Source organism: Anser anser, assembly GCF_964211835.1.
Source record: "Anser anser genome assembly, chromosome: 3".
Lineage (NCBI taxonomy): Eukaryota > Metazoa > Chordata > Aves > Anseriformes > Anatidae > Anser > Anser anser.
The window spans coordinates 108,503,758-108,747,421 of NC_139722.1; the positions used below are offsets into that span (position 1 = coordinate 108,503,758).

General features: G+C 44.4%; 4 protein-coding genes and 2 long non-coding RNA genes across 21 annotated transcripts; 3 read left to right on the forward strand and 3 right to left on the reverse strand.

Annotated features, from left to right (window-relative positions):
- Positions 1-39,044: 39,044 nt before the first annotated feature.
- Positions 39,045-64,315, reverse strand: LOC310896370. Of its 5 annotated transcripts, XR_014581437.1 has the most exons (8): positions 64,177-64,315; positions 63,326-63,377; positions 61,199-61,508; positions 43,829-46,108; positions 42,873-42,968; positions 41,484-41,548; positions 40,629-41,341; positions 39,045-40,541 (listed from the first exon to the last, which is right to left on the reverse strand). It is a non-coding gene; the product is annotated as an uncharacterized lncRNA (long non-coding RNA). The 5 variants fall into 5 exon arrangements; XR_014581438.1 differs by having other exon boundaries at positions 40,629-41,171; positions 43,829-61,508; XR_014581439.1 differs by having other exon boundaries at positions 40,629-41,329; positions 43,829-61,508.
- On the forward strand, positions 64,279-76,170 carry CST7 (cystatin F). Its single transcript, XM_083828565.1, has 4 exons — positions 64,279-64,527; positions 67,444-67,616; positions 67,935-68,051; positions 68,505-76,170. Exons 1-4 carry the CDS (start codon positions 64,452-64,454, stop codon positions 68,580-68,582), a joined length of 444 nt encoding a protein of 147 aa, XP_083684691.1. The 5' UTR covers positions 64,279-64,451; the 3' UTR covers positions 68,583-76,170.
- On the reverse strand, positions 75,387-88,636 carry APMAP (adipocyte plasma membrane associated protein). Of its 2 annotated transcripts, XM_083828564.1 has the most exons (10): positions 88,400-88,527; positions 87,208-87,248; positions 85,294-85,410; positions 82,192-82,307; positions 81,107-81,199; positions 79,813-79,929; positions 78,372-78,546; positions 77,782-77,916; positions 77,227-77,419; positions 75,387-76,209 (listed from the first exon to the last, which is right to left on the reverse strand). In XM_083828564.1, exons 2-10 carry the CDS (start codon positions 87,231-87,233, stop codon positions 76,000-76,002), a joined length of 1,182 nt encoding a protein of 393 aa, XP_083684690.1. In that variant the 5' UTR covers positions 87,234-87,248; positions 88,400-88,527; the 3' UTR covers positions 75,387-75,999. The 2 variants fall into 2 exon arrangements, with proteins under 2 accessions (XP_083684690.1, XP_083684689.1); XM_083828563.1 differs by lacking the exon at positions 87,208-87,248 and having other exon boundaries at positions 88,400-88,636.
- Positions 88,637-88,804: 168 nt separating this feature from the next.
- Positions 88,805-92,097, forward strand: LOC310896371. The gene is made up of 2 exons (XR_014581442.1): positions 88,805-89,209; positions 89,589-92,097. It is a non-coding gene; the product is annotated as an uncharacterized lncRNA (long non-coding RNA).
- ACSS1 (acyl-CoA synthetase short chain family member 1) lies at positions 89,921-129,326 on the reverse strand. 2 transcript variants are annotated; one of them, XM_083828561.1, is made up of 14 exons: positions 128,564-129,326; positions 125,273-125,369; positions 112,141-112,340; positions 110,452-110,627; positions 106,832-106,984; positions 105,315-105,462; positions 104,886-105,023; positions 104,223-104,315; positions 99,769-99,881; positions 98,730-98,856; positions 96,902-97,029; positions 95,852-95,915; positions 95,139-95,257; positions 89,921-94,066 (listed from the first exon to the last, which is right to left on the reverse strand). In XM_083828561.1, exons 1-14 carry the CDS (start codon positions 128,997-128,999, stop codon positions 93,890-93,892), a joined length of 2,169 nt encoding a protein of 722 aa, XP_083684687.1. In that variant the 5' UTR covers positions 129,000-129,326; the 3' UTR covers positions 89,921-93,889. The 2 variants fall into 2 exon arrangements, with proteins under 2 accessions (XP_083684687.1, XP_083684688.1); XM_083828562.1 differs by lacking the exons at positions 125,273-125,369; positions 128,564-129,326 and adding an exon at positions 119,488-120,153.
- Positions 129,327-133,812: 4,486 nt separating this feature from the next.
- On the forward strand, positions 133,813-242,044 carry TTBK1 (tau tubulin kinase 1). 10 transcript variants are annotated; one of them, XM_083830506.1, is made up of 17 exons: positions 133,813-134,837; positions 144,784-145,044; positions 145,818-145,919; positions 150,338-150,496; positions 158,768-158,915; positions 170,130-170,203; positions 173,620-173,760; positions 174,832-174,936; positions 189,914-189,979; positions 192,448-192,540; positions 193,276-193,401; positions 198,430-198,584; positions 199,569-199,788; positions 203,420-203,595; positions 206,487-207,045; positions 232,885-234,479; positions 234,910-242,044. In XM_083830506.1, the coding sequence occupies exons 3-17, from the start codon at positions 145,917-145,919 to the stop codon at positions 235,334-235,336; spliced, it is 4,047 nt and encodes a 1,348-aa protein (XP_083686632.1). In that variant the 5' UTR covers positions 133,813-134,837; positions 144,784-145,044; positions 145,818-145,916; the 3' UTR covers positions 235,337-242,044. The 10 variants fall into 10 exon arrangements, with proteins under 10 accessions (XP_083686632.1, XP_083686634.1, XP_083686629.1 ...); XM_083830505.1 differs by lacking the exon at positions 133,813-134,837 and having other exon boundaries at positions 135,373-145,044; XM_083830508.1 differs by lacking the exons at positions 144,784-145,044; positions 145,818-145,919.
- Positions 242,045-243,664: the final 1,620 nt, after the last annotated feature.

Consider the following 243,664-nt stretch of genomic DNA (forward strand, 5'->3'; position numbering starts at 1 on the left):
AACCCCTTCTTGCTTATAGTGATAACTATAAGCCATGTCCCTTCCTCCCTGGGGAAGGTGTTGCACAGCCAGAGAGTCAGACTGGAAAACCTTCACCACCTGCATTTCCCTGCCACGCTTCCAGGGGCTCCATGCCATTATGTGGGGCTGAGCCCACAGAGAGGGGAGCAGCACGCATCATTTGCTTGAAGGGCATGATTCCTTCTAGCTGGCAAAGGCTGAATCTCAGTTAAATGCCCTTTGGCAATTCAGAGTTAAGCAAACATTTTTCTATGGGTTGGTTTTCTTTGGAGTCCAAGTGTGTGATTCATCTCTTGCACAGGAGCTGAGGACACAGGCTGACCTAGTTTGGATAGCGGCTTCTCCCTCTCCAGAAAACTCAGAAAACTCCAATTCTCTCTTTCCCTTTGGTTTCTGCATGCTGATTATCTCCATAGTCTTCTACCTGTCCTATTATAAGTGTCTCTATCACTCCTATTACTACAGTGACAGCACTAAACAGAAAAGCAACATTCGACTCATTGGTAAAAAGAACTGCTGAGGAAAATAGATGCTTTATTTTGAAAGAAATTCTTCTTTTCTCTCCTAAGGTTAGCAGTGGATAAAAAATAAAAAAGAGAAAAAAAAAAGTCAGTTGAAATATTAGGTTTCAGTTCTGTGGCTGTTCTGGGATGTCTTACAGTGAAATAAGACTTTGAAATTAAAACTGGCTTCCAACTGTCCCAAAAGTTATTTTTTGTTTATTGTAATGCCGTCAAACCTGGTATGGTTTTGGATGTCTTTATCAATTTTCCTCAAAATTAAAAAATACCATAAAATAAATCATGTTGTCACAAAAGGCTTTAATGTAACTAAAAACATATCCTCCGTGACATGAGCAACAAGAAAAGTTTTGCCCAGTTTCCCCAGCTATATCACCCCTTACAGAGCTCAGCACTGCATTGGTTTCCTTTCTGGTTTATGCAGGTAGGGAACAAGAAGAGAAGACATGAAGGCTAAGACACCTGATCAGGATGAGAAGAGGAACCTGCAGTCAAATTCATAAGTGAACACGGGCTTTCTAAATGCAAGCCCAGCAGAGAAATGGGCACTGGCTGTTCTCTTCCAGCTGTCAATTTTAGGAGCCACATGTGGCATTAGTATCTCAAATAACAGTCTGGGAGCCATTCGTGGAAGAGAGCAAGAACAGCTTATTCCCTGCTCATGTCCTCCTGGCTCCTAGATTTAGGATCAAAGCCTCCCTCACCTCTGTGCCACGTGTTGGACACTGCACTCCACAGCTCTTTGTGGCTCCTCTCTCCACACGGGGCAGCAACTGAAGGTGGTCCATGGCCAAGCAAATTACAGATCGCAGCAAGTACAAGTCCTCAGCCACTCCACCATGTGCCAGCAGGGCACATGATGGATTAAAAACCTATTCTTGTGACAAAGAATGTAATGAGAGCAGAAAATGGCACTGTATGAATCCATTCTTCTGACAAGGGTTGTAATGAAAAATACAGAAGGTTTCACTGGTGCTGTGTTAGCACTGCAGATCTGTCCTCCTTGTTCTTGTCAGAATTTACGAAGAGAAAGAAAATAATGCTTGCATCTTCTTTGGAGCAAGACAGATTTCTGGTTTGTTTTGCCATGAAGGAAATGTAAATATCTACAGATTTCCTGCAGAACCGTGCAAATGCTCCTGCAGAACTACTGAAAGCCACTGATATATTGGCAAGCCAAGGAAAAAGCAAACAAACTGCAAACAGAAGATACGTAGCATGCACCAAACCTACCTAAGAAGCACTGCTTGCCAGAGACCCACCTCTCTGATTGCCTTGTGATGCCATAAAATCATCTGACACATCTGATGTAGTCTTCCTTTGTCAATGCTTGGATCGCAGAGCTGGCATCTCTCTTGCTTTCTGTGATGTGATTGCTTCACATCTCCATAGCTCACTACAGACCACAAGCTGCAACTGCAGCTCAGTGCTCAGCCAGGTCCTCTGCTGCCACCCGACCCCTTCCACCTCACCAGCTGCAGCCACGCAGCCTGCTGATGATTTTTTCCAAGTTGTAGCAGGCCAAATTCCTGGCTGGAAGAACTATAACACTTACACTGCAGCAGTCGTGGAGGCTGAGACTACGAATGGCACTCCAGGGTGTAGTGAGGAGACTAGATATAGGAGAAAATAAAGACAGAAAGTGTGATGACGAGATGTGAATCCAGAATGAGGCAGCCATCCCATTCCTCCCATCTTTATGTCTTTCCTGAAACATACCCAGTTTTAGATGTGATCCACGACATATTGCACAGTATGCTGTAGAAATAGTGTCATGCAGTTGATTGTATGAGCTCCTACTCTTTCTTGTCAGTTTTCAAAAAAGGCAGCTTGTTTTGCTATCTTTCAGACTATTTGAAAGCTTTGTAAAAATCTGTCCATGCCTGCCCAAACACACACAGAAGCCTTGACTCTTCCATTCTAGGAATAAAAAATTAAAATAAAATAAAATAAAATAAAATAAAATAAAATAAAATAAAATAAAATAAAATAAAATAAAAAATAAATAGGAGACCCTTCCTGGAAAACACAGCCAAACTTGGTACAACCTTTCCTGGAGTACAGGCAGATTTCAGAGAGCCCCGATCCTGCTGCTGTACAAACACCTCCTCCAGTCCAAAGAATCATGGAGACAGGACTCTGGACTGTGATCAAGCAGCAATGGCACATGGGGAGCGGAGTGGTACTGTAATAAAAAAAAAAAAAAAGAAAAGAAAAAAAAAGAGAGAGAGCCCATCCTGAAGCTGTCTGAGAAGGGACCAATGTCAGGAAAAACTCAAATACTCATCTAAGAGCAGAGGTGTGTGCTGAAAACCCTTCTTTAGGAAGGACAGTGGACTTTCCTCTTGCTGGTGGAAAGTTGCCCTGTTCAAGCTCTGTGATACCCCAGTTCTGCTTCAGGCTCAGACTTCCATTAAGCTTTTGGAACAGCAGCTTTTTCTCTTCTGTTTTTCTCTCCTGTGTGATTATCTGTTTACTTTTCTGTTCCATTTCATTAAACTCCACAAGGCATTTGATCCTTTCAACATCCTGGATGGTATCCAATGCACCAAATTATATCAGGGAACATAGATGAATTCCATTGCCTAGCACATCCTATTTCAACATTGCAAACTGAAATACACAATGCTTGAATTGCAAAACGTTGTAGTTCAAAGCTACACAACAAGGTTTTGCAAAAGTTTGACATGAATTTGGCATGTGCTAACACATGCTGCCACCAAAACCCAGGGTCAGGCATATCTCTTGTCAAGTCTGTGTGATTGCTCTGCCCTCCAGAACAAACCATCTCAGAGTTTCCAGGTATTTATCACAGCTCACACCCCAGCAAAAGAAGAGCTATCTCTACTCATCAAGACCATATTCCCCTGTGCTGCCAACCTTTCTGTCCCAAAAAGACAATTGCCTTTGTCATTAGCCAAAGGTGAAAGCATGATCTCATGTTTTGAGGGCCCCATTCAGAGATCACTTGTAGACTATATGAGAAATAATAGGAGATGCAGGTTTATCTTCAGCTTTGCTACCACCTCACCACGAAACCCTGGGGCGGGCACTTGTTTCATTACCTCAGTGGTAAATCAGGGCCGTAGATATCCCTGCTCCATTAAACCATCTAACGTTGGTTCCTAAAGCAGAGCCATCAAATATTAGGGATGCAGCAGCATTCCTGCACACGTAGGCAAGAGCTGTCAGACAGGCAGACTACACACAAGTAGTGCCAGCATGTCCAGGATATGCCTCTGGTTATAGATAGCCTAGCAGAAGTGGCTCCAATTCGCTTCAGTCCTGAGCAAGCTAGTTTCTGCAGGAGCCCTGTGAAGTTCTAGGCATCAGTCCTTTAAAACAGAGGCTGAAGCAAAGGTGAGACAAGTGTAATGAGATGTTTCTGATGGTAAATCCTGGAGAAGAGCTTGGAGGAGAGCTACATGAGGCCAGGCCTTTCCACAGGTCTTGGGGAGACTTTTCTGATCCAAAGCAGCATGAGGCGGTGCCTTCTGCGCTGCTAATACAACAGTGTGCTTCTGTTCCCCTGACTCCTCTCTGCATTTAGAGGGTCTCTGAAGCTGTCTTGCAGGTGTAAGATCCAGCTTTGTCGTCTTTTGACCTTGGCAAGATGCTCTGAGGCAGCAGCAAGAACGGGGGAAGGAGCAGAAGGAAGTGTTGCCCATTCTCAATGCAGAGGTCCGTGTCTCGTGCCAGCACCACTCCTATCCATCAGTCCTTATGCTGTCCCCCCTGCACTGAGCCTGGCTCTCCGAATGCTGATCAGTAGCTTTATTCAGCTGGAGCTATTTCCTTAATGAATAGAGGTCAGTGGATAATCTAAACATTTTGGATGACTGCCCAAATGTCAAATGGATCTTTACCTCCTTCCCCCTCATTCATCACTAAAAGCCCTGTGAAGTTACCATTTTGTTTTCCTTTCTTTCCCCACTACAAAATACAAAAAAATAAAACATATTATTATATAGTACAGCTCCAGCAAGGATCAGCACAGGCAACCCACAGCTGGAGTGGAAGAAATTGAAATGCTAGACTTTGTCTGGGAGATGTCTTTGTTGTTCTTCCCATTGTGAGCTCTGCATGCACCTTTTCATTCAGAAATATCTGCGATAAAACAGCCAGGACAATACCTAAGCTGGAGAAACAGCAGGAGAGACCATCTGCATCCATCTGTAACTGCTTGAAAGGCAAACATGTGTGTGTATATCAAGATGTGTTGGTGCAAAAGGGCTGTGGTGTGGCTGGAGATGAACGATATTACCACTTCTCCAGCCTCATCTGGAATGCTGTATGGGGGTCCCTAGTACACAACAGAAATAGACACACTGGAGAGAGGCCAGTTAAGGCCACCAAGATGGTGTATGAAGGTAGGCTGGGGGAGCTGATTTTTTTTTCAGCTTGGAGAAGGGGAGATGTTGCCATCTACAGCTACCTAGTGGGGGTTATAACAAAGATGGAATTGATGCAGTGGACTCATGGTCCAGTTAGATATAGGAAAAAACTCTTCCCCACAAGAGAGGTGCAGCACTGGGACAAGGACCAGACAGGCTGTGAATTCTCCATTCTTGGTGACATTAAAGCTTCATTTGCTCATTTGAACAACATGACCTAATGTTGAAATTGGCCCTGTCTTCAGCAAGGAATATATCACATCCCATCCCACCTACTTCATTCTGTGAACCTATGAAACTCAGAGCAATTCTTCCCAATTGCTCTTGGCTTACAGCTTGTTGTTGCTGTTCTAGACCTGTGTAAGGCCAAAAATAAATTCAGCAGATTACCTGTCTCACCCCTACTTACAGTCTACTAGCATTTACCACGTGGCCCTCTGCCATGCCATCAAAGTGGTGCCGTGGCCACATCACCACCTTTAAAACATGTAACACCAGTCAGCCCACAATCCCCACATACACCTTTCAGCCAAAACCAGTTAGGGGCAGCAATCTTCTCCTGGAGTTCCTCCTTTGTGATTCACTAGCAAGCTATTTTAGCACCCCTTCAGTACATACATTTTTGCAATTTTTTTTGATGACCAAACTCCAGACAGGAGACAGGCACAGTTCTCTATAAATACCAAATCTCTCTTGATAATTGTTTCTTCTCCAGGAGGCCACCAGCCTTGATGTCCTCCAAGATTCAGGACTTCTTTCCAGTCTCATCTCATGTCCAAAACTGCACAAAATGTCTGTGGCTAGAAGAGCTGTGTGGCCAGCAGCAAGCACTGCTCTTCCTGGATTTGCATTGAAACCCACATGTGGGACAGGTTGCCTGAATAGCTATCATCCACAGTTCAATGAACAAGGCAATTCAGCGTCTCCCTTTCTAACTTCCCTTTTTAGACCCAAACCCATGATTCAGAGTAACAGCTAAAGCAGGTTTACAGTTTTTCCTAAGAATGGGGCCAGCCTTCACAATACTTGGACCCCATCTGCTGAGAAATGTGGAAACTCATCCCTTCCACACAACTTCCCCTGACAGTTTACTTAGGGAGTTATCAAATCTACATAACCATATGAATACCAATCTACCTTTATTGTATATTGCTCTGTTCATGTATATTGATGAAAGCAGCGACAGAACAATACCAGGTAATGAATATATTGAACTGAGCAGTAGATATATCTGGAATGTATAACTAGATTCTGCTTTGACTATTCAATTTTTCTGCACAAGTGTGGGAGTGCTATATGCATTCACCATGTACAATAGAACTAATACCAAGAACTGTCTGTTTGCAACATTTTTTATCTCAGGAGAATTTAAAAATTGAGTGAAGGGAAATGTACTTTTGTTTGTAGAGTGTCAGAAGAGTCCTTATGAATTTCAAAAGCTCAAACACAAGCAGGACCTGAAACATCATCTTCTACTTCTTTCTATAACTTGTTTGTTTCTTCAGAATTCATTTTTTTTTCTTTATTCCTTTATGTCTGTTGGTTTCCTCCACTGTTGCTGATGTGAGTTGCATCAGCAAGAGAGCTTTGAATGCACCAGTATGGAGCTCTGACAGCCAAACACTCGAACCATGATCCTTGTGGGATACAAGTGCCAGGCAAGAAATATTTTGCTCCGTGTAAGTGTCTATCATAGAACCATAGTATATCCTGAATTGGAAGAGACCCACAAGGATCAAGTCCAACTCCTGGCTCAACGTAGGATCACCCAAAAATCAAACACTATGTCTGAAAGCACTGTCCAAATGCTTTTGAGCTCCAGCAAGCTCGGTGCCATGACCACTTTCCTGGGGAGCCTGACCACCCTCTTGGTGAAGAACCTTTCCCTAACATCCTGACCCTCCCCTGTCCCAGCTCCGTGCCATTCCCTCAGGTCCTGTCGCTGTCCCCAGAGAGCAGAGCTCAGCGCCTGCCCCTCCGCTCCCCTGTGAGGGAGCTGCAGGCCGCCATGAGGCCTCCCCTCAGCCTGCTCTGCCCTGAACACACCAAGGGACCTCAGTTGCTCCTCATACATCTTGCCCCCTAGACCCTTCACCATCTTCATAGCCCTCCTTTGGACACCCCCTAATAGTTTTATGTCCTTGTTATGTTGTAAAACTGCATCCAGTACTCAAGGGGAGGCCACCCCAGTGCAGAGCAGAGTGGGACAATCACTTCCCTTGACCAGCTAGCAATGCCATGTTTGGTGCATCCCAGGGCACGGTTGGCCCTTTTGGCTTCCAGGGCACGCTGCTGACTCATATTCAACTTGCCATCAACCGGAATCTCCAGACCCCTTTCCACAGAGCTGCTCTCCAGCCTCTCATCTGCCAGTCTGTACATATAGCCAGGACTGCGCCATCCCAGGTGCAGAATCTGGCACTTGCTCTTGTTAAAATTCATGTGGTTGGTGATTGCCCAGCTCTCTAATTTGTCAAGATCTCTCTGCAAGGCCTCTTTACCCTCAACAGAGTCAACAGTTCCTTTCAATTTAGCTTTGTCTGCAAATTTGTCTAGTATACCTTCAAGTCCTACATCCAAATCATTTATGAAAACATGAAAAAGAACTGGCCCTAAAATGGAGCCTTGGGGAACCCCACTAGTGACTGGACACCAGCCCGATGTAACCCCATTTACTGTAACACTTTGAGCCCAACCCATCAGCGCATTGTTCACACATTTCATTATGTATTTGTCTACCTGTATGCTGGACATTTTGTCCAGAAGACTAATGTGAGAAACAGTATCAAAAGATTTTGTGAAAACCAAAAAGATTACTGGCTTCCCTTGGTCAACTAGATGGGTGACCTTATCATAAAAGGAAATTTAGTTAAGCAGGACTTTTCCCTCCTGAACCTATGTTGACTGTGACCAATGACTGCATTGTCTTTCAGGTGTTTTTCAATAACTCCCAGAATAATCTTCAAAATTTTACCAGGCATTGAAATGAGACTAACAGGCCTGTAATTACTAGGGTCTTCTTTCTTGCCCTTCTTGAAAACCGGGACAGCATTTTCCTGCTTCCAGTTGACTGGGAGCTCTCCAGATTCCCAAGACCGCTGAAAAATAATAGAAAGAGGTCTCACAACGACATCAGCCAGTACCATGGGATGAAACCTGTCAGCCTCTATAGACTTGTATGCACCCAGCTGGAGCAGCAAATCCTGCACAAGTTCAAAGTTGACTGGGAATTTATCATTTCTGCAGTCATGGCCCTCCAGCTCAGGGCTCCAGGGGTCCTAGGGCCCATCACTGATGTTGAAGACAGAGGCAAAGAAGGCACTAAACATCTCTTCTTTGCCTATGTCCCTGTTTGTGAGGTGACCATCCTCATTGCTCCTACTTTTTCTGCTATATTTAAGCATATTTTTAAAAGCCCATTTTGTTGTCCTCTGCAGTGCTAGTCAGCTTCAACTCTAATTGAGCTTTGGGGACACAAATTTTCTGCCTACAATGGAAAACAGCATCTCTGTAGTCCTCCCATGTTGTCCAACCTCGCTTCCAGTGACCATACACTTTCCACCTAAGCTGTAGAGAAAGATCCCTGCTCAGCCAAGCCAGCCTTCTGCCCCACTTCTTTGACTTCTGACATTTTGGAATGTCTCGCTCCTGTGCTCAAGAAGTGGTACCTTAAATGTGGCCAGCACTGATAGACCCCAATGCTTTCAAAAGTGGATTACCAGGGGATGTCAGCCCTCTCTTGTACAAGGCACATAGCAAAACAGGGCCCTGATCTCACAGGCACAGGTAGATTGGGAGTTGAGTATTTACATATGTCTGAAATTTGTGTGTTTTTTTTTCTCCATGCCCTACAATGCACTAGCACACCGGGTAGTTGTCTCTTAATTCCCAGAGCTGTTCAAGGACAAATACACTAATGACAGTGAAGTAGCTGAATGCTGCAAATTCCATAGCTAAAATAGCCCACGCTTGCAGAGGACTTTGAAATGCTCATTTTTATTTCCATGCACTTCTGCTAAGTGTTTTTACTCTTTAAGATAATGGCTATTCATCCCAACACTATTTCGTAAAAATCCAGTCATGAGAGACAATCTTCTTATCTCCTAGGATACACAGGTTTTGTGCGACAACAATAAAACCACAGAGAAATTAATTTATTCTCTCAAAATCGTCTCTCTTTCTGTGCATATATGTATGTACTTATGCATATATAGAATATTTTTTTCACTAATGAAAAAAATGACAAAATTAGTTTAGAAATTCAGCATAACAACATTATACGGTTTTATGCAGAGACAGAGATTTTTGGGTCCTGCTGATTTGCTAATTTTGACTATGAGGGAGCAGTTTAAACTAGCTGAAAACCTAGCCCCAAAAAGTGGCATTTAATTTTCTAACTTAATTTCAGGCTACAAATGGGATTCTCTTGTTAGGTTATTCAATTTTATTTTAAAACAGTAGAAATGTATTAATGAGTTAAGTTTTTCAAAACTTATAGCTGCAAAAGCTTCTTTTTGCAACAAGTAAGAGGAGGCAAGTTTGGTCTTCATGTTTTGCTCTTAAAGGAAACCAAAAGATGCAGGGAAATGAAGTTATTGAGGATAAAGCTTGAAGTGAAGATTAGCAAACCGCAAATGCTGAACAAAATAAGCACAATCTGGCAACGGAACTGTCAAATTTGCCTTCATAGTTCCTTTAAAGAAAAAAAAATAGATGTTTTTGCATCCTTATCTGCTTCTTCTCTGTCATATACGTGGTGTTTCATTGTGCCCAAAAGTTATACTTCTCAAAAGCCTGCCAAAATAACCTATTTCCCAAACTTCCACCAAGCTTTCTCTGACCTTGGAGCTGCTAAGTAATGTTGTTCTCAGTATTACATAAACCTTCAATGTTTAGACACTTGAAGTAATACAGTTCACCATGGTCTTGTTGCAAAGCTACAGACCACATGAGAATTTGCAAAACCTCTGGTAACTTACATCAGCTGAGCGGAGAGGGGAGTGTGGACACAGATGTCCACCAAGATTCGAGTGCATGATGTGTGAAGTAGAGACCATCTTTTCAGGCAACACAGTGATGAACCCAAGAATTTAACACCCCGGCACTGCAGACTGGGCTTAGAGGCACCAGTCATAAACATATTTTTTTAGAAATATGTAAGTTTGAATCTGAAACCTCTTCTCCAACAGGACTTTGTTTCAAAAAACACCCAGTGACACCTCTATCTCAGTTCCTGCAGTGAAGAACAGCCAGCTTTCTGATTGCTGTGGGGACTTACAGGTGCAGCTCTATTCCCAGTAGTATTTTTAACACTTCCTAAGCACATTAGAGTCATAATAAGTCCTTCAAGAGTTGAAAGTCTACTCAGATGAGGTGCCCAGCTGGGCATCAAAGCTTCTCGTAGTCACTTCCAGTAGTCTCCTGTGTACAGAGTTACCTCCTTTGACACACACCCCCCTGAGGTTCTAGTCCTCAGTATCAGGACCCTGGAAAATAGATAATCCAAAGTCGCATAGACTGCACTAGAAAAGGTTACCCCAACGTTTTTCTTCTCTAGTTTACCACTCATGAGAAACACATAAACACGTTGTGAAAATTTCTGGTCAAACCACTTCTGCTTTTAAAAACAACCAGATAAATTGTGAGCATACTCATATCCCCTCAACTTTCTTTGACTCTGCTGGAAGGTCATAAAGGTCTGACCATGCAAAATCAATCCAGGACTAGCTCCACTACCCACTTTTTCAGCATTGCTGCCAGGGGAACAAGCATCACTGGCTGTTTTGGTTAATCCAGGCCCTTGTGATGCCAAGAGAAAAATGCAAATTAGCAAAGCCTCATTCAGAGGAAATTTATATCAATTTTCCCTCTCCATTGAGACCTGTGTGAGCAATTCTAGCTATGTGGAAAAGATGTTTGGCCGATAAACACTGTGAGAAGACAGGGGCCAAATGCAGCTGGCTCAGGCACCAGGTGAGATAGTGACAATATGTTAGGTAACACAGACTAGCTGAAGTCCTTCCAGACTTTCACAGTGGTTGCACAGCTGCTGTATGAGAACACAGCAAGGAACAGACCCTATGTCAGAGTCACTTAAGCAGACAAAACACTTAAGAAAGGAGACCTTAGCTACTGTGCATGTAAAGAGCTGTGGCAGATGTGTGCAGGGGAAGGAAGCCCATATACAGAAGGATGTTCCCAAGTAGGGAAAGTCTCCAGATTTCCTCTCACATGATGGTAGATACAATATAAATACTGTTGACACCTAAGTTGATGTAGTTTTCAACACAAAACACAACTTGGCTGGTGCAGGCCTCCACCAACAGAAAAGTTGTGTCTTTGGTAGTGATACACAGATTTCAGGTACTTCGCTGGCTGAAGACAGGCATAGAGCATTTACCAGCAGAGATGACTTGGATGGAGTTGAAAAAAAAAAAAAAGAAAAAAAAAGTTAGTCAAGGAATTATAATGCACCTGAAGCTCTGTTTCCTAAATTAGTCTCAGTAACTGGCCATGGGGGTGTCCACCCCAATTTCAGCTTGGTGGTGTGTTTTCCCCTCACTTGTCCTCTAGCTGGCTAGAGACTGGTTCTGGTGTTTGCAGCTGCTGGCTGCCCTAGTTGTGAGGTACAAGTCATTAATACTGAGCTCAACATCATCAATATAATCTGTCTGACAGTAATTTAGGCCATGTTCATCAGTGGTGAAGAGCAATCAGTCACAGTCAGGTTATGTCTCACCCTGCAGGCAGGGTGTCCTCTACAGTCAAGCACCTTCCCTATGTCCCATGGAAAGCTTTGCTGCTTCTCAACTCATCACTTTGCCTGTTGGCTGAACTGGTCAAGCTGGGGAGGGCTCCGTGCTGACCTCCATCACGCCACTTCCAGCTGCCTCTAACTGGTGCAGGATTAGTCACCCACCACTCCTCAGACGTTAGAAGCACCTGCAGGGTACAAACTCCTCTCATCCCTCCAACTGGTATGTCTGAGGCCACCTGTATGGGACAGACCCCTTCGATCTAACGTGCTTCCACCTCTGAAACTGGCTGGGCCTCTTAGAAGAGGACACCTCAGCATTCAAGTCTCACAGATCCTTGAGGTTTATGGAAATTGCCAATAAGACGATTATTTTATGGCTTTGAGTCCCTACTTCCACAGTAAGATGCCCAACTCTGGAGAAACCCTATGTATGGGCTTCTTAAGCCATGTATGACATTGAATAGTAAAAGCATTTGACTCCAGCACCAACACCAGCCCCAACAGCATGGTTGCAAGATGTTGCTCTCCAATGTCTTCTCCACTGTGAGCCTTACTCCTTCCTTAAGCTGCATATCTGCAAATGTTGGCAGCCCGCTGGGAATGAGAAAGGGTTATTACAAACAAGACTATTCCAGTAAATAAGAAGGGCAAAAGCTGACCTCTTTTTGGAAAAAAAAAAAAAAAAAAAGTTATTCTATAAGAGACAGCAATCACTGGTCAGTCTCCTGAGTGCATTTCCACCTCTCCCATAGAATCTCTTGCCCTCCCCTGCTAGAAAGATGAACATACCTGTCTGCCTTGCAGCATTACAGCTGGTCACAGGAGACTTCAGACAGCAATGTTAAGGAGGGCGAGAAACAGCTCCACTAAACCAGCTGTGCTCAGCATCAGCATCTGGGCTGCCATATTCAAACACAACACCTATCTTCATCTTTTTCACTGCTCAGGCATGGCCCAGGCTGAAGCAGTGCCAGAGCAGCCCTGGGAGGCATTATCCCAGTGCCTGCTTTCTATGTAGCCTGGAGACTAATCCAAAAGGAGAGCATCACAAGTGGACAAAATAGGACACTGGAATGTGTCAGGCTAACAAATGATTTCCGACGGACAGCTGGGAAAAAGAAGAGGACATGGCTACTGCTGAATTTAAAGAAATCAGCACAATAACACAGGGGTATGCAGTCTTACCAAACCTCTCTATAGTGCTCATCAAAACTGTCTGGCATCAGACAGAAGAGACAGTCTGCATTGATCAAGGTATTACATTCTAGCACGCTGTGATCTTCCCTTTGCTGTCGTATCACCCAGCAGGCAGGCAGGGAGCAGATTACCTGTGAGGCATTACAAAGGGTGATCTTTATTGACAGCTCTTAGAAGAGCTGGGTCTTGCTAAGGCGGGCTTCTCAGTGTCACTGTTAATGTGTTGGGTTTGGCTTTATTCTGGGCAGGTAATAAGGGTAAGGATGGCAAGAAGCTATATTTAATGCCATGGTTCCCAGCAAAGTGAGAGCCTTCATTATGTTTTGTGCTGGTTTACTCATTCTAGGAGATATAGCATAGCTATAAACTGAAGAGTGGCCCCATGAATTGTCTTTATTGCATTAACTGCCTAGCATCCTCACCCCAGGCCAAAGCCCCCAGGTGCTATAAAAACACTGCTCTGAATTCGCGAAAATTCTTCCTACAAAAGAGCTGAATTCAGTTCAGTTCCTCTCCATTTTTGGTGAGCATGAAACACGTCAGGTCATGATTCCTCTGACTAGCTAAGCAGGTCTCCTGATGTGTCTGTTTGTCTTTCTGCATATCAGTTCATGCATTATAGGATTAAAAGCTTTTCTCCGGCTCACAGAGGAAGAGTGGCAGGTAGAGGACCCCAAATGATACCTACCCTAGCTCCTCCCAGGGCTGTTGCAAGAGAGCTGTCAGCTTCATGGGATGGGGGACACTTATCCTGTGAAGTCAGAAGGTCAGTTTCTGTCCAGGGGTACAGGACCCATAATGAGATGCAGAGAAACAGAGTTACTCACTCTACCAGGAGCCACTTGGCTCCCAGTGCCTCAGTGGAAGGTGTCCTCTGGGTCCCTGATACCAGGATGACCCATCCTTGCACCTGGAGGATGCTGACCTCGAAGACCTGTCACTTTTTCTAAGCTCTTGTGCCCTTCAGACTGCCTCTGATAGGATCCTTTTTTTCCCTGCTCTTAAGCTCAGTTGGGAGTATTGTTTCTGAGAAATTATTTCTTCCATCATCTCAGAGCATCGCAGCTCACCCAGCATCCTTGGAGGGTAGTAATGTCTTGTCAGTGTTGCGAAAAGGCAAGCAGGGTGAAATGGATAGGTAACATCAATCCAGGACAAAATTATAGAAATCTCCATACAGAGCCTATTCACTAAAATATTAAAGATGGGAATACAACCACGCCAATTAATCTGTTTTTATGAAAATAGGGCTTGTCAAACAAACCTGATTTTGCTCTGTGATGAGATTACAAATTTGGTTGATAAAGGGAACTGTCCAGAAATAATAGGCTTAGATCTTTGGAGGGCTTTTGACTTAGTTTCAAATGACATTTGATTTAAAAAATAAAATAAAATTGTACTATATAGCATCAATAAAGCACTAAACAGGTTAAGAACTGTCTACCTGACAGATATCAAGCAGTAAACAGTCAGGAGAAACCAACATTAAACAGGAATAGCTCTAGCGAGGTGGCCTGAGGAGCAAAAACATTTCCCGAATGGTTTGTTGCTTTCAGCTGTGCTCTGGAAGTCGATGCAGACAAAACTGGCAGGTGGTGCAGATACCAGCAGTTCAGCAGAGAGTGACAGGGATGAGGCTGCCATGCAAATGAGTCTGGATCACCAAAAGAGCATAGCACACTCACAGAGTCAGCCTGATTGTACGAAGTCGTGTGTCTAGCATGTCAAAATGCGTAAGACAGGGACTGTGCCCTGAAATGGGAGTTGCAATGGTCCCAGGACTGAATGTGACCTCCCAGCAGGAGGATTTGGCAAAGAAATGCAATCTACAGCAAGTACTTGGCATTTACTTTTCATGCCGTGACGAGGAGACCAGCCCTGGGATACTATACAGCTTTCTGGCATCTGGAGTTTAAGGAAGCACTGAAAATTCAAAGACAAAGTGGAAAAGAGGTATCAAAACAATATAAGGGCTACGGGCAGGGAGGGGAGTGCGTTAGAGGCAAAGCTTAGAAATCATAAGTTAATACCTGTCAGAAAGGAGGAGGCAAGGGGAGTGGACTGAGAATACTTTCACAGGGAGAAAATGCTCCCTGGTAAACAGGCTCATCGATCTCACACAAAAAGACACAAGCAGCAGCAACTTGAAGTGGATGGTAAGCAAACTCAAATGAGAAATCAGGCTTAAGCTCTTAATAGAGGAGAAGAGTAGGCATGAAAAGAGGTTGGAACTAGCCAAGAGCCAGTCCTTGGATTTGGCCTCGCCTCTGTGCAACAGGCAACAATGTCTCTCTTCTGCTGCCAAGTATTATGTTCCCAGTGTGACCATAGCTCTTAACCCACTGCCATATGATACCACAGGGCTCTGCACCATGCCCTGGGGGGCCCCAGTGAGCATTAAACATCGTGGATGTCTCCTATGGGAGGCTGGGGAACTTCTGCTTCCACAGATCCGACACGCTACTATTGTAGGGACACAATAGCTGATAAATCAGTCCTTGCAAAGTCTACACAGCAAGCTGCTGAGAGCTTTGTGGCAGGACCTCACCCACGCCACCAGCATATGCACCCTCATTTCTTCTGAGCTTCGCCCTGTCCATCCACAACCCAGCTCCTCTGGGATGACGCAGGCCTGTGACCATACAGAGTCTGCAGACCAGACCCAGCCTCTCACACACAGCTTCTGGCTGCTTATATAGGGAACACCCAGAGATGTCACCGAGAATGTCTCAGCGATATTCAAGCCTCAGCAGTGCCCTGTGTCACACAGGCAGGACTGGGAATAATGGGCTATGCTACATCTCTCTAATTTGCAGCATCGTAACTGTTCTAATTTGCAATTTTCCCCAAATGAGACACTTGCTTGTCAATTGTCTGCTACCAATTACAAGATGGGCAGTATATGCCTTGAAAATGCAGCATCAACCTCTATTGGGATCATTAAAAGAAAGCGTTGTAATCTCATCCAGCCATTTTAGGTGCTTAACAAACCAAAAAGGGCAGACTTTCCTTAAGAAAAGCAGCAAGAAGTTGCCAAATGTTTCTTTTACACCCAGTGGATCTTTCCAAGGTGAGTTTGACAGTTATCTTGGGACTGCCAGACTGAATTGCTTTGAAAATTTTGTTCCTTTGTTTTTGTTGCTTTTTAAAGGAAAAAAAAAAAAGACTAAGATAAAATAAGAAATACAGTAAGGAAAGGGAAGAAAAATAGCATCCTATAGCCCTTCAGCAAGAAAGTTGAAACTCTTTGCCAAAATGCAGGCAGGAAGCTTTCAGTAGCATGCACACCAGCATCACAAGCTTAGCCTCAGCAAATTACAAAGTGACCCTTATCTGACACTATCCTGTAGTTCAACTTTTTGGCCTCACTTCACCAACATACTCTTCATATCTATGTGCCCATAGGAAGCGTTTTCACTGCCTCAAGGTCATGAGGAGAGTGGAAACACGACCTTCTTGCTGCAGGTAGCAGAACAGGCTGTGGGGCAGGCAGAGTGGTGTGTGTTTGGGCCATCTTCGAACACACAGCCAGCCTGCTTTGATTTTTTGGGATGGTGTTGCCCCTGCCTGCTGCACAGAAACTCATCTTTGAGGAGACAACTATCTTTCCACATGGAGTGCCCAACCATGGAGAGCATCCTTCTCTCCTTTTCCAGCTGCTGTAGAGACGCTGCCTTTAGGGTCCTCAAATGTGAGGTGGATCTTCCTCTCTACCAACAAGACCTCACTGTTCCTGGACCTTTGTCCTGCCAGGGAAGATAATATAAGTGAAATTAGGAGCTCTGTGCTTCTCTTTACAGAAGTGGGACTCTTTATGGATAGGTGAACACTTCATCAGGGCATTTAAAAGGACAAGATGACCTCTCAGAGCATCAGCCTTGCATTTCTGGAGCTCATCTCACTGAAGTTCTAGGCAGAGTATCATTCCCACTGTGTCAGCTGCTTCCCCAACAACCTGCAGGTCAGTGTGGACATAATATTACAGTCCATCTCCTTTTGGGCCCAACAGCTGCAACATGGACACAGCAACCAAAGATGGATGAGATCCACAACAGCACAAGCAATCTCTGCTGCAAATTTGTCCAATAATCAAAATGACTTAGAGCAGCCCTAAAGAGGCTGAAATAAAAGCAGTGCATGTGAAAAGAAAAACAGGCACTGTATGGCCAAGTGGTCTTTGTTTTTCACATATTTGGGATTTAACATCCTTGTCATAGAGCTGGACAACAGGAAAGTTGAAAGAGCAGAGGAACTTTACTACCAAGAAGACTGCACCCAAGTTTTTGGAGCTCTTCTTACAAGCACACCCAGGCCCAAGGCTCTCAGGAAGATTTATTGCTTGGTCCTTCCTCATCAGCTCTCTGTTTAGGACCAAGTTGTCGCCCATCCACATTTTTGTCTCATTTCCCCTTCAGCATTCCCACTGCAATGAGCATTACTCATGCAGGCCATGTTTTCCAGCAGATACCAAACAGTTACAGTATCAAGCAAGGCTAAATTGCACTAGGCTGTGCGGAAACAAGCACGCTCGCTGCCCCACTCTAAGTATCAAGTGCCACATCTTCATTATAATCAGGCCTTCATTGTTGGTGAACAATGAACTCATCACACTGGGGCATGTGCAGAAAATCTCTATCAACTGTGTGGGAGATCAAGTAAGAGGCTTTATTAAAAAAAAAAAAAAAGAAAAAAAGCTGACAGTTGCACTATCCCTGTCCACGTGTCTTACAGACTGAGATGCAACAGGGCCATCTTTCATCTTTGGCCAAGGACAATGAAGTCCATACACACAAACCTGGTACACCAGCATGGGAGTCTTACTCCCGTAGGACTGGGCACCTCGCGAAACTGAAAAACCCAGCAAGAGTCCCAGCCTTCCCAAAGATTCAGGAGGGAATTTCTTCAAGACTGGGCAGGCAACAGGGCTTTCCTGCAGGAGTTGTCTGGGTGGAAGCGGACAGAAATTAAGTCCTACATCACATGGGGTGGAAAAGCCCTCCGTGGAGATAGCCAGGTTTTCTCCCTCTGCACACAGAGCTACATCTAAATGTTCCTCCTGGTTATGGGTCAGCAGGGTTGAAAACTGTACAGTATAATGTGGCAAGCTATGCCTACATGTTTGTAACATGAAGCATCACTTGGATTAATTGTTTTTTCATACTCTTCATGAGAACCAACAGCTGTCCTACAGGTAGACTTTGAACTTCAAAAACCCATGGCACAGATAGAAAACTGTTAGAGAGTGTCCAAAGGAGGGCAATTATGATGGTGAAGGGTCTAGAGAGGAAGATGTGTGAGGAGCTGCTGAGGTCCCTTGGTGTGTTTTGGTGTGTTCAGCCCAGAACAGAGCAGGCCGAGGGGAGGCCTCATGGCGGCCTGCAGCTCCCTCACGAGGGGAGCGGAGGGGCAGGCGCTGAGCTCTGCTCTCTGGGGACAGCAACGGGACCCGAGGGAACGGCATGGGGCTGGGACAGGGGAGGGTCAGGCTGGGGGTTAGGGAAAGGTTCTGCACCCAGAGGTGCTCGGGCACTGGGACAGGCTCCCCAGGACAGTGGTCAAGGCCCCCAGCCTGATGGAGTTCTGGAAGCATTTGGACAATGAGCTCAGACATAGGGTCTGATTTTTTAGGTTGTCCTTTGGGGATCCAGGAGTTGGACTCGATCCTTGTGGGTCCCTTCCAACTCAGATATTCTATGATTCTATGAGATCTTCTCTCAGAAACCTACAATATGCTCTCAATATGGAGACTAGATGTTTTCCCCTACTTCCAAAAATCTAATAAAAAAGAAATCATCAAAACTTTTTTGGTGAAAATTTGAACATAACTATCACTGTAACCCAGGTCTATTCTTATTTTACTCATTTCTTGCTCAATTTTAAATCCAGCTAAACATCTTCACATTAGAAAAAAATCTTTAGAAATATATTGGGAGTAAAAATACTCCATTTTAATAGGAAAATAAGAAAGAGGAAAATGATTTTTCTTTACTTAATTCAGCCATCTATAGCTGTGAAATATAGCATGCATGAAAATCTTAAACCACTGTATGGTTTAGCGTACTTAATAGGCAGCAGCAGTAGAATCTGCTGCAGGCTAGGATATTTTTTTTCAATGTCTCAAGGAAAAGCAACCTGAACTGTGATAAATACCTTTGAATTACAACATCCTTTTAATGCACACTTCTCTTGCAAGCAGGTTGTATTTATGAAACATGAATAACATGCACATTTCAAAAAACCTCCATGTTTCAGTTATTGAAATTGAGCATGATTACTTGTGAAAAGACACCGCAAATCTTCCTCGGATGTTTGTCGGTCGATTGGCCTGATAGTCAGCCCCAATTTCCCTGTTTGAAAGTGATTTATAGGATGCTCATAGAAGCTAAAGAAAGCAGAGTGCTAATTAAGTGTCTTTAGCTGTCTGAACATCAGGTACGACTCAAAGCAACTGCACTGCAGCCTTTTTCCCTGCAATGGCCCACTAACACCTCCTGAAGGCTCCGGATTCGGCCAAGCTGAAAAACATATTTCTGCCTTTTGTGTTGTTCTTACCCGGCTGAGGTGGCAGGGGCTGTGTAAAACTGTGGCATGTGTAAAACTGAATGATGCTCATCTACAAGCACAGAGGGCTACAATTGCTCCTGAGCCATCACAGATAGATTTCCCCTGCCAGAAACAAGCAGGATCTCTATAGGTCTGAACTGTTATTAACAATGCAGGAAAGTCTCATTGTACACCATAAGGGCTCATTTGATCATGATGAAGATAGTGATAAAAGGGAGCACAGAGGCTTCCGAGTTCAATGTGAATGCTGCACTTCAAATCACTGGAGAGAGAAGGGAGGCAGAGACATGGCTGTGTGCATGCATGCAGACCCTTCAGAAAAAGAACAAATTAAGCTCTAAGAGAAAAATGCTAGAAGGCACTTGGCGAGGGTGCCTGTGCTGGGGGGTTATTTACACCATTTCTTTCTTTCAATGAACAAGTTTTCTGAGTGAAGCAAAAGCAAAAATTCCCTGGAGAATTTCGTTCATAGCATATTTTGAAGACTAAAACAAAGAAGGCAGGAAAGACCAGACCCGCCAGAAAGAGACATCTTCATTCATGTTTAAATTATTGAATCACATTCTTCAGAGTAAGCTCTCAAATATAAAAGCACAAAAGTGCAAACCAGAAAATTCAGACGTGGAGGATGCAAGACTCTCATGCTGTACTCTATCCACAACCAACACACTGCAATATTACACAGGAATTGAAATCCAGATAAACCTAGACAACAGTGAGGTCATCAAGCAGCTCTCCCGCTCTTCTGACATTTTATATGGGGTTAAAATAAATCTGAAGACGATTACATCCTGAGTTGATCAAAATTGTCATAGCCCTCTTAAAGACCAGGGTAAATTCATACAAACTTGGATTAGCCCATCAAATTAAAACTGAATCAAAATGTGTTTCTTTGTTGTTGTTGTTGTTTTTTAATGGCATAAATTACTCTCCACAAGTCTGCCATCTCATGACCGAATCTGTATTTGCTGATTTTTCTTTCCTTTCTTTCTTTCCTTTCTTTCTTTCCTTTCTTTCTTTCCTTTTCTTTCTTTCCTTTTCTTTCTTTAAGTCCTAGATGTTGAAGTCTACTGACACCAGGATACCCAGTTTCTGGTCTTCTAAGTAAGTGTCTAACTGTGATGGAGAATAAACAAATCAAAGGTATGAACTGAAGGTCTCAAAAAATAAAAATTAGAAATGTAAGCCTCTGGATTTGGAAACAGTTTAACCTGACTTGATTCACTGAAACTCAAGCACAGCCCATCCCAACAAGCAGAAAGTCAGGCAATAACATCTGGAGGTCTGCATGGGTAAACAAGGAGCTCTTGGCAAAACTCAGACATAGAGAGGGAGTATACAGAAGGTGGAAGCAGGAACAAGTAACATGGGAGGAATATAGAAATACCATCCAAATATACAGAGATGAACTCAGGAAAATCAAAGACCACCTGGAATTGAATCTGGTGAGGGGTATCAAACACAACAAGAAGGGCTTCTACAAGGACATAAATAGTAAGAAGATGATTAGGGGAAATGTGGGCCCACTGCTGAATGGCTCAGGGGCCCTGGTGACACAGGGCATGGAAAACACTGGGGTACTGACTGCCATCTTCAGTTTAGCCCTTACTAATAAGACTGGCCTTCAGGAATCCCAGGTCCCAAAGACCAGGGGGAAAGCTTGGAGCAAGGAATACACACCCTTGGTGGAAGAGGGTCACAGAATCACAGAATGGCTGAGGTTGGAAGGGACCTCTGAAGATCATCTAGTCCAACCCTCCTGCCAAGCAGGATCACCTAGAGCACATTGCACAGGGTGGCATCCAGGCGTGTTTTGAATATCTCCAGAGGAGACTTCCCAGCCTCTCGGGGCAACCAGAGACACGTGTAAGGCAGAGTGGCTCTGGATTTGAGTGACCTAGGTGGAAGAAAAGGGAGACCAGCCTAGGTCTTAAAATGTCCCTCTCTTAAAGTGTTTGAGACAACACTAGTTCAGGTAACAGAAGTGGAACACCTTGGTCATTTTATCAGCTGGCATGGGGCAGGACTCCTCTATCTAATTAATCTGTTTGGTTTTTAAATTGTTTCTTTATCAATTCGCTAAGAAAAAAAAATGAAACTAACAAAAATATCAAGGCAGTTGCTTAAGTGAATCCAACAAATACAACTGCCAGCTTCAGCATAAAATTATGCAAATGTCAAAATACCAACACAACTTCAATTGGCTCTTACACACTGAATTTTAGAACAATTCAGGTTGGAAAGGACCTCCAGAAGTCAGCTAGCCCATTCCCCTGCTCAAAACTGGTCTAATCAGATCTAGTGATGCTTGTCAACTCCTCATGCACTTGCATTAGATTCTAGGTTTTCTACAGCATTTTTCACCCTCTAATTTTTAAGTGCATTACCGAGGGGAAGAAAGACACTATCGCTATTATCTACAAGATGAATTTTATGTATCGTCTTAATATCAGAGTGTTCTGGACCAGCTTACCAAGACGACTAGTGAACATAGGATGGACCTCAGCCTGTCCAGGGAGAAGGAGAAGGTAGTCATCTACAACAGCAGAGGGTTGGATACAATTACACCAATGATGTTTTCTAGTCCTACATCTTTTATATACCTATCATCAAGTCATGACATGACACTCAGTGTGAGACCAAGCCCTCCTAGTGAACAGAGAAGACAAGGGAGAAGAAAATTCAGATGTGAACCTTCTATTTCATCAGGGCATCTTTCCTGAATGTTGTAAACCATGCAGTGGGGTTCCAGAGCAGAAGTGTGTGAGACAGGACCAACCAGTGCTGTGATCACAAGCAGCAATTCAAACTCCACCTGCTCCAGAACCAAAGGTCATTAGCTAGTGTTGTCAAGGTTGTTAATGAGCTATTTACTTTGGTTGGGAATATGTCAGCCAACCTCAAAGACAGACCACAAAGACCGCAAAATGAATTAAATAAGACAGGGAAAACAATGACCCAATTATTTCAGTTTTCCAATTGACAATGTCTTACAAACCTCAACAGAAGCAGAAAGGAGATAGAGGAGAGCAAAGAGCCCATCAAAAAATATTTGTCTTCACAGAATTACAGTTGTCAGCAAAAATTTAGGCCTCCCCCAAAATAAATTTTTGACTACAGAAGAGAAGAAATAAATTTAAATTAAAATAAATAAATAAATAAATAAACAGAAATTGCTGCTACAAAAACTCCAGGAAAAATGTTTCTCATCCAGTCCTAGGGAATACCAGATAGGAACAAAGTAGTACTTTTAGACTGTAACAGATCCTGCATCTATATTTCCGATGGAGATTAAAGAAGAAAGAATGGCTAACAAAAGAGCAAAAACAGCCCTTCAGCATTCTGGAAAATATGCTTTATGTATGAAAAATGTAGACCAAGCTTCTAGTACAGGTAAGAGCTAAGAATTTATTTTAATATGGGTTATAAAATTTTTTAAGTATGAGTTTTTCCATCTCAAAAAAAAAAGAGAAAAAAGGCAAAATACAGACACAGTTCAACAGTGAAAGCTGAAAATACCTAACAGTGAAGTAAATCAATCACTAGACAACTTGTTTGAGGACACAGTAGAATCACGATCACTTGAGGTCTACAGCCAACCTGCTAAAAATGCATCCTAGCTAAATCAGAAGCTGTGGGACTGATACAGAAATTGCTGGGTGAAATTTCAAGGCTTGAATTATTTTGGAAGGGAGGGCAGTTTCATAATAACCCCTTCCAGCCTTAAGATCTTTGAATAATATAGTTACCTCCACTTTCATTTTGCAGGAGCCATTGCCTTGCATGCAGGTCCCCGGAACTCCACTGGATGTAAGTTAAGTAAGTGAGAATACCAGCTGAGGAGACAGCTTACAGGATGGAAATTTACAGAAACGAAACAAATTAACAGCTTCCCAAGCTCAGCAGTATTCATCTGACTCTTCTGCTCTGAGTGTGCTGAGAACACTTGCACTTTTATGGCTGTAATTATGCAGCCCTGTTCATTGCTTCACTGCCTAGCCCAAGGTTTATAGAGCAACACGAAATTTTAGGTTGTTAATCCTGGCTGTTAGTTACTGCTTTCATTTCATCTTATCACAATCACAACTGATGATTATATTTACTAAATGCTTTACGAGGGTTTCGCAGTACTTTTTTTGGACACAATTTCAATCCAGCTGCGTTACAACCAAACCATTGTCTTTCTTGCTTGGAAGGACCCCAGAACACATCTTCTCAAAACCATGTTTGGAGCCACAAGCTGGGGAGATAAACTCAAATTCTTCATCCCACAAGCCAGCTTTGTTGGGCAAGAAAATGCAGTTTACCGTCTTTCACACCTTCCAGTGTCTCTGACACTTCCTTTGGATCCAACACGGGGACCTTTTCCTTTCACCCAGAAGTTTTGCAACGTGACCCTCAAAGGCATCCAGAACTGCTTCATCATTGCTTTGCAAATGGATACTTATCTGTTAATATCATGTGGTGATTGTATTGCAAATATGCTTTACTGTTACATTATCAGCTGCTTCTGATTTATCACATTTATTCCAGATCCATAATGGGCTCAGATTTATGGTTTCATCTATTTTTATAGCTTAAAGAGACCAGCACGGGTTTCATTTTGCTCCGTTCCTGCTCTTCAACTGAAAGGCACTTCTTTGCTTACTTACAACTAGAAGCCTCTCTCAAACAATCAAAATCTACCTTGCTACACAAGAAGCAACAGAAGAAACAGAGCAACAGACACTCTCAGACAAAATTTTGACTTTACTAACTACAGTATATGGCACAGAAAACAGTACTTTTTTTACACTGAGTAAATACTTCTGTAGAGAGTTAAAAAAAAGAAAAAAAAATGAAAACTCCTAATCACTACCACCCCACAGGTTAATGCTTCTACGTTCAGATCTGGAAGCCCTCTTAAATAACTAGACTCTTAGTAGAAATATTACCTTTAAACTAGCAGTTATTTTTTTTTACATAGAAATCCTTACACTTCTAAACTCAAAAGAAACCCAGCGCCAAGCCAGGTAGGGTCTTCATAGTCATCCTCCTCCCTACTTTTTCTGACATCCCCAGGGTCTCAGCTGTAACCTTATCCATGAAGGCTCCGATGAATTCATGAATGCTTCAAGGAATGGGTAGAATTTCAGGTGGGAAAGTGGGAAGACCAATGGTCAAATTCATTTCTTCTTCACACTAGTCTTTGCGTGTCCTCAGGAAAAAGAGTACACATGCCAACCTCTTTCTGGTCTGAATTCCCCTATATCCTCCTCTTCCACTGATACCAACTTTCTCCTCCTCTGCTGATTACAACACTGGGCTTTGGAGAAATACCAGCATCTCAGCTAGCAATGTGTCAGAAAAATGTTGCTTTGCGGGCATGGGAGGAATGATGACCTGTCCCTGAGTTGTGCATTCATTAGATTTCAGCTAGTAATACAAAAGAAAACATAAAGCAACAGAGACACAAGCCCCTTTCTGGTTGAAGTAGAGCTCTGCCAGGTAAGGAGTATCTTAAGGCTGCACCTCTCTAACAACACTGATCAAAATTAGCTCAGGGAAAACCTGCTAAGTTATCCATCTCACATCACTACAGTTCAACTGGTTGCCCTTGATAAGCATAGGCTGTGGTTAATAGACTCCTCTTTATTAAAGTATTGGAGATTTGTCTTCCTTGCACTCCCAAAATGAAGAATACCTTGATCTCAGTTTCTCCTCTGGCTTTAAACACGTCAGCATCTATTTTCAAGCACAGTTTGCTTCCCTTTTCCCTAGTGATTTCTCACTTGAGAAACACTAAATGTCTCCCTATTCTGCTCTCTCCATCAGCTGAATCTTTTTTATATCAGCATCCATCATTTCTCCCATTTGCTAGGGTTCAAAGTCAAAAGGCTCACTGCCTGCTGGGGAATAGAACACATTTGTTTTTTTTTTTTCTCTGAGAAACATGAGGGCAGCAGCACTGGGACCCAGGCTCAACCCAGGATCCTGCTTGTCCCATTTGTTGTACACGCTGCCCACTTGCACTGTTGGGCAGTGACTCTGAACACTGCCACTGAGCTCCCCACATCTGTGGCGATTTGTGGGCACCTGTGGCTGCTGAGCACATAGAGAGAACACCATAACCTGTCTGGCCCATTCCCAGGCACCAAAAGAGAGGCAGCAGCAAGAGAAGTCCTGGTTTGTGCTGGGCAATGCTAAATCACAAAGACTATTTTACCATAGAAAGCACCTCCAAGCCCAGCATAAATTCAACACTACTTTGCATGGCTGGTCTCCAGGACCCGTGAGCTTCTCGGTGACACCAGGTATAATCCTGAACAAGTCTCACATCCACTGCCAATTCAGGGTTAACATCCAGCCCCCAAAAGTAGAAAATGCATTTATGTAGGGTCCCAGATGGGCCATGAGCCTCACCTTTGTGACAGGGCATGCCTACTTTAACAAAACCGACACATTTTAAATATGCAAAACCTCACATTTTGGGCACACTAAACCTGTAACAGGGTTACTTAGTATTGTCAGACCCTTGAACCATCTACTGTGCCCCACTGAATCACTTGTCTCATACCACCCACTGCCACTCCATTAAGCCTAGGAGAACCCTTCTGATCCACATTGCAGTGTCCCAGGCCATATAAGCCATGGCCACAGGTGTTTTGCCTGTTCCCCATTAAGATAGCAGCTGGCCTGCTTCCCTGGAGCACGGGGTATTTATAAGTCTTAGTAGGGAAGACTTCAGTGGCCTATTATTTTACACATCTGGGGCTTTGTAAGATTCTAGGCTGAAAGCTGATTGCCTCCAATCACCCCAGACATCTATTATTGGCCCGTAAAAGCACACAGTGCACCGCCCCGGAGTTGCTAATAGCAGCTCAATTACGAAGGAATTTGCACTGGAAGCAGAGAATCAATCTCATTCTCATGTGCGCCTCCACCCCAAAATTAAAGCACTTACCCATGGAGCCCAGAATACATTTTCTGACACAGTCTATTCACTGGCACCTTACGGAAAGGCTGAGAAGTGGCCTTGTTTGGATCTTTCATTTGAATAAAGCATTCCCTTGCTCCTGCGTAGAACGAGCTGGGATATGGGGAGCAGCCACTTGGAGCAGGATCGTTTTAAGCGCATCAGATGGAGGAGAGTGTTGCCCCACTCAGGGAGCTGCACAGCCCCAGCTGTAATGCACTGGGTGGAGGAAACACCAGCTGATGAGCTCTGCAGCTGCTGAGAAAGGCCACCCGGAGGCACAACCAGTTGCACCCACTCCAGCTTCTGCTCAGTGTCACCACGGACAGGACTGGTGACTGCAAGTGTGGGGAGTGGGCACGAGGCAGCCACAGAACGCAGGGAAGAAAAAGTAAACAGAGATGCCAGTATCAAAAGGGTAGCAGTAACAAGGAAGAAAAGAGTGGCAGTGAAAAACAAGATGAAGTTTTTGCTGGGTCACAGCACTGTAATTCACTTTTTGAGTGGACATACAAAAGATACACTGATCAGCTGCCTCTCTCCATTCTTTGTCACAGCAGCAACAACATGGGCCAGGCAGCAAATTATTTCTGTAACCTTCCCTCCACCAAAAAAATGAGATGAGGGAAGGGTATCACACACTAGAAATATCCTTGGGGAAAAGGCAGTTTTGATAACACAGCTACCTTGCGCCGTCCCCATTCCTCCTCCCCTTCCATCCTTCACTTTCTGATTTGGGATTGTTTTGAAATCAAAATGAAGCCTCTTTTTTAATTGAGAAAAGAAAAAAAAAAAGAGAGAGAGAGAGAGAGATCAATGGGCAATTCCATAGCTAATTAATTTGGGGAGGTTCAGATGACAGCTGCAAAGATCCTCCACATTTCACGTTGTCGTCGGCATAGAGTTTTCAGAACCTTCAGTGCCTTTTCTTGCTGTTTTATTTCCTACTTCTAAACAGAGCTTTGATTACCTAAAAGCAATAGCTCAGAACTAATATTAAATATTATCACCTGTACTCAGCTGGACTGAGCAATCCTTGGCCTCATTTCAAGGTGACGGGGAGTCCTCAAATAGCTCAGAGGGGGAGTGAAGAGCTCTTCACTTTCTCCAGTGCTCATGCATGCACCTAACTGTGTATAATAAATTGTTCAATTTTATACGCATTTGCAAGGCATACTGCAGCAAACACATATAAACTGTGCTTGGGATCTTGAAGCATGCAATATGCTTTTTCTTTCAATGATTGGAGATTTTTAATGCTCCCTGATGCACAAAATGCAGAGTAGAGGCACGGCACCCATACAGGGCTCAATGTCTGCATTCAAAGCAGCTCTTGTGTTGGTCCATCGGTCTCTCTTGCAGTGTCAAATTGTGGTGTAATGACACATTCTCAGTGCACTATGTGCTCCACAGCCCAGAAAATCTAACCTGTCTCTCAACATCTGTTCATTGCTGCTTGCCTCTGGCCCTCAGACACATGCACCTTCACATCTGCTCACCAACACAAGCTGCTGCCAAGCTGTTCATCCTCTCTCCTCCCTCACCTGCTTCAGAAATCATTAGCACACTTTCTGTTTTGGGGTCGGAGGAGGAGATTTTTGTTCCTTTTTTTTTCCATCTTTTGGTATTTGTCTGTTTTAATGCGTTTCGCACGCTGCTTGATTGAGGCCAGATAAACATTGCAAGAGCTGAGACAGAATTGCCCGCTGACCAGGAGCACCCTCGTGAGCCTGTATTTTGCCGTGACTGCTATTTTTTGATGAGCGTGATTATGTCGTGGGGGAGCATAAGACTTCCTTGGCTTCATAAGAAATTTGGAAATACCGCGTTTACCAACACGGGTTAATAGGAAGCTGAATGTTGATGAGATTACATCCTGCCCTGAAACAAAAACAGGGGGTGATAAAAATGGGGGGGATATTGCTGGCAAGAGTAGTACCCAGTACTGCTGTTCACAACATGCAGGGACTTAATGCTTTTGCAGCCCAGAAAGGTAAAGGGCTCGGGGCATGGCTGCTTCCCAGCACTCCCATTAAGAGAGGCTGTTCCTCAGAACCTGCCAACTACAGGAGTGAGCACAAATGAGCAAGAAATTCTCAGTATAACCACATTGTGGGGTGTTTGCACAGTACCTTCACCTTCCCAATGCTAGGGGCAGTCTGCCTTTCACTCCCAGATCTGCAGCCTCTCAGCAAAACTCCTGTAGCAGGGTTTTCCAGAGCCTCCAGGGCAGTATTTTCCACTTGTTTTTCCTACACTGTTTTTCCCATGGCCTTGCACTTGCGTGCTCCCATAGCATTGCTATGGTCAGGTTTATCCTTGGAAACCACTGCCACTGGTGTGAGAACCACTTCTTCTCCCCCTTTTATTTACCCCTTGTTTTGTGGCTTTAAGTTTACATTAAGAGAAAAAAAATAAGACTTGGTATAAAATAGTAATTTAAATATAAAACATGTATTGCAGCAAGGTCACCCATGCTTGCCCCAGTCTCCTGCAGCAGACCTCAGCCAGCAGACTGTCAGCACCCAGAGGCAGGGGAGGGGCCCCCAGCCAACTTCAGTCTTAGGGCTGGACAAAGGGGATGGGGCAGGATGAGATCTGGGGGGGCTATAGTGCATGGCTCGGCTGTCATTGCTAAAAGCTGACAACGCTCAGTTTAGCACTTGGCCAGCAGGAAAGTGTCAGTGTCCATTGACTTTCACAGGCTAATTTCCTGCTACCAGCCAACAAGAGAATTAAAATTCAAGAGCATATCTGAGCTTTGGCTTTTTTTTTTCTTTCTTTTTTCTTTTTCTTTTTTCTGTCTGAACAGCCTTTCAACAGCCCACAGAAGGAAAGACTGAGAAAGCCTTACTGCAGTCCAAGCAGAGAGGCATGGAGGCAGGAAGAAGAAATCAGAGAAAGTTTTATAAGGCCAGTAATAACCAGGGAGCACATAGGCTGGATGGAAATTGCCGGTCATCCAGGGCATCATCTGGCCTGGTATCCAGGCCATAGTGTGTCAAGTTCAGAAGGGAAAGGCTGGATGAGCAAAGGAAGGCTGAAGCTCTGTTCAACAACCAGAGGCAGAACATTGGTCCCCCGTTCACCCCAGGACTAGGAAAGCAACCTGCTTTGCTGAGACCACACCTGCCTTGGGCGCCTCTATGAGGAAGCAAACCCTCATCTCAAAATGTCTTAGGGAGAGCAGGGAGTAGCACTAATAGAGAAGAAGACACTTCAGATCCTCCTCGGCCAGCAATGGATCCAAAGACAACGGCTCAGCATTGCAGGACTATTGGTTAAGTCCAGCAGTCAGAAAAAGACAGCAGAGCCTGCCAGGCAAAAGGGAAACACCACCAGGTCGTGCAGAGGGCTGGAAGTGGATATGACCCCTGTCTGCGTGGACCCACTGCTTGAGAAGTCAAAGGACTTCCATCCAGAAGTTAAACGGCTCCTCCTCCCTACTCTGTCTTTGCCCTATCTTTGCCCTGGGTAATGGCTGATTAAACACTGCACACTGAATGATTTAGGACACTGCTCCTGTATTAAAAAAACAAGCTTCTTTTAGAGGCGATACCTGGCAAAACAAGCATACAGAGGTGTGTGTGTGGAGGGTAGGTTGCTTGTTCAGAGCAGCATGAAGACTGAAAACCTATATGGACAAAAGGAGAGCAAGAGCGAAGATGGTCTCTCATTTTGTTTGTGGGTATATTCTGAAAATCAAGATGTCTAAAGGTTTAGTACCCACCAGAAACAGCATAAGTAGCTTCAGCAAATGTAATCTCTGCTTTATTAAAATTTCCTAACAAGTTGGCTAGCTGTCTTGCTGAACAATATTCTGAAAAATACAGAAGAGACCAGCTCCTAAGGAACAGAGAATCACAGCTGCAATTTTTCTCACTATGTTAGGAAAAGGTGTTAGATTATTTCTTTAAATCATAAGCTTTCCTTGCACAATGACTGTCCCATTCTGACTATGCAGAGCACTTATCACCCAGCTGCTAATTGCTAGTTTTGATTTGGGTCCTATGGAGGTGGTTTTGAAAATAAATAGATAAATAAATAACACACTTAAGACAGTTGCATTAAATTAGTTAGGTGAGCTTCTACGAATGGGCTTTAAGAGCTCTGCATGGGTAATCTTGCCTCTCTGAGCCCTTCCCCCTTTAACAGTTTTATTTTGTGGAGCTACAAGACTTTTTTTTTTCTCCTGCTGAGTGCTGGGTTAACAAATGCAGGAGGCATATATTAATGGTATTCTTTGGGGACCACCTACAGCAGTGGGATGAACAATGGGCCTCGAACCATTACTAATTTATAGCCCAGAAATATGGTGTATGAATATTTTTAAAATGTAAAACCATTAGTCACACTTAATAGTTTATTTGAACTAAAACCGTATTATTATCCCCTCGTTATTTTACCTGGTATATTTTAGACCACTTATCTCAAGGGTTGCCATAGCTACCTGCTGAGTGCCTTTGACTGGAGTGTTTGCAGTAATCAAAGTTAAAGACTTCTTATAAAAAGAAGTATGCTCTGACTAAAGAGGAACCTGGGCAAAATTGCCCGTAATTGTATTCTTTCCCTCAGTGCTGCAGCTGTCAGGTGATTGGTAGCTCGGTCCCCTCCTTGGTCTCTGAGGAGGTGTCCTCAAGACACAGTCCGTAGGATCCAACATAAAACCGCATGAAATGAAGGTTTAGAAGGACCTCTGGCTCAATGCAATCATGATTATGGCCTTGTCCAGATGGGTATTGGAGATCTCCAAGGAAAGAAAGTGTGTAATAAAGCCAGAGCCAGACTCTTCAGTGGTGCCCAGTGCCAGGACAAGAGGCAATGGGCACAAACTGGAGCACAGGAGGTTTCCCTGACCATCAAGCAGCACTTCTGTGCTGTGCAGGTGATGAAGCCCTGGCGTAGGGTGCCCACAGAGGCTGTGGGGTCTCCTCCTTGGAGATCTTCAAAAAAAGAAAAGAAAAAAAAAAAAGCCAGGCCGTGCCACAGCACCTCTGGGTAACACAGGGTAGGTCCCAGCCCTTCTCCATTCCTCCATATCCCCATCTAGGCAGTGGGGTGAAAATACACCTCTGAGCTCTGATCAAGCAGCAACCTCTGTCTCTTGTTGTCTTTCCCTGCCCTTGGAGTGCTGGCTCCAGGACAGCCCAGCCTTGAGTGTTTTCAACACTCACTTTGCAAAAGTGCCATCCCTTCCTCCTGCTTCCATTACTTCAGCCACTCCTGCCCTGAGCTTTCCCTGTGCAATGTGAGCAGAGCTCTTTTTCCTAGCTAACTCTCAGTGCAGCACGCCGTGTGTGCTATGCAGTGCTGGAACCCAGAATCACAGCTCAGGGACCTGGAGGTAGCAACACCTTACCCCAAATCCCCCACAGCAGCAAGAAGCAAGGTACCTCAGCTTTTCAAATTATCCCATCCCACAGCGATGTTTCAGCATACCTCAGCATGCATTTAAATATTTGTTTTACTCATTCAAAGAAGAGAGAGGAAGAGACTTAATACTTTTGGAAAGAAACCAGTTCTAATCAGAGCTAGCAGGCAGTACTGGAATCATCCAAATGAATGGTGAGCAATTAGACAATTAAAGTGAAGGTCACTAGAAGAACACACCAAGCAGCCATCCTGACAGAGCATTTAAGTGCAGAAGAACTAGATACTGCAATTAAAACACTTTGCACAAACGCTGCTCTGTTGGATTAGGGGCCGACTTCCCTAAACTCAACAGGAACAAATCAACAAGGCAACAGGATTCACACTGGTCGTACTCAGAAGACAGACTCCTTCTCCACTGTGGCTAATAGCAGATCTAGGATTTCATGAATTTCAGTGTTTCTCTCCCTCCTCTCCGAAGTCTCACCCAGCTGAAACATCAGTTTCTTAGAGTCATCTGAGAAACCTGCCAGAGTAGCAGAGATTTGTCCTTTCACTGTTAACCACCACTATTCTACCAGGGGGGAAAGGCAGGATGGCCTTTCAAAAAAGGGAAGATTGGAGGTGGGATGAAGGTGTTAAAGAGAAATGTTTTATCCCAAGTTTCACAGCAGATGCTACCCCCTTATTTGACCAAAGCACTTCTTCCTTTGTGGCATCAGGAGTGGACAGAATAGAATAGAACAGAGTCATTAAGGTTGGAAAAGACCTTCAAGGTCATCTGGTCCAACCATCCCCCTACCACCACTGTCACCCACTAAACCATGTCCCTAAGCACCAGGTCCAGCCTTTCCTTGAACACCCCCAGGGACGGTGACTCCACCACTGCCCTGGGACGATAAATTCCTGGGATAACATGTAGAAAGACATATGGAATAAAAACTTTGTAAAACAACAGACAATCTTTTCTCAGACTGCCCTAATGTGAGATTGCTGACCTCTGGACCTCGGCAACCAAGTAATTATTGGGACTATCGTCTACAAATTTTCTTCATCCTGCTTTACAAAAAAAATAATAAAATAAACACCTTCCTTCATCCAATCATTGTGACAAAGGGCAGTAAAAGAACAACCCAGTTCCAGCAGGGTTTGTGCTGTCACCCTGCTTGGAGCTGTGATACACTCCACAGAGACATAGTTCTCAAAGACAGGCAGGCTTGCCAGAGAAGAAATAATGTCAACAATTTTATTATTTTCCTTTCCAAAATGGTCGCTTTACACTATAAAGGTCGAGTTTTCACCATCACAGTTTATCAGAGGACATGTTAGTGGTGAACCAGGATGCTGTAGTGCTAGGCACCACATGAATGCTCCTCAAAACAAGACACGCGATTTGCTGCAATCCCCCTTGGACAAATACAACTGGTATTCTAAGGAAGACTTCACTGACAGCGCCTGGATCCCTTCACCCAGCAAGATGTGGGGCTGGATTCTGCTCTTCCCCATCTAAACCATCTTGCATTTTTCGTAGCAGATGTGCTCCTGCAGCGTCTCTGAAATCCTCCCGCAGAAGCTGCAGAGCGCTATGGTTTCCACCATCTAAACCATACCTACTCCCCTTCAACCTGAAACCTCTCTGCACATCCTCACAAGCATCAAGGGAGCCAGGAACACCTCCCCAGCTGGCAGATTCCCACTGCAAGGAAAAATCTTTATTGCTGACTGTCTCCTTTCCATTCCTTGGTAAGAGGATTTGGAGCAGTCAATGACACAGGGTTGCAGTCAGGGATACAGGTGGGGCCGTGCCCAGGAGCTATGCCGATGGCCCTGCTCACTGTCCGGGCAGCTGGTGTCCGGGTACAGGGAGGGGAAGGCAGTCTGTGTTTTTCCCTAGGAATCACAATATTCATTTTGAGCCAAGACCAAGTGAGAACCAGAGGTCACAGATGGCCTCTCTAGAGGGAGCTTGTCTGCCTACAGTCAGAGAATCCAGTCCCAATAAACTTTAGAAACTCGGTTAATCTCAGAGACTGAAGAGTTCAGGCAAAACTTTGGCTCATCAGTGCGACCCACTCAAGGAACCTCTCATGTTGTTGTTAGTGCTGCTTGTTCATACGTGTTCTTGTGAGGTGACCTATTGATTTTAGCATCAGATCTGAATGTAACAAAGAGCACACACTCCTGGAAAAGTGTAATATTTCTTTTGTATCCTACATGCCAGACAGCATAGTGAGGGGAAGCCTGCATGAAGAGTGAACGCTGATAAATGTCCCTGCATAGGGTTCTCCTTAGGAAGTCCTGGCTGCTACAGAGAAGAAAGCAGGCTCAAGAAACACCCTTATCCATAGCAGGAGACACTAGAAGTTCCCTTTAGATTACCAAATAAATATTTAATGCAATCCAAGATGAAACACTGAGCTGGCAATGTAGGCAAGCAGGAAACAGCTACTTCTTTATGGGAGAGCAGTCCTGGCTTGAAATACTCAACGGGTCCTCGACAGAGAAATGGACCCAGGACTACAAAGAGCTGCCTCTCTCTGCCTCTTTCTGGAAGGTATATAGAAATGAGCCATTTGTTCTTTACCTCTGTCTAGCCTTTTGGAAAATAAATAAATAAATATATATAATATATATATATAAACAACCATGTACAAATATTGTGTATTTACCTGGCCTGGCACATTAATAAGGCAGAAAAACCTTTCCTGCTATAAAATCTGTGGCCCTTTTGTCTCCCACCCACATAACTTACCCAATGTACCAGAAGCACAATAGCTCCTGACAGTCATCCCCTCTGTGCAGAGCTCTGCAGCCCCAGCCACCTCTCCAGAACTGCAGTTCCCTACTGTTCTGGTCTCTAGACTGCCTGAAATTCCACTTTCCTCAGGCTTCTTAGATTACTTGCTTTAAAATTAATCTGAAGAGCACTACAGTGAATTACTCCTTGAAATGAGCTTTTTTGGAAAGTTAAATGTCAGCCTTTCCCAGTGCCCACTTCAGCACAGACTTTAGAAGACTTATCGCTTCCCCATACCAATGTGAAAAGCTAATAATCCTCATTAGGTTAACCCCTGCAATGTTCACAGAGAGACTGTTTGAGGGATTGTCCCAGTGAGGAAGCCCCAGCATGTTGCCCAGGTCTTGTGGAGATCACAGAATCACAGAACCACAGAATGGTTTGGGTCGGAAGGGACCTTAAGGATCATCTGGTTCCAACCCCCTGCCATGGGCAGGGACACCTCCCACCAGACCAGGTTGCCCAAAGTTCCATCCAGCCTGGCCTTGAACACTTTCAGGAAGGCAGCATTCACAGCTTCTCTGGGCAACTTGTGCCAGTGCCTCTCCGCTTTCTGAGTAAATAATTTCTTCTTTATATCCACTATAAATCCACCCTTTCTTAGTTTACAGCCCTCACTCCTTGCCCTAACACTACACTCTCTGACAAAGAGTCCTTCTTCAGCTTTCCTGTAGGCCCCCTTTAGGTACTGGAAGGACATTATAAGGTCTCCCTGAAGTCTTCTCTTCTCCAGGCTTCTCTTCTCCAGACCACAACACCCTCAGCCTGTGAAGATGGGTGCTCCAGCCCACTGAACATCCTCATGGCCCTCCTCTGGACTCGTTCTAATACTTCCATGTCCTTCTTGTGCTGGAGGCCCCAGACCTGAATGCAGGACTCCAGGTGGGGTCTCAGGAGAGCAGAGCAGAGGGGGACAATCACCTCCCTCGCCCTGCTGGCCACGCTGCTTTTGATGCAGCCCAGAACACGGTTGGCTTTCTGGGCTGCAAGTGTACTTTGCCAGCTCATGTCGAACTTTTCATCAGCCAACACCCCCAAGGTCCTTAATCTATGTCCAAGATACATTTTGGGCACAGCTGGACACAGGCAGTCACTCTAGCAAGGGAACAAGGGGCGAGCAAAGTGTTCATCCCAAGACAGAAGCTCCAGTCAACCCATGTTGCAAAGTGACAACCCATGTCTAGCAAAGAAACTGGGCTGCCTCACTTAATGGGATTATGTGGCAAGGCTGACATGTTACAGGAGATGGACTTTCAGCGTGTGCTCACAAACACAATTTGTCTTGACATAATCAAAAGGCGCACTACCACATCTCTCAGCTCCACCACTAAAATGCTGTTGTGTGCCCTGCAAAATCCAATTAGCCACGGCAGAAAGTTAACTGCATCTGGCACAGAAACAGCTTCATCCTTGAAAGGGGGGTGAACAAAAAAGACTTGAGAACAACACTTTTGCCAACAGAAACGTGCCGAATTAGTGTGCAGTACCACAACAGGAAGGGAGGTTGTCTGCCTTTTGTAGACACATGTACCAGGACTGAATGATAATCCTGATGGCTCATCTAGCTGCTGGCAAAAATCCATCACATGCGAGAGCCAGTTGGTCAATGTTTCTGCTGTCCCTTCTCAATGGATGTGGGGGATAGGACACTACCCGAGGGGCAGGAAATATCCCATTGCTATCCTCTACATTACCTACCCAGACTACTGAAGCTACTGTGGAAGGAGAAGGAAAGCAACATCTAGAGGACATTGCTGTCACCATGAGATTTGAGGAAGAGCATATTTCCACAGCTCCTACCAACTTCTGGCCCCCCTGGTGTCCACTTGAGCTAGATTTGCTCTAGGCCATGCCCATATTATTAGAAACAAGTAATTCATCTATCTCTTCCACTTTGGAGAAACGCTCCTCCAACCTCCTGTCCCACTGTGCCACACAGCCCCTGAACTCTTGGGGGAAATTTCTGCCTGGAAAGGACACGAGCTTGGGGCTGTGTGTAGGAGGTCCACCTTTTTCCAATTTTGTCCCAGGCCTGGGTCTCACCAGCAGAAATGAGCATCTTCTAAATCACTTTCCTACACTGGTACTGGGAGTTACCTGCGTCCAAAAGGAAAAGCAAGGATGCTGAAAGAAAGGAAGGCCAGGGAAGTTTTTCTTCCAGCATGATCCCAGTATCTAAATCAAGGAGGTAGGGAGAAAAGACCCCAGGAGCTTTGGGCTGATTTTTTCCGCCTTCACACCCTAGAGAAACTGTTCATGAGCACAGAGCAGGCTCCAAGGACAATCCCAGGCCACTGCAGTGGTATGGATTGCTATCATTGCCTAGAGTGCTACGGCAGTCCAAAAGTCAGGCCAACAACTTCAGCACAGACAAAACATCTGCTGCAGCCGAAGTATTGATGTTCTTGCTTTCTCTCAAGCTGTGTCCCCACCTCAGTCCAAGCAAGACAGACTTGCAGATTGCTTTATGTTAAGGCTGAAAGGTTGATTTATTCTGAATTTATTTGCTCAGAGGGTTTTTGGAAGGGAATAGGAAAATCACTTAGTCACCCCTCTTCCACAGGAGATAAAACTCAGGCCCTAAAGAAATAGAGCTGAGCAGAGCAACCAGACCTGGGAGACAAAAGAGAGTAATGCAGGATAATTGCTGGAGGAGTAGAATCATCAAATCATTGAAGACACAGCTCTCAAAGCCTGAAAGCAGGAGCAGTTTAGCACCACTTCTACCAGCCACACTTAGCAGCAACAGGCTGGTAGGAAGTCATTTTGAGAGGTAATGCCTATGGCTTTTCTGGAAGTGGTCTATCTCACGTTTCACTTGCACAAATCTTTGGTGTAAGGGCTACACAAAGCCTAGTTCATGCTACTGTGCCCAGATCTGATAACAGAACCGGCATAGATTTTAAGCCTTTTCAGCAAAGCATGTATTTCAGCATAGGCTGTATTATGAACATTACTATAAAAGTTTGTCTGTTAAAGAATTGTCTTCAAAATCAAACTGTCAAAAAAAAAAATATCTTAATTTTTCCATACTCCACACCCCATGTTGCATTTCAGGTACCTTCCAGTTTTGCTTGTTGCTTTGTAGACTTCTTTGCATTCTTGTGATAAGTGGAAGAGAGGGCACTATAAGGGGATTTCTGGGTACTTACAGCCTTGATAACACACTGTGTAACCAAATACTGAGCTGCAGAAGCAAATAACAGAATAACAATTAATATATTCATAAAGATCTCTCTCACACTCCCCCAAGGACATTATCATTAGGATTCAGTAATGAATCTCAGGTAAAACTCAGTCATTCAGTGGTCCATACAAATTACAAGAGTAATTCATAAAAATAAATGAAACAAGAGTCAGTGAGAAAAACTGTAAATTTGTTCCTATCACAGAAATATATAACTTGGATACCCAAAGAAAAGTTCTCTTCACAGTTCAGAAATCACCCAAGCTAGCCTGAGGCACTGAGAGCATAAATAAAGTTTTTTTCACTTCCAGGGCTTATACTCTTGAAATAGTTGGATCTGATGGCTAATCTTTAAAGCAACCTTATGAATTTCCCTTAGGACACATCATCGTGAGTACTGGAAAAAAAAGAAAAAAAAAAAAAGAAAAAAAAAAAAGGACTTTGGAGTGAAACAGAGAACAACTACAGTAAGCCAGGACTGCCTGGTAAACTGCCAAGTGACATTGCCATTACACTGATCCAGAGCCCATTAGTTTCCTGCAGCACCACCACTACAGCCTCATCTTCATGTGTTTGTTTTGTTCCACCTCTTGGCTTCCAAGGACAGCCACACGTCAAAGTAACTCACAAAAACGGTGATGGAGGAAGAAATACAGAGCTATAAAGAGATAGTAGACAAACATGTTTTTCTGGGATGTTGTCCCAGGAGCTAAAGCAGTAAAAGTCAGTGGGACTTACTCTGAGACCTAGCCTTGAGAGCCATGAAAAAGTCTTTCACCCTTGACTTCTAGAGAACACTGGGCATGAATTGTCCCTGCAGGAATCACTAAAGAGCAAATTCAGATGGAGAAAGATGTGTCCAGGCTTCGGTGTATATTTGCATCTTTGCTCTCACTCCCAGGTGTCACAGGGTAGAGATAATGGAACCAAGGAATTTATGGAATTGGTCTCCAGCTCTGGAGAAGATCAGAGGAGAGGATGAGTATGATCAGACACTAGAAGACCTCCAAGGTTAGAGATCCTGTCCCCATGCCCCAGAGACCTGCCCCAGGGCTACACTTTTCCCCCACATAAGTGGTCTTTTCCTGACATCATTTTTCTCTGAATCTCACAGTCCTCAGTCTGTGGCCACTGTTATGTTGCCTTTGGCCATTGCGCATTTTTATGTTGTCTTGCACTGCCTGAACAGTTTAGTTCCATCAGTCCTCGAATTACCCTTCAAGTAGTTGGTGGGAAAAATAAGCCAGCATCCTGAAGCTGATTTATGTTAATAATCTTTATTGTCATTAATATTGTATTCTTCACCTCTCACAGGTAAAAGTAGGACAGAGGTTCAGGGAAAAAAAATAATCATTTTTAGTGAGCAACAATTTAAAGTAGCTAAACATTGTGACACAAAACCTGCATACACATGAAGTATTTTGTATGTATTCGAGCATCAGTTGTTGAAAAACAGCAAAGTTTTATTTTCTACACAGAAGGAAGAAAAGATAAACCTGTTCAGTCTGTGGTAAGCACCTCGATTACAGCATTAAAACAGCACCACAAGAGAGATTGTTTATTTCAAACTTCTTAACTGTAGCATAACACCCAAATCTTTTTAGTTGGTAATGGAAATGGTGTTGGCATGAATATCCATTTTAAACGTGTTTATGTCACACTTCATGGAAAGGTCAAAATTAATGTTATACCAAAAGCATTTTTCAAAGTACAATTATCTTGACTCTTGGAACAAAGATTATTCCTATTAGCTTTACCATCTGGGGTTTAAATTTCACATTTAAAAAAATAAAATAAAATCTGGGTACCTCATAGATTATACTGAGAGTTGCATTAAAAAGACCTTATAGCTGCTAGCTATAATGCCTACTAGCTACTTCTCTTTTTTTCCCAGTAACCCACCAACACTAATTCTCTGGGGGTTCCCAAGTAATGTCTCCAAATAACGTATGAAAGGTTGCTGGTTTTTTTGGTGGTGGTGGTGGGTTTTTTGTTTTCCTTTTCTTTTTTTTTTTTTTCTGATTCATTTGCTAGTCTTATTGCCATATTTCTCTCAGTTCAACTCAAGGACTCATACCTCTCCTTTTGCAGGCATTTCCCCTAGGGCAGTAGCAAGCGGATTAAAAAACACAGACTAACCAATCTCATGAATGCAACAGCTGCAAAGAAAAATCATCATTTTCCTACACCCTGGAGCTTGCTATTTCCCTCTTCATTTTCACAAGCTTCTCAAGCCTATTTGTTGACATCTTTCCAGTGATCTGATGCTCTCTGTGAGCAGATGGCATCAAGCTCTGAAATCTTACACATGCCATGTTACATTAAGCCCTGGCTGACTGGAAGCTATTCCCAATATGATATTATTGACTTCCTTAGTAGAGAGGTCTTCATAGTTTTTCAGGCTGTTGTAATAGCAACAGCAAGCAATCGCCTAAGCCAGATTTTCTTGGGTGTTAATCTATTTACAAAGAGTGTATCTGAACATCTTATTTCTTAGAAGTGCAGTTCAGAGAAAAAGCAGTTTGTTTGCTAATTCCAAGCCTGCTTCTTCACTCAGAGTACTGTTGGCATTCTCCTCTCATTATTTCCAGGATTCTTCCTTCCCTGTACTCCACTTCTCTTCCCAGCCAACTTCCATTTTCTGATAGTTTTTTCTGCCTCTCTCCCTCCTCGCTCGGTCCTCAGCTCCCGTACATTCACCCAGCCTAGCCTGTACGTAGTAGCTTTCATTCAGTCACTGGGCAGTAAAGAGTTTAATTGCTCCTTCAGTTGCTGTATCTGAAAAAAATACACATGACACATTAAGATCTATATTTGCACACAGAAGAAAGCTGTTCTAGTTGGGAGAGATCACAAAAGAGATACCTCCGAAACAGGCTAAATGAGCCGTTGAGTTACTTCAGCACACCCCAGCCAAGACTGAGTCCATATGTAGCCAAGAAGCCCCTTAAGACAGCTCTGGTGGGACTGCTTTTTTCACCATCAAACTTCAGCTCAGATTTATCAGTCACCAGCATTTTTGCACAGGAGTCTGCAAACATAATGCCCTCAGAAGCCAAGCCTCACTGAGGCTGGAGCAAGGAAGATGATCTTCTTATCTCCAGGAGGTGTATGCTTGTTGAGGAGTTGTGGCAGAAGGTGAGCTGTCTGTGCAGCATCAGAGAGGAAGAAAAAGAGTGATAGGACCTTCTTCAAGAGCCTGCAGATACAACAGCCTGAATGCTGAACTGCACGGAAGGATGGAGCATTCAGAGTCTGCAGTCATTGGGCTGGAAAAGGAGACTCCCATGATGGTAAAAGGCTGGAAGCCGCTGACTTCTGGTACCACAAGGAAGGCTCGTGATCCACCTGCAGATCTTCAACTATGGAACAGATGATGTGCTTCGGTAGTAGGTGTGGGACTGGGAGCTGTGTTCAGGGCAGCATGATGAGTCATCTGAGAGCTAAGGGGTCATGTTCTAAGCGACCTGTTCTAGATGACCCTGTTTGGGGGATTGGACTAGATGGTCTTTGGTGGTACCTTCTGTGATTCTGTGAGCCGTCAGCACACATCCCTGGGTATTTGTCTAGGAGAAAGACTATACACAGATAACAATTCTTAGCTTTCCCCCAGATACAGCATGTGTGAACCTAAAACTTTTCTCCCCTTGTTCATAGGCTTTTTCTTCTCTTCTACTCCTCTCTGCTCAGAAAGGGAAAAAAATAAAGAACAAGCTATACCTGCTGAAAAATTGGCCTCCAGGGGACTCATTAACCATCCAAACCAAGGCATATCATATGGAGTCCTGCAAATGATGTACATGTCCAATTAATTTGATCAGTCTCGAACAATCTTCCTACACAATGCAAAGGTGAGTCCTGAATACTTCATTCTTAATAACCATGCCATGTGCAAACAACACTGGCTATTAGTTACACAAATTACATGCTTACAATTCTACATAGAGTTTTTGGAAGTCATTTTTGGTCGGGTTTTCTGAGAGATCTCTGTGAGTGTATCCTTTACCCACCAAATGTTATTATCTGGCTGTGGACCATAGGAGTTATTTAAAGGTTGCCCTTTATTATTTTGGCCTTGTACATGCTTCCCATCATGCATGAAGCATGTTACAGTAAATGATGAGGCTAACCAGCCTGTAGTTCCTCCAGCCTGTAGTTCCTCTGTAGTTCCTCTGTAGTTCCTCCTTCTTGCTCTTCTTGAAGACAGCAGAGACATTTGCTTTCTTCCAGTCCTCAGCAACTTCCCCTGAGGTGCACCTTTTATACAGCTGCACCATATTAGAGCTGGCCTTCAGAACAGGCAGCCAAAGTCCTAGGAGGGAGTGCAGAGTTTGCAGAGCCCGCTTGTGTGCTCAGGGCTGTACAGTATTAGGAGTGAGAGAAAGTAACAATACAGACTCCATTAAGCACTCGCCAGGTAGGAGTCATTCTGCAGAATTGAGAATGAACCCAAATCTTCTGAATTCTGATCCCTGTGCCTTGCCTAGGGCTGCTGCCACAGTACTATCTCAGCCAAATTGCACAGGTTAGAGAGAAAAAAAAATTCTTAAGTGAAGGATGTCAAAAAAAAAATCACCTCACTTGTCTTGTCCCACCTCTTCCCAGGGGGGTGTAGTTATACTGCTTCGAATAGGTAGAATGAAACTTTGAGAGTACTTTGAAGTTCCTTTTATTATTAATGTATCAAAAAAGAAGTGTGAGGACTTCAAAGAGAGAAGACTGCAGGGCTGAGGGAACTAATTGGAGACAGATGGTCAGACATGGCTCTTAAAAGCTTGAAGATCAGTTAATAACATCAGTCATTTATCTGAAAATAGCTTGAAATAGTGAAAGAGGGAAATCACATCTTTCAGTGGCCATTCCATAAATCTAGCTGCAGTCTCCAGTGGTAAAACCCAACACAGCCCAGCAAGTATGAAAGTTGTCATCACTAGCCAGGGACCACAGACTTGATGCTGACCTGCCAGTACACGGTCTCAATGAGAAACCTGTGACAGGCTCAGCTGCTGTCTTTATTCCCTGCTTCATAGCACCATTGCCATATTTGCCTGTTTGCTTACATACCCACCTTATTTCACTTTTATCTCACTGTCAGCTTTTTGTCCTCACCTGTTCAGAATGACTTCGAAAGGAACACATGCTGTCACCTCCCGACTCCTCAGAGCCAAGTCACAGGGCAAGGGAAGCAGGGGAGTCAGGAGTCACCTAAAAAAGCAGTCAGACATGAAGAAAAACCCAGATATCTTTCATGGTGTATGGCAGCAAGGTTGTCTCCAGCATGCCTCGCAGTAGCCTTTGCAATGAATTTGGGTCTCCTCCAACCTGAAGTTAACATAAGGCCACTGCTTCAGGCCTCACATTTTTCATTTGCTGTCACATGAGCTCTCCCTCTCCCAAGGATCCCGAAAACTTTCCCACTTAAATAAAGGCAGGCACAGCCTAAGGACATTGTGTGGCTTTCTGGGTCTCAGAAACCAATTAGACACAACTCTGCACACTGGCTTTTCATTTAGTTATAAATTCTCCATGCACTTCTGCACATTCATTCTTTTGCACATAACCTTTCCTATTCCAGGCCTAAGTTAGTAGAAATACTTCAAGAGCATTTGGCATGAGCCCAGAAGTCTCCTGTGCAATGTATTCAGCCACTGGGACTGCTCTGTTAAGCTTTCCAACCTCTGGTGCTGTGTGCTTTGCCAAAGAGCCCAGCTCCACAGCAGGTCACAGTTTTCAGCTCACTGTCTGTGCCTCCTCCCCACCAAAGCTGCACCCTGCTCTCCCCCACCACTACCTCCATGGCCTAATTCAAATATATACACAATCTTTACATATCTGTTCACAGTAGATAGGGTGACAGCAGGCTAGCGTTGACTCACTATCCACCAGCCAAGGGAAACCACTCCCAAGTGGTTTGAGGCCTAGCCTTGCAGGCGATATGATGTATGGGAAAGTTGTGATAGCTCCGACCAGTGACACCCATAACTTCTCTGTCCTGGTTACCCTGCTGGACCCAACCATGAGCACAAGGCCAGAGCTGTGTTGAAGCAGCCATGATATGGACTCACTGCTCCAGAGGAAGTTCTGGTCAGCCCTCTCTTCTTCCAGCCCCACTGGGGCTCCACACAGGCATCTCCCACATGGAACTGCTGCCAGCAAGGGATCCCAACGTGACCGATCCTCACGTGCACCCAGCCACTGAGCTGATGGGGGAGAGAAGAAAGTTAGGAAGGAAGGAAGTTAGGAAGAAAGTAAGGAAGAAAGTTAGGCTGACCAGAAGACAGTTAAAATTTATGGAGCTCTATAATAACATCATGGGTAATAACACCTGATCCTGCCTCTGCACTCTTCGTCCTCCCTGATGACAGGGATAGGACCAAAGGGAAATGCAAGGAGTTGCCCATGTCCCCAGCACAATGTCCAGCTGTGGGAGAGCAGGCTGTCCACCAGCACGGCCACGCAGGCAGCTGCCTGACGCCCCCACTCCAGCAATAACCCCAGAGGGTGTAGACCTTCGCTGCTGCTAATGGCACTGATCTTTCATGCTGCAAATGGGCCGATCAATCTTGGGCTAATGCGGCTCGTTAAACCAGGAGCCATCACTCTGATGAAACAGCTCAGCTTGCATCCTGAAAAACTCACAGCGGGCATGTAATTTTTTTAGCTGCCACATTTTGGGGGACTAGCCCGGAGTTCCCAGGTAATTAGGCTGTCATTACAAATCTCATAACGCAGCAAAGACTTACCCCAGTATCCTTGCTCACTTCCAAGGCCTTTTTCCTCAGCCTTATATTTCCTGTACACATGCCGTACTCCCTCTTTCTTCTCTTGTGTCTAGCACAAGTGGCTTGTGCTCCACCCCAGAAATTCAGAAGCTGCAGTTTCTACGTCTGTTAGATGCATGTGACTAGGCAGTTAAATCCATCCTAGTGAAAATCTAGCTCTTCATGGCACATAACCATGCTGAACTGAGGGAAGTGATACTGATCCTTTAGAGCCAGGAGACTGAAGACCTAGCTATTAGAACGACCACTTCCAGAAAAATAGTAAGGCAACATAGCCAGGGGCTGAATTCAGATCAATTTGGACATATACACAGATCAGCTCTTTTCTGGCAGGGGCACTATGCTTGCTTGTTTGATGCTAATGCCTCTGCAATCCAAGATTTCTCTCCTGTCTCTCTCATTCTTCAATGTCTTCTTTTTGTTTTGAGACTCCCTGCCATCACTTCAAATTGCATGAATTTCTTCCCAAACACTGCTTGTCATGCTTCTTTTTGAAGCTCCTGTTAAGGATGTGACATGGCTCTGAACTTTTTTTTTCTTTTGGGGGTGGGGGTTAATCATCAGATTTCAGATCTTTGCTATTAAAATCCATCAGATAACAAATGAATCTAGGTAATGAGACAAGACTGTCACTTTGTAGGAAATCAATGTCATGGTGTTTTAGAAGCAAAATCCATTTACAATTATATTACAAGGAAGAGCATATCTAGGCCACTCATTTCAGTGCTGGTAATGCAAATCACCTTTCTCAGACATGCGCCATCAAACACCAGGTATATCACATGTGCAGAAGATGAATTTGAGCACACAGTTTAGATTTGGAAGATAAGATGCTGCACTTCCCAAGATTTTGGGATGAAGTCTTCCTTTTTTTTTTTTTTTTAAACTTTTCGTTCACATTCAAAGTTTTAACTAGAAATGTCCCATGTTCAATCTGTTTCCACAGATCAGCTGGACTTGTTGCCCTGCTCCATAACCACAGCAAGTCGCTAATCCCCTCTTTGGAAACTCCTGTCTGCGGAAATTTGTCTCCATCAGCAGTGAGTTCTTGCAATAAATTCCCCATGAAAGCTGAAATATATTCCCCTGATGAGGAACAAAGGTGATTCTAGAAAGCATCGTGCCAAGATTCATGCTGAATCCAGTGGGCTTGAAGACCCGAGGAATTTCTCCTCATCGGCCTACTTACCAGTTTTCCCATTTGCAGGTGTCTCCACCTAGCAAAGCATGTGTCCCAAAGATGTAGATGAGCACAAAACATACATGGCTGGCCACACAGACCAGTATGGACAGAGAACAGTATCTTTACCCCATAAAAATGCTGGTAGTACTCACATGGACATGGACAACACAGGCAGTCCTGACTGTTCCCCCTTCCCCTGCAGCTGATGAGGACTGAAAGTCATCAGAGGGCGTATAGAGTTCTCACTCTCCTCATCCACAGGCAGGCATGCGCCAGACACTTACCCCATCCAGACCCCATGCCCAGATCATGGGTCTCGCCTACCACGTGTCGAGCCTTGGGCTTTCATGTTCTGGTCTTCTACTCACCAGCTAGGCCAGCTTGAAGTTTGCCAGTGAAATTTGCACGTGTGCATACACATGGAGACAGAGGGGGAGAGAGAGAGAGAATACGATTCATATTTGATATGAGCACAGGCCATGCTGAAGGGAGCAGACACGGGACCAACCTGCTTATACACAACAACCCCATTTTTATCTCCTCTCTTTACCATCCCTCCATGCTTGTTCCTCCCCAATTTGCTTTGATCCCTCCCTTTCCCTGCCTCTGGCCCTCATACAAAACTACCCATAATGTTTTGTATGTTCCTACAAACACTCTTCAACATCTGATAATAAGCTTTACATAATCCCAGAAGGCTCCTGACATGTCCCATAATATGTGTGTTCTTTCCATGAGACCCACCGTAATCTGCTTACCCCCTTGTCACCTAGCAGGCCCCAAGGCTATGCTGGAGTAGTCCCTTCAGCAGCCATTGACCTAAGAGCCACAGAATTCATTATTGTCTCCGTTGTCTCCTGTTCATTAGGATTTGTGCATTGGGGCACTCATTACTTTTCTTGTTTCTTGTTTTTTCTTTCTTTGCTTAATAGCTGTTTACCAAATGTCCCCACAAACCAGGTGCCCCCAAAGTTGAGGTAGCCACATAACATTACAGGTCACGTTTCCAAGTAATTTGGGTTACATCTATACCTACAACAGATTGAGGAGGCCAGACTCATTCTCTGATACCCAAGAGCTACAGTCACTGCTTCATAAACTCCCACAAAGCCTTACCCCAGTAGCCTGTTAGAAATTACCTTTGATCCGTGCTACTACAAAGCCATGACTGAGGCAAGTGTGAGGTTGGCCCTGGTCAAAAACTGTACTGGGGACATTAAAAATTTAATATTATGGGAGAGTGTCTGGGAACATTCCCTTACACCATTTCACTTCTTACCCTGCCCATGTGGTCTTTGTGCCTACAGCAGCCTGGCAGTTTCAGTCACTGAATGAGCTCTGGACCAAACTGGTGCATCTTCAGTAACTTTGAAGGCAGCTGAGCACCAAACCCTAAGCCCAATTTGCCTTCCTGCCAAAACTGCAGGGCAGAGGTCCCCTAGGCAGTGGTGGACGCCTGCAGCCACCCACCCTGCTGGTCCCTGAAGAAGGCCAAAGCATGTTTTCCTGTGCCATCAGCCCCCAGATGAAGAGCTCACAATCCCACAGCCGTGAAAGTGCATGATACAGCTAGCTATTTCTAGGACACGCCACTTTTTCCCTGTAGCACGATCTGTGTGTGGCATGATTTTGGCTGGAGTCCCCCATCCCAGGGGCTGGTGCAAGATGTTGTGCAATCTGGGATCCAGACAAGGCTGAGCAAAGACAGAAGTGGTGGCTCTCAACCTGCTGGGCACCAGCTGGCTCTGTTAACCAGACACAAGGTACTAAGAGAAAAAAGGTGTTTTTCTCCTTCCTGCCCTCATTCCCAAGAGTAGCAATGATTTCAGGACATCTAAGAGTGAGACAGCCTAACAACCCTTGGGTTACAATGGCAAGCACGCTTCTACAGCAAAGCTGCCTTAACCTCAGCACATACCATGGAGAACATGAGCCCTAGAGACACGTTTGGGGCAGGGGAAAGTCCCAAATGCTGAAGGTAGATCTTTGTCCTCACTATAAATGACAGTCTATCCACTCCTCCAGCAGCCTGTCTTTCTTTCCTAACCTCACAGCGCAGCGTGCTGTTTCCCACACCCGTCAAATTTAACTGCTTGAAATTCAGCCACATCTGACAGGAGGAGATGCAGCGTGCATATGGACCACATGCTTCAAGTTAACGACATAAATTATTGCCACGTCTCCCTTTTGCTGAGCAACCGCGGGCAGAAAGCTATGAAAGGGATATGACTCTTGGCAAGCCTACGCTAGTCAAAGCCAGGCATTTGGGTTGTCCCGGTCTCCTCCTAGAAATGGCCAACTAGTAGTAGATGGCTTAGTTCAATGCCATATGAGTTCCTTGACGTTTGCTTAGCTTCCTGCCACCTATTAGCAAAGGTACCTTGGTACCACAGAGTTCATTTCTGCTTTGCTACAGGAACAGTTAAAAAGGACCTTTGGAAGTCTAAATCTATGCTCAGGGTCTTTTCTTCTTTGGTTGTTGTTGTTTTTGTTGCTGTTTCATTTCATTTCATTTTGTTTTTCCCAAGCCAAATATTCACTAAGAGATGTTCTTGGTATCCTTTGTGGTAGCATGTAATTTTTGCTGTTCACCTTTAAAGTTAGGTCTTTAGAGCTGGATGCCTCTCAAACTTCCTGCAAACCTGTAACCAGGCCTACCAGATGGTCTGTAAAGTGGGCTGCACAAAAAGTAAAACCTTCACTGGCTATTTAGCCACGCTATTACGGGAATCTAACAGCCTGGGTCAGGAGCCGTTTGCCACCTCAGAGAGCAAACACAACACTGTCACAACAGGCAGTGACTGCAGCAGCACCGAGCTTAGTGCTGACAATTCCCATGCACTGCACTGCTGCAGGTGATGAAGGGAGCTGCAGTTTCTGGCACTAATGCAGACAAAATCCTAGAAAATGGCAGTGTGCAGGAAAGCATCGCATCTTTTCCCTGGCATGATCTGGTGAGTGCTGCTGGGCTGAAGCCCATAGGATTGCCTGAAGCTGTGCTGAAAATTGGGGGTTGAGATAAAGGTAGATTAATAGCACAAAAACAAAGGGAAAATAATAATAATAATAATAATAATAAATGTACAAAACAAGCGATGCACAATGCAATTGCTCACCACCCACCAACCGATACCCAGCCAGTCCCTGAGCAGCAACCAGCCAACCCTCCCATCTTCAGTGCAGGGCAGCACAAGAAGCTGAAAAGTCCTTGGCTTACTGCAAGCACTGCTCTGCAAAAACTAAAACAGCGGTGTGTTATCAGCATTGTCTTTCTCCTAAACCCAAAACATGTCACATACCAGCCCCTATGAGGAAAATTAACTCTATCCCAGCTGAAACCAGGACAATCAGCTGCTGCCACAATCGATGAGGCAAGACTAACCACTGCTGTCCCCCTGGACTTCCCTGCTGTCAGCCTGCTAGCTGCAAGGCAGTCTCTTTGGGGTAGATGCTGATGTTTTTATTCATGGCCATTTCCTCTCCCACAGCTTGCTGCAGGCACAGTACAATGCCCACTTCTGCAAATGCACCTCCAGCAGCATCTGACTTGCCCACAGGCTGTACGAAAGCTTGGGATCTGCTCCATCCACGTGCAGCCCAAGACAGAGCAGTGCTCCTGTATGACTGCCCCCAGCAGAGCAGCACCCACACGCACAGAACCCCCCCCCAGACTTTCCCAGCTAGATTTAACTAATGCAGCACAAAGACCCAGAACTGCTTGCTGAGCTGAAGGTCTGCAGGGCCAGAGACCCATCGCTGCCTCTATCTGCTAATCAACACAGACAGCTGTGTTTGCAGCAGTGTCTCCATGCTCAGCTCTGGTCTGAACATCCCCTTCCATCCTCTTTTACACCCCTCTGAGAGGTGCCGTCTGTGGCCATCCTAGCACTTGGTTTCCCTCAGGAATGTCTGAATGAATAGCTCTGTGTCGTCCCCACATTGCCAGCCTGACTTCCAAATGCAATGAAAGCTGGAGATGCTCAAGGAGTAAGTCAGGAGGCTGGTCTCCTTCTCCACACCCTCTCCAGGCATCTTCCAAGAGCAAGCTTGGAAAGACATGAGTCTGGAGCCCCCCCGCAGCTCCACTAGTGGTAGCAGGACGCCCGGGGCAAGGCTTCACAAATATGCACCAGAACAGGTCTGGGTTCAGCGTTTTAGCATCTGACACATCAGTGGGGTCGTGGTCCCCTTCTGTTATTAATGTTTTCTAGACCCACAGTCTTAATGAGATGGAGTTGTCTAAGAACAATCCTTGTGACTGGTTTCTCAGCCAGTGCAAAGAGCAAGGCTTCTCTGTGTGCCCCACTTTACCCTTGCTAAGGGCTCTTTAATGGCCCAACTGAGCTGAAAGAGACTCCATATCCTCCCTCTTGACTGAGTTCTCCTCTTGAAAGACAGGGCTAAGGGTTTATGGGTCGCATAGGACTTTTTCTCTCACATAGACTATTTCTCACATTCTCCTACATTTTATGGCTTCCTGGCCACAGCCAGAGGCAGCAATAAAAGCAAGGACCCTACAGGACGCACTCTTGCCAGCAGCAGAGACCTAACATAGAATATTGTGCGTGCAGAGATCTGCACACTCGTGCAGAGTCTTACTGCTATGTTGCTAGTGCTCTCCCCATGCTTTGGCAGGGGAAAAGTGACAGACTCAGACAACCCAACACGTGGGGCTTGCAGGATCCGGGTGTCCACTGCCAGGGAACAGAGGGACAGCGCAAAGGGGATGAGATTTGCAAATAAACACCTCTCTGACTTTCAGTGACCCCAATATACACCTAACCACTGGCATTTAAGAGGCTTTAAATAACTAGTGAGTAAAAATAACTTCTTTAAGGTCTATTACCATGAAAATCGTGAAGGTACTTTATGGACTGGTAATTAAAATCATCGCCCTTTTGCTAGCATATGGCAACTAAGGAAGAGGCATTTTGCTAAAGATACAGAAGCCAAACTGCACTAGCAATAACTGTTTTATCTCCCTGGGAATGCACAATAAAAGATTCAGATCTTATAGCTGAACTTTGTAAAAGGTTCCAGTAATCAAAAGTCAGCACAGAATATTATCAAACATTAAGTTTTAAGCTGCTAATATTTAAAGACCTGCTTTGGTGTCTGTCATTTTTATTCTGGGATGTTTTACTTGTCTCGTTTTAATGATCGGATGGCGAAATGGAGATGAAAATTACCCAGAGTTTCTCTTGAAGCTTGCTCAATATCAAAAATATTCTCTGTGCTGTATGCATATGTGGGTCAGAGGGATTTGTGGAGGTGGGGTTATTGTTCTCAATGTGGATAGATCAAAAGAGAAAAAAGAAAACTAAAACTACCAGAGGAATGAAAAATGACAAGAATAACTAGTGCTCCCGGTGCCATGTTCAGTTCATCAGGAAAGCGTAGATCAGTAAGAGCCCGCTCCCAAGGTCACCATCAGCCATGCAAAGGCTCCCCCAGCCCTGGAAGTGAAGGGAAGGTCACAAATTCAGGTGGTGCCAGTGCTTCTTGAGGCCACTAAGCTCAAGGCTGAAGTAGCCACTAGGCTTGGCCTTTTGAGACCCGAATCTCACTGCAGCTGTGCTTTTCAAGAAGTCATCCAGCTGACCATGTCCCAGACCTTCACAGAGAGAAGAGTTTCATCTGCCCTACATCCCCCACATCCCCGTGAGGGGATACACGCACTCATGTTGGGGAATGGATTCTGCCACATTCAGCGAAAAAAGGAGATTTCTCTGCTGCCATCTAATTTAAAACTTCCCAAATGAATTTTTACTTTTATTAAGCAAACCTTCCCTAGGATACTGCCAGAAGACTCCAGATCTTGCATTTGTAAAGCTAAGGTATTGCTACCAATAAAAATAAATAGATGGCAATTACTAAGGAATTACATTTAGAACAAAAATGACTGAATTTATTACCCTTTGTATGTGCACAGCATAAAACGCAGTAGTACAGAAGTTTAAGAAGAAGAGGCAGGAAAATAAACTTTGCTTTGTTTTTAATGATGAAACCAGGAATAAGCTGAGCTCAAATAACAACTGAAATCTAAAGCCATAAGTGAAAAGAGCCTCCAGCTACAGAGCTCATGTACAGATAACTGAGCAGTTCAGCAATGCAAATAGATCAGTGATGATCACACATTAAATAAGGACACCAGGCTGGGGAAAATCCTTTTGGAGAGAGACCTTCCATTAAACTTCATGCTCTACAGACAACAAGCTTCATCCAAAAGCCACCAATGGTCTTTCTGCTGAGGTGCCCACATCTAGAAGGCATGCTGCAGGTCAAAGCTCTTTGCTTTGCCTGTGAAGTGTAATTCATGTGGGACAGCCCATGAGGGGTGGATGAGGTTACCAAGCCCAGAAGTACTTCCAGAGGTATACGGATTCAGGAGCCCAAATCAGTTGTCCTTTAAGACTGCATTTCTACCTGTACTGTACCCAGAATAGTAAATCCAGCAGTGGCATGCCCCCCCACAGTACAGCCCAGACTGGCCTGGACCATTTCCAGATTAATAACTCCATCTTCCAACTCTGCACGGATCCCTTTAGTACAACTTTGCTAAAATAATGTAGAAATCATTTTTAAAACTATTTAAAAGCTGGGAAATTTTGAATGACAGTTTCCACAAGTTATCTCTCAGTTTTTACTGTCTGAAAACCTCATGTGACTACTGGGGAATTATAACATAAATATTGGTCTAAGGTGAAAATGGTTTCCTGCTAAGCAGTGGCAGCATGAGTGCTTACTAATGATACTCTGAAAAAGCTTCCAATAGGAAGATATCCCTGAAAAAAAAAAAAAAACTGTCAAAAAAAAAAAAAGACTGCACAGATTGTCTTAAATCTTCCTCTAAATCTTCCTCTTTGACTGCCTTGGGACATAGAGTGACCTTGTGTCGACCCACCCTGTTCAATGCCCACTTTAACCCATTCTCTGGATAATGGATGCTCACAATGAATCTGTCAAACACGGGCTCAGGCACCCAGCTGGGAGAGTGGTGGTAGCTTTATCTTCACTGCTCAGTGGGTTCAAGAGAATTTCATTTTGTCCAGAACAAAAACGTTTTTCCTGAATTTGGAGTTTGGGTGAGGAACTGGACATCCCCTTAGACGCACTGCTCTGCTAACTATGCTGACATCCTCCTCTACCCTTGCTCCCACCCAACTCATCCACGGATGTGGCCATAGGGGAGCCTGGTATGGGGGTTTTTGGTTTCTTTGTTAAGATCCTGCTGCTCAGCTTTCTTGCCTTCTCAATCCTGTTGGTTCTCTCTCTCCTGGATGCTTCCTTGCCAAGACAGGCTCTGTCCTAGGAGAAAGAACCTGAAGATGTTGCCTTAAGTTAGAGACTCACAGTAATGGAGAATCCAGTCTCTTGGCAATCTGTCTCCATGCCTGATTATTCTAACTCCTAAAAATCTACATTGTATTTCCAGATTGATTTTTATTTTTTTGATTGCAGACTTTTGTTTCCAGGCACTGGATATTACATCTTTTCCTATTAAGAAGCCCTCTAAAACCTCCTCTCCCTGGGCAGCCATTTCATCAGCCTTCTTTTTGACACAATAAATGTGCTTGCAGTCTTATTCAGCTTCCACAACACAGCATGGGGCCAGTCCTGGCCCACTGCTGTAGTTTTGCTCTAGCTCGGAGAAAATATGTAGCTCCCATTTGGCAAGGACTAGGGCAAAAAAGGCCACATGAAGTACAAATGAACCACAAAAAAGTGCTTTACCACCCCATTATTTCTCTAAAAACACCTGATTATTATTGATTACTAAATGATTATTGCGATTTGCATAGGAATTGTCCATAAGGGAACATCCTCCACTGTTGCAATGGAAAGATGGTGAGATGGCCCTGCTCAGGAAGATCCCAGGTTGGGTTGTTGTTTTTTTGTTTTGTTTGTTTTATTTTGTTGTTTTTTTTTAAGAGGAAGAGGTACTTACATGTGTTGTGAACGTGGGTCTGTTTTGCTGATACACAAAGCAGGTGAAAATGTGGTTTCCATGAGGGCAGCCGCATTACCTTGTGAATGCAGCTGATGGTGGTGCAATGGTGCTTTTGTCCTCCAGCATTTCCCCTCCGTTCCCAAGGGGACAGCTGTAAGTTGTGCCCTCCCACAGGCAGGACACGAAGTGTGCATCTGGGGGAAGCATTCATGCTCCTCTGACTGCAGTGCCACCCGGGTGCTGTGCAGAGGACCTCTGTTCTGGTGTCTTGCACACAGTCAGATCCTTGAAGAAAGCCTTTCTCCAAGGACTGCTCTGGGACTGGAAGGATTGTGACTGCTTTTCCATACAACTAACAAAAAGTCTGCATTTGACTTTAGCTGCCTACATACCCCATTAACCTGTTCTCCCCAAAACTGACTCAAAGCACATTCCTACCTAGACATCTCTAGATACCCAAGCAGTGGAAAAGTGCTTGCTAAGAACACCATTCTCCACTGATTCAACTTGTAATGACACTGCAGGCTCCAGATTTTCTTCCCTATGGCTTATCTGCACCAACTCTATCCACATTCAACCTTTCTGCCTTTCCAAAAACCATCAGAAAGACCTGTCAACCAAATCCTGCAGGGTCAGGAGGAGAGAGAGCATTATCACTGCTTGCACAGGCTTTCTTCATGTCCTCACAGCCTGTGTCGGGGAGCAGCAAGAGTGGGGATGCTCCTTGAGGGAAGGGGAGCCTGAACCCCAGGGTGACGGCAAGACAAGGCAGTGTCCTCGCCAGCCAGGATGAAGCCCCACAGTGCTCGAACATGGAGCACGCCAAACATAAACACCAGACACAGCATTTCTGTAACCTTTCCCTCACTGCTCCCCAGGTACATAGCAAGGCATTTTTAGGAGACCAGGTTTCCTTCCAGCAATACCAAGCTCAGAAGTCACCCAAGTATCAAATTTTTCTTCCTCCAGGGACCTGCTCTCTACTCTATGCACCTGATTTCTGCTCTAAATCAGCATTCAGTGTGCTTCCCCGTTCCTACTCACAGCTTCATGCAGATTTTCTCAAATCCCTGCTCAGCTGCAATGGAACAGCTCTTCTCCCTGCTCCCTGAAGGAGCAGAGCACATGGGCAACACTTGCTGCTTGTCAGGGCATAGCTTACTTGATCCCAGGATCAGGCTGGCCCCAGTGCCACTAGGCATTTATATACTGCCTGAATATTGCCTGGGAGAAGATTTTCAAGCCTAATCCAGTGTCATTGCACTCAGCAGGAGCTGTCAATGTGTTAACACTGTCTGCAGCTGCTAATAACAGAACTCAGCCCTCTGGATGGGGATTTTGTGTGACAGGACTGACGTGTAAGACATCCCAGCAGCTTGACAGCTGGCTGTTCAGTTCCCAAAAGCTCCTCATTAACAGCTGCACTTTCTGCAAAACAAAATGAAATAAATCCAAAACAAAGCAAAAAGATTTCCTGTTCACACACACACAAGAGCCCTTTGTGAATTGGCTTTCAGTACTCAGTTGATTCTCCTGCTTAAACTGAGCTACAGAAGACAGATAATAAAATAAAATTAAATAGGTGTTGACTTACAGGTCACGGGCCATTAATCAAGAGAAAGCCCTCTTAGTTACTGACTCTGGCCTCCTTGCAGGTTTGTGGAGTTTAGCAGCATGGTCCCAGTGCTGAGATCAGGCAGACACACCAAACTATCGGAGATGATTTACCATTTGATGCTAATTGGATCTAAAGGAAGCTCTAGGATGGAAACTGCATTTGCACTGACAGGAGGCTGACATTCAGCTTGGCACTAAGCACTATCGTGAACGATGCTGCTCCCTTCCCATGTCTGGGAAGCCAGAGGGAAGGAAACAAATTCTGTTGCTTCTGGTTGAATCCCGAAAGGGCCTAGCATTGTGCCAAGCTCAGCATGCTTCAACATCAACATGCACTGTCTTTTATTAACCCCAAGGGGGACTCCTGCCCACAGTGCAGCACAGGGCATGTGGGGTGCTGGACCCCCAGCCCCACTCAGAGCAGGAATTTGCCTTACAGATTCAAGAGCTCAGCTCTACTTCACCTTTTCCTTCTTACCCTGCTGTATCACAGAGAAAAATGTATTAACACACAGGAGAAAAGATAAGCATCCCCTGCCTGTCACTGACACAACTGCTTTACTGAGTTTTCTGTTAAAGTTTTAACTTTTACTGAGTGAAAATGTCTTGGTTCCTTGGTTTTATGAAAAATGTCTTCCTACAAGCAAGCAGCCCTTGACAAGAGAGCACGTGTTCAGGTTAATTGACAAGGCCTCTCATTAGATAAAGCCATGCACATCCTACAGGATGAGAGTAAATATGAAAAAGACATTTATACTTCCACAGGCCAAAGTTACTCTTGCTTAAGTCTCCTCAAAGCTTGTAAACTTGCCCCGCCAATCTTCTCCAAGTCTTTTCCCCCCACAAAAAAAAAAATGTTGCTGGACAAATTGGTAAGTGCACCTTGCTGCACCACAAAAGCAGCAGTTCCCATGAAATTTCTCTTCTCCTTGACTCTCCATCTCCCCCTCACAACTCACGTTTGGTGCCAGCAGCCACAGACTCACAGTCGCAACATTACCCTGACCCTGTGTTCCCTCCGGGGCAGCACAAGTCCCACGTGCTGCCCTCTGTCACACACATAAAGGTGGTGAGGAAGAGGTAAGGGCCAAACACCCAGCATAATGCCCAAAGAAAGTGCTGACTGGTGGAAGTGTCCCGTGATGGCTGCTTGCACCTCGTGCCTCACGCCGTGAACGTCCCCCAGGCTGCCCCAGCACCTCTGGCTCAGCAGGCCGCGGTGGGGATGCTGGGCTGCCACGCAGCTGGAAGGAAAAGAGCAACCTCCTCGAGCTTTTGTGTGTTTTATTTTTTAACTCACACTTGAATTTCTCCATCTTTCTCACACAGAAACTCCACAGGGTCTCAAGCTCGTTTTTGCCTCATGTTATTCATCCCAGCCATGGGTCTTCCCAGGCAGATTTTGAGGAATTAATTACGTTCTGTGGGGAAAAGCTGTTTTTGAGAGAGAAGGCCACTTGCTGATCTGTGCTGAGACTCTCTGAGCCTGACACCCTCCTGTCTCAGAAAGGTCAGCACAACCTCTAACAACCCGAAGAAAGGTGTGGGAAGGCCTGGTCACTGCAGCTGTGTAGGAGCTGGTGGGGGTGAGCATCGAGGAGGCCCATTCCCCTCCTGCAGCTCTGTTCCCACTGCCAGAGCCTCCTCCTCACTTCTGAGCACCTTCCACCGTCAGACACGGCCCACTTTGAAGGACCAGAGGACAACACTCCCACCGCCGACACATGGGTTCCCACCACGTTGGTCTTGTACTGAAGAGATGTCCCTGAGCCAGGGCAGGGCTTCTGGTCACAGGCCTGTGAGGAAGCAGGGGAACTTGGCTGCACCTAGGGCATGTACTGCAAAATGTGGTACCACCAGGAGTGTCAGGAAACTGAGGGCTGGGACAGCCCCAGAGGGAGACCAGAGTTAATAGCTTCTACTCGGGTGGGCTGCTCATTTTGTGCTAACCAGCGCACAGCACCACAGCTCCCTTGGAGCACTGTGGCAGCCCCATTTCATGCTTTCCTCCCATTTCACATTTCTGGTGGCAAAAAGAAAAAAAATATCTACGGCATCTAAAATAGCTCATTTCACAGGAATGTAATCTGGCATTGCAAAAAAAAAATGTTACACAGAAAATCCCCAGCCAGGGTCACCAGCATGGCTAAATTCAATTTGCCAGTCCCTCTCCTGCAGTGAGCAGCACTTGCTCTTTCCAAGACACGTGCAGAAACATCCCAGGACTCAGAGATAGGTAACCAAGCATTATTTTGTTCCCTGACCAGTCACTTGTCAAGGGCCTTGTAGATTTAGTTTAGTGCAAATGGTCAAAAACTTCCTCAAACTCTTCACCATTTTCTGCTTCTATAGAAGGTGGACAGCTCTGTTGTGTTCTGAGGATGACTTTTTTATCTGTTAAGTTGATTATCTGGTGCTAAAGGGAAAGAAGGGAAAAATGCATGTAAACCCTTTCAGGAGGAGTAGAAGGGCAGGGATGCGATTGCTGTGGAAAAGCCCACATTACACTCTCAAAAGATAACAAAGCCCTGACTGATTCTTCACTTTTGTTGCTATAGAAGTCGCTTAACCATATTTTTTGGTGACGGACTTCAGCAGATAATGCTTCATTGGTCTCGGGTGGTAGCATGGCTTTTCTGCCTCTGCCCAAACTGCAGGGAGATGCAGAGTGGTTGGAAAGGGCAGGGGCTTCATTTACTGTTGTGGGTCTGGACGTGCACTGGTAACTCTCATGGGATAGTGGCAAGGGGGGCACTGCGAAGTTAACACTCTGCCTAGGGTATCACGGAAAGTCACGCTGCTCTGCTTCATTTAAATTACATTCAGGCACACCGATTTTGCACTCTCCCTGGGAGAACATCTCCAACACCACACTCGGAGCCCTGCGAGCATTTTGCACGTGTGGTGTTGCCAGCTACATATGAAATCGTAGCTCAGTGCCCCTCAGGTCAGCTTGTGGTTGCTCCTCACAGAGCTGAAGCAACAGGCAAGAGCTGGCAGTGGTGGTAAAAGGGAACACAGCACAGCCAAGACAGGATGGCTCTCAGGTCCAGGTCTGGGCAGCGCTGAGTACCTGGGTACCTGTTAGACAGAGAAGCTCCATGGAGTTACAGCTGATATTTTTAAACACTGCCAGAGAGCATAGATTTGTCTTCCTTCATAGTGGGAGACCTGCATTGCGCTGCATTGCAGACACAGGCTTGCATTGCAGCACCAATATGCCTCGCTCTGTCATGCGCTTGTTTTTTTTATGGCTTGTGCCAAATCTGATCCTAAATAGATAAAACACAACATTGGTCTAAAAAGCAATCCTTTAAGGCTTCCAGCCTGAGACAGGCCCTCACCGTAACCCCTACTTTGGCCACCCAAATGGCTTTTTAGTAGCTCTGACCCTCTCCTGCTTCCCCATGTCCTTTCCTATGGGCAAATACACCAGGGCAAATACTTCCAATGTATCCAGAGCCAAGAAATCAGTCTATTTTCCCCACAAAACAGAAGCAATCATCTTCTGATGATGGTGCAGAACGAGCGTAGCACATCCTGGCTGGGGAAAACTCACCTGCCCTCCTTTCCTAAGAGCAGTCGTTCCTACCAAGCATGTTTTCAAACGGGGCGTACTGCAGAGCACAGGGACCCTGCATTTTCCCATCACTTCCCAACGCCCCATTCTTCAACCTGCACACATTTGCTGTTCTCTTGTCAACAGCATCTGTCCTGTCTAGAGAGACTTAAATATGACAGCAGGCAGTAAAGATGCCTGCAGCTGCAAAGTGAGTGTGAGCAAAGTGGGGTACCCAACAAAGATCTGGACAAAGGACCAGCCAGTCCTGAGTCCCCATAACATGCTGCATCATTTCCACAGGTCCCGTGCAGGCCGGGTGAATACCTGATGGACTAATTCCCAAAACATCCAGAAAGAGAAACACCAAAGCACAAGAAGCCACCTTTGCACTGTACCCTCAGAGGGAACAAAGAGCCTCTCTCAGCCACTTCTTTAACACAGGTTTGGGGGGCAGGACACAATGAATTCACATTCGTGCTTGTGTGCATTCCCAGGCAGATGCAGCTGGATGTAGACTCCAACCTTCCCCCTCCTTTGCTGGGAAAACCCCTCCCCTCTTCATGGAGGAACAGTGGCCCACTTCCTCCAGGGTGACAGCAAAGGGAGGAAAAGCAGTGGTAAGCACCAGCTGTGAATGTCCACATCAGCAACTAGAGCCTGCTAACTACTTCTAATTTCCCACTGTGGTAGCTGGTCTCTAACAGGAAGAGTCTGCAAACTCATTTAACGTTTTCACAGAGTCACGGGGTGGCTGAGGTGGGAAGGGACTTCTGGGGCCATCTGGTGCACCCCCTGCTCAAGCAGGGCCACCCAGAGCTGCTTGCCCAGGACCACGTCCAGGTGGTTCTGAAGATCTCCCAGGAAGAGACCCCACAGCCTCTGTGGGCAGCCTGTGCTGGGGCTCCGTCACCTGCACAGTGAAGAAGGGCTGCCTGATGCCCTTGACTACACTCAGCACCACAGCAGAGGGAGACGGAATGGAGTGAGAAGCCACCATGTGTGGATGCTGAAAAAGCACGGTGCCAAAGGGGCAAGAGGCTTTACCACAAGGGTTTTATCATAAATGCTGTGCAAAGCCCTGGTCAGAGACAGTCATTAGCAAGACAAGCAAAATATAGAAAGTTTAATCGGGGAGATTGAGGCAGGGAATGTTACAGGGTCACCAGCATCTCCTGATCAGCAACCCCTAACAAAACGGCGCTTCCCAAATAGGACTGAGAACAAGGTGTTAACTGCATTTAAAATACTTTCAGGGTGGCTTAGGAGAACAGAGATCCTCCCCTTAGAGCTGTGCTCTGAGAGAAGGTTCAGTGCTAAAGAGACCTTTGATGTGTGCGCCTGTATATCATGTTCCTGTTAGAAATGGAGGATTTGTTCTTACTAAGGTCATCAGGCTTCAGCTGATTTTAAATTCAAGTCGCAAACCTTGGATGCTTCAGTGGGAACAGCATCAGGATCTCAGTGAAACGTGCAACTTCTTTCTCATTGCAGTAGTTATAGAAAGGGGCAGGCTTGCCCTCAAATATAGTACTTCAAAAAAAGGAGAGTATGGGAGGTTTGTTCATCTCAAAGTGAATGTAAGTGCGGTCCCAAGGTGAAATATGGAGAGGTCTTTACATACATACATTCCTTATAAATGCCCCACGGTGCAATCTGTAGGCACTCTCTGTACGTCAGCTGGCAGTGCCGTCGGCAGACTGGATAATGGCATGGGTGCGCTTCCCGTCACCTCAGCTCAGCCGTTCATTTGGGTCTTTCTTCTCTAGAAATGTATGGTAACCAAATTATCCTCAAGTCTTCCAGCCCGCTTTCATATTTGATTGGAATTCATCAGTTCAAAAGTTATTGCTGGTAGAAATACAGATGCAACCGCCCGAGCCTTGATGCCTTTGAAAATTCACAGCTCCTCCTGCATTGGAGGTGCAGGAAGGGTGTTGGTGAGCTGCGGAGCATCTCCCAGAAGAGACAGTGGAGCATAAGGAGGCAAATGCCCCAGGTGAGACCAACCCAACAGTGTCAAATTCCCATTTCTCCTCTACATCCTGCTGCTGCCAGGTGCACAGACCCATTATCTCAACCTATACCATGTGGCCTCCATTACTGACTTAATCTTCTGTAAGGACTTGTGCCCTGAACCATTTCCCTCCTTCCCTTGTGCCTGACCAAACCTGCTCAGCCATGTGCCTGCTCTGAAGGGTGCCAGTATCCTGTGGCCTGCTCAGGTGGCTCTGTACTTAAAAGCTGCTGCTACGCGAGCCACAAGGTTTTCCTCTTACAAAAGATAGGCTGAAAGACAGGTGGTCATACTACAGGATGGCAGAGGAGCAGCTGGGTCCTCACCTCAGTGCATTATCCTGGTCCTTCTTCCTAGGACTGTCCCTTCTCTGCACCTCAACGCATTTCAGCAGCTGCAAAGTGCAGGTCTCCAGAGAGGAAGACGACATCATGTCCACCTTTCTCCTTTATGGCTTGCAGTCTGTTATTACCACTCTGCCAAAGTAACAGCTGTTTTTCCCATGTACTAGTCTCCCAAAAGCTGAGATGTGGTGATTTCTCTATTCCAGCTGAGAGTCAAAAAGCATCTTCTTGCTCAGATCCTTCATTAAAGCAAACCCAGCTAAATTAGCTGCCCTGGGGACCAGATGAAGGCCTGGAAGATGTAAAAAAGATTAAAAGAAAAAAAGAAAAACCACTATTGACACTGGTAAATGCGTCTTAATTAAAAGTTTTGAAAGCGCAACTCAAACGCACTCTAGTCATCCTCCAAGTCCCTGCAGAAGTTAATGAGATGATTTTTTTTTCCACAGTCCCCCATTGATCCGTGAAGTGCAAAGGGGGAATCAGAACTGCAAATGAAAAATTGTGGGTGCAGGGCTAGATGCTGATTGCATTTACAGGAGCACAATCCCAGCATGATCTATGCAGCATTATTCCAGGAAGCCATGGAGGCAACCACCATAGCCAGAGGGCAGCCTTGAATGAGGGAAGCAAGAAGTGATGCTGGAGAAGTCCACATCATGCACCAAGCGTCACGAAAATTAAACTTCAGATACTGCATTTTTATTTCTTCAATAGAAAAGAAGGAGGCAATTGCATCTTTGCTTATAGATAATGTAAGTTGTGAGTTTATATTTTTATCCAAGAAGTCCCTACAGTCACACACTCTTTCTAATAATCCAGCCTAACAGTGACAGAAGAAACATACCCTAAAAACTCTCCTGCATAAAAGAAAGCAGACTCCATCTCCCACTATTTTCAATAAACGTCCCCTACACACACAAAGCCAAACAAGAGAGCTCTCCAGGCACAGGCTTCTCCCCTCTCCACTGGACGAAAATTGCCCAAAGTAGTCAGTGTTTGCATACTGTGGGCTTGGAGGAAAAGTTTGTTAAGGTTTGTCAGTTATGGGGTGAGGGCACTGTTTGGCTTTTTTTTTTTTTTTTTAACATAATGGTATCTAACGAAATGAAAACTACTGCTGATTAGCGAGTAGGCCATTATTTCCTATGAGAAGAGTACTGGGGAGATTTCATCAGCAGAGTAATGAAATGAGGTTTCTCATTAGGAAAAGGAAAAATTGATATGGAAGAACTTTAAAGGAATAATTTTAAGGAAAGAAGGGGAGAGAGAAGGCAAGAAAAGTGTGCTTTCTGCAGACACACACTGCTTTTTTTGTTGGCCTTATAAGCACTGTTAACAGTGAAGCAGTGCTCCTGAGGAAAGAGGGGTCCTGAGCTGCCCAGGACAAAGTTTGTGGAAGCAGAGATGCCACTGAAGGGGACAACTCTGCTCTGTTTGAGGTTTGCGTTTGTCTCTGGCTTCTGTGCAAAGGATGGGGCTCCACGCAAGGGCCCCCCCAGCTCTCAGGTAAGGCAGCAGCGGCTGCTCGGGACGCCCTGGGTGCTGCTGGACCAGGCTCAGGCACAGTGCCTTACCTTCTGGTGCCCTCTAGTGCCAGCAGCAGAGCTGTCCTTGCAGCCATCCCGCCGGGCTGTGTGCTCCTCGCCTCCCCCTGCCTCCCTCGGTCTCCATCCCCGCTCACACCACACCTGGCCCCCGGGCTGCTCCTGCTGTCCCAGTGCACTTGTTTTTAAGCAAGGAAGGAAAGAGAGCTCGAGAAGATCCCTCCCAAATCCCCGAGCAGACCCAGTGCTTGGCCCCTCAAACTGGGACCCCTTTGACTCGAATCAGAAGGCCGTGAGCTCAGCGGGAAGCAAAGAGAGAAGAAAAGGGACAGAGGTCCCAGGGGAACCCATTCCTGGCCCATCAAGTGGCAGGACGGCAAAGGGATTTTAGCAACACACAAGTGTGTTAGGATCCTGTGACCAGGCTCAGGCCATGGTGTAAGCTCAAAACAAACTAACAAAACCCAACCAATATAGCACCTCTCATGCTCTCAACGTTTTCCACGGGCTCTGAGGTCTGATTCAGAAGCTCTGTGCAATAGGACTGATAAGTGTGACTCACCCTGCTTGCCCATTCCTTCGTGGTGGGATTTTCAACAGGGAGTTGACCTCATCTGTACAGAGAAACACTCATCTGAGTCTCCTCTGGCTTCTTACGTGCCACCCGTGCCGGCCTGCTTTAGGATTTTCCTTCAGGCAATAAGATGGGTTTGCCCAAAGGAGCACAGTTCATTGCTGGGGCAAGTGAAAGGCAACAACCACCTTCCTGCTCACCTAAAACAAACGTACACCTGCAGACTAAGGTCTGCCACCCCCTGCCCCTCAGTGTGGTGTCAGCTCATCTCCCGTTCTCCCGAATCCCAAATCTTCCCCATACTTAAGCTCCTCAGCATGGGCTAACACCACCTGGAGCACTGACCCTTGGGAAACCAAGCCCAGGGCTGAGCAGCTCTGCGAGCCACAGAGAACCCAACTAACCCCCTCGCTGTGTTTGTCTTGCTCTCTGGAAAGCACCTGGAGAAAATTTTACCTCCTCGGAGCAGGACACATCCTTCTCTCAAAACCCCCTTTGTAAATGTGGGAGCACAGCATTGCCCCAGCCACTGAAGTCAAAATCCTCTCCAGCAGGCTCCACAGAGCCTCCTCAGGTGGGTACCCCTGAAATTTCCTTGTCGTTCCCTACCCCCAGTTCACCCCCACTCCACACGTCCACATCAGGGGAAGCAAGACCCATCTTCCCTGTCGCTCTTCCCCACACACAGACACGCATACACAAGTCAAGAACCACATCCCCAGGGCTCACTGCCCATTTCTTAAGGGCTACGTTTCCCCATGAATCTCAAAGCATATGAGCGTTACTCTCCTCACCCCACCGCCCTTCCCGGAGCACAAGATGGGCGTTACATCACGTACCTCTGCCCAGCCCCTGGGGATCACAAAGCAAAAGTCCCCATCTGACGCAGGGCGGGTGCTGCAGTCACCAAGGCAGAGCTTTGTGGTGGGGCTCCGAGGTGCATGGTCACCAGCAGGAGACAAAGTCAGTGTCAGAGCCACCACCGTTTCGGGGGGGCTGGGGTGCTTTTCTCCCCTCGCAGCCAATAAAAGGGCTGTGAGAGGCACATCTTCCCCTGCAGGAAGCGGGGCGGTCACGTCTCTCGCTGGCAGGCTCCTCTCGCGAAGCGGTGGAGATGGCAGTAAGCCTCGCCGGCAGCTTCGCCACGCTTTGCTGTTTAGCGCTCTGGGGCTTCACCGAGACTTCTGATGGTAAGAGCCGAAAATCATTTCTTTTTTCCTTGTGCTTCAGGTCCTGTGACCGCAGCTCTCCTCTAACCGCTGCCCGTGCTGGCTCGGGGTTCAGACTTCAGCTGAAACTTTGACTGCTTAAAAGGCTTTCCCTCCCTTTAGCAAGCCATGCTACCCAGGAACATCACCTAAGGATATCAAAGTCAACTTCCAGTTTCAGCTTATTTGTTGGTGTTTAAACTCTGCACGACCTCAATTATTAAATCTAAAGACTGTGGGTAACAATTTGGCTGCTAAGTACAGATGGGCACTTGAGTACTGACTTTAATGAAACGTTACTCCTTATCGTTTCTTTCTTTGCTGAGCAAGGAAACTCTTTTGATTGCAGCTGGCCTTAAATCTTTGGGACGGCAGCGGCAGACAGGAGTGTTTTCTCTCTGAAGGTTTTAGCTCTCCTACAGCGTTGCTTTGGTTCTTATACACGAAAAGCACTAACATGCTCAGGGATGGCGTTTGGTTAGCCAACAGCATTTTGTTTCGGCTGTGGTTTCCTTTGGGGGTTGCAGAAGCATGCAGGAACTCTGTTGCGTCTTAAATATAAAGATAAAAAACAGCCTTGCTCCTAGTAATGAGGAGGAGGTTTTGAAAGCACCCCCATTAAGGAAAAAAAAAAAAAAAGATCTGCAAAAACGTCCCCATTTTCTTCCCTGCAGGCTGGGAGAGAGCATCCACAGGACTGCTCTCTCGTACCGCAGGAATAGGACGCCCAGGTTACTCCTTAATGAGGAAAGCACAAGATAGATCCTTCAACACATTTGGCTCACCTCTGCAAGAACAGCCCTCTCTTGCTCAACAGCAGGCAGTTGCCTGTAAACTCAGAGCAAGAAAGCCATCTACCTTCCTAACGCCCAGCAGAAGCTGGAGGCAGGCCAGACCCCCACACACACCCCAACACCTCTCCTCCCATGTTCAAACCCAGAAGCAAAGACAAGATATAGAGATACAAATGCTGTGACCCTAAGCATCTCCACGCAGAGCGGTAAGAGTCATTGTTCCCAGCCTGAGACCACATCCTCTGTGAAATTTAACACACAGTGCTTCTCCTCCCACCCAGGCTAGGACTTACAAGTGTGGGCTGGGGCGTGTTTTAACACCACTGGTACACATAGAGCCTCTGAAAAACTGGGCCACTCTACTTTGCTCCAGAAGCAGAGCCATCACCTTATAGACACTCAGCTCCTTAAGGCACAAGGACTGGCCCTCAAGGACCAAACCCATGGAAAAGCTATCAGAAAAGGTTGCAATGAGGAATATCAGAACTACAGGTGCCTCACACATTTTGTAAAGACAGTGGTGAAAACTACTCCAAACAGCAAAAGTTGCGTTGTTTCAGACCGTTGTGTGCACCACGGAGTGACCCACCTTGAACCAGAATCAAAGCGCGTCAAGAAAAATAAATCCTAGCCATGAGGAATCTGGGTCACCAGCATAAAACAGGAGGTCTTTCCTGCTGATGCTGATGCAGGAAAGAGCACTGCATCCCTGAGGAAGAGGAAAGCTGGCCATATGGGCAAAGCCCAAATCAAGGTCCTGCTCTGTCCCAGACTTCCTCTCTGTCTTAGGATAGGTCCCGTATGGCCCCCTCTGGAACTGCCTGTGGGTCCCACCACCTTAGCCCTAAGGCAGTGTCCCTGTTCAGGGCAAAAGGACAAAGAGATGCTTTGAACCCATGAGCTGAGCAGTGGATATGATGTCCTGCCCGAGAAATACGTTCAGTACTAGGCCGCAAGGTCACGAATCTCTGTGACTTTTGAATCCCACCCTTGCTGCAGTGGGAGAACATCATCCCACAGAGAAAGGCCTCAGGAACTACAGGCGGTTTCAAGGCTGGTAGGTGAAAAATACACTGCAATGTTGCCCAGCACTGGCTGCACACCCAGTCCCAACGCAGATCAGAGACATGAGACTGTAAAGCTTGTCACCCCCACGCCAGAGACATGTCACCTGCAGAACATCCACTCCTCTCTGAGCCGCAAGGCCTGCGTCTCTTGGCTCCCACCTGCAAGAAAAATGGGATCATTACGACAGCCAGGGTATAGGACAGGAAGAGATGTGAATTTGGACATCCTGAGGTTGAGAGGGAACACGGAGCTGAGTCTCTCCTTCGCAGACCAGTGCTTTAACTACTGAGCAACGTTACCAGGGCGTGCAGTCAGCAGCACTGCAGAGTAGGGTGTGATCAGGTAATTAGGATGTACACGTGCAACCTTAAGGCTGAATCCTTCCAGGCTCCTCTGTTAATAGTAGCACGTAACGCTCCATTTTGTTGTTGGTTTTTGTTTGTTTGTGTTTTAAATAGACTCTGGGTCACCACGTTGGCTCTCTTTTCTACTTTGGAGCAAGATAAGCTAATTATTTTTCTTAGTAGAAACTAGCTTAAATGCACAGGGTGTTCTGTGGCTCAGCAGAGAGCTCTTAGTGAGATCTAACTGTGAAAAAAAAAAAGCTGGAGGTGCTAAAAAAAACTTTGCTTTTGCAGAAAATGAGTACAAACTTTGGGTTCAAGTTCACATGCACGTGTGAATGCAGGCTTGCCGCCCACACACAACCCCAAGGGTCACCTCTCGACTGGCAGGCCTTGGCATCACCAGCAGCACGAGAACTTGTGCAGGCTTGGGATTTCTGCCTCTTGTATTTCAGGAAAGGGGGGGTGGAGGCAAGGGTGAAGTGGGCGAGGTATGGGCATCAAGTGTGAGCTTCGGGATTCTTCTGAATTATTGAAAGGACAACTGGAGATGCAGGGAAAATAGCTGCACACCTAAGAACACAGAATAATAAAGGCTGTGTGGAAAGATGTGCTCATGGCTGAACAAACCCCAACCTCTCATGGTTTTAGCCACTCCGTATGTTTCATGATCATGTTTTGTGTTGTTCCAGGTACCTACCTACCACCACCTCATTCAACCACGAAACCTGGCTTCCCTGTGCCTATGGACACTGACAATCCTGGCGTTCGCAAGGCAGCTCGCTTTGGGGTTTACCAATACAACAACAGTTCCAACGACCTCTTTCTGTTTAAAGAGTGGCAAATAAACAAAGCCATGGTGCAGGTAAGAAGACACACTTCTGGTGGTCCTCCAAACCACTCACCAGCTGACCCTGCTACAGAGCACCCAGGACATAGGAGTGCTAGATCCTCCTCAGGGCTGCTATGCATGCCCAAAGATAAACAGCACATGTCCCTCTATCCCATTTAACTACTCCACGGGAGGTGTTTCCACCATTTATGTTATGTAATTTAACATAAAACACTTCCACCCACACCGCCACACACAATTCACAGAGGTAGCACTTGATCCCTCGCCAATAGCTTCTTTCAGCATCCCTTTCCCCTGCCTTACTTTAAAGGAGGAAACTGCTTTCTCTAGATTGTCAGAGGGCTGAAATACATGCTCCACGTGGAAATCGGCCGCACGGTGTGTGAGAAGAGGGAGCACTCCAGCCTGGACAGCTGTCACTTCCAGAGGAAGAAAAAATTGCAACAGGTAGGTAGCCACTTCCATGGGGGTACCCAGTAACTGGGGTGGATCTTTGGTCAGCTCTCACTGTGTAGTCACTTCACACCAGCTCTGCCACGTCCCCACGGAGGTACAAGCTTTCCCTGTGTGGAGCCAGCTAGTGAGGCAGGTTTATCCGTATAAGCAGCACAGTACCTCCTGCGTCCAGGGCCAGCTCCGGTCTGAAAGGAGTTGAAGCAGACACGGCCGTTTAGCCTGTATTCCTGGATAGCAGAACCTGCTAAATACAGAGATTTCCTGGTAGGAGAAAAATCTTTCCAGGGCTTTTCCCAGGAAGATATGGTTATTTGGCAAACAGCACTTTTCCCACGATGGGGAACACTAAAAGATGCTCTTCTCTCCTGCCCCAACATAGCCCACAATGCTGAGAGCAAGCAGCAGCCAGCTGAACTTTGTCACCCATTTCTCTTTTATCTGCAGATGCTGAAATGCTATTTTGAGGTCTGGATAGTGCCTTGGTTACAGAAAGCACACGTCCCTGTTGCTCTCTGCCATTGACCCACCTTTTCCCATGAGAATGTGATTTGCAGGGGATCTACCATTGTGAGTTTTTCCTTGTCTGGACTTCCGAGGCCAAAACTGAAGTGGGGAACAGCTGTACAGAATCAACACAGAACTTTTCTCTCAAAGCACACGGTTGGTTGTTTCTACCTGTCCCTGAGGAAGATGCTCAAAATCTGAGTAATGAAGAAAAGACTTGCCTTGACCAAATTTATTGCTATCCAGTTGTGTATCTCTTTTTCTGAAACTAAACCACAGATGAGAACATGTTGTCATTCATTCACTAGAGAGCATTTCACCCTCTTTGACTGAGATTTCCAAGCAGTGTGAACAGACCCAGGATGCTCTGTTGGACTTGCGTTGTTGTATGATGAGTCTTCATGCAGCTATGATATAAACAAGCCTCAACCACAGCACACAGAACTTTGACACTGTGGAAATCTCTACAATAGGACAGTATGCCTGGGGATACACACACACGAGCGTTAAAGGGTCTCCAGAGCCAGAGAACAGTTTAGATATATCTATCAGGAATGCATGAGGTAGAGCTGTTCTTTCCTCAAGTCAAGAATATGGATGAGACTGTCCTAAGACACATCCACAGCTCAAAAACGGTACAGCCTAAGTACTGTTTCTACATTAATCAAAAGCTAATCTGCTACGAAAGGGCATCATTGCAAATGCTAAGACAAATAAACACAATCATTTCCAAAGCATATTTTTGCTGAGGTTAAACAACGTAGTTTCATTCACGTTAATATTCAGTATTTAATTTCTGTTTGTCTACAGCTTATATTGAATTTTAGCAGAATGATGGGTTTGCCTATGTGGGCACCTTCCTCTCTTTAAGCTTTCACTCTTCATGCAGATTATTGCTCACACAGGACTAAGGCCCTTATTTCATAGGATCACAGAATCATTAAGGTTAGAAAAGCCCTCCAAGATCATCTGGCCCAACCACCCCCCTACCACCACTATCACTCACTAAACCATGTCCCCAAGCACCACATCCAGCCTTTCCTTGAACACCCCCAGGGACGGTGACTCCTCCACCTCCCTGGGCAACCCGTTCAATGCCTGACTGCTCTTTCTGAGGAGAAATTTGGAAGGATTTGGGTAACTGCTACCTTAGAACAGCAACAAAGCCTTGGCCTACATTCATTCATACATTTATAAATGAGCAGGGCCCTGACCTAAGCTATAAACATCCCTTTCTTTCCACAAATACACCCTTGTTTCTCACAGCTGTTGCTTTTCTGCAGCTCTATTGCACCTCCTATTAGCAGGGGCACCCCCACTTTCAGCCTTTTTAACGATCATTTGGTCAAGAACAGCCCCTGATGGGCTCCAGGCCAAGGTCCAAGGACCCTGAAGCCAGACGGGCTGTTCACAGCACAGCTGAGGCTGCTCTGCTCATGGTAGTAGTGCCACAGCAAGCCTTTGCAGGCAGGTCACTTGACAGTCGACTCAGAGTCAATTCCCCATTTGTTAAAAAACAAGAGTTAAAGCCAGACGCATCTGGCATCACGCAGGTTGACAAACACAACGTGCCCGTGCTGCTGTCCTGAGGAAAATGCAGCAAGATTGTTCAGACATTTCTATCCAAACAGGCTAGCTTGGAAGCAAAGAGAGCTACATGTTTTACACAAAACTATTGGCAGCACTTCCTGCAGCACAGATGAGTTCTTTGCAACCCAGTCAGCAGGAAAGCAGGCAAGCACCTTCTGAGAAAGACAGATCTGCTGCTGCTGTAAATATAAGCCTAAGTGTTTACTGTAACATTACAATAAGCAAGGCACACTGGAATAGCAGCATATGTCATCTCCAGGTAGATAACAGTTAGCATGACCAAAGGAAGGAGCAGGGCTAAAGTCAGCTGAGCTCTTAGTCCACCTCCAAGCACCTTAAGCACCTCGCTAGGGAAGGAATTCAGCAATTAAACAGTCTCCCATCAGGCAGACACAACCAGCTGCAGTTCTTTTAGGTCAGTGCTAAGCACCGCTGAGTCACAATGGCGTCCAGCAGTCAAGCTGACATCTCTGCCCAAGATGCAGTTTTGCTAGAATTTACACCAAGGTTAACTGTTTACCAGTTAATACTGAGAGTTGATACCTTTGCAGAGGCTCTGACATCTATTCCTGCCAACAAAGACGATTACATAAAAATAAATACATCCAATAAAAATGTAGAGCCTAAGGAGAGAAGGAAGAGTTGTTCCTGCCAGCCCCAGATGCCAGAGAAAAAGGAACAATCCCAGTAGCAGCATTAAGAGCTCCTGGGAAAACCAAAGCTGGTAGTTCAGAGGAATCTGTTCATATAGGAGCATTACAAGCAAGCTGAAGGAGCAGTTTCCTTTGGTTTCAGACGGTGCTCCCAGCATGCTGGAAGCACAAGTGCTTGGCGCATTACAAATTTTCTGAGCTCGTCTCCTTGTGAGGATGCTTAGCCTCTTCTGGACTGGTGTTCCCTAACAGCTCTGCCACAGGGAGGGATGGGCTGCAGGCTGAGGAGCCCTTTGTGCACCCAAACCAAGCCAGCCTACGTTTCTCTGGAGCTTCGCAGTGCCTAGTGATCTGCACTGTGATCTGAGCGGGTCAGTCTAAACTCCCCATTTTTGTTCAAAAGCTTTGCTATGCAGCTGTTTCCCCCCACACTCCTACTTATTGATTACATAGGAAACAGCCTGCCAGCTACCAAAATAAATGAACTCTGGCTGACATACCACTTCGCAGTCTCTTCACATCAGCAGCTCCACATTTTGGACACGGCAGGCCTTTATATATCACTTGTCTGTCAAGTTGTGAAATCAGGTACACCCAGAACCTGTCGGCAGCTGGGGTGTCATGCATGGAGTTACACAGAACCAAGACGAGGTTTAACAAGCAGTGCCTCTATATGGAGACATGACTTTCTGCTGGCTGGGAGGAAACCACTTGCATTTAGGTCACTATGACAACTTACTGCTAAATTTTTCAGTCCGTACCTCAAATGAAGAAGCAAAATGAGCTACAGTCAGTCCCGTGTGGTTATTCTTTTCTAGCACCAGCTTTTTTCTAAGCAAACTAGATGAGAAAGTCCACGTGTCAGCATCACAAGATCTCTGTTGTGACCACTGTCCAGACAGACCCAGAAGTTTAGGAGACACCATCCCACCTGCAAAGGCCACTGCTGCAAAGCAGACTCAGCTTTAAAGGAAGCGGATTTGGGCCATGGCCTTCCAATCAATTTTATCAGCTGTTTGCACTGAAATACCAACCTCTGCAGAAGTGTCATGGGTATTATGTATACATGCACCATCTCCCAGCAGCTCTACTGTATGCTTGCTCCAGAACAGGGACAGGGCAGTTAGCTGGGGAATAACATCTGAAATAGCTTCAGCAAAATTTCCTGACATTTTTGCCCTGCAGAAACATCCGTTCCGCCAACAAAGCAAAAACACAGTGATACAAAACGTATCTTTAAAATATACATCTTTCAGGAGACTGGGCACTGTTTTTCAGTTCTATATCCCAAAGTTTTGGAGAAGCTTGGGTAAAACACAGAGAGTAACCTCAGAACCCTCTCGGAGTTGTGCAGAGAGGGTTTCTGCCCTTCTTAGGAAACCACAGAGCCTTTCTCCTGACACCCAAAACAATCTTGTCCTGACAAGATCTTTGAACACTGCTGCAAATGCTCCCGCTTCTAGAGAAGTGCCAGCCCCAGAGCTGCAAAGGTGTCATGTTCCTGCACTGGCATCGTGAAGCAAGAGAAGGCAGAGCTGTCTTTTTTCCAAGCCTCACTTCCAGCTTTCCCTGTTGCTCACGGCAGATGTGTCAGGAGCCACCCGAAACCATAACATGCCACTGACTCACACATCAGTGGAAGCGGAATGAGCCTGTAAAAGCAGGCTTCTCATTAGCACCAAAAGGAGTTCATGCCAGTGTTACACAGGCACGTTAATGCTTTTGCATTACTCTGGGACGGTTGCATTTGAGGAACTAGCAGCAATTACAAGCATCTGAGCTTCCACGAAAACGCTGTTCTTAAGAACCATTCATGGTGAGGCAATGAAAGAGCTGTGTGCCAACCAACCTGTTTCACATGAGCTCTGCAGCTACAGACCATCCCACTTCTGCTTACCCCGGATGGACTGCCAGCACACAGCACCAGGAACGGGAGCCAACGCCACCTGAGCTCAGGAAAGGCACTCCTTTGAGCCTCTGCAGACTTTGGGTCTCTTTGGACTGGAGCTATGCAGCCCCTGTGTTCAGATACACACCAGAAGAGCCTTTAGAAGCACAATGACACCTCTAGCTGGTACTGCAATTCCACCCAGGTGCCTGCTGATACTGCAGCCATCCTCAATAAGTGGCCTCCTTTCAATTTTAGTGGCCATGGAAGCACTGGCAGTCTTGGGCCAGGAACCTCTCTTATCAGGAAGAGTCAAGCATACCAGCTCTTTCCTAGACACGGTGCCTTACATGCCACGCTTCAGATTGAGCTCGAACTCCCAGGGCCAAGCACAGTGCTGAAAAACCTTGCAGAAAAGTTTTAGTTCATTATCAAAACACAGGAGACAGCCACATCACCTCTCTGAAGAAAAGGTTAACTCATATTTACGTCCATAACATTTCATTTTAGCTGAGGCTTTAAACTTCTTGTGACAAACAAAATACCATCAGCCTGTCTAAATGGCACACCACCACATAGTTTGTTGCTCAGTTGTACAGCCTATCACCGCTTTACATTCAGTGCTTTACAAACTTGAATGGTATTTCTGCTTTTGTACAAAGGGAACAGCAGACCAGACTTGTACCCCATGAACTTTCCCTATTTACAGGAGCTGGGCAGACAGGTTTTATGCAATCTGAAAAATTAAATTGAGGAGAGCTCCACTCATACCTTCTGTCCAAAGGCTAAACTTCTAGACAAACTCATTTGGACTGCAGCTCTTCAGCTACTTTCCAACCAAGCACAGACAAAACCAGCAATTTCTGTTGCCAGGGGGACACAACAAGAGGCAGGGCAAAACAACAGACACTACAAAGACTTCTATGGGGATGAATTCCTGCTTGCCTCTGAAGCCCAATGCCAGAGCTCACCTCCTGCCCACAGGTCAGTGCAGGGCCTGCCTTTCATCCACCTGCAGTTATTTCTAAAGCAGCAGTGGCTGGAGGCCCACTCTGCCCAGCTGGAGAGGTCCAGCCAGCAAAAAACCTGTACCACCAACCAGCAAGGAGAGGAAGGAACTGAACTTCCCTGAGATGCAGTGGCCAACACGGATCCCAAGTGCTCAAGGCAATCTTAAAAGGGAATCGGTTGCACAAAAGCTATTACGTGTGGCATGTCTAAACAACCAAGGTCCATTTCCCTACAAAAGACAGCACAAGTTATTCAGTTAGATACTTTTGCAAGCACTAGAGCTAACTTTGCAAAAACAGATAAAGCCGTGCTTGCCTCAAGGCCACCAAAGAACTAACCTGAAACAAGCCCCGCAGCGACCTTGCTCTTGCACCCCTGATTTAAAAGCTCTCACCAAGTTCAATCCTCATGTCCCATGAGACAGAAAAATAGCTACAAGGGCTGGCAGAACAACGCTAGCCAGTTGCTCCTTAAACAGCCTGCCTTTTTTCCAGGAAGAGATGTTGCAAGAGTGTCCCATTCGCAGCCCTTCTTCAGCGTTCCCATAGCACGAGTCCATCAGGCAGGTCACGCTTCTCAGCCTTTCACTTGCCACAGAATCACTCAATTCTCTTTCCACAAGTAATTAAGAAAGGGCTCAGCCAGACCAAAGGCCAGAGCCTGCAGCAGCTCATCTGCCAGGCTTCTTTTTCCTCTTACTGAGCTTCCTCCCAAATCCAGTAGCCACTGGAATAAGCAAAAGTGCTGGTGAGCGTGACCAGCCCCTAGCCCGTATGGGAGCAAGTCACCCTGATCCAGCACCCATTTGCTACCTGCCACAGGGCTGCTGCAGTCTGTAGTAACACAGCACGAAGTGACAGAGCTCTGACAGAAAGCAATCACCTTCTGTGCCTGTCTCTGTTACGGGAGGGATATGCGAATGGAAGCCAGTGAAAGCAGATGACACGTTAAACATCGTCTTCCCTTTCTCTGGTGCTTTTCTTTATACATCAAGCAAATCTTGGTTATTTCCTTTTCAAAGGTGAGAAAACGGAGCAACAGAGTTAGTCTATGTTTGACTATCACCCAGTGGCAGAAAGAGAACAAGCAGTAATCTTCAGTCCCGGAACAGGAATCAATACACTAAAATCACACAGCTGCTAAAGTAACACCATTAAGTTCCTATATAAGGTGGGGAAAAAAATATTAATGAAAGTGTAAACTGAACAGCATTTCCTTTGCAGTGCTTGTAAGAAAATAATTTCTTGGATTCACCAGACTATCTGTCAATGCAGGAAGTACATAATATCCTCTGGAAATGCCAGGACGCATCCATGAGCTACTACCTCATTTCAAGATTTTCCTCCAAAGCCTTCCTCACCCACTATTATTAGATTTTGCAGGGGACATTTCAGTCCATATCCACCCTCAGATAAGGACCTTCACCAAAACCTTCCCCTCTTCTCCATAAAAAGCATGCTGAAGAGGATTCCCTTCCCTCCCATGCCCCTCAGAAATGGCCACCTACATGATGAACAGGACACTTACCGGACCTGATAAACATGGAGGTAATACTCTAAGTGACCCACTTTAAACCCACTGGAACTAGTCTTTAATAACATTGAAAACGCAACTTTCATTCATCACCCAATTACAATGCTATAAAAAAAAAAAAAAACAAAAAACACAGGAATCCACAGATAATGATCAAATTAGATTCTTCATGTTGATTAACTGTTTACTGCAATTTCTGATGTTGATTACACAGGCTAGAACTGAAGAAACCTGAATGGTATAACTACATTTCTAGGCACGTCCTGGATGTTGCTGTCTCTACCACAGCACCATGGGATGACATTAGAACATGCACCGTAATCAATCCTGAACAGTTGGCTTTAAAACAAACACATGCAAGACCCCCTCTTCAACCCAAATCATACACGATTAAATTCCATACATCATAAATCCTTCCAGCATAAGGAAGTTGCATTAAGGGCGACAGATGATGTCTTTTTAAGAAAACTCCAAACAGGGTTGGGTTTGTAAAAGCAATCAATTTTGTGTGAGCATATAACCATACGAAGATGCCCCACCGTACATTAATATGCATGCCAACTCCAAAGCAAGAGCAGTCAAACCATGAAGAGGACAGATACAGCAAGCCGTACATTTTCCTACGGCAGCAGAACAGTGCTACTGCACACACTAACAGCCTGTCTTCATTTTTCCTCCTTGGTCACACTGTTTAAAACACATGCTTCCTTCGTACCTCTAGAGCATTACAGGACAGTGGCACTTTATCATATATGGACGGTTAAACGTGCTGAAGATTAAGCCTGCAAATAAATGGAGACTGGAAGGAGCCCAGGTAGAGATATCCGTCGTGTTCATGTACATCGCTAACATAAGCTGCTGTCATTCCAGTAGGATCGTGAAAGCTTCTTTTGTAGGACCCTGTCTCACTAAGTTCAACAACAAGGCTATGCTTGGGCAAAAACTTGGCCACAGTTTCCTGACTCAGCAACTATAAAGAAAAGAAAAAAAAGAAAGTTAACAGAAGATTTTGTTGTACATAATTAGAAGTCAGACACCTACACAGTTAAAGACCATCCCACACCCCTTCAAGAAAGCAGCTAAGAACAAAAGCACCCATTTTGAGTAAACTCTATTACGTAGGCTTAACACATTAACATCTGAGGAGAAAAATAAGTCAACTTTAAAGGAATAACCAGCAGAAATATACACTGATACTAAGCTGACTGAATGTCCTCACAGGAAGCAGCAGCTTGTTCTGGTGCAGCTGACATCATGCACTGCTCTCTGTAGCATTACTCTGTTAAGAATCCTGCACTGCACCAGGAAAAAACAGCAGGTTTTACAGAGACAGCACAGCACAGATAAGAATTCATTTTGGATGGAAGTGCCATTTGAGCCAAGTGCTGCCTGTTGATTTGGTGGTTTGTGGTTTGTTTTTTTTTTGAGAAGTACTTTCAAGTCTTTGTATTGTGTAAAGAGAACCATTCCATTTCTTTAGCGTCGGATGTCCTTCACAGAATACATTATTTTTGCTATTCCTTATCTCAAATGGTTGTGTGACATAACAGGCGCATCGAGTCAGAACAAAGTGTCACCTAGCAGCATATGTAACACACACTGTCTTCTCGGATGCCTAGGGCAGTCATTAGAACAGACGAGATTTCCCAAATGCTCTCCAAACACCTGGCAATAAGTAGCTTAGACACTTCAGGTATAAAGGTGGAGTCTTTATATATCCAAATACAGATCCTGTTTTGCTGCATGACTAGGGCAGAGAATCCCCCTTTCTCTTCTGAGATCAAGGTGGATGGCAACTTAGAGATGTGTACCTCCTACTCAGAGAGGTAAATGTTAGTTTACAGACTGCTCTACCTGGAGACAACCACAACAGTTTAAATCACAACACTAATATATATATTTAAAATCTTCCTAAGAAGAGGAAGAATCAAGACAAACAAGTATTTATCACTTCCATGCCTATACTAAAAGTGATTTTTTTTCTTACCTTAAATATCATCCTTTTAATCCACGGTTTTTCAGACAAAAAATCGAACACAGAAAATCCAGGATTGGGACGGACAGCTGGCATAGCTACCCAATATCCTCCGGAGCTGCTTAATCTGATATTATCTGGAAGACCAGGCATGTTCTCAACAAACATATCTGCTCCACCTTTCATCAACCCAGACACATAATATCTGAAAGTTATAAATACTAAGATTAGGAAATCTTAACTCAAGCAGTCCAATTAATAAATACAAGTCTAAAAAGGAATTCACTTAAAAATAACTTTAACATTTCCTTAGTTTAGCACAGGGAAATAAAACACAGACATGTTCTCCCTCAGAAAAAAGTCAGCTTACTCCACCGTGCTCAAGGAGCCCAGGATTATGCAGTGCAGTGTTTCCAGTGTAAGTAAAAAAAAATAAGTATTGAGGAAAGTCTTCTTTGCCATTGATAACTAGCCATGGACAGAGTGTAGGAGGTTTCTGGGTCATTCAGCTCAGTCATTTTATCTTTAAATAGAGAGTATCAATAGTTACAATGAAGTCCCACTCACCTCCTGATTCTAGCCATGGTTGTCTCCTGCACCAGGACAAAGTCTTCTGCAGGAGAGAGCTGGACTCCGTTGGGAAACCTCAGTCCCACCATTAAGACTTTCACTTCTTTTGTTACTGTGTCATATTCAAGGAGGCTAAAAAGAAAGCATTATACATGTTTGTGAGTGAAAATATATTTACTCATCTTGCTTTCGTTCTCCACATATTTTACCTCCCGCTCGCATGCGCTTCACATACGTTAAAGAGGAAGAACAGTCAGGAAACGCTTGCTTATGAACACAGAAGAAACATTAATGTCAATGACAAGTAGCCTATTCACAAAAGAAATAGGTAGAACATAATGCTAACACCTTCCCTTTTAAAAGTGATGTTCCATTCCAGTCCTCTAAAAGGAAGGAAAGGAATCTCAATTTACTTTGCTGCAGGTCTCATCAGCACCATCCACAGATTCTTCAGCCCTCTCCTGGGCAGTGCAGTGCTTGCACAAGTAGTTCATAGAAATAAAAACTTGGAGACCAAGGAAGCAGCCAAGCCCATTCCTACTGGTGAGTTTAAATTAAGTTAAAGGCCACACGGAAGGGATACTTGCCGCCCATCATCTGTGCCTTCCATAATCAAGAATAAGTAGTCCCGTCTCTGCCATTTGCTACTGGAGTCGGTGAAGTAGATTTTCCTGCCATCCCGGGTCACTGTGAGGTCATTCACAAATGACAGCTTCTGACCTTCAATCGGCGTTTTGGTTGACACAAGCATTTTTGTTTCACCTGGTTAAAAAAAAAAACAGACATGTAAGACCAGTTTTTATATGTCCTACCTTGGAAATGAGTTAAATATTAATAGAAATTTAGCAAGCATAGCACATTTTTTTTCCATTCTTGCCCCTGTTCAGTAAGAAGGTTTTGTGTTGTAATGGAACAACTCAACACAATGTAAATGACAAGGAGAAAATACTACTCAGAAAAGCTGAAACAGCAGATGTTTCCTGTTGATATGCGCCAGACTTCTCGTGTTTGTGAAGCTCATGTTAAACCAAATGCAAATTCAGGTCCCAGACTTGTAAAAGAATTCAGGCAAGCCAATCACTACTCTCTCTCTTTTCCCATCAATCTACAGGAACAAAGAGGAGTACTTTTTATACACTAAAACATTAGCAAGTTCATTAAACTGCTCTGCCACAGTTGGCACATCACCAGATAAATTATGATGATCAAACCTCTAAAAATTGACCAAAATCTATTAGAGTCATCTTTGGGCATGGGTGTTTGTTTTTTTGTTTGTTTGTTTTTGACATGACAGAGCTAATATGGTAGCTGTCTACCATCTGAAGGTGAGACCTTGATTATGCTCTCCCAAAGCCCCCCAGTCTAAGCCCTTCCAATGCATCTGACTTGGCATTTGGAAAGCCTCCCCCTCCCCACCCAGAGCCAATGTGGAGATGTAAACTGTCAAAAAAAGTCAACCCTGTGAGAAAGCAAACCATAGTTTTTTGATAACACAGCTCCTGAAACAGAGACCTGGCTCAGGGACATGCAATGAAGGGCACAAAGCAGTAGTGCCTTTCTCAGCAGGAGCAAGCAGCTTGATCTTCAGCCACACAAACTACATCTTTCTTCACCACCTGCAGATTGGGGTTACAGAGAAGAGCTTTTCACTAACACAGAGTAAAATTAAGGCAGAAATGAGTACACCAAACATGGCAAATACCTTATGTAACAGCAGATTATTTTTTTACGTTTAAGAAAACTAAAGCAACTGCACAGAGGTTATGAATCCTGAGGTACCCATGTTGACAGTCAAAAGCACAGATCACCAGAAGGTAAGCAACTGGTAACACTGGTCTAGACAGATACCGAGAGAAACTGATTGCTACAGGAAAATAAATGTCATGTTCTTGCATGGCATGTTTCACACAGACAGCTCCAAACCACTCTAAAGAAAAGTCAGCTGCTGTTAAGCCTAGTGTCTGGTAAAACTCCAAATGAAGACCAGATTTGTCAGTGAAAGAGAACTGCTGAGCAGAAGAGTCATACCTGTGCCAGGATTAATTTCATAGAGCCCATAATAAGCATCTGCCACAAAAAGGGTGTTATTTGGTCCCACTCTGATGCCAAGTGGTCGTCCACAAGTTGGCTCATCTTCACGGGTTCCTTAGGAAACAATTTTTAAATGGTTTTCCAAACACAAATAAATACAAGGCATTCAGGCTATCTACATTAGGTTCAACTATAGGTTAACAAGACCGTGGCCTGTACCATACATATATTCATTAAAGAAATGATTCTTACTTGCCTAGGTGCGAGTGAAACAGATATTCCCATGTTTTGATCAGTCTAGAGATAATCCTATCATTTCTCAGCCTACTAAGCAGCTAACAGCTGCCCCAAGCATTGCTTGGGGCCCCAGAAGCTCAAAGTCCAGCTCTGTAACAGCTGGCAGCAGACTTTGGTTTCTTTTGGCCCCAAGGCTGTCAACAGGCCTTCCTACTTGTTGGGCAGCCAAAACGGTGCTTCCAGATCCATCCAGAGCCTTATCTTGTGAACAGCCACATAAAATACCTAAAATGCTAAGTATGTTGATGAGAGCCACAGAAGGACAGCAACAATTCCACCACAGCCTCTGCCTAACCAGTGACCAGCATAGGGCTGCAGACACTCAAGTTATTAATAAACACTAATAAAGAAGCCGCTACCAGCTGTTCTCACTCACGTGCAGAAAACTCATTAAGTGAAGCAAGTAAGTGGTTTGGAGAAAGGTGTGGAATTCAACAAGAAGTAACTGCAGACACAGCCCCCACCCTGTGCTTACAAACAGAAGAAGGGAAATTGGTACAATAAAATGCAAGGCAAAATTCTAGAGAATGAAGGTGACATTTATTACAAAATCTCCAGATAAGTTGATTTTATCCACTCTCATTATCTCAGAGTTCACTCACTCACACTTGTCTAGGAGTCCTCAGTTTATTTGGGTGGCCCTTCACCTCAGAATCTTGCTGACTTCAGGTCCCATAAATGTTAGGCCAGGTTGCAGCCCATTTTTTTCTTGTTTGGGATACGTGCTATTTCTGGATGGACTAACAGGGACAGGAATGTTATCTGTGATGCACTGCAACCTCATCTTCTTCCTGGTGTTAAGATGCAGGATATTCTACTGACAGGTCATCCATGCCACAGTCTTACTAGAGTTCAGGCCTTTTAGCCATGACACAAAAAAAATCTCTACAGAAGACGACATGCACTTGCATGAGCAATCCAGACAGAACAACAAGTTAATCAACACAAGTCCTGATCCTGATTCTCAGATATTGTCACAGGAGCTGTCACTTACCACAAGGACCATGGCCAATTCTGGCTATTGTTTGTATAACTCCATCTTCAATTTTAAGAATCTTCCCATCAGCTGTCCCAGTAAATAGCACATCTGTAAAAACAACCTGTGTGATTAACTTGATCACAAATCCACAGTGGCAAACATCCTTCTATGGACAGAAATATTAGCACAAAGTAGAAATCATGTTTAAGATACTGTAAAGTTTTCCTCTTCAGTCAGGGAACAAGAGTAAATAGGGAAAGGGGAAAATGATGAAAGCAAATAAAAGCACTTGGTTAGATTTCTTCCTACTCAAAAAGAAGAGGAAGGATTCAAGCCTTAGGAGTTAGCAGATGGATATAAAGATTTTCACCCATAAATGGCCCCACTCCTCAGCTAAAAACCATCATAACCACTTAATGACTAGTCCTAGTCATCGAACTGATCCCTGCTAGCAGATTTCTACATCACCACAAAACATAATCAGGTACTGCTTCCATCTTATTTCTTTTCAAGGAGAGGCTGACTAGACAAAACTTCTAATTCTGACACAGTTCCCACAGGCTGCTGAGAACTACTGAAGGGGTTTAAACTGCCCATGCCCACATTGCATCTGTCCCGAAGAAGAATTACAAAAAACATAGCAACCTAACATCCACCCAAACCAAAAGCACTGCTAAATTGCTGTATTCATGCCAAGCCATGAGACAGATGCACTGAATACAGACAGCATGCAAACTTTTCCACACATCCAGATTAAGTGGCAAGTGACTATTGTATTGGGCTTTTCCATCTCTAATTTAAGTTTTGCTAATTATATTTCTCAAAGGGAATAAGACTTCAACTTTTATTCATACAAAATTTACTCCCAGTCAGGTTGTTCATTTCACTTACAGCTCAGTTGTCACAAGCAAGAAGGTTTCCTAAGCAGTTTCTGATGAGACTGACAAAACTAGGTAACAAAACTGTAACCTGAGGAAGGAACTTCAGAGAGCTTTCTTGCTGGGGAAAATACATATACAAATATTCTACTAATTCATTAGAAGATACAGCAAAAAGAAAATAAAAGATACACCTACTGAGCAGCTTTTGTCAGTGCTTACCACCAATACTGACGATGGATTCGGGTCCAACCAGCTGATTCTCCCATAAACGCTCAGCTTTCTGTAACTTGCTATTGGGCTCTAGAGCACCCGTCAGGAGGGGAGGTTCCTTCAAACTGCAAAAAACAGAACAGACCTCGTGACCCTTTGCACAAATCTGCAAACACACTTGAGCAACAAGTTGGATCGTTTTTTTCCTAGTTTACCAACTCCTGCAAACGTGACCTATGCTTCACATACAGCATATTTCAAAAGAGAAAATACAGCTGGCGAGCTGAAAAAAACAACTCTTGTTCATCAGGGATCAAAATTTTCTGGTTCTGCTGATGTGGAAAGAAAAGTTGAAGCCATGTATTCTTAAGACACATCTGGAAAACTACTTTAAGTCCAATAACACATTCCCAGTTCATCCTCTTTACACACAGGTGAAGGCTTCAGCTTTGCCACAACACAAGAGTTACTCTTTTCTTACTCAGCTGAATAAGTTGTTTGTACCACACTATTTTATTTATACATATTTATTTATATATCACATAAAATTATTTTTCCCAGAAAGATAGATGCAAGTTCCTAACCAAAACAGTTTTAGAACTTAAAGCCTGTCATTTTACAATACACAATAAAAACAAATAAAATGAATAAATAGTGAAAAAAGCGTTCCAGTACTTTAGGCACTCAACATGCGTGCTTTCATACCACATTGAAAGATGTATTCTGGTTCATAACTTGAATGCATTCCCATAGAGAAAGATCAGCTCAAAGGAGTAAGTTGTGCACAAAGGGAATTGAACTGAAACCTAAGAATAATAGAATAAGTTCAAGTCTTGAAAGCCCTTATTCACATAAATAGCCAGGTTCAAGTCAGACAGAGTTCTAATTAACTACGGAAATATGAAGAAAGCTAGGAGCAAGACGCATACACAGCTTCAACTCACTTACCAGGCTACAAAGCACTGTGCTCCAAAACCAGCTCTAATTGTGCTAATAAACACAAATATATTCCAGTGTTTTAGGTTCTTAAAAACACACACACAAAGCCACAGTCTCCATGAGTTAAGGATTTCAAGTCTTTACTAACGCTGCACACTTGCCCACGGTGGTAAGCTCATTAGGTGCTCATTCACAATAGCGTGCTAAAGCTCCCAGGGTCAAGCTTTGAAAGAATTTTTGATTTTTTAATGTAAATAACTCCCTATATGATCACAAGCAAATGCCTTCCACCTGTAGAAACTTTAAAAGACAAAGTTTGACTCCAAAACGTGCCCAGGTTCACAGGATCCAAGACATCTTCAGCACAAGCTACACTGCAACCATACTGTTCACGCGGTGAACGTAACTGACATTTGTAGAACCTCAGCAATTAGGGGGAAAAAGTCAGCTGAAACTGCAAACTGTAAAAGCTATGACAATTGAAGAGAACAGGCATACAATACAAATAATGCAAAAAGAGAGAAAAACACATACTTTATCTGTCTGGTTACAGACAGCAAAACTTCCTTTCAGTCTGTTTTACTGCGACAACAAAGCCAATTGAATTACTTGCTCCTGTCCACACTAGATTTGCAGCAAAATTGCCTGCACAGTGCTATCACAAATTGGTTTTCCATGCCTTCTTCCAAGCATCAGATGTTTCAGATGAAGATAACAGCTGCTCCAGATAAGGAACTCATTTGCTGGGAACTTTGGACAGTTACATTTTCAAGCAGAAAATCCTCCCCAGGATTGGTATTATCTAAGACAGACTCACGGAGAAAGAACTCTGAATAAATCAGAGTTGCAGAAATTTCACACGGAGTTTTGCAGATCTCATCTGCTTCCCATGCCCCCATCCCTCATTTTTTCCAGTGGCTTACCGGAATAACATCATCATTGGTGAACAGAATTTCTGTGTGTTCTTTCACTGAAGGGATTGCTTCAAACAGCATCTACTACAGCTGTTTCAAAGCACTTCATAAACATCACACAGAATTATCCTGTGGTGTACAGACCAAAATTGCTCCTTGCAGCGAAGCTAAACAGCTAATTAAGAACGTGAAGCAATACAAGCCAGTGATTTGGACAAGAAGAATAGCTGTAAAATAGACTCAAGCAAGATATGTAAGCATGCAGAATACTGTTATCCTGGACAAGAATTAGATGAGAACAATGTAATAAGAAAAGTTTTATAGACATATCCTGTTGGCTTTCGAAATTGTTTAGTTGCAATGTATTTCAGAGAATACTTTGTTAAACCCAACCACAGCAGAAAGCATTTCATTAAGATTTGCAATCAGGCAGCTTATGGCTAATAGCTTATTGGCAAGACTCGTAAGTACTATGAGCACATTAACAGTTTCTTTCAACTCTAGAGATATTTACAGTGTTGTTTTTCCTTTTCATTAAGGAATTATCGCATTGATCATAAATATTTAGCCGACTGAGCATTTTCACTTACTTCAACTGCCAGAAGCACTAAACAGCCTGACTACACCAGCAGTCAGTGTTGCACATGCAACTTCTCTCAACACAAGTTTCATCTTCTCATGTAGCTTACTCAATGTTACATTCCACATTTGACACAGACATTGATTCAGATGTTTCAGGGCAGAAATCACCCAGAAGCATTTGCTTTATGAGATCTGCATTTAAATATAACATCATCGTATGGTTCAGCTGGTACGAAGCACCGAATCAACCCAGTCAGGTTTCAGTTTCAGTTTCCATCTTGAGACGAACAGTCTTTCTTTGACAGAAACAGGTACAGCTCTGGTACAACTGTACAGGTTGGTCCCTAGTCAAAGTGCAGTTCTTTTCTCCCTGAAGACAGGAGCACATGTAAGTAACAACAAGCTCTGCTGACAGCTTGGACAGCAGGAAAAGCATTTTCTAGATTAACAATCAAAGTAATTCAGTAACTCTCCGATCAGTACTGCCACGCAACCACACAAGATGACTCAGAAACAGACTGGGTATGCGAAGCAAGCCATAACACTGGATAATACTGCAATCACTCCCCAGTTTCTTAATTCAGTTAGAATCACTTTACTCTGTGGACTCCTTTGTTCCAAAAAAGCAGAACACATACAAGTAGTATATCTCCTTCAAAACAAAGCAACAACCTACCTTATGGGCTGGGGGTCTATAGGACAATCCAGCAGAACAGTTGCTCCAAGCAGGGGCACAGTTAGAGATGCAGCCAAAGTCAAGAAGGTAACACGGAACACCTTGCTGCTGTAAGTACTGCCAAAAACAGACAAGAAATAAGATTAACATGCTAAGCTGTTTTAAGATCTAATATTAATATATATATATGTATATATATATTTAACAGCCTGTTTTCTTTACAAACAGAAGCGCAAATACTTTTGCTCAACCACCATCTCAAATACCATCAAAGGCCCACTTTGACTGGGTTAATATAAGAGAAAGGGTCATTTATCCAGCCTCAGCACAACAGCATAGTATGAGAGTAGTATCACATACAGGTTTCATGCAGGCTACAAGTTACAGCTGACTGAAAACCACTAATCTGTGATTTTTATTTACTTGAATTAAAGTTTTGACAGCAGTTTCTATCCCAGCACAAAGTTAAACTTATACCTTTCAGAATCTTTCAAATAATGGAAATTAGCTAGGTACAAGTTTTAGATGGAAAAGTTCAAGCAACTAATACAACAAAGATTAGAGGAGATTAAATGAATCCTTCCCTGACTTAGCAAAAACTGGTTCAAAACTTGACCCCAGCATGCAGAAGAAATTAAGCATCTTCCATTTGCTAACACACAACAAAACAGAAAAAAATGTTTTTTCACAGGAAATAAACATTTTGCTCTCATCAAGCTCAGAAGCCTCAATCAGGCATTTGCACAAAGCCACGGTCAATAAATCCCAGCCTTGAACTAGGAAAGCAGCTCCCACAAACTTAGCTACTCTCAAATATTCACTGGCACAGCCAGCCAGTCTCTTTGCAGTATGAAACAAATGAAGGCCAACAGTACCCAATTGCTCTGCATTAATCCTTGGACCATTTCCACTGTGCTGTCCTTCACCAGCCAATCATCCAGGCGGTACAAACCAGGTACTACTGCCCACAGCACAAATACCACAGCTGGAGAGCTAAAGGCATGTACATGCAGCACTGGTATCAGCCTCAAGGTAACCTTTGGGGTTACCTGCTGGGAGAGAAAGGACAGAGCTAGGCCCAGACCTAGGCTCTGATGAGGTGACCACTCCAAGGATGCACCGCCAGCAAACCCTGCTTGGGTCCTGCTCACAGACATGCTTAAAAATCAATTTTATTTCTCACATTCAAGAGCACAGCATCCCCTTTGTGCACTTCAGCAGCGTTACAGCAGTCAGCCTGTCTCCATCCAAGATGACGTGAGCAGATATGGAAACTGCTTCAAATAAGCTTTCTCATCCACACTGACTGACACCTCCATAATTCCCTAGCGCCAGGCTGACCTTGCAATGAGCCACCAGATTTCAGCGCTATCTGCTCTAACACTACGTGTCTCGGGGAAGCAGCATTCCAGTCTTTTTCCCTTCGGATTTGGAAAGGAGAGAGTAGAAGAGAGATGAGGGAGCCCCCAGGTTTACACAAAGACTTCAGCTGTCAGCCTTGTCCGTCCACTGTCCTTCAAAAGATGATGGCTCAATGCTGTAAGATTAAAAGTGCTGTCAGCAGTCACCTAAGCATCTTTGTGACAGCTGAGAACAGCTCATGCAACAGGAAGCTAATAAAGATGAATGGGAACTCATCTGCTAAAGCCAACTTAATTAAAGCTCCTGAAAGCATGATATAAGTAAAGGTCGTATTTCTGAACCTCACTAAAACTTGCAAGGAATTGACAATAAAGGAAAGAGGCAGGAAGAATGAGGTGACATGCAAACTCACACTCCAAGCCTGCAAACTGCAAGACCTACTTTAGATCCTGCTGAAACCACAAGAATTTAAAGAAAAGCAAACAAACAAAAGCAAACACTTGAGAAGTCAGATGCTCAGGATCACTGTAAAAGCAAACAAACAAAACATACCCAATACAGAACACAGACAACTGCATGTCAGGGACTGGTCCCTAAAAAGAAACACCAAAGTTAGTTTACTAACACTGATAAACAAAACGGAGATCCTTAGCTAATTTTGTCTCTGAAAATTAAACTCGCATGGACTCCAGCCACAAATCTCAAGGATACAACTTCCCAGAGCTCCGGGTATAATAACAGTAAGTCAGCTGGCACTGAGGACCAAAGAGGAGAAGCTGTTGCACCAGCTCTTGCAGACAGCAGGCTGGCAAGAAGGCACCAGAGATCACCACAGCCAGCAAGCCTGGGCCGCCTCATCCTCTTGAGGAACTGCTGGGGTGATGGATACTCTGGATCGCCGCTGGAGTCCTAGGAATACAACTGATTTGAGAAAAGTCAGCAAGAGAGGGTGAAGCCAGAAAGACCTGCTGATTGACGCTGGTGGCTTCCTTCAGGAACAGGGTCTGTGCGTGCAGGTCACCACACAGCCAAAAGCGCCTCCCTCGCCCTGACGGCCCCGAAGGGCAGAGAGGAGAACCTGCGAGGTGCTCAAACAGGAGGAGACACGGTGAGCCAAAGCAGTGCTAGTCACCACGCAGGTCACTCAGCGGGGCCCAAACCCTGCTTTCTTATTGCAGCTACTGCCCGAGGTTACAGCGAAGCCAACTTTGTATAAAAATTCCTACGCAGAAAACTACGAGCGGAACTTTGAACCTCGCCACAAAGCAAACGAAGTGTTTACAAGGGTATTGCACCTGAAACACGCACAGGCTCGCAGGCTACTCTTTAAACCGCTGCCTCCTCCTGCAGCCGTTCCCAAACCCCAGCCAACCAGTTACACAATGCTCGAACACCCCCGCAAACATCTGCACGAGCCGCAGTGGGGTAACCGGTATTGCTTCACTAGCCGAACGCAAACTGCATTTAAACCAGCCCAGCGGAGAGGAAGTGAAAAAAAGCTAAAAAGCCAGGAAAAAAAAAAAAAAAAAAAAAAAAAACAAAAAGCAGGCACCCCCTAAGCCATTACTTGCCAGGAAACCCAGCCCTGCCCAAGCCCCTCCGAGGAGCCCGGGGGAGCCAGGGGCCGGGTCCCCGAGGGACCTGGGCTCAGGTGGGCTGGGGGCGGCCGCTTCCACCCCCGGAGGCCGCGCACCTGGGCCTCGGCTCTCGGCCGGATTTTTCCCCGGTCCCCGCCCGGCCCCACCTGCCCTCCTTGGCCTCCTGCGCCGGGCTGTCCTCGGTGATGACCTGCGGGCGGAGCGGCCGGCGCTGCCGCAGCCCCTCGGCCGCATTCATCCTCCCCGGCCCCGGCCCCGGCCCCGGCCCGCCCCCGGGCCCGCCCAGCCGGCGCCTGCGTTCTCGGTCGCCCCGGGGCCGCTGTCTGGTCGCCACCCCGGGGTCTCCGGGAGCCTCCCGGCGAAGCCCCGGGCTCCCTCCCAAGCGAGGCTGGGTCCCGGCTCAGCGCATCCCCGTGGGCCTCCAGCGGGGAGCCCCCCAGCGCCCGAGGGTGCCCCGTTATCCACCAGGGGGCACTGCGTAACCGAGCAGGAGGGATACGAGAGGGGAAGTGCTCCCCAAGCTCTCCCGCAGCTCCAAAACTGGTTTAACATCCCCACATCCCCCTATCCTGGACGGAGCAGGTCCAAGCTCACTGCTATAAGCTTCTGGAGTCAGTTGGAAAGAATCACCTGTCCAGAATTTTTCCATTTCTCAGCTGAACATGAATATTATGTACCAGCCTTGGTTAAAAGCAGAAGCTTGCTACTGAAATAAGCTGCTGCGGATTTAACCGGCGACAGAGACAGCTCTTGAATATAATTGTGTTAGGCTGGAAAACAGTCTCCATTTTACCAATTCCTGATAAATAAATGACCAAGGCAGCTGCAGCAGCAAAGCACAGGGGGTGGGCACCTGCCTTTTTAACTCGCCCTTCCCGGGACATGTAGGAGACGCTTGCCAGAGGGCTGCAAGACTGAGCGTGGAGTGTGAAGCCTTCCAGAAGCAGCTGCTGGAGGTAACCCAAGTAGTGGCTAATGAGGATGTTCAGTGTACTGCAAATACAGCTGTAGCATTATCTATGTGGTATACTGGCGGTGAAACACAATCTTCCATGCTCTTTCATTGACAAGGCATCCTGCAGAGCATGTTCCTGGCATTTACAAGTGGCCTATGGCTCCTGGAAACACATTTCTTCCCTCAGCTGTGGGACAGCTACACGCTCCTACACAGCACTGCCTCTCACCTTCCCCACACACACCCCATTTTCACCCCTTCCCTATTTGTGCAGGCTGTGCATGCTTCTATGACATACCAAGGAGATTAGTAGAGAAACCATCCATACCAACTAATGATAACTAATTGTTCCCCTTAATTGTTCTGTTTCCATCACGCAGGAAAATAATTGCAGAGCGCTGGGACTTCGGGATTTACATGAGACATGCAGCTTCCATACACCAAGCACTAATTCTTCCACTTCTTCAGTTGTCATGCAGTTTTCTGGCAGCAACTCATTTCCTGTGAGCTACTGTTTCAAGAAAAGCAATAAAGTAAAACAGCAATTTGGACTACGGGATGACACATCACCATCTCAAACTCTTTTGTCTTTCTTCCTGACAGACTAAAATAAGCTGGAGAAGCAAAAGCAAGTCCAAATAAATGAATGAAACCCCAGACCCTTGAAGGAATGGAAGGTCAGACACGCATGATACAAAGCCAACGCATCCCATAGAGAAAGATTACTTTTAATGACAATTCAAATACAGAGATCACTGGAGAAACTTATTTTGGTCAAGGATAATAAATGTGTTTAAAGCATGATTATAAAAAAAAATGAAATGCTTAACATTAATCTGTACAACACATCATCTCTGGAAAGATTGCTTTTCCTTCCCTAAAATTAAGAAAACCACGGTCTGTGCCTCCAGTGGGGGAAAAGGCACCACAGTCGTGTTTCACTGGTAGGTTTGAGTGCGAGAACAAAGTAAGCACCAGATGGACAGGCATGGCTAGGGTACATCACAACTAGACTCTGCCACAACAGTCGCACTGTTGAGATGGACTATTTCGCTGGCAGGAATTATTTCTCTTTTTGAAAGTTTTCATTTGCCCTTTGCGTCAAATTGCAACAGGTAAAACTGACTCTGAAACTGTTTTGACAAAGTTACAATTGCAATCTGGCAAATTATCCCCACATTAATCATGGATGCACAAAGGCTTAGAGGAGTCCAACAGTTCTGCTTTTCAAAAATGAATCAGCTACCCCCAAGAGTGTCCCTTGATCCCTCTGTAAAGCATTCCGTATATCATTACCTTCTTAGAGTGATTAGTGAGCATCAACTCAAAAGGCAGCAGGCCTGAATTGCTTTGCAAGTGACTTCTTTCTCCTGTCATTTCAAGAACTGAGCACATCAGTGCCAGCTCTGCAGGCTGAGCCCCTCCCTGAACCACAAGCCTAAGGGGTGGTGCAGCTGCATGGGAAGCAGAAAGCACTGTCAACATGCAGCCGTGCTGACGTTCATAACATCCAGGGAATAACAAAAATACAAAACGTGACTCAGACTTTGCACTGAAGATGCAACGGCTGCAGTTTGAGGTCATGGAGAAAAAGAATGAGGGTGGGTTCTCAGGCTGGAAAATTTCATCCGTTTGGCAAAACTTTCTGTGAACAGCCTACCCAGCACAACAGTTGCAGCACAATAGTTTTCCTTTTCTAGGGAATACCAGTTCCAAGTCCTGCCTAGCTCTGTCTCTACCAGCCTCAGGGTGCTATTAGATGAACTGAGCCCTGGCTGTTAGCTCCAAGAGCTGATGCAGGTATACTCCCAAAAGAGCAGTTTTACCAGGAGAGGTCGGGGGCTGAGGCTGCCCAGGAGCTGTGTCCACTGCAGCACACCATGTGAGCAGCGTGACAGCACCACGTGTTCTCTCTGAACATCCGAGGGGACCTCAGAGCAGATGGCATCCCAAGGACCATGGCTCAGCAGAAAAAAATCACAAGAAACAGAGCGGCCATCATGGTGTGGGATGGCACTCTACGTGGCACTCTACTCTAGCACATGCCATTGACGTGATTTTAGCAAAAAGTACTTGTGAGGCTTCAGAGGTTCACAGTGTGAGGCCTGTTTGTAATTACAGTCCACACCATCACTGGTATGCCTGTGGATTTACTGAGAGGCTGCAGCCACAGTCAGTCCGTAACCTCCCTGACAGCTGTGGTCCCTAAGCACATGCAAGTTGAGACAGCAGGGCTGCAGGTGGGGGAGCGCACCCATCTCCCCTTTTCCCTGAGCAGATGGATTGGATGACGTCTCAGTGCACCAAAGCACATTGTTCCTCACATAGCTAGTTTTTGTGAGACAGTTCAGATGAATTAAACCACATCTGTGACCACTGGGTCATGCCTTAGCATGGAAATTTCAGGTTACCAGGACAAGTAAATAGATTCTATATCCATAATATAGAAAATGCTTTCTTGAGTAGAAATAAAGCTTGCAATCTTGTTCAAAGATCATTTTTCTCTCTTCACACTGTATTTCAGACTGTGTGGAGACAACTTGTTTAAACAAGGGAGTCTACTTTTTCTATCAAAAGTATTAACTACTGTCTGCTTCCCACTTGAAAAATCACTTAAGGAAGAGGGCGTTTTCTTTTGCAATGGCAGTAGAGGATATATGTAGTGGCTGTCCCCTAAAACATTAACATCCTGTCAACTCCAGCAAACATTCTGATCCTCATCTTCCCACAAAGTCCACAGGGTATCTACTTACCTTAAGCAAAAATGGATTGCAGTTAGAAAGATGGGGATTTTAACAAAGCACAATCTTCCCTACTCTGCATTATCCAGTCCCTAGAGACATTTAAAATAGATTAAAAAAAAAAAAAAGAGCAAATGCAGCTAGTGTACTCAAGAGGAACTTTGGGATCTAAGACAACACATCTGTCTGAGAACATATCCTACTGCAAGCAGTTTGCTTCCCCATTTGGCACCAGAATCTCTGCTGGCCAAAAAACTCACCGCTCCTTTCCCAGTCCTACAGGACCACCTAGCCATTTCCTTTTCCTGCCTCCAGTTAGGTGCACAGACTGTCTGTACACAATCCCACCTGAAAAGGTAATGCTGCTCCAGTCAAATTCAGTAATAAGTCACTCCTGCAGAACTGTGGCAAAAATTGTCTCTTCTACCAATTGCTCAGAGGGTTGGCAGGTCAAAACACGCAGCTCCATGAAACTAAGCAGATTATCATATGAGAAAGACAGGCAGGACTGCAAGTCTTGACAGAATAACCTGTGTGCTGGAACGGTAGTTCATAATAAAACACAGAACTCAGAAATAAAACACTGAATGTATTAGTTGCATTTTTGAAAGCATCTGAAAGACAAACACTATTGCTTCCTGTTATTCTGAGGTTACTGGTCTAGTATATCACCATCTCTTTCCAAAAAGCATCTAAGAGGCACTTCCTTCTCCTTGTACTTTGTGGATAGTGCCGTTCGTATGTACCAACCTGGCAGTTAACTCTCTGGAAGATCAGCACAGCAGCATGTGGAAGGGGCATACATGATAGGGCACAAGCTAAAGTGATAAGTGATTAAGACAACTTCTGACAGGAGAATCAACCTACTGGGTGCCTGCCTTTGTTGGGGGCAAACCAGGTTACAGGCTTTTTGGGAGCAGACTAAAATAACCATTCCTTGGCCAGAAACCACGGAGTTCAGCAAGTCACAATGAACCTTCCAGCACATCTCTCTCAGCTTCAAACCTCTCTCGAACACTTCAGGATTTTATTTCCCAATGCTCTTCTAGCAAACAGAAATGTAAACGTAGTCCCCATTTCAGAGTGACTTCAAAAAACAAAGGCAACTACACAAATCATCATCACCAATGAGGAAGAGGACAGTTACTTCAAAATCCCCGTTGGTGATCAGTCTCTCAAGGCGGAGTAAAAACACTTGGGACCAGACCCCCTCCTACACAACTGGCAGCGTACTGAGGACTTTCAGGGAGCCCAGGAATAGGCTTTGTGGCTCAGTTTTGTAGCTGGAAGTGCTACTGCTGGACTGCCTAGGTGTGACATGAAGGGACACATGCTCACCATCTCAGGCAAGTCCTGGAAATGTAGTGGAATGAACAAGTCATTATGAGGAAAGCCAAAGGAGGTATGAGAACATGAGAGAATTATCAGATTAGCCATGTCCTTCTCATTTCTCTAATAACACGTGAAATATCTAGTAAAATACCCAGCATTGCTGAAAAGGCACCACAGTTGCAGTTAAATACAACTACTTGAACTTGGATATCCAAGCTCAAGGAAAAATAGGAGGAGTGTATTCCAGGGCTGCTCTTAAAAAAGCAAAAGTATCGTATAAAAACACTTCCCTGTACAGTGGCATTAAAATGAGGAACATTAACAACTTCGTCTTGCTTCAGCTAGTATTATTTTCATCATAGCTACTGGAAACCACCAATGGCTGCTCTACATCAGCCCTAAAAGCAGTAGAAGGAAGTTCCCTGATGGTGCAAGACTGCAGAACATTCCTGGCTCTGGGCATCTCCAAACACTTTGCAGAGAGGAAAATATTGTTCCTCTATAACAGAAATGAGTTTTGCAGAATACACCAAGAGAGAACCATGTTGTTTGCCTGGTTATTCGAGACCCTCCACATTTCCAGAGGGGAGAGATTCCAAAGCTGCCTGCTATGAAGAACTCTTCTCTTTTTTGTATTTCTGGTAAGCATCCAGTATCTCTGTGACAACACTTGGATCATCAAGTGTGGTGATATCTCCCATGTTACTTGACTGCTCATTGACTACTTTCCTCAGCAGTCTTCTCATGATCTTCCCAGATCGGGTTTTAGGAAGACGTTTCACCACCTGCAGAGAAGAGAAAGACAGACCTATATCAGAACCTAGGTCTTGCTGGAAATCAAAACGAAATCTGGCTGAACAATCCTAAGCCTGTCACTACCCCATGGCTACAGCTCCTTTGAGACTCCTGGGAACTACTAAACCATTGAGCACATTAGTTTTTGTCCAAGGAAAGGAATGTTGCTAGCATCGATCCCTTCTGCTATAAAATGTATTCTTATCTCAGTGGACTTTGTTCTTCATTTGCTCATTGCTGTGTAACTCCAGGGTGGGTGCTGCAGGAGACACAGATATTTGGAGACTCAGGCCCTGAATAAGCTGTTAACTGCTGAACTAGAAAGTTAGTTATGCTTGAAAACTCAGGCACTGATGACGACACAAATATCAGCACATTACCAAAACAGACAGTCATAACCTCACTTACAGGCTGGGAACATAAAAACACACAATACTGCATGCCAGCCACAGGGTCTCCCACTCCAGTGGTAACTCCTGTCTGCTGATGCTGCCTGATCATAAGTCAGCCTACACAGCTTCCTTCATAACCAGACGTGTCAAATACCTTTGCTATGCTTCCTGCAAAGGACTTAACAGCAGATGCCTGCTCCTGTTGCATTTTATTACCTGTATCTTGGCATCCGTCTTCCCAGCGTGTGCCTAAAACAGAGCCCCTCAAAGAAGTGGTCTGGTCACTGCCTCCAAGCAGAGAGTGAAATGATGCAGACAGGCCCTGGGGGGGCACCTTTATGCACTCCCTCCAACCACACAACAGGAGCGGCTGAAAGGTGAGCAGGCTTGAAACAGAGCCCTAAGTTCAGCAGTGCCCTCAGGGCCAGGCTGAATAGCTGTCAGAATCATGCAGAAGAAACAGCCACTGCTTTGGGGTCGATGATAATTATCAATGCAAAACAACTGTTCAGTAGAAAGTGTCACTCTGCCCGTTGGTGACAATTGAGGTTGTGGCCTTTTTCTACAGTTTGGTGGGATTTTATCCCTCTAATGGAAGGTATCCCTGCCCATGGCAGGGGGGCTGGAACTAGATGATCCCAGTTACAGTCCCAGTTAGTCTCCCACTTACCAGAATGTGGTCAGGCACAGCATACTTTGCTATCTTGGTAGCTACTATGGTTTTGAGCTCTTCTTTGACATGGTCTATATCAGCTGCCTGCTCCCTTAGAACTATGAAAGCAAAGGCACCTGGAAGAAAAATGAGCAAAATGGAATGAAATATGAATACTTCGCAATAGATTCTGGCTGGCAAAACTACCAAGAGCACAAACGCTCATTTGAATGCCAAGGTAGGCTTCAGATCAGTCCTAGGTGCAATCTAGGGACTGACAAAAAAGACATTGATCCTTTTTACAAAAGCAGTCAAGACTCCAGCCCCCAAAACTATGGCCCAGCCTTGTCTTAGTGTCCACTCACCAGACTGGTCTGAGTGACAATGACAACACAGATGACCAAAGTGTCACTGGGATCTAAAGCTGGCCAACACGAATCAGCTGTTGCCATTCTCTTCAAAGGACTTCTCTGAACACAATCCTTTCTGATGAAGCTCTACTCCATATGTAAACGATATGTGTGAAAACAGCTAAGGCAACAATACCTGAAACCAGCAGTTATTAATAACATGCAGTTATTTTCACGCCTGCCGTTGCCTCTTAGGGCTGTACTGCCAGTCAGCCTAAGGGCAACTGGCTCATGTTCCCTAGACATCACTTAGCACAGAGCTGAGGTTAGAAATTAAGCAGTGTATAAATGTGTCATGTCAAGATGCTGCTTTTCACATACCTTCTCCTTTGATTTCGTGTGGATACCCAATCACAGCCGTCTCAGGGACCTCAGGATGATCAGCCTTCACAAAAAGTAAAACAAAAATACTCAGAGAATAACAACTGCTTCAAGCCCTGCAGCATTTGTGCCAGCTGCTCTTGCTTATCTGCAGTATCTTGCCATCCCTCTGAGCTATTTCTCACTCTCCCTTGGCAGATTCTGTTGTACGCACAATAGGAAAGGTGGATTCCACCTTCCCACTGCATGGTTGGCTGGTGGCCACAGCCATACATTTGCATACACACACACACACGCGCGCAAAAACTGGGAGAGGAACTAGATCCTATTTCCATGATCAGAAATCCACGCAGACAAAAAATTTACACAGGAGAAAGTAGAATCCTGTGTGCCATGTAAACACAGGTCAGGTTTATCAAATATTATATTTAAGTGCTGTCTGAAGGCAAGGAACATAATACAGAAATAAATATCCAGGTCAAGCTTGGAAGATAAATGCTTTGAGTACTTTTTCTTTTCAATTCCCTGAGCTAATACTACTTTCTCTTAAAATGACATGCTATCTTTGCAGCTGACATGAATCAAGGCTGCTTCAACACTGCTGAATTCTCAGCCATACGCAGATAGCTCAGATGTGCATGAACCACAGATTTGGGAAGGAAAGGTTAGGTGTTAGCAGAAGGGAAGAAGTGAACAGGAGAGCCAATCCGTTATGGAGACACCACCAGCATCCAAAACTACAACTGCAACAGAACAATGCCACTGAGAGAAAACAGCTCTGACAATTAAGCTGCAAGGACTACTTATGCTGTGCCTCCTCTCTCACTTCCTCTTATTAAGGAGACCACAAATGGGGACCGATTCCTCTTTCACATTTGCTATTCATTATGCATCAGGCTGTATGTAAGCAGAGTCAGAGGTTCAAAGGCAATACTGCCACCTCACACAAATCAGACCCTGCATTTGTTTAAACTCTTTTGGCTTCTTTCAAGGGCTACCCTGCCTCACAGGTACGTGCTGTTATGGGACCTCTACCTGGCCGGAGCTTACCATTGCATCTTCTATCTCTGCCGTCCCAAGCCTGTGTCCACTGATGTTAATGACATCATCCATGCGCCCTGTTATCTGGTAGTAGCCTTCCTTGGTCCTGTAAGCACCATCCCCAGTGAAATAGTAACCTACCAGAAAGACACGGTTAATTAGCAACAAGAAGCGTGACAGCCTGTTGTTTTGGGCTCTGATGCAGAGCAGACTGTGCTCTAGGACAGTGAGCAGGGTGGGGTGGATCAGGCAGTTTGCAGGGACTCCTACGCTTATAGCTGAGTGACCAGCCTCACGTCATTTCCCACCTCCCTCTGCCATCCCCAACCTTTGGCTGCTCTCTCTGGGCTCTGCTGGCTCCTAGAAAGCACCTGGACAGCACCAAGACAACAGAGCTCATCTCTCTGCCAGGACAGGCAGAATCATTGTAGGCAATCAGCAGCAAGCAGTGGCTCACGTCCCTGAAGTAAAACTGAGCCCAGCAACACAACACAGCGACGCTCTGCTGGATTTACAAAACCAAGGCGGGTTCTCAGCTCTCCCTCGGCTTTACACGCCTACAGATGCACAGCAACTGAGCAGTCAGGCCTAATGCATACAGCCCTAACATAAAAGCATTTCACATGACATCTGCCATCATGCCATAGGCTGCTGGTTAAATTGAGGGCTGCTGCTAGCTACACCTCAGTGTTCCTGGGAAACTACCGCTGATCACCTGAAAGTGAACAGTTCTGTTACATTTTGTATGTGAGAATGCTGCCAGTATTTTTAATCACTTATATTGGGTCTGATGCAAAGACATTTTCCCTTCCTGCCTAACAAAAACTTAGATCCCAGATAACGGTTCCTTTCCAACACATGACCATGACAGAAACACTGCCACCAGGTTAGCTGGAAAAAAAAAATATATATATATATATAAAATATAAAAAATAAAAATAAAAAACAAGATAGGCATAGAGTTTGGACAGTCTAAAATTTGTGGTGGAGAATGAAAAAGACCCAGTGGTTCCAAGAAACTGCAGTGTCACTGAAGACACAACTAGTTACAAAGGTTGTATTGGCTCTTCACCAAAGCCACGTCCACAACTGATTGTTCTGTGGTGCTTCTGCACAGCAGCAAGCAGCTAGTGATGTCATTTCTGAAGTTAGCTTTCGCCAGGACCCACTGTTGTCCAGTTCATGGACTTTCAGTCATGCTTCCTGCCTTTCCAAATCAATTATCTATTGATAGAAGCTGTCAACATATGTGAAGTATCACCAGGATTTCAGACGTAGACATGCAATAAATAACAAGGGAATATGGGCTTGTTCAATTTCCTTCATTCTTATTTTCCACCCCGTTTTGCACAACTTGCAGGATAGTCTCCCTGATTCTTCTCTACCTTGTTTCAGTTGCTCCTCTGAGTGAAGACAGTGGTCTTCTCCAATCCCCCACAAAGTGTTTTCCCTGCCACTTCTAGTTACTTGCCAGATACAACTTGACCATGTTTAAAAAAGGACAAATGTAACAGCCTGTGACAGCCAGGGTGAGATTGAGCGATGCAGGAGGTACTTTCCCATCCTACATGCTTATTTCCAAATGAGATAAAAATGGCCCCAAAGAAAGGGAAGCCTGAATTTTTAATCTAGGCACTAACTTCTTCTACATTCCTTTTTGATACTTAGCAAGGTCAACACCATCTAGGACCCTTACTATATGCTTGCAAAATGTGATACACCAAATTCCAGCAACCCTCAAGATTTAGCTGGTAGAGAAATATTACAAAATGCTGCTGAAAATATTCAGCATGCTTATACTGTAGTGCAAACTGCATTCCCTTGGCACTCTCCTTACCTGGATATGCTTTGAAATAGGTATCAACAAATCGCTGGTGATCTCCGTAGATTGTTCTTGCCATGCCAGGCCATGGCTGGGCAATGCAGAGCGCACCAGACACATCATTGCCTTTTACAACCTTTCCCTGCAGATTCAAGCAAAGGAACGATGATCAGGAGAGCAAAACAGGAATAATAAGTGCCTTTGAGTCATTGATATGTCATGAATCACCCTGTTGTTCAGTACAGACTGCCAGCAGAAGGCCACACAAGGAGAAAATGAATCCACTAGCAGAACTACTGCACACAATCTCTGTCATGCCTTCCTCACCCCTTGAAGCCAGCAGAAAACACGATTTTAAGTCTAAAAGAAAAGTGAGGCCTGTGATTCCCCAGAGGACAAGGCTGGAAAAGATAACAGCAAAGATGTGCCAGGCAGCCAAAGGAAGCGTGGGATGGGCCTAGCAGGGAAGTGCCTGGACTCCTGCCTTCCACTTTCATTTTTATTAACTGCCACATTCCCCTGTTAGGCTGTATATGAAGGAGATTACATCCTTTACTGAGCACTGGAGCACAGATGGGGATTGCTCAGCACACCTTCACAGACCAGCATCATTTCTCTCACAGACAGGCACAGCTGCAGGGCCTCATGCCTTACATTTCCCTTGGAAAACTGTCAGTCCCACTGCCTGCTCCAGTCTTGCTACATCACTAGATGCTGCACGCGCTGTTCCAACCATTCAGCTCCCTGGTTTCCAGCAGCTGTGTGACTTCTGACTGCTCTAATAAACTGAGGCAGCAGATCTTAATCAGAAGCACTGTAAGACCATGGAAGTGGAGCTGAAAATGCAGACACCCCAAATCTGCAGACAGCTTGGAATGCCCAGTTGGAAATCTGCATGGACATTTGAGGTATAGTCCAATATATAAATTGCCCTTCTATTTTAATGGAAGAACGAACATCCTCCCAGATCCCGTTCCTCTTCCATCAGAAAGGTGATTAAGGAAGAAACAAGCAGTAACTTCTTTTTTGGGCACCCGGCACAGCGTCTACTCACATTCTCATCCATCAGCACGGGGAAAATCCCAAAGAAGGGTCTCATGGCCATAGCTGGAACGATCTCAGCTTTCTCCTCTGAAGGCCGTGGGGCAATGCAGATGCCACCGGTTTCTGAAAGAATGATGAAAAATAAAATATTTGGGATCCATCCAGTGCTGGATGAAAGCAAACGTCAGCTTTTCTTTGTTAAAGGGAATACAGAAGCCACCTTGCAAGTAAAATCCACTGAGGAGAACCTATGCAACTCCAAGTAGCATAGCTATCAGAAAGCTGCACAGACTTGATAAACCAAGAGTTCTTCACAAATACAAGAAAGGCTCGAACACAGAAAAGAGTCTGGCAAGCCAGGATGTCACCACCACCACCAAGGCCTATTCTGTCTGCAAGGCATACTCCAGCAGGTGGAGAGCTGCAGGCAGGCCCCACCATTGCTGAGCTCAGATCAAAAGCTGCTCTTGCTCCCTCTTTGGGTGGTTCCTTGTTCAGTGCTGGCTGGATAAATGACGTGCCCTCTGCGTATGCTGGTGACAAACCAGACTGCGGTCAAGCAGCCTCAGGGGAAGAGCGGTGGCTCCCCACACCACAGAGCATCAAGACCACTGACATCCAGCTCAGCTCTTCGCAGGCTCAGAGAAGAGCACTGCAAGGGCTACAGCACTGCCTCTGCACCAGGCCTGTGGACCCTGCAGTGGCAGACACAACGTATGTGTTCAACACCCTTCCCGTGGTCCCAGCCGTGGCAAATCCATCAGGCACAATGCAATGCCCATTGATTCAGTCCACGTGCTCTCCTCCCAGAATGTGGCCCTAAAGTCGGCTCACGTATAAAGCCATTCCTCCAGCTACCAACCAGCAATGAATACAGGGAGCTCTAATGCTTACATCCACCCGTGCAGGTTTTTCCTCGCATTAACAGTGCTGCTTGGCAGCAGGGGCAGTACTCATCAGCCCCATTTCCTAGCCTAGTAGTGATTTTACAGGGAAAGTGTACGCATGGCAGAGGATTTATTTCCCTGTGCTTTTTTTACAGCTGTCTAAGGTTAGTATAAAAAGCATTTCAGGAGTCTGAATTACTGTTATTACAGGGTATGAGAATAACCCATCCCTCACAGGCAGGTTGAGATTATCTTCTATTCAAAATTGAACCTTTTAATCATCCTTTTTCATTCCTGCTGGGATGAGCATTAAATCAGATTCCAACCTTAATAAGATCTATTCTAAAAGTAATTCAAAAACCACAAGAGAGAAACAAAAACACAGGAACATTAGGCTTTAAAAAATATAGCTCTAGAAATAAAGATATGTTCTGCCACTCTGAGAGTGCTGTGGTCCAGTATCTTTGCTGAGGTTGTGGAAACTGAAACCAGGGTTTGGAAAGGCTGAATGTGACCCTGAATTTGTATCCAGTTACCTTGACGTGGCTATGAGGAAGGGTCTCTTTGAGGAACCCCATGCTTCAGACCTGCAGAAAGTAGTTTCAGATGTGGCTTACGTGTAAAATTATTTCAAATTTCATTGATGGATCTGCATCCACATCACATGCTTCTGTCCATTGTGAAAGGGTCACCTTGATTTTTTTCAAATTTGAAAAAAGAAAAAAGAACCCTAGGCATGTGCTGTTCTGTATTTGCACAGACAAAATCTGTGTCAGAGGAGGGAACCAGATTACAATGATGGTTGATTTTCCTAAGTCAGTATTCATTCTGAAGATAGCACTGCGAGATATGTTTCAACATGTGTTTTGCCACACCCTATACAACCTGAAACCAGCTGCACATAAAGCAGTAAAGTCACACTTCAGAGGCAGCTGTGTGGTGATAAGGGTGCTTTAAAAATTATTTGAATGGCAAAGACCTGTCTTAAACTGGTTAAAAAGTACAGATTTAGCAACTGACAGACAGATGGCAGCTAGAAAGGCTTCTAGACTCTGTCCTGCTTTCTGAACTCTGTCTTCTCAGAGGCAGAGCTGACAAGTTAAAAGCTGTGCTTCCATGTTACCTGTTCCAATCCTGTCATAGTGCAAAGCCACCCAGACCTTAAAAAAGAACAGCAGAGTCTGAGCAGGGCAGGCGATGCACTGAAACAGGTTCCCTTCTGTGGGCAAATCACCTCCAGCAGCAGGGTGCAGCACACACTGCCTGTTACCTTCTTCTTTGTGACAAACTGGACCAACTGTCTGACTGCTCCAGGAAGGAATCCAGCTCTGAAACACCAACCCAGTCTAAACCATTGCAACACGATGCCAATGTAAGAATCCAACAACAGAAGCTTCCAGGACCTACCCAGAGATGCCTCTCAAAAACAGATTTTGTTCACAGCTGCATACAACAGCTGTACTTTATGTATATATATAACAGCAAAAATACCTAATGTCACTGTGAATAACTACACCTGAAACTCTATTACTTATTATTTGACTCTATTACTGTCAATCACAGCACTTCCTAATATTTAACACTGAGAGCCATAGAAATTTTCTTTCTCTCCCATCTGCACATACCACGCTACTTAAATTGCCTCTCGCAATTGCTATCTCACTCATTTGCTCATCCAAAGGCATTCAAGTGGATCCTTAAATCACCATTTGTTCATCTTTATGCCTACCAGGCTTTATTAGCTGGCAACACGCCACTGCTTTGGAGAGCAATGTACCATAGAGGACACTGCATACAACAGTATAATTAACAAGCTACACCGAAATTTGTCTAGGAGAAGTGACACTGCAGGATCACAACCAGCATCCATCAAACCGTTTCTGTGATCTCTTTCCACACTCCCTTTATATTTGTATAGTGTATGTAGTGTTCCCATGATTAATTTGGCTTCCTCTTTATTAGAAGCATCAATCTCATGTGGAGAAAGATTGATTCTACTTTCTAACAAAATCAATTTCATGAATATTTATCATTATATTATGCTTCCAGGAGCTGGTAACTGTTTGCAGGCAAAACTATGCTTCGTTCAAGGTACGAACCAAGCACTCTGCATTTACAGACTGTCCAGCAAATATTCTTTGACCTCTCACCTGACAGTTGTTGCTTCAAAAACCCAGGAGAAATACAGCTTCACTTAAGATCTAACCCTGGATTTAAGGGACAAAGGAAACCTACCACACTACACGCATCAGTGACTGAAGACAAGCTAAAACCAAAAATGCTGGGGCAAAAAAGATTCTCCTTATCTCCATCACTGTGCAGGAATCAACTGCTTCTCTGTGGTGTTTCATTTCAAAGTAGTGAGGCAGAAAGCATGTAGCACCTAGACAGTCATGTTTTCTTCTGCTCAGCGTGTGAGAACCCAGATGGATTAAGGTATTAGTAACTGAAGTACTGAGCAGATAACATTGCTGCTCTGTTTTATTTCAAATCTGAAAATAAAAAGAGTCTGCAAGTCTGATCTGGATTAAATGGAACTTGGTTGGGTGCCAGAAGCTAACTCATAACATTGAGACTGGCCACAGGGATCCTGAATAGGGAGTCTGGTAGCAGGAATAAAGGTGGAGTCATGAGCAGTTTGACTAGAAAGGGAATGAATATTCTGCTCAGCAGCAGCTAGAAATTCAAGAGTAAGTAAGGCTTTTTTTCAACAGAGGCAGAAAGCCAGCAGCTGTGCTGTCTTTTAAATCCATGGTGAACTGTGTGGCTCACAGCTTGAGAAGGATATATTTCCATCAAGATTTAGATGGAGCATTCAAGACACCTTTTGCAGCTCTTGAATGTTGGTGTCCAGAAGAGAGGAGTGGCTGCTGCTGGGGCTGCGAAGGCGCTGCAGGACTCCTTCAAATGCAGGTCCCACCAGGCAGCACAGCCTCAGCCAAAGCAACTACAGCATACTCTCCTTCAGCCCTGGGAGGGGCTGCTCCCAGTGTCCATGCACAGCCAGCAAGCCCCAGCTGATTCCTTCCCAATCACCCAGAACAGCTGCAGTAGGTGCCTTTCACTACACGGTTTAGCTTTCCATCCTCCTCTAACCTTTTCCAGGCAAGGAAACAAAACACACCTTAGTACGGTCTGTGGCTATATGGTGCTATAAATGTCCTTTCGTGATAAGGCCATATCAAGGTCACTACGGTTCAATAAATAACTGGAAATCAGATTTCTAATTCTAGCTGCCTACTCCCAGCTTTGCCTAGAAATTCAATCTCTGCTTTCTGTTTCTCAAACCAATTGAGATTTTCCAGCTTTCAAAATATCAAAGAACATTTAGAGAGGAAAAGGACAAAAAAAATTACGAAACAAAACAAAAAACATTGCTATTGCTTTTAGATGCTGTTATACTGCTATTATGTGCTGAAACTCCCCAGTGACTTTCCAGATCTGAAAAAAATGCCAGATTTTTTTTTTTTTTGACAGATTCATTGGGTTGAATCTAAACGTATAAATTCTTCTCTATCCACCACCGCCTCCCTATCAACCATCAGGGCCCTGTGCACTCCCCAAGGATGCCTTTTACCTGTCTGCCACCATGTGTCCACGAGGGTGCAGCGCCCTTCTCCCACCACGTGGTAGAACCACTGCCACGCTTCGTTGTTGATGGGCTCTCCCACTAGATCCAAAATAAAAAAAAGGAAGTAGCCTGAGACTCAAGGGGTTGCAGGCAGTTTGTTCTCCCTTTTGGTGCACAACATGGTGATTGCATGAGTAAGTAGAATGCTTACAGCTTTCTTGCTGAGATGTGCAAAGGACTACAATGCATTTATGTAACTGAAGACTTACTTTTTCCAGAAAGACCAAAAGGCAAGCAGTAAATATCACAGAAAGTAATTAATTAATGCAGGTCATGTATAAGAACCTCTAGAATTCTAAATAATGCAGTGAAATGCTGCTTGGGCTATCTAAGCCCGTAAAGTTAATTTACCATTGAATAAACCTTTTCAGGAAAGAATACAATCTTACAAAATAAGCTAGGAAATGTGCAACTACATTAAGGTTCAACGTGCCTCATTTCAATTTGTTTCTCCTTCTTCTAAGACAATATCTGAAAAGCCAGACGGGGAGCCTGCTTTATCAACTATTTTTACCACATCCCATCTGGTCAGCCAAGCCCCTCTAGTATTTTCACCCTCATCAGCTAGAACCCCGTATCTTTTTCAGAGGAAGATTTTATGCCCCCTACCTGATCCCAGGGTCTTCAGGGATGATCTATCGTATTTCTTCACCCACTTGTCTCCGTAATTCAGCAGTAAGCGTATAGCTGTAGGTGCTCCATAAAACTGATTAATTTTCAACCTTTGTACCACTTCCCAGTAACGACCTGCAAGGTCATAAACATATTGCCACTGACATTCCACCACAAAAGCTCAGCTTGAAGGTTAATAGTCAAAGCTAAAGCTGTGGTTACTGTGAGCACAGAGCAAAACCAATGGCAACATTTCTTATTTTTCCACACTGGATGCATAGACATTCCCAAACATTACAGATACACATTCCAAAGAAATTGAGCTTACCTTCCCTGAGCAGGCAGGTCACACTGGATAGGTGTGTAACCTCCTTTTGCCTTGTCAAACTGCAGGTCTAGCCAAACCTTTACCCACCACTTCCTCACCTGGGTCAGGGTACACTGGAGTGCTTTCGAACAGCACGGTGGTGCCTCCATTGCAGAGTGGTCCATAGACAACATAGCTATGTCCTGTGATCCAGCCAATGTCAGCCACGCAGCCGAAGACATCGCCTTGTTGGTAGTCAAACACATACTGCAAAGATAAATAAATGTAAGGCCAGCTGGCTTCCTGTTGGCAGGTGCAAAAAGCTTAAGGGTAAGGTGTTGGATGGGATGCATCCAAGTGGGAGCAAGAGAGCTCACAAGGTGAGTGGAGCCAGTCACACGGGACACAGCAAAACAAAGGGCAGTCCAAGGTGAGGAAGCAAGTCAGAGCAATCAAGCCTTCCAAGTTTCTTAACTCCTTCTGCAAACATCAAGGCACATGGCTGTACCAGGAGCCTGCAACCAAAACCCAGAGCTGTGAATACCCGCAGTTGCTTACCCCAAACAGTCCACATGGTAGAGCTGATGCTGAACTGCAGGGAAGCTGCAGGCCTCAGAGGCTTAGACCCCTCATGAATATGAACAGGTTTCCATAAGAATGCTGGAGAAATTGATATGTGCCCACGAAAGATTTTCTGAGAAATGTTCTCAGCTGCTTGGCTTCTCTATCAGTGTATTGCTTTCCAGATGCGCCCCTCTCCCTGCTCATCAAATTCAAATAAAAATCTTGGAGAACTCATTATCTCATCTTGCTTTTGGAAAATGCTTCCCTCTGTAAATCTAATTCCTTTACCACATGGTGAAGAGGTCCTGACTCATAAGGCAGAGTCAGTTTTATTTTTAAATCAAAGAAAGTGGATCAGAACTCAAAAAAAAAAAAAAGACACCATAATAACAAAACCCATGAATGTGCAACAAGAACATCACACGAGTGTGCAAAGATCACAGAGGCCACACAGGTCATCTGATCCCTCTGTCTAGGAGAGCTAATTCTCACCTTAACTATGTTAGTACCTTTCCCTGTCAGGCCCTACAGTACCTCTAAAGGGACTGCAGCTGCATACAACGCCTCCCTGCACCAGTGTGCAGGATCTACCATCTGGACTAAGAAAGAAATAGATGCTTTGGCAATTACAGATTGGCAGATCCTCTCAGCAGTAAAAGAAAAAAGGTGAGTACCCTACTGCAAAATACTGGAGTAATATCCACCTTAGCAATGCCAGTGAGGTACCTACCGGACTCTCCTCAGCTGCACCTTTAGTACCTGACTTCAAAGATGCAGACTTCAATGTCTGCTAATTTGGGCCTAAAACACCAATAGTTTAAATTCAGGAGTAGAAGTACTACGGAGTTCCTGTTCTTTCACAGCTCTAGGCTCTGGTTCTCACAGTATTCTATTCCTCAGCAACAAATCCTGAAGATTACTTACATGTTCTCAGAATTTTTCAATTTGGTTACGCCCAATAAACCACTGAGGCAGCAAACGCAGAACACAATAACCCCCACCAGTCAAAGTCCCTATCATTAATACTGTCAGAAGGTAAATGAACCTCTTCCAGGTGATATGTCTGAATTACCTTGTGCGTGAGAGCAGAATACAGCAGATATCCAGCCTGGGTGTGAACAATTCCTTTGGGTTTTCCTGTGCTGCCTGAGGTATACAGCATGAAAAGCATGTCTTCACTGTCCATGCTCTCTGGAGTGCATACAGAAGCTGCCTTGGCTATCTCCTAAGAAAAAAAATGGGTGATGATGACAGAAAGATTTTAGTTATATGGAGCTAATCGATACTGCATATACTCCATCTGTAAGCATGTCAGCAGGGCCAAGAGACGAGCACCACCATTGCTCTTTCCCCTCACAAACATGCATGGATGTATCATAGGTTACACTTGCTCACCTTGTGGAAAGGCTCCTGTGGGCACAAAGCACCTAGCCTCTCAACCAATAGCTCTGCCAGAAGTCAAGGGGAATTGGCCAGACAAAATAATATCACAGGAAAAAAAAAAGTTAGGCAATAGCTTGCATCTCAAGCCTTTGCAAGCTGCTGGTAGAAAACCAAAGTTTGACTGTAAACATGAACCACACTTAGTAGCACCAGCAAGGCTCAATACTGTTGGGGATCTTTTCTTCTTTCCTAAAATTGTAGTGTTATAGTTAAACTGTGTGTTCACCTCTCTTCTCCAGCCCCAGCAGAGGCTGGCTGTCCTGTCCATTCGATCCTGAAATTCTAATTGCTTCTGCCCAGGAAGACAGTGCTTTACCCTCCTGCCTCTGTTGTTCTTACACACCATCATTTGGCCAGGTGGGTGAGAACCTAGATCCTCTCTTCACCTGTAGTGTCAGAACCACTGGAGGGAAGGATGCAATGTCCTACTAGTCCAGAGCAAATGTTTGGCTAAGCTTGCATGTTCAGTCCATCAGAGGAAGGGGAAATAATGTGCCTGTAGCAGTACTGCCTGCAGAAGGCCAACATCCAAAACACGGCACAGCAGTAAGTACGCATAATGCTCACGCCCCAGGCAAAGAACTTACACAGGATGGTGCTTCTCGTCACCATTTAGATCCTGCAAACAAATGCATCCGGACCAGCTCCCAGTCCTGACTCATGTGCTTGATCCAGACAGAACATAAGTTGTAGCTAAGGTCTGGCACAGAGCCGTACTGTGAAAAACAACAGAACTAGGGACTCTGAGACATCTTCAAACCAAAACAGACAGTGAAACTTCAGACATGAAGCCTGAATGCCTACTGTATGCTTGGTCAGTTCTGCTTCTGAGCTTTCTACTTACCCTCCCCATCTGAAGAGACTAAGGGTGCTAAACTTATGCTTTCCGTCAATGATGCAAAGTGCTAGAATTAAGACAGGCTGTGAATTCAAAGTATTATTCCACCATTAGAAAACACACCTGAAAAAAACCCTTCTTCCAGAGCAGGGTGAACAACACAAAGACACTCTGGAAGAGCATCATTTGTCTTGCTTGTCTGCCCAAACTGTAAATTTTTCATGAAGAGGTTGAACATTTTTCTTGCTGTGTATGAACTTGCAGTAATGACCATGTGTTCCAGATGCTCAACATATGGCTGCTGCAAAAAGGCACAGCTGGCTTGTTTTTTTTCAAGCTCTGTACGGTCCTAGGAGAATAATGATTCCTGCAAGGGTTGCTCACTGAGGGAATTTCTAGGTACTGCCTTTTTACAAGTATATATTGTAAACACACTCTATTTACAAGCGAACACTACCAATCCAGGTCCAAACATTTACAAGTGTCTGACAAGCAAAGCTTGATAAAATGAGAAGAGCTGATACGGTCAGACATAACTCTTACCTGCTGATTTACAGCACTTCCTAGGTATTTATGGTGACCTTTCAGCACTACCAGCATAGGCTGACTTGCCAGTTTTTGATACTAAAATGAAGTTTACATATGCTCCATTAAAACATGAGCTTCTGATTTTGCAGTAAGCTATTGCATAGTAGTCTTTGTTCACTTAAGACAGTGGATAATGTGAGTCAAATTACAAAGAATCAGCTAGTTCATATGGCATCTCAGTTATTTCCCACATTACCTTCCCAGACTCACTGCTTCTCAGAGGCTTGTATGAAGGACACAAAATTGCACTACAGAGGGACGAAGGGGGTTCCACTGGTGAGCAGAGAAGCGAACAGATGTGAGATAGGACTAAAGAGAAAGTATCTACGATGTGGGAAGATAAGCGCAGTGGCTGGTAAGTACAACTGCTGTGAACATCAGTGATAACAGAGTTAAAAGCATTAGCAGTTGAATTCTCATTATGTTTCAGAGTTAATCCTATAATTGACAATGAGCTGAGCTCATTTCTTAGATCTCCGGACCACCTCTGGCTGTTTGTACAATAAGGAAAAATGTTTCAATGTGCTTTGTTGAAGGAGTAAGACAATTTCTGAATAAAACCTGCCTTCTCTGTTTAACTTACTCTAGTGGTTGCTCCTTATCTCTTGTGACCAGCACAGGGACTCCTGAGTAAATATCTTGGCTGCAGAGGGGTGATTTCCAGGTATTATTGCGATGAGTATTTTCTGTTTACCACTGCTGGCAAAGTGATAAAACTACATTAGGCTGCAAAGTCCCGTGTGTGCCAGCTAAACATATTAAAAATCACCACTGTTTTCTCCTTTCTTTCTTCTAGAGCACAGGTTGTAAATACTACCCTCTGTCATGGGGCAGCCATGACACTGTTTATTGATTATTTTAAGAGTTCTCAGGAATCTGTTTATTTCTGCACCGCCTTTCAACAGTGGCCAGTCTGAGAATACGTATGAGAGCTGACAAATCATAACAGTGTGGCTGTACATAGTACAACAGTAACGGCACTGGTATCAGTGCACTCTGGGTCTCAGGAAACACTAATTCCGTAAATTGTAGCATGGTTTTCAATACTGCTGAAATGGAGCAACATATCCCTGGTCATGCTGGGATAAATCAGACATAGATTGAGCTGCTTCAACTCACAGTCCCAGCAAACCATAATCTGAGGATGAATTATTTTCATCCTATTTAAGGATGAAAATGCAGATGCTGTAAGGTGCATCTCCTTTTCACCTGCAGAACTCAGGACAAAAAGGCACAAATGGAGAGAAAGATGATGTAGCCAACACCCAGACCTAAAAGGAGCTAACCAGACTGCCAATGGGCATCTGCAGAGCTAAGTGACTGCAGTGATATATAGATGGTGTCACTGTAATATAGTTGTGTCCATTAGCCCACTGGGGTACTGCAGCAGTATAGAAAGAGCAGCACACACTGCAAACCTGCACCAGAAGCAGCATAAATGCCAGTCGCAGCTGGTAGGTTTGGTGCGGTTACGCTAAAGCGCCAAGGTTGCAGTGCAGTGGCTGCTTCATAGATTTTAACTCAGCACACATATGAAAAGAAAGAAATATCAGGAGACTGTCTGATATTTCTTGGCTGCAGATTCCAATCATGCAGCCCACAGCAGACCAAAGACCAAAGCCACCAGAGTGTGTGTAATCTACACATTCAGCAAGACTCTCATGCTTGTGTTCTGAACAGCCCTGCAGTGGTTCTCTCAGAGTTGTCTGTGTTAGCCGGTTCCTAATGCTTATTAGTAGAACATATCCCTCTCCCCCAGCACAGTAAACATCACACGGACAAACAGCAGGGAAAATAGGTGAGGTTTACCAGCATCAACATACTTCTTCAAGGGGCACATCACGGTCACCCATCTGGACTTTGTTATCTGTCCTCTGAGCTACAAATACATGTTTGACGCTCGGACAGTTCTTCACAGCTTCATCCACCGTCGTCTTCAGCTCTATGATTCGGCCTCCCCTGACTCCCTGGTTGTAGGTGATAACTGCTTTGCATCCAGCTAAAAAGAGAGAGAATTAGCAGACATACCAGTCTGTTTTCCGATACGTGCACGCTGTTTGCATTACTTTTGGGAATGATGTATAGTACAACACACATGATAAATATTCAAAATTTCCATCAATCAAAAGCAGTCAGTGCCACTGACAAAACCACTTCAAAACCTGAGTCTTACACAGACTACGGGTAGCAGGAACCTTCAGAGCTTATCTAGTCCACCCCTCCCACCCTAAAGCAGGGTCACAGTTCCAGCTAAACCACTGCTGGCTGTTGTCAGTCCAACCTTCCCAAGCCACTCCAATGTCAGGCATTCTATTCCTTCCCCACCAGTTCACTCCCATTTCTGTTATGAACATGAGTAAGTCTTTTCCAATGTCCAGCCTAAGTATCACTCACTCTAATTTAAATGTACAAATTCCTACCTGTCAAAGTCAACATGCAGAACAGTTTCTTCCCAGTTACATACCTCAAAGTGCATACCGGTTCTCTAGGCTAACATCTCACGCACTGAAGCCAGTGTAAAACCTCCAATGATTTCAGCAGGCCTCAGTGAACAAGCATCTCCTACATCCCTTTCTCATCCTCTCTTTGAGGCTGCATACAACGTCCATTCCAATTGAGCAGCCCTAAACTCAGCACCCTCTCAGAGGCATTATCCTGCTCTGAGATGTCTGCAGCCTTCTGAAACTCACTCAGTACTTAGTGGGGAAACTTTCCTGAAGCCACAACACATAGCAGCACTCTGACAGACCACTTCAAACTGCATCACGCTGCATTAATTACAGAGCTCCATAGAAAGATGCAGAAAAATGATTCTTTAGCCCATCACCTCCACATAAGTGGCCAAAAGTGAGGGATAATCAAAACATGTACTTGCTCTCTATAGATTTACTGTAAAAAAAATCACGAAAACTGCTGTAAGATTTATTCCTTCACATCAGCCATAAAGAAGCTGATGTAACTGCTAGATAGTATAAGCCACTTGCTATTTTGTACTTCTGCTGTATTTTTAGCATTACTTTTTATCTAATCACACTACAACTGCTTTGGGTTAAGAACTGCTCTGTATGTTGGTACAATGGCTAACACAGCGGGGGAAGACTGCCAACACCTCACTGCTATACATAAATCACAGTATCACAATTTAGACTGCAGAATTAGCGCTGTGCACAAGTATGAGAGAAACACTGCAATTATACTGCATCAGAACAAATCAGGCCGCATTCCTAAGCTCTGATTTTCCCTCCAGGTTCACTTTGGCAGTAACCCAGAGCAGACTGAACGTTAAGCAATTTATGAAGTATTTTAAGGCTGGAGGATACTGAATCTGCCACTACGGAAAAGGCTCTTCACTTTGCAAAGGGAAGTACTTTGCAAAGGAAAGCGAACTATCCAGCCAGATGAGAATGAACCTTTTCTTCTGCCAAGAAAACACAGAATTTGGACGACAGCATGTCTTGGAGGGTGCCAAGCACTGTCCAAATGGGTTTGTTCCCCGGTCTGCATCTACTTACAGTCCATGATCCTCCCAGCTAAGGACTCCGCGCTGAATCCAGCGAAGACCACGGTGTGAATGGCACCAATCCTGGCGCAAGCCAGCATGGCTGCCACGGACATGGGAGACACGGACATATAGATGGCAACCTTGTCCCCTTTACGTATCCCATATTTCTTCAGGGTGTTGGCAAGACGGCAAGTCAGATCCAGAAGTTCCCTGCGGCACAGAAGCAATGTCGTCAGGTGACTGCACAGAACAAAAAAAGGATGAATTTGAACCAAACGAGCCATTATGACTGCCTCTGGACCTTGTCACCTTAGCAATACAAGGCATACCAATTTCTGCATCTTAAAGAAGAGCAGCCTGGGGTCTGGTCAGAGCCAGACTGCTCTTGCCATTGGGAAAAGAAGAAAAGTGGGGCAGAGAGACACATTTGCTGCCAAAGGAAGAACAGATGAGAGCTGCAGCCGCTGCCCGGGAAGGAACCTCCCCTGCTCTCACTGCTGGGCTAAAGCATGGGGAAAGCAGCCAGCGAGCTAACGACTGTCCTGCTAGCTCCAGTAGTCAGGGTCCAATTTAGCCATCCTCCATGCCTTGTTGACCTACAAGATTAGAAGGAACACTTGTGGGATAAACACAGGACGAAATGGAAGCCGCTGTCAAAAGACTCCCAGCACTGTTTACTTGATGTCAAGGAACCGCCAAAATTGCTTCACAACTAGTAGCTTTAAAATCCAAATGGTAAACAACACATTTACATACTTAAGGAAGAAAACGAAAAGTGAAATTAAGTCCTGAGACATTTATGGGAGATTTTATAAGACTCATCAAAGCTGGACCAGCAGCAATTTGTGGTTTCCAGTTTGTCAGCTCACCCTGCCATGCCACAAAGCCGAGCAGCCTAGCAGAGCTTAGATATTGCCCTCACAAGAGTAAAACCACAGCTACTTCTCACATAAAGAAACTCAGAACACTGGGAACAGGAACAAAGGCTCAATTCACAGTGTTTGCCACTGCTACACGCTGGCGTCCTCAGAAGGAGCACAGAAACAAATGTTCCTCTGAAGAACAAAAATGCAGTCTGCGGACAAGAACTTGCATGTGCATTTCTTCTGATGTCTGCACGGAGGATAACATAATTGCAGGCTTATCTGAGACCAAGATGCTCTCCTGAACTGAGCTGCTCAGTGTGTTTGCAGCTAAGGACTCGAGAAAAAGACAGGTAAGTGCAGGATGTAGCCTTAGGTGAGCAGTGATCTCAGGCCAAGGAAGGCGCTGACCCTCAAGGACGGCAGCACAGCCTTCCTCTTACTGCTGCCAGCTCCAGGCTCAGATAATGACTCCCAGAGCCTGCCAGGAATTAAATTGCCCTCTGTGTTCAAGAACTTGCTGAGTACTGAAGCCCAGAGGAGAGAAATGCACCCTAGCACACTCATCTTCGACCTTTCACCTGCAGATGCCTCGGGGTCTATAAACTATACCACCAGGGACTGCAAAAACTCTCCGTCACTCCTCATAACACTCGTTTTCTGCTCCCTTCACCAGCTTCATTGCTCTTCCCTGCATGGCCAGGAAAATTGCTGATACACAGAAATTACTTTGTTTTTTGGTTTTCTTTCTGGGTGGCATCACCATCATCCACCCGTGCATGGTCTCTCTGCCCTCACATGCCAGGCATTGCAGACTGGCCGTGACCAGCACAACCAACACCAAATTCCCCCCGAGCAGCCGTGGGCTTGGTTTGCTTATCTGGGTTGTGCAAATAGGAGCAACCGTGTTGGGGCTGTTTCGCACCAGGGTCCTCCCTGGGCAGCATGCTCTGACCTCCAAGGTGGAAGGTGGCCAAAACAGAGATGCAGAGTGAAAGTTGCACTGTATGAAAGCTGCCATAAACCAAAGTGCTGCTAGATGTGTTTTGTACTTTGTCCCGACAGGCGTACACTGTCATATACTGGTCTAGTTTGATTCCTGGGGATGTGAACAGAAATGTGACATAGGATAAAGTAACTAAGACTAGTTGCAGAATGACTAAACCAACTGGTATTTTTCTTTGGGAGAACCATGAGCATTTGATGCCCTAGATAACTGATTTCCCTTGGCTAGGAAGGCAAGCTCCTTGTTACATGTCCCCTGCTGGTTTTGATCACTCAATTCTTACGTTAGAGGAGATACTGCAAGTTATCATATCCTATTCACTCCTACGGACTTTTGGTACAAGAGAGAGTCCGAGCATTTCTTCCCATCAGCAGTAACGATAACAGGCCTCACTTAATGAGCAGCCCCTGAAATAAGCGTGCACATGACAACAAGTTAGCAGCTACAGATGCAACCCTGGAAAGAAGACAGAAAAAGGACTCCAGAATCATTGCTCATTGATTTCTTGGTCCGTTAATGAAAGGAAGGATTACCACCTCACCACTGGTCCCTGCAACTAGCTGATTCTTTTAAAGAGATGCTGTAAAGAAGGGCCACACCTTCCAAAAGCAGTTTCTGAAATGTGACTGTAGAGCGTGCAATCACAGTGAAAGAGCACTTTGGATATGACCTGAGGAGGCTGAGAATATCAAAATCACATCACCTCTGTGGCACGCAGGGATAACTGCTTTATTCAAACAGAGCGAAAGCAGGGATAAGGCAAACTACCTTTAAACAAGTCCCAGGGAGCAAACTTGGAGACTTCCACTTTGCTAAATGCTGAAGGTTTCCCTGCAGCAGCCGTTGCCAGAGCATCTGGGCAGGCAGGAGCTGGTTGGCCTCTGCAGCACCCTCGACAGCACTGGACCGTGGCCGCCAGCGGTGCGGGAAATCAGGCGCACGTCCTCTCCCCACAGGTAATGGAAAGTTGATTGCATCCAAAAGTAGCTGCCAGCAGCCCAGCGTGTGCTAAGCCTCGTGGAACAGGCACCTGGTCTCAGCCCGTTTGCGGAAGGGATGCGGTCACTTTGCAGCACCAACAGCACAGCCAACTCTGGCTGCCCGCAGTCCCAGCACGGAGGTGCTCCCCTCCTACCCCTACCAAAAGCTCAGCATGCCCAGGAATAAGACAGTTTTTCTCTGCATAAAAGGGACTTCAGTTCCCAGAGCTGCTAATTCACTGTACAGTTCACACAGTAGCTGGAGAGAGAGCTGCAGCTTTACTTAAAACCAACGTATTTCTCTCAAATGTCTTGCCTCTGGCTGGACTGATGTATTTATCGAGCAGTAATTTCCATTATTGATTTCTCTAATTTATGCCATATTATCACTGTCCTACGTGCTTTAACTCTCTGTTTTGCTTTTGCAGTTTGTCTATAAGCACAGTGCAAACGAAGTTAATCTGATCATTGCTGGTTTGCTCTAATTAGAGCAACACTGGAGTGCTTGCACTCAGTGTTGATGTCGATCTATGAGGTCAGGAGAGCAGTGATCAGGCAAATGTATTTGGGGGTCTCCATACCAAAATCAGCTGTAAAGCATGAATCTACCAGTGTGTGCTTATCTCCCAGAGCTGGCCACAGCTGCGAAAAATGAACAAAAAAAAAAAAACAGTTTTCAGGTGGTAGCTACGCTGAAAATAAAATGAAATGTTGTTTTGGTCAGTCAAAAATTGTTTTGCTTCTTTTTTTAAAACCAACACATGTTGGAAATAGGCAAAGCCCAAGAGCACCACTTTGGAAACGACATTTAAAAAAAAAAAAAAAAACAAACAACGTGGGCTGAGAATAACTTTTGGATAAAACTCCACCTGCATTGCGAGGGCAGCGAAGTGACAACCAAAGAGAAAGTATACGGACAGATCCAGTGATAGCTGGAGGGATACCACCCACCGCTGTCCTTTGGAAGATAACGAAAATGAGCCTTGAATCCCAGCCACAGCACTTTGTGTTATTTATTTTAAGACTGTTCTTGTAGCGTTACGTAAACAGATCCCTCCTGAAGCACAGTAACTCACGGAGGTGGCAGAAGCGCTCAGTGCTGGGGTTCACCTGGTGCAGTACCTGGTCTCTGGCAGCAGCTGGCAACAGAAATGGCAACCCTATAGCAAGCAGGTATGGAGAGGCTTTACCCTGGATTGAGTTTCAGCTTCATCTCTTACAGCTAGAGATGAGAACAACGTTCAGTAACTCTTTCCAAGTGATTCATGAGCACGCGCAGCGTTAATAACTACATAAATACAGTCTATTAGCTGTACTATTTTGCTTATTTTTCCTAAGTTCATGAACTGATCAACTCCATGCAATAATGAATTCCCACCCAACGTTTATTTTTGTGCCTTGTCCTAAAAGGTCACATTCTCTTCTCCAGAACTCGTCTGATGCTGCATTAGAGTAGAATATCAACACGCATAAATATTAAAGAGACAAAACAAAACTGAGTATCTCCGCTGTTCAACTGCGGAGAACAGGAAGTGAAACAAGCCCCGGTTAGGCAGTTGTGAGAAAGCGAAATAAAAACCACTTATCTGTAATGGCACATACACAAGTGCTTCTAGAGCTGCAACCTCTTTCTCTTGAACAGAAATGTCAAAAGAGCTCTAGCTAGGGCGTCCTTTCTGAACAATTCAGCACTTCACTGGCTTATGCAGGACTCAGTGATCGTGATGGCAGAAACCTTCATTGTTATTTTTTAATTATTAACCCCTATTTAACATTTGCTTAATGAGAGCGTGTGAACACGCTGACAGAAAACAAGGACCAAGTCTTTATCCTCAGATCTATCTGTTTTGCCTTGTCCTTTATGCTCTAAAAGGGCTATACTGGAAGGTCATGCTCTGCTTTGCTCCCTTAAAAGTGCAGCACGTGAGGGAATGGACACAAAGGAAAAAAGAGAAGGCGAAGCCAAGACCTCCCTCCACAAATCCCTGAATATCAGCTGTGCCTTCTGGCTCCTACAGCAGCAACTTCCTCTCCAATTCAAGAAAGGGAGTTGGCAGAAATACTGTGCTAGGAATCCCTCCCTGGAATCCCTCACTCCTTCATGCACATTTTCATCTCTAATGAAGAGGTAATTAGTAGGTGCTAGCAGGTTACACTTTTCCCATATTTAACATAGACATCTCAGGATGGAATGAGCATAGGGCCTTGAAGAATTGGGCGAGAAAGACCCATCCCATTCCACAGAACTGAACTGAGCAGGAGGAAACCTTGCCCTTTATCCTCACCTGCTACCGGTGCCAAGCTCAGCATTGTGATCGCTCCAGCATACAAGTTTAAAAGGCAGAGAGCAATTCCAAGGGCCTGGCACCCGCACTGTCCCACCCTAGGCAGAAAAGCAGGGGCAATGCCATCCAACACAGGCAGAAAGCGCACAAGAGAGGATCTGCCTGCCATCTAAATGCAGCAGGTGTGTGAGAAGCAAGGTACGTCTACCAAAAACATACACCAGATGTTGAACAGAACTAGACACCATCAACCTGGAGCCTGTGAGTGCGAGGCAAGGCGTCTTCACTTAGCTTCTGCCTGCACTAAAAAAAAAGGGGTGCAAAGGAAAGGTAGAGGAAGCACAGGCTTCGAGTGAAAGCTTCTACCCTAGAAGGGCTTTGCCAGTGACAGACAGAAGATGGCCACAAGCTTGGAGCTGATGCACGCTACTTCTTCGAACCACAAGGGAAGAGAGAGCAAGGCAAAATCCCAAGCAGTGCTTTGCAGTGCTGCCCGCTCTCCGAAGCGTTTCAATTCCCTCGCCCAAGCAGCCTGCGCTGACCAGGGCACTGCGCTCTGCAGAGGCAGCCGGGAGCCACAAAGTCGCTGGGCGTGCAGAGGGGCCAGGGAGGACAAACTGCCTGAACACGGGCCTGGCGGCGAACAGGAGGATCTCAGCACAGCAAACTGCTGGAGAAGGAAACGCGCTGCAACGAAAGGAAATGCCTTGCCCCTCTGAAAAGAGAAAGCTGAGAAACTGCAGAGTCAGCTAATGCACAACATCTGCAGCTCTCCTGCAAGAGCTGAGCTTAAAGAGCGAGGGCAAATAAGAGAGCAGGCTGGGCAGCGGGACTCTAAACACAGAGCCACTCTGGCTGATAAAGTATCAAGGTACAGCTGAGATATGGGGAATCAGCAACCAGTTGGACCCGGGAGGTGAGGCAGGAGAAAGAACAGGATACCAGGAAAGGGAGATTTTGAGACAAGGCATAGACAACAAGCCAGGAGATGGTAGATGAATTAATGAACATGAGCAGGGAAGGTGAAAACTGTGACATGTGAAGGAATTCTGCACTTGCTTTCAGGGAGAGAAAAAAAAAAAAAGCATCTTTCAACTAAAAACACATACAAGTCCAAGCCATTCATTGCATTGCAGGTGTGGAGAGAAACAGCTGCGGAATATGGATTTCACATAAATGCAGCCAGGCAAAAAACAGACAGACAAAACAAACTGCAAAACAGCAGGATGTCAAACAGATCTATGCCAGCTCTGGTCTCACTCCACCTCTGCAGAGATGGGCCTAATTAACCTATTTCAACTCAGCACCTCCAAAATCAGAGGGAAACCCGGTCTTATCCCAGTGACGTATCAGCTCAAGGTGTAGGTGACGCGCTGACAGCCTTAACCACCACGCACAAGAGCTCTGTGGATAGAGCCAGCTCCCAGAAACGTGAGCAGGGAGAGGCTGGACTGGACGTAAATCCCCTCTCCAAGTTAGCAATGACCGCCCTGCTGCAGAGCTGCTCTGCTGGATCTCTCCCAAGTCACTCCACGCTCGCTGATTTCCGTAAGCTTTGGAACAACCCCTCACATAGCTGCTTCATGTTAGAAGTTGCTGAAAAACAATCTTCTTTCATGGATAGAGCAGCCTGCTCCCGTTGTTACCCTGTAGCTCTAATACCCTGCTGCCCTTCAAAGTAAAAGGCCCCGGGTCTTACAACGAGTTTGCACGGCCTCAGGAATGAAGCTTTCGGGGCTTGTTCTGTCTGAACCCTTTTTAATTTATCTGCAGCCTCGTTTCATGTGGTTTAGCTGTCACAGCAACTCTTCTAACTTACCAGGTAACTATGGTTAATTTGTTTTATCTTTCGTTATCTTTTAATGGCGCCACCGCGGTTTTATGGCCCTACCACACTAAGGCAACACACTAAGCAATACGGGTCCGATACGATAACCGAGGCCTTGAGAAGCAAACACTCAGGATGCAGCAGGCATGGGATGGCAAGAGATGGAGTGCAGGCCGGCACTGGAGACCCTGCAACGCAAACGACTCAACCGTGGTCAGGAACAGCAGTGCAGACCTGGAGCTGGACAGAAGCGGTGTCAAGGTAACACGTAGAAAGAACCTCCTCTTTCTGTAATAATTAAATCTGGACTAATAAAATTAGACTGTTATGGCATGCTTCTTTACAGTCATAAGCAAGATTTTGAGCATTAGTACTGTTCTCTCCTAGAGACTCACCGTATTTTGCCCAGGCTTCTCCTCAGGTACCCCAGCATCACTCCTCAGCACCATGTCTACAAGACTGGCCCCTCAGCAGAGCCAGCAGACCACTCCCGTGGTTCTGTTTAATCCGACAGACGCAGCACTTCTCTCCCCCATCTTTATGACGTCTCTGTTCAGAAAATACCAGACCACATTTTTCCCATATCCTTCCCCAGATACAGCAGCGCCTGCGTTTCCAGAGCCCATCGCTCAATGTCTTGAACAAAAACTCCTGTAAAAGCCTTCACTGGCAGTTCTCTGACACAGTTCTCTGGCAGTTCTCTTAAGGGAACCCTTTTCCAAGAAATCTGATGCTATCTTTCACTACATCCAGCAAGACAGCCTGCAGCTTTCTAAACAAAGCAAGCCAGTTCTTTTTATATCCAAAAAAGTGCATCAAGACCTTCTTCAGTAAGCAGCTTTTCTATTTTCCGAATATACCCAATGCTCTACAGGGAGGGGCTTTGACAGTGTCTGTTGAAGTTAACAGATTTGGCACAAACCAAGTTCTCTGCTGTCTCAGTCCGAAGGCTGGGTTGAGTATTTCTTGCAATCACCAGTTTATTTCCTGGAACCACAGTTTGGATCAGGATGAAACTATTTGAACTGAATTTGAACTATATGAACTGAATTTTCAAATTCAGGTCAAATGCACCAAATAGGTTAGTTTTGTAGTTTAAAAAAAAAAAAGATCCGCGCATCTCTCAGCCCATCTCACCTCCTGTTTGTTGCTCTGTGCGAGTTACCGGGGAACAGTCAGATTCAAAGCCTGTCTCTGAACCTCACGATCATAGATAGCATCAAGGGTGGTATGATTTGAGATGTAAGTTTGAGTCCCCTGTAAGCAAACCCTGTCTCTTCTTCCTGGCTCAGTGTTCTGGCAAAAAGCATAACGCACAAATCTGCTCACTCTTCGGTTTAACTTGTGTGAACAGTGCCTCAGTTTAACCCTCCATATCCCTCACTTTTTGCTAAACAGAGAAAACATTTCTTTTTTCACCAAAAGGAAAAATCATACTTTCACTTCAGTGAGAATAACTAAAAAAACACAGAGCTCAACATGAGAGGCTTTTTGGCTACAGGTTCAATTGCTAATCCAAGCACAAACCTCCAGCCTTCTTTCAAACATCCTGATCCCAAGGCAGGAAAAAGCCCTTGTGATTTTTTTCTTCAGGTGACAAAGTGAAAAGTCCCTGAGCTGCCTAGGATGGGGAAAACTTAAAGCCTGGACAAATTTTACTTGCAAGTTCAACTTAGGAAGCCACTACAACACTAGAAAGAAAGGAAACAGGTCAGTGTCAAGGAGAAACACCTTCCACGCCACCCAGCCTGCACATGGTTTCCAGCCTCCGTCCCTGCTGTAACATCTAACACAATTTCAGTCATTTCTCCTTTGGCTGAGGAACCACCACACCGGTGTTTATTAAAGGCATAGCTGTGACGTAGCTCTTGAAGATGCCCAACCATTTCCCCTCCACGCATTGTCACATATTGAAAATTTACCTACGGCTCTCGTGAGCTCCTCTGTAAATAACCTTTCTGTTGACACCCACCACTTTGCAGGGTCCCCCTTGGTGATACCCATTTTTACAACGCCACAAGTTGTTTGGATGACTTGTTCACACCCTGTGCCCCCAGGCCAACCCTGCGACTCTCTCTCCCTCTCCACACTAGCACAATTTCTCTGTAACTCATTGCACCGCCTGGTCTTGAACAGTCCGATAAAGTTATGATCTGGTTGACAGTGAGAATCAGCCAATTAGCAGAATATTTACTTAATTAGTTCTCTCTTTCAGGCTTTTAACATTGGATATTGCAGTGCTGGGGAATGCTTGCTCACAGGTGGCTAAATCATGTGTACTGCAGGAAACAAGGGAACATCAAAGAGAATAAATAACCCCAGAGAGGGAGAGGTCTGGCATAGCTTTAGCTACCGTCTTTAAAATTCCCTGTTGTTGAGCTTATAGAGGCTGTAACCCAGCAATGAACCGTGCCTGCTTATATAACTCACTTGATAATACAGTACACTTTAAAACCCGGGCTTGGCAGCGCCTTGGGGAACTCCTCTGCAAAGTTTCAAATCTCCTGGGCCGTGACAACATCCACAGAGCAGCACAAAACACTCCCAGCTAGGCTGAACCCTTCGCCAATCGTTTCAGCCGCCTGCTCACAGCAGCACACTCCTGTGGTTCGACTGCTACTTCGCCGGTGTGCTAGCAATGATTTTATGGTTGTTTAGCCTCCAGAGAGCCAGAGTGCTTGATAAAAACAATGGCATGATTTGTTCCCCCTTTGCTGACTGCAGCCACCCAATCTCAGGAGAGATGCACGCCCTTTTGTCACAAAGTGGTACAAAACAAGTCTCCCGCCTCTTCATTCAATCCTTGAAACTTAGATGGATTTCTGCTTGATAGAAAAAGAAATGTAGAGAAGAGAAAAAAGGACGAAAGGGAACTTCTTCCCAAAACAGCTGAGATGTATCAGATAGAGAGACAGGACACCAGCTCACCAGTGGAAAGATCATTTACAATAACAGTGTGAGCCAGTGACCTGAGCAGCCTGCTGCTCTCGAGCCACTTAATCACATCTCCAGCAGCTGGGATGCATCAAACACTGGTGTTAGCTGGTGAAAGCTGCTAACTGAGCATCCTTGACGCAGGACAGTTGGTAAGGCTGCTCTGGGAGCCAGGCACCCTCTATTGGGTTAGCACTGCCCTCAGGGGCTACCCTGTTATGCCTGGCAAACAAGGAGTCAGGATGGCTCTCCAAAGGAGCAATTCAGTTTTATAGCAGAGGATTTTATTGGAAGACACGGATTCATCACAACTGAGCTTGTAAGAACAGCAATCACCATTCAAGCAAAAACTAAAATGTTTCACCCAGGGCTTTGTGTATCTTTAACCATAAGGCCATGTTTGAGTTCCTATTGTAGCAAAAAGCCCTTCAAACCAGTGCAATAAACACAACCTACCTCGCCAAGAACCAGGCACACAGTCACGGTTGGGGCTCATGGTACAGCCCCACCAGCTCTTTGCTTCTCCTAATGATGAGCCAGCTGGGACAGCACTTTGCAATGTAGCTGCATCTTTCACCAATGCATGGAGGAGGCCCAGCCGATTGAGGCCTGTCCCTTACTCGCAGAGGAGCAAGCTTGTTCCAAGCCCCTTTTTCGCACAGCAGCTGGCTTCCTTTGCAGCCCGTGATGGGAGCAGGGCCAACACTTGGCTGTTTTCTTGCCGCTGACAGCTCCACAGAAGAGAAGAGAGAGCATCCATGCCAGTAGCCACATCTTCCCTCATGCCTCCCAAGGCTTATCTATAAGGAGCAGAAGCTTACAGCAGCAAGCTTTGCCAAGTGAATACTGGAACAAACTAGAGCCTTGTACTTCTCAACGCTTAAGCCCTGGGCACCTCCCAGCTGAGATTCCAGGACCTTCTCCAAAGCTTGTCCACGAGGCAGTGGCCAAATTAAAGTCTTTACCTTCCTAGTGCATGACTCTGAGGATGCAATCCCATTAACACTGCATCCAAATCCTAAGGAAATGGCCACATTTTCTCAGCCACAGGTACCAGCATTCGGGTACTGCTGATATCCAGTATCCCTTTCATCTTCTCATGCTGGGCCTGTTCTGTGCTAATGTGCAGAGGCCACACTGCCACACTGAGGATTACTGAATGGGCATCACAGTACCATCTCTTTTTCTGATTTGCCTTCCCTCACGAAACTTCTACCTAAACCAAAATGTTACTGCAAAAATCTTTCAGCTAGACTTAGCCTCAGGGGGACGTCAATGCCAACATGCCTTGAAAAACCTTGCTGCCATACATAAAACCTTTGAAAATGCAACCCAAGGAAAAGGCTGTTATTTCAAGGCTAAACTTTTGATTCTCTCCCTGCATATGCCTGTATAATACCACTGTTTTCAACACAGCTATTCCTGACAATAACAAGATGAGCAGAAAAACCAAGCAACCTGTTTTACTCACTTTGTAGGACCAACATCCCCTGAAAAACTGTATCACCAGAACGCAGCCACGTCTCACCAAAAATATAAGGAAGAAAAAGGAACATGGCTCTCAAATACAAGCAGAAGATTGAAAATAGAGGTTGCCAGCTTGTCTTTCACCTGAATATTCTTCTTCCTGGTTCCTTGTTATTGTATCTTTGTAAGGCTGCACATTTTCCAGATGCGGGTTATTTGTCTTCAAGACACTGCAATCACAAATCCACAGGCTGAGAACATGCTTTTCTCCAAATACATTTTTGGCATGCCACAGGCCAAGAGAAAAACAGTTCTGTTGCTGCGCAGAACAGACTTCTCGTTCCTCTGGAGATCGTGAGAAGACGGTTGGAGGGCCCAGAGCAGCTCAGCACATTTCAAGGAGCACAGCCTAAGGGAGAGGCTACAGTTGCCTTCCATGAGGCTGTGCTATCGAATGGGCTGCTCTTGTCAAGTTAATCTAAACACAAAGCACGTCACCCAATTCCAACCTCTAATGTACCCCATTTTCGTATGTGACATGAAGAGGGGGGTAGAAGTACATACACCACCCCAAACTCTGGAAGAAACCCTGGATTCCATTTACCTTTATACCACCAGAAGGAAAAGGACAAAATTCAAAGGTTTAGCAAAGCTACCTAGTTGGTTACAGCACACTGTATGGTACAAACTCTCAAAGCTATTTGCACACTCATTTCTCCCTGCCGACCACCTTCTTCACTCCAATACGTTATGTTTTTGGGAGCTTTGATAAATGCCAAAGGTGAACAAGACAAGACAACCGGAAGCTATTTATAGTCAAAAAGTTACACAAATCCCAACTATCAACATACTGCAGAAAACATCTTGTAAACGAGTCAGATGCCAGGACTGCCTGTATCTCCTCTGCTTTCTTGTCCAGCATATCAAACTTCTAGCTCCCTGAAACAGCCACTGAGGAACATACAGGTCTGGGAAACCTTTAATTCTTACTAGGGAGACGTGAGGTAAAAGGCATTTTTGCAGGCAGTCCTGTCTCCTAAGTGAGGGCACATAGCAAGGAGAAGAGAAACATGTTTGAAGTCTGCCATATTCTAGCAAACCCTACTACCTATAGCAGCAATTACAAGTTGGTATCTCTCCGAGCAGCCTCAAGGTTGCTCTAAACTGCACTGGGGATGGGGAAGAAGAATACAGGGAACTTGAAATCCCCTCTAGCAAAGACTCAGTATCATGCTATTAACCAACAACACAGGATGTTGTTTGCACCAATACACTTGCTGCTGTTCTGAAACTGAAAGCTGCTCACCGAACTTTTGCCACAGACACTTCAGAAAGAAAACTGGCAGCTGAGACATAAGCCAGGGAGGAAAAAAAAAGTCTTTATGTTCTAAAACCTCCCACTTAGAGACAGGGAAACCACAAGCAAGCCTGATTAACACCAAAACCAGATGATGGCAGATCTGAATCTGAAATTCTCAGTAACTACCACTAATTTGCATCCACTGTGCTTCCGACTGTGTAGAATGTTTATTTTATAGACATATAAGATCAGGAAGCCCTCATGAAGAAGACAAGGGAAGAATATCATTTCTATGTTGGAACAAGACTCCGTTTTTCAGAAGCTACCTCATCACGATGCCAAAAGCTGTGGCTGCATATCCTGTGTGCTGGAGTACCTTGGAAGAATGGAGAGTTTCACAAAGGTCTGAGTTCAGAGAAGCAACTCTTCTCCTAGTCCCACCACATCACCAGGCATTGTAAGAAGAGAAGGTGCCATACCTGTATGTGACATGCACTGCAGTTCCAGGCTCGTCTCTCTCCCAAATCAAAGCCACTCTGTCCGGAGACTTTTCGACATGTTGATCCAAGCAATTTACTGTAAGAAAACAGAAGTTTAATCAAAGCCTAATAACACACAAAGAGGACTGTAAACTTAGCTCGGTCAAGGATAACAGTAGGTAAACATAAGATGAAACTTCATCAGCCACCTAGCTAGCCACCCACTCATTTCAAACATCGGGAAGTTGTCCTTTACACTGACAGCATTTGTAGTAATAGTAAAGTTGTCTTTGCCATATTTGTCGTGTACAAATACAACAAATACCATACTTAATTGGTACAGCTGCCTTAGAGATGACATCTCCACAAGAGGCCTTGCCTGATTCAGTTCAGCTTAGTTCAACTGGCACTCAGAGGAGCTGTGCTTAAGCCAGCCAAAAATCTCTCCCCTGCTCCTGCCAGCGCAAAGACAAGAAGGACACTCTTCTGATGCTTTTCCTCACCAGAGCAGCATTTTACCACATAAATCTGACAGACTTGTCTTCCCCAGCTTGCATTTTTAGCATTGCATCATTTGGATTTTCTAATTACAGCTCACGCAAAGCATTTTTATTCCAAGGTATAATTGGAAGGGCTGAATCTCCACTAACTGAAAATAATCTAAAACTTTAGGATCTAGTGTAAACACACAGAGTACAGACAGCTATACATTACTAGACAGCTGGGAAAGATGAACACGTCTCAAGCTGTGTGCTACAACTCCTAAAATACAAAGGGCAAACAGCTTCTGATGGTGCATCTCCCCATGTAACAACCAGGGGTAAAACGGACCCGAACAACTATGTGAGGTGAAGTTTGAGTGAAGGGTCAGAGTACCCACCTTAAAAAACTTCTAAAGAATCCACTCAAGAAACCTGCGCGCACGTTCGGCAGCTACGTGTCTGATGATTAAAGATTAGCCTCGTAAAATTTTAATTCCAAGCCTAAACTACAATTACGTACTTCATTATACGCTTGTAAAGGCAGTTATGATATTTCAATAGACGATTATTAAAAACCAGTCAGGCACACGGCCGTATAACTCAGAGATAACCCTGAAAAAAAAATGCTGAGTTTCAGATCATATTTCCTAAAGATATTAATACTGGTGAGGAAGGATTTTATTTTTCCAGATAAATTAGGTGCAATGAAAGCTGCCTATTGTTCTGTCAAAACTTGTGAAGGTTAAGTGAACTGCAGCCCTGGAGCCTGCTTCTGCTGTTCTACGATCAAAGCTGATTTACAGCACTACAAGTAAGGTGGAAATGAGCCTCTGAAGATGAGCAGAAGATAAAATAACCTCAGAATTCAGCATGTTTCACTACAAGAGCAACTCTCTATCTCTAAAATATGAAAAAAAGCCCTTTCACTTGTTTTTTGTAATACTAAAAAAAAAAAAAGAAGATAAAATTTCTTCATTTCTTAATACAATACGGGAGGACAAAAGCTCTGAGGAGGAATGCTTTAAGGAGTTATACACTGGTTTCCTCTGTCGTCCATCCATACGTAATCAGATCTGTTGTGGTTTGTTCTGGGACCCTTACCAACTCCTACCTCCGTGCTCATTGCAGCAATACCCTTACGTATTGCGCCACTTTACAGTAAAACACATTCACAGAAATTCATTTCCCAAGCAGCATTTCATACTTATGACCAGCACTGCTGTCTTTCAGTGGGTATTTCTGTCACAGCGAGCCTCAAGTGAGCCCAGTGAGAGTTTCTGCTCTTTGCTCGGTAAGAGCTGGCCGATGAATCGGGGCCAAACGCGATTATTTCCTTCCTGACATTACAAGTGCCTTTCACTCACTTCGCAAAATAGAACTTAGTGACCTGCCCCCTACCGCTACACCCTAATGGTTTCTCCGTATGTTTTCTTGCCTCCTCGACACCGCTTGGAAAAGCACGCAGAAACAATTCAACACGACACGCTCCTGAGAACGCGGTGCCTTGCAGGTACAGTAGCTTGTTGGGGTCTTTTCCTGGCAAGGAGTTACAATGCGATAAACCCCCAAGTGCTGAATCTCATGCCTCTGCAGGTCCGACCACGAGGTCTCCCCGGGCAAAAAGCAGCAGGTCACACAGGCGGCTGCAGCCCGGCTGCGTTTGGAGACGGGAACACAGGATGTTCTGAATCAGGGACCCGAGCTGTTGAGTGTTTTCTTATCCGCTGTTCCAAGCAAGAGATCAAGGGACAAAACTAGAGCCTCTTAGCAGAAAACCAGCCACTCAGTGGCTGAGTACCATGCTATTCATCTCCATTGTGCTTTAAAAGAAGAAAAACAGCCACAGCAAAACCATTTAATTCTGTGCAGCTGTGTTTCAGTGGTCTGTGACTTGTTTTTTTTTCAAGCTATGCAGAGAAAACATAAGTGGCATTCAGTGCCTGCAGAAGAACCAGATGCAAGACACGATCTAAAATCGGACCCAGAAACACCTGGATTTTATCTGACCCACACGGGATTAAGAAGGTGCTGGTTCCACCCTGCAGATGAAATAAGGGATCCCAAACAACCTCTGTGCTCAGCCAGGATCTTCCTTTCAACAGGAAAGGCTGAAAACACAAGTCTGGCTAAAATCTCCCTTCTGACCGACTGCTGGTTGCTGGAAGCAGGGCTGCACAAACAGCTCTGTTCCCTTGGGAATCACCCAGCTGGGAATCCTCCCATGGGGAGGGCTGTGTTCTTTGGAAGATCTGAGGAGGGTTTGCTCTTTTGGGCTAAAGCAAGGCGGCTTTATACAGAAATATACATCCCTATTAAAAGACCTCGCCACCGAGTTATACCCTAGGTAGGGCTGGGGCTTGTCTCACTGGACGAAGCCGTCCCACAGCACCGAAGAGACTACAAGGCTGATACGGCCCGAAATAAACTTAAAGGGGTAGTTTGGACAGCCACAGCAAGGAACAGGGACCGGGTTCCGGTTCCCTTCACGTTCAGCCTCCAGCTGAAACTGCCGAAAAGCAACAGGTCTTGCCGAAGTTCAACTGCTTCTGCTGAACGGCTGCAGCTCCTCGTGCCGCACCGCCCTGCCCACCGGCACCGCACCCAGCACCCTGCCCCCGAGCAGCTGCGGGCGCAGCATCACCACACGAGCGGGTCCCGCTCCACCGCGGGGCTGCGGCTGTGACCGAGGAGCCCCCGGCCGCGCTCTCGGCGAGGCTGCCGGGGAGGAAGGCGAGCAGGGCAGCCCGGCACCACCACCACCACCGCCGCCAGGGCGGCCCCCGCGGCCCCGGGGCAGGGGCAGCCTTACCGGAGACGTTGAGGCGGCCGCCGAGGAACCAGCGGGCGCCGGCTCCGTCCGGGCCGGCCTCGCAGGCGGTGTGGAAGGGGCTGTCCCAGCGCAGCGAGCCCCGAGCCGCCTCGGCCCAAAAAGCGCCGGGGTCGCGGGCGGCCCGCTCCTGCCATGCCCCGTAGCCGCCGGGGGGGAGCTGAGCGGGGCCGCCTCCGCAGCGGCGGTGGGCAGGGAGCCGGCCCCCGGGCAGCGGGCGGCTGAGGGAGCGCAGCACCCGCGCCAGCGCCATGGGGCACGGCCCTGCTCCGCCGTCGGGGCCCCGCGGCTGCCGGACCCGGCACCGCCCCCGGCCCCGGGAACACCCCCCTGGCTTCGGGAGACACCGCCCGCACGGGGAGGGACGGGAACCGGGAGCGGCCGCACCCGGGGGAGCCCCTGCACCCGCCGGGACCATGGGGTGGCTGAGGGGGGCAGCCCATTGCTCCAGGTGTGGCCTCGCTAGTGCTGAGCACAGGGGGAGGATCAGCTCCTCGTGAGGCAGCGCTGGGTATCCTTAGCCTCCTTTGTCACAAGGGCACGCCGCTAGCTCATGGTCAGCTTGGTGGCAACCACAACACACAGTGTCTTCTCTGCCCGCTGTTTTCCAGTCAGTCAGTCCCCATGGTGCATGGGCCTGTTCCTCCCCAGGTGCAGGGCCTTGCCCTAGGAACCCTCCTGAAGCCAGACAGACACCCCGGCAGCCTCACAGCCTCGGGAACACACATTGCACTCACACAAGTACACCCCACCACCCACACAGCCCTGGGAAAACACCCTGAGAGATGCCCACCCCAATGTGACCCTGTGTCCACACAGCCCTGGGAACCCTCTGCACAGACACGCACGCAGAAGTGTGTCTTACTACTGCCCCCTCATTGCTTTCGCAGCTTGAAGTGGGGTAGGTCTCCAAGAGGGTGCACATCCCCTTTTTCTTGGCAGCCCTGCGAGCATCGTTATTACCACAACGTGGAGCTCCCAGCTTTGGTATCACAGTGCTTCTCCACTTCCCCTTAGTCGCAACACCAGGGTGGCTGAGAGACATGATCCAACCCTGACCCGCGAAAAACGAGCACTGAGATTTTACAGCAGATAACACTGACCTTCTTCTTCGTGCATAACACTGCCCTCTTTGCTGTGCAGTAATTCTTTTAGGCAGTCTGGTCCTGCCTCCCAGCACATAGTTGCAAAGATCACAGCAAGGTCTGGGATTCCTTAAGAAGTGCCAAACTATCGAGTATTTCCTAAATGCCACCCCAGTGAATTCCCAGAATTTGGGCAGAAAAAGCACATTTCATATTCAAGAATAGTGGCTTTAACCTATTCTTTGTGCTAAGCTCAAGCTTGTTCTGGCAGTGGTAGCGACAAGGTAGTGTTTTCTCTAGATTTCCTAGGAATATCACCAGACATTTTATCTAGGTAAATGGTATAGACCTTATCAGGACTCGGATTTCTGGCACTTCTGACATTTCCATCTGTGTTTTATAGGTAACATATAAGATTAAATATCCCCTTAACTTCCTTGTAAAGTTGGCATCGTCACACTGCTAATACAATTACATATTCCTTCCTTGTCTTCTGAATGCCAATATTTCTTTTTGGGTAAGCGCTAAGTTATAACCAATAGCGTGTGTGCCACCTTGTGCCAGATGGGAGTATGGGGAGTTGTTCCGCTTTCGGTTGGTTTGCTTAAGGATAGCTCAGAAGTTTTACATCAAAATTACTTAGCGGCAATAAATAAATAAATCAGTATTTCAGATGAAAGCTTTTCACACACACACACACACACACACACACACAAATAGCAGATAGAAGTGGAGGGAAGTGTTGTCCAAAAAAACAGAGCATGAAATTAAATTCTTTGGCCTGAAAACCTAGCTGTTTATTTTGCCTAGGCTGCTGCAGACCTTGAAATCTTCTGGGAATGCTGCCATTCTCTGATTTTCTTTCATATAAGACTGATTTTCCTTTTCCAACATGAAATTTCTTTTTTTTTTTTTTCTTTACATCACCAGGCAACTCTCCATCCTCGGGTTTTGGCTGTCTTTTTCCTCAAAGAAAGCTGTAACCACCATCAGCACAACTCAGGCACAATCCAGCCTGCAGAGCACCTGATCTCCCAGCTCAGCTGAGCTGCTTGGCAGGACAAGGACAACCCTGAATTCTTGCTTCTAAAAGAGCTGGGCAGAAGGAAGATGAGGTTTTGTAATTCCTCCCTGTCCCTGACTTTCTGGTGATGAAGGCTGACAGCAGACTGCTTGCTTTTGAAAGCAAATGAGGGTTACAGCAATTCTCATTAAGTACAGTGCTTGAGTATGCCAGGAAGGGCTGGAGCTAGGTAAGAGCAAGTATGGAATTGCTTTTTTTCTGTTCAGAAGCCCCTCTTGGCATTATGGAGTCCAAACAGTGATGCTGGTGTTAGCAGCTCTGGGGAAGCCCGCTTACTGTTATCCGTGAACGCCACCTCTTTAAGGCTGCTCCCAAAGCTTGCAGCCACCACTGCAGAGAGATTCATTCCCTGGTGCAGCCAAGATTCCTGAGACAGCCTCCTGCTCCAGCCAGGCAACCTCACTGAACATGAGATTTTAGCAGCCCTTGGCATGTATCAAGGGTCTTTTATGCTGACGTCATGGCAAGTACTGAGGAACCAAGCCAGTAGTGGTGTGAGTATTGGGTGAGTTTGGCTATGGGTATCTGTTACTCAGAGCTGTAGCAAAACCGAAAGCAAAACCAAACAAACGAACACATCAAAAAATAAAAATAAAATCAGCACCCATCATTCTTCTCCTATTCCTACTACTAAAACATCCAACAATGTCATTTATTGGCCTCATCTTTGATTCCTGCCAATATATACAAGTCTTGCTCAATGCAGCGTGCAAGCATCCTGTCCTCAGGGTGCCAGCATAAAGCTCAACACGGGCAGAGGTATTTGCAGGATCATGACCTTCAACTGGAAGCACTCAAGCACAGGATTTTCATCCCTGCTGGGGTAAGTAGCATTTGGCATCCTAGAAAGGCAGTCTGGCTTCTCTGCATCCATCCATGACCTGCTGGAGATGGTTTGAAGCCTCAGCCTTCATTCTCAGCGGCTCTGGGCAAAGCTGGGACTCCACCAAGGAGGCTTATCCTGGCTCCAGCCTCCATGCCACAGTATTTCTCCATGGCTTCATTCATTCTGCATTTACCCCACAAACCACCTCTTGCTCTCACGGGCTTGTGCAACCTGGGAGAGCAGGAATATCAGGGGATTTCTGTTTGTGCCCCACTCCCGGGCACAGCTACCCTATGGACACACACGATGACACCCTCTGACAGATTTGCTCTGCATTTCTATATCGAATACCCAATACTGTCATACCACAGAGGTGTAGGAAGCGCCACACGCAACCCTGTTGTGGGAAGCCTTTTTTATTGTGGGGCAACTGAGGAAGAAGGCCGGCCTGCAGCCCACCCCAACCAACACAACCCAACCATATTACTCCTGGGAACTGCACTTTTGAGACTGGGCTTCAGACATGCAGTCTTGACTTGCAAAGGGCTGATGAGAAAAACTCTGCTCAGTCTTTTTCCATCTCTTTTTCCCTGCTACAGAGCAGGTATTTGACCTGTGTTGTTTCCCAATTGCTTGTCCCCATTTTTCCTTTAATATCCTAAAATTGAGAGTAAGAAGATAATGAAATCCATGAATTTGTTATAACTGTTCTACTCCTAACCATGTTTTCCAATGGTCTTCCCACCTGGTGTGCACAAAACTGGCCCCACAAAGAAAGAGGGTGAAGGCAAAAACAGGCAAAACTATAGAGCCATATACACAATGGCATTGCTGTGTGCTTTGTACCTGAAACTCCTTGTAGATAAACCTCTCCGTCATGCCAGCTTCCTCTTGGGGAGCACATGGGGCTGCCCACCATAAGTAGGGACAGAAAGCTTCAGCACCAAACTCTTTTGTCCCCTCCATCTTGGTAATGATGCTCTGGGCTTGGTGTCGATGTGGCAAAGGCATGCTCATGAGACAACAGCTGTCTGGAGGAAACAACTGAGAAAGGCAGGAAGCCTCCAGCTCTCGCCTGATTTCCACTTCAGCTCATCAAGTAATATTGCATTCTCCATCCTTTCAATGAAGGCCAGACACACAAATTACAATATAATTCTGATTGAGCATGGGAAAACTTCTCCAGGGGAGGGACCTGCTGGTCTCTCCATCCTTGGAGATCTTCCAAACTGGCCTGGACAGGACCCTGCTCTAATTTTGTTAAGTTAGCTCTGCCAGCAAGGCCTTCCGCAGCCAGGGCCAAGTACCCAGGAAGGTGGATGCAGTGATGGTTGCCAAGTCCAACCAGGAGCCCAAATCATCAGTCAAGTTTGTGGTGATGAGGCAGGTGTGAGGTTGAGCCAAAAAGTCAATCTCCAGACGAGGATCAGGTCCAGTGATGATAGACTTGGTCAGACATTTTCCTGTGGCTTTGGGCAGGCCCATACTGACAAGACAGGTCCAAGCGCAAGTTAGGAAGTCCATCCACAAGTCAGGATCCATGGACAGGTGCAGACCAGCACAGCATTGCTCAGGCAGGGACTGAAGACTGAGCTGTAACAGGGCTCATGGGCCCATGGGCAGGGAGATGCCATTGTGGCTAGTAGGAGCCATTAAGGCTTATTAGTGCACCCAGGACAATGACAGTCTCCTCCAAAATAATCCTGCTGGGTTTGTGTTTGGTGCCCCACCAGCTCTCTCCTGCTGGGCTGTGAGGACCCTGCCCTCGGCCTTGTGGGCTGCTTTTCCCCATAGAAAAGGATGCTGGCAGCAGGTAGAAAGAGCTGAACAAGTCCTCTGGCATATCTGGCCACGAGTCTCTCCCCGAGTTGCATCCCTCCATGCGAAAGCTCTGTGAGGCCCTCAGGCGTGTCTGGAAGGCAGCCTGGGAGAGTGGTGTGCCAAAGATGTCCATGGCGGCAGGTTGGATATTGAAAAGGGGGCCTGGAGGCCACCCAAAATCATCAGAGAGGGCCTTTGCAGAGAAAGACAGCTCTCTCATCTTCGCCCTTTACTTTGTCTGCTTCCACTGAGCTCTCTCAAACCCAACACCAGGGGCATGGGCCTAGGGACACAAGTGATGAGGACTACACTTGGAGCATGAGAAGCTCATGTGGCAATGGTCAGTCATCTGTCAATCAGAGGCCCAAAACAGCATGGCCCTGGGCATGAAGATGCAGCTGCCTGTGAAGGGCTGTGTTACAGCCGGGGAGCTGGGGGATGAGCTGCTGCAGGAATGGAGACTCTCAAGGATGCTTCCACTGAGAAAGCCCTCAAGGCACGGGGAGCAGGGTGTCCTCCCCCCAGTGAAGGAACATCATGGAGGCCTGGCAGCCCTGCTCTCCCTGAGTGGCCAGGAGCGGCCGTGTTGTGATGGCTCTGCAGGAGCCAACCTCCATAACACATCCCTCTTGCTACTGCCTTGGCCCCGGGTGCACTGCTCCGGGAGGGGGAAAATCATGGCCGGGAGGCATGTCCTGCAAGGGGAGCACCACAGCTCGGGCCGTGGGGCGCTGACTTTTGGAGGCGTGTGCTTATGTGGCACCTGAGGGCAACGTGAGCTGGGGTGCGGGGTGAGCTGGGGTGCGGGGTCACAGCTGCGTACACCGGGTCGGGGAACGGGGGTGACCGGGGACAGTGGGTGACCGGGGACAGGGGTGCCCGAGGACAGCAGCACACACCAAGAGGGTCACTTGCCCCCGTGCTGCGTGTGGTGAAGCCGTGGCCACACCGGCGCTGTGCCCGCTTTTTGACCAGCTGAGCCTGCTCCCAGCCCCGGCAGCGCAGGAACCGGCCTCGGTGCGGCGGGGGGTGCCGGTCCCGGCCCCCCCAGGGCTCGACCCCACCCAAGGGCAGGCGGTGCCGGTGCCGGTGCCGGTCCCAAGCCCTGCGGGAGGCTGCGGGACGAGGGCTCCGGTGCCGGTGCCGATCCCATCCGGCGGCGGCTCGGGGCGGTCCCGGGGCGGTCCCGTGGCGGCGGGGGCGGCCCGCGGGTGATGTCAGGGCTGCCGTCGGTGCGGCGCGCGGTGCATTGTGGGCGAATCCCGCCGCCCGCCGCGGCTCCTCCGAGGGGGAGACGATGCTCCCGGGGCCGCCCCGCAACCGCCCCGCTACCGCAGCCGCAGCGCCCGCGGGCAGGCGGCACCGGGACCGGTGAAGCCGCGCTGACGGCGCGGGGCGTGCGCTGCCTACGCCGGCCGCAGCGGGAGGCGGCGGGGCCAGGTGAGCCGGGACGGGGCGGGGCGGGACGGGCGGCGGAGGCCGAAGCGGCCGCTGGCGGCGTAGAGGGGGGGTGGCCGCCCCGCTTGGCCGCTTGGGGGGCGAGGGGTGCGGGCCCGCACCGGGCCGGGCCGCTCCCGGGCTGCGCGCGGGGCAGCGCGGGATTTGTAGTTCGCCCCTCCGCCCGCTGTGGGCTGGAGAGCAGGTGGAGGACTCGTTTTCCCAGCATGCTCCGCGGGATGGGCGGGCCCGGGGAGGAGTGACGGCCGCTCGCCGCCAATGAGAAGGCGGGACGGGGTGGGGCGAACCATCTGCCGAGAGGGGCGGGGGAGGGGGGTGCCGCTAGCTGCAGTGCAGGGGCGGACGCGGCCACCTCGGGCGGCGGGGGAGGCGGGGCGGCCCCAGGTGAGGGGCCGGGGAGGGGAGGAGGGGGGGGGCGGCACCCGGTGCCACGGGTTCGAGCCCCGGCGGTGCCGGCTCCAGGGGCGAGGCGCGGGGAGGGGTAGGGCGGGGGGCGAGGGCTCCGCGGGTGGGGGGCACACGGCCTGGAGATGGGGGGCCGGGGGCTCAGGGGGTGCTCCGGGGGCGTCGTGATGCCCCCCGGACCCGCAGCGGCGTGCCCGTGGCATGGGCAGGCGTGCTCCGCCTGGTGTGAGGGATGGGCGGGTGGTGGTGGAGAACCAGCCCGATTCCTTGGGTTTTTGTTCGGGTTTGGGCACAGAGCTCCGCTGTGCTGTCCTGGGGTAACGCTGAAGGACGTGGGTTTGAGGGTGGGTGCGGAGGGTTCCTCTTCCGTAGGCTTTTTCCTCCCCGTCGGGAGATTTTGGTGCTTGGCGCACAATGGTGCCCGAGGCAGCTTTGCAGCCTCCAGCCTCGTGCCGCGGTGCGCGTGGCACACGAGGCTGTGTCAGCGACTCTGCCCGCGGTCACTCGGCTTCCACACGTACATGGCAAAAAGGTACCCGGTACCCACCCGGTACCCCGGCTTGGACCCACCACCAACTTCCAAGACGACCACCATGACCTTGAAGCACGTCTTGTACGGCACGAGGAAGCGGCGCACTGAGGGCCACCGACTGGCACTGCCCCTCCAGGGTCTGCTGAACTAGTCGCTGCTCGGTTCCTGGTGGTTTTGGGGGGGATTTCAATACCTGCTGAACTAGTCGCTGCTCAGTTCCTTGTGTTTCTCAGGGGGCATTTCAATACCTGCTGCTGTGGTGTTCCTGAGCGGTCCAAACCAGATGTACATTAAACGTTCTTCTACATTTTTCACTTTCTGTAGATTTGCAAGGAGGAGGTGTAGATAATTTGATTGATAGAGGGAAAGATTTCCTAATTTTTTTCCACAGCATATGCATTTCTTTATGTTCTTTGTACTGTCACTGAAAGTGCTACCTTTTAGCAATAAACTTCCCAGTGAATCACAACAGAGATCTTTGAGTATCCGAATTTTTTCTTTGTAGGAGTGAGTTTAACCTCCTGCTTTGTGTGAGATAGGGTGTGCTACCTGCTAGCTCAACACTAAAGCTTACAGGTGCTGTGCCTTTACAGGTGCTACGACTAAAGATCAGCGAGCATCAGAGCTAGTAGTAGTTATTCACCACATTTCGCTCTACCAACTTCTTTTGAGACTTTCTCAGTATAATAGGTGTGGGCTAGGAATTATGTGTGCTTTTTTTTTTTTTCTTTATATGCCTGTGATCATCCAGCTCATAGGAAGCATTTTCATGCTGATGCACATGAGGTCAGAAACTTTTACGACGTGATGCTCGTTGGCATATGTGGTGTCCACTGCTGTAAATTCTGTGTTCTCTGTGCTTTTCGTGCTTTGTGATAATCTCATTCCTTCAAGAATGGGCATCTTCTCTGTACGGTGAAGAAAAACACCATAATTAACATTTCCTTTTAGGTCAGTTTTTGTTAGGATCAGCCTCAAGGATATATATATATATATATTTCTTGGAATAGTTAGCAAGAAGAAAGTCAGACCCCCATCAGTGTTCTTGGTCCTCCAGAAACGATTGTCTCTGGTGTAGGAAATCTATTTCAACAGCTTCCAGGGGTTATGCTAATGAAGTGGCCCCCACCTCAGCCCATGTATTGATTTCCTTCCCCTTTCCTCTCAATCCCAACCCTGATGTTTGGTGCCAGAGGAAAGTGTGGTGGTGAAGCCAACTACATCTCAATGCTGGAGCAGGCAGAATGAAACCACCCTCTGATGGAAGCTGTTGGTACTTGATGTCTTCCAGAGCAGTAGTGATCAGACAGATCCGGGAAGAGCCAAATCCTTCTTTCTTCTTTAAGAGCTGTGATTCCTTCGTGGTTTTTTGCCTTCTCTTACAGAAAGATTGCCACATTGCTTTATAGCTTGTTAGATAGCCCACTACGCTCTGGTGGATCTTGCTATGGGTTCACCTCTTCAATCGTGTCCTGTCAGTTTTCTACATTGGTCTTATTTAGGTATGTGTCTGTGTACGGGTTCCAGGTAAACTCTGTGGGAATGGCTTCCCTTTCTGGGAAGGTCCTAGATTAGATTCTTTAGCCAGAGCTCCATGATGACCTTGGTAACATTGGTTCACTTTGAAAACAGTGAACAGAGCAGAAGACAGAAAATAGGACCTCGTAGAACAGTCTGTCTCTACAGAGTCCCTAGGGGCTTTGTAGACCGTTCTCGTATTTTTAGCGGCTTGTTGACTTTGTTGGTATCTCCTCCTTTGAACGTTGCAAGGCACAACCCAAGATTTGCTGGTGTGATTGTGGAAGCACTTGCCAATGTTTAAGCTCCACTGGCTTGCTGAAGAAGATAAAAGAATGGATACAGCTAGTGCTTCATTCCCATTTCCGCCCCCCCCCCCAAAAAAAAAAAAAGTGGACATTCCCCAGAAACATCCTGAAATCCCTCAAAGTGTCATTTTGAAACACTGTCCAGTTGGAATAACTACCAGGATTGCTTTGGTAGACAGAGATAAGAAAGGCCAGCTATAAAGCCTCCTTCCCTCAGGCAGAGGAAGAATGGAGAAATCTGGCAGATACTTATTGAAGCATTAGGAAGGAGAGGTGGGAGGTGATGGGGATGATGTGATTTATGCACTTCTGTGTCTGAACTCTGGTTGAGGCTCCCTTGCCTTACCAGGTGCAAGCTGGACATTGGTTGTCCTCCTTCGTGCCGTGCAGGACCAGCTCTTGTCTTTTTCCACGATAGCAGCCGCATACAGCATCTGTATCATGCTGTTGAGATCCGCAGCAGTTATACTGGTAAATATGGAAACTAATCCAGCAATAGCAGTGTGATTTGGATCTCAGTGCATATCAGGTGCTGTTTCATTTGAACTTTTCAATTTTTTGGAGAAAAGCAAAAAACATCAATATATTGGGCTTTATATGGAAAAAAATCACTACCGGAGTAGGTTTTTCGTCAGGCTCACAGTCCCTTTTGGTTTTACCCAGTTCCCCACTGCCTTCCGATAAGTCTTCTTCACCCCTCAAGAGGTGTTTACATGGAAAAGGGTCCCTTCTGTAGTTGAGAAGGAAGATACTGGCAGTGTGATGGACTGTAGATGTAATCAAATAAGATGTGCTTGGAAAGCCTTTCCTTTTGGTGTCAAGCCATGTCACCTTTAATTTGGCGAACAGTATGAAAGGAACAGACTGCAGATGATGAGCTGACTCCGGCCATATAGAGGGAGAGGGAGAGCTTCTGGGCAGAGATTTCCTTTTTTTTTTTTTTTTTTTCCCCAGAGAAATAGGGCAGCCTAGACTAAAGAAAGAGATTTAGTGTCAGCCGTGACAGATGGAAGTGAATTCCTTGCTATCCATGCGATAGGAAATGTTACAAGGCTCACCATCAGCCCAGAGGCTGTAAGTGGAGAAGCTTTGGTGGCCTGCTCCTCAGATAGAAAGAGGCTGCCAAACAGATAAGGAGAAGTTGATCTCTAGTGAAAAGACTTCAATTGTAGGATCATATACCCAGCTGGAAAGGCTAAAATCCCTTATTGCTCCAATCTTTTTCCTACCAGTGACACATGTAACATGCTTTTCCTAGCTGTACTCTTCTTGGTGTTGCAGTCTGCAGTTTTTCAGTCTTTTTATTTGTTAGCCTGAATAATTTTGCATGTACACAGGGTGTGTCATTTCGTGTGTTAACTCTGTTTTGAAACCTAGCTATGTATTCCTGCTTGCTTTCCCCTCTTTTAACTGGTTACTAGTTTTAGAGAGACTTTGGTTTAATCCTGAGATATCTTAATTTTTAGGGCCTTTGATCTGATACCACACCAGGAGGTTTTGGCTATCCATATACACTGTTGTCAGAGAGATGGCCCTATCTGCACACTTGTCTAGTCATCCAAAACCACCTAGCCTTTCCTATAGGTCTGGAAGTCATGGCATCTCCCTTTTGCTTGTCTCCTGGTTAGTTTTAATTCTCATTTTCAGTTCTCTGAACGTGTCTGGTGCAGAAGTAAGACCAATTTCCAGATCCTCTGCAAAGCTCTTTAAAACAAAGTACAAAAAAATCCTTGGCATCATCTTTCTTTGTTCAGACTTTCTATTCCTTGTCAGTCTGTCATGCAGCAGACTGGCTGGCTGCTCCGTGGTCAAGTATGTGTGGAAAATGCATAACGTTTATCTTTAGCAGTTTGTTCCATCTCTTTGATATTTTTTTCTTGATGATTTTACATTTAATGTAGAAGAATACATCCCATTTTCTTCCTTTCTGTGTATATTCTATTTTTTAAAGACTTCTGTTTGTAAAATAAGTCAATTAGAATTAAAATCAAGCCGTTTAAAGTACAGAGCAGAGGTTGCTCTGGCCAAAGATTTGATTTTATTTTCTTAGGGTGGCATATTTCTCCTCTTACTGAACCAAGTTGAGCTACTATGGAGTTACAAACCTGATCTCCAAGAGGCAGCTGAAGTTACCCCCTGCTGCCCTTCGCAGCTCCTCTGCTCTCCCTCAGCAAACCACAGTTGCTGCATCATTCTGGTCAGAGGGTCAAGGGGGTAGTTTTGTTGCTACATTTTAGAATTTAGACTTGATACAATTAATTTACCTATCTCCTTTAAGTCTACTGTTTTCTTTAGTACATATGCTATTCCTCCACTTGAGTGACCTGACCTTCTTTCTCCATACCTTGTTCACTGGAGTGCCCACGAATGCAGTCCCTTCAGCAGCTTCCTAAATGTGCTTCCCTGAATCTATACATTCTAGTTCCCCAGCTTCTTTATGAGACCTGTTTCACCCAAAAAGGTCCCATTTCAATATCACATACCACTGAAAGCACTCTTTGGTGTTTTGTTTGTTTGTTTTGTTTTTGTTCTTCTAAAATTTTGTCTTTTTCCTTCTCCCATTGCAGAATTAGATAACCCAGGTTATCGTTCTTGGCCTTTTTGCCGCCGAAAGCCACGGACATGATGCTTGCCAGCTTCTGGCTGGTGTGATGCCACTGGAGTTGCATGCTGCTGCTTCCTTAATGCATTGGAAAAAGCAGCGAACGGTCATTTCTTGTTCACTTTCTCCATGCTGAATTGTTTGTATAGATCTCAATCATATGGGACCTCAACTTCTTCATAAGAATCTGCCCTCCAGGGCTCGGTGTGCTGCTCTTGCACTGATGACAGGCAGGTTATCACACTGTGCTTTTACCCCACAAGCTCAGCTGTCGGCATGCCTACAAACTGAGTTGCGTCTGCAGCCTACCTTTTGCCCTCTGCTGGGTGGCTGTTCTTGGTGCAAGGGGTCAGCAAAGAGGTTTCACCAACAGGATCCCTGCCAGTCAGCATAAAAACGTGTTGCCACAAGATGTTTTTCCCTCCCTGGCGTCACTGATGGTGGGAACGTAGCCTGAAGGCAGGAGTGTATCTGAAATTCCTTCTTCCCCCTCCCCAAACCTCAGTTTGTTCAGTTCATCCATCCCTAAATTGAAAAAGCAATGCTTTGTTCCTGAGGTCTGCGAGGTAGGGGTGCATCTGTCCAGAGGCACGCAGCTGGCCTTGTCTCTATTTATTTAAACAGAATCTAGATGCTTTGGACTCTAAAATGTAGTGGTTTAGGGGTTATGCAAGTAAGTTATCAAAAGTAATTGGTTTCTTGCGTCTTGCTTTCCTTGGAAAAGAGGTTGGCTCGAGGCAGAGTTACTTGGCTGCTTTTAAGGAGAAATGGCTGAGCCCTGTGGTTCCATGGTAGGCTGAGGACTTGGTGCTGTGAAGACAAATGCAGAGCATGGCTTGACTGAAGCTGAACTGGATCTGAGGTACCACTCCTGCATTGTGCTGGTGCTTGCATTTGGCTGACCCTACAATGAACCAGGTCAAGCAGCTCAAAGCCGAGGGAATAACCTTGAAGAAGAGAATAACCTTGAGAAGAGAACTGTTTCTTTCCATTGCAGGTAGCTTTTTAGTGGTGAAGCAGGAACCTGAAGTTGTGGATCCAGGATCGGTGTATCTTTGTAGACTGTAGGTAACGCAGTGTAACCACTGTGGTGTTTCCATTGGTTGTCAACTTTCATTCATTAGTGTCTAAGCACCCAAAAATGTGGTTTTGGTTTTTGTTTTTAGTAAAATTTACAGTAGCTAAAGCACGCCTTTTGAAAGGTGTTCAGCCTTGATCTGAAAAGAGCAAGAGATCTAGAATCTGCCACCTCCCTTGCTCTAGTTGCTTTCCTTAAGGAAAAGAAAACTCCAATGAAACAATTTGCAGCTTCTAGAGGAAGATGAGCCAGACAGGGGGAATCCTTCAGTCTCTTAAATTTTCTTCATAGGAAGATGCTTCTGTGCTAAATGAATTTGCCTTTCAGTTGCCTTTTGGGTAAGATACCTGCATTTTAAAGAGTTTTGTTTTCAAGTGACTAGGAAGGCATCCTTCAGCCTTTCTTCATCTCCATCTTTTTAGTGACCATTAGGTGTGGATGCTGGCCTATACCTGACTCCAATGCCTGTCCTTCCAGTTGTAGGCAAGGACAGAATTGTCCTACTACCTCCTGCTGCTCTCCGCAGCAATGCCGTGCTCTGTGGACATGACCTGTAGGCCTTAATCCTAGATGTCTGAGCCTGTGTTTGGTTGTGCTAAGAAGTATTTTGTGTAAGATGTGCTTTTTCTTTCTGCTTTTCTTGACTCTTGTCTAGAAAGAGTGGTTGCTCATCAAGCAAAGATGAGGCTTACTGGCCTTACGTGAGCAGGAGGAAAAAAAGGGTAAAAGACAAATTCAAAAGGAAGGCAGCAAAGTGTTTTCTCACTCTTTTGATGACATGGGGGAAAAGGCAGGAAGCATTTAAGTTAAGTTCTAGGCTTCGGTGCTGTCTGGTCACGTGTTGGTCTCTGCAACCTATTTCAAGATTGATGGTGACTCAAAAGCTTTTATTTCAGTATGGTTCCTTTTTTTGCCAAACAAATTTTCTTTATCCTTGCCATCTGTGTTTCTGATTGTGGTGAAATTCTTGTTACTTTTTTCCCCCACTACAAAGAGCCCAGGCTGGACTCGAAGCAGTGATTGTTGTGTCTGTGGAGTATTATTAGAAGTGTTCTCTGGTAGCCAGCCTGCTCTGGCACATTGAACACAGAAGGCGTAATTACCCGTTTCAGGTTGAGATCAGTCTGAAAAATTGTGAGCTTTTGCCAGCTTAGGTATAAATTTTTTTTTCCATTGCTTTAATACAGTCATGAATGGAATTAAAATGATTTTTACAGTAAAACAAGGCACAAAATACAACCGTATGTATTCTGTAATAGGAAATTCTCAGGATCCAGTTACCTTGCAAAGCATTGGCAAATGAGGATCAAAGTATAAATATGGATTGTTACAATGAATCTGCCTCGAGGAACAGATTTTGAAGGTTTTTTTTTGTTATTTTTTAATTTCTTTTTTTTTCCTCTGAGAATAATACTAAAGAGATTCTTCTCTTAAGCACAATGATCAGGTGTAATGTTTTGAAAGATCTGATAGCAGAATGAGAAGACACGTGCCTAAGTCATAGAGCTGTTAAACTCAACAAATAATGTGGTTTATGGATGGGAAATGATTGTTTGCATGGGCTTGGAGATTGGAAGCACAAGCTGACAGTTGTGGACTAGATGGCATCGTAGACACGTGTGGAAATGGCTTATACAGAGGCAATTGAGGCCAGCTTGTAAAACTCTTCCATGAGCTTAGTAACACCATTTCTCCTTGGAAACTGACTCTTGCAGCAATGCAGAAGGAATTAAACAGAGCATGCTTGCATATACAAGAATTTTCTTGTGTCTTTCTAGGATGTTCAGTCACAGAGAGAAACAGGTGTGGGCCACAGCTGCTATCTGCCTCGATGGTATTGTGTTTGTTGTTAATATTATCTTTAGATCAACTATGAAGGAAACAGATTCCTCTAGAATTGTATTGTAGACCCTTCAAATAACAATGACATTTGTGCTTTGAGTCTCAAAGCAAGTTTTACATCCCTGGGCACTTTTGTCTTTGAGGAGGAGGAAAAAAGCTCAGAACCATTGAATATGGTTGAGAATGTATTGGGATTTCCCAAGGGTAGAAGAAAAAGTGGGTCAGCTGTGAGGACATCACCTTTGAGCAATTCACCATCTGTCTGCAAACTAAAAAAAATTGTAAGGCTGCAGATCAGAGGATGTAACTGTAGATTTGCTGAAAATAGGAGGTAGAAGAAGGTTAAACATGCTCCTCTGAGCATGCTCCAACCAGGGCAGAGAGCTTCCCAGAAAAATGGAAGAAATAGCTAAAGGAGGGCTGTAGAGAGGTGATTTAAGTGGCTAACAGCTGGCATGATAAAATGTTTCTGTCAGTCCCAGGAAATCTCTTTTGTGTAATTACAAACATTCTCTGCTGAGATCAGCAGTGGGCTTGAAAGCCAGGAAAATTTTGTCCCACTTGGTCTCATTTGGTCTAATGTGATGTATCAGTGCAGCAAGTGTCAGTTACCTCACTTACTCTAATTTTTTATTAAATTTCAGAAAGCTCTTGGCGACCTGAAATCCACGTGGCAGATCTATAAATACGTGATTTTTCCTTCCCTGTCTTGCAGAAGTGGAATCAAAATTTACGTGATGTCCAGTGGTGTCAGGTGCAGGCAAGGTGACATCAGAAGTATAAACTCTGCCTAGCTTTTGCTTTTTTTCAGAAATATTTATTTTGGCTACCAGCAGACTACTCAAGCTTTGCAAATAGTGATCTATATTGACTTTGCAGTTTAAGTGTATCTACCTGCAGTTAAATTTATTTATTGTAAGCAGACCATGATGCCTCTCCGTTACATTACTAGAGGCTTAAGTTGGTTATGATGCAAGAGAGATTTCCTGGTGTTGTATTTCGTTTTCTGCTTGGATCAAAAACCAAAGCAGTTTGGTCAGAGAGACTGGAAGGAAATAACAGACTTCCCTCTCAAACTCCCATTTCTCCCCATTTTCTGAGCTCTGCAGCTGAGACTGCTGGTGGGAGAGGATTAGGATCATGTAAGAGCGCCCGCGCTGTTGGCAGTTTCTGCTGCGCGTTCCTAATGATTTGTTGCCGTAATTAACTGCGCTGATTCTCCCTGTAGATAGGTGGGTTTGGCACAGAAACCACTGCTCTGTCTGACTGCTTTGTGCGCTAGTACAGTACCTGGCAGCGTGAGCTTACGGGTGGGGGGGGGCTGTTTTCCTTAGGTTGTGCGCTGATCCTTCAAAGTCATGGCGAGGGCCAAACTACGTTGGGTTGGCTGCATAACCAGGTAGTGGTAATAGTGCTGTCAAGGGGTGTCTGCTACCGTATTTATTACGTTCCCTTTAGTGCAGCCTGGGGTTAGCGGAAAATCTGGAGCTGCCTGTCTCGATCCCAGCATTTCAGACTTTTTTGTTTTTTCCCAGTCACATTTACATCACTCCTTCACGGTCATGAAAACAGAAGCCTTTCAAAGGTGAAAAACAGTCCCGGTATCTTGCAACCTCACCTTTAGATACTTTGTTTTTTTACAGACATGCTTTGAATAACAAATCCAGAATTTCTAAAGCCGGTGCCCTTGCATGCTTATGAGAAGAATATGTCACAGAGGAGACTTTAAGCCACAACTGCTAGGAGTCGAGCCTGCTCTCTGAGCAGGATTTGCTACAGCAGAGGCAGGCAATGAAGGAAGATGTGTGTCTGCAAGGAACAACTGAGAACCTTTCGAGCTCCTGCTGTCAGACCTACCCTGACGTATGACTTGTTTTAAATTGCTGTTTCAAGTTCAGCAGGAGGTATGATATATTCCAGGGTTGAAACATTGTTAGTCCAGTACACTGTATTTTCTTTTAATCAACTTGTTTCTTATATTATTATATGCATTTCTATCCTAATAAAAGAATGCTGGTGCATGGTGGAACTTACTTATACCAAAAAAAAAGTATATATTTTTTGTTGTTTTCACATGAGGGATTTAATTTTGAAAATTGGTATTGTGTGTTGGAAACAGATGAAGTTTGTAACATCGTGAGTGACACTGAGTGCCTGCAGTTAATGGTGCTGTTGACTGAGCCCAAGTTCTGCTGCTCAGCTGCACTTGGAAACCCTGCTGTTGCTCTTTTTCTTCTGAGCACTCCCAATCCTACTTATTGTATTCCTTTCTTATTACCTGCCCCGTCAGTTTCATTTTGGCCTAATGCTGGTAAATTTGCATCTTTGTGGGATCTTTTAAACCAATATTCATGGTGGGAACAGCTAAGTTATACCTAAATTCTGTTCACAACAACTTTTGTTGTTGCTGTTCCTGCCATTCAAGTATTGGAAAGGGAGATCAATCTGATTTCTAGACTGTGGCTTACCAGGGTTGTTTCTTTTGTTTTTGCGCATGTCCAACCTCATCTCACCTAAAAAGCTGTAGTTTTCATCAGCTGTCTAAAACACTCTTGGGATATGCTATTAAGGTGGATCCCTTGGTCATGATGTGGGCAACACTTTGATCAAGTAATGAGGGTCCTGGGCTACAGCAGTTTAAATAAACTTCACTTGTTCTAATTGTTTTAATTTGTAGGCTTCCAGAGGTGAGGATGTGTCCTGAAATAAAGTGACATATTGCAATTCCTCAACAGTGAGATAAAGACACTTAGGACTATCCAGGACCTTTAGTAAGATGGTGAGACAGACCTCCATAGCTTTGTTCTGCTCTTTAATAACCACCTTGCGTCTTTTCAACTTGATGTTTGTTTAAGTTTGGCCGTATTTTGAGCACTGCTAACCCATTATACTGAAACTGAAGTGAACTAACATAGGAAAGTTCTCGTATAAATGCTAGAGATTTCCACAAGGAATGCTCCATATTTATAAGTTTAATTTTAGGAGTGCTGGGATCCTGTAAAATAAGGAAATCATTCTTCCAGTCAAGCTGTTTAAAATTTTGCCTGCCTGAAAGAGAACTTGTAAGATAAATACTTGGGGTGTATATATGAGACTTTCTAAATGATTCTTTATTGTTTGGTTTCTGACCTCCTTGATAGGATATGGGAGACGTGTGTATACACACACGTACATATGCATACACTACTTTGAAAGTAACTGATAAAAACATAAATCTGCTCATACCAAGTCATATCACAGGTCCATCTAGCCCAGTATCCTGTCCCAAGATTGCCAAGAATGAATATGTGGCATTGAGAAGAAAAGCAGGGAAAAATAAAATGGCTCTCCAGAATGCTCTTACTGCCCTCAGTGATTCATGAACTGAAGGCTTCCTAAGCTGAAGATGGAATGTTTCTATGCAGCTCATTAATGGATTTTTAATTATAATTGTGTATTTCTCATGAATTTGTAAAGTCAGGTTTTGAATCTGTGTAAGATTTTAGCATCTGCTGTGAAAAGTTCTTCAGCCTAGCAGCTTCTGTGAAGTTCCTGTTGCTTGCTCTGAGTTTTTCTCCTGATGAACACAAATGTGAACAAGGCAGGTGCCTTTGATGGTCTGGCTCTGCCAAACTAATAGGCCGCACCATTAGGCCTTGCACTGAAATAAGTTTTTCCTCCTGAGTTTCTTACTGTTGCCTCTCCTAGTCACGCTTCTCAGCTGGTCTACATTTTCATGTCAGTTCAATAATTGCTGCTATATTACATCAGTTTTTCTTGCAAGCTGCCTTAAAATTAAGGAGACCATTTATCCACGTGTGCTATTCATGGGAGCTGTCTTGATGCCAAGTAGAAGGAACAGATAGCAGAGCAGTGTGTCAGAATATTTAGTGCAGCCTGTTTAAGCATGGGGTTTTCTGGATATATATATATATTTTAAAGACCAAGACTAAATTTATAAAACTCTAAAGATTCTTCAGTATGGACTGGAAGAGATAGCAGTATGAAAGAGCTATTTCACACTTCTGCATGCTAAGGTTGGCCAAGAGACAGGATTTGGTCCTGTTGTTGTCACTGTTTCTTTCTTGCAGCTGCTTTCATTTCTACCTCATATGCTATTGCTAGGAAGCCAGTTTTACAGTATTCTAGGCTTCCTCAACTCTCTTGCTTCTCTTCTTGCAATAGGGGTACAGATTTCCTGAAAAATGCTACAGAAAAAGACAAACTGAAAGTTTTTGTCTTCCTAGTCACCGTCTTCAGTTATATACCCTTACGTTCTGCAATCTGTACATCTTAAAGCTAAAAGTGAGAAAGATAATTCAGAGTTCATATGCTTGGACATACTCATTGGAGTCAGGAGCAGCCTTTCTGGTAGTCAAGCAAGCTATAATCCTTCCATCTCTGCTCCAGCCCCTCTTAACACCACTTAGCATTGTGTCTGCACATTAAATGTTCTGGGTTGTGTGTTAGGGAAGAGGTGGTAGTGCCTTACCTGTCCCCCACTGACCATCTTTTACCACCTGACTTCTGTAGCTTCAGTAGCAAATTCAACCCCAGCAGAGGGCTGGCACCAGACTTAGATGCTGGTCAAGCAATGTCTACGCTATATTTTATTGATTTAGATGGAATTAAAGCACTGCATTAAAGTTAAAGCATGATTTATAGGCACTTATGTTTTCTGCACAAAGGTAACTTCCACCCCTTCTTTCACCCTTTCTCTGGAAGTCTTGGTTAATGTGTGTTACATCTTGTCATGGGTGTAGGCAATGCTTCTGTGTTGTTCTGGTAAACCCAATAAGCATGTTTCTGCAGTATTAATACTGCCTCGGGAACAAATTTTTGGTATGGTATCACTGCTTTGTGCTGCTGCTGCAATCTAAAACAGCTTAAAATTTGTCTCAGGCTGTAATTAAATTGGCTTTTTGTTTGGCTGCCTCACTCTGGCTGCACCAGAGCACATCAGTAAACTTTGTTCCATAATTCTGTATCACCAAATGGCTGCTATTCATGGTAGAGCCACAGGAGGATTTTATTCTGTTTCAAAGCCAGTAAAGCTTTCTATAACGTCTTCTTTAAATAACAAACATGCTGGTTTTGTGCACATATATAACATTGAAGGAAAGTGGTATATAAAGCACCAGAGAAAGCAGTTCTATATTACCTAGCTGTGGGAATTCATTGACTTTCATACTCTGTCTTCACCCTAAAATTATTCCTTTGGATTACTTTCCACCACTGCTCACCAGACTGATCCACCCTGGATCTCCAGCTGACTTTGCACCACCTTCAAGCCAGCACCTGCGTTGTGCTGTACTTGTCCTCGTCAAGTGATACCAAGAGACTTTCAAGAGCAGAGATGGTACCTGCCTCTGTACATGTATGTTAATGTGCTTTTATAGTCTCGTGAAGTTGAAGAGTTAGGACAGTCTGTAACTAAATGACTTTTCTTTAAATATTAGAGGAAAAGGCAGCCTTAGAGACGTTCGGGGATTCTCTCCCATGCAGCCTGCAATGAGGTGCAGGGAGGCTGGGTGTACAGCATATGCAGAGCTTGTTGCTAGCTTAGGGCTGGTCAGTCCCGCTGTTCTGGCTGGAATAAAGGAGCCAGGGAATAGCATTAGAATTGCTCATTAGGAATAAGAAGCACAAATATTGTGCTGCCAAACACAGAGTGTACTTTTTCAGTGGAGAGTTTTCCAGTTTCTTTTTGTCTTCAGTAGCTGGAAACTGAAAGAGCGGCTGCTCCATACAGATACAGGATTCTTTCTATGGGAATTTGAAGCATTTCGCAGTATCATTTCTTCTGATTATTTTTTTTTTTTTTTTTTGTAATTCAGTTTCTTCCTATCTCTCTTTTATCATTTTGATTGTACTTTATTAGATGTTGGATTGTGTGAACGTTTCTCAGAAGTCCTCTTATTTCATTATTCTGCTGCTTGGTTTTTCCACATAGTTATCTTCTATTTTGAGAACAAAATCTTTTGACTTGCTCGTATTCTGATGTTTGATCATCCTCTGTCTTGGACTTTGTGACATATTTCTATCTGCTGCTTCCTTGTGCACACAGCATGCTGGTCCCTTCCTATCTTTCCTTGGTCCTTTTACTGCTAGGAAATGAGCTCTTTTCACTACTTGAGCTCTTAATTTACTGGTGACTTTATTCATTTTTTGTGGCCTGAAGAAGTGTGATGGTCTTTTATTCCCATTTGATACTTACGATGTTAACGTTATTTAACTCATCTGTCAGACTGCTGCAGTAACACTCATTTTTAGGAAGGAAAATATGGAATATTTTGGGGGGAAGGAAGATAGAACCACGAAGAAAGCTTAATAAGAGATCTGTGCAGTCTGGCCTACTTCTAAAGCAAGAAAGGAATCTTACAGGAAGAGGCAAAATGCATTTGGAAAATCTATTAGTTCTGTTTCGATTCACTTTCTTCTAGAGAAGGGGATTCAGTGTGTATCTGGAAGTCAGTTTTGAAGAAGAATTGTAATTTAAAAAAAATGAAGCAAAATTAATTTCAGCATAGGGTATCTGGAGCTCCCTATAAAAGCAGGAAAAAAGGGGCATGGGGCATGCAAACGCTATCGGAATAAGATATCTTTCTGTATTTTAATTTGATAATTTCTAGCAGTGTGTATGTTATTAGGAGGACTAATCTGTACATGGCTGAAGCCCTTTCTAACCATCCCTATCTTCTTTGCTTGGCTGTCCATCACAGTGGCAGTGTCTAATTCTGGCTCTCTAAAGGGCCTTCTACCCTACTCTGATGCTTTTAGGCTTATTGAATGCAATACTTGGCAAACCCTTCTGATTTGTGTTGGATGTCGTCCAATGAAAACCATAAAAACTGCCGATGTTGCAGCTGCTCTGTTAAAGCAAGACCTTTTTGCCTAGTAACGATAACAGTTCTTGCAGCATTTGGCATTAGATTCTCTTTGACTTGTTGGCTGGCAAGCCCAAGAGCAGTGGACTCCTGCATGGTATAGCTGGGAATTGTCACCCTTTTAGTTTGTGCTGCTGACTTGAAGCATGGTTGCGTCTGCCAAGTTTATGCATGGGTTGAGCTCAGGTATTTGCAAGTTGAGTTCGCCTTCTTTCCTAAGAGACTGGTTCTAATTTAGTGATAAACAAAACCTTTGGAAATATAGCATGTACTTCTGCCATAACCTGTACTAATTCTGTCATTCCTTTCCCCTGTCCCTTCTTCCCCCCAGATAAATGGCTCATTTAAATTGGGAGCTACTAAAATACTCTCTGGCTGGCAAATGCAGTGCCTAGCAGCAGTCATCAAGGACGAACCAAACATGAGTGGAGGAGGGGAGCAGGTCGACATCCTTCCGGCCAATTATGTGGTCAAAGATCGCTGGAAAGTGGTGAGTAGCACTGGCTTTGTGCTTCCTTTGGTGTCCCAAACAGATCTCCTCCTGTGACAGTATAGAAACTTATTTGGTTAGTCCTGGGCTCCAGCAAGAGACAGTGGAGTCCTACGGTTTGTCCTACGTGTTAGTAGAACACTGCAAGGAGATGGTCAATATTGCTCTAGTGTTTTTATTTTAGAACATCTGGTATTTTTAGAAGACTAAACCTGCCAGGGATTTTTATTTAGGACTGAACTGTTGCAGCAGGTTGAATCATCTTTTAGTAAGAAACTCTGATTTTGAGATACTGTGGCAAAGAATACTAGAGATATCCCTATAAATAAATAACGTTACAAAAAGATAATTTAAATGCAAATGTTTAAGGTTAGAATGTCATTGACTTCGAAAGTCAGAAATTCCATAATTAGCTTGTTGGTACAACTTCTGTGTTCAAATTATTATAATACTTTTAAAAATTATGTCATCACATGTTAAAGAGTTTTAGGTCTTCATGAGTCAACTGTCTCATCTGATGTGCAAGCTGGATAAGACACATTGAATCAGTAGAATCATTTCATCTTTTCATGTATACGTTGTGTTGCTGCAGATCTTAATATCCATTTAAATTTTTGGCTTGACTTTGCCATTTAAACACACCTTTTTGTGTTTCTTACTGCTGCAGTATCTGTGTCAGAAATATTTTTTTTATTCATGCTTTTTACCAGGTGATGTACGAGAAAACTATTAGCTCGCTTTTACAGAAAGGGTCTCAAATTTAATTAGGTCTTGATTTTTTTAATTATTTTTACAGACTGCTTAATGCTTATGATCAAAGCACAACTCTGCTAGACATCATGGGCATCCAGGCATGCTCAGCACTTCTATGGACTGGACCTGGCTGTCTTGTTTTAGGCACCCAGCAGACGAGCTTGAGAACAATGACAGCTTGTGAGCAGAGGCTTGTACAGAATCATGTGAAAACACTGGTAGAGACATTGGGAGAATCCCATCTTCTAGACATGTGTTTCATTGCTTCCAGATTTGTTCAGAGGATGCAGCTTCTCTTACATATAAGGCTTTCTCTTTATTCCTAAAGTGAGGCCCCTGGCAGGGAGGTGAGGGAAAGTGGCATTATATTGTCATCTCAGATAAAGAAACTAGAACATAATACATGAAAGGATTGCTTAAGTTTTTACTGTTTAAAGTTCTGTATTCTTTTTCTGTATTTTGCATTTGTCTTTGAAAAAAAAAAGGAAAATTAAAATTTCATTTGTGGCACTGTGTCCATTTTTAACTTGAATTACCAACAGTGTCAGAATCAGAAAACTCACAGCACAAAGTTCTATAGTTTGAACTGCAAGTGATTTGGGGTAGCAGCACTAAGCAGTTTCCCTGTGCTGACTGGATACAGTACAGCTGCCTCGTGAGTTTTGCAGTGGGCTGTGAATATCAGACGACTTAAAGAGACTCAGGACTGCGAACTATGTTCAACTCCAGGTTGTGAGTAGATTATTTTCAATAGCCCACTTCAGACAACGTACCATTCTTTCATTACTCATACATCTTGCCTGTATCTCTCTGTTGCGTTGAACAGTTAGTTGCACCTTGCTCTGTTCCTGTTACTCCACCATTGCCTGCCTCGCTTCATCCTAGCATTTTGCTCCTGATTTCTCCACAGCCTTCACTTTCCTGTCTGGCCTGTCCCCTAACATCCTTATATTTAGGCAATTCAAACTGCTCCTCAGTCTCTGTGCTTCCTGAGAGCAGATGGAGAATCTCTAGATTCTGTGCAATTACATGCCAAAATGGAGACGCCCTCTCCCCCCTCCCAAAGCTTTTCAGCACAACTGCAGGAAGGTCTCACTGTGCTCTTGCAGCTTTTGGCTGGATCACGTATACTTGTTTTGGGAGGCTGCTGCATGTGCAGGCTACCAGGCTTACAAGACCTGAAACACGCTCTGTGCTTATGGACTTTCTCAGAAAATACTGTTTGCAGCTTTTAGCTGACCCTCCCTGCACAGAGCTTTCCTCAGACCCTACAATTTGGCCAGATCGGTGCATATTCTTTGCAAAGCTGAAGTTAGATGCAATTCTGATGCTAAGCCATTGGTGCAGATACTCTTCTGCACCCTAGCCAGCTTGGGCTTGTACCATTCCTACTCTTCATCAAGCCTCAAGTTTCTATTTCATGGGCAGAAGTGCTAAAACTTCTGCAAGTGATGTTTTTCTGCTTGTATGTTTTTTACACAGTCTAAACAGAGTACCTTTGGTCTTGGATACGGCAGAAGGGTTTGGGTTTAGGTTTGTCTTTAGAAACCTAAGATGTGCTTGGTTATGCTCCTAGGGGAACATTTCAAACTCATTGTAAATTTGATAAAGGCACTAAGTGTGGGTTTCAGTGACTTCATTGTTGCATGAATCTGTAAGTCTGGGGACTGATATAACTTCTACCGATTACCCTTTGTTAGAAAATATAGAAATGTGGTTATGTTTTCAGCAACAGCTATAACTGGGGTAATAGCCTTTTATGTTTTATAATGTTAGCTCATAGCATTCTTCAGTACTGCAGTGAGGTCGCTACTCCATATGAAGGCTCAGAGAAATTGCTTAAGGGCAAAAATATCAATGAGAAATTCTGATTCCCAGAACCAGTCAGAACTGGGAGCTGTATGGGGCTCAAAGTAACCGACAAAAGTAGAAAAATACTTTTGGTCCAAGGAATTGATTAGCATAGGAGCAAATGACAGACAAAAAGGGGAGTGCTCCTTAAGTGAGCATAGTGTAGTAAAAGCTTTTTTTTTTTTTTGTCATAGACCTTTCTGAATTTAACACAGAGCATGCAAGCTAGACAGGTGAAGCTCTGCTGTGAGAAATGGATCCTGCACAAGCAGGTGTGTGGCATATTTATGTGGCACTGGGGTTCAGCTGCCAGAAGGCTTTTCGTGCAATTTGTCTTCCCATTGTGACTATCTCTGGCTGGGCATCTGCTTGAACCTTGCGGTTCTTAGTGCTGGTATACTTCCAGTATTGAGCCAAGTTCTAAATTTAGATCGGTTTAATGTATTCCTTGAATTCTTTCCTTTCCTCCTCTCCTCCTATGTGCTGGCTGACAAATTCTGACAAATGAAGATGTTCATTCTCTGCAGTTAGCCTGGTGGTAGTTCTTTTTGCTGTCACTCCAAGTGAGAAAAGTTTGGCTTTCTGACAGCAATGATGTTTGCTGTTGTTGTTATTTTTGGAGAAAGGCATGGACAGGGAGTACTTACGCATTTTATCACAACTTTTGGACTTGAAGTACTCTTTTAAATCATCATTTTTTACCTGCAGATGTTTTAACTAGATGAAATTTGGATGGTACTAGAACCATGGAACTTTTGCTGAGACCCCAGAGGATGACTTGATCCACGTGTACTCTGAATGATATGTACTGCTGTGCTCAGGGAAGGGAACTAAACCAAACGTAACTTGTACTTGCTTTGAACTAGTTATAGGTGTTAAGGCTGAGTGGATACCTCTCTTCATCTCTCCTAATCCATTTGTGTTGGAGATTCACAGCTGAGACTTATTAGCAAGACAGAGTTGGCCGTTGCATTGAGCTTTGAATACAAGTGGTGACTCTTATATTCATATATGCTATTTTGCGATCCCTGCTCTGGTTTCTGGTATTCTTGAACTGAAGTTTTGGTTACCCTCACCCCTCTCCTGTTTATTTTGGACACCTTGCCAGATGCCCCACAAACTCTTGTGGACTCTTTTGGCCCTGTCTTGGTGGAAAGGCCATTTATGGCTCCGGGAGGGAACTTCGGACAAGCAAGTGTTCTTTGTCAGTCCTGGGGCCTGTTTGGTGTCTCTGCAGAACTGTTTTAAGTGGACTTTGGCAAGTCTTTAGATGATTTAGAATTTGACTGGTTGACTTCTTGACTGGTTGACTTCTTGATCGGCTTCTCATGAAATGAGAAGCTGAGAACTGCCCATTTTTTGTAAGTTATCCCTTGAGATCAGTGTAATTCCTAGTGGAGCAGACTCTCAGAGTTTGGTGAACGTTTGTCTACTCTTTCTCACCGGTTCTTGGATCAGATGAGGCTTGCTTGCCATTTCTGGATGAACTGACCTATTGAGTTGGACTGCAGGAGTTTTAGACTTGACCACGGAAGTGCTCCTAATAGGTAGTCACTGTAATAGTAGCTTCTGTTTGCCCTGTTAACATTTGAAGCCTGTGGGTGATAGCCTTGACCCTGGCTGTGTTCACCATAGGTTGCTGGCCCTCAGTTTGGTCCATCGCTCTGGACTCAGAGCACATGTTCTGGTTCCTGACCTTGCCACCAATACTGGGACTGAACCACTCTTTCCATGGGGACGTATTGTCCTTACATAATATCCTTGGAAGGCAGACTTTGTTTAGAGCATTGGCACCTTATACAGTTGCTAAATAAAAGATTAAATTTGTAATTGAAAGGTATTTTTGGTTGAGGGGGGTGGGGAGGGTGCCTTTCATTTTTTTGACCTGTCCATCTATGAAACAGTGAAATTTTCTGTATTCCCAGTGGAACTGCATTTTGTTTCTCCTCTCTGAATACTGCTTTCTGCTTAGTGGTAAGGCTGTTTTGTTGGTGGTGGGTTTTGTTTGTTTGAGTTTGTTTTGTTTTGTTTTGTCTTTTTTCCCTAGGCTCTGGAGAATTCTGTTGCAAGAGTCTTTTCAGGATAAATCCAGAATACTAAGGATATTTAAAGGACACTTCAAAGGCAGCAGTCTGTGTCCTGTATAACTGCTGATACATCCAGAAAGGCATTGGGAACTGGCTTCCCCAACTGGGACATGCCAGTTTTGTGTTGTTAGTCCTGAGGGAACGCTCAGTCTGGGGAATTCCTGGCATCCCCTGTCAGAGCCTGCCACGCCGGGGAGTCAAGTAGCGTGGCTTTTTGGTAAAAGTTTACTCCTTGTGTCAGGAAGGCACAAAAAAAATGGAAGAAATGCTGCAATGAGCCGTGTGGTGGTGTGGCCACTGGTGGCATACTGAAAGGACTGAAAGCGTATGTCTGAGATGCAGCTTACTTGATTTTAGTTGTCTACATGTGAGTGAAAATAGATACCAGCGTTTGGTCAGATGAATTGTTCGCCAGGCTACGATGGAACCCTGGGCACCCCATTTCCTTATAGGCTCATGCATTTAGGTAGGATGAATCCTGCTGTTGATATCAGTCTGTATCCCAGTCTTATGGACTTGTGGAAAGTATGAAAAAGGATGAGATGAGAATTATCCCCAAGGAGTGAGGCATAGCATGGGCTGGTGACTCATGATTGCCACTTAAGAGATTTTCATTAGATGTTCCCTTCTCTTTCTTGAATTTGCATTTAAGAGTTTCCTTATTCATTTCTTTTCTTGAGTGGTGTGTGCCCATTTCTCGTTTGTGTCCTGCAGAAGGCTGTGCAGAGTTCACTTTAGATGCTGAACTCCCTGAAAGTATCCAAGCAACGAGGAGATGCTTGTGTGATAAACCCCTGACATCAGCCAAGACCTTGAGTTGCAATAAAACCACATGCTCAGCAACAGAGAAAAGGAAATGGCTGCTGATGGCCTCTGGATGTTGCTGAAAGATCAAGGAGGCTGGCAGTGCTGGTAATGATGAATAGGACCATCTGGTGTGCTGGGAAAAGTGTGCCAGAGAATAATTTCTGTAAGAGATTGAGGAAAAAATACGAGGAAGGAGAGACAGCTTGGGGGCTCTTGGGCAGTGAGGTTGCGTCCATTGTCTAGAACGTGTGCATAAAATCAGTTTTCTGATTCAGCAGAAACTCTAGTCTTGATCTCACATCATCTTGCATTTGTCGCTCTGTAGACTTTCAGGGGTCCTCAAGTTCTGTTGTTTTCCCAGGTGGTCAGTCTCAGTACCTGTACCTTTCTTCCTCAACCTGCTTCTTTGATGCACACATTCTTTTGTTTCTTCTGAGGTAGTGGTCCTAGTCTGTCGTTAGTTTTTACAGGCTCCTAATCATTCTCTTAATCCTGAAATGAACTACTCCTAGCTCTGTGAGAGCCTCTAATAGCAAAGTGATCGTTATTGCACATTGTATTTAGCAAGACCTTCCTACAGATGGTTATAGTGGGCAGTGATCCTAATTACGTTACTGTATTTACGCTGTAATAGCTTTGCATTTTGACAACTCTGTTGGACATGGGGACTGTCCCTGTTAAGGGCAGTGAATGGAAAAACATCTTTGTATGGATTTCTGTTGGCTCAGGGATATTTCTTCTAAGATCAATTTCTTGAATTTACAACCTGACAAGATGTTTGTGTAGCGTGTTTCTTCTCCAGTCCTGCTGTGTTATGTTACATTTATTACTGGTGACTTTTGTTTGTGTTGCTGTGCGTTTTCCCACTGAGACTTCTTTCATCTTCCTTCAAAGTCCTCCCAGGTCCCAACTAAACTTTTTGCCTTCTGCAGCTTTTGCTATCCCTTTCACATCTTCTTTGTCATTAATATGCAAGTGAACAGAAGATCCGGTGTACTGAATCTTGAGATATCAGCTGACATGTTGTTGCTATGCTGAATGTAGCATTGTTTTGGTAGCAAGATTTTTAATAGCCAGCTCAGTATGAATTTCCAAGTGAAGTAGGGCTGCACCGTAATAATTTATGAATAATATGTGATGACCTAGATATTGGGATGTTTACTGTGTGGATATGCCTGTGTAGCCCAGTAGAATGTTGTGAGGTAAAATAACAGGTAAAAAGAGAAGAGTGACTCTGGATAGCAACTCTCAAAGGGTTATCCAAAAATATCTTTAGAGACAATACTCAGGGTGTTAATACTGGAAGTACTACAAACTCTTGTCCCAGCTATCATGCAGAGTTGTTTTTCTTGACCTGGGAGCCAGAAAAGCAGATGGTTTAAGAAGAAAAAAAACCTGCCCTTGAGAGGCAGGGACCTTTGTTCAGCAAACTGGACAGATGCACAGGACAGGCCTTCTGTGATGCACAAGACACCCAAATACCATTTAAACCTCATCAAATATTGTGTAAGATGCATGTTTGAGCGTCTGGCTAATTTAAGCTTCTTTTTCTCTTCAAATGTTACTGCTGCTGTTGGAAACAAGCAGTCCTCAGGGCTTCCAGAGCGGTTGTGAACACCGTGAAAGCAGACTGCTGAAAGGAAGGGCTGCAGTTAGGTTCAGTGAATAAGTGCTAAGTGAATCAAATGAGCCCTGATCTAGCTCTGCTGTAAACTTGAAGTTGTTCCTGTGCAGCACAGTGTGCTTTAAACATTTAAGAGAGAGAGAAATTTTAAAAAATATTCTCCTGGCGTGGACATTAACACTTGCAACACCTTAGGAGTCTGTCTTACATACATGCATATATCCATACATGCATATCCTGTCAAATCTCAGCAGAAGGAGAATCAAGGGATCACTTTCCAGGAAAGACAGGAGCTCAGCTTGCTCTGGGAGTGGGTGACAGCTCTAGAACAAGCAGATGACCTAACCAGTAGGTGCATATCATCATACATGCTGGAACCTAGACATCTTTAGCTTTGAGTTTATCTCAGTTGAAATGGTTTGAGTTTCCAAGTAGTGAGATACTCCTATCGTGATGCAGTCTTTAATTTTGCTCAGAGACGCAAAAAAAGCTTCATTTGGTGTGGTTTAAAAAAAAAAGAATAGAGTGAGAAACAGAACAGAGCCATACTTGTGGCTTGTACATAACTGTTTTGAGGTAGTGCAGTTGTCAGGCCTCAGAAACATGACACTGAAGTAGCCTCACTAGCAGAGCAGGTCATGCATTTTGTAAAAGCTTCTACTGGAAATTTTGTTCTGCATTTAAAATCCCATGAATGAGATTTAAACTTCACTTAACTTGTTACTTGCAAGCGTTATTTCCAGCTCCCATGGTTGTGTTTTACTGCAGCGACCTGTGTGTGGAGGGAGAATGACACTTTATATCTGCCACACTCTGGATAGACTTTCTACTGTCTCCTTGAGGGGTCTTTCCTTTAGCTTTGGCAAGAACATTATTGACGTAATAGGCATTATCATTTGCTTTAGGTATCTATGTCATCACTTGCTGGGCTTGGTTTTTCATGTACAGCAAAGAATTTATACATAGCACAGTCAAGTGGGCAGCTGGACTTTTGCCTAACTGTGCAGTAAAGGGATTCAGGCACAGCACAGATTGGGAGCTGAATTTGTTCCTGCCTATGCATTAAAGAAGCTAGTGCCTGTCTCTGTGAGAGCCAATTTGATGTCATCTCTCTTGTGCATTGTACCAAACCTCCTTGTTCTCTTCTAGTTGAAGAAGATTGGTGGCGGTGGCTTTGGGGAGATTTATGAGGCAATGGATCTGCTGACCCGGGAGAATGTGGCCTTGAAGGTGGAATCAGCCCAGCAGCCCAAGCAAGTTCTCAAGATGGAAGTGGCTGTCCTGAAGAAGCTGCAAGGTAAGGCAGAAGGCTCTTTGAACTCTGAAGGGGTAAAGGTCACTGCATGTTAACAATTAGAAACCAAAGTTGCAAATGCTTTTTACACCTTTCTCTTCAGCTACATGCACTGTTACGTTAAATGATTCAGCTCAGAAAGTTACTACATTCTGCACAGTGTCCTACTCAAGTGAGTTCCAACTACAGGGGCTATTTTTGTCTGCGAGGCTATAACATCAAGGAGACTTACACTGAGCTATTGGTACACTGGTCTGTTCTGTCTAGTGATACTGATTAGGTGATAAGGAACAGAGCAAGCAATGTCTGACTAAGAAATAAGGTTATCTGATTGCCTCCCAAAGGGCGAGGGCAGTGGTTGTGAATAAAGCACTGTGAGCATGAAGGACACTCCATGTAAAATGGTTGAATAGTAGATGAGCACAAAAAGTGCAACAGTCCTTTCTGGTTGAAGGAGCAGTGAGGGGGCTTCTACTAAAAGCTGACAGCCATAGGAGGATGGAGACAAGGAATTTCCAAATCTGCCTTTGAGGAGCTGAGAACTGCTCTTTGCAAAAGTGCATTGTGCACTGACTTCCTTGTGAAGGCAAGGGCAGTTATTGGCAGGTACAGTTTGCATGTTCTAGTAGAATATGCCTTAGAAGGGATGTTTCCTTCTGCAGGGTTCCCATCTGAGCTGGGAAGACACCTTCTCATGAGGCAGTGAGTAGTATACTTGTCACCAAGGCTCATACTTCAGAGATAGTGTTGTGGCCCTGTGTCCATGCCTATATCTCTGCCCTTGCACAAAATCTCCAGAGATGGTTGAATTAGAGGGTTGCAGGTCTTTTGAAATGGGGTTAATGTCTGTGTCACGTTGACCCTAGGGGAAGGTCAATGAATTATTTTTGAAAGTCAAATAGTTTTCCACAGTTCAGCTCTTCTAGGAGGAGGACTGATAAGGCCTTTTTAGAATACGCTATATTATAATAGATGCATCTGTGCTTGGTAAAGGGAATCAAAGCAAAGGAGAAATCAATCCATATCATTAAGAGAAAACTTGCTGTTCGCCTCTAAAAGGCTGGGTTCACAGAGGCTGTCTGAGAACAGCAGGACAGGTAGATGAAGTCTCAAAGCAATGTAATGGGATAAGCAAAGCAGAGACGTAGATTTTTGCTTTTGGTTTTACACTTGGAACTGCTCACTGTGAGTGAGGGGTGTGACTGTGTAGAACAGCAGATTATTAGAATACCAAGAGAAGATGCTATCATGCTGACTAGTGTCAATACATGCTATATCCAGAGCAGGGAATGCTTGAAAAGCATGACCTGAAGTCACCAAATCAGAGCTAGCATCAGAGAATATTCAGGGAGTTAACTAATTAATGCTCATACTTTTCCATCAATGTTTATTCTTGAAAATATAAATGCTTGAAAAGCAGCCAAAGTTGTACACAGCATGATCCCGGGAATTTAGAGGTGCGGGGCAGGGTGGGAGGAGAATTTGGTAAAGCAGTTAGCAAATGCAAGGGGACAGAAATGACAGAAGCAGCTCAATTGGCTATGCATCAGCTATCCAGCATTTAAGAATTACAAATTACTTCAGCCATGTTTGTACAAATCAAGCTGCTCTGTGAAGAGTTTAGCTTTTTTTGGTTCAAGGTTAATCCCCAAATGCTTTACTAAAATAAATTATAAAGTTAAAATAAGAAATAAGGTTGAGAGAGTTGGGAATCACGTATTGTGTATGTTTTCACAGTGAGCCGTTAGGGAAAGATGAGAAACATTTCAGAAAAGGAGAGACTGACTTTAGCCAAACAGTTGGTAGGAGGGGGTAGGTTGGTGCTATTACCAAAGATGATAGGGTCAGTTCGTGGTTTTTTTTCAGGTAAAAAGCAAGGGATCAGTGTTGTGTAAAATGCTTCTGTACTTTTCTAGTAGGATTGAGCATTGCAGTCCCTCTTAAATAGCACATCTTTAATGTTGGTGTGTTACCTAAATAAAACAACAAAGGAGTAATGAGCTGCTGCTTTTTTTCAGAGCTTGTGATCATGGTCTTGCAAGCTGTTAGAGCTTTACAGAGTTTGGGCTGGCCATTAACCCATACTGCAGACGTACTTCACAACTCCCTGCTAGAGAGTCTATGTATGTTCTAACAAACACTGTGGTGTGTGGTGGTGCGTGCTGTTGTTTGTTTGTTTTTTTTACTGTGAGGGTGGTCAAACACTGGCATAAATTGCCTATAAATGTTGTGGAGTCTCTGCCCTTGGAGATATTCAAAACCCATCTGGATGTAGTCACAGACAGCCTGCTCTAGCTGACCCTGCCTAAGCATTGGGGTTGGACTAGATGACCTCCAGAGGTCCCTTCCACCCCAAATGATTCTGTGACGCGTGTGCTTGGCTGTGCGAGATCACTGCCACTTCAGTATCTCTTGGCAGCCTTGTAGAGCCATTCTGTTCTGATCTTAACTGATTTGATATTTCTAGCTGTATAAGGCCTTTTCTTTATCTGTTTAGAGGTAATGTTTTTGCCAAAGGCAAAGTTCTTGCTGACTTGTATTGTTGCTTGCAAGGATCCTGGGTCACCTTCTGGCTTTATGTTGTGTTGGGACTGGGAAGTACCAGCAACAGTCTCCTTCTAGGCTTTGGGTGAAACATGATTGAAAAGTTACCTGAATTCTCACCACATGGTGATATTCAGGCAACTATAGATGGTTACAGAATCAGTGGCCACAAGATTATGACCTTTGACTTCTCATGTGTTTGGGATGGCACTGCATGTATTATGGAGGTAGAGTCCTTTGCCGTTAAGTACTGAAAGGCTGCAATGAGGTCTTCCTGGAGTCTTCTCTTCTTCAGGCTGAACTTCTAGGTGAACACAGCTTCTCTGTCAGAGGAATACTATTTTAGTGCCAAGCTCTTATTTTATTACTTTAATCATTATTGTAGAGTTTTCCTCACTTGAGATAATCTTGCGTGATAGTACCACTTGCACATGGTTTTAACCTCAGTTAGGCTTTTATCTACATAGCAGTCAAGCATTCTGAAACCGAGTTTAAGCTGCATTATCAAAATTCTTCTTGCAGATAAAACTTGCCTCCAGCAGGGAAGGTTGCTGGTTTAGTTAGAGCTGCATTACATTTTGCTGGGTAGACAAGGCTTTAGATAACTTATGTTAAAAAGTGAATGGAAATAAGATCTGTATGGCTAAGTGAATTCGCACCTTGCTTATCCAGAGAGCAAGGACCTTTGCAGGTCTGTCACTATCTACATTAGTGAGCACAAAAGCTATGTCTGTGTTAGTAGGAAGTGCAATATGAGCAGATCAGTAGATTGTGGTGGTTGCTGAGGGCCTATATATCCTCACTGTATTTGTCTTTGGGGTTTTACACTATAAACTAGGTGTGGTGTGAGGATTTTGCTTTGGGTTAACTTTAATGCAGTCCCTTGGTCTGAGTAACTCTCTTTCTCCACAACATGGAAGTGGTTTGATGCTGTCTGAGGGACATGTTGTTGGCATGGCTTCTGTCTCCTTTAGGATTTTGGAATTATTTGGGTGCATCTGGAGTGGATCTTCCGGGTCTATTTGCTTAGAAAAAAAGTTGACATTAACCCAAACTCACTGTGTGAACAAAACTGATGTGTGGCAGTTGCGTAGATATGAGGCAGTATGGGAGCTTGCTTTAAAACCTCCTTGCTGTTACAAATCAGGATTCTGAGTCTCCTGTTCTTCAGAATTGTAGAAGAGGGGGAAAAAAAAAGGATGGTGTTCTGTCATTTACTACTTGGAAGGAAGAATCCTTTGACTTATAGACGATGTTTTTCCATATCTTCAGTGCTTTTCCAACCCATTGGAATACAGACAGACAGACACCTGCCTGCTCTCTCTGGGACTTTATTTCCCCACTGTGGAGTCTTGCTGTGGAGCAAAATTCAGCTGGCAAAGGGACATCTGTGAAATACTATCAGTGAATACTGACTTCATCTCCCATCTCTGAAGTCTTTGGGGTTATCAGAATATAAGGGCTTTGTCACAAGAGCTCTAGCACAGCTTTTGAGGTGCTTGGCCTGGGCACTCTCAGTATCAGGCTGCCTTTCCAACAGCAACCTTAGTTGTAGAAATAGTAAATCAGTATCCGTTATTGAATTCAGTTGTTATTTTTTCCTGCTTTTGGGCTGCTGCAGAGAGGCCTGTGGAAGCCATTTTAATGCACTTAATGCACCAGGCACTATCTTCTGCGGATGCTAGACAGGGACTGTGTGAGGCCCAGCAGTAGATGCTTTAAGTTCAGATGTGTTCCTCCTGTCCTTACCCACTTCTTGATATGCCTTTCTGGAAGTACTCTGAGGGCTTGTGAGACTGGAATGGTACAAAAGGATCTCTCACAAGGCATGTGCCTTGGATACCTCCTGATCTGCAGGTCCCCAAAATATGGATGTGGCCACAGCATTTGCTTTCCTTTGGTAGGATTGTTCTTGGAGCAGCCTAACAGAGCAGCTAGATGGTTAGTTAAGTTGGCCAGATCATTCTGGTGCTGAGCAATTTCTGTTACTCCACCACAGTAATTTTTTTCCTCGTATGAGGCTGTGGGGTCCTGCGTACTTGCCTTCGACCTCACTCGGCAGCCAGATATTCCTAAGCACTGCTCAGTGTGATGTTTTCTTTGTAAATGCCTTCTTTCCAGTGTAACCAATCTCATTGCATAGGACTCTGATTAATTTTATTCTGCAGTGCAGAGATCTTCTGCATATTGAGTAGTTGTGCAAGATGCAGCCTGGTCACAGGCATTGTGGTTTTGAGTGCCTGATTTTATTACAGCACATAGTGAAGCAGTTCTGTGTTGCTTGTTCACCATTTACTGCCAGCGATTGGACAGGTAAGGGTTTACAAATAAAAGAAGGGAAGAAAAGGGATCTTGCTTGTTTTTTCTTGTTTGCCAGACCTAGTCTTTTCTTTTTGCATTTTTGACTTGTTAAGGTGGTATCTTAACTCCCTGCAATTCAGTTTCTGTTACTTTCATAGACACTTTTTATGTTTCTACAGCATTTTGTTAGGCTGATGAAACCAAGCTGTCTGTGAAGACTGGAAAGCAGGGTAAGTTACTGTTGTCAGGTGTTAGGCTAACACAGGGAGGCAGATTCAGACACCAGAGGTAGCTGTAGCCTCTGTGCCTGGCACTGCATTTTGCCATGTGAAAGGTTCCTGCGGGTGTTTGAATGCACTGGCATTTGGTCACCATGGCCTCACAAGACTGGGGAGGGATATGGGGTGGATGAAAGGGATTTAAAATACGCTTTTTTGAGGCGGTGCTGAATTCTTGCTCTTTCACTTTTCTGCCTTGTCCTGTGTAGAATCCATTAGTGGTTGGTCATCCTAAAGCTTTTAGTGGTCTTGGGACACAAGCAGATGAAATGATGCCATGCAAAGTCAGGCAATTTTATGTTTTGCTTTTGGATTAGAAGGTGATGACCAACCTTTTGTTTTGATGTGTGTCCATTAGTACGTTAATTTATTACAGAAGCAATAGTGAGGCTAACCCAGTTAATGAAATCCTGGTGGATTACTATCGGATAATGTAGTTATTTAAACTGGACTTCCAGCATTGAATTTGTTTTCTTTCATGTACAGAACTCCTTGCCTCCAGTCACGTTGACAAGTCCCTGAAGTCAACTAGTTTGTCTGGCCAGAGAGGAAACTTGCTAACTGCAGAGGAAAGAAAACTGTGATCTAGTCAACTTTGTTAGGTTTCAGATGGTATTTCCAATGAAAATTAGAAGATGGTGAAAATACCTCTCATATTATTTCAAGATGGATCCTCCGTTTCTTTAGAATATTTGTACAGAAGTGACATCAACTACCCTCAAAATACAAAATCTGTGCTAAACTGATAAACCTGACAATGATGCTGACAAGTGAATAAAAATAGAGGATATATATATAAGGTATATTATAGTTATAAAGCATGAACATGAGAAATAGCTGCATTAGGTTTCCAAATGCCAGTGAATGCAGTTGTATAGCTAGGTGTCTGCATCTGTGCATGTACTAGAGTACTTGGTAGTGCCAAGTGCACAAGCAAATTATATCAAGTAACCACTTGGTCTTTTCCTATGCAGTTTATCTTGAGGTTGAGCTGCTCGCTGTCTGTGGCATGCTGGTTATTTCTAGCCCATGATATACCATTGTTTTAATACTTCTCATATTGCCTGAATAAAAAAGAAACTTGACTGATGATTCTGAAATTAAACTGAGTTTGTGACTAGACTGGTCAGACATTCTCTTGCATCAGCAGCACAGACCTTAAAGAAAAAAAAGAGTATTTGACACAGAGCCAGAGGATAATTTCGGCTGGCAGGGGGACCTCTGGAGGTCTTTAGTACAACCTCCTGCTCAAAGCACAGGCACGTAAATCCAGTTGCTCTAGGCTTTTTCCAATAATTTTTTCAATTATCTCTAAAGATAAAGATCTCACAGCCTCTCTGGGCCCCTGTTCCAGGGTTTGAACATCTTCACTGTGAAAAAAATTTCCTTGTGTTTGATGAGAATTTCCTGTCTTGCAGCTTGTTGGACACCAGAAAAGACAGGCTTCGTCTTCTCTGCACCTTCATGTGAGGTGTCTCTGACCAGATATCTCTTCAGATATCTCTGATATCTCCCCTCTGCTACCTTCTTACAGCTGAACAAACCCAGTTCTTTGACATTTTCTTTGAATGTCATGATTTCCTTTATCCACAAGCATCTTGGTGGACTTGCTCTGTTATGTTATTTTTCATCTTGTGCTACAGAACATATGCAAGAATGTGTAAGGGTAACAGTTACAAGAGTAAAAGTAATTGCTGTGAGACTTATGGAATTTTATGCAGTGAACGTTTCCTAGATGCTTCTGGTGGACTGTTAGCAATGAGACAGCACATCTATGGAGATGGATCACAAAATAATTTTAGCATAGGTTTTAAAGGTTTAAATCTTGAAAACCCTTTACAAGGAAAGATTGGTTATTTGTTCTTGTGCAGGTAAAAATACAGGAAATACGCTGTCTGTTACAAAAAAAAAAAAAGATGCTTCAAATTGCAACAGCAATGTCACATACTTCTTTCTTACTATTTCTTTGATTAGTTTCGTTGCTGTCTTGAAAGTACATTAGGAATATTTAAGAACTTGGAAGAGTAGATCAGAAGGAGTACTGCTTACAAGCATTTTGAAACTGATTTGTGTGGAAAAATATATTCAAAAAAAGATTATCATTTAATTTTTTCAGAGCTGGTTAATGAAGGTTTTTCATGTAATGGATTTTTTTAAGTATTAACCTGTTTTTTATTTTAATTGTATATCAACAAGATGATGAATATATATCCTATGGTAGAAGGGTTTTCCAGTTATGTGATGCTATTTTTATACATTAGGACACGGTTATTGAGTATAATTTTTGAGTTCCTTTAGAACAGGGATCATAAAGACCATTTCAGTAACGGAAATATTTTTATTTCTTACCCAGTAGTCTATGGGAGATTTTTAATGTTCATTTTAATTTAAAAGCAGTAGTAGGAAAAAAATATTTTTCTGTGGGTGAACATTAAAGCACTGCATTCTCTAATTGCCAAGAGAAATAAATATGTGTGAAATAAAATAAAACACGTGTTCTTTCAAACTTTTTTCAGGTTAGTGTTTGTTAACATCGGGCTGACTTATTCCTCCAGCCTATGTTAGTTTGTTAGTTAGAGGGATAAAACTCTTCATAATCTCTTACTCTGTTTCTTTACCTTATGGGAAGGAATACGCTTTGTTTTAATAATAAACACCAATATAAACTATAGCCTGTGATCTTCTTTAATACTAGAATGGCTGTTCAGTGGAACGAATCTATCTGAGGAGGAAGCATTTAATTGTCTGTGTGTAATCTGACAGTTATTTCAGTAAAATAAGGCTACCCATGCTAAATATAACTTGGAAAAAAAATTTTTTATCTTTTATTTTCTGACTTTTCTGATTTAATATACACTTTGCTTCTCTCTGTGCTATGATCTTCATGGTTGTGGAGGGCATGTGTGAGGAAAGAGGGCTGTTTCCTTCTGCCTTAAAGGAAAGAATGATAGTCCCATCATCTTGACTGCACAGTAGGTTATTAACATGATTATTTTTGTGCTACATAATTTTGATCAGCTGCAGGACTGATCTGCAGGAATCCCGAAGTCATGCCCGACTCTCATCCTCCATCTGCTACTTCAGCATGGCATGAACTCCTCCAACAGTGCAAACAATTGTATACTGATGCCTCCTTTAGTTGAAAAATGAGTAAAAGCCTCAGATACACAAAGGGGTTGATGCTGCAAGGATTTATCCCATCTATGTGACCAGCTGGCTGTACATACACCACTGCTAAATGGGGCTTAGTTTCTCTACACTCTTACACTCCTTTTGTTTCATGTAGGAATTGGCATGATCTTTTTTTCTTTTCTTTTCTTTCCTTTTATTTATGTATTTTTTTTATTTTCTTCTCTGAAAAGTAACATTTTAGGCAAGCCCATTTTAGGCTGGAAAGGAGGATTCAGAATAAAATCTGTTTGGAGACACGCGTCATCAGGAACTGTCAGTTGTATTAAACTTAGTGCAGATAAGACTTTCATTTATTTTTCAAAAACTACAGAAAGCTGAAGTGTGTTATTTGAATTTGTAACCAATTATCTGATTTTTTTTCTTTCTGTAAAATTGTGTGATCCAGAAAATAATAATGTTATGGAGTGAACTGATTAAAAAAAAAAAAGTTCTTGGGAACATAGCTGAAAGCTGAAGCGGCCGTACTGTCAGCAGGGATGCATCTTAAATCACAGTCAAGTGTATCAAACAGCAGCACTCCCGTTCCTCCGAAACAAAGGATTCATGATTCTCCCTGTCAGAGGATTGTTTCTTGATGATCTTGTCCATAGTTTTAGAGCAAGAAAAAGCACATGGTATACTTGCTAGGAGTGCTTTACAGTCACTTAAAACAATAAAAGCAAGTAAAAATTTGAGTCATTTACCCTTTCTACCACACAGCAGCTCTCATTGCCAGTAAAAACAGTCATTGTTTTGGCTGTTGCCTCAATATCTATCTCTTGGTGCTCTACAAGGCAAAACAAACACAGTGGGACTTGAGGTATGTAAGAGCACCAAACGGTGAGTCTGTATGGGTTTGAGAGTCAGCTCTGGGGTGAGCATGAGCCTGTGCTGGCCTGCCCACAGACCTGCATGGGCTGTGTTAGCCAGAGGACATGGGTATTACAAGCTCCCAGAGAAACCTGCTGGTTCTTTCAGAGGCTACTGAGATGTGTTGACTTTGCAGCCACAAATCGGGCTTGGAGGCCGCCTTCACGTCGGCAGGCAGTGTCTCCATCTGTATAGGGACCAGTGGCAAGACAGTATGGGGACAGTTGAGGCTTGTTGGCTCTTCCATCCTGGTAATACCAGGACCAAAACATGCACCGCATCCAATGTTTCAAAGGGTTCCTCTTAGAAAAAGCTGCTTCAGCCTGTAGGGTTCAGTAGGTCAAAGTCAACACTGAATTTGCAATGAATGTATTGATAGCAGGAAACCAGTGGCAGCCGGTACTCGTGGGCACACCTAGGCATAGTATGTGAGAAAAAGGGACAAGGAAGAGTGCAGAGGCTGCCCTGATGAGAAACCTTTCCTCATCTCTGAATATCTTTTCCTGACAGTACCCTTCTGCTTAGCTAGCCAGATACGGGTAGAGCTGGGGTTGGGGTGTTGGGGCTTGTTTTTTTTAAGCCTGTTCTCCGGGGGTTAAGAAGGAAAAGAAGGCCTCTGTCCCTCCAGAATGGTTGCCAGCAGCAGTGTTCTCTCCTTGTGGTAGGAGAGAAGGTGTGGGTGCTCTGCTCTGGGACGCTGCTGGGCCCTGTGAGAGCAGGCCACTGAAGCTCCTACCGAAATGGATGGACTATGTTTCCCTGAGAGACAGTCCTGGATTTCCACATCTGTGTGCACTGTTTTGGTCAAAGCTCTGGTTCTCTGGGGTGAAAGATGTTTCTTTGTTTTGTACTGCCCTCCAGTTCCCTATTCTGTCACGTCTTGGTGTCCTACACGGTTTTTGGTGCCACCGGCCTATGAGAGCAATAGCAGGGTCCCAAGGGCATTTCAGACAGTGCAGCAAAATAAAAAAGCTCTGTTGTAAAAACTAATTAAAATCGCCACTGCTCAAGCGCTACAAAAATACAGGGCAAAGCTATGCAATGACATTCACCCTCTTCCCTGCTTAGAAATCTACTCAGGAGCCAAGTGTTCAGCATTGTGGTGTGCAGCAACCTTAACTCTGTTATCAGTGCCCTGCTGTTAGAAGAACGCATGCACCGTACTTCCCCTTCTGCTAATATGGGGGGCACCCCACCACAAATCCATTATGGGACAGGATCTGAAACCACAGCCTGCGCTCCCTCTAGAACACACTGCGTTGTTTTTTGAAGATAGGCCCTGTCTGAAGTCACACGATGAAAAGTAGATGCTGCAGCAACACCTCAGTACTTTCAGATGGCTAGTTGCGTGTTGAAGGGTAGTTGGCTGGGTTTGATTTTGCCTGAGTAGAGGTAGTTTGTGTTTCTAACCACATGCCAGAACTTGACGTGTAGTTGCACAGATTTTTCCCTTCTTTTATTAGGAAATTGCCTTTAACAACTTTAATGTTTTATCGGACTTTTTCATATGCATCTTTCTTTTCTAGGTGTTTCCGACAATTAGGGTTTGTTTATGCATTGAAGTAGCATTACTTATCTGTTTAAGGGTAAGCAATGCTAATAGGGCAAGTGTAGCTGTGGTTGTAAGTCAGTATTTACTGAATAAAGTTGGTGTAATGAACTCATTGGCAGTGAGCCTGTGAAACCACGCGGTTATGTGTGGTTCATTTCAAGGAGGGTGTCACCTATGGTGGTGGTGCGTGCACGTGGTGGTGGTATAAACTGCAGTTAGTCACGCTCCCACTTGTGCCCTGCAGCATCAGTTTGAGGATTCAAGGATCCCTGATGCTGGTTTCCACTCATGGCTTTTTCAGAATCAGTTTTATTATTGAATGTCAAATGCTGTCTTGAAGTATGGGACTGGGAAGTAGAAACAAAATTAATCTGTTCTGCAAAACTCCCTGCCTGATGCCACTTATGGTTACCAGCCCTTTTTAGAAACCATTTTTCTACAAGTTGTGATCACAGGGTCGTTGTGTTATGTTCCATTCTGTATGTTTCTGTTCCTTTGCAGGGAAGGATCATGTTTGCAGATTTATTGGCTGCGGAAGGAATGAAAAATTTAATTACGTGGTCATGCAACTTCAGGTGAGTTCTGTGCTTCCTCTGTCTTTCCCCCATCCCACAGAGGTGGCATCACAGGGAAGGATTTACAGTGAAAGAATAAGGCCAAGCACTGGTGCAGACACTTTGCTGAACATAGGAACTGGGTGAAATGGGAGACAGTGAGAAGGGGTGGTGTTGCTGTGATATCCCTTGGGGTACCTCCAGTTGTCAAGACGTGCTAAGATATTTCATAGCTCCACTTTTCTGTTTAAAATGTCTCTCAGACAATCTTCTGGGGGAAGCACTCCATTCAGAATGCATGCTGGAGCTACCCGCAGCATCTTGCAGCAGTGGCAGCTGTTTGAACTATCTCCTGCTGAGCTGTGATAGAGCATTTAAAATGTGTTTTGCATCAGAGCTCAAGTGTGGTCAGAGCCACTGGTCTCATACCAGCAGCAGTCTTCTCTGTGAAAGAGAATGATCTCTGGCTCCATCTCTACCAAGCTCAGCGGTAGCGTGGCGTGTGCTATGGAAGTTTTTTTTCTCCTATTTGGGCACCACAGATACTAAACCAACCTGAATAAACACTTGGATAGCTGGCAAATGGTCACTGTACTGCTAGACAGCCAGTTACTCCTGTTGGAGGTAGCCAGCTGAAGAGTTGTATGGGTCTGTCTACAGAACAACAAGACCCTCAGGGACCCCTGAGGGGTTGAGCATGAGACTTTACTAAGCAAATGCGCATAGTTAGGTTTTCATAGACCGAATGTGGTGGTACTGTCACGAAAGCAGGTTTTTTTGTTGTTTTTTTTTTTCATGAAAGAAGCTTTGGTTTTCAGCATTACAGTCACAGGAGAAAGAGATAGAGGGGAGCAAGTGGGAAGATACATCTGAAGATACATCTGAATACATCTACACATGGAAAAAAGGCCTTTAAGGGGGAGAGGGAGATTGTCCCCGTCTCAAGGGGAATACTTTGAAACTAAAGCTGCTTCTTTCTGACATAGTTGCTTTGGAAACTAGCCTGCCCCATCACCTGTCAGACGAGTTGAAAGGGAGCTTGTCCTAACTCTCTTGTAGCTTGTATGATCAGGGCTTTGATATACAAAGCACTGTCTGATTACACCATACAAGCCCACCCTTCCCCTGAAGAGCTTACAGCCCCTGTTGTGTTTCTTTATGTATGATCTGGGTGATAGTACATGCTGAAGTGAGAAGGGTGAATTAGTAAGCAACAAGAAGTAAGCTGCTGCATAAACTGGAAGGTTATTTTTAATTAAATGCTGAATGAGGTAAAATAGACACCAGAAGACCCCAGTGCTTCTTTAAAATATGCTTCTCACTTTTTTGAAGTGCTTGACTTTGCCTTTTATGCAGTGTTGGCATCCCAACTGCTGATGCTACAGACAGAACAAAACCTTTTGCTCTCTAACCAACCCTGACTATTGCTGCAGATGCAGTGTGAGTGTGAATAGGATTCTTGACAGGGCTAATTTGGAGCTCATAGTACAACAAGACTTCTAACCCCAACCCTGCCCTTAACAAGCCTGTTGAAGATGACTATACCTTGGGGGGAAAAAATTCTTTGCACAGAATCTCTTACTTTCTAGTCTGTTCTTGACTATGTAGCTGAGCTTGTAGAGTCAGCAAAGCTAAAATGTATTTCATTATTTGTTAATGAAGGCTTTGCTGCTTAAAGCAGAGCTCGTTTTGCACCATCACTCTTCAGGCTAAAATTCCCCTTCAACTTCAAGGTCTGCTGCGATGTGGTTTATCATGTATCCTTCTGGCTGTAGTGTACTGCAATTCCCCCTTTCTCTTTGCTCACATGGACTGAAGCTTCCAGCCTAAGCCTTGCAACTCATTGCATCTGCTCAGTTTCTTAGCCTGCCTGGTTGTATTTGTTTGCAAAATAATCTTCAGTCTTTTCCTGAGGGCAATATTGGATGATCACAGCTTTCACATGCCTGGAGAGCAGGTCTCTGAGACTGTTATCCTAACCAGCTGGAGAAAATTATGGAACGTTTCAATGTACAACTCTGAAAAAAAATCTTACTGAAAAAAAATCAGTGTCCAAAGAACCACTTTGCAGGGGAAAGAAAGATCTGCCATCAGTTTAGAAACTAGGATCTTTCAGGATAATGATGACAAATCTGTACTGCTTCTAGTAAAATGTCACAGAAATGTTAAAAAAAGAAAAAAGATAAGACTAAGGAACAAACTTGGACCAGTTGCAGTTGCTTAGCTGTATCTGTATTAGCTGGTCTGTCAGGTGTGGCTTTCAAGGCACCAAATCCCTGGAGCAAGACAGGGGTGAAACCAATTTGAAAGGTTAGTCTTAGCTAAAGAGCCAGTTGCAGTTGGTTCCTTAATGTCTGTCCAAGTTATTTACTTGGCACTTGGAAATGGGTGAATGAATAGATGGCATTTTACTGGTTTGGAGAACAGCTTGTGCTTTGTCATCAAATGTTTGGTATCTTTTACGTATGTTCTGCAGCGGACTTTGTTTGAATACACCTGGACTTTTTTTGTAAGCAAATATTATATGCTTATATACTATTCGGATAATCAGCGTGTCCATATAACTTGTTCTTGATGCACACTATCTGAAACAGTGTACTTTCATTCCCAGTGGTTTTGATCATTTGATACCTGCATTAGTTCTGTAGATTAGAGGGGCAGTCTGTCATAGAAGATACTAATTTTCAAACCTTATTTCTCTTTACAAATCAAAAGAGGTATAAGCAAAACTGAAATGACAGGGATCAAAGAACACGTGATTCTAGTGTTAAGTCTGTCCCTTTTTTTTGTTGTTAAATTGTTTTTATTTTCATGCTGTACTGTTAGATTTTTTTTCCCAGAAATTTAATTAATTGGAAGTAAATTGCTTTTTTTTTGAAAAAGTATTTTTAAAGTCACTGGAAAAAATCGTCCTTTCCTGATAGACAGCTTTCCCCACTGCAGCATTGCCACGACAATGGTGACTTGAATTTGAGCCAGACAGTTTTGTCCTGGGGAATTTGTGATGAAACTGCTTCTATGAGCTGTAACAGATAGCTTCATGACCTGTTTATCATATTTGAACTGCTCTAATCTTTACTTGTCTCAGAGAAAAGTCAAAGGTTGTTCTTAATTCAGCTTCTGCGTAAACTGGGTTTGACAGTAAGGAGATGCTAGGCTTATACAATTTGAGGCATTGCTGTCCCTGCCTTGCCTATTTCCCAAATAATAGATCAGCTGACTTCCCAGGATATCAGTTTAATATCCTCTTGTCTGCAAATTCATCAGTTAAAAGTTAAAATGAAGCATTAAAAGACCATGTAGAACAAATAAAGGAGACATAAAGATAAACACATCTGATTAGCATTTCTGCTTTTGGGGGGATGCATGTTAGATCTTGCAGCTGTGCAATTCTCTGATTTATTGTTATGGTTTAAATATTGTATTGATTGTTTCAGGGCCGAAATCTTGCAGATCTCAGAAGAAGTCAGCCTCGAGGGACTTTCACGCTGAGCACAACACTGCGATTAGGCAAACAGATTCTGGAGTCAATAGAAGCCATTCACTCCGTGGGATTCCTGCATCGTGACATCAAGCCTGTACGTTTTTTTGGAAATTTGCCTTTTGGTGGTATGTCTGTTATATTTGAGTCAATAAAGACAGCCTGGTGGGTTGAACGTGGACATATTTCAATGAGGGCATTTAGGCTTCCTTGCACCCTCCCTCTGTCTGACACACAGGCTATCTTCTATAAATATAAAATGACAGTGTTATATCATTATTCCTTTAAGTGCATAGCAAACCAGTTTTTATTGGCAGAGACCAATCCATGGTGGATTAGTAGCTGTCAGTCATATTTGTTCCAGTGAGGATCATGTGAGGAAGCAATCGAACCTTGAGTAATCATCTGAAGTCCAACCAATTACTGCTTTATAAAAGGAATTCAGGAAGGATGTCTTGTACTGTGACCTATCACTTGAATAAATGCCATTTCATTAACTAAATAATCCTTTTAATCTCTTCTGAGCAACTGCCAATTGGAGCACAGTTTCCAGTGTTGGAAAACACAGTTGCAGTGATGGTCATCTAGGTGCCTAGGTGAGGCACAATAATTCCAAGTCTCACTGCAGGAGCCAGCCTCTTTCTTGGAACTCTTAACGATGCTTGACCTGAACACCTCTTATTACACTATTGCCATGACAGTCTTCCTTGTTCAATTTACTGCTTTTAAAATCAGCTGGTTTTGGTCGATCAGATTCATCTGAAAAGTAAGCTAACTTGTCACTAGTGAGGCTGGCCACAAATCCTTTTAGCAGCCGTCCAGTATGGTAAAGGCCACAACTTCAAGATGGGAGTTAAATGAGAGCGGCTCAACTTCCTTGTTGTCAATTTATTTACTAAGAACCAAACCCATTGGTTTTTTAGATGCCTGAATGTTCAGAAAAATTTAAATTTCAGATAAATTTTAACTGCAAAGTGAACTTACTAACATGGCAGTGATTCTTCAGGTCATGATGTTTAAGATGCACCATGAGGTGTTTCTGAAAATTCCTCTCATGTTTTCACCAGAAGTGTGTGAGGCTATATGACAAAGTTTTGTCAACAAATGGTGGCTCTTAGCCAAGTTGCTGTTATCACACTTTTTTTTTTTTTTACTTCTTTTTGTCTAGTCCAATTTTGCCATGGGCCGCTTACCTTCAACGTACAGGAAATGCTACATGTTAGACTTCGGTCTGGCCCGTCAGTATACCAACACCACTGGTGAAGTCAGGCCAGTAAGTAAATTTTAAGTATTTTTTTGTTTCCAGTTCTGCTGTTGGTTAGGCAAGAAAAGGTTTTGTTACTTGGTTGGTTTTGTGGTTGTTATGCTTGGATATTATATTGGACTGCGTTTTCTGCAAGGCGAAAAGCAGCACTTGACTTTGAGCTGGTGATCAAAGGGATGCTTGCTGTTGTCTCACAAGATGCGTGGCTTTTATTTATTGTTACTATTTTTTCCTTCAGGTTAATTGTATTTTCCATGGGCTTAGAATACTTACTGGGTGCATGCTGGCCAAGCAAAGAGAATGAACCCAATGCTGGCCACGTAACTTTCGTAGCATCAGAGAGCTCGCGTACTTCAGGTCTCTGAGAGCATGATCTGGGGAACAAGGTTGGTGGGTTCATAAAGCCTCTTAAAACCAACGGGAGTTTAGAGGCTAGCATGATCTCTGAGGCTGAGCTTCCTGTGAACTGTAATGCTGTTAGCAACCTCGTCTGGTTCTGGTTTTGTGCCTATTGCCCCCTGACTGGGTTTCTTAGGGGTAGTATTTGTGTGCCTGCTTGAAGAGGAGGTAAGAGCAGGGAGCATAACTGGTACTACCTGGCCTGTGTTTTATCTTCAGTCCTTTTACCAGCACCATACTGTCTGGTGTCACTTCATAAGGGTGCCGTAGGCTTCAGACACTCTAGGTATTCCAACAAGTTGCAGTCAGAGCATTCCTAGATTTATTCTGGAATACAGCACAAGCTTGGAGGGGTCAGACAATCTCTCTGTTTATCATCCTAGGCTAGTACCTTTACGTCTCCACAACTTTTCCATCTGCGAGATATTAGTTGTTCTGGAAACTGTTGACAATGTGAGAGCTAAATTCAAAGCCTCTATAATGCAGGATATGGTTAGGGAGTAGGAAGAAAGAAAAGATCAGTGAGCAAGTTCTGTGTCTTGAGCAGATGAACATAGGTGGGGGATTTTTCTTCTATTTTTTCATATTTTTGTAAGTTTGTTCAAGGTGTGGAAGGATCATATATGGTAAAGTTCCATACACCTGTTCTCATATGCCATACTTCAGGTGATAAGTGGATTTTTAGCAAAAATAAAACAATAAAAATAAATAATTTTCTTCAATTCCTTTTAGCATTATGCCTCAGTCACCGGGCTGTTTGATTCCTTTGTGTCCCTGCTGCCCAATACCACTATTGAGTTCCACTTACTGGACTCAGATTTGCTTAGAGAAGCACAGTGAGATTGCTACCCAAATAATGCATTGAGAATTGGGAAGGAGATGGGGCAAATGGGAGTATGAGAACAAGTGGAATTAGATTTTTTCTTCCCTGCCCCCACACCTCACTCTCCCTAGTTGTGCTTCTGTGTGCTCCTTAATCTGATTTAGGCTCAAAGTGCTCTCTAGAGTAACTGGTCTGTAGCGGTGGGGTGGTGAGGCTGCAGATGCCCAAAGTGATGTTAACCAGCAGCCCTGAACAATAACATCGAGGAGGTGAAGCACTTACCCTTGCAGCTGCCTCTTGCTGGCAGAAAAAGTAGAAAACTCTGCTCTAGAAGACAGTGTTGCAGAGCCACTCCTAAGCTGTGCCTGGAAGAAATCCCAAATGCTGACTAAAGAGAAGAGATATTTTCATATATTTTATAACTTTTCTTTTGTTTCTCTTTTTTTTTTTTTAATTGAGAGCTCAGTCTTTCATTTCACCAAGAAGCTTATTTCAAGCCAATAAGGTAGATTCTTCTTTCATCATTCTCTTTCAGTTCTTTTATAAGTGAGGAGTAAAATTCCCAGATACGTAACACAATCATCTTGTATACATCTTTTCATCATTTGGTTCTGAGGCACAATATAAAATGTATGTAGGAGAAGGAGGTCACTCTCTTTTTCTGGAAGCACGTCTGAATTTCACTTTCAGTCATATTAATTTTTTAATAGACATTTTCTGCTCAGGTAGGTTCCGTGCAGTTTCCTAGAGTTTCATGTATTACCTTATATTATGGAAAATACCATAAAAATACTTGCCATTTTTACATCCTCCAAAATTCATAACCTCAGTCTTGCTTGTCAGCTATTCTGAAACACTCTGAATTACTTGCTTGAATTACTGAATACAGATGCTGGACTTGGCTTTTAGGATGTTGTGATGTGTTTTTTTGTTTTGTTTTGTTTCGTTTGTTTGGGTTTTGTTCGTTTTTTAAATCTTTGACATTCTTATTTTTGTCCGGTTTTCTATATTGAAAACACCCTTGATTTTAAAAAAGGGAAAGGCCAGCAATTCCATGGAACAAAATCCACTATAAAGTTTATCGACACTGATTTTTTAATTATTTTATGTCAATTCACTGATGTCAGACAGAATGGATTTTTTTTTTTTTTTGATATAAAGAGGCAAGGAGCCCCTTAGCAGACAGATGGCATAGGCTGTTGTTGAAAATGTTTCATTTTGATTTTTTGAGAGATTAGTTGAAACCTTGACCCCCTGATATACCTCACATGGGATGCTAATGTTAGCACAAATGCCTCTCTTTGGAGGAAAGCTATTGCACAGATTTGCTTTTGTGGAAATAGGCTCACACCCCGATCACTTGTCCCTTGCCAGTTCTTGCAAAATATACTGTACAACAGTCTGCAGGAACTCGCATGGCAGGATAGAGACAAAAGATGGTTGGAACCAGAAGGTGTGTAAGGAAGCATCAGCAACATTTTTTTCCTGTGTCAGCAATTAGAAAAAATTAGTTGTTTTCAGGAGTCTCATTACTCAATATTTCTCTGAGAGTTGTAGAAATCATTGTTTGATGTTTACTCCTTTGGACAGGTAGAGCAGATGTGTATCAGCCATGTAGCCGTTTGCTGTCCGTTGTGTGCTGAGAGCTTCTTACAGCTGGACTGGAGTCTGTTACTTTGGCTGACATCAGCATTTCCAGCGTCTGTATCAGAGTCAACAGCCTGGTTAGCAGGAAGGACTCTGGCTATTATGGTAATCAGGGCAGACTGCCAGTGCAAAAAGCTATTTTTTTCCAGAGGTTTTTGGTTTCAAATGCTTGTAAGTGAGGACAGAAAAATGAAGGAAAAGAGAGGCAGCATGACAAATTTCCCAGAGAAGATGCTGATTTCTTTACCATTTCTCCAAATCCCCAGTACCCCCTCTCTCCTGTTTCAAAGGTGACAAATACTGGTTAAGAGCTGTGATCTGCATTCAGCAAGGCATGTCTGACCTGAGATTTCCCATTTCTCAAGGGAGTGCTGACAGTGATAGCGCACAAAGTATTCCTGGTCCATTACCCTTAGTATGCAGCACCAAAAAATATTACTTACATATTTACTGAAAAATAACTTGGTCACAGTCAGATTTCAGTCAGATTTCTGGGACTGTAAAACTCCTGAGTAAAACTCCTGAGGTCCCTTTCCTAGGGAATGAATATTAATTTTGTTCAAAGCTGTGAAGTTTTAGTGAGAAAGATCACAAGATGCCTGCTTGTTTGTGGTAGTCTGCCGTCAGGTGAAAATGTGGGAATTCATGTAGCCGAGGAATTACTGAACCTGGGACTTCCAAATTTGGGTGATGAACTAATACTGGAGAAAAGAAACAGTGCTCCTGTTCATTGTTGTCCTTTTTTTTGTGACTCTGCACTTTCATTTCTTTATTTTCTGGTTCCGTTCAATGTTCACCAGAAAACTTCTGGATTGCTTCACCCAGACGTATTGCCTCTCCAGGCAGAGATCAGGCTTAGCCAAGCCCCCTACATGAACCAGCGCTTGCAACAGTAAGGCTCCCTTCAGTTGTCTAAACGAGGCTTCATCTACTTTCTCTTCTTGATCAGACAGTCGGTAGCAGACGATTACCATTACGTTGCTTGTGTTAGTTATTGCTTATCAGTTATCCATCAGTAGTGACCATCTCATCACCTGCCCCAAGGAGAGCTTCATACAGACCGATCAGTAGTCGGTCTCTGTATACTCTAGGACACCCCTGATGGTGTTTCTGGTGCTCCCATGAGTGAGCAGCAGTGGGTTAATAGTCAGAGCGACACACAAACCTTGGCAGTCTGTCCTTATCATCCCAATCCTGGCCCCCAACAAGCCACAAAGTTCCTGAGACATCAGGTCAGATGGGGCACCAATTTCCTGCAGGAAGGAGTCTTCAGTGATCACCATTCACCTCTGCTTCTTGGTACGAATTTTGTGTCAGGCTCAGATGGCTGTGAGGTCTCCCCGACAGGCCTTGTTGCTCCTCACCTGCTCCCAGGTTACGGTGTCCATTCTGCAATCGCAGACCTACGTGTGGTGCAGGAGCCTCCTGCTGCCAGCTCCCATCCTTTTGGGAGCCTCCGTCTGCTTTTTCCTTTGAATGTAGCTGCATGCTGTCACTTTTTCCTTGCATTGGAAGGGTTTAGGATCCTCACTTTCAGAGGCTCTGTGAAGACTCCGTTGGTCTCTTGTTTCACCCTTCCAGATGCTGTGCAGTCTGCTCCCCTCCTTCCCCACCTCACCAAAACCTGGCAGCTATGGGCCTGCACCAGAGCACTTGTTTTACACATGAGGCCACCGCAGAGGCACCAGGTGCTCTCTGCAGCCTGGTGTGGATGGACCGAGTTGTCCTTGTCTATATGCATGAGTGACTCAAAGAACACTGTGATCTTACTTTCCCCTAGAAAAACTGCACAGGCTTTTCCTAATTACATCCCAACTAGCCATATCTCTATTGATTTTGTCATTTAGGAGAATTTCAAGTGTTTATTCTGGTGTAGGGGGTGTGAAACTACATGGTACTTCTTACAAATTAGCGCTGCATGTGCCAAAATGAGAGAGAATGCAGGGGGGACTGTATCTGCCCAACTACATGTACCCTATGTGTAGATATCCAGAAGCAACTTCTTTAGGGCTGGAGGCAGGATAGCAGATGAGATGTATAGAGCCAGTGAAGCAATTGTTATGGTCCATATGGAACAGAGTGAAGAATGCTACAAAACTTCAGTGCCTTTTTACAAAACCAGATGAGGCAACAGAGTTAATAACGCATATGATACCACCCATCCAGTTTTAAAGAGGGTATTGCAGATCGAAACAGTATTCAGAAGAGAGCAATGACAAGCTCACTTGGAGAGGGATCATAAAGATTGTAATTAGAACCTGGAAGAAGAAGAATAAAATAAATGTTATAACAGTCCGTAAAATACTGTAAAGCCTTGAGAGGGGAGTAAGAGAGCCTCTGTTCTCTCTGGTTACAAAGGAGCAAGATATTCAGTGAAACAGGTGATAAACCTAAATAAATCCCAATAAAGGGATGCATTTGTTCACAAGGTATCACTTGCTGCCACACACAGTACGCACTGGATGAGTATGTGTGCAGGGCAGAAACTGTGGTCTAAATAGCAGTGATGACACGGTGTGTGCTGTGATAAAGAAAAGGACCAATTGTGGAGAAAATGCCAAAGGTTGTTATAAAATACAATGAGGAGGTTATAAAGTGGCAGATGAAATTCAGAGTAGGTAAGTGTGAAAGGTGATGCTCGTGGTGTGTTTAGGAGAGAAAGAGTTCTAATTCCCATATTTGTTAGTGGCCTCTGAGCTGACAGGTAGAGATGATAAGTGACACCTTAATGTTATGGAATATCTATGTCTTTGTGAAGGTATGATACTTTAAAAAAAGGCTTTAAATAGCAAAAGTCATCAGGAAAGGAATACAGGACAAAACGGAGGTCACTGTGGATGAGATGGGGGTGGTTTTTCAGAGTTCTCGTATCATACCTGAGAAAAATTCAGACCCTGGGACTGATCTGAGGTAGTCTGAGTATCTGCTGGCCTTGTTCTTGAAAAGAGCATATCTTTGTATTGCTCAGAGAACGATGGTAGTAGCAGTTGCAGGTATTAGGCCATCTCTGCCATCTGTGGCCAAAAGAGCTTGCTCTAGAGTGCTTTACTTTTTAGCCCCTCTACTCTGAGTCATTTGCAGGGGCTTCACTTCGTGGCTGACTCTGGGAAAGCTCAGCAGCAGGCAAATGGGTAAATAGAAAACCTGTTGAGAAACATTTAAAAAATGGAGATAGGTGAAAGAACAGATGTTGCCTTCCATACTGATGGTGTTCCTCCAGAACCTTTGCACCACATTTTTACCTGTATGCAAAAGAAAATTGCGAAATGTGGAGACTCTGGGGGGCGGTAGCTTGGGGGCAGTGTCATCTAGGGCCAATTAGAACTTTGTCCAGGCTACTGAGATGTAGGAAGTACTTTTTTCTTCCTTTAATACTTAAAGCAATGCTTCATCCAAGGCCACTATCCTTTCTTTTTCAAACTTATGCAGCCCCCTCCAGTACCCTCTTCCCCACAGAATCTTCCCAGGATTTGTGCTATTACGTAACTTTGGTGGCAAGGAAGTGCAGGTTTTTTTTCCCATCCCGGTGGGATGGTACAGCTGGCAGCTGTTTAACCTCTTTGTTTCTCAGTTTTTCAGTCATGGAAGGCTTGGAGATCTGTTTAAGAAGAGATAGGTTATGGAGGGTAACTGTTACTTCAGCTCCAGTTAATAAGTGCTTTCAGATGCAGAGGATACTCTTCTGAGAAACAAATCTAGTTTTTCCTTTGTGATTATTTTTTTTTGCCTCCCTCCCATGAAAATGTACATTTTGGGGTGAATCCCAAGACCGTCCATAACAAATTTGACATTACAGGATACATAGACCTTTTCTATGAATCTAACCATTCTTTCTTCTAAATACAGCCTTCTGCCATGGCTGAGACAGAGACGAGAACAGTCTTATTCCCTGTAATGTCCCAGCTGCACAACCGACCTTTGCAATGCAGCAGTGAACTGTAAGCACTCATTGCCGAGGCATATTTTAGACAACAGAGCTAAAAAGCTAGAGAATGGGTTGAAAGGTTGTCTTTTAAAATTTTTGGAAGTATCTTCTGCAGCAAGCGTACAAGAAAAATTGTCATCTCACCTTCATTTTTATAGCAGAGTGTGTTCGATACAGAGAACTAGGGCTGAGTAGAAAATTTGAACTTGGAGGGGAACAGAGACATGAACACTGTTATACAGATAATATGATGAGCAGCCTGTGCTCGTATGCTGGAGGTGTGCGGGGTCTTAAAGGTCTTCAGTGCTAATGTGGGTCAGTTTTTTGACAATAACTCCTTCATCATTACTGGTCTTTGTTCAAGTCTGCTAGGCTTGTCACTAACGTGCCATACAAACAGCGTTATGCTTTCCCTCTCTCTGTGACACCCTGCCTTCAGAAACATATTCCCCGTGGTTCCACGGATATTAATTGAAAGCAATGGAGGTTTTAGCAACTTGGTCTTATTTATTAGAGAACAGAGGAAAGGAGAGGCTATGCTATGTTTTTCCAGGAGTCTCTCTCCGTTTGCAGGATCTGACACTGAGCTGTTATGCTCAGCAAGCATTTTTTTTTTTTAGCTTAGTCAGCTGCAGCCCATTGATTAGATCTCGATCTCCTCGTGGCTCAGACTGCACTGCAGTAGTTTGCAGTGCCTTGCTGAAAATACCATGCATGTGTGAGGGCGGCTCTGTGATTCGGTGGGTAGAGAGGAGAGGTTGTAGGCAGGGCAATGCGTAGCCTGTGTAGACGAGCATGATGAAGGCTGCAGAAATGTGTCAGCTAATTGATATATTTATTTTCCAAGTGTCTGCGCACAGTGTTAAAAATAGACTTCACTGCAGCGAACAAGGTATTAGAAGAGGAAAGTATTGTACGTTTTGCTAAAGAGTAGTTGTCCTCCCTGCTGGAAAGTGAGCTATAAAATAACACAAAGGATGTTAACTCCTACATCCTAAGACCCCAAATATTCAAACATAGAAGTCCAGTAGCTTTTATTCGTACTTTTTACTTGAAATGTATGTAAGAGTATAATGTTACTGATAAGATTAACAGCTTTGCAGTAGAATAAACAGATTTGTGGAGCTGTAGTACTCAGAGTACTACATTAGCTTAGGAAGGAACATAATTTTTGTCTTTATATTGTGAAAAAGGTAATCGCAGAAAAGGCTGACAGCACAGCATAATCACATTAATTCACTTAGAGATGGAAAGAAAGAAAGAAAAAAGCGGACCTATGTCTTTAAAAATATTGCACAATTAATGTATTGTGAAAGTGCCATTTCTGTGGGAGTGGGTTAGTTACAGAACATTATAGAACATTAGAACTATAGGACAATATAGAAAATTATGTAGAGGTTCTCATTGTTACTCTTGTTGTTGGAGTACCAAATTTGGACTTAGGAAGGGAGTTCATGTTCTGTTTTAAAACATTACAACTTTGGAAAGCCTGTGCAGTTTAAATGTATCAAAAGCAGATTAGTTGATGGAATTCAAAATCTGTTGGTGAGTAGGGCTTTTGTATCTTGTCCATTAGAACTTGCTGGTTTTTTGCTTTCTGTGCCTGGAAGCCCTCGTGCAGTGACGGTGACCTCAGATCACCTATTTCAGGTTGTTGGTTTTATTTTTTGTAGTGGCTCTCTCATTAGAACTCTTGTACTACAGGGCTGAGGGGAAAGGAAACAGTCAAGGCTCAAATCCTGTATATGCCTGAAGGGCACTGAGGTCCTATTTTCCATTTCTGAGTGCCTGTACTGCCATGCTGTAGGGGGTTTCAAAACACCTGAATGTGTCATTCCTTCCTTTCTGATTGGTGCTGTTCCACTTGAAGATCTGATTATTCTTCCCACTGGATTACTGAAAGAGGAAAAGAAAGCTATTGCTCTGCCCAGTGGTGAGGGAACAGGGGCTTCACTCCCCAGGCAAGTGAATGTTGAGTTGGATTGCAGGTCAAGTCTCCCCTACATCAGGTAAGTGCATTTGCTGCCAGGTTACAGAGTGCCTGTCACACGCTTCCTCTCTTGATAATAAATATTAAATTATTCCATGCAAAATGGATCCTTTCCGACATGGATGTTCTCAGATTTGCATCTCAAAGCATCCCGTAGCTTACAGGTGTGGGTGCACTCTGGAAGGAGGGAGATGTGATTTTCATGTCTGTCTGGGGATGGGGGGTGTTGGACTTTGCTCTCCTGCATCCGAGTGATTACCATGGCTGTCTTTCGTCTTCTGCCTCCTTTGAAAAGGACCGTCTTCTCCACCTGACTTCAGGAAAGCATTAAGAGCTGGAAATCCTAAATGAGACGTATCTAATTCTTTACAGCTCTCCAAAACATTTCCAATTCGCTCTTTTCCCTGCTCTGTGTAATAAATAGTGCGTGGAGGCCTTATCTTTCTTACTTAGCACTTCCCGTGCTTTCCATGGGGATATTCAGTGCTACTTAATCCTTTGTTTGACTGTGCACGTAAGAAACAAATGCAGCAAATGACCGTTCTGAGGCCAACATTTCTTATTCAAGAATCAAATGACAAATGAATAATAAGATTACAGCTGAAATAAGCTTTTGATATAAGTAAATAAATAAAATTGGTCATTCTTAGCCCTATTTCTAATGTGAGGAATGCATTGTCATCCTCATCTCCAGCGCAAGCTCTAGTGCAGAAATCATGTACTTAGCCTGTTATTCAGAAAGACAAAACGATCACTTCTCTGTTTTCAGTGTTAAAATCCATTGGAAATTTTGAGTTCTCCTAAAATGAAGAAGAAAAAATAGCCTTTTAACTCATATCTTTCACATCTTTTGCTTTCGAAAGAATACTCTAGGACTACTAAGTGACTTTCTCAAAACTAAATTTGGTGCAAAATCTGCAGAATTCATAGAACTTGCACATTTTTAGATAAGAGGAATGGTGACATTCAAATAAGAAGCTCTGTTGGGTTGATTGCTTTTGATGAGTTGATTTCTATTGGCAAATGTATGTCTCAGCCAAGGTTTTTCTTCAGTTTCCTGAATTGTGTTTTAAGGTCCATTATAATATTAGCTCTTGCCTCTGATCAGGGTGGTCGTTGCATTTCCGTGCTGTGTAATTCACACCTTAAGATAACGTGTCTGTTCACATGGCTTAAAAGCAACACTGATATTTGCAAACCACTGTTCTGCATCCCACCACAGGTGGCAGAGGTCTAGCATTCTGTACAGGGTACTGCAGCAAGCATCAGGGAAGGGGAAATTGCCTGAATTTGGCAGCTTTAAAACCTGTGAAGTTGGCCAGCCAGTGACTGTGAGAAGATGACTGGTGAGAAAGCAAGGTGGTGGTTGCAGAATAAGCAGAAGTCTGGGGTGGGAACCCATAAATAATCAAACGGTGAAAGGGACATTTCTCTTAGCTTTTAGAAACTAAAGCACTGATGTTAGAACTTGCCCTGGGTGAAAAGTGCAGGAGATGGAAAAGAGCAAATCCCCTTGCTGGTTACTAATATCAGTGTGTTTGACTGGGGAGCAGAGGAGATAATTTTAGGGAGGCAAATCACAGTAGAACCTGTATGCATCTCTGCTCTCAAATTTGTTTTTTATACTTTCTATTAGGAGTGAGTGATATGTGATCGGGGGAAGTTAGTCTCTAGAGGGACCCCTCTCACCATTTACAGAGCACTCACAAACCACACAGGCTCACTCAAAGTTTTATGTCTAAATTAAACCACATACAGCACAGGGCAGCGGCGCTGGGAAGGATGCTGGGGGATGACAACAGCTCAACAAGACGCCCAGGTTTCTGAAGGGATGCAATATTGAATTGTTTTTTAATTTATTTCTGTTTAATTTTTCTCCTCGTTTTGTTGTTTTTTATCATGTTTTCCTTTGGGTTTCTCTCTGTTTTACAGTTCTTTTGGGCTCTTCTTTTGAGGCTGTGTTTGATGCGTTGGCTTCCCATCCGCTGCTCGTAACCATCTCTGCTATGAGTTGTGAGTGAGCCATCATCATGCTTCTGGGTTTTCATTTTGTTTTGCACTTTTGTTATATATGGAAGTCCAAATTACACCTGATTTTCTTTTCCCTCATGATATGTTTGTTTTTCAGCAGGATCCTGACAGCTACCTAAATGTGCTGCAGAGGCCTAGAGTATTTGGGATTCTGCCTGAGGGGCTGGCAGACATTTGGGCAGTGCCAGAGACTGTGGTTTTGTCACTTTTTGTGGTTTCAGAGGCAAGGGGAGGGGAATTCTCTCATTTGACGTTTTTGACTCTGGATATCTCTATTTATTCATTTCTAACTCCCTACTGGGACAAAATGTGCTGCTGCTGTTAATGATTCTACAGAGTACTGCTGTTTAATGACTCAAAATGTATGTAAAAGATGCAGAATTTGTCTCTACAGAAGAAGTGTAGATGTATCTCCTTGTAAGTCTAACTGCTGGAAGCAGGAAATTCCTAGTAGTCACAAAGATATGTGCTTTTTGATTAATTAAAGCTTCCTTTCGCTTTTCCTTCTTACTCCAACTTTTCCAACAAGTTATTTCAGTCCAAGATGCATCTCAAAGTGCTTGCTGTGATCTGTGACATTTCCTCCCTCCCCTTAGCACCTTCTCTTCGGTCTGTGCTAACTTTCCTTTCATTTTCTTACTGCTGGAAATTCCTTTCCTGTTTCCATGACAGCTGGGTTAATGATCCCAGATGACAACAGGCCTGCCAGGGGCAAAGGTGGTGGATCTCATGAGATGTTTGCACAGGCTTCTAGAAGGCTGGGGAGGAACCAGTGGTCGTGTTCCATGAGAGTACCACAGGCATAAGAAATGGCAGAAGAAAAGTACTGGCACTCAAATATAAGCTCTTAGAAATGGAGATGAAGAACAGGACCTTCAAAGTAGCAATCTAGAGACCGGTGAGGCAAGAGGAAAAGTTTTGATGTCTAGGTAGGAAGATGGCGTAAGGCGCAGGGATTTGGCATCAGGATGAAAGGGGAATGCTCTTGAAGTAAGAGGAGCATATACAGGAAAGACAGACTTCATCTGAATCATAAGGAAGACACTGTTGGCCCTTAAAATACAGATGATCATCCATGTTTGAACTGGAGAATGAGAAGAAGCTGATGGGTGCAAGAGAGCACGCAATTGCAGACGATGCATCCACTCTGTACATAATTTTGTTACCAAATTTTGTCTTTGTCTGTGATGTAGTGTACATTGCCGACATATTGAAAGGAATATAATTTTTGCTCTACGGTACTAGTCTAACACATTCTCCCAAGCTAAAACTCATTTTAAACCTTGCTTCTGACACAATGCAATATATTTCATATCTGTCATCTCCCTGACAGCTCTGTGTAATAAATTACTTTTGCTTGTGTGCTAGACACAATCTGAATTCAGGAAGAGACAAGCTTTATCCTGAGTAACATTTTTCGTAGTAACACTGATATGGAAAAAATAAAAAAAATAAAAAAATCATATATGGTTTAAAATTGTACTTCAGCTTGCTAGGTTTTTTCCTTACAGTTTTGGGGATTCAAATCAGTTGGACTATGCATGAGTCCGTAATCTGAAGTTCTTAACTGTTAGAATTTCAGTTCTGTGTCAGGTGGGGACAGGTCTGGACAGCTGTGATGCTTTATCCAGACTATCCTCCACTGCTGGGCGATGCAGTGGTGGGATGAAATTTTTTCATGGGAAGAAATGAAGTATGTAAAGAAATCATCTGACAAATTAATGTTGATGAATTCAGAAGAGAAGTCAATAACAGTTGAGCATACAGCATGAGCTACAGTAACTGCTGAGGCAGGAACTGTTTGGATGAAAAATAAGGTCTCTCCTGCTCTCTACAGTAATGGAAACATTTGATTGCATTGATTAGTGACAGTCAAAAGACGGTCACAATGACTAAATGACAATGACTAATTGCCTTGTGACTGGCAGGGCAGCCAAATACGGCCACAAGGAGGGAAAACCTTTAGGAGGAAGAAAGCCGTTAACACAGCATCTGCCTATGTTGTTCAAAGTTCTAAATATCCCGTCAAAATAATTGCATAGTCTTGCTCAATTGCAGTGGTCTCCCTTCACTGAGGCAGTATATCAGAGAGGATTGGAGAGACAGCCCATTGGATTCAGCTGCGGGGAATGGCTTGATGAACTGGTTCATATTGGCTCTTGTACAGATGCACAGTTAAATGGTGGGTGGGTGTTTGTTTTGTTAATGAAAGAGGAGGGGAATACATTCGCAAACTGCCCAGGAGTTGGTTTCAGAACAGATCTAATTAAAGACCGTAGAGATACTGTGCCACAAATAGTAAATATTGATCTAAGAAGTATTTTCAGAGACATTGCCAACCAAAGCAAAACCAAAACGTAGTCCTTGATTCTGTATATACAAATTTATATTTGATATCTGAGGACACTGAAATAGGGAAAAAGCATAAAAGATAAACTCCCCTGGACTGCAAAGACTGAACAATATTTCTTCTGAAAGCCCTACAGATTATACACTAGAATTATTCATAATATGCTGCTGTTTTATCTCTCATGACAAGTTTCCACACTCATGATGGCAAAGAGGAATGTCCTCTTGCTTTTTAACATGTAGAGGACATTTACGGCGATGGGTGATTCCAGCAGATATGTTCCAGTGGCCAGTATTCTGCTTTTCAGAAACTTACATCAGCAAATTTGGTGGAATACTGAAAAACATTTTTTAGTAATTTGTCAGTAGGCATCTGAAATGTATGCTCTGCAAGGAAAGAGGTGTGTGGTCATGGAAATAATATCTTGACTATTACCTGCTGCTAAATAAGTAGGTAATAGCTCAAGCTGTGGGACTGCAATGTTATATGCTGCATTAAGTACGTGGCATATGCATATGTGTTCTCCGTGTGGAATGTGACTTTTTGTTTGGAGTCGCTGTAACTTAGGAGCTACACTATATACCGGTCAGATGTGCGTTAGCAGCATAGTTGGTGAACTTGTTTAAAATGCATTGCAAGTTTAAGTCTTTGTAAAAATACTGAAACTCAGAGCAACTTCCCTGTACCCAGAAGGAAGTGACAGAATTGTACGCACTTAAACTGACAGAAGCATGCCCTGGAATAAAAGTACCAAATTTTAGGCTTAGCTCTGAAAAGGTAGGCACAGCTGAAACAACAAACATAAATCAACTGACTTAAGTGGGACAATTCACCCAAACAGAGTATTTATTAATATGCTCAGATTTCTGCAAAAGTAGCATATTGATTATCAGTGTTTAGTACTTTGCCCATGCTTGACCTTAAGGTGCCTGGGCCTGAACCTGGTTTTGCCACGTAAATTTTGAAAGCACTGTAGTTAGCCCTGGTGTTTCTAGCTAAGCTGAAAGGATTTGTTGGATGTCGTTATTTAAATGCACATTTTTCAGAACAGAGTAAGTAAGCGTACACGGCCTAACGTCCTTGTGGAGGCAGCAGTGGAAAGATTTGGGGGTGTTGCTGAGCCCCCAGAACAGAGGAAGCCTCCAGCTGTAAGCAATAGTCAAAGGAGGACTGCCTTCTTATTGAAGGTGCCCTTATCAAGCCTTCACTTTCCGGGAACATGAAGATCAAGAGAATCAGAGCAGGAGAAACTAAAGATACGCGGTTTAGAATATAGGGGAGAAAAAAAAAATAGAAAGAAAAAATAATAAAGCAAGAACCCCGAAAGTCAGAGGATCTTAATTTTTATAAGTCTTCTAGAGGATGTTGACAAGCAATGTCAGCAAATACATATTTTGTCAGCCCTGTGTTAGAGCAAGGGATCCCTGTTTTTGTCACAAGCAGGCTGCCCTCAGGCTTTGCTGATGTTTTTCCTGACTCCATTTTGCACTAGCGCTTCTTTACTAGCTTTTTCCTTGACCTGGTATTTAAAAAGGAAAATATGATCCTGGAAAATGTTCTTATTTCTATGTCTAGACTATTACTGTTCTAAGCTATCTCTGAAATCACTTTGCTTTCTGTGTAAAATAAGTTTTTTATGCAAATACAGAATTGGAAAATGCTGTCTATTTAGGTGGCTGCTAGAGCAGATGAAGGCATGAAGAGTTTTTTATGCCTTGGGTCCGTAACAAATAAAAGTGTAGATGAGAAGTTCTCAGCAGTTAGCACATGGGGTTAAATAACCTGCTCTGTCTCTGAGATTTGTCTGTTGTCTCCCTTCAGCCTCGCAACGTTGCTGGTTTTCGAGGAACAGTCCGTTATGCTTCAGTGAACGCACACAAAAACCGAGTGAGTATTTCTGGGTTATAAAGAGTTAACAACAGGGTTATTTCTCCCCGGATAACTGTTCTCAGGTGGAGAGGTTTAAGAGGTGCAAGTTCTAGTTTACAACCTACAGAAATTAATAAATCATACTAATTTCATTAGAAGGTCAAGGCTGTTGACTGTAAAATCATAATTATGATTCAGTTACTGGATCCTCTCTAGGTGGTAAATTTGATAATTGTAATTATTGCATTGTCAGACATGTTTAAGGGGAAAAAAATCCCACTAAAACGGCAATCCGTGTTAAGTGCCAGGCTCCTTGATAATTTCGAGCATAACTTGGATGTGAGTTGCAAAGTGCTGGGTCACCACCTAGAATTTGTGTTCTTAACAGCATGGTCTCAGGTTAAAAGCTACCTAGTTAAAGTCAAGTTTATTTTTCCCTGAAAAGAGGCATTATTTCCACAGTGTCTGGCCTGTTTCATTCTAAACACTTATAGCAGTCTCATCCACCATTTTTCTCAAAATACTTGCATCCTGTGTCAGTAATTCTTCCCATGTAGGCAGTGAAACATAAGTCCTCTGGTTCTGCTACTAAGTGCTTGCCAGATGAGAATTATCATCCCTCCTGCCTTATCTCCAGGTTTCTAGCATCCTAAGTGCTGTTGCTTTTTGAGACAAGGTATTTGTAATCGTAAATTGGTATTGTGTATGTTCAGCTTTGGTATCGTATTTCTAATCATTGCACTGTTCTATACATAGCAAAAGCATTCTTGGAGTTCTTGCTTACAGTCTCATCTGATAGACTGGGACAGTAGCTCAGCTATTTGTAAACCTGTAATCAATTGAGCAGGATGCTGTTACCTGAAGAGAGACTGTTTTATTCATCTCTTCCCTTGCCACAAGCACCACAGTCGCATCCCTTTTCCTGGTCCTGGCACTTATTGGACCCTTCCGCAAGCCAATTAAACTCAATCATCTGAAAGAATACTTGCTATACACAAACATATGTCTGTGTGTATGTTTTATACATAGACATATACATTAAATAAATAAATAAATAATAAACTCTGCCACTTTAGTTTTCTGCTTGCAGAGGGTCCTGCAAATCCCTGAGCTGGTGCAAGCTAAGGTATATAATCTTTGTGGTATATAATCTTTGTTGATTCTAATTTTCCTAGTATGTCATGAAAAGTGTTTATATGGAGGGCAATGTTAAATAAAATTCTCCCTAAAGTGGGATTTAAGAAATAAACAGTAACAACAAAAATGTTCTCCAAACAGTTTACTTCAAGCTCCTGAGGGACGTGGTACTTCAGATTCCTTGGATGTGCCAGGGAATTCCTTTCCTACTTACAAAGTACATCTGTAATTAGTGGGACCCAGTGCTCTCTATTTAAAGAGCCTCTTTGTAGCTACCTGTAAATTTCCTACGTTTGAAAATAATATATTTAATGCGAGGAATCTGCTAGAAGCTGAACTTTCAGGAAAGCTATAGCAAAACCAGTTCAGTTTTTGCTGAGAAGAGGTCTGAGATTTGGTAAGCCTCAGACTAGTATATACTCTGCTGTCCCTTAGCAATTGTCTGAATTCAGCTTTATTTAGGATGAGTCTGTAGCATGACTTGTGACATATCAGGAAATTTCAAGTCTTTTTAGGGAAAAAAGTTGCTGGCTGCAAGATGTCATTTATTGCAGAAGGTAGAAAGTGTGATAAAGGGACAGAAGTTGAATGCCATCATGAATTCTTTCTGTTTCCTGGGGGATACTGAGAAACCTAAAGTGTGATTTTTGGAAGAGCTGGATAGTGCCAGCTGTAGCTGGCATCAGCTGAAGGTATATTTAGGCACAAAAAATGCTGTATAACACATGCTATTCTGAGAAATCTTGTTCTAAGATATTGTATGCTGAGCACCGAAAATGAAGTCATGTGTTTTTGACAATTTCAGCCTTAATCCCCATGTTTTAATTTCGTATTTGCTAGACCAGGAGGAGAATGGTATGTGGAGAAGTTACAAATCTGTAAATTGTTTTGGTGCATGACGATGAGAGTTTTAGAAAAGCCCTTGAGTAAATGCTGTCTTGTGAAAAGACACTTTGCTTAAAAACAGTAATAAAAAATACTTTCTACATGCAGGTGCTTTTTTTCTTAATCTAGATCGTTCCATATCCTATTAATAAATGTGCTGTACACTGAGTGAGGGAGAGTCCTATGGAAAATTTGTGTTCTGTTTTAAATATTAAAAAACTCTTTCCTATTATATTCACAAGGAAAACAAATGAAGCTATTCAAGTGACTGTATTGACATTGCCCAGTTTAAGAAGTGCTTGATTTTGCATCTTAAATTTTTAATCTGGCTTATTTGATCGTGTAATGGGAAGTATGACTTCTTTTCCTGCTTTTTAAAATGAGGTAGCTCATCTGGAGAGCACACCTGGACCACTGAGCAGCATGGAACTTTGCTCCTCAGTCTTCGTCTCTCTTTTCTCCAGGAGATGGGTAGACATGATGATCTGTGGTCCCTCTTTTACATGTTGGTGGAGTTTGCAGTTGGTCAGCTTCCATGGCGAAAGATCAAAGATAAGGTAGGAAACCTAGTGTCTGTGCTTAAGACGGGATGCTGTATTTTGTTATTATGACTCTTATTATTCCTCTTTTTGCAGCTCAGTGCTGCTTTTTGCTGAAGTAAAGCTGGAGCCTGTTTTTCATCAGATCTTGCTGCAAGGTGCTAACCTGTTTTTGTGTGCTGTGACGCACAGAGTGGAGCTTGTCTTATTTGGAGTAGATAGATGTTTTCTTATGCACATAGTTAATCATATTGGATCAAGCAACTTTGACTTTGTTCTTGCAAAGCAAACACAAAAGTGGAAAAACTGCATCAGAACTGTCCTTTTGACAAATAAGCAAAGCCTTGAGAAAGGAGGGAGGATAACGCTTTGCCATGAAAAACAAGCCAAATGGGAACTGCAACAAGAAATTTGAACAGAATCAAGCTAACTGTTCATGTTACATTGGAAGTACTTTGTGCTTGAGAATTAAATCGTGGAAAGAAATATGTTACCTGTGCCGAAGGCTCTGCTGAAGGGACAGCTTCTGAAGAGTGTTTCTGACTCACGATTCTCCTTTTGCCTTTGTCTGCAGTGGTCTACCTCACTGTGCTAGGGACACCAAAACAGCAGAAGTGTCTACACACAGAGCTGTGTCTAAGCAGCACCTGTCTTCCCGGACTGTATGGTATTCCAGGAATGATAAGACCGAGGAAGTATGAATGTGAAGCAATAAAAGAGATTCTTGACTCTGAGGTATTTTCTGTTTTTCAGGAACAAGTTGGCATGATAAAAGAAAAGTATGAACACCGAATGCTGCTAAAACACATGCCTTCAGAGTTCCACCTGTTTCTGGATCATATTGCAAGCCTGGACTACTTCACTAAGCCAGACTATCAGGTAGGAGCCTTTCTTTGTTACCAGCCTGATGCACGGCACTCTGGATTGGCATTTGTTTTTTTCTAATTTTTCCATGCACATGTTCATATCAGGATGATGAATACCTTTTCTAGGACCAGGAGAAAAAGGTTGGACTGTACAGTTTTCATTGCCTCACCCTCTTGCCAACCCTGCCCAAAATAAGCACTTACTCTGAAACAGAAAGCTCTTCCCAAGCAACAGAGTATTTCTGGTTTTCATTAAACCATAAATGTTGCGAGATACTCCAAATGTGGCAGAATTTTAGCACAGCTTGCCAAAGTCTGCAGAGAGCCTGTGCCAACTGCTCAGCAGTGCACACCAATCCTTCTGGTTTCTTGCAGGTTTATGTGGGCCTTAGCTATTAAAACCTTTCTTTAATGTTCATCTTAACATTTTTTTCTTCCATGCATGTATGTGATCAATTATGGTAGTTCAGCTAACACAATATAACTGAAGCAACTTGATTGTTTCCCTTTATCACAGTGCTGTTCTCTCCACATTAAAGCCAAAGCAATGAAAACAACATTTTATGAGCAGATCTGTGCAGTCTTTTGAGTGACTGCTCCTGTTGACAGTGCATCAAATGAGTGGGAGGATGTGGCTTTGTATGTTAGCCACGTACATGTTCAGCATAGCAACCACAACTCATTTAAAAAAAAAGAAAAGTTTTTCAGGAAAAAAACACTTTCTGGATAGTACAGTGGAAATGCAGCATTTGCAGCTAAAATGGAGGGCTGGAGAGGGATGAATTGGAGGTGAATTGAAGGAAGAGACTGGAATTTATTTAGTCTGGAGAAGGAAGGACAAGAGGGGATCTAATTGCTGCTTTCTGCTGTCTCAAGGAGGATTGAAGGGAGGATAGAGGCAGAATTCTTGGAGGCATACAGCAAAATGCAGGAAGCACAAGCTGCATCAAGAGAAGTTGTGACTAGAGTTAGGGGCAAAATTCAGAATGAGGTTTGTTATGTGTGGAACAGGTACCTAGAGAAGCTGTGGTATCTCCATCCTTGAAGATTTCCAAAACTTCACTGGACAAGGCCCTGAGGAACTGAATCTGACTTTGTAATTAGCCCTGATTTGACCAGATGGATTAGAAAGCTCCTTTTGAACCTACATCCTCCTATCATTCTATTTCAATATAAAATAATTGTGTCCTAACTGTACTGAAAAGCCATCTTTGAGATAGAAATGGAAGGAGGTGTTTCCAGATCATTTTAGTGCGGTACAAATCCTGAACAGCTTTTTCACAGTTGGGGATTTGTCTGAAGCTGTGAATTGTCTCCTTGCCCTCAGTTTCTTGCAGGTGCAGCTCTGGGAAGAAGCATACAAAAGGGAACTCCACAAAAATCTGGCACCAGCAGCTCAGCGCTGCACTCTGATTCTTCTAGCTTGACTGGAGATATATTCCAGCCAGCAAATTCTCCAGAGGTGTCTTTTGTATTCACTTATCTGGATTTATTACTGAGAAAGATTAAAAAATATATCAGATGGCATCTGAATTTGACACCAGTACCAGACCCTCAAAGAAGTTAAGGAAGCAAGGGAAATATGTCTATTCAGATATGAAGTCATGGTTGGTATAAAATTTGGAATGATAAGATTAGAAATAAGGAAACAAAATAATATATATATGTATGAATGCGATTTAAAGTTGCAGTTTACCTTTTCTTTTCTTAGCTCTTTGTTATATTTCAATTTAAGATATACATACTAGTCACCAGGCGAGGATTAGGATTCTAAATGCTGACCTATCGCTGGACGGGTTTAGTGTTCGATGTCGCTGTTCAGTTCTGGTCAGTCTCCAAGTTCTTCCCTTTGAGAGAAATTATTATGAAAGGGCAGCTGCACTGTTTTGGAAAAGATGTTTTTCTGGCCTAGTAGCATGTCTCCAACAGTGTTGGCTGTGAGAAGATTATAAAAGAATGAACATTCAGTGATGTTTCCCAAGAAAACTCTCAAAGCTTGAGGATCAAAGATCCCTGAGGCTCAAGAGTCTCCTCATCCAAAAATGTCTCCGTATTTCACAGTCCTCAAAGAATTTGTCTACCATGAACTTGTCCTGTCTCATCCTGAACTAATGCAAACCTTTAACGTTTACCATGTCGTGTGACAGAAAGGGTCCACAGCTTAAGTGCTTGCTGCCTGAAGAACCACTTCCTTCTGTTTCTTCTAAACTTACCACCTGCCATCCTTATTTAAGGCATTTTACATCATGGATATAACTCCCAACACTGGATCTCTACCTCCTCTCCCCCTTCCCAGCTACACACAATCTTGCAGACCTCCACAGTGTTGCTCCACAGTTACTCTACCTTTGACCTTCCTCTGAACCTTTCCAGTCGTACACTTTTGAGGTGGGGAATTGCCAGCATTGCGTGTTCAAGATGTGTATGGCCCACAAGTGATAAACTGCAGTTGTGATGTTCTGTTCCATTCCTAAGCCTTCTAATATTCCATCTGTTTGATCCAGTGTCAATGCAGTTTTGATGGCTCCCATCTCTGTGTACTGAGTTAAGCTTTTCCTTCTTTTGCAGTAACATGAGGTTTTGGTAGAATCCTTCCTCTCACCTCCATCATTTTGAAGTGGGGAATGATACATAAACGCTGCATGTGAGCCTCTGATTACCAAATCACTCTTACTGCTCCCTCCTCCCTCACTGTCTGAAAGTTGATGTATTTTCTGTCTGCCTTCTCCTGATGGATGTCTCTGGCTTTGCAGGATGCTGGATATCATAGGATGCTTTTGGCTTTATAAAGAGGCCAAACAAGAATGTAAGAAGAGACATATTGGGTCAGCCTCTCCTTTCTTGCTCTTTTGTTAATGGGGACAGACAGGTGGGGACTGGCCGCTGCTGCTGTGCTCCATCCTCTGAGTGGTCGGTTCCTTGAAGTCTGCAATCTTTATCTTCAGCTTTGACACTATCAGCATCTGGAATTGTCCATGTAGGCAAATATGCCCATGTGAAGGGTGGGAACAGTAGGATGGTGAAATACACCTGGAGTCCTCACCATCATTATGCAGCACACACAAAGGAAAAAGCAACTGCATCTGCTATCTATGGTTTTATCAGTGTCACAGGAAAGATGTTTTAGTGGTGGAAGGCAAGGAAGATCCTTTATATTAGTGACTCCTTGCCTATTTTTTTCCCCTGCCATTCTTTATCCATATTGCTGTTTTTTAAAAAAGAGGGAGAGGGGAAGAGATACTTCACCACTCACAGCTGTATTTCTTTCTCCCTCTCTCCATCCACCCCACTAACTCAGCTTGTGTTTTTTTCTCTTTGTGTGAATTCTGTCCTCCTCCTTGTAGTTCTGCAATTCTCCTTCCCACACCTGTGCCTCTATGTGATTTTTGTGTGCGCGCTCTTGATACCCACCATGGTTGTCTCCCTTTTGCCTTGATTAAGTAACCACACTACTTCCTTTTCCCCCACCAGCTCTGAGTGATATTCTGTTCACCTCTAAATCCTCTTCTTACAGACCCTCCAGTACTACAATTCCTACCACTTCCTCTTTTAGCACCTACCCAGGGAACCTTTCTCATCCTGAAAGGAAACCATGTCATCTCTGAGCTTTTCCTGGGGGAGCTCAGCCCTGCTACAGCTGGGTCTAGCTGAAGATGGAAGCTCAGGAAGGAGTGCTCTTCATCTGAAGAGTCCAAAGAATAGCAGTGGGCCCTTGCCCGCTGTCCATGTTTTTTCAGAGTAAGACCAGCTACAGGCACCATGACAGTGAGTTGCTTTCATGGGCAGCTCACTATCACAGACATGTCTGCATGTGGTGTAGACCCATTGGGTGTACTGGAGATAAGTCCAGTCTGGTAGCTTCAGCATTTGAGCCTAATTTTTAGGTTCTAATTAGGTATACATAATTCTTCTAACTTGAAAGTGAGGAACTGCCAAATGAAATTAGCAGATGTCAGGTTTAAATGAGAAGAAAAAAAAAAGTTCACAAAATAAGTGAATTCTTTGCCATAAGACATGTATAGCTCAAAAGCTTATGTATTCAGTAAGTAACTAGGCAAATCCATGAGAAAACATCCATGTACGTTTACGAAGTCCAGAAATGCATTTACTAAGAGCAAGACTGTGACCCTTCATTTCCTTATAATTGGTTTTGAGCAAGAAATTCCCTGCCAACAGCAGCAGCACTAGTCCTGTTTCCAGTAAAGGTAAAAGGAGGCATCATGATATGAGGCTAACAGAAACTCAATCCTATCATATTCAACATTAAAATCCCTTTCTGAGCAAAGGACTTGCTACAACTGGCATGTCATGTCCAGTCTGTCTCTACACTCTGGGGGAGTGTTACCTGTCCCTTGGTTTGGCTGACAAGTCAACTCTGAGAATTCTCTTACTTAGACATAGTGTCACTGCAGGAGGAAAGCTGCAGAGATCGTTTGATTCTAGGCCACAAATAGGAGGAAAAGGCTGGCTCAACTGAAAGCTGCAAATAGGAATTTAATTGCAGTTTGCTGAAGGTAGTAGGAAATGGCAGGCTCTCCTGGCCTTCGTGCAGAATGTTTTCTGATCATGCTGATAAACACAGCTGGAATTTAAATGCAAAGAACTAGGGGTTTTATTCATGGTATCTTTTATTCATGTCCTAGTGTTAATTCTATGCCATAAGTAACATGTCTTTGTCACCATATTCTCTCTTCACGTTGACTTTAAGGCTGAGTCTGCTCAATTCTGAATTATTTAGATGAACAATATTATTGGAATAACAAGACCTCACACATGGCTGTGTTGGCCTAGAGCATCCAGATTGTTTTCCTTTGACAGGAGAACATCACATTTCCTTGGGTAATGCACTGCTGTGTGGAACACTTGCTAGTAGCTTCATTTTTTTCATAAAGAGTATCTGTCCTTTTAACAGATATCCTTACCTTTTACAGGCAAGATGGAGATTATAAGATGCACTTCATAGTCATGCTCATACTTCAGTTTTTTTGTGAAAGCTTCTCTCAGCCACTTAGAATAAATTGTTTTTGTAAATTTATTCCAGCTAATCATGTCCGTGTTTGAGAACAGCATGAAAGAAAGAGGCATCACTGAAAATGAAGCCTTTGACTGGGAGAAGGCTGGTACAGATGTCTTGTTGTCCACTAGCACCTCTACTCCACCACAGCAAAACACCAGGCAAACCGCAGCCATGTTTGGGTGAGTATTGCAGTTACACCAGTAAGACTATGGACCTGCTCGATAACAAGCTCACTGACGAGTTCATTATTGAAAGATTCAAAGGCCATTATGATCCTGGAAAGTAGGAGCTGCCTGGTAACCGCTACCTGACTTGACTTGATGTATATTAACATGTATCCAGGGTAATGGAACCTGGCTTCAGACCCTTTCTGTCCTGAAAACATATTTTCTGCTTGGGATGAGTGTGGGTTGGAGTCACGTTCAGGAAAGTCTGGAGACCTTTGGCAGGGATTAATTGAACCCATATGTTTTGCATATTATATGGAGTGCACACAGGTGGCACTTCTGTGAGAGTGCCTGCTGCAAGGCAGTTCATAGAATCAGAATATCCCAAGTTGGAAGGGACCCATAAGGATCATCAAGTCCAACTCCAGTTGTTGGCTTGCTGTGGGGAGGTTTCTTATACAGAGCTGAACACATCATGGGTTCATGTGCATGCGCTGTTCATGCCCAGAATGTAACTTCCCAACCTTCACAGAGTGATTTGTGTGCTAGTGCAGAGGTACACAGAGATTGATGCTCAGAGGTGTAAATATGTCCAAACAAAAGTTGATAAGGTTTAGCTCAGTGGTCTGTCCTAGTGCTTTTGAGGGAACTGATAACAATAATAATCCACAGTAAAATTGAAGAACATAAAAGCTACAAAGCTTATTAAGCATCATTGTCTCATGCAAAGATGGGAAGTTTGTTTTAAGCTACATATTGTGTAATTGGCACTCCTGGAAACTTCTGAAGAAGTTTCTGTCCCAAAATGCTTTCACTGACCCATCCCACTATCTTCGTGACTGTATGTTAGGTGAGTTCCTCCTATTCTGTTTCATGTTGCAGTATCTGAGGTAATGCTAAGCAGCTAAAAGCTGCTAAGAATTTCTGTGGGGCAGTATGATGGGATGCACTCTCTAAGTACTAATATTATTACCTTTTTTCTTGTCTTTTCCATAGGGTGGTTAACGTCACTCCAGTACCTGGGGATTTGCTTCGTGAGAACACTGAGGATGTCCTACAGGGTGAACATCTGAGTGATCAAGAGAATGCTCCTCCCATCCTGTCAGGCCGGCCAGCAGAAGGTCTTGGCCAGACACCAAACGCTGCTTTCAATGAGGCTGAAGTTTGGGAAGAGACAGATGTGAATCGCAACAAACTCAGGATCAGCATCAGCAAAGTAAAGAACATTTATTTGCCTCCTGTGGCTGCTGGTCTTAGGGCAATGAATTCATAGACTGCTATAAGCAACCTGGATCCACTGCTATGGCGTCCATAGTACAGACTAAAGATCACCGTGGAATTTCTCTGTGGAATTGGGGATCACAATTCTTTCACACAGTGGAAGCCATTGGGATTGATTTGGGGTTTTATGCAAAAGACATTTTTGAGCCCAATAATGCTAGGGCAAATCTTTCATATAGCCATTATATCATTATGTAGGATCTTGGTACTTCAAGCAATGGTGTTCTAGTCCCTGAGTAGCTGATATGGTATCAGAAATGTCCTAGTTTTGGAAATTATAAACTAAAATTTTACTGCATCCTTACCTCTTGGGGAAATAAATTCAATCTAAGGTGTCTTCATAAGCCGTATTTTTCCAAATCTTGATTCATCACTAGCCAAATTTTTGTCTTCCAATTTTTTAACTTTCCTTTCTATGGGTGGTACAATCTAAAAACGGCGTATAGTGATGGATTTACCCCTGTGAAGAGAGAATAATCTATTACTTAATACACTTGTATTTTTGCATTCCAAGGTCATATTAGTCTTTTTAGTCTACATGCCATGTAGACTTAGTTGGTTTTCCTTATAATCCTTAAGCTGTTTCTCAGTCCTTTCTTGCAAATGTGACCTAATTTCTTGGAGGCTTACCAGCTGATGATTCCATCGTAAGCATTATGTTTGAGAATCTACCCGTTTGTTTATTAGATCAACTTACATATTGTAAGTAAGCTAGTATTTGTTGTGTTGATCTCAATTATTTTAAAATCAGAATGTCACATGGCATGTTACCAGATGCAAACAAAATCTGTCAGCAGAGAAACCTTCATCAAGCAGCCATTTATCAGGGATTTATTGGGGGAATTATTTTTCAGGGAATTATTGGATTCACTTCACAAACCTGTCTTTAATGGACATTAGTGGAAAAGCATTAAATGTATGGTAAATCTACCAGCTGTTCAGGTCTGACTAGAATTCACCTTAATCTCTACACAGGCATGAAGTTAGTCCTTCTTTCAGCCCTATAGCTATCTCCACTATCCTTAGTCTCATTAGGAAAGATTATATTAGGACAAGAAAGCATCTCACCTAACTTACTTAAAATTCTCCAATGCATACAATTTGGATCAACGTGTTATTTGTGTGAAACATTAACAGAAGCATTCCTCAATACTGAGAATTATAAACCAAGTTCAAAACAATTCTTCATCTCTCTCTGGTAAACTAAATGTGTGCATTCACAGAAGTTCTTATTTGAAGGCACATGAAATAAGAAAAGCCTGACAGAGTGGGGCAATTCTATTTCCACAGCATACAAAAACAAAACAAAACAAAAGAATTTTACAGAAAAATCCTGGTAACTCCTATGTGTTTTTCTGTTCCTTAGAACCACCAGGTGCCTTGATGCTCTTCAGTCAGACCAAGATGTATGCAAGGGAGTCCTAAATGTCCTTTCCACATGCTAGTTGTACGTCATGTCTGGGTACTCAGCACTGTCATTCACAAGCTCTGCCATAACAGCAGCTAGAGGCAAGGGAGGTTTCTGCAACATCCACTGTATGACCAGGTGACTCTCCTGCCAAGGGTTATGCTATTTCTTGTCAGTTTACTGGCAAAGGAGTTAGAGGAGTCAGCACGGCAATGAGCACTTCAGTTCTGACAAGCTCTGTGGCTACACAGCAGTCTATGAAATAGAGCCTAGGACATCGTGCTTTCCCAGACAAAAGAAATCTGGCCTTTCTGTCTGCGAGGGTTATCTTTAGTCTGATCCTTGCCTGTACTTTCTCTCTGCTAGGGCTGTTCTCTTTTCTTTGATTGTTCTCTGATAAAGCATCAGCTTTCATTCAAGTCACAATCACCACAAAGAGGAAAAAAAAGAGGCTGCAGACTTAATCCGCAGGGACACAGCTTCACCTCTGCTTGCAATTTCAGGCATCCCTTGTGTCTTTCAAAATGATACAGGCAGCTGGTGTGTAAAACACCCTTCTTCTATTCCCAGCTTTGCCATGCTTCATTTTCTGGTCTTGTGGAACTAGAATTAACTCCGTCTGTCTCTGTCCTGCTCTTTGTGTTTAGGTGATGAGTAGATCTTGCCATGTTTTTTCTCCCTAATACCTTGCTAGGAGGTATCAGGAGCATCTTTCTTCTTCGTTCACACAGTTCTGATTTCCTTCTGTCCCACTTCTCCCATGTCTGTGCTAAGGGCATTTTCCTTGCTCACTGTCACTGTTTGTTCTGAGTTTTTTCAGAAGCCTCTTCCTTCTCTCCTGCACCCTCTCCCAGTTTTCCACTTTTGGATCTTACCAAGTTGCCTGTTTCCCTACGGTTACAATGTCAGCATTTTGTTCCTCTCTGAAACACATTTGTCACCACCCTTCTTGCATGTTTTGGCCTGCATGAATTACAGATTAAATCGCTGTCATCTATTCTGCAGTTCCTGTAATGCCTGAAAGAACTCCACTCCCCCTAGCTGCAAAGGCTCCTTAGTCTTTCATTCCAAACCCAGCCTGAGTGGTTTAGATCTGCTAAATTACGAACACTGATTGACTGGCTGTGTACACAGTACTCACACAAAGGCAGCTTTCTTGATCAGCAACATTTTACTGAGAGGCCTGCTTATATTCAGAGTCTCTGGCATTAACAGAGGGCAAGTGAATTTAGGGCACGCTTCAGAATGAGATAAAAACTCTCCATGCATCCTCCCACAGAGGCAGCGCGTAGTAGCTGATGCTGCATGGCTGGCAGCACAACACGTTTGAATGCAAACCCTGACTACTGTTATAGACCTTGGGCCATTCTGCCTCTGTGCTTTTGCCTAAACAGGTCTTCTCTTCCTGGAGTAAGCAGCACAGTGGAAGGCAGAAGGCAGCTGTGTTAGTCACCTACTTCTACTCCTCTATCTGCTGCTAAAATAAAAATTAAAAAAAAATAAATCACTAATGCCATGTGGAATGTACTCATAGATTTGTGAACACTCAATGCTCACAAGTCTCTACAAGTATGTTCAGGTCCCTGCATCTCCAAACTGCTGACCCTGGGTCTGTGGAAAGCTCTTAGAGACATTGTGGTTGAGTATGTATCCTGGAAGATTTTTTACAGAGGACCAAAATTAAACAAACAAACAAACACATCACCTTTGGAATTAGAAGTTGGCTTAGTTGTATCATCTTCATCCAAGTTAGAAGTATGTACATTGCAATATAATGCATGGACCCTGCACAGATAAATATAGACAAGCAATGCATTTTTCATACCAATTTGCTTTAGCTCTTAGACGCCTTGGAGAAGCAGTTAGGGTTTGTGTTTGCAGTAGTTTAACCCATGAAAACTCCTTTGAATTAGTTATTCCAAGGTAATTGAAAGGCAAAGGCCATCTTGTAAAGGCGGTTAAATATTTGAACTGATTAAAATCCATACGTTGTTTTAATATAGTTAATTGCAGGGCATATTGTCCCTTGCATTGCTTGTGTAGGTTGTGAAAACGCAGCTGAAACCGTGTCCTGGAAGAAAGGACAGAGCAACAGTGAAGGATGGGAAATCAAAGTCTGTGGTCAGTTTTTGAGGTTCTCTGTGTTTACCCCCTACAGACTCAGTGCATGGTGGAAGAGGAGCAGAGAAATGGTGTCTGCCCCAGCTCTCCTGTCCGAGTGCCTCCGGAGTCCCCTACTGCGCAACCACGCTCCCTAAGATACCGCCGTGTGAACAGCCCCGAGTCAGAACGCCTCTCCACTGCTGATGGCAAAGCAGATATACATGAAAGAAGGTTTGCTCACCCTTTGTAACATCCTACTGCTCGTAGCAGTGTCTTGAGGATTGATTTTTGAGGCCAACCTGATCATTAGATAATTGGGCACTGAAAGGTCATTTCTGGGTGGAGGAGTCAACTCACATCAGCTTTATGATCTTTGTGATGATTCACTGATGTCTGTTAATAAAGCCAGCTAGTGAGAAGAATTCTTATCCTGTCCCTGGATGGAAATAACTCCATAGATGGAGGGAGGGACGTTTTTCAGAGGGAAGGCAAAGTATTAGATCAGAGAGAGCATAGCTTTTTTGACAAAGCTTTTGGCTGACCTGAGGTGGGGGGAAATAATGGATGTTGTTAGGATACATACAGGGGTGCATGTATTCTGAGAGCTAGCTGGCAGACCCTCATCTGGTGGGTTTCATTATTTCATTAGTTTTCACTAATAATAATAATATCCATTTTTTAGCCTATACTATTGCACTTGTTTGCATGTGCTAAGTATGCATTGCACCCAGAAGGCAAAGCCTGATTTTGAGGACTAACGGAGTACCTAATATCAGATCCACAGCACAGAAATGAAGAACAAGCCAAGAATAATAAAAATAATTAAAAGAAGCTGCTTAAAGTATTGTTTGCTGAGGAATGCATGTTACAAGACATAGGCCCGTGATGTTGGTAATCCCCTTCATACTCCCTGTTACTCTCTTGTCCTCTTCGTGTCGAAAGTCAGGGCATGGACTGGCATTGCAGAACTTACTGGTGAAATGACCCCTGTAAAACAGATAGGAAAGAGACAAGCCTTCTTCTCTGACTTCTTCTTTGTCAGAGAAAATCTGACAGACTTCAGCCAGGAAGATCAGTCTCAAGGAGACACAATTTGGAAATGAAGGAGGATCAAAAAGAACTAGAGAGAGGGGATGAGCCCTTAGCACTACCCCCTGTTTGTTAGGTACTGGTTCATTCTGGATGTCTGGAGGAAGCTGTAATACTTCTGTACCCCAGGAATGATTGTTTGTGTTGCTGTTAATAATTTAGGATTTGAGTAACAAATCTTGGTTCTAGCTACCTCTTTCTTTTCTTGTCCTCTTTAAAATAGGAAGGGAAATAAGCCATTTATAATTGTCAGCAGTACTAGTCCTGTACATTCACTGAAAGATTTTAACTAATTCCTTTATTTTTCCCATTCTTTCTTGTCTACTCAGCGTCATGCTAACTTAGCACAGAAAAAGTGTATTATCCAAGAATCATCCCTTTCTCCTGTTCTCTTCCCTCAGCCCCTATTTTTAAAATAAATATCTTTTTTTCATCTTCCACATAGTCTGCCTCAGCATAGTGCAAATATAATCCCATTGTGCCACACAGTTTTCTCTTTATTCTGTTTTCTTCTTTTTACAACACAGTCACAACTCCCAGCAATGAGAAATTCCTCTGGCTTCCTGGAGTAAATTCTTCCACTCCAGGGGTCTCACCTCTTCTGGGGAAAGGAGGAAGACATTGGCTAAATCCAGACACCTTCTTTTATTTTTTTAACAAGAGCTCACTAAAATCCAGTTTTTCACATACTGTGTGTATGTGTGCAGGGGGGCACTCTTCAGTCTTACCTTGCTACTTTGTCTCCTCTGTTCACAAAAATATACTTTATTTTTAAGTCTTTAACAGATAAAGCCTTACTTCTTTCAGGTTCATCAGTTGGATTATGCTGAGATCTTTGTTTTTGCATACTACTTTCTCTGCATCATCCCGTGGTTCGTCTCCTTCCCTAATTCCTCTTTCTTCATCAAAAATTACTCATTTTGACTCCTAATTGACTCCTAATTTGACTCCTCACAGCTCTGACCTTCCACTGTGTTAAAGATACCCAGTTTTGCTTAGTAACCCTCACCCTTCAGTCAGTCTTCAGAAACTTTCAGAAACTTTTCTGTTTCCCCTGATGCTTTCTTACATACAAAAGTATTTTTCCAAGAAGAGTATGTTAGGCTCCTGTATGGTTCTTGCTGAAATCTCTTTGTAAAAAAACACTGCAGGTGTCTTTTACTATGCAGCAGACATTCTGACTGTGCAACAAGCTGCCAGCCTCTGTGATAGACAGGACTGAATAGAGAAGCAAAGTGAGCAGCAGGTGCAGGCCAAATGGGAAGCGAGGACCATAACGCTGTGCAACAGAAAGACAGAAGTGCCTCTGGCTTTTCCAGCTGTGATGATGCCAAGGCCATTGGGGCACAGGGAGCTCCCAGGGCTTGTTTGAAAGGTATTTCTGCATGGCTGCATAAGTTGCTGCTATTTAGGCTGTGAGTCACTGAACACTATACCACCCTCTGGCAAAGAATACTTGCTGTATTTCCTTCCTGCTCCTCCAGATTATTTTGAGGTCACCTATGCCTTTTGAGCATTTCAGTGAAATTCCTGCTGCAAAATGGAATCAAAGGTTCTTGCTGTCTCCAAAGAGCCTATGTAGCCACCTTAGAGGCCTCAGTGGCCACCTTAGAGAGAGCACGGTGCAGCTGAAGGGTCTATAGGAGCCCAGCAGAGAAAATGTTAAGTCAGATGGTAGATTTAAGATTTAGGGTTTTATTTCACAGAGGAGTACAACTTCCCAATGAGGAAACTTTATTTCACAAAGCAGTAGAACTTCCCAATGGATACACGGGTTTTGTGGGGGAAAACTGGTTTGAATACTGTCATCTACACAAAGAGAGTTGCTGAAATTGGCTGTCATACTGAAGTACTTCAGGGGGGATGTCTTTATGCCATTGTAGGTTCTATTAGATGTTTTTGCCTAAACCTGTCTTTTTGAAGTGTACCAATAAATGAGTGAAAACTATAGAGTTTTTTTCTCAACTCTTATGACCCCCTAACTCTAACCACAAACCTGACGTATTTTTAACAGTTTTCTGTTTTGTCTTTAGGTCTCGAATGGATTTACCTGGCTCTCCATCACGGCTTGTGTGCTCCTCCCAGCCAGCCCAGATGCTGTCCATTGACACTGGCCAAGCTGACCGGCAGGCAAGTGGTAGGATGGATGTGTCTGCTTCAGTGGAACACGAAGCCCTTAGCAATGCCTTCCGCTCAGTGCCACTTGCAGAGGAGGAGGACTTCGATAGCAAGGAGTGGGTTATCATTGATAAGGAGACAGAGCTGAAGGACTTTCACCCAGGTGCTGAGCCAAGCACCTCTGGAACCACGGATGAGGAGCCCGAGGAGCTAAGACCTATTGAAGATGGTGAGGAGAGGAGGCGCTTGGGGGCAGATGCTGCAGTCAGGCCGAAGACGCATGATGGGCGAAGTCGGGGTATGCAGCCTGTGACTGAGGAGGACAGTTCCCACAGACATGAAGGACCTTCTCAAACAGTGTCTGACAGTAAACACGAACAGCAGGCAGGAAGTCCAGCCCACTCCCCCCTACACTCAGCACCAGCGATCCGACAAAGGAGACGAGAATCTGAACCTACTGGTCCTCAGAGACAGGTAAGATCCCTGCTCTGGTCTGTATCTCGTTGCCTAGGGTAGCAAGGTCGTCATCTTGGGAAGCCTCAACCATGCTGGAGAAGTCTGTGATTCCAAGCATGAATGCTCTTGTGAAACTCTTTCTAACAGTGATTACAAATGTGAACTCCTTAGAGGTGCTCCCTATAGCTAGGAGCCTTGTCCACTACTAAGGACACGCTTATTAAGATATTTTAGCCATTTTTGCACGGAAACAAGAGGAGAGCACAGTTCTGGTTGTGGGTATCTTGAATCAGTTCTCTTATTGCCATCCCTCAGTGATTTGTTAATAACTGCTTAGTGGTATGGAGGTGTTGCTAACACACCTTCTCCTCATAGTTTCTCAGCAGCAGCAGCGTTATATTGCAAGAGAGTGCTGTCTAATGTAATCACACATCGTGGGTAGGCCTGCAGCAATGCAAAGCATAAAGCAACTCCCTGAAATTAAACTTTCTTTTGAATACCTAATAAAAAGCTCAGAGTAACCAGCACGTACACACCCCATTAGCCTTCAGTGATTGGCATTGTTGCTACGAGGCATTTACTCACAGAAATGTTCATTAGCTACAGTGTTGTTTTTTGTTTTTTGTTTTTTTTTCAGATAGTTGTAGAGGACTTCTTTCTTTCAGTTTTGCCTTTTTTTTTTCTTTTGATCCTCTGAAGATATAAAGAAGTTAATTTATTAGTAAGAATAAATATCTTTTATTACACTACCTGGAAAAACATGATATACCGTTAGGCTCAGAGTTCCTTTATCATATCTAATCTTCATTTTTCAGACATGTAGAAGAAGGCTCTCCCTATACTGTAGTCTGTTCATAGCAAGAAGCAATAAAATTGTTCTCCTGAGGGCTGAAATTTGTATGTTAGTATGCACATGCAATCCATAAGTGCGGGAAACAGCAGGCAACTCTTGGGTTATGTACACCCTGATACCCTCCTATGGCAGGTGCCTGTGCAGTCTTCTTACTGTCCTCTGGAAGATGGTAGCTCCATCTCCTGTTCCCTCTTGAGCTTATTCTCTAAGCGAGTGTTCCCTTTATTGGACCCTCCTGTGCAGACCCTGCCCAGATTCTTCTCTTCTCTGGAAGAAAAAAAAAAAAAAAAAAAAAGTAAGAAAAAAAGTAAAAAAAAAAAAAAGTGGAGGAGTTTGTTGTGTAAAGCCAATATATGGAATGCCCCAGATATCTAGAGGCTGCTTAGGCAGGACTGTCAGGGTTGAAAGGGTCTGTGTGTGAATTTGTTCTGTACACTTACTAGGCTGGTCAATGCAAGATGTGATGAACATGGTAAGAACCAGCTGGTAACCAGCAGGGATGCCCACCGACATATTTAGCACAGCTACAGAAGGCTGGAGCAAGCATAGCAAGTGGGCATAGCAAGTAATAATACAGCTATGTGAAATGACTGAGGGAGCTGGGTATGATGCAGTATGAAGGCTGCTTATCACTGTATGGGGTTACTTTAAAAAAAATGTTACCATAGCAGGCAACAAAGGAAAAATCATTTCCTGTCGTTAAATACAGGTAATGTGATTGTGGGTGATCACTGTTAATTTATCAAACACCCCTGGTTCTCCAGCAGACTGTGATTTCTTTGCTCTTCTGTTCTGAAACACCTTTTAGTTACTTCTAGGCCTAGCTTTTTTTGTAGTTGAACCAACGCTGGACTTGCTTGAGTGGCTGGGGTTTGCTTGTGCTTCCTTTGATGTCTGGATCCTTCAGTTGACTCTCTGTACACAGCTTCAAAATGACTTGTATTTTTCTGTTTTGTCACAAAACCAACTGCTAATTCTCAAAGGAAAAATAACGTGGTGCATGAAGGAAAGCCGAAGCCTGTTCTTTGGTATGCAGAGATGGAGAGACAGTTGATTAGGACCAGCATTTTAATGAGGGTTGTAAACAGTTGCCCAAGGGCTTCACTAATGAAAATACTGAAGGCCTGACTGGCAATAACATGTTTCCTGCAGCTCTGTCTTGAGCTTCCTCTGGGTTTGTATGAAACTGTGATTAGATAGTGTGTGTGAATGAATCTTCCTCATCTATGAACATAATCCGGGCCTTTAAGATAAGTGAAAATGCCACTAAATGCAGAACTACCATGGCTAAGGTCATGGGTCTTGTTGTGTGGATTTGGGACCTCTTTCTGGTCTCCCTAAAACTGGTGATCATCCACTGATGTCAGTAGAGTACTAACTGAGAGCAAAAGGGTAATCCCTACTCTCATGCTTTCTTTTGTTGCTCCAATATATAAGCCACTTCTGGCAAAAAGACAGTGACCTCTCGATTATCACAGAATCACAGCATGGTTGAGGTTGGAATGGACCTCTGGAGGTCATCCAGTCCCTCTGCTACAGGATGGGTCAACTAGAGCAGATTGCTCAGGGCTGTGACCAGTCCAGAATGTCTATGAGGATGGAGACTCCACAAGCCTCTGGGAAACCTGTTCCAGTGTTCAGTCCCCTTTATTGGTAAAGAACAAACAAACAAAAACCTTCTGTTTAAACTGAATTTCCCATATTCCAATTTCTGTCCATTTCCTCTTGGCTTTTCACTGGGCACCACTAAGAAGAATCTGGATCCATCCTCTTTTTTTTCCGTCAGGTATTTATATACATTTATAAGAAGCCTTCTCTTCTGCAGGCTAAACAGCCCCAGCTCTCTCAGCCTCTGCTCCTATGAGAAATGCTCCAGTCCCTTCATCATCTTTGTGGTCCCTCACTAGACTCTTTCCAGTATGTACATGCCTTTTCCATACTAGGGAGCCCAGAACTGGACCCAGCACTCCAGGTGTGGCCTCACCAGAGCTGAGCAGAGTGACTCCAGTATCATCCCCCCCTGGGCTACACCTCTAGTGACTGGCCTCTAGCTGGACTTTGTGCCCCAGAGCACAACATTTTGAGTCTGGCTGTTCAGACAATTTTCAGTCCAACTCACTGTCCACTTATCTGGCCCATATTTCATCAGTTTGTCAGTGAGGTTGTTATGGGAGACAGTGTCAAAAGCCTTACTGAAGATGAGATAAGCAACATCCTCTCTTCTCCGCTCACCCACTGAGCCAGTCAGAAAATCACAGAAAGCTATCACGTTCATTAGGCATGATTTTGCCTTCAAATATCCGTGCTGATGTCTCACAGTCACCTTCTTCTCCGTAAAATGTTTGGAAATGACTTCCAGGAAGATTAGCTGTACAACCTTTCCAAGCTGACTAGCGTGTGGTTCCTGAGTTATCCTCATCTAGAGCTCAGATGTTTGTTCAAATGTCTGAAACTGCTGGGAAAAGGATGCTGTACTGCACGTGTGAGGGAAGGTGGTGCCCTTGGGAAACCGCGGGTGTCAGACGGAGCACAGTATGAATGGATGCTGCTGTGGGGAAAGTGAAGTATAGAAAAGGCCTTGAATAGCTTGGGAGAGTTTCTGGCTTGGATTTTCTCATATATTAGATATCTTCTAGTTTCAGATGACAATAATACAGCTGCAATGGGGTGTAGATTGATGGGAAGCCCTGGTACAGAGGGAGAAAAGTTTTGTCAGAAAAGTGTCCAGCTCAAGCCCTTCTGTCTGTGCACTGCTTGGTGCATCACTGAGCACACGGCAAACTGTTTAACAGAGCTTTTAGGGTTTACTTTAATATACGTATTTTAATAATGTTGTAACAGATCTCTGCTTGGGTTTATGTACTAACGTGCAGATGAAGCTGTAGAAATAGCTAAAAATGTGTAAAAACAGAAATCTTGAACCAGCACTTTTGTTTACATATTAATCCTGGTGTAGGGTTTCTGTTACTGTTGGAAAACAGTTATATCCACACCTCGCAGTATCATTTAAAAATTTGTCAAGTTCTTAAATATGCTGAACAAATTCACTGACACATGACAGAGATGGCAACTTACGTCTGCCTTCTTCATTAGGAGGAAATACAGCCATTCATGCATTTATAAATTTTAGCCATTACTTCTGTCTATAGGGCAGCACACGAGTACTTGTTGACTTGGAGCCTCTTTTGCTGCTAGTACAATTGGCACTAGACCAAATATTTTGAGACTTGCCTGCCTAATACATGCCTGCCTAAATGATGTGCTATCTAAAAACCGCAAAAAAGTGAAGCAGTACTGGGAGGTCATATTAATTCTTCGTTACCTATTCTTGGATATATTCTGCAGAGTTCATAGAGTACTTTGCTTACACTGTGTCTTGCAATCCCATCTCCCAGGATTTCATCCTTTAATAAAGGTCTCAAAGTAAGGGCCACTGGTACATTTCCTCACCAATTTAGCCGTGTTGTTAGAATCATTCTTAAAAAAAAATCCCCCTCGGTGCTATGTTAGGCCTCTTTTCTCCTTCAGCCAGCCTCCCACAGCCAGGAGAATGCCACACATGAACTTATTTAGAATTGTCCATGTCTGAACCCTGGGAAGTCAGCAGTTGTGAAGATTAGGAACTGTTCTCAGCCATAACCCACCACTGGTGTCTGCCAAGAGATCACACAAGCGTGCTCAGCATGAAGACCTGTGTTGGTAACACCGTGGGTAAGACAGGAGGCAGTCAGAAGCACGTTGCACAGGCTGCCTGGGCCAGCTTCACCCAGGAGTCCAACTTTACCTAAGATCACCCAGTTTATTCTGTGAAAAGCTGTGCTGAGACCCTCACTGAGCCACAAAAAAATCCCTGTTTTGGTATTGAGCCCGTGTGATATCCCAAGTGCCCCCATGCTCCTGAACCCCATCACTGCCTCATTTGAGGGAAGCTGCAGTCATCACGTTGCATGATATCTTTGGGGGCAGAGCAGGTAGGCCAGGGGAAGAAGGCGGAAGGGGAAATGAGGTACAGAAAGGTGCTGTGTGTCTTGGTTTCCTTTCCCTTCTGCTGCAATGATATCAGGAAAAGGTTCTGCACCCAGAGTGCCCTCAGGCACTGGGACAGGCTTCCCGGAGCAGTGGTCCCAGCACCAAGTTTCTGGAGTTCCAGAAGCGTTTGGACAATGCTCTCAAACACATGGTGTGATTTTTTGGGGTGGTTCTTTGAGAACCAAGAATTTGGACTTGATGATCCCTTCCAACTTGGGATATTCTATAATTCTATGATAATGTCTGTAGGCTACTCTGAGGGGACCTGAGGGACCATTTCTCAGTGGTGAGCAATGGGCATTCGCAGAAGATGGGACGGACTCGCATTGCCCCACATTCAGTGTTGCATTAAAGGGTAAAGAAGTTTGGCAGGACCTAAACCCCCTTGCGTTCCAGCTTGTCGTCAGATATCAGGTTGCGGCTGGTCTTAGATTCTGACTGATGCCCATTTCAGCACTAAAATCCAGTCACATTCAATATATTGAATTACTGTGATCACGGATGCACAAATAGTGCAATACACCTTTAGTCTAGTAGATTAATGACTGGTGCAGTTTGTTAAAGCAACAGGAGTACAGGTTCTTTTGGATTGCCAGTGATAAATACGCTGTCTGCAAAGCACATGCAAATACCAAGAATATGACTAAGCACTCGGTATATCTGAGGGTTTGAATCCCACCCAATAGGTGCCCCTATGGGGGGAAGAGAGGTTCAGCCCATCGACGGATCCCAGAAGTCAGCAATGTCCTCCTGGCTTGTCTGTGATGGTATCTTCCCTGACATTTTTCCTCTCTTGAGCCGTTTTATACCATTTTCTTAGTTTTAGGTGGAGGTTGAGTGACTTTAGTCATACGTACCTTCATTACAATTGGTATGAAATTTTCCCGTTTTTGTTTTAAGGGAATAGGCTCAGAGGAATTCAGAGCGCATGCTCAGAGAGCGGTGGTTGCACCTTGGAGCTGGGTAGCCTTTGGGATGGAGTTGTTTTTTGACATGATAATGAGCAAAGTTCACCCAGAGGACATGATTTTGTTATCAGTTTGGCTCAGGGCTGTCCATGCAGTCTGTCAGTTCCACAGTACCATCAGGTTCCCCATCCCTGCAGTGGTACCACAGAGCCTGGCCGCGGTGTCTTCACTCCTCTCCACCCTCCATGCTATTTCTCTTAGAGTCAGCACAGCAGGCTCCCCTGGTGTTGCCAATATCTGATGTTGCAGTTTGTGTTGCCAAAGGAACTATCATGGAACAGATTCCTTGCATATCTGCCTCATCTCACCCTGGGAGTTTCCTCAGCGCTGAACCTTCTCTTAAGATATGGATGTAGGTTTAGTCTCCATAAACCACCTCCAGCAACTATTCCACACTCAGCTTAATTCCCCACGAGCTGCACTTGGTGCCCGTTGTAGATGATGTGGTTCTTCGACATTTACCTCTTCCAGCTTCCCTCCACAAGAGAAGAGCATGTGAGCTGATGGAGAAGGATGTATGTAGAGCTGTTCTCTTACGCGATTTAGATTCTGGATTTCTGTCCATTCGTGTGTTAGGAATAAAGGATACTATTAGAGAATCAATGCTCATGTATGCTCATTGTATGCGTACAGGTCACAAAAATCAAAACCTTAAGCTCAATTCCTAATTACATTTCATATATTATTTGAAATACATTGAGCTCTGTCAGCACCGCATTTCTCTGGGTCTTCACAGGAGAGGTGTCATCCTGTTCCTGTCCAAAGAGAGCAGGACAGGCTTGATGGAGCATGGTCCAGCCGGATTGCTGCCAAGGGCAAAGGGATAAAGGAGGGCAGCACCTCCAGCTTTGACTGTGTAATTCAAGCATTAGAACATCAGTTAATGAGAGTGGCATGTCTGTAACCTCAGCTTCAGCCAGGAGGCAGCAATACCTGAGTATGCTTGCTGGTGGGGCATTGAAATTTGCCCCTTCATGGTGTCGGCAAGGTCCTTGGCTCTGTGCTGTAAAGGAAGTCCATCTGGATAGTTGGAGTGATTCCTTTTTTTTTTTTTTATATAAGAGAAGACTTTGCCGTGTTGGTATGATATCTACAGTGGAAATCACACAACATGCTGATCCCAAACGTGGAGCAAAGAGTAATTATAACAAATCCAATGTGCTTATTTGTGCAGCACCTACAGACAATATACCCAGAACTGAATTTCTATACCATCTACACAAAGAAGAGATGGTTGTCTTTAAGAAAAATTAGAGTTGCTGTGTAGAACTTCTTTGTCTCAGATACTCTGAGTGACAGCATTACATTATTATTATCTGACAATCTGATCTGTGCAGTGACTTACAGTACATTGAGGACTGTGAATAATTGCTTTTCATATTTAATGCCCACCACTAGCTGAGTAGTTCTCAGATTCTTATGAAGATAACCTGCCTGCCTCAAAGCACTGCAAAAATATTGAAGGTGATAGAAAAGAGATGTGACTGGATGAAGTTCAGCTCTTTTCCTTGTATGACTTGCAAGGGCAACATCTCTAGTACACTAAGGAGATTAGTGTTGGCTTACAAAAATGCACTATTGCCTTTTCACGTTTCCCAGTTAGACTTTGAAATTTGCAGAGACTTCCTGAAAAGCACAAGGAAGGGAATGGATTTAAAAGGAAACATGTAATTCCAGGAAAAATGGCCTGTTTGGAAATGGAGGTTTGCAAATGTCTGTGAAAGCACTAGTTTCATAGCACGGGTAGAAAGGGGAGGAAGGGTTTAGCATTTTCAGGGTGAAGAGTCTGAAACCATCCCTGTACTGCCTCTCTCTTCTACTCAGTGCATAGAGGGAAAGTAGGGTCTGCAATCTCATCATGACACAAGCTCAGACATTGCCCTCTGTGAGTATACCTTCCTCCCTTCCCAGGCCGCTCCAGGATCACAGAAGCAGAAAAGGGACCTAAGAGTACATCTTCTCCTCATCCCCTCATGTGGCTCTGTGTTCTGAATTTCTCAGTGAAAGATAATTACACACTGCCTGCCTTTCCAGCAGCTGCTGTCCTCCACTCACCAAAACTGGAAGCATTAACACTTCCCTTGCAAGTACCGAATAAAGAAGTGTATCAGGAAGTCAGCAATGTAAGCATGAAAAAAGGGAAGTCCACTAACAGCCCCAAAAGTTGCCTTTGCAAATCCCTGGAGCAAGTTTTAATAAGATTCATTGAAAGAGTCCTTGAGAATCCCTCACTATTCAGTACGTATAATTATTTTAGCGCCAGGTGTTTCACCTTTTCTCTTGTAGACATGGTTTCCAAGTGCGTTCAGAGTTTGACTGTTACCTGTATGCAGTATGTATGAGTAGCCTAATGACATGTCAAGATAAGTGATGCTGGAGAAGTGAGGCCTGTGGCCTGAAGAGACACTTCTCCGTAGCCAGAGGAGGGGACTGACGTAGCAGAGCCTGACACTCCTGGTGTCACTCATGTTCGCATGTGGCTGGGGAGAGTATGCCAGGCCCCCTGTAACTGCAGGCTCCCGTGGTGCCCCTAGGACCCCTGGGAATTTATAAACACAGAGTGTAGAGCAATTTATAAAAACAGAGCGTAGAGCAAAAGCATTTCTCGTCCGCCGGCGAAGATGTCTGCAGCATGCGCATCACAAACCAGGGGCGAGTCAAGTCTTTGCCTGACACCTTTTCCTCCACTCTTCTTGGTCTTTTTCAGTTGGAGGAGGACAGGCCTTCTCAGCACTCCCTCCCGAGGTACAGCCCCCTGAGAAGACTGGCGTCCTCCGTTTTCTCCTCCTCAACCCTGGAGACAGAACACTACCCTCACGTTGGTGGCACTTTCATACAGCGCAGCCGTTCGGCGGAGAGCAGCCCCGTGCGCATGCCCCACCGCAGGCACATGCCCCCCACGGCAGGAAACCACAGACTCATGCCTTCCGTCCTCCGCATTTCCAGGTCCCAGCTCCAGCAGGTGTGGGCCCGCTTCACACACAAAACATAGCCTGTTCAGGGAAGCAGCAGCCTCCATAATGCAATAATAGATCCCACCTGCCCACAATGTGTCACCACTTAATGCAATATTGAATCCCAGACAACACTGGCCTAAGGTACTGTAACTTCCAAAGCCCCCGCAACCAGACCCCGTACAGACTGAAAACATCTGCCTTTCTAAACCTCCCAGCAACCTGGGCAAGGGGCTGCAGCATGGCCGAAGATGAGAATGCACATGGTGAACGTGTAACGTGTTAACGAGGTGGATGCCAGGGCTCATCTCAGAGACTCGCTTGTGTGTCCTGCAGCCTTGGGGTAGGAAGTGCAGGGCTGCCTCACTGAACACGTGCAATCAAGCCACAAACATCGTCAAATTATGGCTGGAGTGAAGAGACCGTGGAGGTATCAGCAAGCGTTACCTTCCCCATGCAAATCAGTTCAAGCATCTTTGTTGGTATCTTACACCGGGCCACATCTGTAGGCGGTTTTACTCCATCTAGGCATAGGCTGACTCCCACTAGAAGCTCACCTGAGGCAGGACCTCAGGATTTGTCCCTCTTGTGGAGTTACGATCATGTATCTCTTCGTTGCTTTGGAAATCCCCATGCTTTCCTTGTGGTTTTGTTTCCATACAGTGACCACATTGTTCTGTCTCTCTGGCTTTGCCTGTGTTACGTGACAGTGGACCTGTTTGTCTGCTCTCCACTCCTAAGCTGCTCCAAACCTCCCTGCCTTCTGCCCAGAGGCACCGACTGTCAAGAGTTGGATAGCAAGGATTTTCTTACTGATCCAGCTGTATATTATGCTCTTTCTAAATTCTAAAAATTTTAGGCACCTGCAGCTTTTCAATGGCAGAGCAGCCTTGCTTCTTGGCCTTGCTTGGAAATGCCTATGATAATAGATCTCACTTTAGAAATAAACTGGCCTCGGTGGTGGTATACAGAGCCCCTAAAGCCCTTGTCTAAAACTTGAATCTCAGAGGCAAAGGGAGATCAAATTTATTTTAAATTGTCATAAATATCCTTATTTCCCAAGTTTGCAGGGATATATTGTCCTTCTCAGCATGGCTGCAGTGTGAAATACCAAGCTGTATGAAGACCTGTAGTTAAGTGAACGTTGTAACTGTTTTTTATTGAACTGAGCCTTTGGTCTGGTCTTCTGGGAGAAGAGGCAGTATGGATGTTAAGCGCTTATAGAAGGGGGGATCAGTGGTGGTGCTCAGGGCTTCAGGAAAGCATGAGTCCAAAGGAAAATACTCTGCAGAAAATATGCAAGCCCAGGTTGCAAGTACATGGAGGTTTCAGACAGCTATGAAAATGGTGTGTGGTATGTGTGGCTGTTGAGAGAAAGCTAATGACTTGTGACGCAAAGGTGTTACTGCGTAGATAGGATGTTTCCAGTTGAGTTACAGTGAATGCTTCCTTTCAAATTCTGATTTCTGTACGTTTATCTGCCCTGCCTGAGGTTCCCTTAAGATCAGATTCACTTTCCTATAAGCAAGCGTAAAAGAGCAACCTCGGACAGTGTGAGATGGTTCTTTCTGAGCTCAGAGGACCTGGCCCGGTGGTTCCGCATGCCACAGGACTTGCTTAGGCAGGCTGGGCGTGCGCTGCCTCCTGCCTGCCCACAGAGCATCCAGTGGAGATGGAGGTGGAGAAGGCAACATGCTGCTTGAGAAGATTTACGTAGGCACAGCCAATCTCTTCCCACAGTCATTTTTGAGTCAGTGGCATTAATTTCTTTTGCTTTGCACCAAGAATGTGAGTGAACAGGACACTTTACTGCCCAGTAAAAAAAAAAAAAAAAAAAGAATATCTGAAATTTGCTTATCAGTTTTACTTTTACAAAAGAGCACTGGGCATCCCTAGAGATGCATAGACTGGATTAAAGAGTAGCCTAATACTAGCTAGCAGTTCTTTTCTCATGAAGGGTAGAAACCAGAAAGAGCAAGGCTTTGCTTTTCTCAAAGTGACATGAGAGGTGATGATTTCCGAAAGTAGACTCTGCTCTGATTTTATTTTTCTCCGTGTTCAATAGAGTTGACTTTACTGGAACAGCAGGTTCCAGAGAAAACAGAGTTTATGAAAGAAGGAGATCTAAAATCAGTAGCTCTTAATAATTTTTAGTTTATAGTTTCCAAAACACTGATGTTCACTTTTCAAGGCCAATTTGAGGAACAAGGGTTTGTAGAAATAAAACAAATTCTAGTTTTGCCAGTGAAAAAAGGGGGCAAACAAGATCACTATAATTTATAAACTCTATTTTTAAATAAGTTCTAACCTGCCAGTTTCAGAAAAAAAACGACTAGCCATTAAGTAGCTTTGTACATAAAAATTTAGAGGGCAGTAATCTGTCTAATGCTACTCATCATGGCTATATATAGAACTGTTCTGATAAGTTCGAAAGTCTGATTGATATAGTTGATTTATACAGACCTCAATAAGACTCTTTTCTAGTAAAAATCTTTAATAAATTTTAAACCAACTAACCAAACAAAAATATATATATATACTGGTATCTCTTACAAGCAAGGATGTTTCTTGTTAGGATTTCTGATTTTTCTGACCTTAGCTCAACACTGTTCCATGCCTTTAGTGGCTGTCAAGAAGAAAAAAGAAAATCACTGGAGAGAAGGTTTGCAGTGAGAGGAAGATGGGTGGCTTGGTAAAAGTATGCTAGCAGGCCAGCTCTGCAGAAGGATCTGGATTGCTTGATAAGCTGCTTGCATTCAGACTAATTACTGCATCCACCCAGGAACAAGGATGTGTTTCAGAGTATGAAGAATGTAGGTCACAGGCACAGAGTGGGTGAAACTGTGCCCTCGGAGGTGCTGTCTCCAAAAGTGACATGGGATTTGGCAGAAATAATTAGCTGCATGTGAGTTCTCATTATGCTATTATGGGAGGCGGGGAGAGGGAGCACTTCTTCGATGCTTCAGCAGGAAAATAAAGATATGAGAAGAGGGGAGATCTTCTGTACTGGTGAGATCAATACCAGACATTGAATCCAAGTCTTGTATGGAAATTTTTTAATAAGATTTTCAAAACCTGAAAAGAGAGAAGCAATACAAGAGTTTTTTGATTCTGTAAAGTCTGCCTTGTAGAATGAGCTTGAAGAAATGCAGTCTGTCATTAAAGACAAAACTAAAAAGTGACGTGATCACTGTTGGGAGTACCTGCCTGAAGAGAGAAAGATGGGTTTTTAATCTGCCAGGCAAAGGTGTGGGTCTGGAAGATAAAATAACAAAGTCAGACTAGAAGTAAGATGTTCACTTTAAAGGCATGGGTTGGTCACACACTGAAAAGACACACTGAATTCTTCCCTGTTCAGAGTCTCTAAAATGGAAGTTTTATTTCTAAGTCAGTCCTGTTAAACCATCAAATTTGGGCTCTATACTAGAATCATTGGACAGGTTGCTGTGGCCTGGGTTTTATGGGGAGTTTTATTTCATGCACGGATTGCTCCATATGGCTTTTAAAATTTAATTCTGAACAAATTAACTGGTGCTAATGAGTAAAATCTTGATGTTGCAGTAGTATGAAAAGAGTATTAAAATAGTCAATTTGCATATTTTTTTAACAACTTCATCTAATGCTGTAATAATTTCTGTGGAATCCACATATTATTGAGGAACAGTTGGCAAATTAAAGAAATGTGAAAACATCTCTCTTTTCATATTTTTGGAAATGTAATAAATTAATACTGAAATACTGAAGAATGTTACAGTGCAGTTCTGAAAACCCTTTTCAGATTACATTTATATTGCAATTATTGTATTATATATGTAATGATTGCAGTTATAAATGTAAATACATCCAAAATTGAGTTGTCAAAACAAAATGAAAAACAACCAACAACTGGAAAGCTCAAAGGAAGTGGCAAGCAGCCATTTTCCATTGCAGTCTGCACTTTTGTGGCCAAGTAAAGGGAACAGAAGTGCCAATTCCCTAAGAAGTACCGTCCTATCCCCACTCTGTCCCATCCATCCCTTTTAGCCGGTTCCCCTGGGCCAGTGCTGGTGTTCATGTGGCTGCATGGACCTACACAGTGAGAAGGAACGTTGTGGTTTCATTTAGCTCGATTAATTTTGTGGTTGGGTTCACTGTCCATTTGCACAACTGAGCACTGGCAAGCCAAAGGGAGCAGAGAAAAAAAAAAGACGGAGGGCAGCCAATACCAAAAATGTTTATTGGACTAGGGGCTGAAAAGTTTTTTCCCATAGTTATTTTTCCTTTTACTTTTGTTCATCTGAAGGGCCCAAGAACAGGGTTTGCTTCCTGAAAGAGATGTCCTTGTTTTTACTTCCAATTGTACATAGCACTTGTTCTCCTCAGAATCCAAAATGAGGATTGAAGTGAACATTTGCCATTTCTTTGTGATACAGAATTCACTAGCATCAGGACAGGTAGCTGTTGCTAGGATCTCATGCTCTACTTCAGTGAGCAAATGCACATCAATTTTGTCTACTTGAAAAATCCGTCTGTTTATATCTTGGTCCCTTGGTTCCTTTCACTTTCTTTCAATGCAGAATGGGAGATGTTTCCAATTTATCACTCTCTTCCCAGCCTGCTTCCCACAGGAAGGAGCTAATGAGATGTCATATTTGTGAAAGTGTTAGTGTAAATGCTTGGGTTAAGGTAGGAAAAATTGTCAGTGAAGCAGCTAGGTGGTACCTGCAGCGGTCTCATTCCTCCCTTGGCTGGTCCCTCAGTCTTGGATGAATTACTGCTCTGCACTCCTCCTGGCAGAGCAACAGTGCAGGTAAAGAGCTGCTGGAGAAAATGTTTTCTGTCCTGCAGCTCACCCCTCCTGCCATGCCAGGCTGTGCAGTAATGTGTTTGAGAAGTTTTTCTTTGGTGGTATTTATATGACAAGGAATTGAATGAATGACAGTGGTTGAGTTTAAAATGGAAATATATATATATATATATAAGCCTTCTATAATACTGCAGGATCACTTTTGCCAACAGAGCTATGCTAGCGATGGGGGGAAGAGCTTTAATTCTTGACTGACCAGCCACAGCCCTTAGAGTAAATGTAGTTATGCCACCACAAATTCACTTTCCATGGAAAATGTTTTGGTGGGAGTGGGTTGACTGAAAATAAGCTGTACTAACAAAGGTGCAATTTTGCATCTAATGCAGTGTGCCTGTGTTAGGAGGACCCTGTTAATATACCCATGTTGACAAAGTCCCTGGTGTGAACCTGACTTTGTCCACCGTTTGCATGTGTGTTTTTTTTGCCAGTGTTGAGGGGGCAAGTAAGTGGAAGAGTTATGCTGCATCATCTCTTCCACTGTTTGAGGTCCCTTTTGTTACAATGATGATAGAAAGTAAGATAGAAAAGTTGTGTAAGACAGCCATATGGGTGATACGTTCCCATCCCTGCGCTACCTCTTCATAATGAAAAGTATCTCTTGCTCTTCCACTCGTTCTCTTTGCTGTCTGTCTGAACGTGGCCAGTTTGGTGGTCAAGGCTGCTGCAAGATTGTTTTTTGAAAGGAACAGATTTGTCCAAAGTTGAATTTGTTGGGCTAAGCATCCTTGCGGTCCCTAGGGACTTCCATTCGGGACCAATGCTTTCCTTTCCGCATCACAGATGTTGACTCCAAGAGAAGATCTTCCCTTCAGCCCTTTTCCTTTAGTTAGTATGCTGACTCTTTAAGGGTCCCTGAGGACAGAGGCAGATCAACCCACCTCCCAACTCCTGTGTCCAAAAGACTTGAGAAGAGTTTAGGAAGCCGCTCTAGCTGCCTCTCAGTTACTAGGTACTCAGCTGAGGGTTAGATGAGCACAACTTCTCCCTTCCAGTCCCGGGAGCAGCAGGCATCCCCTGAGTTGTGATAGGTGTTGGTAGTTGCCACCTCCCTAGCCTGGGATGAAGAAGCTGTACTTGGGCAGCTGGCCTCCAGACTGGATGGAGATAAGGCTGCCGACCCTAAGATCTCCTCTGGGATCTCTTCCATTGCTCCATCAGCATCAGATGTTGCTGCTGAGGTGCCACCAAATTCATGTTCGACTCTGAATCTGGATGCAAGAAAAACAGCGTTCAGCGGTAGGCCCAAGCTCTTGGTGGGTTTCATGCACAGCATACGCATAGTGACAGGAAGAACCTCTTCATCTTTACCTCACCGTTTGAGAAGCCGTCTTGGATCCAGTTGCCTCTTTGTTATCCATTGCCTACCCTATTTCTTCCCCATAGGAGAAACCTCTTTTTACCCCCCAGTTTCAAGTGTGTCCCCCACTCCACACGCTCACCAGCCCCTTGGCACATGTTGGCACTTGGGGCGGTCTCAGCTGTACCTGGAGTCTGTGTGAAGAACAGTGAACTCATTGGTTGAAGGCAGTTTGATTTCAGAGATAATAAAAAATACCCTAAATTTTCAGGATAGAACTTCACAAGTTTCAAAGCCTGGAATCCTTGGGATTTAGCAAACTCCCCCAAATTATTATGTATATGAGCAGCTAAATTTAGAAAGCTGGCAATACACTTTCTTTTAAGACACAGCTACCATCTGTGATTACAAACCATATAAATAGCTGGTGAAGCACCAGTTTTATTGTTGTTAGCATGTCTCTAAGTTTTATTTAAATAGGTGCCTGGGTCTCTGTGAGTGAGAAAATATCTCAACTCCAGTTGCAAATTCTTCAAAGTACATACTCTTCCAACTGGATGTTTTCTGGGCTGGTGAAACTGGCTGTCCCCATTCCCCAGCCTGGGACTGGAGCAGTGATCCAAATAAAAATAGAAATAAATAGGATATTGCAAATACTCAGGACAGGAGAATCTTAAGTGCAATAGAGCTGACACTGGGTTTATTAATTTTGGACTTCAGCTTGCTGGTGTTTCCTCTCATTACCTGTCTCATCTGGTAGGATCACAGGCGTGGTGGATTTTTTACTTGAGGATTGGTATTCCTCAGTTTGGCATATCTAGTGACATTTCTCCGCTTATCTAGGCTGTGCCAGTAGTATTAGGCCATCAAAGCATCTATCCAGTTGTTTTAAACAAGCTCCGTGTTTCTTCTGTGATCCTGTTTGGCATCTAGCTCTCCCCGATAGCTTCTGCGGCATTCAGACTTGAGTGTTGGATGAAAAGGCACTGTTTCTTCAAGAAACCATCAACAACCTTTCTTCCTTTTTGAGCTGAAAAACCTCTGTTTTAGATCTATTTTTTGCATGTAGGACTTCTGGAAAGAGGCATGCTGTTTCAAACTGATTGGCGATAACAGGCAAAGCTCTCCTCAGCAGTTTCCGTAAGCCGCTCGTGCAGCAGAGTTTAACCGACTCTTTGATAGTTGGGCTGCATTTCATTCCCAAAGACAACTCTAAAGCCAGTTAGCATACACTTTCTTTTCTGTCTTCTCCGTGTTGTGAGCACTTTGAGATGAGAAACAAAACAAGTACTGTTTGGGAGATGTCTGTGCCCCGTGCTTCAAACCTTTCTTCCAAAGAGTTCACTTTGGAGTGTTTATCTACCTCATTTGTCTTTTGTTTAGTAACATCGCCAGGCCTTGGTACCACTATCACTGACTACACTGCCCCACAGTGCACAGCTTCTTCGGAGAGTTTTGATATCTTTTTTTTTGCAGTAGAAGCCTTCTACTGTCAGATACAAAGCCAGGAAAAATGCTTCAATTCAACCTTTCCAGAGTTAATTCAGAAACAATGCTAACAGTCACAGTACTCATAGCTTCCTATGGCCTCTTGACCCAAAAGATCCCCAAGTGCTTTATTTTTGCTGTGAGTTACTTCCCTGCTGTTTGACGTGCAGGGACCACTGGAGGAAGCCAGCAGCACATAAAGCCTTTTCAGAACACGTCAGAATTAAGCCAGACGTGAGAGTTTGATTTCAGAGAGAGAATTTCAGGAGGCAGTATATTATTTCATGATCTGGAAACTGTCGGGACAGTAGGACCCTATGTACCAAATATAACAAATATTACTGAGGCATTTCTTTGAATGCAAATCACCAGGATCTTCACTTGTTCTTTCATGCAAAAATGCACTATTTGAGTCTGGTGCTGTGATTCTATGTAAATAAATTAGGGAAAGAAATATAACCATTGTTAGTTTAGTCTTGTATTGTCAGATAGCTCAACAATAGGATGCACTGTGAGTCTGAAGATCAGAAAGCACAGAAAGACGTGTGGTCCTTTTCCTGTTTTCTAATGTCCTTCCTTCTCACAACTCCATCAAATAATCTTCCATGCTATTTATATGTTGAATTTAAGATTATTCTTGAAAACATAAGGAGATTTTGTATTGTTCATCTGGAGGGATTGATGAAAGGTACCCACCGTGTTTGTCCAGTGGGTCTCGCATCTCTTCCTTTAGGCTAGATGGAGTGTCCGCAGTGTCTGGTCATGTTAGCATTACAGCCACATAATACTGCGATGATGACCTAATTTATTTTTATTACAGATGAACTACTGGGTTAGATGAATGGGACATTTTATTAATGTTTGTCAGTGGAGATTTATTCACACCACTCTCAGAACTTTATCCGGAGAGAGGTCATTTTGAGACTCTCACACTGAATAAGAAAGGGTTCTTTTATCCCAATGTATTCAAGAGAAAACTTGTTATTTTGGTTTGTATTTTCTCTTTTTCCTTTGATGACAAATGGGAAAGGACTACTGGGAGATAGCTATCATGTATGTGTCTAGCTCTGCTTTGCAGTAGCAGATGGGCTTCAAGAGGCTAGCTGAAGAAAATAAAATTTCATTTCCTGGCAGATAAGTCCTGAAGCCTTGAAAATCATGAACGATTTGCAAATCCCTCAACTCCTGTTGGTGTTTATAGTGAATAAATTGCCCCAGATATTTCTCAGCTTGAGAACAGGGGGTGTTTTTCTTGACCTGCTTCCATAGTTGCCAGCCCTCCCCAGAGTGACTGGAGGAGACGACAGTTTCTGGAGAGGCTGACCAAAGTAAGCCAGATGTGCTCCCTGATTTCACTCCTGTCCCTGGGGTGGTGTTGGGATGCTTTTTGCTGGAGCTTCCATTTCTGATTGTATGTATGTTCTGTGTGTGTTCACGGCCCGCCTGTGGAGTGTGAATGGCCGTGCGTGGTCACGCCTCACCGAAGCGGTTCTGTGCTGGTAATGGGCCACTTTGCACGCAGCCAAGTGCTCAAAAGACTGTTGCAAAGAAAGAATCTGGATAAAGAAAGTGTCTTCATGGTGTCTGGATTGGATGGCACAGCTGGCCTTTGTGTGTCGCAGATCTGAGCAAAGGTTTTCAGCAACTTGGCTCAGCCCAGTTTTTTTCACTGAATGTCTTGTAGCATACGTATCCCTCCGTTCACTGTCAGCTGGTGGCAGAGTGTTCTGGTGATAGGAACGGTGCTGCTACTTGGGACGTAATTTATTAGTATGCAAACACTTATTTTGGGTAATGTTAAAACATTAAATAAAATGTGTAAAGGCTGATCGTTGCAGTACTACTTGCCTTTTTGTTGCATTTTTATACCATGTGTTTTGTGTTTGGGTCGCTATAACACACAGACTGCATTTACAGTTCCACGGGACAACACAAAGAATCATTTATGGGAAATGTTTCTAAGGATTATTTGATGTATTGCAACTCCTTTGTATTACACGTATCATTGAAGAAATGTTACAATGAATGTACATTTTTAACAAGCTGCTAACCATGTAACCTGGGGACTGGAAGCAATCCCCATTTTACATTCACTTGCATGTCTTTCAGTGTTGAAAAAGAAAAATGCTTTATGTTTGGAGGTTTTATTTTTTCATATGCAAAGTGTTTCAAGTTGGTTACCTCATCTAGTGCACTTGCCTCATAAGAATCCCCAGGGCTTCCTCCAACAACTCCAACAAGTTTCTCAGTTTGAGTGCAATTAATCGATCTGGCAATGTGAAACACAACAATGGCAAATTTCCTCTGAACTACAAGTCAAATAAGGAGGATTTCTCTGGGACTCTCACCCCTTGAGTTTGGTCCTTCCTGAAAAAAGCCAGACCTGTTTCTTATTCAGCACCACTGGCTTATGGTTAGTTTTATGACTAAGGAAGATGTTTAGCTCTCAGAATTTCCTTCTTCTTCTTTCTTGCTGCTATTAAGTTGCCTTTATAATTAGGGACTATAACAATTTTTGGATTAGCATTTCCTTCCACTTTGCTCGCCATTTCCTGAGTCTCTTCTGAGTGATAAAAATGAGGTGGTCCACGTGTCTGCTCAGACAGGGAGCTCTGCATTGCCTCTTGCTGGAGACACTGGTGGGTACAGAGTTGGGAAGCTGTGTGGCAGGTGTACTACCTTTACAGAGCTATTGCTTCCGTCCAAGATGCTAGGAAAACTGGCACAAACCTAACAACTTACGAAAGCACAAATAGGGAGGAGCAGAGCACTTACCCAGCATAGGACTGGACTGTCCTATCCACTTTGGTGAAAAAAAAAAAAAAAAGAAAAAAAAGAAAAAAAAAGAAAGGCTGTGGAGCATTTGATGGTAAGGCACTGGAAAGAACATCTCTCTGACATTTATGGTGCTGATTCTTGGAACACAGAGACCCTGCAAGCAAGTGTGGCAGCTCTAAGACCCCTGCTACTTTTACCTCATCTGATGCTGGTTTGAAGAAAAAGCTGCTTCAGAAACTCAGATTCTAGTTTTTCCACTCACTATCATAAATCCTGCCAGATCTCCCAGTCCCAAACAAGTTTAGTCTATTTTGGCAGAGGATAATGTCACTTCCAGGATATGCTAAGGTCCTGACAGTATCCAACTCAAAGCTGTTACAGGGAAGACCGGACTATGGCTCTTGCTGTCTGTGTGCCATCTGCATCTCTCAGGACTAAGGCCTCTTCCCATTCCCGATGGAACAATTGATGTCACATTGGGAACTTAATTTCTGCTTCTTGGACTTTTCAGCTCCCATGAAGAATCTCAGGGACCAGCATATCCTTCCTTTGCATTACCTTGTGTCACCTGTTAGACTTCAGTTGCTGCTAAGCAGGAGAGAGTCCAAACCGTATTTAACCACTGATTTTCAATTAGGAGGTGAATTTGGGTTTCTGTAGTCATTTCTACTGAGAGGAGACGAAACCTGTAGGTAACCTGTTGTACTTCCTGGTTTGTTTGAGAAACTTCATCCGCTGGGACTTGAGTTTGCTTGAAGCAGCGGATCTCAGGAAAGTCCCCTTTATGCAGGTCTCCAGCATTAGGAGGCGCAGCAGAAGGGCTTCCTCGAGTTGCCAGAAGTCCTCATCAATTGCTAGGGACAGAAGGTATGAAGAAGCTGTGGAAGCTCATCTCAGGGGGAGGGCAGCAGGGAGATGGAGAAGAAGCGGCTGCTGTAGCTTTAAAGGTGGTACTGAGTAGGGATCGATTTGGAAGGACGTAGTTGACTAAAGGGATCCAAAGCTTGTTTTCCTTGAGTCTTTTTATTCTTCCTGTATCTAATCCCTTTAGAGCCTAATGTCAACCCCTTTTTGTACTGCAATAACACTGTAATATATGCTTGCACTAATTCTTCTGGCACACCGAGCATGCAAGACCGATTTAAAGCTTTTTTCAGAAGAAAAAAACACTGTATTATTGTGTATATAGACATACTGAGAGAGAATTTGAATTCTGTCTCCTGTATAAAAGCATGCATTGATTACCTGTATGTAGACCATGCTGTAAATGCTGCAAAGTACTGTAAAATCCTACACTTGAAACCACAATGAACAGGCAATGTCATCAAAAACAAACAAAACAGAAGCTGTGCAATGGATTTTGTGCCTTTTTTAAATCCATGTATGTTAATCCAGACAATCGGAAAAAAAAAAAAGAAAAAAAAGAGCTTGTATACTACCAAAACCTTATTAAAGAATCAAAGGCAGCATCTTGGTGTTGGCTGGGTTTTTTGTTTGCTTTCTCGCTTTGCTTTTCTACTCCCCTTGCTTTCCAGCTCTGGGAAGGTGTCCCCTGCTCATCCTTGGGTACACGGGAGCATGGGCAGGAGGTAGAGGAGCTCTGTTAGAACAGGGAGAGTTTAATTATCATTTACCAATGTAACGACTGAAAACTCTCAGTTAAGTCCAATCTGGGAATAGAAACGAGGTCTTGTTACTGTTGGAGATGTATTTCATGCACTTTGGGAAGGCCACATTGTGACTTCTATTTATGTAACTGTAGGCTAGCACTAATTTCACTGCTTTGCATCCAGTCATATCACAGCACTATTTTTCCTCTATCTGTTTCTTTCACAAATTATTTCACTTAAACTGTTTAAAACCAAGAGATGGAAGGGGGGTAGCAAGCCCCCCCCTGCCACCCATCCTACAGTCTAATGGAAAACTGATGAGGCTCCCAGAGGAAAATGTTCCCTCTCCCCCACATCAACGCAGATGTGCTCAGGCAAGCAGGTTTTTGGTTTTTGTTTGTTTTTTCTCATGGACACTGGACCCACTCTGTGCCATGCCAGAGACTGCTGCGCTGTGGGGACATGCGCACAGGCAAGTTATGGGGTCTCTTCTCCATGCCCTCATGATTCCTGAGATCACCAGAAGGTAACTCAGGCAGAACAGGCGCTGTCATCACTCTTCATTGTTGTAGGGACCTGCACAGAGTGTGTGCGCGCCTTGGAATGGGGCAAGATGGCTATGAGAGCGTATTAACGAGCTGGATGCCAGTACTGCTTCTGAACACACTGGTGTGAGTCCTCTCCGTGCTGCTGTCCTGCGAAGGACGTCTGGCTACATTCCCAGTCACAAAGTGGAAACTGCATCTTTGCTGATTTTTGCAGTATTTGCAACATCACCGGGCTGTAGGACCTTTGCAGCCTGTATTGGGTGATGTCAGTCTCCTCTGAGGTTTTCCCAGTGCCAGTCATCCTGCAAATTTGAACCCCTAACAGTTTACAGTAAATACAAAGCCCCAGACTCTGCTTGGCTATTCATGAGCACAGGGAGAGATGGTCTTCAAGGGGCTGGTTCTGCCTCTGCCAAATGCCAGCAGGTAGGTCTTTTTCTCTCCTGAAAAAGAGAGACCTCCCCTCTATATTCTAACTGTCCTCTGCGCAAAGCAGGGATATTTGCTACCTCCCAAATACATATCGCTACCCAAAATAACCAGCCAAATTTGATTTACATGCAGTAAGGTTTGATGGAGAGACAAGAGTGTTTAAGAGGTAAAATGTGCAGACTTTGTGGGGAACACACACTTGGATACATCCACATACTGCCGTACGCATTCCCGGGCAACTGACAAGTTATAAGAAAGTCAGGATTGAAGATCTTAGCCCAAGGAGGTGGGAAAAAACAGTTGACTGTCCAAGGACAGTCAATATGTCTTCTGAAAAAGGGAGCAGCATAGGCAGAGATCAGAGTGTGCCGGAGCAAAGCAAGTCCTTTTGACCCAGATAGAGCCAGCTCCAGCATAGCTCTGCTCATGCACAGTCTCAGTAGCAGTAGTACCCCATCCAACAGGACAGTCCTGGCTGGTGGCAACTCCACAGAACATCTTCGTGAGAGGACCTGAACATTCTGCAAGCTGAACAGGTCTCAGCAGAGGAGCCCTGCTAGCAAAGAAAGCAAACATCATCCTGGCCTGTATTAGTAGGAGTGCACCAGTAGGGTGAGGGAAGCAATTATTTCTGTTAGGCACTTGTGAGATCTGATCTAGAGTACAGTACCCAGGCTGGGGCTCCCCAGTAAAAGATCTTGACACAGTGGAGTGAGCTTAGCAGAGAGCCACCAGCATGGTTAGGAATCAGAGAGGTAGGACATACAAGGAGAGGCTGAAAGAGCTGCATTTGTTCGGCCTTAAAAGGAGAAGAATTGGGGCAGGATCTTATTTTTTCTTGAACTACCCAATGAGAGGATGGTGCTAGATTCTTCTCAGAGGTGCACAGTGAAAGGTCATGATGCATTGGACAAAAATTGCACAAAAGAAAGATTAGATATAGGAATTAGATGTAAAGAAAAAAAATCACCCTGAAGATTGTCAAACACTTGGACAGGGTCCCAAAGAGGCTGTGGGACCTTCATCCTTGGAGATACTCAAAACTCAGCTGGAAAAGGCCCAGAGTAGCCAGCTCTAAGTTGCTCTTGCTTTGAGGTGTGATTGGAGCAGAGACCTTCAGAGATTCCATACATCTTTGTTATTCTACAGATTTGAGACATAAGCTAAGCGTCTCTAGTCCTGACCTTCCAGTATCCGCCTCCAAGTCCTCCCCATTGGTACAGCAGAGCAGAAAAGTTCTACTCCAGCCCCTGAGGAACGGTCCTAGAGCAAGTGAGTGTGCAGTAGCGCAAAAGACACGTGCTGTATGTCAAGAGAGGACACAACCCTCTCTGTTGAGGGCTTCAGACCAGGAACAGCCTGTTCAGCAGCATGGTTGCTTGCAGGTAGATGCTGATCATATTAACTCAACAGTGAACACAGTCTCAGACTTTGATGCCCTGGGACTGTCTTCCTTGTTAACAGCTTCAGATGATGATAGTAGTGAAGGTAAGAAAATACGTGTTAAACTAATATTTGACCCAAGACTCATTTCAACAACATCTCTTTTCCTTGGGGTTGTGGATAACTTTTGTCTTTCATTTTTGGCATATTTATGCTGTTTGGATTTTCTCCATGATGGGTTTGCAGTGACAAAATAACCACAGTCTCAGGATGCTTTGAGGAATGAATTTTGCCAGTGTTTGGGTAGTGCATGCGATAGGTTAAATAGTCCAAGTCTGCCAAAGGTAGGCAGAAACCAAACAATCAGTGTTGTATCACTGCAGTGTCCAAGCAGGGCAAAAGAAAATACACAGAGAAAATGAAATGACAGACAGAAAGGCAGTCAGTCCATTTGCTGAATACCACAAGGAATTTGTACAGGCAGAGGTGGAAGTATGTGGAGGTTGGTAATGTATCTGCAGCATGACTCAACGATAGCAAAGGATAACCAGAGCAGAAGAGGGCAAGAGCTGTAATTCATATTACAGCAATGTTGTGCTATTCAGCTCAGGGTCATACCTTTTTGCTTGGTTTGCTATATTTTAGATATATATAAATTACCTCAGAAAAACTTCTGATGTCTTGCAAAAGAAAGATTGGTTGAAAAAAGAGGGGTTGCTGGAGACAGGACTGAGAATACTAAAACAGTATGATAGCTGTGTGCACATTGGGTGTGCTGATGTTCCTGCAGGGCTGCTGAGATATTAGCTTCAAGCAGAGAATAAGATGAATATCAAAAGTTGATAAGATCCCCCAAGTGTACCATCAACCACAGCAGGGTGAAGTGGAGCAGCAGGTGACCTGCTGTTGGAGACGGAGTTCCCTTTCCAGTGGGAAACTCAGCACAAAGCAAGACGTTGGTCATGGCTTCTTTGTTTGGGTCCAGTCCCAAAGCTGGGGAAGCATGCCTGCTTGATCAGGACTCCAGGGATAAGCAGATTTGTACAGTGGGTGTATTTCTTGGGAAGAGCAACTCTAGCCAATGGGACAAATCCAACCTTGGGCTCCAAATGGATTAATTTCCAGGAAGTGCCTTGGAGAAAAAGAGGGAGGAAGCCTAGCGGGTAATTTCCTTTGCAAACTGTGGTAGGTCCATCTAAACAGGCAAAGTTCCACATCTGCCAACCTGATACAAAAGGTAGAGTGAATCAATAACAGCCCAAATCTGGTTAATACAGGGCCATCCTCAGGGCCAGGCTTCTAATAAGCTTTGGACTCCAAAGGCATTGCCAAAGCCAGCCTGTGATTTATTTTATAAGATAGATAGAAAAATGAAGGCAGCAGCGGGCAGGTTTTGTCAATGGTTAAGGAGAAATGAGGAAACAACCAAAATACAAATGAATCCAGGAGTACTGAAGAACGAGTGCCTTCTTCATTTTGAAAGAACAATCTATCACCATGCATAACTGCTCAGAGCTGCCCACAAATCTCTTTGACATGTCCCTGTTCCATGTGAGCATAAAGATCTTACATTTTTTCAGGCACAATTATTACGAGAGATGTAACAAGGAGATTTTCAGTGCAAATTGAAGTTGTGGCATTGGAGTAAAAAGACATGAGGGTTTTTAATTCTCTAGAGAAAAGAGGTCACCTAAATATCTTTAAAAAAATCCGTTCTGAAGAGTGTTGCTACTATGATTTTCATTTACAAACAATTGTTAATTAGACTAAACTTGGATAAGCATTTCCTATTTATTTTGTCCTTTTTTTGCTTGTTCAATCAAGAGTGTGTGTGTGAACTGTTGCTTTTCTACTAGTTTTATTTTCAAACATTTCACAGTCTACTCCTGTAGCCTTATGAGCAGTCACCCCTCTACAGACTGCAGCTTGAAGAATACGTGTCTCCACCAACAGTTCAGTTCTCCATTGTTTTTAGTGGTTGGACACACCAGAACCTAATAAAGGTACTTTATATGTCAGCATTCGTGACTTACTGGCTGGTCATTTTAATGAAAACAGACGCCTGTAGAAGACAGAATTAGAAGTTGCTGGACATAAAAGGGAAGCGGAAGGGAGAGATGGATAGCACAGCAGGGGAGCACAGAAGAGCTACAAAGGTTATTGCTGTGGGACAACGTTGGATGGTACTCTGAAGTGGTTAGGAAACGTATCTACCCCAGAGGGGGGTCCTTGAGCTCACTGTGGTCTGGGCATAAAAGAGAGTTGCTGAATGGTTCTAGTAAGGAAGGAGTGAATATATCAGTACTGAAATAAATATATAAGTGCTGATATAAATGGGTAAGTACTGAGGAAGATTGGGAGATATGAAAAAATCCTGAAGAACTGCTTGCAAAGAGGACTTTCTAGTCCAAGTTAATGACTGCTAACAAAGAAACTCCTCGGGCATGTATTTTTTTGCCTTTCTTGATAAGTGTCTTTGTGAATCTCTCCTTCCTAAGGTTGGTACTAATCTAATAACGGAGTTATCACTGCTCCAACATGTATTTTGGAATCATAATGGCCTAGATGATTTCCACTGACGCTTCCCACTGTTGTTGATGCTGATGACGTTTGTGCCAGTGACAGGTCTGAATATTAACCTTTTTCTTTTGTCCTATTTGTTTTCTGGCAGGCATATACACTGAAGTCATTTGAAATGAATGGTCTGCCCAAGGCGGTGCCTTTAAGTTTGCCTTATCAAGACTTCAGAAAAGATGTGTCAGACTACTGGGAGAAGCCTAAAGTATCCCAGCGGATAAAGAGAGTTGATTTCTCAAATGTTGTCTTGACTGCTCCTTGCAAACCCCTGGAACCTTATCTGGAAATGAATGGAAAAGAGGAGGAGGAAGAAGATGAGGAAGAAGACGAGGAGGAAGAAGAAGATGAGGAGGAAGCAGAGGAGGAAGGGGATGAGATTGACATGCATAGTGGTTCCAGCAGTGACCTGAGTCAAAAAAGCACAGAGCGCAGCCAGGAGTGTGCACCATCCACACTCCTGGCCGATGACCAGAAGGGATCCAAGGGTCGAGCTTCCACGGCTGATGGGGACCTGGAACTGGAGGAAGGCTCGAAAACACTAGTGCTGTTTTCACCAGGTGATCTGAAAAAGTCCCCGGTGACCACAGACTTGGCTCCAGAAGTTGATCTGGGGACTCTTGCTGCACTGACACCTCAGAGCGAGCGGCCGCAGCCGATGGGTAGCCAACTAGATGTATCTGAGCCAGGGACCCTGTCCTCAGTCCTTAAATCTGAACCAAAGCCTCCCGTGGCAGTGGCTACAGCTTCTTCCCCATTTACCAAAGTTGAGCGCACATTTGTTCATATAGCTGAAAAGACCCACTTAAATGTCATGTCTTCCAGCGGCCAGCTGATGAGGCACGAGGAGTACTGCCCTCCGGGCCAGTTTGAAGAGGTGATTATTGAAGAGGAGATGGAAGATAACCTGGTGCTGGTAGAGAATGGAAGCATCCATTCGGGGCTAGAAGGGGCAGAGACAGAGAGCTGTGCACTTTCGGCTAATCACGTTGAAATCACCTCGGAGACGGTGGGAGAGCAGCTGGCCATTCCCAATGGCGTAGCAAAGCCTCCTGAGGACAAGCCAGAGTCCTCAGACAAAGTAGCGCTCTCGCTGGATTTGGAAGAGCCTGCTAAGGTTGTCACAAAGGAGCCTGACCTTGAGAAGTCAGCATCAGTAACAGAACACCTTAAGCCAGCAGAGATCCTCCTGGACACACCACAGCAGGGTCCCAGGAGACCTCTGGGCTCTAGGTATAGAAGTCGGATACCCATTTTGTTCTCCGAGGAGGACACCGGCTCAGATCTTTCAACTTCACTCTCAGCCAAAGAGAGGCTTTATAAGAGGGCAAAGCAACCTGACTTGGCTCGTCTTGTGATGGAGAAGAGGCAAAACCGCCTCCTTAGGCTGGCCTCAGGGGCGTCCTCCTCAGCATCCTCCAGCGATGAGAGGCGGCGGGCCTCAGAAACCCTGTCAGCCACCGGTTCTGAGGAGGACACCCATGACTCTGATGACTCCATCCCACGAAAGGCAGGGAAGGAGAAGGCTGGCCTCCTGGGGAAAGAAGAGAAACTCATAAGCACAAAGAGCAGAATTCCTCGGCCCATCATGCCAGTGAAAACACCGCTAGGGGCAATGAAGGCTGAGAGCTCCACAGCCGTGGCGATGGCAGTGCTGTGTAGCTCCCCACAGGATGCAGCTGTTGCCCACAGGTAAGCCTGAAACGCTGAGCAATGCAAGATATTGGACTTGTTAAGGAATCACAGTGGGGGATTTGCTCACCTCCCACTCCTTTACCCTTCACTTGGCTTGAATGAATGGTCCATTCCTGTTTCTTACAGTCATTTCAGCTCACTGACGTCTGACATTCCCATCTCTGTTGTCGTCTTTGGCTGATTCTGGCCAAAAGGCCAAGCCCCTCTTCACTTGCCCTGGCTTTGAAGCTTTCTTCCCTTCCATGAGCTCTTTTATTTGGTCTGATGCTGCTAATAGCAGATCCCTCCTTTGTTGAGCTCTCAGTCCTGCAGCATGTTTACCATGGCCTTGACTCCATAGGGGCACTTGGCCTGGCTATTGCGTTTAGCTGCCCAGAGATCCTTGCAGAAATTCCTCTTCATCCCCCACTCTTCTCTTTCCTTGCAGGCTTCAGGCACAGAGACCAGCTGGAAATGTCCCAAACGATTGCCGAACAACACAGACACAAAGTCGGCTTCCTCCTTCACCAAGTTCCACTTCTCTTCCTCCACGGAGCAGCTCACGGAGGTCCAGTTGTGCATCCCCTCGGAGCCCTGTTCTTCCTTCAAAAAACCCCAGTGCTTCCCCCAGAAGCCAGTTGCTGCCTCGGAAGGAAAGTCCTTCTCCCTGCCGGCAGCATAAGCCAGGGACTGCTCTTCAGCGAGTTCCACCTTCCCCCCGACCTCAGCCCCAAGCTCAGGCCCTGGGGCCAACAGGAGACTCCCTGCCCTCTCCTGGTGTGGCCAAAAAACGTCAAAGAGGAAAAACCCAGACTCAGAGTCCAGCAACCAAAGGAAAGCAGGTGTCCCCGGAAAGTAAGGCAGCTGCCAGATAATGATCTTCTGCCAACCCGACAGACTGGGTAACTTCTGCATATAGTATACACTTGAGATGCTGCAGCACAGCCTTCCATGCCGGAACCACGAGTGTATAGCAGTAGCTGTACTTCAATGCTTCACTCACTCTCCCCCCACACCGTCGCAATCAGCTCCCACGGGCCTGAGAGCCTCTGAGCCACGGAGCCTTCTTCGAGGGAAACATCCAGTCCGCAGCTCACGCTTGCTAATGCACAGCACCAAGCAGCGACCCAGGCAGCCTGCCTAGTGCCTGACCCTCCCCTCTCCCTAGGCATTCCCCTCTCTCTGTTAGCAATACCAGTCGCCAATACCGACCCTGGCTTCGGAAAGAGGAGCAGAGGTGATGAGAGCAAGGCCTGCTGGGGAGGAAGGCTCCTGTCCTGCAAGCAGCTCCCTCCTCTCTCTTTGCTGGAGAACACCAGCCTTGGCTGCCAGCACCTGAGTGTTGGCTCACCTCCTGCCACCCGTGTAAGCAAAGGATTGTCACCAGCTCAGCCAAGGGTGATGGATGTGTCGTTGTGAGCTGAGAGGAGAGGAGCAGGAGAGGGGTGGAGGGGGTTTTCCTCTCCTTTCCAGAGGTGCCTCTGCAGACAGGAGGGGGAGACAGGCAGGTCTTGCTGGATCCTCCTACCTGCTCCAGTATGTCCCACAGAGGAGGCAGTCTGTTTCTGCAGATGCCTGTGTGGCAGGTATTTAGGTGGAAGTATTGGCAGCTTGCTGGGAAATCAAGAGCGCTTGCTAATTGATGTGGAAGAGAACACACTGCAGCTGCTTCTGTCTCAAATACCGAACTGTGACCTGCGGAGACCACATCTCCCAACACGGGTGGTTCCTCTCAACCGAAGTGTGGTTGGTGCTGCAGTTCTGTAGTCCACCAGACACAGCTCCATCCTGAAGATGTGAATAGTCACTGGATGCCTTCAGCTCGGGTGCCCTCTGCACCTAAATTCCTTGTGCTTTATTGTTCACGCTCTTGGTGTTTGTGAATTTTGGCACTGTGGTTGAAAGTTCCCCTACACAGCAGGGTGGGAAATAATTATCTTGTAGTATATTCAAAAGCTGCTGCTTTGCAAGGAGAGGTTTGCTGGTACACCGTGGGTATCTCGTGCATTTCTAATGGGGAGATCGGGTTTATGTCTTTCTCTTTCTCGGTGCTCAGCTCTTCCACACGTTGCGTTAGAACTAACAATGTGAATACAAAAGCAAGGGCTGTGCTCTTCAAATAATGTTATCAGAGCAGAAGCTTAGCTCTCACTTAGAATTATGCACCAACTTTTTAGCCCCCCAACTAATTAGGAAGGTTTGAAAATTCGAGCCAGGAGGATTGCTACCTGTCTGAGCCTGATGAGATCTTGAAGTAGTCACAAAATTTTCCCCTCGCCGCACAGGGGGAAACACTCCAGACCCAAATAGTTTGGGCTTCACTCCATTGTCATGCCTAAAAGAGGTTTTGCATGAGGCAGAACAAAAATGCGGATGTTCTGCCCACCCATACCTGCAGCTGCAACTAGCAGCGTCAGTAAATATTTGCAGACAAAAAAGCTTGATGGAGGAATCTGGATGGTAATAACCTTGATTCATTGAACACATATACAAACAGCCACATTCATGGCCATCAACTCCAAGGAATCCTGAAGTCGTTCACATCTACAGGAACTGCTCTGGAAAGCGTGGAGCGTGAGAGCTGTCATGGGGTGGCTGGGAGAACAGGGCACTCCTTGAACATCTGAAGAGGGAAATGCCTAGAAATAGGTGATGGGAATTACCTCTTTACACAACAGTTTCAGTGTTGGCAACACTAGGAATTTATTTTATACAGCTCAAAATGTTTGTTGTTCTCCTTAAAAGTTGTTCGCCCTTGTAGAGTAAGAAGCATAGCTTCTAGTCTAAAAACACATCCCAGCTCTCATCTCTGAAGAGAAGCATTGGGAACTCCACACCCAGATTGTGGTTTGATGGACTGAGCTATCTTTGCCAACAATGGCAGAGGTCCCTCCAAGTTCCAGCTGCTTTTTGCACTGTCACACCTGATGCTGGGGCAGCAGTTTGGTGAAATGGCTGGAAACACGGATCCAGTGGGACAACAGGCACTCTGGCTTGCTGGTTTAGTTTTCACCTGTTCATCAGTCAGGTTCAGCCTTTGGTCACACAAACACTTCTGCCAGAAGTGGAGGAAGGAGAGGACAGAGAGTGCATCCACTTCTTCTGGGGGCACGATGACTTCATGTGAGTTTGAAGTGTTGGTCCAACTAGGGCCTAAATATGCCCCACGTGTTTTGAAACCAGAAAACAGAATAAACCCAAACATACAGATTCTTTCTGGAAATACAAATGGTAATGACACTCCTATTGTTTTGTCAAGAGACCATTCATTTTGGAGTGCTTAGATGGTAAGACTTTGTCAGCAAAGCCATTACCAGATGCTCCATCCAGGTCTTACATACACATGCCAAAAAGACATTGAAAGAGCTTGAAAAGAGTGCTATAGGACTATTTATAGGATTAGCAAACCTGCCTTATCATGGGAGGCCAATGAAGCACAATCATTGTATTTGTTCAAGAGAAAGTTTAAATTAGAGTTGTCCATGGCCCAGCTATACCCATGTCAGGGAGGAAGCTCCAGGGCAGAAATCTATCTAGCACATGAAAGTAGGAAAGACTGAGTAGCTGAGAATGGCAGGTGAAGAAACTGGGCAAGCTTTTAGTTGTGAATTGACTATCCAGCAAAATCTTTCACAGGAATGTGGTGACTTTTTATTATTAAAAGGTTTTCTGAGAAACCTACGTGTCTTCTAAGAGGTCTTCCTACCATGACCCAACCACGAGTAGTAGGCAGGATGCTGGTGACAGCTCCCTGGTATGGTACAGTCATTTCCCCATCATGCAAGACACATGCCACATGTTGGAGAGCCACCAGAGAGGTCCCACAGGTTTCAGAAAGTCAGTGAAAGGTTTCCAGCACAGAAGATAACAGCCTTTCCTCGTGCTGTTTGACAGGGCTGGGCTGATGGTGCAGCTGGATCCAGAGAGATCTGGGAGCACCAGCACGTGCTCCAGGATTTGGTGGCTTGCTGGTTTGGGTTAACCCCGCAGGGTTAGAAATTCATTCACTACTTCCCATCATCAGGCAGATGCTCAGCCATCTCCAGGAAAGCAGGGTCCATCACACGGAATAGTTTCTTGGGAAGATAAATGCCATAGCTCTGGTCTTCACCTCCTCTTCCTTATTTCCTCCCCAGTTTTATCGTTCAGCATGACGCCATACAGTGTGGAATATCCCTTTGGTTGCTCTGGGCCAGCTGCCCTGGTTCTGTCCCCTCCCAGCTCCTGGGGCACCCCCAGCCTCCTCGCTGGCAGGGCAGCCTTCATTGGTAGCACTGCTCTGCAACAACTAAAACATCAGTGTGTTACCAACACTGTTTTCATCACAAATCCAAAAGATAGCACAGTATGAGCCTCTATGAAGAAAAATAACTCTATCCCAGCCAAAACCAGAATGCTTGCTCCCTGTTCCAGGTGTCAGCAGAGATGCTCAGGAAAGCCTCTGCCATGCAGAAGCTGCTCTGGATCTCTTCACTTTGATGTCCAAAGTTCTGCCCTTCAAAGGTGAGCGTGGTCCCAGCGGCCAAACGCAGCAGATATGTTTGGAGGGAACTCAGCCTGTTGTGTTAGGGAAAAGTTAGCTGGCTGAGGGGGAAAGCAGACAATCCAGCCTCTCTCTAGCCCTGAAGGACACGGTGCCCTGTTACATCCCCAAAAGGCAGGAAAGGCATGGCCCTGCTGTTCCCTGCCATGGAACATGGTGCACGGGCTCTGCCGAGCCTCAAGGACACGTAGGGCTGCTCAAACACCGCTGGTAGTGTGCAGCAATTAAAGCAGAGAAGATCCAGCTGACCAGACCAGAGGAAATCTCTAGGAAAAATAAACAAATGTGCTTGGAGTTGGGGGAGGAGAAGCAGACTTCCCAACACTTTTCCACATTTGTGGGGATTTCTGGAAGCAGCCTGACACCACGTGGTTCCCTGTTGGTGTGTTTGCTGCAGGGTCTGTCCTGGCCAGCTGCACATGGCTGTGAGTTTTGAGGGGACTCCTGGAATAGCTCGCCACCGTGCTTGTGCCTGTGTGTGCATGTGTGTGGGTGGCAGGGATGGTTTGGATTTGCTCAGGAGTATGCCCAAAGTTGAGCTTTGTGGGGTTTTGTGCGTGCTGGGAACAAAAGTGTCTTTGAGTCTACCTGGTATTGAGAGATGCAGCAAACACTCTGCTGAGAGTTTTCGCTTTGCTGGGGTCTGCAAAGGTCCTGCCTGCTTTCTTGCATGCCAGCTGAGAAGATGGGATGCAGGCTGCTAAAAATGAGTCAATGGCTGCTGTCTGTCCAGGAGGCATTTACAGAGACACTGGGGTATGGGAGAGTGTGCTAAGTGGTGGATCTGAAAGACAGTTCTCAGCACTACAGCAGCATGATGACAGGTTATATGGGCAGAGGGAGCAAAAAGACTGATGGTGCCCATCAGTCTAATGCTGTGGAAGGGCGTAAACACGTGATGGAGACGCTAAACTGAATTTGGTTGGCAGCACATACACTTCTGCTTGTCTTGGTGCAAAACGTGTTTCGGTCACAGGCATCTCTGAGTTGTGCTTGGAAGTTGTGAGAGGCAGGACACTTTGCTTGCCCTTTCTAAGTAGAGAGTATTATAATATATATATATAAATATATATAAAATTATAACGATATAATATAAGTAGTGTCCATTATATATAGTGGCTAAAGGTTGAAAAGGATCCTGGTACCCTCAAAGAAGTGCCCTGGTGCTACATGACTTCCAGGGTGTGCGGGACTGTGCGCTGCGTGCGGTGACATGGGTGGCGACACAGGGCACCCCGCTGAGCGAGTGAGGCTCCATGAACCAGGGGCCAAAACACACCGCCTTGTACGGTGGGCAGCCCTCATGCCTGCCATCGGAGTTGTAATAACCAGTGGACTGCCACACACCTCTGTGTGGCGTGGATCTGGGTCTGGAGACTGCTTGGGTGGTGGCCCTTCGCTAACACAAGCATGGTGTTGTGTGCTAATGGCATGCTTCGATCCAAAGCAAGTTGTGGTGGGGCAAGGATATCTTTGATGTTTCTCCTTTCCAACACAGAGGTATTTTCTCAGCGTAGATTCTCTGTCAGAAGATGGCTAAACATCTCCTTACAGCCTGACCAGCTCCAGCAGTAGCTCAATGGTCCCTTAGCACACCTCTTCCTTCCCTGTATAGTTTACTGTCCCGTGGCATGATCCCACCACTACTCCATGTGCACAGACACTGATGCCCACCCGAGGCCTTGCTCCACACATCAATAAACTGCAGTTAAATTAATCCTGTGAACACAGTACCAGTCCCTTTGTGGACCTGACGAGTTTGGTTTCGAACAAGCTTCTTCTGGCTTAACTGGCCCGTGCTCCATCTGCAATAGGCTGGTTTCACAAAGCACACAGGGACCAGCTGGGCATCTGCCACCACCATCCATTTGCCAGCTGCTCCAAGGCTCTTTCCTCCTGTTTTATGTGCCAGTATCACTGAGAGCAGGGTGGGAGCCCACGGACTCCCTGCTTGCTGGCCCCCAAGGTCTTCTGCAGAACCCTGAATGTTTTTTTTGCTCTTCCTCAGCCTCTCGCTGATCTCCGAAGGGCTGAGACCATGCTGATGGTAATAGCAGAGCCAGCTGACATTAAGACAGCAGGAAGGGAGCTACCACAGCAAATCCATGGGTAGGTTCCTGGTGGGGACTGAGGTGTGAGCACCTCCTCTTAGAGCAGAGCAGGCTGCAGAGGTGAGATGTTCACGCTGGTGAGGGCACTGCTGTGCTGCCATCAGCATGGCCTTGCCAGCACCTGCTCTGCCTCTGGCTTGCCTTGCATTGCCGCTGCCCTGGGTGCAGAGAGACCTGGCACGGGGTCGCTGAGGGAGGCAGGGGCTGCTGTCTGCGTGGCACTCGGGTAAATGGCTGCTGGGGTGCCAAGGCAGAGGTTCTCAGGCTGGCATCTGCAGGTGGTGTGAAGAGCTCTGCAGAACATGGGGGCTAGGCGAGGCATCCACGTGTAAAACCAGTCCGTGTGTGAAAACCAGTGTCAGTGACACTGCTGTCGTGTGGGACCTGGGCCGCTTCTTCTCCAGATGGGAATTGGAGCTGGAAACGCAGATAATTTTGTATATCTCCTTTTAACACATTACCCTGGGACTCTACACTCAGACATAGCTGGCGCACCGATGTTGTTTTCCTTCACCTCTTGACACAGTCCGACAAAGTCTTTTGGCCTGGAGACAGGACTCTTGCTCCTTGGTACTGTCTGGGAATGCGACTGGGTCCCAAGGCTAAATCTCTCTACATATCTCCTTTGCATTCATTAGGAAAGCAGCTCGAGAATGTTTACACACTGCAAACAGAATGTACAACTCCGACCAGGAACCACAATCCGGTTCAACTGCATGGCAAATTTCTTGGCCATAAAATCTGGCATGCATCACAGAGGCCCTGTCTGTGTACAGATCCACCCGGCATTTGTCATAACTTCAGATCACGTCTTAAAAAAAAAAAATAAATGATGATGCCATTTCTTGTTCATACCAGACACAGTTGTCATTAGATTTGTTATTAAAAGGGGGTTTCTTGATCATGCCATTAAAAGCCTGTCTACCTTTTCATCAGTGTCTTCTCCCGTTCATTGGTGTTGCCACGCGAAGCAGAAATACTACCTGATTTTTTGGCAAAGGGTCTTTGCTGCAGTTGTGCTTGGGTTTCATTCCAGTTGTGTGGCAACTGGGGCTCCCATTGCTTCTCTGACCCCTCCTACTGCAACCACAGCGTCCCAGGTTGCCATAAAATCTCCCCACAAGGTATATTATTTTTTCCTACATCATCAACTCCTCGGTTGCTCACACTCCGCAAGGAGGTGAGTGTGTTGGACCTGCCTCACTGCAAGAGGCTGGGACCAAGCCCAAAAACACGTCCTGGAGCATTCCCACATTTCAGTAATGAGCACATTTGTGCAGTTGCTTGCAGGACCCACGGTGGGACCCACGGTTGGCTGGTCCAACAGCAAGCCAACAGCATGAGAAGGACTTCCACCTCCAGAACAAAATAAAAGGAAACCCAGAGCTGCTAGATAAGAAGGAGTAGCAAACCATTTGTAAATAGCTTTCCGTCTGGCTAACTGTGTAGCTACAAGGCAGGTCTTCCTTTTCTTGCTTGCTCTCACTGTTTTTCTCAAAAGGCTCCCTGTCTTGCAGCCCACTATCTGCCCTATACCCAAGTCCTGAGAAAAATATATCTTTAGGTCTCCTTGTGGATCCAGGCTAGTACCTGCTCACCCATCTCTGTTGATGCTGGGGACTCTCCATCCCTGCCAACACTCCAGCATGGGTCACCCCAAGGCAGGAGCTGCTCCTGTGGAAGATGCTCCCAGGAAACTCTCTCCCCATTGACTCCCACCTTACCATCCCCAAGGAGTGAGAAGGAGGCCAACAAGTCCCTTTCATTAACACGTATCATGAAAGACACAGTAAATGCAATCAAATGATTTACTCACTGCAGCAAAAAGTGAGCAAAGGAAGTCGATCTGCCCCCGATATGGATTGCAGAGACTCTGTGGTCTAGAAACAAAGCAAGCACAGCCAAAATAGGGATTGGATTCTTCAGAGAACAAATAGCAAAATAATATTCAGCTCCATGAATAAATAAAAAACAGCAACAACAACAACAAGGATGATGACCAAAAAAAGACCCAGACAGGAAGAATTGTGCTCACTATCCAATGAAGATGGTTGGGCATTAAAAATAATCTAAATGTGGCTCAAATCACTGGTTAAAACAGTGATTAAGAGGCATTAGTGCTCCCAGGCAGCAGCAGGAGGATGTGGGGAGGGCACGAAATTCAAATTTGCTTTGTCCTGTTTTTTGATTTTGTGGTTAGGGCTGAAATACCTCTCCAAAACTTTTTAGTACATGGCAAAATACCTCAGCCAGTGTCACTATGGTCTAACACACTAAAGGAGTGCTTCGTCTGGGGTCTTGGATAATAAAAAACCACAGGTTAAGAATATAATTTGTAGCAGTCAATGTGATTTTATGGGAGTTGGCTTTGTTAGGCAAATATGGTAGCTTTTTGTTTGGTTGGTTGGTTTTGTTGTTATTGTATAGCTAATCTTACACGACATTTAGCTAAATATCCCCAGACACATTATTTCCCCATCGATTCTTTACACTGAGCTGCACAGTTCACAGGTGAGAGCTGCTGGTCCCACCAGAGCCCTAGGACACAT

Bases quoted from the DNA above. Each gene is read 5' to 3' on its own strand.
- APMAP (XM_083828563.1), bottom strand. From the start codon at position 88,491: ATGAATGCGGCCGAGGGGCTGCGGCAGCGCCGGCCGCTCCGCCCGCAG. The intron at 78,547-79,812 runs GTATGACTCTTC...TTTTTTAACCAG, and splicing joins TGAAATTAATCCTGGCACAG to GTGAAACAAAAATGCTTGTG. The intron at 77,917-78,371 runs GCAAGTATCCCT...CTTTCTTTTTAG, and splicing joins GAAGGCACAGATGATGGGCG to CCTCCTTGAATATGACACAG.
- CST7 (XM_083828565.1), top strand. From the start codon at position 64,452: ATGGCAGTAAGCCTCGCCGGCAGCTTCGCCACGCTTTGCTGTTTAGCG. The intron at 64,528-67,443 runs GTAAGAGCCGAA...GTGTTGTTCCAG, and splicing joins CTTCACCGAGACTTCTGATG to GTACCTACCTACCACCACCT. The intron at 67,617-67,934 runs GTAAGAAGACAC...TGCTTTCTCTAG, and splicing joins TAAACAAAGCCATGGTGCAG to ATTGTCAGAGGGCTGAAATA.
- ACSS1 (XM_083828561.1), bottom strand. From the start codon at position 128,999: ATGGTCCCGGCGGGTGCAGGGGCTCCCCCGGGTGCGGCCGCTCCCGGT. The intron at 98,857-99,768 runs GTGAGTAGACGC...TTGAATCTGCAG, and splicing joins CCGTGCTGATGGATGAGAAT to GGAAAGGTTGTAAAAGGCAA. The intron at 97,030-98,729 runs GTAAGGAGAGTG...TCTTTCTGGTAG, and splicing joins CTATTTCAAAGCATATCCAG to GTTACTATTTCACTGGGGAT.
- TTBK1 (XM_083830503.1), top strand. From the start codon at position 135,114: ATGAGAAGGCGGGACGGGGTGGGGCGAACCATCTGCCGAGAGGGGCGG. The intron at 199,789-203,419 runs GTAAAGAACATT...TACCCCCTACAG, and splicing joins TCAGGATCAGCATCAGCAAA to ACTCAGTGCATGGTGGAAGA. The intron at 207,046-232,884 runs GTAAGATCCCTG...GTTTTCTGGCAG, and splicing joins CTACTGGTCCTCAGAGACAG to GCATATACACTGAAGTCATT.